The sequence below is a fragment of the Phalangium opilio genome, unplaced genomic scaffold (assembly GCF_054372755.1).
Source record: "Phalangium opilio isolate 3A_F unplaced genomic scaffold, DU_Popi_V2 ptg000089l_1, whole genome shotgun sequence".
Classification (NCBI taxonomy): domain Eukaryota; kingdom Metazoa; phylum Arthropoda; class Arachnida; order Opiliones; family Phalangiidae; genus Phalangium; species Phalangium opilio.
In genome coordinates, this window is record NW_028324194.1 from 7,971,939 (window position 1) to 8,199,760 (window position 227,822).

The following is a 227,822-nucleotide window of genomic DNA, read 5'->3' on the forward strand; positions in this document are numbered from 1 at the left end:
AAAACTGGTGTTTAGATAACCAAACCCAACGTAACCTAATAAAACTGGTGTTTAGATAACCAAACCCAACGTAACCAAATAAAACTGGTGTTTAGATAACCAAACCCAACGTAACCTAATAAAACTGGTGTTTAGATAACCAAACCCAACGTAACCAAATAAAACTGGTGTTTAGATAACCAAACCCAACGTAACCTAATAAAACTGGTGTTTAGATAACCAAACCTAACATAAACAAATAAAACTGGTGTTCAGATAACCAAACCTAACACAACCTAATAAAACTGGTGTTCAGATAACCAAACCTAACATAACCTAATAAAATTGGTGATCAAATAACCAAACCTAACATAACCTAAACTCACCTAGCACATCTCGGGTTTAAATGACCAAACTTACACCATCGTAATTCGCTATCGTTTTCGACATTTCGGTTGTACTGCTGTTTATTGAGCTGTAGTAACGGTACGCCGCGTTTACCAGAACTGCTGTATAGGGAACTGCTGTAACAGGTAAACTGAGTTTTCGGGAAACATCTAACTACGAAACCGCAGTGATGAGGACTGCTATTAAGTGATCCGCTCCTGTGAGGGCTTCCGAAAAAAAAAAATAAACATCTTACCTCAAAAAGGGTATCTTCAGCTTGTCATCGTAAAGACACCTTCACAAACACTGTCCAAATACTTAATATTTTAACAGTCCCTGTTTCTTTAGTCCTTCTCACGTTACTCTAAAAAGTTAAGTTCGTTATGAGCTCGCGCTTCTGGCGGGCGCTCAGACCAGCTGTTCTTTTTCACACTGGTCAAGGCACCTTTTGATTTATCACCCACGCAGGCACGTATTTTCATTTCCAAAACTACCTACAAACGAGGAAAACGTGCGACTTCAGATGGCCACAAACGCGAATGGTTCTCACCAGCGAGATCGAGAGAAGGTAAACCGGATTAGCTCGGTTGCTAACTAGATCTGCTAAATTTATCACAAATGATCATAGAGAAAGTACAAACACGACGAGAAATAACGAATTCCAACAAAAAATTCACGGAAAAAACCATACATTTGGAACAATTCAAAACCTATTCCAGTCGCCAATAAAGCAGCAACACGAAACTTGAGACTAATTTGAGGGGTAAGTCACCATGGAAGTCGGGTCTAGGCATCTTTTTTGAACTGAGAATATTTTGATTAGTTCGTAAATATTTAATTAAATTGGAATCTCAATTTCTCAAAGTGGAAGAAAATATTTATACTTTAAATTATACGACATAGACGCTGCCATTTTTGAAATTGTGCCCACAGCTCACGATCTCGCGAATTGATGCCATAACCAAATTATCTCTCCATAAATGGCGGCCGATTACGTGATCATAATTTCCCGTCGCGAGATTCAAGACATCTGCGGCGTTTAAATGGACTAATACTATAGAAGAATTTCAATATGTCTTCAGGATTAATAACTCGTTTAAAAACCTGGATCTCACCTTGCACTCTGCACGTCATTAATACCAACAAGAAAATAATGACTTCTACTCCATGGAGCGAGTAAAGTGGCATGACGGCGATGTGTGGGTAAGGCGATAGTCCCTAATGTGGATGTAAATTTTTTAAGTCTATCAAAGTAAATGTAAATGTTTTGGTTTTCGCAAAGCACTTAGTAAATTCAACCATTTCAGAATTACTTTATATTATTAAATTTTCCCTGACGATGAAATGAAGAAATTGAAGAGTGTTGAAGCGATTATTTCATGTCTTTTCTAAATCGTCATAGAGTTCTTGGAAGTTCAAAGTGACTTACGTCTCGGTTTAATTGCTTTACAAATAGAAGCGTGCACGGAATAATGGTTTATTTATTCCCTCACCCCTAATTGTTTAAAAGAATGAATACAAAACTCAGACTTACGTAATGGATTTCGATACAAATACAGAGAAATTAAGTACACGAAATATATTATCATTATTTGACAATAGTCGATCTCAACATCAAAGCAACGCTTATGATTTCATATTGGTTCATTTAAAATTGCTTAGGAATTGCGTGCAACGCCCAAATCAATTTCCAAACCTGTTGAATTATACCTTCCAAATACGGTCAATATCAAGGGCCGGGAAAGGATTGCGTGTTAAAACGATGAGCCGCGTGTCGCAAGACCTTGAAAGGCAGAACATAATGAAATTGATGATGATGATCGATTATATGTAACACATTGCAAACACATTTATCAAACAATTTTAAACCATTTTGTAGATAAGTAATTAGGCTCATTAAGCCGAATTGCATTTCGATTAATCTGGTTGCAGGCTAAGGGTCAATTGGGGGGCAAGCGAATGTTGGAGTAAACATTACAATAAAACTTCAGATCCATGTATTACCCAAGAAGATAATATTTTCATAAATGCTAATTATTTTGTAATAAGAGATCATTTAGGTACTTATTTCTTTTAATTTTTAATTTTTTTTATATTTAGAAAAAGGCCGTTCTTTTAAGGTTTAATCAATTATGTTACCCGCCCTTTTCCTCCAATGAAAAACCACTTCTACAGCTTGCACAAAATAGTAGGCCTAGCCTAGTTGATGCATGGACAAAGCAAAACTGAAGGACCGATGGCAGCCTATAGAGTCCCACACTAAGTGACTAAACAACCAATGTTAAGATTACTTCCCCCTTTTCAGCCCCAAAATGGACGGGGGTTATGAAAAATACCGAGTCAAATCCCGGAAAAAGCTAGCGCCATCTAGACAAACTAAAGGCTCTTTCAGTCGATCCAACTTTTTGACTTAGCTTGATGGGTCAACTCGAGCTGAACCAACTAGTTGGATCGTGTGAATAGACGCTGGATGAATTGAGTCACCAAAAAAGTTGGCTAGGAAAAATTGTATCAGTGATCCAATTTTTGCTGACTCAACTTTTTAAGTTCATTTCTCCAGCCAATCAAAATGAATTACAAAAAAAGCCTTTTTCGCGGGTTATTTCGTAAATGCCAAGGTAGGTGGCGTTTAAAAAGTTTCATTTGGCGGTAAAAGTTTAGTCGTGTGAATAGGAAGGATTTATTTCACTTTTCCCTTCAAAAGTTCAAGGGAAAGTTGATACAACTTTTTGACCCATCGAGCTGAGTCAAAAAGTTTGATCGTCTGAAAGAGCCTTTAGTTTGCTGCTTCCCTCTTTAGAACGTTGATTCTCCCATATGCCCCCCCCCACTATCCGGTTTGCTACTATTTGCCGAAAGAAGGCGAATTAACAAGTATTTTCCAACTTTCTCTCTCTGCCATCGGTCCTTCAGTATTGCTTTGTCCATGGTACTCACGATATGGCTAAAAATGGAGTAAGTAAATTACGGTCGCTTCCACAACGATGGCGTGTTTTCGCCATACCTACGAATACACGGTTAGTATTGGAGACACGTTCCACTTCATTGTGTATGCGCGTGTTTACCTTGCATTAAAACGCATCCAAAATATCGATGTATAAAGAAATTCGATATGCTACTATGTTTGACGGTAGGTCTAGACGACATTAGCGAATGTGGTTTCGTGGTCAAAACATTCATGTAGAACAGCTAGTGGGCTTCGTTATCGGAGATCCGTTTCAAACGCTTTAGGTAAACAGTACAGCGTTAGAAACAGAAGCGGATAAATTACCATAGTGACCAGTTTATTCTTGTCCAGCGTCGTGGATTGGATAAACATGTAAAGGTGTGTTGGTTTAAAATATAATTAATTTGTACGGCTTGCTTTATTGTGATCACGTAATATGAACATTGTTTTAAATTTCTCAAAGTAAATATTTTATGTAAATAAGTTCATAAGGCATGTTCCATAAGTTTGTCACTAGTTACAAGCTGGAGCTTGTCATGAAGTGACGTAGGTCATAGATTCTCGTAAAGCGATGCATGATATGGCACTGCCAAGGGCTTAGTAATGCAGACTAAATAGGAAGATGGACTGCAAAACCGCATGTAGTCAATCCCAACTTGTCGTTCTCAAACTAGCTCGAGCTGCAAGTCTCCAGCTTTGCGAGATATGTAAGTCAGTGTCATACTTATGGAACATATCACTTATAAACTTATAATTTTAGGAAGAGGTTTGTATATGTTTGTTTATGCGTTGCCACGTTTCGTTGAGTTTCGAATTTGATTAACCAACAAAATTGCATGCTTGATGTTAGTAAATTATTGTTTATTAGAAGTGGTTTGCTAGAGTTCCACTCAAGATTGGGACGCAGACGAACCCCTAGACATTATACCCGCTAAGAACGTCCTATTCCAAACCTGTAACATTGTAGCTTTATGACTAATCCCTATTTAAAGATCGTTATATTGAATTTCTAAAAGAATGGCATCATACAGGTATTCCATTAGGTGTTTTGGGAAATACAAGTGTGTCTACATAATCAAGAAACGCTTTCGGGTTTCCGGTCCCTTCAAGGAAGTCTCGACTGTGGTTTATTTCAATAAAATGCCACTAGACACTCCCAAAATAGAGGCGTAAAGTTAACTGGTAAAAGGATAGTTTTAGCTCCGGACCTTTTCGGGCGAGTTTTGATTGGTTCCTGCCTTTGCCAAGGTAAAATTGGTGTGTTGAAAATTAGCTAGCATGTTAGGAGAACAACAGGAACCAAAATTTTCCTTAAAACTCTTGAGCAACTACGGGAACCTCAGATATAATTGGACTTACTTAAAAAAATTATTCAAAGTTTCTTGAGGGTAATAATGAATGAAAGCTCACGGTGACTTAGGGTACATGTTTACTCCAGTGACGCTCCCAACATGCTGTATAACCTTCTACACACCAATTTAACCTTGTCAAAGGCAAGAAACAATCAGAACTTGTCCTCGAGGGCAGAGCTAAAACTAGCCTTTACTCAGCTTAGGCATGTTATTCAAACTAAACCACAACCAAGGCTCGCTTTAAAGGCCGACTTCCATCGAACTGAAAACCGAGCATCGAGACTAACAATGGAGCGACGGTCCCGATTTTCGAATCCCCGCTGGGGGGTAAAAGATGGAGGAAGGATTCTAGCAAAGTGAAAGCCGTGCAATGTGGTTTTAGCGAACTGAAGATGAACAATAGAAATCCTTTTAAATTTATTTCCTTGGTTTCCCCTGAAGGAAATTCTCTATTGAGTATCTTCAGTTTGGTAGAACCACATTGTACCTAGGAGGATGGAACTCGTTCCGGGAGGGGAAAATAGCTTGCCAATAGTACAGAAGTCTTACACCCATGCGTGGCAGTGGGGAAAAGTGGGCATACGTTTTAACTGCTGCCTAGTGGACGAAAATCAAATCATATTTCTTGAGTCCCCTACTCCTCCCCGCCCCTTCTCTATGACCCGAGAAAAAAATTTTGAATTCTAACCGTCCGTCTGCTTCACTCTTCAGTAAGTTCAGTGTTTGGATGTCTTCTGTTCGTTTCATTTTGATTCATTAAGTTTTAATGATTAAGTAGTATTTAGTTTTAATGATAAGTAGTATTTGGTTTTAATAATAAGTAGTATTTAGTTTTAATGATTAAGTGGTATAATTATAAGTAGATTAATTATCTCTAGCAAACAATTACTCTCCGACCCCGACTGGGCCGACATTGCGAAAATTAAAGATCCGAAGGAAATCCGAACTAGCGGAAAACGTTTATCCAAAGAAAAACAATCCTTGGAAATAACCAACAAAGCGCTCGATAGGTGGTGCCACTATCTTATGCCCACCTTTTCACACTGCCAATCATGGCGCACCCGCTCAGTTCTCTTTTCCCCTCCCGGAACGAGTTCCATCCTCCTAGATTGTACGGCTTTCAGTTAGCTAGAACCCTTCCATCTTTTACTCCCCCCCCCCAGCGGGGATTCGAAAATCGGCACGGTCGCTTCATTGTTAGTCTCGATGCTCGGTTTTCAGTTCGCTAGAACGCTTTTCGCTGCTGGAAGTCGGCCTTTAAGTAAGGGACCACTAATAGACAGTCAACGTTGCCTTTTTCCTATTGCAATAAGATCGTGGAAAACGAGGGCACGTACATAAACCCATTCCCATAAGAGCGATTAAATATTCGAGGCGAACGTTCACTTTAGTTTAATTAAGTTTTGATAAAAACCTCATTAATTTAGTCACGATAGTGTAGTTCCATTTAAACGTCTATTATTCCAAACATAATTAAGAATGACACGTTTGAATTTTTATGCGTGTAAATTTCCATTAAGTCAAAAGTTAATTATAAAAAAACGTCTTGGTTTGGACCAAGGCCGAAAAAACAAACGATATGTGTGAGGTTTATCAATTGGCTGAAGTTTCAGATATTGCAATTTTTTTAGTTATTTTTATCCATTTAATCCTTAATCAATATTAAATTCAATCAACTGATTTTACTGTTAATCGATCTATTCCCTCTAAATTAATTGAAAAAATTACATATCTACGCTTTTTCAAGAACAATTACATTTTCCGAAAACATTTTATCATGAAATTAATTATTTTGAAGGGAGTACGTGTTGAGGGATTTAATATTGAATATTTGAAATACTGTGTCTAAAAAGGCCAAGCGAACTTTGACATAATTCGAAAGGAAGATGTAAATATTTAATAGTGGATGCCAAACCAGGGTGTTGCACGAATTCATACATTTAATTTCGTATATCGAAATGCTACATTTCTAATGTCGCGACTGTGAAAGAAAGGTTGCACTGCAATTTTCATCTTCGTACTTTATACTTTCTTGGGGCGGGGGGTTAAGTTAAGTGTGACCTTCTTCGTTTAACTGGTAATGAATGGAAATGAATACAAAAGCCATTGGTACTGAAACGTATTTCTTTTTATGTAATCTTTACCTATACCTTTGGTTATATTTATACCGATATCATATTTTTCCAGTGCTACAGATAGCTACTTACTAACAAAAACCACACAGGATAAACGATGTTGCTTTGTCTTAAGTATACGGCATTCGTTTATTAACTAGTCTGAACAAAATAAATTTAAATTATCATATTTTTTTTAACATCAGTCTTCTTAGCAACTTACCGATTTAAGTTTTTTTTTTTGATGCAAACTTGAAAATTTGTCAAGCCAGCAGCAATTAAAACTATGTCCGTCAAGTGCTTACACGAAATCCCTTCAAAATAATTAATTTCATGATAAAATGTTTTCGGAAAATGTAATTGTTCTTGAAAAAGCGTAGATATGTAATTTTTTCAATTAATTTAGAGGGAATAGATCGATTAACAGTAAAATCAGTTGATTGAATTTAATATTGATTAAGGATTAAATGGATAAAAATAACTAAAAAAATTGCAATATCTGAAACTTCAGCCAATTGATAAACCTCACACATATCGTTTGTTTTTTCGGCCTTGGTCCAAACCAAGACGTTTTTTTATAATATCTGTTACTTCAGTCTTAATGTAATTAAATTTTGAATAATTATGTTTGCTTTACCGTCATACATTTGGGGTTGATCTATTTCTAATTGCTTAAAGAAGTACTTCAGTATCGTTAATTACATTTAACTTATATCCAATAACATTGATTTCGATAAGCATATAATGTTGCACTTTATTTATGAAAGAAGCTTAAAAACGACGGTATTTGAAATATGGAAGAAAAATATTTGTTTCGTACACTGTATACGTATACAGTGGTGTCGAGATCAGACCAACAGCTTCCTTTATGTACAACCCCCAATACTGCCAACGGGTGATGTCATACTAAATTATACAGGGTGTAAATAAATGTTTAGAATTCATGTTTTATTGTATGCAAGTGACAACGAGTGACAAGGTACAAAAAGAATACTGGAGAATGCAACAAAATATTTTAAAGCACTGTCCTACGATTAGTCTTAGAACGTGGGCCTCAAATTGCAACCTCTTAACTGTTTGGTAAACACCTCAACGTAAATATTCGACGTTTCTACCATTGTGGTTTAGGCAATCTTCCAGACGACTGTCCATGTCTTGCAATACATTTGCAAGCAGTAAACTCATGACGCATGGTAAGACTAATGGTATTGCCGTCTTGGGAAATCCTCGTCCGTTAAGGCTTGATGTAGGGGGTATGATAATGCCAGTAATGATGCCCTTGTAAACTGGCACAAACAGTAGAATGGCTTAGTGCAACTTCTTGTTCCACCGCTCTACTATTAGCATGAATTGGCTTCAAAACGTGCTACGATGTCAAAATCTATATCCTCATTACAGACTATACAGTCTCTTCTACGTTCATGATCTTGCACTACCGAAATCACGAAGGTGCTCGCCAATGTCGGAAAAAGTGCTTCGCACCGGATGTTGTCGGTGTGGAAACCGTTCGGCATAAAGCACTGCCTTTAGTTGAACGTTACTGCGACCTTCACCCAAAAAAACATCCTGTCCAATTTGTCCTGGTTAGAACAGGTTGGCATTTTGCTAGGAAACGAGACTAACTACTGTAATTCTACTACTTAGCTCCTACACTGAAGACCCTGTATATCAAAAGGGACCGGAAGTACCTCAAAGTTGAGTTTTCAAAGATTGCCAGATTGAGCAGGTCATGGGATTTAAAGTGATGAAGGTCGCTTTAACGTTCAACAAGTGACACCGCGGTATGTTTTTGGTGCTCCAATGTCCTCACCCGATAGGTCCAAACAATTACCATCCTGGTTTTTCGGCTCAGCGTTGCGGTATTGCCGGTTCCATTAGAAATACAAGGTCTGTAGTGTTACAATTGTAACAATACTCCTGTTAAAAAGGCACACAAACTGTACCCCCGCCCCCTCCCCCCAAAACACTTTTAAATTTCGCGCCTTTTCAATGGCTCTCTTTTCAATATGGGAAAAATGATTTTAAATTTTTTAAGTGTAAGAATTAAACAGGAAAATGGAGGCTGAGTGAAAGATAAGTGTAGTTTTAATTATAATTTGTTAGTTTAATTATAAGGTATCCATGAATTTACCAAAAACATTCGTGTTTTGGGTTAATTTCACATTAATTATACTTGATTAAGTTTAATTTAACGGTTTATCTAGTGTGGATTTAGTTTATAATACAAGTTTCAATGAAATATTAACTTTAATTGCAATTACTCTAAAATATGTATGCGCTTTTGATGTATTTTAATGATGAATTAAATTAATTCGAAAGCGAAATAGGAAACATCTGTGGCTGTGCGAAAAACTTGCGTTGTTTTAATCTTAATTTGAGCGCAGTTCGGGAGAGTGGATTAAGCTTAAAAGTATAATTTATTGGAATTTTTTACCCTAATTGGAATATTTTGTGCAGTTTAACATTTTTGCCACAGTCATTATTTTACCCTAAACTTTTGAATTTCGCGCCAATTAATGTACTTTAAACATAGTTGAAATTAACTGAAGTGTGAAATAGAAAACATTGGGATTTACCAACGGCTTGGGTAGTTTTAATCTTAATTAAACAGTTTATTTAAAAGTTATTTGAGCTTTTAATCCAAAAAATGAATATTTTTGGTTTAATTTCACGTTAATTATATTTAATTGATTTAAAATTAACGTAAGATTGTATTTCGGCAGTGTACATTTAGGTTATAAATGACTTTCAATATATACTTAACCTTAATTGCAATTTTTAGTGGGTTTTGACTCTTATTTTACCTTAAACTTTCAAATTTCGCGCCTATTAATGTACTTTAAAGATAATTTAAATTAACTAAGTATGAGATAGAAAACATGGGGCTATACTAACAGCTTGTGCAGTTTTAATCTTAATTAAGTATTTTATTTCAAAGTTACTCGAGTTCTCATCCAAATATGTATATTTCATGTTTAAATTAACGTTAATTATACATAATTAAGATGAAATTAATGAAGGATTGAGGTTTGGCAGTGTTGATTTAGCTTATAAAATGAGTTTCAAATCACCTTAATTGTAAAGTTTAGAAGAGTTTTTCATTCTTGCCAACACAATGTGTTAAACTTTTATCATACCACGTGCTAAATTTGCGGTAACATAAAAATCATCTATAACATATGTTAATGAATGATGTGATTCTATAGTTTAGCAACTTTGGCTTCAATAACAGTAATTAAATTAAATACCTAAACAATTCATAGCAATTTAGACAAATAAATGTGAACTGTGGAGATAGCCAACAACGTAACCCTCCGTTGCTGACGTGGTTACGTTGGAAAAATCTGCGCTGATGTAAACATGGAAATTATTTGACTAATTAAATTACATAACGACACTGTCCTCCTGGATTAATCAGCACCACTGTTACTTATATTTATGAATTAACAAAATCCACTGTTGGTAACAAATAGTTAAGCTGCGCTAACGTAAACATCACGACTCTGCAGTAGGGAAAACATATTAAACTTTTTGTCATCTTACGAGTAGTATTTTGAAGTTTTCGATCTTTTCACAGGGTGAAAAGCATTATCTTTATTTCAAAACGTTAATAATTTGAATAGGTATGCCATTTATTGGAAGCGCACACGGTAAATACAGCATAAAAAGCCTAGTGTTAACCCGGTTAGGCTATGTTTCTAGCATAAAATTGAGCAGACTATACACAGGATTCCAAAACAAATGAGAGCTGGAAATCAGCCTTTTTAATAATCTTTAAAGAGTAACTAAAATAGGGTAATGGCAGCCCTCTGCCTTCGACTGTATTAAGCTCTATGGGGAAATAAGATGGGGTGCTATTAGTCTATACAACTTAAGCCTTGGCCGTAAAGAACGTTCAAAAACTTACTTTAAATGATATAAAAACCTCTGTTAACTGTAATTATTTACCTGAATTACTTTTCTAGACGAAAATTCGACCTGATAACGACGTATTTCTTATTAAGGGTGCTACAGTTAATTAGAAAATACATATAAAGGTGCTCAAGCTCGGTTGAAATACCAAAGTAATTTGTTAGCGTCCACTGCTAAGAAATTAGGAAAATCAGCAAGAAAGCCAACATTTGAAATATGTCAACGTAACTTGTTAGCACCCACAAACCTAGGCCCTTCTAGTTGTCAACGAGAACGAAATGTAGAATTAGGTTTAAGCGTGCTATAAGGTTAGGCTGACTTCTGGCCCAAAAGTAATTTTTTGACGTACTATCTTAATTAGTTAAATTACAAAAATTAGAATTCATTAATTAAAAATCGAAACACGTAAGTTTCCCATTTAATAAATGCTTGTTAATTTAGAAGTATTGCGAAAACTAACTTCGCTATACTTTTCCCGTATGACCTATGACCATTTCGTTAAAAAACCGAAAATTTTTTAATGCTTTTTCTATGGGACGCTAACCCTAAAAGGTGTGACTTTTTCTTTAACATTACGGAAGGGTGTCATGTCATATCTACAAGGGCCTACCGGCCCTGTAGAATTGGACAGCTAAAGTATACATAGCTTAATGTGGTTAATAGTGGAATACAAAAAGTTGATTTGTGACGCACGTACATGAAATGTCAATCATTATGAGTTGAATCCCCAATGGATTTCGTTATGCAAAGTGGGGTGGAAAACGTGTACTAAAGGGTAAAGATTATGACAAATGGCAAACCTAATGTAGAATATGCTCAAAAATAGTTCTCTGAAATCCAAGTATAACAAATGCATACGAAAAGATGTGTCAAACCATCAGAAAAATATATGAATCACAATCTAAAACATTATGAAACTCTGGTATAAATAGTCTTATAAATAGTTTCATGCCCTTTATAATTTTCCTTTAAGGCAATTACAACCTTTCCCCCCCCCCTTTCTCTGTACCATGTCAATCAAACATAAGTAACATAACTACTTAAAAGTTTAATGTCCGTCTCGAACTAACTCTCAGCAGTAATACATAGATTTCTTCTACTTGGAATCTTTAAGAGGCAATAAACCAAATCTGATTGAAGTTAAGGGGAGGAGCTTAAAACTTCGTTAAAGCGTCCGCTCCTCCTTCCTCGCATTTCATTATCTAATCACAACCGTCGATCCTAGATCTACTCGTTCAGAACAAGCAAAGAGATCTATTTTACAATCGCGTTCAGTGCTCATAGGTTGCGTTAGCCGCGGCACAGGTCGCTAGCTAAGTCAATATGACGCGACACGAGGTTTCAAATACATAATGCATGACGTCAAGGGCGGCAGTTTCTACAACTCTTCCCCTTTAGTTCATGCAGAAAGGTACAGAAAATGACCTATTACAGATTACAGATGTATCCCTGCTCTCAGTAACACTAAAGTATAGTGTCATACTTATGAGTTAACCATTACGGTTTTAACATAATTGATCGAGATTAAGGCACCCAGAGTCGTTGTTCCAGAACGTGGCATGCATGCTTTACTTTATTTCATACAGTTTTTTGTTAAATAATAGCGACAGAACAATAGTATTATTGGGGGACCCACTCTACCATTTAAGAAATATTTTCGACTACCAAAGAATTCCAGGGTTGCCCGGCCGTCAGGGTATTTTGGTTACTTTCCAGGCCTACATTTTCCTTGATGGCGTATTACATGGTCACCCCCAATCGTTTACCATAAAGCCCGTCCATATTTACACATCTCTACCATGGATATGTATATATACTAAGGTATTATGGATTCCCATCTCTTTCGTTCCACAAGTCTTTTCGCTTAGGCGCCCGTTCAGCAAAGAAAAAATATGACTTGAGCCCCCCCCCCCATACAAAAAAACCTAGAGAGTGAGAGGGAAATTAGTATTTTCCTCTCTATGCGCATGGGCGAAATTTAAAACCCACCCACCCACTGAACAGGCTTTTCGGCCTAGTTTGGGAATACATAATTGTTTATACCTGCACCTCTACAGTGTTATTGTTCTCGATTTAATCTAGCGCTTATTCCATTAGTGTTTGGAAAGCGCATTTGGAATGAGTTTACCGCCACTACGAAACAGTCTTCTTAGGAACGGCAAGCTCAGAAGAAATGCACCTCAAAATTGGATTCTATCCGGTAAAAACAATTTTAATTTCTTCTTAACTTAGGCGCTTTTCACGAATTACGTTTAGAATTTTTTCGATACTTCCGCCCCATATAACACGGAAGTAACAATCAGGAAACCCTCCACCCCATAATTACGTAACAAAAACGTTAAAAACAACTTTCTGTAAAACAAATAATTTTCTGTTTAATTTACATTCGGAACAAATGCAGCCTGTTTAAAATTCTTTCTCCTGAACAATAATAACACCCTGCAATTTTCTCTAAAGTGTCGGAAATTAGGCAAAACTATATACTCGCAGTCTCTTTGAACCTTAACGGAAATGCCTGCATTGTTTTTAAATTTAAGATGTAAAGAGGTTTATGTACTTAAATATGTTTTGTTATATAACATTTTAAATAACCCTTCCCTCCCCATAAGTAAGACCATAAGTTTATAAGTGATATGTTCCATAAGTTGGACACTACCTATATTTCGTAATGCTATAGACTTACAGCTCGAACTAGTGCGAAAACGACGGAAGCGAGAATTACCTGCAGTCGGTGGTTAATTTTGCAGTCCATCTTCCTATTTAGTCTGCATTATTAAGCCCTTGGCAGCGCCATATCAGGCGTCGCTTTACCTTGAATCTATGATGACCTACGTCACTTCATGACAAGCTCCACTTTGTAAGTTACCAGTGACAAACTCATGGAACATGTCTCTTGAACTCATGGTATTATCCAGAAAGATTTTGGCGTTGGTTATTGCGGTGATATTCAGCTCTCAGTAACCCGTGACAAACTTATGGCCAACATTCTAGGAGAGCGGTCGCTCTCTTAGATAAGACTTGATACTCCCTCTAATGCTAAAGGAGGGTTCTTTGATTGGCTGTAACTTTTTTCGTATTGTGTTTGCCGCTTTGAAATTTTGCCAGTGAACTAAAATTTGGGCCCTACTTTTGTGGTTAAAATTTCAAAGAGATCCAACTAATAGTTAATTCTATAATGAAAAAAGTTGTTAAGGGTGGTTTTAGAATCCATAAAATTATTAAGACATTTGGTGAAAGATACTATATTGTTCCATAGAGATAACATGGGATTTTTTTGAAAAATGACCTTAATTGCGATCGTGTATAAAGAAAACTATTCATTCGTTACGTTTGGGAACCATCTTAAATGAAAGATAACAGTCCATAGATGTGCCTTTTCTTAGTTTCATTAAGATAAATTAAGTTTAAGTATTGATTTTTATCATTATTAACACATACTTTGACTTACGTTGTTTTGGGTATTGGAATTACGGCGTTTTACCACTGTAAGAGACACGCATTTTAGCCCTAATTTTTTATGTTGGACTTACGGCGTTTTTGTTGTGATGCACTTCGTCAGAGGGATATTATCAAGAAAAACATGGCGTTTGAGCTCTTGTAGGTGCTTTGCCCGGGTTCTTGTGGGTACTTGTGGGTTCTTGTGGGTACTTGTGGGTACTTGTGGGTGCTTGTAGGTACTTGTGGGTACTTGTGGGTGCTTGTAGGTACTTGTGGGTACTTGTGGGTGCTTGTAGGTACTTGTGGGTTCTTGTGGGTACTTGTGGGTTCTTGTGGGTACTTGTGGGTGCTTGTAGGTACTTGTGGGTACTTGTGGGTGCTTGTAGGTACTTGTGGGTGCTTGTAGGTACTTGTGGAACATGTGGGTTCTTGTGGGTGCTTGTAGGTACTTGTGGAACATGTGGGTTCTTGTGGGTACATGTGGGTTCTTGTGGGTACATGTGGGTTCTTGTGGGTACATGTGGGTACTTGTAGGTACTTGTGGGTTTTTGAGGGTGCTTGTAGGTACTTGTGGGTTCTTGTGGGTACTTGTGGGTTCTTGTGGGTACATGTGGGTTCTTGTGGGTACTTGTGGGTTCTTGTGGGTGCTTGTAGGTACTTGTGGGTTCTTGTGGGTACTTGTGGGTTCTTGTGGGTGCTTGTAGGTACTTGTGTGTTCTTGTGGGTACTTGTGGGTGCTTGTAGGTACTTGTGGGTGCTTGTAGGTACTTGTGGGTGCTTGTAGGTACTTGTGGGTGCTTGTAGGTACTTGTGGGTGCTTGTAGGTACTTGTGGGTGCTTGTAGGTACTTGTGGGTGCTTGTAGGTACTTGTGGGTGCTTGTAGGTACTTGTGGGTGGTTGTAGGTACTTGTGGGTGATTGTAGGTACTTGTGGGTACTTGTGGGTGCTTGTGGGTACTTGTGGGTGCTTGTAGGTACTTGTGGGTGCTTGTAGGTACTTGTGGGTTCTTGTAGGTACTTATGGGTACTTGCAGGTACTTGTGGGTGCTTGTAGGTACGTGTGGGTGCTTGTAGGTACGTGTGGGTACTTGTAGGTACTTGTGGGTACTTGTATGTACTTGTTGGTACTTGTGGGTACTTGTGATACTTGTGGGTACTTGTTGGTACTTGTGGGTACTTGTGATACTTGTGGGTACTTGTAGGTACTTGTGGGTGCTTGTAGGTACTTGTGGGTACTTGTGGGTACTTGTGAGTTCTTGTAGGCACTTGTAGGTACTTGTGGGTACTTGAAGGTACTTGTAGGTACTTGTGGGTACTTGAAGGTACTTGTAGGTACTTGTGGGTACTTGTGGATACTTGTAGGTACTTGTGGGTACTTGTAGGTACTTGTGGGTACTTGTAGGTACTTGTAGGTACTTGTGGGTACTTGTGGGTACTTGTAGGTACTTGTAGGTACTTGTAGGTACTTGTAGGTACTTGTAGGTACTTGTGGGTACTTGTGGGTACTTGTGGGTACTTGTGGGTACTTGTAGGTACTTGTAGGTACTTGTGGGTACTTGTAGGTACTTGTGGGTACTTGTGGGTACTTGTGGGTACTTGTGGGTACTTCTGGGTACTTCTGGGTACTTCTGGGTACTTCTGGGTACTTGTGGGTACTTGTGGGTGCTTGTGGGTACTTGTGGGTACTTGTAGGTACTTGTGGGTGCTTGTGGGTGCTTGTAGGTACTTGTAGGTACTTGTGGGTACTTGTGGATACTTGTAGGTACTTGTGGGTACTTGTAGGTACTTGTGGGTACTTGTAGGTACTTGTGGGTACTTGTAGGTACTTGTAGGTACTTGTGGGTACTTGTGGGTACTTGTAGGTACTTGTAGGTACTTGTGGGTACTTGTAGGTACTTGTAGGTACTTGTGGGTACTTGTGGGTACTTGTGGGTACTTGTAGGTACTTGTGGGTACTTGTGGGTACTTGTAGGTACTTGTGGGTACTTGTGGGTACTTGTGGGTACTTGTGGGTACTTGTGGGTACTTGTGGGTACTTGTGGGTGCTTGTGGGTGCTTGTGGGTACTTGTGGGTGCTTGTGGGTACTTGTGGGTACTTGTGGGTACTTGTGGGTACTTGTGGGTACTTGTGGGTACTTGTGGGTACTTGTGGATACTTGTGGGTACTTGTGGATACTTGTAGGTACTTGTGGGTACTTGTGGGTACTTGTAGGTACTTGTGGGTACTTATGGGTACTTGCAGGTACTTGTGGGTGCTTGTAGGTACGTGTGGGTACTTGTAGGTACTTGTGGGTACTTGTATGTACTTGTGGGTGCTTGTGGGTACTTGTTGGTACTTGTGGGTACTTGTGATACTTGTGGGTACTTGTAGGTACTTGTGGGTGCTTGTGGGTACTTGTGGGTACTTGTGGGTACTTGTGGGTACTTGTGAGTTCTTGTAGGCACTTGTAGGTACTTGTGAGTTCTTGTAGGCACTTGTAGGTACTTGTGGGTACTTGAAGGTACTTGTAGGTACTTGTGGGTACTTGTGGATACTTGTAGGTACTTGTGGGTACTTGTAGGTACTTGTGGGTACTTGTGGATACTTGTAGGTACTTGTGGGTACTTGTGGATACTTGTAGGTACTTGTGGGTACTTGTAGGTACTTGTAGGTACTTGTAGGTACTTGTGGGTACTTGTAGGTACTTGTGGGTACTTGTAGGTACTTGTGGGTACTTGTGGGTACTTGTGGGTGCTTGTAGGTACTTGTGGGTACTTGTGGGTGCTTGTGGGTACTTGTTGGTACTTGTGGGTACTTGTAGGTACTTGTGGGTGCTTGTGGGTGCTTGTGGGTACTTGTGGGTGCTTGTGGGTGCTTGTGGGTACTTGTGGGTACTTGTGGGTACTTGTAGGTACTTGTGGGTACTTGTGGGTACTTTTAGGTACTTGTGGGTACTTTTAGGTACTTGTGGGTACTTGTAGGTACTTGTGGGTACTTGTAGGTACTTGTGGGTACTTGTGGGTACTTGTAGGTACTTGTGGGTACTTGTAGGTACTTGTGGGTACTTGTGGGTACTTGTGGGTACTTGTGGGTACTTGTGGATACTTGTGGGTACTTGTGGGTACTTGTGGGTACTTGTGGGTACTTGTGGGTACTTGTAGGTACTTGTGGGTACTTGTGGGTGCTTGTAGGTGCTTGTAGGTGCTTGTGGATACTTGTAGGTGCTTGTGGGTGCTTGTAGGTACTTGTGGGTACTTCTATGTACTTGTGGGTACTTGTGGGTGCTTGTGGGTGCTTGTAGGTACTTGTGGGTGCATGTGGGTACTTGTGGGTTCTTGTAGGTACATGTGGGTACTTGTGGGTACTTGTGGGTACTTGTGGGTACTTGAGGGTACTTGAGGGTACTTGTGGGTACTTGAGGGTACTTTTAGGTACTTGTGGGTACTTGTGGGCGCTTGAACTTTTAGGGTAGCCCTGACTATATATTGTTTAAGGTTTTAAGCTTAATATTAAACAGACGTTAGTTTATGCTGCAAAAAAGTTTGAAATTGACAATCTCGGATCGTCTTTATGAAGTTTTAAGGATATCCGAATTTCATATTGGGCTTATGACAATTTTGAGCTAAATGTTAAACGGACATAAATCAGCATTTTTAAAAATTTTGTAAAATTGTCAATTTGGTCCTATTTCTGGAATTTTTAGGGGGGCGCATCGCGTTTCAATAAATGATTGGTAAAAATTGTATTATGTTAATTACAATAAGAATACAAACTTTTATTGATTTACTTTTTTTTTGAAGTATCATTATAACTAAATGTCTGATTGAGCTAAAGTTATGGTCCCCTTTATATATGTTTCTGCTTAGTGCAGATTTTGAAAATGTAATACAGTTTCTTAACATTCTTAATTAAAATGAAGACTGAAGGAACAGATATTAATCAAAAATGTCTTGATTAGAATCAAGACCTAAAAAGTATCGATAAGACTGAGGGTATCACTTGTCTGAAGGATCAGATATTAATTTTTCTTTTTAATTGAAACTTAAATGCATGCTTAAGAAAAAACAACGTTCCATTACCGTTTTCCGTTGAAATAAATTATTTTACTGGTAATCAATTTCAAAAATTTACTTATCTCGGCTTTTCGACCACAATTCCATTCCCCGAAAACATTTTATCATTACATTAATTACTTTTGGGAGATAACGTGTCAAAAAAAACCTTGAAAACAATAAAAAGCTGTAATAGCGGTCTGTTTAGCCATGACAACAACCTTTTAAAATTTACCAGGGAAAATTGATGTAAACTGAAGTTGAAATTTCATCATGTGCGACCTGCGGCCCAGAAACTCTCCCATAGTCCCAGTGTGTGTAGAACATAATTTTTTCGCTGTTATCTGCCAAAATAGATCTTTCTAGGTAGTGCCGCCTCCTCACTTGAATTTTACATGATATATTAAGGTTTGAACGAACAAAATTCTAGATTACTATTTTCACTACCATGTCCCTCTGCTACCTTGAAGCAAACTTTCCTCTCTTTTTGCTGCTCATTACCGGTGCCATTCTCTTGACTTTCTGTTCGTTATAACTACTATGATGTTACTGTCCCTATTGAATTTGGCGCCATTGGTTTTAGAATAATTATAATGTTCCACTGCGAAGAGTGCCGGTCACGAATGGGGATGTAACGTCTTTAGGAACCTTTTAAAACGCAAAACCATACACGTACTCTCCCAAAAGTAATTAATGTAATGATAAAATGTTTTCGGGGAATGGAATTGTGGTCGAAAAGCCGAGATAAGTAAATTTTTGAAATTGATTACCAGTAAAATAATTTATTTCAACGGAAAACGGTAATGGAACGTTGTTTTTTCTTAAGCATGCATTTAAGTTTCAATTAAAAAGAAAAATTAATATCTGATCCTTCAGACAAGTGATACCCTCAGTCTTATCGATACTTTTTAGGTCTTGATTCTAATCAAGACATTTTTGATTAATATATCTTATGAACTTATGATAACACTTTTAATCCCCTAACCTGTATCCGCTTGAGTAATTTGTGAAATGTGAATAGCCCCTTAAATATGATTTCTTTATCAATACATCAAATTTTACTGGGGTTTCGTGTTTTTAGAGAAAAGGCTGGGCGACTATTCTTTCGGAGAGTGTCTTCGACGGAGAAACTGTCTACCAAATTACTGGTCTGTCAGCACAGATTACTGAATACCTCTCAAAATCACTCAACTTCAGGTAACCATTTGTTTGCTAAATTTATACAGTCAGGTGTTTTTGAAAGATCTGTCAGAAATTAAGGGGCAAGTGTTCTATGGCAGATTTTGAGTCGAAAATGTTCAATGATATTTAGCCCCAAGGGCCATTGTTTTCAAGTAATTTAATAAAAAGATAAATAGGTATTAATAAGAAGCAAATTAATTTAAATAAAAATTTGTTTTCACACATAAGTAATTAAATTTAATTTAAAGAAAAATAGGTATATTAAATCTAAAGTAAATCAATTGATAGACAAATAGTTCTCTATTAGAAGTGAATTAACTCACTGAAAATTAGCTAGTTTTTCATTAAAAGTAAATTAACTGAAAGATCACCAGAAATAAGTAAATTGAGAAATAAATATATTTCACTAGTAGCAAATTATTTGAAAAACAGTTAGTGTTGAAAGCATAAGTAAATTAATTTGAAATAAATCGTTTTTCTCTCAAAGCAAATCAAATAAGTCATATGAATGGGTAATACTTACATGCCATCAGCCATCTTGTTTTGATCATTAATGTTCATTAAAGAACTTGAGCGAGCTATATTACTTTCCAAAAACTTCATATTTCGCCGTCAATTGCCAACTTTTAGGTTAAAGCTACGCGAAAGAGGTTTTCGCGATCGAAACCCGAAACTTTTCCAAACTTTAATCCCATTTAATGACGCCCTAAACCAAGTTTGATCTAAAATGGAAAAGTTAGGGCGTGTTTTCTTTTGTTTTTAAAGTTCTTACTTGTTCTTGAAGTCTACTTTCAAAACTCTTTTATGCAGCTTTTCCCAAACTCTGTTTCACGAAACTTACAAATGACCTTTTTAATTTAGAATCAGAAAATCGGAAGTACTTTTCGTAGAGAAATTTGATAAAAATATATATATTATTAAAATATATGTATGCCATCCTGTAGTTCATTAAGTCTATTATTGGCCTACAAATAATTATTGGTTCCCCTAGAATCTAGTTTTTTGTTCACCGAGCAAAAAAAAATTAATTAAAAATTCACAGGTACATATTTCATTGCAAAAAAGGTGTCCGGGCTCGGCAAAGAAATATGACCAGGGATAGGTTTAATTTTAGAAGTAGGAATGGAGAACAGATCGGTAATGTGTGGGCGCGCGTCAAAGTCCCGGACCCCCTTCCACGAGACGGGGTGGGGTATGAAAGAAGAGGCGGGTCATAGCGACAGAGGTAAAAAGGAATTGCGTGTTTTTCGCCCACACAGTAAGCAACGTCATCAAGGCGTAGTTTAAGTGAACCAATAAGATAATGTAAAATTTTCGTTACGTGTTGAATTGAAGGGAGGGGTTCTATACTTGGCTACTAGTCGGACTGAAGTAAATACTAACCGTTCTCCATTCCTACTTCTAAATTTAAATCTATCCCTGGTATGACGTAGGATTTATTGAAGAAATGGCTAAATATTATTTCCTTACATCCCACAACGTCTGGTCATTCAGCTGAACCTACATATTTGACAACATTTAACTAGTTTACTCAACTCCAATTTTACTCCTCAAATTGTAACGACCTTAAAAATGCTGGCTCAGGTTTTTCAGCAGCACATTCAATAAACAAGCGTTTACTTCAACTAATAGCATTATTCATTACTCTTGTCTCTAGCTATGTCTATAAATATTCACGGGACAAGATATTCGGGGTGGAACTGGCCAACGGCTCCTGGACGGGCACCTTAGGAATGCTGTACAGAAAGGTTATTGGCCAATCACTACCAATGCCTATGATATTTCTACAATCGTTGGCATTGTCAGTAACCATTTACAAAAAAAGAAAAATGGGATGTTTACGTCAATTTCAGGAAATTGATTTGATGGTCTCATCTGTTTTTCTGACCGAGAAAAAGTACAACGTATTTTACACTTCCATTCCGTACGCTGTCGTTCAAACATCAATCTTGTCTTCGACAGAAACACAAGGATTCATACACTTTTTTCACTTTTTATCGGCACTAGGGGGCGAGGTAAATTATTTTCAACTTCACCATCAACACAAATTTAAGTTAATAGCATGCAAGGGACTCGTCGTTGCCCAGTGTAAGGCTAGCTTTGAGTTAAGTTGGGCATGGTTAGGTTGATTCATTATGAGGTCAAGTTGCTCTCTTTTAGTCCGAATCTCTGCTGATGTACAAACATTATTTGATTTTAATTCCGTTTCACTTGTTAGATTTGGTGTTTGCTACTTATAACGATGATATTTTCCTCGTCGGCCATTGCCTTGGGGAGTTTACTATGTCCTAAGCAAACCACTTTCAACTTGCGCTTTGTCTTACGCAAACTGGACGAGGCATTTGGATTCCACATGAGAGGAATTCTACAGCAAAGTAAGACCAAAATGAAAAATAACTAACAGTATATTTTTGCGCCTCTAAGTTCAAGGCTATACAACATTTTACTAGTCATCGAACCACGTGACAATTGGCAGCTCAAATCATGCACCACCTGATGTTCTTTGCCCTAAACCAATTTATGTTTCATTAAAAGCACTACGTCCCGTTTCATTTAAACTTAAGGTTTAACACTATACCATTAACTTTGAAATTCAAGGTGTTCCGGCGATATATCTTCCGCGAAGTCCTGTGACGCGATTATGCGGTGTCATTTGGATACTCAGCTGTTTGGTTCTAATGAAAGGATTCTCTGGAGAACTCAAATCGGTTCTGATGGTCGAAAAGGAAATCGAGCCCATCACCAAATTGTCAGACTTGAACCACAAACGCAACATGAAACCGCGTATGGTCGCCGGCGAAGAATTCAACTCCATTCTCAAAGTATAACATTTTTATCTAAACTCGATACCTATTATCAAAAGTATATAGAGTAAAACAAAAAGTACACTTTGTTGAAACGTGCTCGTGCCTTGTAATATGAGAAGCCCTCCTTTATCCCAGAAGTTCCGACCCCGCTCTGCGTATGAAAGCTTACCTTTCCAACCGTGGCAGATGGAACGAAGAAAAGTAACAGATGCTACATCTAGTACCAAAAAGTAACGTTTGGATCGCCAGCATCATGTACTACTTTCTACAAACCTATGACGTCAATAATCTCTTCCCTGATTGGTTAGTTCCTGTAGGCGGTTGAGCGGAGCGTAGTTTGCTTCTCAGGTTACATGTCGTCTATAGCCAAAGGCAGGGAATTGTTAATGCAGTGTACTTTTTATTTTTATATCTATATACTTTTGCTTATATCATTTCATATCATTTCTCAGATTGTAGAGAACTCTGAAAACTGGGATTTGAGTGAGAGGTTAACCGAGAGAATGAAGTCCAAACCGTTCACTAACGACGACCTTCATAAAGTGTCGGCATTTCAAGAGGTCAAAACGGGAGAGTCAGTCATCATTTACACAGAGAGTTTTCTGAAATCAATCGCCGCACCCTTTTGCCCTTACTTGAAGGGCAACAGGAGGTTCCACTTCTCAGAGGATAAGTACTTGCAACGTTATCTCGTCCACATGGCACACAGGGAAGTCCCTAAACCACTTATCCGCATTTTGAATAAAAGGTAACTTAAGCAACCCTTTGATAAAATTTAACTAAAATAGTACAAATGGGATGGTGATTTTAGCCAGGCTAGTAATGCGTAGCGTTTGACACTAGAGTACGAGTTTTTAATATTTTCAATTTTTGTTGTAAAGTATTCGTAGGTTGGACGAACTGCACATTTTTCCGGCTTGGGAGAAAGAATACAGCAAGAATTTTTCTTCTTGCGAAACGGTTAGATCATCGACTGAGAACTTTCCATTGGGAATTCAACATTTGGACTCAATTTTTTACTTCGTTTTCTTGTGTTACACCGTTGCCGTCCTTGTCCTAATCCTGGAAAAAATCACTTTTCATTGGCGATTAATCGTGCACAAAACACGCAAACTGTTCCGCCTGAATAACAAACAAAAACACCTTCGTGAAATTAAAATAAGACCTTTGTATCTGCGAGACATGAAAGTTTACTTTCAATAAGTAATAATAAAAAAATTTGACATTAACGAAATGATGTGATATTTGTACCTCATTATTTTACCGACAACTTCAACTGATTTTTTTTGACGAATTTTCTTCACAGCTCTACTTTTTGCCCTCCCGGTAGTCTGACCTTCTGGTGTAAATGGTTTGAATCCTCCATGTGTATAAACTATCTACCATAAACTATGAACCATAAATTTTAACTGTTTTTGGAAGTTTTCACTATTGACTTAAATGCGTTTCATTTGGCAATTTCAATGTGCACTAACAATTTAATTTTAGAATTGCCTAGACAAACTAGCCTAGACTAAATACTCTCTGTCTCTCTCCATGGTTGGAGTGGATATACTAGAAAATAAAATACTTGAACTCAATTGTTCGTCATGAAACCTCTATGGGAATACCTTGAACTAGATGTAATCTAATGGTAGCTAATAAGCAGGCCTGCATGGGACCGTTTAGCAGTTCCAGTTTTACTCTTATGGTTCTGACAGGACAGTTATGGGTTAGGAAAAAATGAGGCCCGAAGCTCAATTGTGTAACATTTCAGACCTCGTTGCAGTGAACCGGAGAAAAACCATAAGTTTGCCCTGGGACTACACATAATCCTGGATTTTAAGTGCCAGGTCGGTCTTCAGTCTTGACACACTTTTCACGGTCCTGACTCCTGAGAATGCACCTTTTCCATGGGTGACGCCTTTAGACGCGATTGGAGATTTTTCCTAATAATGACCGTGGCTCGTTTTTAGTTGCCAAATATTATTCATTGACATCATATTTTGTACGATAAATATTACGCCATAACACAGGAACTCAAATATTTATAGCTAATATAGAAGACTATGAAATTAAAAGGAAAAGTTTGGGTTACCTAACATTATAAATTAATCGGAAGGTTTCGTTTAGAAACATAAAATCAAATTAAATTTAAAAAAAAAAACGAATAGCGTCATATGATAATCCGTACACGTGTAGTTGTAGAATCGGGACACGCGTTACAATGAACGTATTCTCTTCAATATTGGATTATAGCTATATTTTGCAGCTTCCGCTTTCGCTACACAGTTTCTATAAGGAGACAATAGACCATTTCGATGTAAAAATGAGGGTTGGCAAACCTTGGAATTGGGACATACAAGAGGGCAGATCCAAGAGGTAGCCAAAAAACATCGCAGTGTCTCTCCCTCTTGGTTAAGTCAATTTATTCTGTGGTTAAACCTTAAGTAGAAAGTAAAAATAAAAATTTAAATAAGTAGCTTCATGCGAATACGTTATAGGCGTTTGCGACTAGGACGCGGTTACAATCTTGATGTATGCATATTATAGGTAATTGAGATTTAATCACGTATTAAAGAATAGTGAAATTGGGACAGACACGACCCCGCCGACATGTCGTCCATTTGTCCAATCTTACCGTGCGATGTACACGGATAATAGTTTTAAATTATTGTCATTAAGATAAAGATTAAGTTAACTTTTAGTTGGTGACTTGGCTAATTTCCCAAAACGATAAAGTTCGATTGAAAACTATACCTTTGATCAATGTTTTTATTTAACCTCCCTTGGGAACTATTTTGTTTAAACTAGTAACCAAACCGCCTCCTATCCTGCTCTAAAATCAACTATGTAATAAACTTTTGAACCTAACGCTATCGACCCAGCACTATTAGCTTCCCCAGTGAGTCCACGAAGAGAGCGGACTTCATTTCGACTCGTAACTCTTTGTACGACGGTTTGAAAAGATTTCGGGCCTATGATCATTGCATGAAGCCGCAATGTCGGGAATCATTTACAATTTGACAGCAGCATCGTTCACGGTATGAAAATTCCAATGTAGAACTAATATAAATTGCATAAATTCGGGTCCGGATTAAAGGAGGCACTGGCCCCTGGGGGCAAGGCTTGTTGTTTGCGCATTGAGCTAAACTATTCCCCCTTAGCAGCATTTGCAGTTCCTTTTTTTCCGACATTATCTCGGCCCCCGGGTGCAAAATTGCTTAATCTGGTCCTGGTTCTATTTGCTCCTCATCCAACCATTCTAAAAACTTGGGGATCGAGTAAACAGGGGCCGAGAAATTGAGGAAAATGTTCACTAACATACCTCCCTCCATAGGAATATCATTACACCCAACTTTGGAATCTCATAACTCTGGTTCTACTAGAGATCCGGGGATGTCCTTTGAGTATGTTATAGTCGTATTTGCCCTCCATCCTACCATACTAAAGACTTTGGGATTGGTTAAACAGGGGCCGAGCAATTGAGGAAAATGTTCACTAACTTACCCCCCTCCATAGAAATATCATTACACCCAACTTTGGAGGCTCATAACTCTGGTTCTACTAGAGATCCGGGGATGTCCTTTCAGTATGTTATAGTCAGGGCCGGATTAAAGTGGGCGCCGAGGGCGCACAGGCCCACGGGTTGTTGGGGGCGCAATGAGTTAAACTATTCCCCCTTAGGGGCATTTGCTTTTCTTTTCTTCCTACTTAAGGTGGCGCACATTATCTCGGCCCCGGGTGCAAAATTGCTTAATCCGGCCCTGCACAAATTGGATAAACTAACAAACAATTTAATTAATAAGATTATATTCAACGTTTTCGCAGGAAAAACCTTGGGAGGAGAAGTACGATACAACGAGCAGAATGCATTATTACGCATTTGAAAATAATGAACAACTTAGGTAAGTATGGTGAATAAAAAACGAAGCAAAACTGCATTTAGCTCTCGGTATTTTTAGTCCACTAATATGGTCTAGTTTTTTAACGAGTAAATATTTATGTGTTTTACAGATTCGTCTACCATCCTTTGGATAAAATGGGCATAGTAACTATGAATTTACATCTCAAATGTTGCAAAATAGAATAAACCTTTAGTGTACAAGAAAATACCGCTTTTAATAACATTTCACACTAAAAACAGTTTTTCCAAAGACAAAAGGCTAACGCGTGCAACTTTTTCAGACAGAAGACATCATACTTTTCCCATTTCAATACCCCACTGAATCTTTTAAGCGTAATACCAAGTTTTTCGATTTCTACGATTGTTCGATTCCATTTATGTATTCTTTCAACATTTTATTGTCAATGAAAAATTGCACCATTAATGACGAATCATCAGGACTTTTCAGCACAATCAAAAGCATTTCATATGATGTAAGTTACCTGTTACTTTTAATTCTAAAAAAGACCCGTTAATTCTAGCGTAGGGCAATCAATAAATAAACCTACTAAAGAATTTGTAACATAAGCTAATAAATTTATGTTGGAGATAATTTGACCCATTTTGAAACATTGTGTCGCTCTTTCTAACGCCGTATCACTCGCGACAAATTACTTCTGTACTCGAACGAAACCGTGAATCTGAAGTCGTCGCCATTTTGTACTGAATTTGAAATTCCCGCGAATAACGCGCGATGTCGCTACGATCGAACAGCGCGGCACTACGAATGTAAATGATCCATGGAGTCTCAGTATAGCGTAACAAATCATTTTAGGAGATAGTTTATCTATGTTGCGGAGAATTGCTTTTATTCAGTCACTATATTGTAGTAATTTTAGAGAGTGACATTGTAAAATTTAATCAAAAATCACAAAGCTCTTTAGAGATATAATGAAGCAGGGTTCCAAAAATTTATAGCGTAACCCTGCAATAAATAGCAAACCAAAAATCATTTAATTATAACTTTGTATTTTTCAGATGTTTACCGCGATAGTTGGTGTTTGTTGCTTGTTGTTGACGGTCGAAATTATTGAAAAACGGATTGTTGGATTGAAAATAAAACATTCTTCTTCGATCTTTTACAAAATATTTGATTACTTTGGATCTATTTTGGGAGTTGGTATGATTGGATCTTTGTTCCGTTAAATTATATTATTGTACTCTGTCGATGATTTTAAGAGAGAGAGAGAGAGGAGGAGGAGAGAGAGAGACAGGGAGGGAGAGAGAGAGGGGAGAGAGAGGGAGAGAGGGGGAGAGAGGGGGAGAGAGGGGGAGAGAGGGGGAGAGAGAGGGAGAGTGAGAGAGGGAGAGGGAGAGGGAGAGGGAGAGAGTGAGAGAGGGAGAGAGTGATAGAGGGAGAGGGAGAGAGGGAGAGAGAGGGAGAGAGAGGGAGGGGGAGGGAGGGGGAGAGAGGGAGCGGGCGAGAGTGAGAGAGGGAGAAGGAGAGAGGGAGAGAGTGCAAGAGGGAGAGAGAGGGAGAGAGGGAGAGAGAGGGGGGAGATAGTTGGGGAGAGCGGGTAGAGAGGGAGAGGGAGGGAGGGAGAGGGAGAGGGAGAGTGAGGGAGAGCGGGTAGAGAGGGAGAGGGAGGGAGGGAGAGAGAGAGGGAGAGGGAGAGTGAGGGAGAGAGGGAGAGAGAGGGAGAGAGAGAGGGAGATAGAGAGGGAGAGAGAGGGAGAGAGAGAATCAGTATAGGCAGTCGTGATCCATGCCTAGTAAGTACGGGGTAAATCTACGGTACGCCGCGGTGCCTGAGCGCAGCTTTCTCGCGCATAGTTTACGTAGAAGATGACAGAGACAAGGCGAGTAGGTCCCAGTCCCCACGCGCAACGGATATGCGACCTGTCACTAAACGTATCGAAAATTCTTTTTACCACCCCCCCCCCTCTGTCTTCCCATTTTTCATCGGATTCTATAAAGCGGGTTGCTATTACCTTCTATCTCTCATCTTTGATAATACTGTGTTTTTTGTGAAGGATTTACCATCTCAAAACTACCAGCCTTGAAATTAATTACTGGACTGTGGCTTTTGCAAGTTGTGGTTTTCATCAACATTTTCAGTGGCGTTCTCAAAGCTACGTACGCGGCTCCCAAAAAGATATCTATCGACTCCATTGCGGATCTTATTCGGGCCACCGATAAATGCGCCCAATCGGACTCTAGCGAGATGAAGCAAGTTTGTGAATCGGTAAATGCTTTTATGGTCGGGTGTGTTTCGCACTCCTGTAAGTCAAACTTTGGGTAGATAAAAAAATTTCCCAAATCTGGAAAGCATATTGTCCCATGTTCGTGTGAACCACAAACATCCAAGGTCTAGAAAAAGCCCTGAACATTGCGTGACAAAAGCAGGGTCCCCCGCATATCACACTCAGTCAGTCCATAAAGCATGGTTTTCATTTGACTGAAGAAAATCACTTTGCATCTGGACGTCAAACGTCAGATTTGTTTTTTACGTTGTCGCCCAGCGTTATAGCGTTCTCACTTAGCGTAGTTCCCGCAAATAATGGAACCAAGTCTTACCAGATAAACTGAACATTGCACCAATTATGGTCCATCTATTGTCTTTCTTCTTTGATCTTTGTAATCTTTGTGTCCCATTTCCTAAAATTATGGATGGTTCCGAATCTCTTCAATAAAACCCTCATCATTGAACTTCAGCTTTCTCAGGGGTAGTAACTGACTCGATTAGGAACTAAATAAGAAAAACATGACGGACCGCGGACGTCCTCTTCCAAACACGTGTGGTCGAAAATGACGTCACGTCTAAAGCTTATTGCTGATTGGCTTGCGCAGAGCGTTAAAGTTGAATGCGGCCGAAAAAATAGAAAGCTAATATCGCCACACTAAACGTAATTTCTGTCCAGCGTAACTATAGGTTCATTTTTCGGTTGTCGCTTGACGTCGGACGAAAAGATGTGATTTACGTCAAGTGAAAACCATGCTTAAGGGTCTACGACTACTAGATGAGAGACATTTGGTTGAAGACGACTGGTTCTTACACAATGAGGAGGGCTGAAAATAGGGTATTGAACAATTGGGGGAATTTAAAATTACTTGAGAAACAACTAGATGGTTATGAAACCAACAGTGAAAACGTAAAAGAAACGTCTTACCATGATAGCTTCCGTAAATATGCCAGCATTTAAAAGTAGATTTAGACGTCCAAAAAAGAGGCAACTTTTGTTGCTAGATAATCTTTGAAGGACTTGTTTAAAATGACCAAAACTCCCATGAAAGTTTTGATAATTTGACTCGCACTAAAACACAATCTAAATTTTCAGAGAGACAAAGAGATGATCATGTTATGCAAGTTATTAAAACATACAAACCGAATGTGCTCACACGAGTCTGGTAAAGGAGCTGTATTCACCGAGTTAGCAAAAACAGTAACCCGACTAGATATGTACGTGAAAAAGAAAAAAGAACATCGTGACTTATTTCTTGGAAAAATGCATATTAGCGAAACGAAGTACTTTGATAAACCGATCATTTATCTGGTAAACAAGAAAACAAACCCTGAAGCTGTGAAAATAGTTAACAAAAGGTTGGTTTATGTCAAGCTTTCCAACACATTTCTTTTGAACATCCGGCAACGCATCATATAATTAACTAGCCCCTCGCTCGCGTGTAATAAGAACTTCTATAAAATGATATAAAGAACGGGTAGATTTTACTGATGACTAATATTTTTGTAGCACCCTAGGAGCGAAGGCACTCGGCGTTGCCCGTCAGCCCCTAGGGATGCATTTTTGTGATTACTTTTCACGCCCTCATTATTCCATAAAGAACGGTTTTTAAAGTTCTGGCCGCCATTTAAAAAGATGGCGACAAATCGAGCCCAAAAGATTATTCAGCCCGTCTTGTCTATTGGTTAAAGGCAACCAGTGTACTAAATATTTGTGAAGTCGGTTGAAACGCGCGGACTTTGTTGCATAGAGAAGTTTTTTACATTTCTGGGCGCCGTTTATTAAGATGGTGGCGGATTGGAAAAAGTTTTCTTAATACGCGCTTACTACTTACGAGTAACGTTCCTGCAAATTTTCAGCCTTCTAGGGCAAGCGGTTTGGGCTGGGCGTTGATTATCAGTCAGTCAGGACTTTGATTTATATAGATATTGATAGATATAGATAGAAGTTTTTAATACAGGATGTTCCAAAAATGTGCTAGGACCGAAGAACACTCCGACAAGTTAGGATTACAGTGTTTTAAGAATGACCCCTTAATTACATTAGCATAGTCTGTCAGTTTTTTCACTTAAATTAAAGGGGTCATCCCTAAAACACGTTAATCATAATTTGTTAACGGTGGTCCGGACGGCAAACTGTAATAGAACCCACAACACATCTTTTCCACATCCTTTTCTGGAACGATCTATATAACCTCTAACTGTAACCATTTTTTCTTTATTACAAATTAGATTACGCACATTTTTCGAGACAAGTCTTGTTACCGTTTGGATCCGTTACTTGGAAAGATACTGGGATTTCGAAGTGTATAAACCTCGTCCGATAATTGAAAGTGATGTTTATCCACTGCAACTGAAGAGTCTGGAAATGGCCTTCGTACTATGGGCCTTTTTACTAGCTCTTTCTTGTCTTGTAGCTGTATTTGAGCTTGTCTCTGTGATCGATTCGAATACAAAACGCAAGTTCTGAACTAATAAGTTACACAAAGTTTTCAAAGTCGCAACTCATCTTTTGCCCGCTTACAAATTCCATTTGAAATTTTAATTTTATTTCAAAGCAAAATTTTGATTTGGCTTTGTCGTATCGTAAAAATATGTTTGGTGATAATATGGTTGCTTTAGCATATGTTAAACAAGGTCCCTAGACTTCTCGAGAAATTCAAAAATTTTAAATTTGACTTTATTAAACTATAGATGTGGTTTGTAAATTATTGTAACGAATAAAACAAAATCTTTACTTTCATTGTTATCATTACATCAATGCCAAACATTGACACATTAATAGTGAAGTGACTACGTTGCGCAGTTTCAGTGAAAACGAAAACGGTGTCAATATATTGAGATAGTACAGTCTATAACACAATACCAATTAATAAGGCCATTGTTTTTTGTGTGTTTTAAAAACGATGTGAGAGCTTCAAAATCCATTCCACCAGAAGTCCAAAAACGGACAATAACATTCCATAAAGGTATACATTGAAAATCGGTGACAGAAATCTGAGGCTCAATCCTTTCGCGTCTTGTACAAACTCTTTTCCCGCATCAAGAACTTGTCGGTAGTTAAACAAAATCTTTCTCTTTCTGAGATCTATTTGTCGAGTTTCCATTATTCTTGCAATGCTGTCAACAAGTAAGTGCTTATTAAAGTAAATGCTAGAATTGCTCGTCCTAAGCTAGCTTCTCTCAAAGTTAAACTATTTTGCTTTGAAAAGTCGCGATGACGATCTACAATTGAACCAGAAGTAGGGTAAAGGACTAGAAGTAAAGAGCTCTAGCATAGGTAATAGATCCTGGCACTAGTGAGCAAATTTGAGGATTTTATGCCGCTTCCATCGAGCCTACACTAGAGAGAAAAAAATTGGTCTAGTTCCAAAAATATTTTCTACCCCCTTCCCTCAACCTAAAGCCGCGGAACACGGACGCTGGTGCTTGAATCTGGTTCGGCCGTCTACCGCCGCGAGCGTCTCACGTTTTGGAGGGAAAATTTAGAAACCGCTGCCAGAGGGCCAACTGTTGGTGTGCTATCAAGAATATTCACCTTCGTCAAGTGAAGAATTTGGTTACCTCGATACTTCTAGTCCCTTATTTTACTTCTGTTGAAACTAAAGGTTTTTGCTGGCAATGAAATGAGTTCTCATCGGCAACCCGAAAAATGAAAATACTTAAAAGCACTACCAAAAGTATATAATACTTCTCTTCGAGAGAAGTGTACCACAATGCGGAATAATTGAAACATGATTTTCCCGTCATCGGAACATTTGGAGCAAGGTTATTAAACCGAACCATATACTCGATAAGGAGTTCCCTCATCATTACTCTAATAGCCCTTAACTATTTGCCAAGGCGCATGCGCTTGTGCATGGGTTTTTGTCCCACGTCAAGACAATCAAGGTTTGTGGGTTGATTTCTGACGATTTAGTAAATACCAAACAGTTATAGCAGGGAGTAAGGAACGTTAGAGGGAGTATTAAAGTGAATAGGCGCGTTCGTTAGATTCGTGGCTAAAATCGTCTCTCTCTGGCGCTGACTCGGGGACTCAACGCGGTGTCCGCGCGCATGCATCAAATTTAAAAACCGTCGTGCATCTGTTTTTTAACGAGGTATTTTTCTATTCTCGCCGTTACGGCAAGCCCGGCCGCCGGCGGCTCGAGATGCGCCGCTCGGCCTCAGCCGATGATATCTCTAACCAAGGCTTAGTGTAGTTTTCGTGTCTAATTTTACTCTCAGAGCTATATTTATGTTGAAATTTAAAGAAAATGTTATAATATTTAGTTGAAGACTTGGTAAATGTCTCAAAAAATTTCGAAACGTTGAATATTTTATAACGCCTACCGAACGATACCGCAAATTCGCCTTCCGGGCTTCCCGGTTATCTCGACGGCGAGTCGAACAGAGTGAGTGGGGCAGCAGTCGATGGAAGCGGAAGCTGGCGCTGGCTGCAGAGATAATTTTTAAATTCTCTGCTGGCGGTAGTAAACGACGTCACTCGCGCCTGCGCGTTAGCAAAATTTGAGGAACGGAGATAAAAATTCCTACCCCCCACTTTCTTTACCATTTGCCACTGTATGACGGTTTTTTTAGCATTAGATCAAAACTCCCTCTAACGTTCCTTACTCCCTGGTTATAGGATTCACCCTAGCACGGTGCGATGCCCATCTGAAGTTTGATGAGTGGGAGAGCAAACAAAATAGGGTGAGCCTGAGAAGAATCAAGTTACATAACTAAAGTATTAAGAGGATACATAGTGTCATCCTTCCATTACCCCCTTCTGGTACTACTTAATTATAATAGCGTAGAAGTTCCCCATTTAGTTCGACTATAATAATTGGAAAAATGGCTGAATTAAGCCTTAGATTCACAGAACCCGGCTTTTAGTTGAACAACCCACGGTTGTATGCTAGGATATCACGAGACAGTGTCGACATTCATGGGACTCGATTCAAAACTTTGAGTCCAGACGATCGTTGCGAACTTTCAAGTCAAGAATCGTTACTTCTAGTTTAAGCATTTGGGCGGTTGCATAGCATCCGTTCTATTCTAGTATTCTACTTAAATCTGCACGTTTCTAAGTAGTACTTTATATGAACGAAAGATTGATCTTGAACTTACATATATTTCAGGTTTTCACGAACCTTCATCGGTAACTTCTTGTTGAATAATATGTACATATTAACAATGTTGTAATCGACTTCTCCTACGTGTACCAACTTCTTTTGTTTAGCAAAAATTGGACCAAACTTCACGAGTAGTAAATCAATGTAGTTCCTTAGATAAAACATAACATAGTTTCCTTTCAATGATTGTTCGAAATTTTTTATTGACGATTTGTCAACGTAATGTCCGTTTAAAGCCATTCTCTTTCGAAGCTTAACGTATGTTGGATCTGTTGAATTCTGAAACAAATCAACGAAACAAATGCGCGAAATAATTATCTAATATAGTTTTGTATTGTTATGCTGTTAAGGACCACACCTTTACAATGTTCATAAACCTTCCGCCTAATATATAAGGTACAAAATCGGGTTTTCTCAACAAATCTTCAATGCTGTTAACGTAATCTGATTGAGGAATGAGCAGTTCTAACTTCATGGAACTATAATAGCACCAAATTAGAACGAAAGATGATAGAGTCCACGATCCAAGCAAAATACGTATTGGAAATCTCCGTCCCAAAATCGATAAATCAGCTTAAATCATAAAATTAAAATAAAATTGCAATATAGGCTTATGGTAGTATTAATCCGCTTCTTGGTAAAACAAGAATAGCACTTAACAATTTAAAACCAGATGAACCAAGAGTATCCACATCGTCCGAAAGGAGTTTGTTAAGTTAATTTTGTGGTGTTTCAACCCGGTACTTCGTTTAATGCAAAGATACGCGATTGATACCAGCAAAATGGCCACTATGGTACAAAAGTACACGTCTGGGTGCAAGGTTAGAAGTTTCATGGGTTCGCTCGTTGAAATATCTTCATTGCGAGATCCTATACTGTATATGACCCAGCCTGAATGAGACACTGGCAACGAATATTCATATGCGAATACAGTATTCGGGTGCAAAACATATGATCCTATAAATGCATGGAAAATCTGAAAAGGTTTTGAAGAATATTTGATACCAAGGTGTTTATCAAACAAAGTACAAAATCATTGCTCTCTTTTCTCTATCAACGCAGGCATGACGTGTAAAATAGCTAGTGAAAGTGTGATTCGAAGCAAACGTTTATGAGATATGTTCCATAAGTATGACAGTACCTATACCTCGTAATGTTAGAGAGTTACTGAGAGCTAGTTCGAAAACGACAAGCGAAAATGGAATACATTCGGTTTTGCAGCCCATCATCCAATTTAATCTATACTAAGCCTTTGACGGCGCCTCACCAGGCGTCGCTTTACGAGAATCTATGACGTTTCACCTCTCACTTCATGACTAGCTCTCCTTAACCAGTGACATACTTATGAAACATATCTTATGAACCTATGTTCCAAGTAAATCGCTAATTTTGAAAAACCAATTTTCTTTTTGGGAAAACATTCGCAGATACGATCGCTAGGAGCAAGGATAAGGGAGGTGAGATGGATTGGAAATGATGATGGGCGACCTTCGGCACCGTAACTCTCCCAGTGTACCTTGCGCACGCCCCTACCCTTCGGTAGGCGTTTGTTAAGCGCTGCCGAGTAGCGCCATTGTATTTGTATGAGAGCTAGCTTTCTATTTTTAAGATAGAGGGAGCGTCCCACACAATTTCGTCTAGTACGACCCTACCTAACCGCTGAGGATGCTGGGATGACTACTGTTCTGTAGGTGGGGGTACAGAGGCAACACTATACGTATGGGGGTTTCCATTCCATTCCTTTCTCCCTTCAAGCTAGGAGGGACAGAGTCAATTGATAACTCCAGGGAGTATTATGGTTTGAAGATTTTGCGGAAATTTCTTTTTCGGAATTCGCGCAAAATCCCGGGTGTACCTCGTATGAGCAGTTCCCGATAGAGTAGTTCTCGAAATAGCAGCCGCGATTCCAAAAAAAAACAGCAGCGTTGTTCAAAACTGCTGTTTTAGAAATAGCGGCCGCTGTTTTAGAAATAGCGGTCGCTATTTTGGGAAATAGCAGTGTTTGTCTTCAGTTTCGAGTATTTCTTAACAATACAGTTATATTCGTTGTTTTCGAAAACTACCTTTTTCTGTGATAATTTAGTCAGTAATGTGACCTACTAATGGATCGTGTTTTTAAAGTACACTTAAATATTGCACTATTCTTCAGGCTGTATCAGTTTACAATTCTAACACCAGGATAGAAAATATTTCAAGAAAGCTTATTTTATTTCGGAAGTAAATGAAGATAAACAACAATATTTTGGAAAAGACGTAACATTGTTACACCATTTCCAAAATATTACTAACCTAAGTCTAACCAATCAAAACAAAACCTAAAAACCCCAACCGAACCCAACCCAACCTAACCTGACCTGACCTAATACAATTTAATTGAAATAATCAACCTTAACCTAACCAAACAAAACCCAACCTAACCTAACCAAACCAAACCTAACCTAACCTAACCTAACCTAACCCAACCTAACCTGACCTGACCTAATACTATTTAATTGAAATAATCAACTTCAACCTAACCAAACCAAACCCAACCTAACCTAACCTAATACTATTTAATTGAAATAATCAACTTCAACCTAACCAAACCAAACCCAACCTAACCTAACCTAACCTAACCTAATACTATTTAATTGAAATAATCAACTTTAACCTAACTTAACCAAACCAAACCCAACCTAACCTAACACTATTGGGGGTTTAAATAATTAACTTTAACCTAACCTAACCAAACCCAACCCAACCAAACCAAACCAAACCAAATCTAACCTAACACTATTGGGGGTTTAAATAATCAACTTGAAGCTAACCATATCTGACCTAGTTCTATTTAAGTTCATATGACACAGCGTACACCGTAACAAACAACAGTCGTTTTTCGCATTCCTGTTTTTCTGCTTTTTAGAGAACTGCTGTAATGGTACGCCGCGTTTACGAGAACCGCTGTATCGGTAACTGTTGTAACGGGTAAACTGCCATTTCGGGAAACCGCTATTTAGGGAACCGCTCATCTAAGGGCTTCCCCAAAATCCCTACCTACATCATTCGAACAAGGTTTTCTTAAGAAGCTTAGAGTTATGGCATTAAAAATCTCACTCTTTTTTGTTTTTACGCTATTTTATACACATTTTATAATAAATTAAGGTAAGATCTATACTTACACCACGATAGATCGCTACAGGAATCCAATTAGCTTCTCTAGGGATAACATATTTGTTCGCTCGTCGAAGGATTCTAAATGCGTCGTCAAAACTTATATATTTCCACCTTTTAAAATTAGAGAAAAATTCAAGGTTTTCAAAAATACGCAAAACTAGGGGTATGCAAACAAAACATTGTGAAAAGTAGATCACGAAAGGAAACGTGGTCGAATATTTTTCGATTATTTCACTGTAAAACTCAAATAATTCTAATTTCCCAAATCAAATTCGATTAAGTTCTCGATTTGTTTGCACACTCGCGCGCTGCACATGCGTAACACAAAATATAAAACCTTACGTGACATTTTTCGTATACGTCAGCAAAATGGTAAATATCAAAATCATATCACTCTCGTATGGCTTATAAACACGATCCATCAACAGCTTCGCCGAACGAATCTATGTATTGTATACATTTTATCATACATTTTTGCTTATTTGATTTATTTTCACGATTACCTTATCCACGGTCAGCCTTAGGCAGGTATAGTTAGCCGCAAGTGTATCGCACATTTTCTGTTGCTACACTCAACTACTTCAAAGCATAATTGGTAAATATGGCCACTAGAGCTATTCCCAATTTCAAAGCGTGATCAGTATTACGGAGTTGAATGATTACGATACATTTCTCTGATTGATAAACGGGATAGTAAAATGGAAAGAGTATTTGGTTTTCATTTTTCAGCATATGGACTAAGCAATTGGGAACTTTCTGTTAGATTGACTTTCGGGAACTTCTTGTACACGATACACCGGAATTAACCGAAAGTTCCGAAAACACTTATAAGTGGCTACTTATTCAAAAAATCATACGGACTCCTTGTCTACCATAACAGTATCAAAATAAAATAAATTTCTATAATTATTGTGCTATCACAAAGTTTGAAGAGAATTTGCCTTTTTTAAAGTCAATAAATTAAGATAGTCAAGTCAAACAAGTATAGTTATGTTTGCAAAGATTATTATGCGCAGGTCAATTATGCGATGCGGAATTTTTTGTCAAAGCTTTAATAGCATTTATTTATCAAGATATAAGCAGTACCTGTTTGCTTTTCTTCAGTATTTCTCTTCTTCTTTTCTACGTCTTCGGTATTTTCTCGTATCAAGTGCCAATGCTTTAAACTAAGACCTTCAGGGATTTATTTTGGCTTCCGTTTCTTCTGAACGCGCAGTCAACTGTGACTTAAAAGAGTGCATATCCCAATTTCAAATTACTCTACCAAGCGTTCGTTTAATGTAGATAAACCACTCTATATTCGTTAAATTTTAGTAACGCAAAACTAAATAACGTTTTTGGGGTAATTTACTGCATCTTATTGCCTCGCATTGATTTTATCATGCGCAAAGCTGCGGAACCAATTCGGGCTAAACGTAATTTTGTTTCATAGATCTGCGTGTAGTATCTCGAAACTTTCTCGTTATACGATCGAATTATTATGGAGATTTTGATCATTACTCGCAGTGTTCTGTATATTTAAACTGAAACACGCGGGATATGTTATCTAATTTTGCAATATAAAACGGAATTATCTCCGAATTTGAAATTTAACAAGCTGTTTCAAAAAAAAAACATTTGAATTTCACCAAAACCTTCTCGTTACAAATTCGAGTTATTACGAAGGTTTTGGTAATTTTTCGCAGTAGAGTTCAATACTTTTTCAAATTTTGCAATAAAAACAAAATTATGTCTAAATTGGAAATTTTATACTTCTGACAAAACAAATCTCAATTCCATGAATATTTTTTGGTGTAAAACGAATTGTTATGGAAATTTTCGTTTTTTATCGTGATACTCCCTAATTTAAAACTCTCCCCTCGGTTTTGAAATGGAAACTAGTAAGGTTTAATAGCTTCGAGAGCAATTAGGTTAAAGATCGAGTTTGGTAAATAATAACTTAAAAATGTTGAATAAGAAAAAGATGCGATTGATTTGGTAATCTTTATTTGAAATCGTTTGACATATTCTGTTGGCTATAGTACAAGTTCTACAAGTTACTATAGTGTTTGTTTCTTACTTAAACCAGTCAATTATTATTAAACGAATATTAATTAATTACCGCTAGATTATAAACGACGGTAATTAAAATCGGTCACTAATTATTTAATTACTATCGAGATAATAGTAATTATTCGAAAGTGCATTACGAAAATATATGGGAGTGCTTTTCCTTGCCGAGTTATTATATATTAAAATATTCATATTGCTTCGAGAGTGTCATTAATTAGAATTGAAGTTAATTTTAATTTTCGTATAAAAACCACGTGGTGCCACAAATTACGCTCTTTTTTTAATTGGCTAATTGTTTTCAATGACTCTCGTGAGCGGTGGAAATTAAAAATACAAAAACGAAAAGAAATGTATAGGTACGTGTTACGCAATTTACCTATTTGTAATATAGTAATGTTTGTACCATGCCGTACAATTCACATCATAGGCTAGTATAGTTACTTTTAGAACTAAAAAAATTCTTTGATAAAATTGCATTGTTTCCGTAAATAAATTTCTTCATAATTTCATAGACAATTTTATTTTAAAATATAATTCCTATTTTCATCGACTTGGGTTGATAAAACACCCATCAATTTCGACTAGCAAAATTAAGCATGAACTAATTATGCAGGAAACCAGTAACAAATCAGAAGGGCATAAAATTTGCACGTGACTGCTTCAAAGCAAACACTCCTGCCAAATAGTGTCAATACAATACTTTTGCAGACCCGAATGCGCACAAAAATAAAAAGCTTGATTTAAAGTGTAATGATGGGTACATTTTTGTCGGTGTTAGGTCATGTTTTCACACTTTATTTTAAAAACCCTAATCGACGAAAAATAGAACTTCTAGCTGTTGTTAGATGTCGACGAAGGTGCGGCAAAGCGCAATAAAATTGTTTATATAATTAATTTTGAAAAACTTACGGATTTATATCAATTTAAGTTATACTTAATTAAATACCCAAAGATATTTGTTTTTAATTAGTAGTTTGTCACGTACTTTTATTTTTCAAGGGAAAATTGTTTTTTTTTCTTCTAAATTATACGAGTTCAATTTGTTCTTTTTATTTGATCTACTTTTACAAAAGGCATTCTGTCAAATTTTACTATGTTCATTTTCTATAACTACACCCTTCACTTCAATGTCTCCGAAAGTCCCTAAAAGCTAGAGGCAATTGCGTTAGCTTCAATTAATGAAAAAAATCTTGATCAAATTTGATTAAAAAAACTCATGATCCAAAATTAGTTATGTAAAATTTTGGAAAGCTTTTCGATAAAACTGGTACGAAAATGAGTCGATTTAACTGACACTTTTGCCAGTTCGTTAATGAAATAGGGTTGGATTTAATTCATCTATTATACAATTGCCATGAATTTGAGTTGGAGTGTCCAGTTACACCAATTGTCTAACGCTAGTTAGATCATGGATATGAATAAATACCAAAGTAATGTGGATTCCCAACAAGCCCAAAACGCGAGCCACCAAATGTGTTTTATACCGGCGGATATGAGGCGCCTGTAAATCGAGGCGTAAATAGCAAGGTCATGTGAGGAAAAGGAACTATTTCTATGCGTAGAATCTCGAGTGGTGGTTTGGAAATTTCGCCCATGCGCAGAGAGAGAAAAACCGAATGTCTCTCTCTCTCTCTCACTCACTCTCACTCAAAGGTTAGGAGGGCGGTTCAAGTCATATTTTCTCAAAAGACGGGAATCCATAATATGTTAGTATTTATATATCCATGGTTTGATCGGAGCCTTATAATTTTCAGGATCAAGGCATGTTAGTAAAGTTGCTCTCTACATTTAATGCCTTGACGTACTTTGGGTTACAAAGAGATTATCTAAAAAAACTTGAAACTTATCCAAGCATGCATTGCGAGCGATTTTAAAATGCCCTAATGAGTATTGTAACTGGGATCGTCTCGGAGACATTTCACGTGCAAACTAAATTTGAGGCCAAGGCTTAAAAACAACATTTTCCGCAATGACGACATGTACGGAGAGGTGTCTATCACAGATTCCGAATGGGAGTATTATATTGTAGGTTTCATTTAACAATTCTCCAAAAGGTAACCCTTTTAAAATTTTTCAACAAGAGACGCGTTCCTCTGCCGGACAGTTCATTTATTCCCAATCCAAAAATGGCAGCGTTTGTTATCCCTATGTAAATTATACGTTACACTTATCACGGCTAGTATTCGATACATTAGTGTTAGAAAAATGAAAGACGGTCGAACTAATGTGTTAAACCGGTCTTACCTGGTTTTTAATGTGTTCAGTTAAAACGATTTGGTAACTCTTAACATCAATAGAGTGTACGACGTTTATTTACAATTAGCATTATGCAAAGTGATTTAATTGATCGTTGTATTAATTAGTGTTTCGAACATAGTTTGCCGGTGTTGTGGTCTTCCATCTTTCATTAAGCTAACACCTAGCAACGAAGGGGATGAAGCGCGTAGTAATACGTGATAAGATTTACGAAATATTTGTCAGCATAAAGAAAAAACTGGCCAGTCAACCAGAGAGCTTCTGCAATACTTCTGCAAACCAAAAAAGATGCAAAGTAAAACCTGTGCTTTGAGCCTCTAGCTTCTTTTCACGCTATATTAAATAAATCAAGGGAACTTAAACAGAATCAGAAGTCCATAACCCCCTCGAAGTAGTTACGAGATGGAACGATTTATATCCTGGCCGTCTTGAGCAAGAGATTTTGGTTCCGATCCCTTTTTTTCCTAGTTTTATGGAAAATATCCCACCGTTCACGAACGGGGCTTGGCGCGAAAAATATTTTTGATAGGGCTGCTTTTTCAAGAAGGGGATGACTGTATTGTGCAATCACAGCGTTCCCACTTCTACCTTTCCCTCTTGTCACTACAACCAAAGAGGGCATAAAGGGGGAGGGGGTAGAAGAAGGCTTGGCAGGAGAGTTCTCGCTTTGAAAGATTTCCTCAAGTGCTACCCTTCATAAAATTCCATGGTCTTAAAGAAAAGTTTTTGTTTTTCTCTTCTTCAGTTTTTGAAAACACTACCAAGTCCATAACCCTAATGTTATAGGGTCCCTTAATTCTGCGAAATTCGAAAGCAAAATGAACACAGGCCCGTTTAGAGACAATGGCATCACCACTATGGCACGGCTCGCTTAGAGGCGAGAATTTGTGAGGTGGCGGTAGCATATGAGAATCTGCCAGCCTCAAAGGCTGAAGACGGTTTGGGGAAGAGCCTTAATTTTGGTACTCCGGTTTTGATGGACTCCTGATCAGTTTTTACAAAATTATGACATTTTTTTCAGATCTTTGACTATTTAATTGCAAATTTAATTAAGAACCTTATAAATCTATGGTAATTATTCAGAATTATAATTTTTAGGATAGCATCTTCGGCAGTTGAACGCATCTCCAAAATTCCTAATATTGTATTTAATTGTAACATTTTTGGGGTTTACTTGGTCCGTACTTAATCTTCCTTAAAACCACCCACAATTAGTTAATATATCTAACTATGCCTAAATTCCTTCTTGTCAAAGTACAGCGGCATCTGCACTCCAAATTTCTCAATCAAACATGTTCAGTCTTCAATAGACGTAATTTCCAAAAAATCCGTCCCATTTAATTTAAGTCTAATTTCAGTCCCTTCAATCTCATTTCAACTCTTCATAATATTCTTTCGTTATAACGCGCTGAGAATAATTATATAATATTATTATTTACATATTTGTAATACAACGAAAAAAAAAACAATCTTTAGACAAACAACAACAATAATAATAATTATTTTAGAATATTCCTAAATATCTCGTTAACCAGTTCAAAATTTTCATTATGAATCCCGTGTTGAACCATCTTAACCAAGCGGACCAGGTTAAGAGCCAGGTTCAATGCATTTAGACCATAAGTGGCAAAACGATGGTGGAGAAGTGGTCAGTGTGCAGTGCTCGATAAGCAATGTATATGTTAAGTATATTGATGATCAGAAAGTACGATCCTTAATTATGATTCTCTATGGTGACGTCACGCGTCGACCTACGGATCTACTTTACGTGATCATTCGATAGTGGCTGTGGTCTTTAGATTTCTACCTAGAAGTCAATATCATTTCTTTTGGAAGTATGTTACTGTATCTTGTAAAGATGAGCATTTTATGGCATTGCTAAAAAACGCGAAAACATTTTATGCCCAAAACATTGAGGTCAATCGTCAAAATGTGAATTGGTTTAATAAACAAGGCCTTAGGCTTAAATATTTTGCTTAGTAATAAAATATATTTAAAGTGACAAAGAAAAGTCACCTTTTCCATAAAAACATTTGAAATTTCCGCAATGTGACGTACGAATTATTTACACCCTGGCTGGTCAGTCATTTTAAAACTGTAGTGTAAATTCAACGGTAATTCACGACTTTGAAAGCGCGTGACGTCATATTTGTCGCGTCTTTAGCTCACGTGGCTTTAGTGATGACGTAAAGAATATTTGAATGAAAAATTATAATTTTTTAAATTCGTATATCTCGATTAAGCTTTGGAAAAACCTTTTATATCACGCTACAAGAAATCATTTCATGCGTCACTTAGTTAAATTATGTTTATATTTCACCCAATCTAAACCCAAGCCATGTCTACCGTAATCACATCTTCACCGGCTGTGATGCGAAAATTATAAATTTCATTCAAAATATGCGAGAACAAAATTGGCGATCATGTTCACCATGATAAAAGGTCTCAAATAAGCACTTAATAAATTACTTCCATTGAAAATGTTTTAGCTTCTGGTAAGATTATTAGTTTTCAAGTAGCTTGATTTGCTGAACAAAGCTCGGAGCAAATCAAGTCCTTCAAGAACTACATTAAGCTGATGCGATATTGACCATTTTTCATTTACGCCGTGATACCTATGACTACAAGGGAGACAGCCTTCTGATGGATCTTTAGAACCTAAACTCGATAGTTTTACTATAAGACACATTTTTATGGTTCTTAAGTGCTTGATTAACTTTACTAGTACACGTAAGATATCAAAGGTGAAATGGTATTTCTTACCAGTTGGTTTATAATTCAATCGTTACCAGTGCTAGTCAAGTATGGTCTTTTGGTATTTCATGAACCAGGCTCTCAACGTTTGTCCGCGCCCATTTGAGTCCATTGTATCTTTCAACTTTCATAACGGTGAAATTTAAATTTAATTAACAATCACTCTTTTTCGAGGGTTCCGTCGGTATAGTCCTTAGCGTAATTTCAACGGCGTCCGGTGAGACGATTTCACAGTCTTTGCCTGACTCCTCGAATAAATGATCGCTTTGAACCCCGTTGACCATTTCAGTGGTGGAGTCCATAACGGGACCACCAGAAGAAGATCCGTCTTCGCCTTCGGTCGAGCTTCGTAACAAAAGCGTCCGTCCGTGGGACGCGCGTGACACGTCCTCGTCCAGCGCGTTTTCGACCGTCCTAGACGAGTCCGAACCCCAGTCGGACACCAAGGAATTGGTCCGAGACGAGTCGCGGGACTGCTCGTTCAACTCGTCGTAGCGTTCCGCGGGTAGTGAGGAAACACATCCTACTATACCCACCACTGAGAAACTGGCTGACGTCAGCGATTCCTCGTCTAACTCGAAATCAGGAACGGTGATCCGGGATTCGCGCCTGACCGCGATTGGTCCATCCGACTTATTGGAGCTCGAACACTCGTAAGATGTCGAGGAAATGTCTTGCAAACTCGGTTGGTTTTCCGGGTTCTCCAAGTAGCTCGAATACTCAGAGTGGCTTTGCCACGAGGTTTTGGCTTCGACCGGGGATTTGGTTGGAGTCTGAGCTCCACCGATAACGGGGGTCGATGGAATATCTAACCGTCTTGGCGGGGGAGTTAGACCAGAGGACTCGTTTATATTTAGGGCGCTACCGGGTAAGCTTCGATAAGCTTCGGAACCGATGGTTCGGGAAACTGATTCTCGCGGAGGCGTTCGTAGGTTAGGGACGCTACCGCGGACGCGAAGGGGAATGTGACTCAGGTCGGCGACGGCCACTTTGTTGGCGGGCTCGTCAGGCGAGGCTTGACGAAGGTTGACGTTATTTTCGGGGCACTGGTAGGGAATAGATGTACGCGAATTGGGGGTCAGACCAGCGCCCGCCATGGAAGACGAGGGGGCGTACGTTGAATTTATAAACGCGTGAGAGCTGACATCTGTCACACGGATAGATACTGTAGTTGGCGTTGATTCGGCGTCTGAAATAGACATATTAACTTTTTTAAGGTTTTAATGCAAACTGGATCCCTAAAAGAAGAATCAATTCATGTCTGCAAAACGATATTGAAGAATAGTTAAAAAAAAACATAAACCAAATATTTTTTTAAAATATCAGAAAAATCGTCTAATATCTAATCTAAGACCATTAAACACAGTGTTTAATGGTCTTAGATCTAATAGAGCTTTGGTCAATTGTAATGAGGCATATTATTCGCCTATTGATTTTTTTACTTACTCCTATCTTTAGTTAATTGTAGGTCACTTCTGTATGTGAAAACAAAATTAGCGGGCAACGACGACATCTTGAGGAGGGGTCTGCGACGAGTTTCCACCTTGACCTCGGCTACATCCTCGTCAAGGTCACCTTTATGGGACTGAAATGAACGAAGTATTATTTTCTCCACCCCATATTTGTTCTGGACAATTATCGAGTAGTTGCATTTAAATATTCTATAAATACTCGATAAGTATTGGTTAAAGGATGCCACCGTTAGCTTTGCAAGAAGTAAAAGCAAGTCTGACTTTTGTGAGAGTAGGCATAGAGCTCAAGCAAGTCTCTGGTGGCACCCTTTAAATACTAGGAGCTATATGACTTCCAGATTGCGCCACTTAATCATGGAGATTATTCTACTAGAGAAGAAAGCATTCACGTCATGACATGCTTAAAGCAAGAGGGTATAATCGTCAAGTACAATTGTAAAGTACTCGAAAAACAATCCAATTACAAAAACTATTTTAAGCCTAAATATTCGGTACTCGATTGAAAAAACGCTACTCGAACCAGAAATCGGTTTGGTAAAATTTAGATTCAGTATAAGAGGAAAAAAACCACGGCAAACTAACCTTACCTGAGCCTAACGAAACAATAACCTAATCTAATCTAACCAAACACATTAAGAATACCATGGGGATCAGGCTGCCGTCTTATCCAGTAAAGCACTATTCGCCCATGCCTACGTTTTTCTAAGTAAAAACGGTCAGTTACCCTGTGATGGTGGTGATGATGATGGTGGTGTCTTCTCCTTCGATGTCGTCTATTGGCTTGTCGCGCTTGGTGTTGCAATGCGAGCTGGGCTTGACGGGCCTCGGCGACCATTTCGCGCTCAATTTCCATTTCGATGTCTTCGTCCATGTTCTTATGAGACTCTTCGAGATGTTTCATGAGAACCGCCACGACCACGTTCACCAGGACGAACTGAGCCATTAAGACGAAAACCACGAAATAGAGTGGAGCAATGATCGCCGACACGCAACAGTTTTTTACGCACTCCGACGAGTTGTCGCAGTCGTCACGAAGAGTGTCCTATCATAGAAATACCCAAAGTTAACCAAGTACTAATACGCATTCGCCAGCTCCGAGCAACCACCTTCTACCTATCACCATAGACTCTTAGTTCTCAAAAATCTAACTCAATATTTACGTTCTAAGACTGATTTTGATACAGTGTACGCATTTTATGAAAGTGACTCGTGTTTTACAAATGTTAGCAGTTAGTCTCAAGTGTTCAATATATATTGAAAAGATCACGCCATTTTTAGGGCATGAATTGTCTTCCGTCGCGCCTTTCAACGCCTGCGCTCTAGACGGTTTGGGTCCTGAGAGAGCGCAGCCCTCTTGTATGTCCAAATACTGAGGGTTGCCTACTCTCTTTTTCTGGGAGAAGTTCATTGAGGGACACGGAATACCAACATTTCTCCTCCGTCTCTAACATTTCTAATGTAAAACGAATATACGCGAAGTGCGTTCCCTACCTTCATGATGCCGTTCCAGTTATCTCCTGTTGCGACTCTGAAGAGGGTAAGAAAGGCCATACCAAAATTGCGAAAGTGGGCGTGCTCTCCCAGACCTTGACACGGAAAATCTTCATTGCATTCTGTAATGAATAATTGAAAGGGTATTCATCGTATCAATGAATAATGAAAGGGTTTTCATAATTTTAATGAAAAATGAAATTGAATATGATTTGTAAGCTGAGTTACCTAATCTTCCGAAGAGCTCGACTCCAAGTGCAGCAAAAATAAAGAAGAGGAGGAAGAATAGAAGGCCGAGATTGCCGACTTGCGGCAACGCTTGCATCACTGTGTCCAATAAAGCACGAATACCCTTGGCCATTTTCAATAACTTCAGAACTGAAAAGAAATAAATTAAATTGTAAATTATTAACAATGTAGCTGAAATTTCGCCTAGACGCTTTCTTCACCGAGTAAATCACATTATGTGAATCGTATTTTACTTTTGGTTCATGAAACATACCTCTTGCAATCCGGAGAACTCTCATGACTCGAATGATGGTGGGATTGATGGGAATGAATTCCGACTTCATCTCTTCGAGCACGATACCGCACACTGACAGACACACGATGAAAACATCCAACTGATTCCATCTAATTAAATAGAATCACGATACATTCGGAATGTTTTGTATTCGATGCTTTTGATTAAAATGCGCCAAGTACTTAAACCCAAAAGTGGTCGGTAATAGCCCTGTCAGAAATCATTTCGGTGCCTAAGGTAAGTGGTTTTCAAGATCCCGCAAACTCGCCCATAAAATTGAAGCTTTTGGCTTTGATTGACTAATAAATATTTTAGAAAAACTTGTTTGTTTTTTGTTCTTTGTTCACAGTGACAATTCGTTGATTTAACTAAACTGCGTGACTGTTATAAGTCACACTAATGGACTTTTTTATAAGTTGTTTGCTTGATACGCTAAATGTTGGGTCAGTGGACCACTACCCATTTACAAGGTGGAGTCTTATGAACCGGAAATTACACTCGAAATGCTATTTTGTTAGGATCGTCTGCCGTTGAACTGCGCGAACTCATACAAAACTCCTATTACCATGAAGTCAATTCAACTTTGAACTGATCGCGATAATTTGTCACTACGGAGATTTAGTGAATAGTACACTATTTGAATAAATGACCCATTACTTACTTGTCCTTTAAATATCTAGGTATTCCCAAAGCCATTACTTTCATTGCCGCCTCCAAGATGAAGACCGCAGTGAAAAAATAGTTGAATATCTTCAGCGCGTATTCCAGTTCCTATTATAGTAATAAAAATCATAGAACATTTTTTTGAAAATTAGAACGGACGAAGTGAAGTAACTTATGGTACGAAGAAATATTTGCTTATTGGCTCTTACCGCGGGCATCATGTAGAACTCCATCGCCATGGTAACTACGTTGAGACCAATGACAGCGGCTATGGCCAAGTCAAAATACTTGCTTGTAACAATACTGTGCGTAAAAAGCCGAGGTTTAGAATAATTGATGTAATAGGGGGGTGCTCGCATCTCTAAAACACGTAAGAAACAAATACAAATAAAGAAGAAGAATTAGTTCTTTCGTTTTGTTAATATGGATTTTCTAGAATCCCTTCGCCGAAGCGTGGCAATCGACCCATAGCTACAATACAAGAAATTGGTCATGGAAAAAATCCAGAATGTTGAAAAAATCATATTGACCTTCCATTCCAGAAATTTTGTGCCTAAATACCGCGTATTATGAACTCCCAAGATGGAAGCATTCAGGTTACTGAGAAAACTCCTAATTTCAGTGGATTAGGCTTAGATACGATGGCGCTTGCTGCGCTTCAGTTTAGGACTTTAAGGAGCGCTTTGAGACATTATTTTTTTAAGTCAACTAAATTATATCAAGAATAAAGAAACTAGAAATAAGAAAATGTTTTGGAAGTAAACGGCTTCATCGACAGTTATGCCATTTTCCACAGGCATTTTCTATGGAGTAATTTTCTTGGATTATATACAGAAGTCCCTTTAAAATTGCAATAAATGCATCAATGTCTAATTTAATATTCCTCCATGGTAGTAGATTGCTAGCAGACAATGGAAAACGGCATTAGCATTGCCCACGTAAGTGACGCGGAATCATGCTGCCAGAAATGAGAATTTCCGGCTTTTGCGTCCCAAAATACAATCGCAGTCGAACTCAGTTTCTTACTCCTAGTGGATTTATCTTGATACATTAGAAAACATTAATTCTCATAGCGCTCTCCAAATATATTTGTCGCTTTATAACCAAATGTGGCGTGTACTTGTCAAGAGTAACTTGACTCTCACGCGATTATGAATACCTATTCTACGTTTCTGTTGTTAGCAAAAGCTTTTAGGAGTCTAGGTCTAAGAACCCAAAACTAAATGTGGTTAATATTTCTAAGTTCAGAGTCATTTGTTATTTTGTTAAAGAGACATGAATTATTCCTTGCTAAAGTAATCCGAATTTAAATGTAGCACTAATCACGGAGTAATAGCAGAAGTGAGACGAGACTAGAAGTGAAGGGCTCTAGCATTGATAGTAGATCCCGGCACTAGTGAACAAATTTGAGGATTTTATGACGCTTCCCACGCGCCTACACTACTGAGAAAAAAATTGGTCATTTTCCAAAAAACATTTCCTATCCCCTTTCCTCTCAACCTAAAGCGGCCGAGCACGGACGGGGCTCCTTGAATCTAGTTCGGCCGTCTACCACCGCGAGCGTCTCACGTTTTGGAGGGAAAATTCAGAAACCGCTACTGGAGGGCCAACCGTTCTTGTGTTATCAAGAATATTCACTTTCGCCGAGTGAAGAATTTGGTTAGCTCAGCACTTCTGGTCTCATCTCACTTCTGGTAATAGATAATGGAGACTAAGAAATACTTTGCTTCTAAACTATGAAAAACCGTTATAGTTAATTAATTAATATGTTTTCTAATTAACTATTGTTTTTCAATATCTTACTCACGATTTAGGCCTACGTTAGCAATGTGAAAAGGATAAAAGAAAAATTCGCCTTCAATGTCTCTTTAACATCGCGACCCTAGTACACGCATTCGTACCATGATATCATAAGTTAATGACAATAAATCTTCGTGTAAAGGACTGCAGTTCTTAACACACACAAAAAATATTTTGATTTACGATTTTTAACTTATGTTAAGACTAAGAGAAATTATTATTATGTACTGTTACGGAGTTAGTTAACAATTCTATGTGTAAAAACCAGATTTATATAAAAAAAATTCCTAAACCGTGGTTATAGTTTCATCAACACCGAACGCGCGGCACGTAGTTGAACTCGTGAAAAAACTTAACCACGATTCAAGGTTCAAACTGTTTTGTTAGACACGCTTGTCTCATGAGACGAGTGTGCTACGAGGGTTTGCGTGCTATATTCAAGCTTCGCACACGATTATGTGAAAACCAAACTTGGAAATTAATATAAGTTAATCGACGAGGTAAATTCGGGTAAATTAGTCAACGCGAGAAAAGAATGTGTTGTAGATGTCAAACCTGGCTTTCGTAAGAACGAGGATAGGAATTTCCATACAGTTTTGAAAAATATCTTAGAGCCGGAAATAAAAGAAGTGCAATAGAAAGACCAGTCTGCACCGGTCACCAAGGAACAATAATACCAACAAACGAAAGAAAGAAAAATAGATCAAATAATAAAATTCATCAGAGTAAAATGAAGAACAAGAAAATATTAAATAAACGTAAAAGTTTTATAAGTTGGAAGAGAAAATTAAATTTAATATACTCAAGTTCAAGCGGTATTTAACGATCTTGACCCTCTCGGCCCAATTTAAGGAGGTAATAGAGCAATTCGCGAGTGATTTCCGAGCTGATAAAGTAGTGGAATACGCCATGATAGACCCCATTCTAATATCTGATTGAAGGCTTATAACTTGGTTAAACCGAGCGCTCCTCCTTCCTCGCGTTTCATTGGCTATTCACCATAGTACTACTCGTTCACACATGGCGAAGATGACTCGCTTACATTAGGATAGATCTATAGCTACGTCAATGTTAAGTGGCTTCTAAGTTCAAATTCCATAGTTGAACAATCGCGCTTGAACAGGAGTATATAGCAAGAAGCGGAAATAGGGTGAAGAAATTGAAATAAAGCAGACAGAGCAAGATGGCGAGTGATTTTTCATAGACAGCAAAATGGCAGCAAGAAGCTTATTGATGAGTTTGACTTTTTAATGGGCAATTATACGCTAAGTTTGACCATCACCAGTAATACAGGATGTTTTTGATAAGTATGTCATAAGCTAATGGACGTGTGTTCTTTGGGTCAGACTAATGGAGAGTGTCAAAAAACATGGGGTGTAAAACATTTAAATTAAACTATAAAATTGGCACACATATGGAGTAAGAGATATCAGCCTGCCCATCTAAAAACGATTTTAAGCCTTTGTATTGCAGAAGTGTACGTTTAAAGGTAGAAGTTTGCCTAAGTTTGAAATGAAAGTTATTCAAAATGTAATAGCACGAGAGTGGACATTTTTAAAAAATACCTCTGAATAACAATGCTAACTTAGTACAGAATTATTTTACATTACCAGCTTAGCCAGACTTCTACTCTTAAAAGTACACTTCTGCTAGATAAAGGATGTATAACGTTCTTAGATTGGAAGCTATTGAAATTGTATAACAAGATGGACAGGCTGATGTGTCTTCCTCCCCACGTGTGCCAATTTCCTTGTTTTAGGGGACAATGCTTGGGGCCCGTACCTCCGAAAGCAAATGTTTTAGACCCCATTTTTTGTTGACACTTTTCACTCAGTCTGATCCAAAGAACACGCCCTTAATTTTATGGCATACCTATCAGAAACACCCTGCATATTTCGTTGACCTAGAGCTAACATGAAGGAAGGGCTGGTTATTGCTGTGATGGTCAAGCATGTGCATGAGTGCCACCATTAGAACGCCGCATTTCATGTTAAGACCAGAGTTTGAAATGCTTAGAAGAAAAGGGTTGGATAAAAGCCAGGAGACTTGGATGGGGGAGATCTAGTTTGATCTACGGACCCTTCCCTCGATAATTCTCATTTGTCGTTGTCTGATTGAGAAGTTTGTTTTGTTCTTTGAGTTTACTTCTGCGCTTCTTTTCCATTTTGCGTGCTCTTTTTGCGGCTCGCATCGCTCGCTCCTCCTTCTCCTGCTCCTCCCGGCAGCGGTGGAAGTTCTCAACCACCACTCCGACGAACATGTTGAGCACGAAAAAAGCCACCAACAGTAGGAAACTGATGAAGTACAGAAGGCGCCATTGGTTGAAGTTTTCGATAGGCTATCAAAATAAGCAAAGTTATATTAGTTTATTATAAACAGTTTGGTAAATCTCATCCGGAATACGTTTCCATAAGCTTCTCATCATTAGTAACATTAAACTAAAGGCCAATTTGGACCAGACTAAAACATGAAGGTCGCGTCGGTGAAGCAGGGCCGGATTTAGCAATGTTGCACCCGGGGGCCGAGAAAATGTCTACCCCCTTAATCCCGAAAACCGGAACAGCAAATAGTTTAACACAAAGCACCCCCAATCAGCCTTGCGCCCCAGTGCCCCTTCGCCCCCCCTTAATCCGGCCCTGCTTAAAAGATAAGCGGGTTAGCATTCGCTCAGAAGGTCTATGAATAACGCTGGCTTATGGAAACGGTACATTGACAGGCTAAAAATGAAACAAATGGTAAAGGCTTTCCATACTTGCTGATCAACGCCTACAGCATCCAATCCGGAGTACATGATGTTAACCCATCCGTCCTTTGAAGACAGGACGAATAGCGCCATCAAAGCCTAGTGACGTCATTGACGCAAAATAATTAAGAATTGAATGAGAAGCGAAGAATTTCCCCTTGGTATAGGACCAACGATTACTTACTTGCCCCAGATTGTCAAAATTGTATTTGCGGTTAAGCCACAAATTCTTAGCATCCGAAAGACAATCAGTCTTGTTTTTAACATGACGGACATCCGGTCCGTCGCAATAATATAAACTCCCTTTGAAGAGCTAAGCGCGTGAAATCAAAATTATAAGTACAATTTTACCAATTGATATAAAATTAAACTTCGCAAGTACATAACAAGTAGTCCTTCAACAATAGAATGAACAGGAGATATAAAATCACGTAGTGGATATTTAAGGGCGGTTCTTAAAGTACCATCGCGCGAATTACCACTTCAGCTTATTGGTAACACTAGTTCCCAGATAGAACCTGGCGTTTTGTCCATTCTATGGTGAAGTCTTATACCGTTATCCACTTATTGAATTAGGTTACCGGACTTACTTGAACGCCCAAAATTCCAAATATAATAAAAAATGTGCAACAAATTAAGACGATATTTCCTATAGGTCTTAGGGAAGACAAGAGTGTTTGTACCACTAATTTTAAACCCGGTGCCCGGTTGATAACTCTGCAAAATGGAAAATACTTCTCATTAGCGCCAGAAACTTTGTAGAAAAACGATACAACACATAAGCCGGATTACCACGGACTAGTTAATTTTCGCGGTTCTTTCTAAGCTACAAAAGATGATTTGTTTCGTTGGCTCGATATTTCCCTTTGAACATAACCTACTAACCTAATCCTAAGCCTAGCAAAACCTTCAAATAAACCTACCCTAACCTAACCTAAACCTATATCGAATCTGACACAAGATCAAGGGATCAGATTGCGTCTTATCAACTTAATAGTCCTTGGGCAATGGACCCGGTTGTCGAGCCAACTCGACTTTATTCGCCAGAACGAGTTTGAAACTCGTCAATGGATACCCAGCTGGCTTTCACATACCTAAGCGGTCGAAGTGACCGTAGAAGTCGGAAGACTCTGAGTATGCCAAATATCCGAGTACTCCCAAAAGCCACGAAGGACAAGAAGAGATCGACCAATGATATAATGACCAGAGTTCCGTCCATCACATTCCATCCGCTCTTGAAGTACGCGTGCTCGCCGTACCACAAACCTTTCGCTATCACCTGAAAAACATCATTCCGTTATAACCCTTCACGCAAAGACACGAACATGATTAAGCATTAGATTCCTCATTACGGTGATCATGGGACGTCGTCTGTTGGTAGGTAATTGGGATTTTATTTACCTTAACAAGCATTTCTAATCCGAAAACGGCGGTAAAGATGTAATTGGCGGCGTTTAGGAATTCTTTCTCGATACTATCGGGGGGAATGTTTGGCCGTTCCATCGCCAGCGTGATGCAATTGAGAGCGATGAAGACGAGAATCACATAATCAAAGCACTTAAGAGCCGCAAATTTTGCGCAGGCCACACGAACTCTGCAATAATACATTTCAAATAAGTTCCTTCAAAAGGTTAAAGGTCAGATTAAATAAGGACGTACTTATTTTCCGGGCCAAACAAGTATAAAGCGTAATCTTCTCTATTTTCGAAACAACCCATCGGTTCCAGAATGAAGCAGATCTGAAACGGAAACAACAATATTAACAACTAGCGGTGATAGAAAATCAACTTGTAAATTTGGTAAAACTATGAAAATTTTTGGTTTATTACGAAGCGGTTATAATATGCATTGTAACAAATTGCGCCTGGACTAAGGTCCATTTGCTTGCGAAACATCTCAGGTTCACCATGGATATGTACACATTCTAGGTAATATTAATATGATTCGCAACTCGGCAAAAAGCTGGCCACCAAAGGGACCAAATGTATGGTACACCATAGGGTGTGACGTGGCACTAAAGCTCATGCGCAAAGAGTAAAAGCAGGAATTTTTGTCTTAAGTCAATGACTTGAGAAAGGTAAGAGATGATAATTCATGATAATACTTAGTATTTGTACATATCCATGCTCAGAATAGGGTTAATAGAAAAGTCAGTTTGGTGACTTTGGTCAAGCTTCAGCGACGCTATTGTACGAAATATTTACATGGCGGAACATCACATTGGCATTTTAGTTCTGGAGTTATGTTAGTTGGTTTGAACTTCTAAAGAAATTAGATCTATCGAAGGGAAATAAGTTGATTTAGATCTGACAAAATGGTATCAGGTATTAGAAGCAATTCGGGAAACTAAGATTAGAGAAACAGCACTTTCGAAAGTCCCATTCAATCTACACCGACTTGGTGTTAACACAAAGCTCTATTAGTCCAAATATATGTTAAAGTTCTTTACTCTTCTCCTCCTACATGAAACAGTCCTGGCAATTTTGACCCTAGTTGAACTGCTAATCGGCGACTGTTAAGAATAACAATGATTAAAATATTCATTAATCTAACTCGCTCAATATAACAAAGAATAATTTAAAAAGAACATTATCTTTTAGAGTAATTTCCCAACTTAATTGAAATAAAGTCAAGATGGCGGTGAAAACGAATTAAATTCGTCGCTGGAAATCAATATAACGATCGTGAAAAACTTCACGAAATGACCGACGTCTTACAAGTGCGCGCGGAATTTGAAATAGTCTATTATTAGTCTTTTTCGTATAATTTGGAAGATTTGTGCGAATCGAGTGTAGTTTCCTGATTTGACAATGATTATCTGATTAGATATTTGCGGGTGATTTAACATGATTACTGTTGTTTATTTCACTGAGTGACGATGACGTCACGGAGAGGTATTACACTGGACGTGTCTGTGTGTGTGTCTGTGATTGCGTTCGCAGTTGGCAAATCGGAGCAAACATATTCGAAATATCCGGATCACGTTCGTAGTTCACAGAAAGATATATTGGCTTCTACTCCATTATCATCGCTAGGGTTAAGATTTACGTGGCGATTGGCTAGGGTTACGAGAAATTTCATGCCTGCTAATGGCAGGGCTTAAACCAAAGGTTCACGCAATTGCGTATTGGGAATCGGCCAGCTTACATACCCTAAATTTTCTCAACTTGTTTTTGTTTGCGATTAATTTGAGCGATTTAAGAAGTGCGCTTAGACTCTAAAGGTTTCAGAGATCTTCTGTCTATTATGGTTAGGGTGAAGTGAAAAAAAGTTCACTAGATAGTATTAATAAAAACTTCACTGAAAAACTAGCAAGATATTGTTGAAAACTTTACCGTACGAGTTTCTGAAAATCTAAAAATTTCCCCTTTACTTTGACCCCCATACTTTTTAAGATATAATTTGTAAAGAAACCATTTTCGTCAGTGAATAACAATGCAGTATGGCAGTATCAATGGAACCTTTCCATTTCATAAAAGAAAGTTATTCCACGACTTCATCTTCAGTAGATCCCAAGGTATGCGGATTAAAAGCTATCTTTTGATGGTGTTTAATGGACCATCGTGCTGCATTAAGATATTTGCAAATAAAGGCCTGAAATGCGGAAAATATTTGCACATTCTTTTGTCAGTTAATGCGATTGGAATATATTCCGAATCAAATAATAGAGAGGAAGAAAACCCCAACAAAAGGAATGGAAAACCAAAGAGAACTTCTCAAGAGGAGGTGAAGATTAGTTAGTATTTTCGTATTTAAGGGTCCGGTGAGTCACGTGATCCCCTCGTGTGTTTACCAGCCTGATTAAACAGGCATCTTTAAATTATAAAACTTTCTCAAACTGATGTTAATCTAATCATTTGCTAGAGCTTCAATGTAAGAAACAGAGGAAAGTTTAATTAAACCTTTCGATTGTTATATTGAAATTTTCATTATTTACTTTAACTGAGTTTTATCAAAAATCATACTCGTTTTGGTAACACCATAAGTCTATAAATATGTTCCATAAGTATGACACTTCCTATACTTCGTAATGTTAGAGATTTACATCTGAAGCTAGTTCTAGAACAACAAGCGAGAATTTACTACACTCGCGGTTTTGCAGTCCATCTTCTTATTTAGTCTGCATTATTAAGCCTTTGACAGCGCCTCACCAGGCGTCGCTTTACGAGAATCTACGACCTAGGTCCCTTCATGACAAGCTCTCAGTAACCAGTGGAAAACTTTCGGAACATATCTCATGAACTTATGGTAACACTAAGAATAACTTTAGATCAGAAACGGGATGTACCCAGTGTGCTTAAAACTGGAAGACACCTTTTTGTGATTACCAAGCTTGTAAAAGGGGTTTTACTTCCGCTCTTCATGGTGTATTCTCTTTGGAAAACGTAAGAGCAATCGATCGTTTTGGTCTTAAACTAAGCGGCTGGTTTTTGTCAGATGTCACCTCGCTTCCCACGCGGAGCCGCCACGAGGAAGGCATCAAAATATGGGAAAGTAAATTCCGAGAACCAGAAAGTTCCGCAAATATTTCGAATATCTTTGCACTCCAAAAACGTTTTCTCACTAATTCACCTAATACCATTTACGCCACGGAAGTAATGAAGAAACCACTACTTATAACGCTAAACAAAACAGCATGATGTGGATAAAAATAGCCTTCGCCTTCATTAGTTCTTACGTTAAACATTAAATAAATTCCACTTTCTTCCGAATCGAGGCTAATTCTTAGCCTGAGACCGAAAACACCTTTTAGTGTAGGAGTCTTCGCCTACTTAGTTTTACTTTATTAAATAGTATTATAAAAATACCCAGCTTAACACTGTTAGTAAGGCGTTTTTATAATCGAAAATACTAAAACCCTATAATACCATAAGTTTATAAGATATGTTCCATAAAGATGACACTACCTATACTTCGTAATGCTAAAGACTTTCTGAAAGCTAGTTTAAGAACGACGGAAGCGAGAATTGAAGTCCTACTACACTCGGTGGTTAATTTTTCAGGACTTCCATCTTCCAATTTAGTCTGCATTACTAAGCCTTTGACAGCGCCTCACCAGGCGTCGCTTTACCGTAAACTATGACGTTTCAACTGCGTCACTTCATGACAAGATCTCAGTAATCAGTGACAAACTTATGGGACAAATTTTATAAACTTATGGTAAGCGACAAGTTCGTATTCAAATAATTCAAATTCGCCACTATTGCATGGTTCTCTACAAGAAATAACTAACCTCGAGATGACCCTGATCATTCTTGTAGTAAATGACCTTTCAACCCATACACTACGCTCAGCCATTAAAAGATGAGATTAATCGATTGCATTCTATGAAGTGTAGGCCTATATAGGCTTCACTTATTTCTGGCTCTGTTGATTAGGGAACTGTTTAGAGCCAATAATACTCGAAGCTAGAGAGTTTTGAGTTCATCCGTCATCTCCGGGAAATTTAGCCAGGTTATTTCTATTACGGTAAACACGTTACATTTGGTTTTAGGTTAGCGAACCTTTCCCCGCAAAGCTAGAGAAATACCGCCAAAAATAAGAAGCGTATCTTGAGTTCACTCAACCGAAAATAAATAATTAATTACTGTTCTTTCTCTTAAGCACATTACGTTTTTGCACCATAAATGATTTAAAAGAAACCCACATTAACCTTTTTCCACTCGTTTTACCGAGCTCATGATGGCCAAACTATCATTTGCCACGCAGCTCAAACAATGGGTTTACCTAATTTTCCCGAAAAACACTTAATTTGATTTTCATTGGAGCATAGTTAAGCTTTTTAATGACATTTATATCAAATATATTTGAGAAAGTTGACAGTCACAATTCGTCACCGAATTTTACCAACCTGTGTTAAGGTTGATACAAGAAGTGATGTCTAGTTTCTTAGGGAGAAGGCATAAGATGCCTAAGTATTCGCGCGCCATAATCCCAGTCCCCCTTTCAAAATACAAGGTGGACGTAAAAGGAGGCCCCGGGCTATTTCACCTCTCCTCAGACGTCAGAAATTTTCTTTATCATTGGCGTCGCGCTGACGTGTGTTTTCAAGAACCTATGAGATGCTGGTTGGAATTTAAAGGCGGGGATTAACTCCGGACAGGCTACGTTTGGGCTGGAGATAAAGAGCTGGAAATGTGGTGCGAATTTATACCTTTTCCCTAATAAACTAGATATCACTTCTTGGTTGATATCTATAAAACCTAAGTAATTATTTCAGTTCCTCAAGGTTGGTATTGCGAGCGCCTCGCATTTAAACCGGTTAAGCATATTCTCTTCTAGAACCGCAACAGTTTAATTTTTGGTTAACCCTTAACTATTGTTTTCTAGAATTTGTATATTGTAAAATGGTTTCCTAAAAACAACCAAATGAGAAATTTCGTTGACCCTAACACTATTTAGTGTCAACCTCAGCAAGTTTAGATAGAAAAGACCCATTTGAAGTGAATTGGGGAACGCAGTGGAGGATTAAACCTTTAACAAGTAGGGCCAGAACTTGTAAACTCTTGTACCCAGGTGGAACTGTCCTGGATCTAAATCTGAGTCCCTATTGCTGTGAGGCAAAAGTGATTGCCAATACGCCACCCCACATTTCCCGTATTGTAAAAGATTCTGTACCTTTCCGGTGATCTCTGGTTTTTCCGTTGCGGCTGGAGCGGGTGAATTCCCGGCGATGTTATCGAGTTTGTAGCGAGGTGGTAGGTCAGCCGTGAGGTTGTTGGGCTTGAAGTCGTCTTTGATGGACACGCCACCGATGGAATTCTGTCGACTGGGCAAATAGCTATTCGTCCCCAAGGAGTTTCGAGGGGTCAATGCTGGATGGCTTGGACCCGAACTGCATGTTGTGTTAACGGACGCCTTGCGACTGTCCGGAGTCTGGTGTCCATGGGGCGTGGGACCACTTGACGAAAAACTACCCCTGATCGAGTTCTGGGGGCTCAGAGTTTTCGGACTTCCTAGCGGATTGATCTGCATTCCGACACCCATTTGGCGCTTGTTATTCGGAGTGTTACGAATCGTTGGAAGATCTCCGTTACATTGGCTAAGAACAAACAAAACTTTGGTTATATACGTTATCACTTGTGGAGATGTTTTTAAAATCGCAAGTTTTTCAAAATATTTCTAAAATTGGATTGTTTATATGTTTGACTTTTATATATAAGACGAAACATTGTTGTTTCATTTGCCTGAAATTGTTTGAAATGTAAATTGTTCATATCAGGGATAGATTTAATTTTAGAAGTAGGAATGGAAAACAGAGTAGTGTGGCCGCGCGTCTAAGTCCCGGACCCCCTTCCACGGGACGGAAGGGGGGGCATGAAAGAAGAGGCGGGTCAGAGCGACATAGGTGAAAAGGAATTACGTATTTTTCGCCGGCAAACAACGTCATCAAAACAGAGTTTAAGTGAGTCAATAAGATAATTTATAGCTTTCGTTACGTGTTGGAGAGAAGGGCTCTATACTGGGTGATCTATGAGTCGGTACTGAAGCAAATACTAACCGTTCTCCATTGCTACTTCTAAAATTAAATCATCCCTGTAGATATAAAATATGATTAATAATAGCACTCGTGAAATCGTATCGGTTTCTTATTCGTAGTTTTAAACTCTCTGAAATGGGTCTGAAATTTTTCATACCGATTATTTTACCGTCATCAGTTCCGCGACTAGAAATAAATACCGTTAAATAAATTTGTTCCACACTCTAAAAGCAACTTTTACAATGTAGCGGAGGTGGGTCAATCTCAGCGCGGCCATTTTTGTTCTAATAGGGGATCGAGCGCAAAATAAAGAAGTAAAGGGTGCAACGATGCTAGTAGTTCTGGACTGAACTGCACTGACCTTCCGGTGGGGTTGGGCGTCATATTGTTGAGAACGATTTCTTCTTCGGGTTGCTCGGGGTCGGAGGCGGACTGGCTGTCCGAGTCGACGAGATTTTGTTTGTCCTGCTTCCTTCGGGCGCGTCGCTTGGAGCCCCAGCCGCCTCGGATGCTCCCTTGTCGGTCCAGTCTAGGGGTCCCCAGGGAGCTGCCCCCAGAACTCCCCTTGCGCTCGCTTCCTCGTCGAAACGAAAACTAAACAAACAATAATACTTGTAAGACTTTATTCCAAACACGTTTGTGCACGTCTACACGACTCTCTTCGAGACGGACACAATGGGAAGGAAGATACGCTTACACCGAAAGGATCACACTGTCGTCTTATAGGAAATGAACAAAGGATATACACGACGACACCATCCTTTCACTTTTCTCGCAGTTAATTAAGAAACTTTAAGGGTAGTTTGAATGTAATTTCCCCCGTTAAGTTCTGCCTTAGAGTAAAAATAGTTTACTATTGAACGCTGATATAAAAGTACTCGTGTTTAACGTCGCCTCTGGCGGGCAAGGGAATTAAATAAAATATATAAATATAAATTTATACATTTATACATGTATAAAAAAACTAATTAAAATGTACAATATATTTTATAAATTACACTTTGATTAGCTGTAAGGAACATTTTACCTACGCTATAAGGGGGAGGGGCAAGAGCCAATACGGGGGTAACGTTTGAGAAGAATGTAAAGTAGTTCAAAGCGTAATCGAGCTATATCAGTTGAAGGGGGAAACGTCACAGTTGGGCCTGCCAATAAATGGAACCGGTTTTCACTCTCCCTCCGTGTGGGCCGCTAAACTTCCCGCACAATATGGCGCCTAGGTGGGGACTGGCGAAACCCCGCCTCAAAAGCTCTCCTTTCCCCCCGAATTGTAATAGCTCTATAGCACCAGAGTCTCCAGGTAATGTTTCTTTTACTCGTATCAAGTTAACATCGCTTTCCAAAGGTATTATACAAAATGTCCACTCTTTTGCTATTACATTTTGAACCACTTTTACGTTACTAGCTTAGGCACACTTCTTTTTTTAAACGAACACTTTTGCTAGATAAAGGCTCATTAACGTCTTTCTTAGATTGGAGTCTATTGAAATTGTCTAAACAAGATGGTCACTCTGCTATATCTTACTCCGTTAGTGTGCCAATTTCCTTGTTCCGGGGGACAAGGTTTGGGGACCCGTACCCGCGTAACTAAATATTTTATACCCGTGTTCTTTGACACTTTTCACTCAGTCTGACCTAAAGAACACTCCCATCAATTTATGGTAAACTTATCAGAGACACACTGCATATTGCTTCACTTTACACAATTTCTCTAGTCGCGCCTGTAAATCCGTTGCGAAATTATCCCCGAATAACGACTTTGTGTTATTCAGTTCGTATCTGAACTCAATAACGCTTGGAAAATATTTTGTACTATGTATTCCAGTACAAGAAAAGTACTAGAGCGTAGATGGAAATTTTATCCAAGAACTATCCTATCCTAGCTTTATGGAAAATAACAACGTGTTGCCTATATAGTCTAAGTGCAAAACCTACGGTACCTAAAAGAATCTTCCAAGAAATGTAATGGTAAAAAACAAAAGGAAAGCAGTTCTCGGCCAAGCAGGTGTTTCTCAAAAGTTTCTTTGCTTAAAACGAAAGAATAAAAAAAAACATAAAAGGTAAAAGAGTGTTAGTTGGGCTTCCGTTTGAAGCATCGCTAGCAACTCCCAAGAATGTTTTTCTATAAAGAAGTTCCACTCAACGAGGGGCCGGACACAACTACGATTAAAACTCTTTTCGATTGAAGTAACAAAATTTTCCAAAAACGGCACTCTATCGTTCATAGGAACTCAGTGCATCGTTCAGAGAAAATATGTTTCAGCTTGGAGGCGAGAGTTAAATGCGCGACAATAAACATCTCCCAGAATACCTTACGATTCGGTAGGGGGAAACAAATGTCGATACGTTGTTCATGAGGATACAAAGCCAACGTTAAACTATTAGAAATTTCTTCTCCGTCCAGCTCTCTTTTCCAAGGTTTCAGTCTGGATTTTAATTTGGTGGATCCGAGACCTTCCCAACCTCAAGCAACACCACGTAACGAGTTCTCTCTTCCAATGAAATGCGCCAAAAGGATGAGAGATATGAATCGCGGTTATTTACCTTCCCCTCCTCTAAGGATCTAATAGGGTTCCTTGAATAGAGGCCAGACGGAGTTCTCTCCATAGAGAGAGTAGCAAGTTGCCTATTGATCAAAATAGACAATGATGTCACTCACCAATAGCTATGTTTATTGGTTAGTTAAAATGACCTTGAATACGTCCTTCAAGTTATTGAATAGGCTATCGGCACATCTTATACCATTTGAGGGTTGTAAATAATAATGTACTTGCTTGTTTGAAGGTTTTTTAAATCAAACTCTTAGATGTTTGTGTAAGTTACCGTTAACATGAATTCTACAATGGTTTTCTATGACAATTTAGTGCTTGGATGTGGAATATTTCTTTAAATCCAACTATAATATTTCGTGCCGTTAATGCATGTAAAAATGTTAAATTTTGAGGCATTCGATAATTTGAATCAACAGTTTTGATTGATACTAAAGAGCAACAAAAATGAATTATCAACATAGTGTCTTCAACAACTTTACAATGATTTCCATTATGGTTAAAACATATCACTGAGACCTTGAATATTAAAATGACGCAGAGGACGATTGCGACTGCCTTATAATTCAATGAAATTTTGAAAATTATTACAGTTAGACAGTTTTAGAATCATATTCCGAGCAAAATTTCAAAATGCTCTTTTTCATTTAAATTCTTAAAGGTTCGCCACAATCGAGCAAAATCAAAGACTTCTTGTACATCTAGTCAAGTACCCGACACCCTGTTTTACACACATTTCTCGTGCCTACTCCGGTAGCAATCTCCGCTGTGTCCAGCGTATTACCGTTAATGAACGGACATTAACGTTAAACGCGTGCCTATAGTAAACTCAGCAAATGCACCTTTGCAGGCATTGTCTGAATTGAGATGAACATAGGCCTGTCTAGGATGGGAAGCCTGATAAACGATATCATCAATAATGCACTGTCGTGTTATAAATGATAGATTGGCGCCTTTCTCTCTACAACGCCTTACACGCGCTGTTTCATCATCAAGCTAGAGCTATTTCGATACAGCCTTCTTTTAGGGTGAACTTCAGAAAATTGCCAATCAGGTCAAAGCCAACACACAAACAAAAATCCACTCTGGACGTAGTAGTCTGTCCTATTACTTTCCAGATGTATCGTTAGACTACTCCAATGCAAAACTTAGGCGATTGCCTTTACGTTTCTCTTTTGAAAATGTATTTGCATTGTGAAAGTATTCTCGATATTGTCGTTGTCTTTCGTAGAAATGGCCTATTTTATTGACAAAGCGAAACCTGGGGACTTGTGACTGGGTTTAAGACGAGTCTTTTAGCCTTTAATAGCGCTGTAAAGTGACACGGTTCAATGGTACCAATTCCCTTTTTCTTGGGAATAACCGACTATATTTATAAATTTCTTATTTACTAAGAAAAGTTTCTTGTCTACAATTTTGTCGAAACTTTAAAAGCCAATGAAAGATTCCCTTTGAAACATCTAAACCGCCGATTGCTGCCGTTTCAATTCAGTAAAACATGAGAGTAATAAGCAACAAATAAACTATAAGTATGACATTTCTCATTGCCGTAAAACAAAATATTTTAAGAGAGGTTTGTCTCATGCTATAGATAGGAACTTTACGTGAAAATGAAGTAGGCCTGTTCAGAGAACATTTTACTCCTTAGACTTTACACCGATTGGGTCTTCATCACCAGGTGCTGCTTTTGTGATAGTTTCGACGAGTAAAAAATTAGTGTGCAGAACTCATGTTTTGCTTGGAAACACATCTTCATAACGGTATTTCATTAAGTATCATACTTAATGCTGTTACGTTACTTATGACAATACTTATACGAAAATTAGTACTACTTCAAATATTTTGTCATTACTTTTACTTAATATTAACAGCCTTCAAGAGACTTTTTGAGGTTATCCTAGGCGTTTCAAAGTTCTCACTGCTCTAACCGTCTTTTCTTATTTACACTTTTGAATTTCCTCCTAACGGATCGCATGCTTGCGCCGAGGTAGGTGCGCGTGAGAAACTGAAACGACTGTGCCGTTCAAGTTACCCTCTATATTTGACTCTCCTTTCTCTGATTAATTCGACGCATTATGATTTATGCGTCAGTAAGTAGCTGCTTTTGTTACACTATTTATTTTTAAAATTTCTTGTGGGAAAACTCACTCAGTCGTTTTTGAAATACACCATTTCGATTAATCTTAGAGGCAAAGTCGCGGGGGTAAAACTCTGCTAAGCGCAGGCGTTTTGGATCCTGAGAGAGCGCAGAGACAGCAATGGATCAACCTCCCTTGTATGTCCGATACTTAGGGTTCCCACCCCCTTTTTTACGTCGAAAGGGTTTATTATGGTTATTGCAGAGTTAAAATCGACATATTTCTTACAGTCAGACATGCATGGTGTCACTACGTCTTCAAATAATGTTTGGTAGCGTACCTGTTTGCTGAGAAGAGGGCTGGGAGACTTGTTGCGGGTGGTTATAGGTGGTGGGTGGAGGTTTGCGGAGCCCCGGTTGGAATCGGAAGAGAGAAAGTTGGTTCGGGGCACGGAGAGACAAGCGGCCTGTCCCGAAGGGAGCCCGAACGATCTACGGTGGCTGGAAGTACGGGACAAATGCGGGGACACTTGCAAGGAACTGTCGCCATTCTAAACCGTCAAAGAAACGGGACAAGGATCCGAAGGGCATCGATCAATCAAAATAAAAAATAATAAAACTAATTTAAATTATATTTCTGGAATCTACTTTAATACATGCCAAATTAATCAAATTAATTTGATCAAACTCTAATTCTTAAAATAACAAAATGAGTCAGAAAAACAAACGTGGAAATATGTTTTTTCCGCGTACTTTTAGTTCTGTTACGTTTTCATATTTCTAGACTGTTTACCAAACCATTTATTGAACAATTCTACCACATTAATAACCCAAACTAATTTCAGTGTTAAAAACTGAAGTTAGTGAATACGGAATGCTTGTCTGGTGGTGCACCTGAACGTATGTATATTCGTCAGTAAACCTAAGCTTCACCAAAGTCATGCACGTTCGCGAAGATTTCTAAATTTCAGACAAGTTGCATAGTTTGATTACTAATATCAGGAGTTCATAATAACCGCCCTTCGGGAGGAACATAGATACCACTACAATCTACTGTAAAGTTGTATGTCCATCAACAGGCTAGTCCTTTCTATGCTCAACGACAAAATCTTGTTGTTCGCGATTTTTACCATCAGCTCTACGGCCAGTTTCGTACTCCCCCCCGAAGGGGGTTATTATGAACTCCAGCTAATATTTAATGCAAAAGTCAAATCATTGTCTAACCTAAGCCGATTATGTGAAGTCTAAATAAGAGAACTAACACCCTTGAATTTTACAAGCATAGAGAAGAGATAATTATAATCAAGAGCCTATCTGGCACTTGTACCTTTTGAAGTGGCAAGAGAGTGAAGAAATGCCTCGATTGCTCAATTTGGAACTCTGTATGTTTAACGGGGGACTTATATAATTGACATATGGTGCTAATGGAATCACGTCAACACACATTCTGACGTGACGAAGCAGCCACCGCAAACGTTTGGCTTTAACTTATTCATTTCTTGACCTATCTACGAAATACAACTACGATCTAGACATAGCCGCAAAGTTTTCGTTAAAACCCAAGCCAATTGAATTGGGTCTTCTGAAAGCAATCAACTTCAAGTGCTCTTTGTGTGTGGGGAGTTTCGGGTAAAGGAAGTCGAACCAAATCGATTACAAACAAGAGTAGTTCTCGAAAAAAAACTGAGTTTTGGTGGCGGCTAGGATAAAGAGCTTAAACCAATAAGATCGAAGTGGTAAGGAGCAAGCGAAAAAAAACCCGATCGGAAATCAAGATTCATTGACCACACGACCCGAGTGATTTAAGGGAACCCCGACCTTAAGAAGCGATGCAAGGTGACGTTGTTTTACGGGTATATCGAGAGACGATGTTAGTTGGTAGTGGATGTAAAGGAAACCCAGAGGTGGGTGAGACCTAGGTAACGGTGTCAGGTGACATGGTTTACTTACGGAGGACTTGTCGATGGAATCGATAGACGAGGCGCTGATGTTGAAGGCCATGAGGGGCGATAACTTGTTGTTGAGATCTCGGATGAAGGGTTCCAGTGTGGCGTTAGGAGAGCCTTGCGGGGTGGCCGCCGTGTGCGTGATGATGGGGGGAAAACACAGTGCCTCGTTGCCCCTCAACCGCCCTCCTCCCACCGCTTCAGTTCCGTTCTTGTCCGTCTTCGTTACGGCTACCAAGGGTGCTGGACGACATAGCATTAAGGTTTCTGAAAAAAAAAATAAACTAATTTATTAACTAAGAAATAAATAATTGTTTGAAAGCATTGCTTTAAATTCGAAATATGCCACATTGTTCCTCGTAACTAGTCATTGAAACAGGTTATTCAGACTAATACCACTAATTAGGTACTAACTTGTCTTTACTTTTCAATTAATGTTGGAAAGCTGAAGTTCAAAGGGTAAGACCCTTTTCTTTCACCAACCGCTGTACGTCATCAGAGATACCTTACCGAAATTCTTCAACTAATTCAAAAGCCATTGATAAAAGTCGGTTGCGGTAAACCAATACTTTACAAGCTAGCTCAAACGTTTTTATTAGAAGGTCAATTGGAACACAGTTGATGTCACCAAATTAGAGACATTGCAAATACTCATTAAATTTGTCTACCATCCCTTGTAGAACCAAATAATTTTTCCTGCATAACACCACCATGTAGGAAAAAGCACCTAGACTGGCGGAAAATGCCCCCCCTCTCCCCCTATATTGTACGCTCTTTTTTTACTTGACCACCATACGAAATTTCATTTCGTGTTAGAGCCGTTCTTTGGAATTGTCTGTGCATTTGTTAAAACTCGCTTACGAGAAACTGCTGAATTGTAAACCTAGCTCGATAACCAGGTTCGGAAATAAGAAAAATTTCTTATAGGACATGTGTCCAGCGACACCCCCTTTGACCGAAAAATTTATTGGAAATTTTACTTTTCACTGGCGTGTACATAAATAGTGTCGCATCTTAATAGTCAATCTGTCAAAACTTAGGAAATATTAATTGGTCAAATGTCCAGTGACCCCCTTAGTTTTTAAAAAGTTATGGGACATTTTAAAATTTTATTGCTCCATGTCCAGTGTTCTTTGCTTATTTCTGGCCCTGTTGATAACTTGTATGATATACTGTAGTATTACCTTTTTCGATGTTATCTTTAGGATCGTAGTCGTCTATGTCTTTATAGAAGGCAAGTTGTTGTTCGGTCGCGTAGGGGACGCCGTTTGAACTGTCATGGTACTTGGCATTTTGCTCATTCAATTCCTCAGACAGCCTCTCATCGCTCTTCTTCTTCTCACTATCCTGCGAGAATCCCTCGACCAAGATGGCCACCAACAAGTTGAACAAGACGTAATTGCCAAAGGTCATCAGCGCCACAAAATACAAGGCGGCCCAATGCGACGTTTTCTCCATTCCGTTAAACAGCACCACGTTCCAATCTTCTTGAGTTAAAATCTATCCACCCACGTTCCCCCAAAATCACGATTAGCTTAAAACACTAATTACGCTATCTTACAAATAGCGTCCATTAGAGAGGCGGAAAATGTCTCTCGTTCTTATTTTAAGACCCCAACTACTTATGGTTGGTTGAAGCCTTAGAATATAAGGGTCTACTAACAATCCAAGCATCGTATCAAACATCAAAATTTCCGCCCAACTCTAAAAGTACGTCCATCTACTGGCCTTTACAGACAATATAGCTTTAAGGCGAGGAAAGGGGAATAAACTTAACGTTTCCTGCCTTCCAGCTATATTGCCTTCAAGTCAGTGGACGATTTAATAAATTGTAGATGATTTGAAACCACTACCAGTGATTCGTGCAACAAAAAGGTTTCAAAAATTTGAAACATAAGTTTATGAATTGTATGTCCATAAGTCTACTAAGTGACTTAGCTGATAGCTTCTGGTTAGACAGACTTACGCTAAGTAACAAAGTGATTTACTTATGGACAAGTGTTTTAAAATTATGATAATAAGTAAGTTTCGAGTCTAAAAAGTCACGCAATTAGAATTTCAGAATGAGCCAGTTTCTTAAATGGATATTGGATTATACTGAAACTTATTAACTGCGTACGAACAATGACTCGAAAATTAATTAACAAGGAAGAGTCATCGTGTTTACGTCTTTCTTATTCGAAAAGCGAATTTCATATTTCAAAGTGGTCATATTTTAATATTTAATTCGAATTTGAAGACATAAATATATTTTGAACTCTCCCTTCTGGAAGATATTGGTGACACTAATTTCCTTATAAATCCAACATGCGATGATGTTAAAGGAAAACTAGACTATCAACGCGTTTATAAATTTGAATATAAACCGTTGATAGTCGTCGAGAAATTCATCGCGTTCTACAGACCAATTCGATGGAAAACGAACCAAATTTAGCAAACAGATTAAATTTTTTAGAGCGGAAAGCTTAATTAAAGTTCGCCAGAGATCTCCACCGAAAAGGTCTTTATTAAATCGCGAAGAATTTGACAAAATTTTATTTTTTGTTAAAGGCGCTTTTTCAATAAACAATTTGTTAATATTCCGCTTTCAACGTTTTTCGACTATGCACATTTTTTAGTGCAAGTAGAACGACGCGTACGTTTTCGTAACTGTGCAACGCGTATACTTTTGATTTAACCAAAAAGTAAATTTTGAGCCGGGATTGAAGTTACTATTGCCAAGTTCAAAGCGGAAGTTTACAAACGTTTGCTATTGAGAAGTCGCCCGAATAAATAATTTGAAATGAGGTGATAGCATGCATTCTAGCTTCCTATCGTTTAAAACGGCTACGATCTTGATCCGCTAATGATAAAAAGCAGCGCACTCTCGCGTTGGTAGAAGACGTTTATAGAAAAAAGCTAGAAATCGTGAGTTCTACATTGAAAAAAACGAGACCGCATGATCACTCGGTAATTACAATTTGTTCCCGGTGTTGTTATAAGGTTGGCACTCACACACTCGGTTTTTTTTTGGTTGGTTTGTGGTTTTGGGTGGTTGGGGCAAGGTTGGTCAGGGTTGGGCTTACCTGGAAGACAGTGACAGTCGCCCATAAGAAACTGTCGAAATTTTTTCTATCACAGAAACATTGTACTTCGGGATTGCGGTTGTCCTCGCACGAACACGCAGTCGTTTCGTCGGCCCGGGTGCAGAATTTGCCACCGAACAAATGCATGCCTAAACAGCTGCCGAATATACAGGGAATACCAAACAAGTTGCAGCGCCATCGTCTCATATACTAACAACTATCCACTCAGACTAATCCGCAACATCCAATTCGGCTAAACCTACGCCTAAGTACTTCAGCTTAACATGGCCGAGGGTACATACAACCGCTTCGTCAACTTTCGTTCGCGTACAAGTCAAATCTAATTTCGAAACGAAACCGGTCTGGTGTTATTCTTCTAAAACGCAGCCGTTCTGTTCCGAGCACAGTACATAACGTCAGTCTCAAAAATTTTCAAATGAAATTGATTGTCAAGGTGACAATGGGGGATTCAGACGACATTTATATATATAATACCTGAAGAGGTGATACAGTCAGCCGACTATAGCTTAACCCCATACCTGACTGCTTAATCGTGTAAAATGAAATTTTGTGACATTGTACAAATGCTAGTTTAAACATGTGTTCTCGTTATTTTTGAGAAAGCTGTTTCCTAAACAAATTTGACCTGAGTTGGAATAAGAATCATATAATTAATAAAGCTTTCCCTACAAAAGTGTACCAAGCCCGTGGCCTTTCTATTACAGGTTCCTCCACTTTACAACGCTTAGATTGGTGGTAGTCAGCCCCGTCTGCCACAGCTAACCGACAGCACCTTACTGTAAGAATTACTGTCAACCACAGCAAGTTCTGAATGCTGGTAACACCACGGAGGTAAACTCTTTTAAACAGAGGGAAAATAACTTGTTAACTCTACGCAGAAGTGGTTTGTTCTCAGGTAGCGGAAGAGTATCAAGAATTCAGATGGTGTTTGGTTCGTTGAGGATTTCTCCTTAGCTCAACCGTTCCTCATCAAAGAAACATAACCTAACCCAATCGAACAGTACAACTTTTCAAATAATGTAACTAAAAAGTTCCGCAATACCTTTAAAATAACAAATACCTATCCAGTATCAAATTTTTTAAGTTTCATTACGAAAATTTAAAGTACAATATTTTAGTTAATTTTCCATGTATGGCAAAAACATTTTAATGTTGAAAGCCAGTTTAAAATGTTAGAATGTTCAAATCCATTTTCTCAAATTTTCATTGTTTGTAAAAAAAAGGTGATCCAAATCTTGGACGCGCTAAGAAATAAGTATGAAAATACTGTTCTTCAAAACTGTTTTTCACCAAATGAGACATATTAAACTGTACTATCCAAGTTTTACGTTAACTTACTATCAAAGAATGAATTCTTACGTGCTCGAACTTCATTAAAAATTGGCTGCTAGAAGTCGGAATTTCATTAGGTAAATATTTACCTTTCAAATACCAAAACGTTGGCTGCCTACACATGGTGCCCCAACTATTTCAGATAATAGGTCAGTTTTAATGTGTACAGACTAAAACAATATCCACTCTGTCGCGAACAGAAACTACTCGAGTTTTAAAAGAATAACACCTTATTTCGATTCACTGGTGGTTCTTAGATGGTTCAATACCGCATCAATCGAACCAATAAGAAAAGGATACGTAGCGAAGGGGGGCGGGGCTTCAAATTGTTTCGCGTATCCCATTTTATTCCGTCAAGTCAGTCACACTCCAGGGAAAGTGTTAGACTACAATGCGTGAACGGGGGATGTATAAGTGTGCCATCCCCCTTGGCTACGGTTCGTGGAAGAGGGCAAGGAATGACGTGGGTTATTGGGAAGTTACTACGAAGCCCGTTAAACGTTCTTTGTCTGGTGGGTTAAAAACAAATGTGCATGAAAAAGCGGCTACGAAATGAAATTAAAATAAGTACAAGAAAAGCGTGAAGCCGGCGAAGCTAAAATCAACATGCGGTTCTAACAAAAATATTCATAATCGTGGAAATGGAGAGCCAAGAAAGCAGCATTTATTTGACTGAGTGGGTCGGGTCAGATCGCGATGCCCGCGCACTGGACTTAATTTCATTCGAAAGATTGTTTTAGTCATTGGTGTCAAGGCGGCACTACTTCCAAAATGATCTAGTCTATAAGAACGTAAATGATATATACATTTGTTTTAGCGATTACGTACCATTGTACGCCATATTAGGAACATCTAGGGCTGCTCACGTTCGAGCCCCTTCACACACATCCCTTATAAGACCCGAGATAGGTTTCCATGCGCTGATACGTTTTATTTTGTTCAGGGTCATTTTAAACTCGCCAATATCGGGTTTATACATGAGAGAACAGGGAATATCCTGAGATCTTTGAGGAGGTTTGTTTGTTTCTATAGCGCAGAAAAGTTTAAGGGCGTTTGTAGCCGTTTAAAAATTTGAAGTATGCTTTTCAACGCTAGACATCAGTTGGTGCAGTCACCTATCGGGGGAATTATATTTCTAGTAGCTTTAATCAGGTAATGCCTGAAGTTTGTGCCCAACCAAAGACAATGGTACTATGAGTAAATTTTATGTCCATACAAGGAAAGGGGCGTTAGTGATGGTGCTATGGACTATGTCACTCCTGAAACAACTTTGCTCCTCGTAGCCGAGATCAAGGTACTGAAGTCCCATTCTTCTATCAAATTGCAATCTTAAATGGGTTCCTGGTTTTTGCACGAATACATTTAAATAGACCATTTCGATGTAATTATGAGGGAAAGACGCGGGGTAAAACGCTGCCTTTCATACCGCTTTTAGGCACCTGCGCATTGGTCATTTTGTATCATGAAAGTGCACAGAGACGCAATGTTATCAACCACCTTGTATGTCCCGATACTGAGGGTTGTCTACCCCCCTTTTTCACGTCGAAAAGGTCCATTACCAAAGAAGAATATAAGTAACGAAAACGTGTTTATTTCCCGGTGTAGCGGCAGCAACGTTTTTAAAACTTGTACATTAAATATAGCCAATAATGTAATTTGTAAATATTTCTAGACATAAGAGGTTACAAAACACTAATTCTTCCTTGGTTTAAAGCATTCTCTATTGGTAAGACCCTAAGACCCAAGATTTATCATTCATAGATATAAATTCTTCAAGAACCGCTTTCTCGTTGTCACTTCACTATTACACGCTAAACCGTGGATGCCTTTATTGACAAATGTTCCTATTATGGCGCTTTCCAATTACGAGAAACAAAATGCTAGCTCATTAGATAAGCCGCTTAAACCTGTTTCATTTACTCTTTTCGGGGAACTGCCACGAAGTCAATTTCGTAAATCAAACCTCAGTGGCGTTCAATTACGAAAATGGAGCAGCAAAAATTGGTCTGGTCAAACTATAATTGAATTAAATAAGCTCTAGTTTTGATTCTAATCACATCGTAAGATTTTTTTTTAAATCAGATAAATTGATAAAATATCCATTCAAAAAACTTTGGTTGTACCAATGTTAACCTAAGTCGGATCACAACATCATTTTCGTTTGGGTTTGAAAAAGGCTTAAGGGTTCTTGAGCTTCTTTTTGACCTTTTGAGGTTATCATGCCAATTGGCACATACGATTTCAATTATTACGACAATTTGAAATAGAATATTTCTTTTCTAATTTTCGTCCTGGCATGCGAGCACATTGGTGCTTTGGGTCCATATTCTGCTCAATGCTAAAATGAGTAATTTTAACATTGAGCCGAAACTGACGACCCGTTTTTATTTGATAACGTCTTGCATACTCGTGCGCGCCACTACTAGTGTGTAGTCGTGTATAATCTACTCTACTTCGCATAAAACCAGCTGATGTCGTTGATTCAGTTCAATTTTTAGCCTTCTAGGAATTAACTAAAAACCTTAGTCGACCACTGTAGAGCTTCATCTTAAGCCCAATAAGAAATATTTCGAAGCTGGATTCTCACTACAACCAACATAAAATGGAAACTCGTTGATTGTTTCGCGTCGACTACAGAATCTGTCTTCTACTAATAATGCCTTTTCCATTATAAGGACGTATATTTCAGATTTTCATCTGAGTGTGAATCCTGATTAACAACGACCCCTTGTGCCATAAAGGACACCGAAACCGCGTCCCCGGGTATCTTGCTATAGTTCTCGTGTAGCGAAACCACCCTGTACAAGGGCTTTAATACGTTTAAGTTATAATTGGAACGTTTGAACTGAATCAAGGCCACCACAATGAAATTCGTTCTACAGTGCTTTACCACTCTCTCGCAACCAAATGTAAATGGTAAATTGACTTCAGATTTCGTATTCTGTACGGTTCTTTCAATTTAAAATTTCAATTTAATTTACAAACTTTGTTTTAGGTTTGCATTTAAGAGCACTAGGCCTAAGTCATCTTGTGACGTATGACAGAGTGGCACGCTGGTGATTGTTTCGCGAATTCCAAGTTCGTACTTCGAACAACAAATTCATTGGACAGCCAAGCTTGAAATTTGCGAAAGAAATCTCTTCAGTTCAGTACGTGGTCGGGTTCGCCTTGAATCATTTCAAATCACCCCTAATGATATGAACCAGGTTGAACCAGGAATTTTTCACGAACAAAGATTAGATTAAGGACTGAAAACATCCAACTTTTATCAGGTGTAGTTAGACTACATTCTTTTGGAAACGTGAATGCATTCATGGTTCAAACAATGGAATAAAATTTCGTACACATTTTGAACTGCAAATCTGCAATGAGTTCTAATAGATGATAAAGCTCTTTATTTTCGCGTCGAGATAGGACAAGCGGTTATAAAATCTGTTATCTGATTGGTTCTTTATAATGGATTTATTAAAGATATTACTGGGAATAACTGTCCGGTGCCAAACCTGTTTGGAAAAACTGAAATTATCCTGTCCAAGAGAGCATGGAAGCGGACAAGATCGTAACCGTAAAAATAAGAGTTGTAATTAAGGGACAAAGCACAAGTAACGTCATAACAATAAATATGACACTTTTGAGGACCATAATGTTGATTTTTTTAAGAAATTAAGGTTTGTTCTAGAAAAGAAGTTTTCACATCTGAAACTCCTCGGTGTTTTAAACTCATTGGCTATGCCTCACTCACCAGGAGTTGATTGCTTCAAAGAAAGCTATTATTCGTCAGCTGGGAGCGAAAAGGATTTTGTTGGAAACACACCTTAATTTTTAAAAGTATTCCCTTAGTGTTATACATATTGTTATTGGGTTACTTATGGTTAAAGTTAAAAGAAAGGATTGTTAATTATTAAAAATTGATGAGTTGTCTTAAGTGATTGTTATTTCTGAGAGTGAGGAAGAGATAGAGATAGGGTTGCTATGTGTTTTGGACGATGTCCTGACCTGAAAGACGGTGACCAAGGCCCAGAGGAGGGAGTCAAAGTTCTTGCGATCGCATTGGGTTTCCGTGTCCTCCTCGGACTTCTGGCAAAATTTGCACCCAAACAGATTCATCCCCAGGATACTGCGAAAATACAGACGCACACCAACGTGCCCCCCGAAAAACAGGGTACATGGGTGCCCTATTAGAATCATCGAACATCTTTGTGGTAAGATATCTTTTTCTAGTTTTTAACGTGTCAGAACCATTGAAGGAGCCCCTAAATTGCGACCGATAGATTTTTTTAAACCATCAACAATGGCGTCAGTTAAGTAGTGAACTGAACTGAACTGAGGCCTATGCCGAGGGTGAAATTGGCCTATTTGAATAACTGTTAAACCATAAATAACATAACTAATCATAAGTGTGCAATCTTGAAAAACGGATGCTGAAATAAATATTCGTTCACCTTTCTAAAAATTTAATTAGAAAATCAACTAAATAATAAATACTACGTAAATTGAGATTTACTAACACGGAGCCTGTGGTGTGGAGCTTAACCCATATACTTTAGTTAACCGACAGCGCGCAATACTAACTGTCCTAGCGTCTCTTTTGTTTGAAGTGTAATTTCTGGTTGATATATTGCTGCTAACGTAACGTTTTGGAAGTGTTTCATGGTAGTCAAATTAAAGAGCGTATTAAACTAAGACGTGGTATTATTGGGATATATCTATTACATTGTAGGCGGGGCGACGTTAATGGGCGGGGGTTAATTAAGTAGATAGAGTCGTTTAAAAGTATAGCCTGCTGGCAGCCAAATGTAAAAAGCACAAATAAACGGAAAAAGATAGACAGGGGTTTAATAATGAATAGAGAGAAGAACACTAGTGCATCAAAGAAGAGTGTGCTGGGATTAATTCCTTCCTTAACCAATTAGATCAAATTTCAAATCGGCCCAGCCAATCAGAAAACGTCTGCAAAGAATATATTTATAGCTTCTGCCCAATTAAAAAAATAATGTCAAAGGCAAATCGCTGAACCGAATTCGCGCCTGCGTACCTCTATGGAAAAAGGACTTCGTAGTCTAAAAGATTATTAGCAAATTCTTTCAAATCGGATATCTACTCTACAAAAAGGTATGCTTAACTTCTTCGCGAATTCTAAATTGGTTATTAGGATAATGAATTCAATATAGCAGCCGAGTCGCGACTGAAATTGAATTGCGGAAAAAATATGGTGAAGTCAGACTCGGCTTAGGGAATTCATCATCCTTTGTACAATAATGGGGAGGTAGCGTTAATATCCATTCCCGAGTTGGAAAGGTTGAGGAACAATGAAGGCAATAAACGAACGGCCTTTTTCTAAATATAAAAGGAAAAATATTTAAAAAATAAATAAATGATATCCTATTGCAAAATAATTAGTAATAAAAGCGAGGACTACTGCAAAACTATTGGTTTAGTGACGTCTGCTAAATCGAACCTCTCTCAGCATGTGAGAATTCAAAAACAGGTAGGGGTAAGCGGTCCGATTTAGCCTATGATACTAAAACAATGGCGGCGTAGTAGTCCTCGTTTTTAAGACTAATTAAATGCTAATTATTTTGTATTAAGATATCATTTATTATTTTATCCCTTTTATATTTAGAAAAAGGCCGTTCTTTTAAGGTATAATGTTACGTTACCTGAACTTTTGATTTAATTTTTCAAAGTGGGGACACAATTTTTGCTCGATTATAATTATATCCATGCAAAATTTTTAGATTCTAGAGAGATAAGCGTACATTATAAACAATTTTTCAATTTGGGTTTACTCTACACGATAATTTATACGTGATACTGAATGTACGATTTTTATAGCCTGTGTTAAACCAGGTCAATAGACAATAGACCTTAATATAGAACTTAATTCTAGGTCAATGTTGACTTAAAACATCTATGTGGAATACACATTTTCTGGATACCTTTTTGAACCTTATTCACGCTTTTGACTCGAAATTGATAAGTTGATCCGATAATCTCAACACGACACAGTTTTCATATCTAAAGACTAGGACAAACTCTATGTCTCGAACTTGGCGAATGGACATTAACGCTATGGCTTTAACCACTTGGGAAATAGTTTCGATGGATTGGTACGCGCTGAGTTTCCGTTTAAATAGACCGCGTTGTCGTGACTTACCTGAATATAAAAATAAAAAGAATGAGTAAGGCGAAAAAGACGGCGACGTTGTCGATGGTGCGTAACATGATGACTAGTTGACGCCGGAGAGCCGGCATGAATCGAACCAGTTTCAAAATACGCAGCAGACGAAACGTTCGCAACACAGATAGACCACTACCACTACTCTGGAACAATTCTACCACACTAGATAAGAAAAAGAACGTAAATTCAAATTATAAACACGTTCCATTGACCATGTAGGTCTAGAAAGCCTTTTTTTTTCACAACCTCCGAACTATGTAGTACCAAGTTCGTAAGATATTTTCCATAAGTTTGTCACTGGTTGCTGAGAGCTTGTCATGAAGTGACGTAGGTCATAAATTCTGGGTAAAGCGACGTCTGGTGAGGCGCTTTCAAAGGCTTAGTACAGACTAAATAGGAAGCTGGAAGTCCTGCAAAATTAACCACCGAGTGTATAGGACTTCAATTCTAGCTTGTCGTTCTCGAACAAGCTCTCAGCAAGTCTCTAGCATTACGAAGTATAGGAGGTGTTATACTTATGGATCATATCTTATAAACTTATGGTAGTACTTGTGCCTGGGTTAAATTAGATACATTTTATAAATGTAATTTTTGATTTAGAGGATCGGTTAGAATGAAAAGAAATGAATTTCTGTGGCCATTTTGTTAACACTGTCGATTCAAAAATATTCCCCGCTATGCACGAGCAAAGGGATATTGGTTATAGTCGCTTTAATAAAAGTTAGAAGTTCGCATGGGAAATAGAACGTTAATTTGGTACCCTCGTTTTCCAAAATTTTAAAAATTTAAAACCGCTGTTTAAAAGTAGGGAGGAACAGAGACATCACACACTCTTTTCGGTTCGAACGCTATAACCGCAATATTATGCAAGGTTACCTTATTCTAAATTTATAGGTTCGCAAGTATGAAAAAAAAACTATCGTATATTCCGATTTTACAAACCCATAAATGTCCAATAATTTCAATAAACTTCAAAAATTTGATGACTTCAACGCAAAAATTGCAAAGTATAGCCATAAATATACTATGGAGACTATAATTATACGTCGGCGTTGCACTTTTTTACCGATTGCGTTGTAATGACTGGTGAAACGTCGTATTTTATATTTTGAATATATAGGATATTGGGACCACGTGAGCTTAAATGGCGGGATATTTGTGGGTTGGCGGGAAACGGAAAGGGAACACCAATCATTCCGCGGACAGGCGAACTTCCGTCGGCCATCGATCAAGGCTTCAGCCGCGCATTCAAAGGGTTTCCCCGCGTTTCCGCCCATACATAAACTAAGTCTATAGTACATTGAATGGCATTAACTCTAGACTACGCTAACAGAAAATAAAATAATACGCCAAATATTTCAATATGTGTCAAGATGGCGAAGTACATTTGCTATTCTGCCTGTTTTGAATCTTGACCTTTGACATCGCGGTGTTCATCATGGCATTGAGCCTAACATTATTATTAATAACTTAAAATGAATGGCCCAGAAAGAATTCTACTCAAAATCGCCCATTGGACCAAAAGTATATAGATGAAAAACAAAAAGTACACTTCATTAACAATTGCCTGCCTTTGGCTGTAGTCAACATGTAAACTGAGAAGCAAACTACCCACCGCTCAAACGCCTTCAGGAACTAACCAATCAGGGAAGAGTATCTTGACGTCATAGGTTTATAGAAAGTAGTACAAGATGCTGGCGATCCAAACGTTAATTTTTGGTATTAGAGCTAGCATCTGCTACTTTATGAGCCTACTCACAGCTTGTTCCCTGTGCCACGTTCAGGGAGGTAATCACGACACTATTCTGGGATAAAGTAGGGCTTCTGATATTACACGGCGCGAGCAAGTCTCAACGAAATGGACTTTTTGTTTTTATATTCATATACTTTTGATAAGACCTGCATTCTTGGATAAATTCTTTACCTTACTCTTAAAGTTGAAAACCCATCTTAAGTATCAGTACTTGCCTAAGAATGACTATGACGCCGTCGAAGACGTTAAATCCACTGCTAATGTAAGCGTAGAATCCTTCAGCCAGAATTTTTAGGGCCATTTCTAAGGCGAAAATTGCAGTGAAAATTAAATTGCTGATTTCCACAGCTAACGTAAGCTCTTCGGGCTACCAAAGAAAAATGATATCAATTAAAAAAATGTTTGAAACGTGGAAGCAAATTCACATTACAAATAACAAATAACAGAAAGTAATCAGGCAGCATTTGGGAAACATTGCCCTACACTTTTTACTGCCCTACTTTCTCACCTTGGGGTGAAGTTTCAAATGTCGGGTTTCCTTACCTGGTTATGGTATTCTATTCCCATACTGAGCGTATTGACGAGGATGGCCAATAGTATGCTTCTCTGGAAGTAGGGATGGTCAACGAAGACCTTTAGCTTGGTCTGATTCCTCTCGTAGATGACGAAACATCCCCTCTTCTCCGCGCGTCCTTCGTCGTCCAACTCCGAGCAATAGTCCGACTCGGACCAATACTCCTCCGCCCCGGAATGGTTCAAATCTTTCTCGTTCTCCGGATAATAAAACAGCAGTTGCGGCGCCGAACAATGTTTCTCGTCTATTTACAGAACGTGGATTTTGAAAAATGTTACCTTCTATTTTTTTTCTTGATTGGGGTTAAATGGATTTTATGGTCTGTCTTAACACTTAATTTTCTTTTTAAAAAATAGACGAATTCAGGTCGCACAGTTTTTCAACCAGCGCTGCCTGAATTTAGCTTTGAAATCTGATATCTCAACAATAATCCACGTTAAAGGTCTCTGCAGGCGTTTATCATATTTCTATGTTCGTGCCAGGGTAAATTGTGTTTCACAATGACCAATTGGTGCTTTCAAACTTTAGATCCATTAATTGCTGTAGAACAGTAGTTATTTTTCCGAAATTGCAACGTTTAAAGGGACTCTTCAGACCGTGGGACAAACGACGATCTTCCTCATAGCTTTGCATAGCGGTGTGAAAAGGAAAAGTGTCGGTCAGTCCCTTTAAGGGCTTCAATTTCAAGTATGATTTCAAAGAGACGTAATTTTAAAAACTCCCCAATTATACTAATTTTAGGAAAGAAAATTCATCGGGGGACGCTATTGCGTCTTCATTGTGTCAGAACTATCAACATATAGGTAGTCTTTGTTTTAACTCTGTTGTCTATTGCCATACGGGCATTTTGGAATGTTATTACCTTTAAATTACTTATAATACACGCGAAAATTTAAGTACTTACTTTTGTTCAAGGATGAGTAGAACCTTTGCATGGCAAAACTGCTGGCAAAGCTCGCGGCTAAGGCTGCACCTTGCGCTCCACTCAGGGCCAGTAGCTCGGCGCACGTCAAGTTGGATGTTCGTCGACTGCTACCACTCGATGGCTGCTTGGCCTTCAATAGTTTAGGGGAAGACGGGGCGGGCGGTTGAGATGGTTGGGAGACGGGCTTAGACACCGATAACACTAAGGGACCCGTACCTCCACCAACGCGGCCATCTTTATCATCTGAAAGTAAACGACATTTAAGTATCCGTTCATAGAAATATATGTTACTCAAAATGTGTCATCAAGAATTATACAGTATGTTTGCAAGTTAGAAAATTGGCTACTAAAACAAAAGATCACGAAAGTGAATGGTAATATTTCTTTGAAGGATATGTAAAGAAGGAATCGGCTTATGGGTAAAAATGATTTGAAATACGTCATACGCACGAGACTGAGGAAAGGCGCGGTTTTAGGAAACTTAATAGTTTTCTTTGTGAAACTAGAACTCCGGAGAATTGGCGCTGCTAGCTAGCGAAAAACAATGGCTAGGTATCTTCTCCCACTCCATGTGGAGTCTTTGTATTAGAAGAGTCTTACTATTCTTTCGTAGCTTGTTGGACAACAGCTGCGTGTTCTTGCGTCTCCGTCCCCAATCCAACCCTAAACACCACTTTTATACGTTCCTGAGACTCAATTTCTGACTCAGTTAAAATATGTCAATAAAAGGAACATGTCTGGCTGACTAACTGATAAACAATCCCCAAATAGTTTCTTCAATTAATCTCATTTTAGTACCGTTGTTAGTCTATATTCTATAGTATTTCTTTGGTAAAAAGGACCCAAAAATAATTCTCACCTTGACCTTCCATGTTAATAGTGCATTCTTTGCCTCCATTTCCTTCTTCAGTGTTGGTGTTCAGGTCCTTGTTGGAGGCGCGTTTGTTCCCTGCGCGAGTAAACTTGAGCACATTCGGTCGTCGAGGGGAAGCCAAAGGGTCGATGTCCGAGACTTCCGGGCTGGCACACGGCGCGTACAAATCCTCGCACGAATCAGCCTGAACGTATTCATCCGCCATCGCGCCAACACCATTCACACCGCGTGCACTATTGAGAGACGACGCGATGACCGCTCGCGTTATGTCGTCCGATGCGTCAGATGTCCTTTTCGCGTCATCACCCGATGGTAACTCCTCCTCAATCACCGCCACACTTTCACTCACAGACGTCCTGGGAACAAATTAACATCGCGTCAGCCTGCACTTATAAACTAAATCACTGACATAAGAGACGAAAAGCTCCGAAAAATATACTATACTGATTACAGTTAAGGCATGAATTTGACCTTGAAATACCGGTAGAAAGAAAATTTTACCCATTCACTAGATTTCTTATGCAGAATCGTATTCACTGTACAATTCATAATGAAATTGATTGTAATGTGTACTTTGTAAGTCTTGTGGCCCCGCCAGGAATTTAATACGCTTAGGCCTAATATTTAAGGCACCTTCCCCAAGATCCCTAGGCCAACCCTGTCATAAAGGTTAAGCATCATAAGGGTGGGAGTAGTGTGGTATGCGCCTAAAGCTCCGTTTGCCTATCTGAAAAACTGTACCATATACACGGGTATTCATGCCAATGAAACTCCGCCTTTACTACAGACAATATAAAGGATTAGGCCAGGCAGATATTTCGGGTCTCTTACGTCAATGATTTACTCTTATAAGTTTTGGTTGTACGTGCAGGCGTACCTGTTATCGTTGTTGTTGCCGAGGGTGTCGGTGTTATCCGCGGAAGGTCGGTTGGGTTGGGGCCCGACTTCGGGTTGCGGAGTTCTTTTGAGGGAACTCTGTCCGGGTTGCCAAGGAGGCTTGTGTCGTTTGCGTCGCAGCGTGATGGATTTTGGTTGTTCGTCCTTTCTTTTCTTACGCCAGTGTTGGCGGCACCACAAGACCGTTCTTCGCTTCGCGTGGCGGCACAAATGCGCGATATACTTAATAGTTTGGTTGTAGCAACCCGTTGGTTCCGAACCCACGTTGCTCCCGATGGTGCTGTTTGAACTGTCCGCCCGCTCGAGACGCATGCGCTCCATCTCGCGTTTCTTCGTCTCCGAGAACTGAGTCGCGATGACGACCAAGCACAAGTTGATCATAAAAAATGATCCTATCTAAGAATCCCCAAAAATACAATAAACATAATTACTCGGCACGTAACAAAATAGTAACTTAAAACTAACTCTGGAGGGTTGCGTAAGAATCGTCTCCCATTTTTCAAGATGAGCCAATTTAAAGTATATATTCCCATTTTATATTTATACTTAATTTTTACATTTTGATCAGTTCTTTAGACCTTACAAAACCCTGCCAAGACTTAATAACTATAGTTAAAAGTATAGTTTACCACAATAAGTAAAACAAAATATATCCAGTCCCAAAAGGAGTGAGCATCTTGAATATAATACATGATATCCGTCCATCCCTCTAAACTAATTACCTGAGAAATAAGGTTAAAATCAATTAGTAGTAACAAAGGGGGACAATAGAATAAGGATGACACTCTGTACACTCTTAATACTTCAGCTATACATGATTCTTCCCAGGCTGACCCTTTTTGTTCGTTTCCCCGCTCATCAAACTTCAGGTGAGCATCGCACCGTGCTAGGGTGAATTCTATAACGGTTTCATACTGAATCCTCAGCAATCAACCCACAAACCTCCCTCTTGACGTGGGACAAAAATCAAGAAGCGCATGCGCCTTGGCAAATACTTAAGCGCTAATAGAGTAATGATGAGGGAAATATTTATCGCGTATGTGATTCGGTTTAGTAGCCTTGCTCTAAATGATGGGAATGATGTTGGAAAGAATCATGTTACAATTACCCCACTTAGTGCTACAATTCTCTCGAAGACAACTATTATATGTTTCTGCTAATACTCCAGAATCCCCGTTTTAACATGATTTCTAGGAGTTGCACTGCCAAGCAACTTGAAGTGTTGTTAAAGCCTAGTACATCTCCGTGCTCACAGTGGAAGTGGGAAACTTACTAGAAAGATGGCGACCCAAGCGAGACCGATATTGTCGAAGGAAATGGCTCCTTGGAAAGGGTTGCGGTCGCCCGCTTTACAATGAACGTAATACTGATTCCAATTGACACAAGAGTTGTTGTTGGGCTCGAAGCTGATGTTGGGCCTGGCCGGCAACGTACACGTTACACCTTTCACCACCAAAGGGGGAAGATTATGACAACGGTGCAGCCCGTTGTCCTTATCCAGGCTGCAAATGTAATCCCTCTCCGCATCCGTGCTGTGATAGTAACTTGATACCGGACTGGAAGAAATTCAATTTGTTTCATTTGTTAAAGTGACAGTTCTTGATATTGACGCAAAATCAGAATAATAATAACATCGAGAATTTGTTAATTATTTCGATTAATACAACATCGATGTTAATTTGAAGGTACTCAAATTGTAGTCTTAGCCGATATCTTCGAGAAATCGAAAAGTGTCAAACATCTGAACCTTTCGCAAAAAATCTTAAGTTTCTATTTGTCCATACGTTGACGCTACGAGTTAATTAGTGAGAGCTCTTTGTTGGGTAATTGGCCTTAAACATTGAGTAAGGCAGCACTACGAGATGTAACATAACATAGAACATTTATTAACTTACGATGATATCGACTAGGACTATATACAATTTCTCTACCAAAAAAAAAATCCAGAATTTGAAAATCACTGTTATCTCGCGATAACAGAAGTCTATGTAGAAAAGGAAAAGTTGGTTAAGTTTTTGTGTGCTTTTACTATAGGCTTGATAGCGTTTAAGAAAGGTTTTTTGAAGTAAATGGGAAGACACACAAAAAATACCAATTCAGCTGAGAGAAGCTATGTACCTCACCCGATGCCTACAAACAACAGTCTCTGTATAAATATCGTTGACATTGATTCAACTGAAACTCTCTTTTCTGAATTGGTACTTTCTCGTAATTACTATGCCTTCCTGGTAATAGTGCTAACGACAGTGACTTGGAATGGGTTGATGAAAGTGAATCAGTGAAACTCATGGAAATTTCATGTCGAAATATTAATAAAAACCACCTTGTTAAATCTATGAAAGAACACAGAAATTTTCTGACAATCATGTCTACAAACCATTAACACAAAGATGCAAGTTTATAGAGACACTTTACGATAAGTTTCAATTGGACAACAATTTCTCTATGAAAACACATCTACTTGGTATGAAAGATCAGTCACCAATGATGATTTTCAGTTAATGCAGTTGACTGAAAGAATTTCTTCGAAAGTCATGCCAAGGTATTAAGTATCTGACCTTCTATGGGTAACCGGTAACTGAAAGGTCACAGTTCAATTATGGGGTACAAAGGTACACCAGGATGTCACTATCGGCAATTACCTAGTTTCTCAAAACCCTATTAAAGGGATACTAAAATGCTCCGACAATTATTTTTGTTATAGACTTTATTAAGAACCAAAGTAAACGCTGAGAACAATCAACTGATGTTAGAATAGACTAAAGGGTATTTTCACCCGGTGTGATAATATTCTGAAGGGTATTTTCACCCGGTGTGATAATATTCTAAAGGGTATTTTCACCCGGTGTGAGAATATTCTGAAGGGTATTTTCACCCGGTGTGAGAATATTCTGAAGGGTATTTTCACCCGGAATGAGAACATTCTGAAGGGTATTTTCACCCGGTATGAGAACATTCTGAAGGGTACTTTCACCCGGTGTGAGAAAATTCTAAAGGGTATTTTCACCCGGAATGAGAATATTCTGAAGGGCATTTTCACCCGGAATGAGAATATTCTAAAGGGCATTTTCACCCGGTGTGAGAATATTCTAAAGGGCATTTTCACCCGGAATGAGAATATTCTGTAGGATATTTTCACCCGGAATGAGAAAATTCTAAAGGGTATTTTCACCCGGAATGAGAATATTCTCAGGGTATTTCCACCCGGAATGAGAATATTCTGTAGGATATTTTCACCTGGGATGAGCCTATTCTGAAGATTACTATCATCTGGGGTTAAATCTTTTAATTATTGTCATTTAAAAACAAAACTAATTTTTCTATTCATTTTTCATATTTCTCTAATTTGGTTCTCTCCATAGTCATAATCAAAAATACGCTTGGCTGGTATCCATTTAAATTTAAATCTCTATGGAAAAATAGAGCAAACGTATGCATGGGGCCATGCTTTGTAGAGAAGGTGAAGAACTAGATAAGACAGAAGTCCTAAATTGACCCTCTGATTGGCTGGTTAATTGTACGATATTTAGGGTTATTGGTTAGAATGACAATATCTACGTCTATAAATTGAAGGAAGTCTTACTTATAGACCTTGACCTTTTCAACATAACTCTTTGGAACATTCCTGCGGATAAAATGACCACAAAATCATTTAAAATTGAACAATCTCAACACAGACTTGGCACCATAAAATCCAAAAGAAAAATGGACGAAAAAAATATGACGAAAATATAGACCAAGATACTACGACTTCTACTTACTAATTATGAGAACCACACTAACCCTAACTAATGATCATTTTAAATGAACCCGGGAAATCCTGTACTACTTTTCGAAGCACAAACTCCAGGTTGATAAGAAATGAATACTCAAGTTAAAACTTCAAAAGCACTAGATAAAATTGCCTATAGTTAATAGAGAAATTCATGTCTAACATTACATAAGTCTAAGAAAACTCCAGTGTTCGTCAACATGAAGCACCCTGAACCTTCTGAGATTTAATTATAATTAAATTTAAATATAATTTCAACTTTAATCGATAACCTCAGAGCACCACAAAACTTCGGCATCGTCCCTATCTTTTAACATTGAATGGGCATCGTCCACTGCGAATATTACCGATTACGCTGACCAGTTCGATGTGACCATTCGGTTTTGGTCGAGCTAAGTACTTTCCTTCCGTAAAATTCTTTAAGAAAAGATTTGGATATGATTATGTTTGCATTTTGCTTTTCAGTCTACCCAAAATCCAGTGTAATCCTTATCCCCTCTTTTCCCACTTCTTGGGCGAACTCCGTTGGAGATTACGCGAGGTCAATGCTACAACTCAGAGTAATTAAGGGTCAACCGCGAAAATGAGGGGCTTGACCCTTGGAATTGTATATTTATTTTGTGGTCTTAGTCTTACTAATACCAAAACAAAATGAAGAATTTAGGACGGATTGGATGAAAAATGTTCCTAAGTTATAATTTAAAAACATTTCAAAACAAACGATTGTCGCGTAAGTACGCCTAATGATTTGTGATAATGTGAGAATTTGATTTTGAGTGCAGCTGCTGTTTGAATGTAAAAAATATTCATGGTTCGTGTAAAGCAATACACCGAATGTATTTTCCACATCTTAATAAGGAGGACTTTGATCAAGTGACCAATGTAACCCTCCTTTATTTGGTGTCTTCAATTTCGTGGAAAGAAGGTACGTTACTTACGCGTGCGAGACGTTGGGTGGTAGTTGGAAATGACATCTTTGACGCAGAATTCCCGACCAGAGTTGGACGCCCACGATGCCGAAAATGAAAAAGACGAAGAAACACAAGAGGAGGACGTTCCCAAGCATTGGCAACGTGTCTAGCAACAACATAACTAATATTCGCATACCTAAAAGTACAATAAATTATTATTATCCCTACAATTGGAGTTGAATCTTAATCCATTAAAACTTTGGCCTAAAAATCCTCTTTACAAGGTTCATAAAGTGTCATCAAAAGTATATAGAGATAAAAACCCAAAAGTACACATTATTGAAACTTGCTCGAGCCGTGTAATATTGGAAGTACAGTGTCGACCTTCATGACTGTGGCACAGGGAACAAGCCCTGAATATTCTGAATATAGTAGCAGATGCTCTAGTACCAAAAATTACCGTTCGGATCGCCAGCAACCTGTACTACTTTCTATCAAACTATGACGTCAAGAACCTCTTCCACGATTGGTTAGTTCCTGTAGGCGGTTGAGCGGAGGGTAGTTTGCTTCTCAGTTTAAATATCGTCTACAGTCAAAGGCAGGAAATTGTTAATGAAGTGTACTTTTTGTTCTTTTATCCATACACTTTTGGTGTTATACTTATGTTATAAACTTATGTATTGTAAGTAGGAGCTCGAAATCATTTAGTGTAAAAGTTTTCAAGAGAACAACGTCGATTTAGAATTTACGTAAAACTCAGTTTGTAAAACGATATTTTGGGGAGTGCCCATAATTATGTAATCCGTAATCAAATTCATCTGTTACAGACGGTGATTGCCCGCCCGCCCCTCCCCCCTCTTTCAAATAGAGGGCCATTTAAGAGCAGGGGGCCACCCGCAGTGAGAATATAGCAAGAGGAGTAGAATAATTAGCGTTATATAGTAACCAGGGAGAAATGAGGTAAGATGGATAGGATATGACGATGGCCGACCTGCGGCATGCACCGTAACTCTCCCAGTGTACCTTGCGCACGTCAGGCGATTGTCAAGTGCTGCCATGTAGCGCCATTGTATTTGTATGATTACTAGCTTCTGTTTTTAAGACGGGGGATTCCGTACTGTACGACCCTACCTAAGATGCTGGGAGGACTTCGGTGCCGTTCCGTAGGTGGGGTACAGAGGCAACGTTATAGGTATGAGGGTTACCACTCCATCCCTCTCTCCTTCAAGAAATAACCTTGAGATTTAGGTTTCTAGTTCCGGTGGGTCACGTGATTCCCGTCGTCTGTTTAGTAGTCATATTAATCAGGCTTGAGAGAATATTCCTTCATATTTTCGCAAGCTTATTTTATGACAACTTGAAAGAGTATCAATAGAAAAATCAGAGAAAATAAAACTAATGTTTGTTAATGTGGCTTTACTGAATGGTAACACTAGAACCGGACACTAAAATGATTTCAGCCTTTAAGCAGGCGACTACTGGTTGGAATATGTCAATCACCTAAAACTTGGATTTAGAATTGTGCAGGAACCTATAGTAAAAGGCTGGGCAAAGGCTTAATCTTCCGCTCCTATTGCGTTATTCTCTTTGATAGTGAGGGGGTTCCGGTTCGAGTTAGACCCCCGGCGGCTGAATTAATTGTTTAAAAAGATAATGGAAAACTCGTGTTAAAATAATCAATATCATCCTTCCTCTTTTCTACAATGATGGATGACTTAGAGGAGACTATTTTCTTTACTATGAAAGATAACATTAAATATTAATCCGCCGTAGCTTATTTCGCAGTCTAATAAAAGATTGAGTCATGGTGCAAATACTTGAACGATAAATTTGGTCTCTGCTTAACCGTACCGTCATGCCATTAATTCTTATTTTACAGCTCTTAACATTTAAGAAAATGGCCCAATAGCCTTCCTTGGGTCTGTGGTGGCTACTAACATTATAACATAAGCCTATAACGCGTAAGTACAGTGTGGTTAGGGGTTCGGTTAGAGGTTTCTGTACTCACTCGGTATTCTATTGATGGCTCTGAGAGGTCTGAGTACGCGGATCGTTCTCACCGCCGTCAAATTTATACTTCCAACGTCCGATATATATTCCGCCAACCTGTAATTAACAAAACAGTTAAACAAAAGAATGAACAATGCCCTTCATTTGGGGATAAGACGGCAACCATATCGTGTTTATGCCTTAATGGTCTAAAGTTAGGTTAGAGTTTCGTGAAAGTTAGCTTAGGTTAGAGTTTCGTGAAAGTTAGCTTAGGTTAGAGTTTCGTGAAAGTTAGCTTAGGTTAGAGTTTCGTGAAAGTTAGCTTAGGTTAGAGTTTCGTGAAAGTTAGCTTAGGTTAGAGTTTCGTGAAAGTTAGCTTAGGTTAGAGTTTCGTGAAAGTTAGCTTAGGTTAGAGTTTCGTGAAAGTTAGCTTAGGTTAGAGTTTCGTGAAAGTTAGCTTAGGTTAGAGTTTCGTGAAAGTTAGCTTAGGTTAGAGTTTCGTGAAAGTTAGCTTAGGTTAGAGTTTCGTGAAAGTTAGCTTAGGTTAGAGTTTCGTGAAAGTTAGCTTAGGTTAGAGTTTCGTGAAAGTTAGCTTAGGTTAGAGTTTCGTGAAAGTTAGCTTAGGTTAGAGTTTCGTGAAAGTTAGCTTAGGTTAGAGTTTCGTGAAAGTTAGCTTAGGTTAGAGTTTCGTGAAAGTTAGCTTAGGTTAGAGTTTCGTGAAAGTTAGCTTAGGTTAGGTTTGACACGGGTTACGCATAGCTATACCCAGTGGGGTCAGGTTGCCGTGTTTTAGTCCTTCATTTTGTTAATGCAATTTTACCCGGCTAGAACGATGATGAAGTCAATGCGGTTCCATTTCTCGACGAGGTAGCCTCCTTTCCCCGTGATGCCCATGGCCACCATCTTGATCAGCATCTCCACGGCGAAAAAGGCAAAGATTAGGTCGTCGAAGACTTCCAAAGTGCGGCATCGATACGACGTGCAGACTTCATCGGCGCACGGATGGTACATTCCCAGCGTCACGCAATTCAACAAGATGGCCATCATACTGACTCTCTCAAACCACGTAATCATATCGTAATAGTTAAGGATTATAAAGAATATTTAAAACTATGCCTATTAGATTAAGGACTACGTTGTCTACTCTCTCTTTCGTCACATTACAGTAATCTGAAATTAAAGATTAAATAAAACAAGATGACCCAGTCATTTAGTTTTTACCGCCTTCTAGTGACAAGAATTAGTATTACTATATGCATTATAAGATGACCCCAGCTAATTTAGCATTTCGGGTTTTTTTTTCATTGTTTGTAAAATAGCATTCCTATTATGAATAAAATCAATCTAGTAATAAACTACAGTAACTTACTTATTAGGTTCATTTTAAACTTAACCTACAGAACTTTATCTTAATTAAATTACAGAATAATATTTTTTAAACTGGGGCCGGTACTGGTAAATGTGAACGATTCTATTTTTTCTTTAACATTTTGTAGCTAATTTTTGGGCGGCTTAAATTCCTTTTAAAAGGGCTCTATTTGTAGATTGAATATTGAGGATTACGATAAAAATGGTATGAACATTGTAGGAATACGTGGATGAAAGATACGAACCTATATACACACCAACTCGGACTAATCAACTTAAGTTGATGCCAATTTTAGGTGTTGCTTAATACAATACCATCGGGGAATAAGCTCTAGGAAGAGTTAAAATAATCCCACGATAACAAACCTTTAATCGTTAGATAGATCACGTTTTTCACTATAAAATTGATATTAATATCTGTGGTTTCGATTCGGAATTCGATTTTAGAGTTGGAAAAAACCAGGTAAAAATTCAATTGTTTCAAGGTTAATTAGAATCCTTTTTAAGCTATTTTACTAAAAAATAAAAGTAAAAGTTATAATATTAACTTTAAAATACATCATTGACCCAAAAAAGACTCAAATTTCGCGGCATTAGTAAGTTTATCAATTTAGCGGTAAGAGGGCGGTAGCTACGACTACTTATTGGGCGGGAAAGCGAGAAAACGAGACAGCTGTTATGCGAGGTATCGAAATAAATAGGACTTCTCAACAAATTATTGAACATTTTGACTCGGGTATTGATTTAACTATATTATCCTATTATCACTTATCACATCTGCGTAAACTTTAATCTAGGTGCATGGATTTAGGCCCTACGTAATGGTAGCTCCTTCAGGGTTGCCACGGAATTTTCAGAACCAAATTCCCTGACTTTTCCAGGTTTTCCCTGACCTTTTTCTCAGATTTTCCCTGATCTTTTAGGCCGAAAAAGTGAATGTTTACTGCACGTTTTAAGTGGTTATAATTAAATAAACTCTCAACATTAAATTTTCCCATGTATTTGTTGCACCAATACAAATAAGAAACATTTTAACTATAAATAACAGTCTAAAAGAGCATTTACTTTACTAAAACAATTCTAGACATTTTTAAGGATTAATCTAGAGTTTTCTTTGTTGTGAGAGCATGAGGAGAAACTTTCATTACTCTTTCAATAAAGACTTATTCCCAGAAGTTTTACCCACTAAATCAAATTCCCTGACTTTTCCCTGACCTTTTCGGCCCATTTTTAAATTCCCTGACTTTTCCAGATTTTCCAGGATTTCCAGGTACTGTGGCAACCCTGTCCTTTCCTAGGGCCTTTTTTATTCCTCCCATTTGATTATCATTGTTGTTCACATTTGGGTCCAGTGTTCAGTCACTACCTCCTTCAGTATTTAGGGTCAGGGTGTTTACATTTACCAGTGATTGTTCACAATTGGGGTCCTCCGAGGGGATTGGGAAATAGGATATTGTGCAAAATTTAAGAGAGTTAAAAAGCTGAAAACATAGCGAATTGTGTATAACGAATCATATTTCATATCCTGAAAGTTTCTGGTGTCTAACGTTAGCTCCACGGAAGTTATTCAAATATTTGCAAAAAGTGTCCATAATTAGTTACAAGTAACCCTATAGTAACTTCCTCAATCGGTTAGTTTTAAACTTAACTAAACTACATCATTATTTGTAAAGTTATCATAAACTATAGTATCATGATAATATTAATTAAATTAAAGTATAATATTAATTAAATTAAAGTATAATATTAATTAAATTAAAGTATAATATTAATTAAATTAAAGTATAATATTAATTAAATTAAAGTATAATATTAATTAAATTAAAGTATAATATTAATTAAATTAAAGTATAATATTAATTAAATTAAAGTATAATATTAATTAAATTAAAGTATAATATTAATTAAATTAAAGTATAATATTAATTAAATTAAAGTATAATATTAATTAAATTAAAGTATAATATTAATTAAATTAAAGTATAATATTAATTAAATTAAAGTATAATATTAATTAAATTAAAGTATAATATTAATTAAATTAAAGTATAATATTAATTAAATTAAAGTATAATATTAATTAAATTAAAGTATAATATTAATTAAATTAAAGTATAATATTAATTAAATTAAAGTATAATATTAATTAAATTAAAGTATAATATTAATTAAATTAAAGTAAATTCCTCAATTAACTTACTTGAAACATCATTATTTATAATTATCATTAATCTCACTCGTGAATTTATATTTATTTTAATCTTAATTAAATTACAGAATAATATATATTGAACTATTGTAACTTCCTCAATCGGTTAATTTTAAACTTAATTAAACTACATCATTATTTATAAAGTTATCATTAATCTCACTTGTAAACGTGGACTGCTCGCTTAACTAAGTAGAGTAGCAGACGAGTTTTCAAGAGACGATATCATTGGTTAACTCATGGTGAACTTTGCCTGCTAATTCGTTTCTCTCTACATTCAAGACTGATAAGGTTTTAGGAAAAGAACTCTAAGCTTCAGACGTGACTTTGAGGCCGACTTAACGTCATATTAACGTGGTAGTGGGCGATTATTTAATTTCTCTCTCTTAGCGCGAAACGCCGCAAACGCGCCTAGACTCGAGATGGATTTCTATCCCAGCTTATATCTCATGAAAGCAAAGGTTTATATAAGCATTCTGTGGCTCAGTGCTAGCGTACCGGGTTTCCGAACTGTAGCGTTAACGTTGGCACGTTCGAATCCCGTCGGGGATTTGGAAATTTGCGAAATAAAATAACATGAAGGTTAGCTATCCTAGGTCCATCTGTTAGCGTTTTAGAGCATTATTTATGAATTATGAATAAATTTGAATAAATTAACGCGAAAAGGCGGGGTTAAGACGCCCAACCAGCCGTAACATAGGATATAATGGGGGGAAAAAGGGGGTAATATAGGGGGAAAGGCACTAAAAAAAGGGGGAAATGGGGGGAAAAGAGGGGGGAAAGGGGGAAAAAGTGGGGGTGAAAGGGGTAAAAGTGGGGGTAGTAAATCTTCGGTATAAATGCATTAGTTTTTAGCCCATCAATAGATGGCGCTAAAAACTAAAAAGTAGATTTACCAAACTGGTCAGTGAAGTCAACGTAAGAATACTTCAATCAACATTTTTTACACTGGCTGTTGAATAATACAGGCACTTTTTTGCGAGAGTTGTTTAAATAATCCGGTCATTTTTCTTGAGGCATTGAATTATTTGAAAGGCGTTAAGAGAAAAATGCGGCGTGTGCCCAACTGCCTTCTAATACCGAGGGGGCGGGCGGGGGATGACCGAGAGATGGGGCTTTACTCTTGCGTATAATTAAAAGGGATGGTGCATGGAGAGAGAGCTAAAATCTCGGACAGCGAATCTCCCTCTGGCTAAACACTTTTTGACGCCCGTCTCACTCAAACCCTTGGACATTAGGAAAAGCTAACTAAAACCTTCAGATAGCGCTGCCTCAAAGACTTTACCATCATTCCTTGAGAAAATGGTAAGAGCAGTGTTTCCAAAAGTTTAACCAGTTGCAAACTTGCGATACATTATCAGAGGCGTCTTAACAGTATTACGTGTCCCGAATATATCGTGAAACGTTTTCAAATCTCGCGCTGTTGAACTCTGTTGCTACACAACGTTTTGAAAACATTGTTTTACCCATTACTTTGAAGAGCGCTGACAGTACAGTAGCTGGTAAAAGTTATATAGAATAGTTCAACTTTAGAACCAATAGATTTTAAGGGGGGAAAAGTAAGGAATCTGCGAGGGAAGACGTCTTTTCTAAGGGTACACTAATGCAACACTGCAGGCCAATGTCCCTTAGCAAAATACATATTTTGAATCAGAAGGCATTAACTCCATTTTGTGTCGAAAATTTAATAAGCCGTAAGCAAATGAGGAATAAGCGGGATTAAGACGGGTCTGTCAAACCCCGTTTTGTAAAGCAGTTTTTCCTAAATATTTCGGAGATGCGAGTACAAATCTTTTTCCTTCAAATCTCACGACAGTGCAGGCAGGTCTGCAGCATTTGCGAAACGCTTCAGGTGCTACCCTAAGAGGCCTGTCTCACCGATAGAGTCTAAAGCCAGGTCTACTTGTGTAAATTGTATGAGTCCCCATAGTCTGTAAACTATGGGTACATTCAATTTAAAACAACGAACTGGTGAAGTTACGATGTTCTTGTTTGCGAGCTATAGAAAGAGATTTCGTCCATCGGAGTTTTGGGGCGTGTTGAACGTTAATTAGACGGTAGGATGAGTACGGGAGCTTAAGCGGGGCTTAGGGGTAGCGTGCCGAGGCGAATTGAGGATCTTGGTCACGAAAGCCCCGAATCTGGTTATGTAAAATAGCCTATTTATAAAATGTCTTTCTACGCTTTCTAAGACGCAGCCCCCTTAATTACTTTTTTGTTGTTTTTCCGGTCCACTATGCGTCCGAAACGAGCTTGTTTACTTCAGTACGTACAACGTACTATACCCCGACCCGAATTATAATTAAACAGAGCCGCCACCTTATTTTCCGAAAACTATGTCGCACCACATTACTCAGTCCTCAAAATTGAAAGCTTTGATTTGAATTTTTCAAATCAACTTTTGATTGTAGTCCCCAAAACAAGGAAGAAAACATAAATGCGGAATACTTATTGTGCCACTCAGCAAATTGTTTCCGATTTCATGATCGTATGCATAAGTCACCAATCGAACGATATAAGCTAAGGAAATTGTTATCGGTTCTGAATTCGTACGTGCTCAATACCAGAGGAACCGTTAAAAGTTTTAAGAAACCGCACGGCTCTTTAATTAAATGGGCGGACACTGCCTTCTCTTGTTTAGCAGCTGAAGGCTTTTCTCAACCTCAAGGATCACACTGAAAAAAAATTTCTTTTTCCAAAATACTGTATAATAATTTTACTCTCATAATTCGTACAACAATATGTTCTGTAAGTTTGTCACTTGTTGCCGAGAGCTTGTGATGAAGTTTCGTAGGTCATAGATACTCTTATGGCGACGCCTGGTGTTCCGCTGTCAAAGGCTTAGTAATAGAAAGATGAAAATCCTGCATAATTAACCGAGTGTAGTCAATTCTAGCTTCCGTCGTTCTCGAACTAGCTCTAATTAAGTCTTAAGCACTACGAAGTATAGGTAGTGTCATACTTATGGAACATATCATATAAACGAATGATATGGTGACTCTTGGGACTTGGTGGAAGAATCGGAGAGTTCCTTAGAAAAAAAGTTCGGACAAAGGTTCGGAGACCTTTTTAACCAGACGTCTGCATTCCGACTAAAATCTTTCCAGTTCGAGGCTCGCTGTTGTTCGACGGCCTGTTGGACAATTCATTATACTGTCTAGTCCCCGTACTAGAGTAGGCAGTAATTTAAATCAATATTCCAAGTGACGCATTCTTTGGAACTTTTGAATCCATTCTCTTAATGTAAAGAGACGCAAGAATTGTTCGAGAGTTTAGTGTTGTACGGCTCATTTGCCAGCTAAGAGTGTAAGACGATATTTGGACGGAAGAATGAATTAAACGATCCAGACTAGACAAGCTTTGTCCAAGCACGACTCCTTTAAAAAGACGCCATTAATTCTAAGCCTCTTTAATTAAGAAAGTAATCTTAACTCTTTCCTTTATTTATTAAATTGAAACACACACTTAAACCTAGCTCAATGCAAAAGCATTTAAAGTGTTAGTGACATAATTTTCGTCATCCACAAACTTAAAATGGGAAAAAAATCCTTGAAAAATCTAGTTTATTATGATATGTTTACTTTTTTATTTGGGTTCGTAGCAATTTATAAAATTGCAATCAAAGTATTGTGTTTGGAAAAGGCCTAGTTAAAATTTTGTTTCGTTTGATGACGTAGTAAGGAGAAATTTCCTCTCTAGATGTCGCCTTAAGCCTATTTAATTCAGATTCACGCGGCATTAGTAGACTCGGGTGCTCGCGCTTGGCTTTTCCGCGAGCTGCCGTGAGTGACGTATCAAGGAGAAAAACCCGCCAAAAATCTTCTCGGCAAATTTGCTTCTGTCCCCCAAATTTCAAGTTTTCGAAGTGTTTCTCTGTGTTTTCCCTCATATTTAAATATTAATTAAGCATATTTTTGGGATCAGAAGAGTTTAAACTCTCAAAAAAGTAAGGTTTTCTTTAGATTTGAGATAATTTTTAAATCACGTCGCTATTCCTTTAAGTAAAGGCCCCTTAACCCTTTTAATAGAGTATGTAATTCTAAAAGTCTGTCTTTCTGTAGGCACATCTACAGGCGTTCAAGTGCTTTGAAAAATTATTTACTATTGGAAACCTGGAAAAGTTTCCTGTCCATGTTGACACTAAACCCTAAATAGTCTTATGATATATATGCAAGATACTGTACGACACTACATTAGGCTTCGTCCCAAACTAGAGAAGAGCTCAACAATCCACCGATTGTACACTTTACCCCTGATGTTACTGACATCAACCACACAGTTTGGTTAAATTGTGACCGTGCAAAGGACAAATGTTCCATAAGTTTGTCACTGGTTAATGAGAGCTTGTCATGAAGTGACGTAGGTCATAGATTCTGGTAAGGCGATGCCTAGTGAGGCGCTGTCAAAGGGGGCTTAGTAATGCAGACTAAATAGGATTAGATGGAAGTCCTGCAAAATTAACCACCGAGTGTAGGACTTCAATTCTCGCTTCCGTCGTTCTCAAACCAGCTTGAGCTTCAGGTCTCTAGCATTACGAAATATAGGTTGAGTCATACTTTTGGAACATATCACTTATAAACTTATGATAATATCTATAAAATGCCAAACCAGAGCTGAGCATTTGTAACGGGTATGACGATCTTGTTTTGCTGTATATTCTTTTTAAAAAATGTTTGTTATTATGGACCATTGCCAGAGGTGTGGCAATAGCCTTCAGAAAGAGACCTTCCTCCTAAACCGGTGGCCGCGTACACTTTTCCTTAAAGAGTTTATGAAAATTAGTCCTTTATTTATTGTTCCGTAAGTTTGAGCTCGAGGTGAGGTCGAAGAAAACCCCGTCATTCTCGGAATCAAGCAAGTGTTTTTTCGAAGAAGGTGAGGTGAGCGTCTCGGGTCGAGCACCCATGCGCTAAATCGACAACATTTTTACTGGTTCTTTTTCTGGAGTGCTTTCGTTTTTTATAAGAACTTGTTGAAGACGACCATTTAAAAAAAAAGGTCAAAAATCGTGGCCCTCCGCTCTCATCTAGAAGCCGGGGTCATCGAAGAAATGGTATGAGAGCTAAGCTTTAAAACAAAAGATTTTTTTTGTTGAAAAGTAATATTTGAAGAAACGTATTGTATTAAAAACATTTGTCAGAGTTAATCGCTAATTAGTCTTCGAAATGGAACCATGTCAGCTATAGGATGAAAAGCATTGGAGTAGTTGCGTTCAGTTCTCGTTAAATTACTTAAGGCTACTTTCGGACGCATTCGGTTTCCTGGGAGACCCGTGATTCCAAATGTTTAAATCACTTTGCTACTTCAGTAAAGAAGACAATAAGGATTCTTTATTGGCGAGATATACCGTTATTCATTCTTAAAGACTAAAGTGTCTTGAGGGAGGAGCTAGATAAATTTTGCCTTACGAATAATGTATCTCGCTGCACGTGAGCATTGCGCCTGCTCCTGACATCTCTTTGCTACGTCACAATCATATTTAGTGCCCATGCGCTAGGAATAAGCAACCAGTGAAATCACAGTTAGAAAGACGTCAGAATTATGACACGTGACGAAGAGCACTCAAGCCCCGCCCACAAAGCCCGCGTAGATGTTAACATGGAGGATAAATGGGCACAATGATTCATATTAGCTTATGGATTTAATCTTGATTCGAAACTCTCCGCGACACAGCGTTTTTGGAAAACGGTGGAAAAGTGGTTTCTTAACCATTTCGCTGGCAATGGATGGCCGGAGCAGCCGGGGCGCGTTCCGGGCGGGCCAGATCGATAAAATGATTCCGTGCCGGATAAATATACACCGGTGTAGCCCTTGGAAGCGGCGCACCAGGCAGGCACTCCAAGAAGAATAAAAAGAGCAGTAGCTAGGTAGCGGCCGAAAGAGCCATTTACGTAACCCCAGGCTTTGTTTTTTACGACCATTTTCGCTACATAATCGCTTTTGCCAAAAATAAAAACCCCCTCAGACCCCGGGTTCAACAAGAAGTAGATTACTCCAAGAATTCTTATCTATCACTAGCCAAACTCTCTGGCGTTTTAAGGGATTGGGAATTGAGGAGAGCTTCTGGACTATGTGCAGAAAAAAGAGTCCACACGCATTAAACATCTGTATAATTTTATTTTTAGATGCAATTCTTTTTATTTAACAAAATTGTCACTGATCAGAACGTTCTTAATAGGTTTAGTTAATGGCAAGGGATTCGCCTCCGGCTCCCATCCTTGAGGAACTCTACCTCTAAAACCTTACCATAATGTTACTGATTTCAATCTTGGAGATAACAAAAACGGATTTATGGGATAAGAACGTCGGAGTTAGCGAATTCACTCCCCATCCTCGCATACTTTATTGAGAAACTTCGTCTGCTTATATTTTGACTCCACCCACAAATTCTGTATATAGCTACTTCTAGAGATCGAATTTGTGGGTGGAGTCAAAATATAAGCAGACGAAGTTTCTCAATAAAGTATGCGAGGATGGTACTAGAGGCTAAAGCTATGATCCAACGTTCTTATCCCATAAATCCGTTTTTGGAGATAATCAAATTCGCAACAAAAAAGGCACAACTGTTTCCAAAACACTCGTGAAAACTGTGTCGCTCTCTACACAACCTTTGAGAAATATAGTCTATGCCTGCATTTAATTTTGATAAAATATAATTTTGAATTGGAATTATCCATATTTTAAATCATGCTGCCCAAATGGCAATTAGATACAATAAGAACTTCTAATTCCCTAAAATCACCTTTCGACCAAACAGTTTAAGCTCGACATCCAATTTCGCCAACCGCCATAATCTCGACAACTAATTTCGCCAACTGCCATAATCTCGACAACTAATTTCGCCAACTGCCATAATCTTGACAACTAATATCGCCAACTGTCATAATCTTGACAACTAATATCGCCAACTGTCATAATCTCGACAACTAATATCGCCAACTGTCATAATCTCGACAACTGTCATAATCTCGACAACTAATTTCACCAACTGCCATAATCTCGACAAGTAATTGCACCAACTGCCATAATCTCGACAACTAATTTCACCAACTGCCTGGCATATAGTCTGTGTGACTTGGTCCTGATATATCCCTAGTTTAGACGCCACTACCCCTTTAACTATCACTTTAAAGAAGAAATCGATTTTTGATTAAAAATACTGAAAATATTAAGCATCTAATTGCTTTGTTTATTCGAAATTTTAGATCTTTGTTATTTTCGACTGTATTCGCGTGAGATAAGAAATTTGGATTTCCTCCACTTTTCTTTTTTCTCTTTGTCTCTCTAGAGAGCGCGGGGGGGCGTAAAAGGGGGCGGGCAGGCGCGAATCAAGAATCTCGTCTCATTGCTTATTTAATTTTTCATTTGCCCGGATCCGTTGCCTTGGTTACCACACGCCATTTAATTGCAAAGCCCATCCCCCTACTTCCTAGCCCTCCAACTTTACATTTGTTTCCAGATTGTATAAATAGATTTTAGCGCTGAACATGTATTTTCATTAATGCTGTCTTCCCAAGGCCCCTTCAGACTAAACTAAAATCTTACGTTAACGTCGCTGAAGTCGCTGAATTATATTTTACTTCTGTGTTTAGTATCCACTTACACACGAAATCATTTCATGTTGCGAACGTGAAAATGCATCGTAACACCTGGATAGCTTCCGGAAAGTTAGCTAGTTTCAATTTCCTAATCCCTTTTTGGCAATTGTCATACTTATATTTATAACGTTTCTTATGGCTACATGCGCATACAGTATAGGCCTAGATAAGATATAAATAAAACCATTAGTTTATAAGTGATATGTTCCATAAGTATGACAGTACCTATAATTCGTAATGCTAGAGACTTACAGCTCGAGCTAGTTCGAGAACGACGGAAGCAAGAATTGAAATCCTACACTCGGTGGTTAACTTTCCAGGACTTCCATCTTCATATTTAGTCTGACTGGGCCTCACCAGGCGTGGCTTCACCCTGAATCTATGGCCTACCTAGGTCATTTCATGAGCAAGCTCCAGTTTGTAACCAGAGATTAACAATCTTATTTAACTTATCCTATGAACTTATGATAAAACGTCACGGCATACACCAAAAATAAATAGGGGAAAGTGTCGGACTGCCATATTTTCCTGCCATTGCCTTAGCTTGACATGCATTTCGAGACGCTCAAGCGCGCGAGAGGTGTTTAAAATGGTATCAGCCAATCAGATTTGTAGTTGATGATGTCATTCATCCCGAGAATAACGCTGGTTCGCCACCAAACGGGAGAATTTGGCATAGGCGCATCTTAAGGAAGAGACCTCCGCGCTCCGTTCTATTTTGTTGTTTAGTGTTATTTTCGCGTTTGAACGAGGTTAAAGTTTGTTTAAAACGTTAGCACGCCGAAATTAAATTAAAATTGCCGCGGATGTTCTTGAAATCATCATTTAATTATAAAAAACACATCGTTAAAATCCTTTAGAATTTCGTTTGAGCTTAGGTCCTGGGTTGTCATTATAAGCTAAAACGTTTTAATATTAGTAAATAACATCAATATTAGCAAACTAAATTAATACAATCATGTACATCATCAAATTAAATTGTGGCGATAAACCGCAGTGGCCACGGTTAGCCTCGGTCAAAAGAGGCTAATGTAAAATAAAACCGCGCTATTTCTTCACGCGCAATATCACAAATTATCTTAGGTACGTGGTGAATAGGCGAGGGGGATGAAACAGATTTCGCGAGTATGCATTCACCCCTCCAAATGCATGTCACAGACGAAGGAGAGAGTCCGACACTTTCCCCTATTTATTTTTGCATACACTGGTGTATTTTTAAATCTTCGGATAAAAGACGCTGAGATTTACTTTATTATTATCTGTGTATACTATAAGCCGGTAAAATTGGCGGAGACACGCGGGCTGAGCCTAAAAGCGCGTAGTTGCCCTAATTGGAGGAGGTACCTTGATTGTAAGTTGAAGGAGATTTTGCCAAAGAGGAAGCGGCTAGCCAAGTCATTAATATTCAAGAGAACGCTGTCGCTACGTACAAAGTTCTTGCTCGTTTTACACGCGGTTCTCTTCGCGAATAATAATCAGGCGCGCTCAAATTAAGAGACTCGTAAGCATTATTATTCCCATTTTAATGGAAATATTCTGATTTTTGTACGCTCTTAAAAAGCGCAAATTGGAATTGGGTCGCAGTTTCCAGGATCATGTATTTTTAACGCAAATTGCATTTTAAAATATTTTAATTCTACGATGCCCAAAATTTAAAAATTGTTTTGACGATGGCAATGTTTTACAAAGTTAAGGAACGCTCCAAGGATTCGCTAAACGAATTTCACCAGTCCGATCATAAGTTTATAAGATATGTTCTATAAGTTTGTCACTGGTTACAATCTGGAGCTTGTTATGAAGTGACGTATGAAACGTGATAGATTCGAGGTAAAGCGACATACGCCTGGTGATTGGGGCGCTGTCAAAGGCTTAGTAATGCAGACTAAATTGGAAGATCTAAGTCCTGCAAAATTAACCACCGAGTGTAGGACTTCAATTCTCGCTTCCGTCGTTCTCGAACTAGCTCGAGCTGTAAGTCTCTCAGTAAGCATTACGAAGTATGGGTAGTGACGTCATACTTATGGTTTTATTTATGTCTTATCTACACTGTGGGTATAGATTGAGGACCCAACTTACAACTGCATGCATGTGAATGAGGATCACTGACTTTTCGGTTGGTTTTGAAAATAAATATTGGCGAATTACTCGAACCACATTCATTCTGTGTATACGACTAGCTGCGTAGTGTGGAATAAAATTCTTCGACGTTGGCAAATCTCTTTCCTTTGTTTACGGAAGTCATTTCTTTCAACGAGCTAACTTGGATTCTTCCTCAATTTTTTTTTTTTAACTTTACTTTTGAATCATCACGGTAACAAGCTCGAAATTAGCTGACAAGATTTTACCCTAACTCGTTAACAAGGGAAGTTAAATGGTCGTAGCAAGAAGTGATATCTAGTTTATTAGGGAGAAGGTATAAGATGCCTAAGAATTAGTGCGCCATAGTCCCATTCCCCTTTCAAAATAAAAGGAGAACGGACTATTTCGCCTCTCCTCAGTCGGAAAATATGACTGTAATTTTCGTTATCATTCGCGTCGCGCTGACGTGAGTTTTCGAGAACCAATGAGATGCTAGTAGTAATTTAGAGGCAGCGGGGATAAACTCCGGACTGGAGATAAAGCTGGAAATTTGGCTAATTTATACCTTCTCTCTAATAAGCTAGATATCACTTCTTGGTCACAGTCATTAAAATTTTGTATACTAGCCAAGGTACCCGGTGTTTGTTAACGGGGGTTTTTCAACGGAGTCGAATCCGCGAAGAGTTTCTCTTATGCATGTACTAAAATGTCTTCGAGTCCATGCATATTAAATATAAGTTTGATCAAAAGTTTATAAGATACGTTTCATAAGGATGACACTTCCTGTACTTTCTAATGCTTGAGACTTACAGCTCGAGCTAGTTCGAGGGAGAACGACGGAAGCGAGAATTGGAGTTCTACACTCGGTGGTTAGTTTTGCATAACTTCCTTCTTCGTATTTAGTCTGCATTACTAAGCCTTTGACTTGGCCTCACCAGGCGTGGCTTAACCCTGAATCTATGGCAAGCTCCAGTTTGTAACAAGACAAACTTATGGATGAACATATCTTACGAACTTATGTCTATAGGGTTTAAAATATCCGGGCTTCTATTAAGCAGATGTTTAAAGTTTACAGTTTTAGTAACGAGAAAGAAGATTCTAGAAATTTGGGGTGTTTCGTCAAAAGGAACTTAGATTCGAAGCGTCTTCTTGTCTTTGGACGGATATTCGTTGAAAGTAAATATTTAGAAGAATCGCGGCAAATCGCTGAAGCGAAAACAAAAGCCTCAGAGATTTCTCATATTTTTTGGCTTTTTCTTTGGAATCTAACGTGGCGGAAATGGATGCATTTTTCCTCGACAAGGGGATTCAAAATTAAATTTTGACGTCAGATACGCGGCTCATTCGTCTTCAACAAAAACATTATAACCAGGAATATATATAGGAATGGACAACGTCCCTCAAATGTTAAATATGATGAAACAAGTGTCAAATCACTTTGTATTTGTTATTAAATTTCTCTTTACATTTTCAGCCAATTCATATGTTAGCGTTTTAACCCATAATGAGTTTTATAATTAGGAGTTTGTATCAATGGCAAGATGGCATTTCTAAATCTGTCCTGGTATATTGCGTCAACGAGAGGAGACTCCAATTGCGCGATTTATCAAAAAGGGCAGTCGATTTGTGTGCCTTTAAAGAGCTGAAATGCAAATAAATTCCCGTAACAATTACTTAAAAGTCTCCAAAATACAATAATGACTATTGTGGTTAGGCCTTAGTCTACCAGCAATAGACCATTTCGATGTAACTAAGTGGGAGTAAAACTTTGCCTTCCACCTTGCATTTGATGTCTGCGATGTAATATGCATGTATCATGAGTGTGTGCAAGCCTACCCCTTTTTTACATCGAAAAGTCTATTTAAGTATACTATAAACCAATTGAGTTGAGAGATTGATACACCTGTGTTGCTGAACCCAGTCTGACATTAAGAATACCTATTTTGCCGAGTTTGTAATACTTCAAATGGTAAATCTACTAAACTGGTAAGTAGTTGAAAACTGTCTCACGTTTTTCAACGAAGTTCAACGCTTGATAAGTTGTTGAGCTTATTACGGTTTAAGACTTTAGCCTAATGAAATGGTAAATAGTTGAAATCCACGCCACGTTGCTCAATGGAGTTAAAGTTTAGAAAACTGTTTAGCCTCTGTTACTGAACGTAACATGTCATGTTTCATTTTGAACACTTATTTTACCGAGTTTGTATGAAGTTAAGACTAAGGCCTACTAAATTTGTAAATTGTTTAAATCCACAGGACGGTGCTCAACAGTACTAATATTGAACTTTAAACGTAATGGTTTTATTTGAACCACAATTCCATTTTGTTCCACTATCTTTTACTTTTTCAAGTCTTTGTCCACAAAGATAGTTTTTATTCTAAGTTTATTACTAAAGCTAACTAGGCTACGCATTAGCATGTTTTGAAGCGTTACTCAGGGTATGCTTTTCCCGCGTGGAAACTGTTGCACACAAGCCTTGGCGCGAGTTTTCAAACAAGTACGCTACGCAACACTTTCAAAAATCGCCAATTATACGTGTAGTAAGCTTTTGGCCTACTAAATTGGTAAGTAGTTGAAAGCTCTCTGAGAGCTGGCACGAAGTGAGTTGGCTCATTTCGATGGCAGATCGATATTTGTTGGAGCAGCTGCGAGCGTCTAAAAGGAACCTTGGTCTGCGGATCTGGATGGCAAGCTGTAGCTTCGTGCGTGTGCTAGAAGTTTTCCCGGAGCCTGCCTGTTGCGCTTAACAGCCGACAACCTCTATATGGACGGGGAACGAGAGAATGGTATGAAGCTCCCACGAATAAATTGCAAGACAGTAGGTATAAGGAATTGTTTCAACCAGTAATCACGCTCAATTCTAATAAAGTGTTTCGCAATGTTTCATTTCATTGTTGCGAGTACACATCTTTTGCAAGATTATAAATACATGACACATCTGAACTTACGCGCGAATTTATATTCTTGGATTTCAGAGAATTGTTTCTGAACAGTTTCTATATTTGACCTTTGCCCGGCCTACATGACCAAAATGTTTGGAGTAAACATCACTGCGTAAGTTCATAAGATGTGTTCTATTAGTTTGTCAATGGTTACAAACTGAAGCTTGTCATGAAGTGACGTGGGTTGTAGATTCTCGTAAAGCGATGCCGGGTGAGGCGCTGTCAAAGGCTTAGTAATTCAGACTAAACAGGAGAAGATGGACTGCAAAAATAATAGAGTAGTCAACTCTCGCTCTTCATTCTCGAACTAGCTCAAGCTGTAAGTCTCTAGCATTACGATGCATCATTCTTATGGAACATATAGACGTATTCACGTAGTTAATTACTGTTTAGTATCGGCGTAAAAATTAAGGCGAAAACCAAGAATGCCTCTGGCAATAAACATGTTAAATTCCATAAGCGATTAAGTTATTGAAAGACGCGAAGCTGCAATGCACTACGTGAAAACCTTCGAATAACTTGATCATTATCACTCTTTCAATTCGGCAATACTTTGCCGCGAGGGAAAGAGTAAAGTAGATATATAGTACATATAGGTGGGTGTTTGGAATTGCGGTACATTTTGGTTTACATTCGGCGAAAGAGGTGGAGGGGAGGGGTACCTAGCTCGATTGCATGAAGGAAAAATGTGGTCTTTGTTTTATTCAAAAGAAGGAACTGCATTCGAAAAACACTATACATTCGGTGTGACAAGCGGAGAATACATCGAAGTAGCGTAATCCCATCGAAGCGGATGAACCCTTTCGAAGAGTGTCTACCGAAAGGTATATTAAACTTCAAGACGAATCGTTTTTGTGGGTTTAAGAGTGCATTATGGAGAGAATCTTATTTCTTTTTTCCCGTCGCTAGACAACGCAATTTATTCGATACAATCTACAAGTTGCGGCGCGGCAGTTCAGTTCATGTAATATTCATGGAGTTTTAAATTCCTCAAAAGATGATTCGTTTTGCTTCGCAATTTAGAGATTATGCCAGCCTCTTTTCTACAAGTTCATAAGATATGTTCCATAAGTTTATCACTGGATACTGAGAGCTTGTCATGAATCTATGACGTAGGTCATTGATTGAGGGTAAAGCGACGCTTGGTGAAGCACTGTCAAAGGCTTAGTACAGAATAAATAGGAAGATGGAAGTCCTGCAAAATTAACCACCGAGTGTAGGACTTCAATTCTCGCTTTTCGTTCTCGAACTGGCTCGAGCTGTAAGTCTCTAGCATTTCGAAGTATATATAGTGTCATACTTATAAAACATATCTCATAAACTTATGCTACAAGTAATATCAAATGTAGTAATATTTTCTGTATAGAATCGCTTTTTGTCAAACTATTCAAAGTTTTTTTTATACAATTTTTAGCCATAAATGCGATTGCTCAAGGATTTAGACTTTTGTTTTCCAAATACATTGTCTTGACATTTGAAAGGATTATCTGATTAACTTTTAATGCCCGTTCAGACTAGACTACGTTTTAGCAGAGTTGCAGACTTGTTATGAAACGTCGGCGGTATTTATTATTTCGGACTTGGCTGTTTTAGTATTGGAAAGTCTTGGCTCTCGTTTTAAGTCGTCTGCTCTTACATGTGAACAGGGAAATGAACGTAACGACGTGATCATAACAAAATTGACCAAGCGACAGTCTGAACGGGTCTTTAGGGTCCGAAAGAGAAATACTAAATACGTTCGTGGACCAAATTGATTAAAGAAAATCCAAACTACAGTCAACTAAAACGATTGGCGGATAAATACACAATGTTAAACCTTCCTGAAAATAAAATAGTGTTTATCAATTTTGGATGAAGAGGAGTTTTGATATATAGTTTCTAGTTTTGGACTTTTATGCTACAAGCAAAGTGCACCAGTGTGACGTTTAAATGGTGTGTTTTCACGAGACGTCGCCTCCCATTTCGATCTACGTCATGACCATCCGTTAGATTCAACGCTTGGAAGGATACTGGGATCTTTAAATTCTGTTTAGTCCAACAATCTTCGCGGCGTTCCTTTCAATGCATGTCTCGAACATGTACGGGATTTTTTCGTCGCCACGCATTTAGTTGGGAAAACACTCTTCGGGCTTCTTTCTGCCGTGACAGTCCTATTAGTCGGGACCCTTAAGCTTTTAACGGCTGAGATGAGACAAGAACAACCGCTTCGATAAGATTTCCTTCGCCCAACCAGATATAAACGCAGCGTTCTTTGAAATAATGGTTGAGAAACAGTTGGCGCTGAGCTAATTGCGAAACGAACACAACGGAAATATGATAAACGAATTAAGAATATCTGGACTTTCACGCTTTACTTTGAGGTTAGATGGCGGTAGCAAACATTACAGAGAAAAAATAGCTGGTCTCGTAAAACGCGAATAAAGACTGATCAACCTTGAAGGAGAGAGGAATGGAGTGGAAACCCCCATACGTACAGCGTGCCTCTGTACCCCCACCTACGGCACCGTAGTCCTCCCAGAATCCTCAGCGGTTAGGTAGGGTCGTACCGGACGAAATTGTAAAGGACGTTCCCTCTATCTTAAAAATAGAAGCTAGTTCTCGTAAATAGTAAATATAAAATGGCGCTACGCGGCAGCACTTGGCAATCACCTACGGAAGGGGTAGGGGCGTGCGCGAGGTACACTGGGAGAGATACGGTGCCGCAGGTCGCCCATCATCATTTCCAATCCATCTCACCTCCCTTATCCCTGCTTTTACCATTGATAAATGAGGTGAGATGGATTGGAAATGCACCGTAACTCTCCCAGTGTACCTCGCGCACTCCCCTACCCTTCGGTAGGAGATTGTTATGTGCTGCCGCGTAGCGCCATTGTACTTCTATGAGAGCTAGGTTTTATTTTTAAGACAGAGGGGGTGCCATTCGTGATTCCGTACTGTACGACCCTACCTTACCGCTGAGGATGCTGGGAGTACTTCGGTACCGTTCCGTGGATGGAGGTACAGAGGAAACGTTCTTGGAATGGGGGTTTCCACTCCATCCCTCTGTCATTCAAGGTTTTACGCATTTCAGAGCTACGTACCTCAACCATTACGTCAAGGAACTCCTATGGTTTTGGCGACGGTGCCTTTACAGGACACTGAAGACATTGGCTCGACGCACTATGCCCGAGTAAGCAATTCGCGCTCTTTCTTTAGGAAATATAATCCGGTGGTTTTGAACCTAATTGATTCCGAGGGAAAGGTTTTAAGGCGAAGGCAATTTTGAGGTTATTACATTGTGCCTTTTATTTTCATTTCTATCAAATACAGAACCAAGTATCTTTGTACTATAGGCATAACATATTAGACCAAATTATACAAAGTTATTTTTAACGTTTCTTTTGCATAACGCACGGTCACAATGCGTTAATTTCCGAATTTCATATCAGTAACATTAGGGAAATTAATGTTGAATTCTTCCCAATGTTGGGACTAAGGTGAACCCCCAGCCATTACATAACGTCCTACTCTACACATAGTTTAAATACTAGAAAGATTGATACCATTTACACCAGGAGACCAGGCTACTTGGTGCTGCACTTTGTCTGCCAAGTAGCCAGGCCTCCTAGTTTAAATGGGATCGATCCTCCTAGTCTGAAAACTATGTATACCCCTTTATGACTACAATATCTTAAATAATTATTTGTAGTAATATTGTATGTCTATTTTGTTTGCCATATTTTGACTCGAAAACATGGTTCTGAAAATCTCACGACACAGCTTTTGAGAAACACTGGTTTAAAGGCTTATAATCATAAGTTTAAAACCATAAGTATGACACTACCAATACTTCGTGATGTTAGAAACTTTGAGAGCTAGGTAGTTCGAGAACGCCAAGAGAGAATAGACTACACTCCGTCTTCCTATTTAGTCTCGTCGTCTTAAACAGGGTTTCACCAGGCGTCGTTTTATCTCGAATCTATGACCCACGTCACTTCATGACAAGCTCTCATTAACCAGTGCCAAACTTATGGAGTATATCTTACGAACTTATGATATAATGTATATAAAGTGGCTTATACACACTTACGGTACCGCCGTTAGATATAAACTTGTAAACGTAAAAGGGGTTCGCCGACCTCGATCGTAACAATAAAAGTCTTATCACGCAGTTGGAGATTATAAGTCGAAATTTGGCGTATTTTGACAAAAGGGCGAAAGTGCTGAGATCCGAGCTTTTTATCCACATAAGGAAACACAAAAGGGTCAAGCTGCGCGGCGCCGATCTCGGACATTTAAAGCCACTCTTAGAAATACTTTCTTCCCCTTAAAGACAGTCCTCTATTTCCATGTTTCTAACATTGGATCGCCCAATCTACATAAAAGACGTCGATACCCGATGAATGAATGAATATCGGGATCTGGACGACGTAAGATTCCCCTCACACTATTATAAGCATTGAACCATAAGTAAATAAAATGCATCCATAAGTTAATGAGACGCCTTGAAGTAACGTTACTAGCCTAGCCACGAATAATTATATTTTTGGTTTTTTAGCCGCGCCGCATCGTATCGTATACAACGGAGCTGTTATTTTTGTCTCAGCTGTAGTAGTAGTAAAACTTGTAGAAGTACTAGTAGTAGTATCAAATAATTCGTTCGGCTTTTTAAAATCAATGGAGTTGATGGTGGTAAGGTGGTATTTTTCGTTCATTGGTGGTTTTAAATGGGATAGGGTTAAAGTAGTATGGTTTAACATTCAATTGGAGTGTGATAGCAAGGACATGCATGGTTAATATTGTTGTGTTATTAAGGGCAATTATTTTAAATTGAACTGATCCATTAATATTTTACATTTTTAATTGTGTTGATCGTTCTAAAGAGAGAGAAAGTTAGCATTGCGAGATGTGAATAAATGATTCTTAAAATTGTTTTTGCACATCTGAGCTCATTTTCACATTTGTTTGCAAGTTTGGCCGACGTTACATAGTGGCGTTCAGTGCATATACCAAAGACATCGGTTATGTTATTAGTTTTTCCCACTGAAAGCCGTCAACAACACGTCCTACACTTTATTTTCATAGTTGGCCCTCGATTGCAAGTAAAATTTTACGAAAAAGTGCACGAACTCTTTAGTTTAACTTGAAGTTTTAACTATAAATTTTTGAATATAACATATTTTATGACCTTAAGTCTCTAGCTTAGCGCAACATTATGCATAAAGTCAAGAGGGAAACTTTCTCTGTGTAATGTCGCGCAATATAAATTTTTTCCGTTTTTAAACTAGTAAATAATATTTTTTGTAAAGAAGCCAATAATATTATATTTACAGCAGAATTTTGCTGAATGGATACTTATATTAGGTAATAAGCTTATGAGTATATTGCATAGTAAGCTTTGAATATTGTCCGCTGTAGATAAAACGAGAAGAATGCTTGAATTTGTCACATTGGGTGAGAAAAGGTCGCTCTGTCAGTCGCGCTCTGTTACATGCAACAAGAGAATACCCTTCCTTCTTTCTACATAGCCTATAGGTCCCTTCCACTTCCTAGTTCTGACCTATCTAACTTCCGCGACGAAAAAAATAATAAAAGCCAAGCTCTTTTACATTTCCATTGGCACCCTTTTTTTCCTTATTCAGACACGCTTATTAGATTGGGTGGTTGTTATTATTGTTTCAAGCTTTGTTTTCAGTTCGCTGGAGCAATGCCAATGATACTTGTCCAAAGGCTGATGGTGCTGCTCTCACGAGAGATGTTTTAGGTTCCTTTAATTCCCCCGCTATGGCCACCAGAGGCGCTCTTCTATGTTGTTTTAGTATATTATTCTAATATAATAAAGAGGTAAATTTGTTTGTTTATTTTGTTGGAATGTAGAGGGTAATCTTTGAAACAACTGAACCGTTTCTAAAAATTATTTGACTAATAAAAACCTTCATTATCCCTGAGCAATATCGGCTCCATTTTATTTTGATAAAACCAGTTTTGAATCAATATTTTTAAATAATGTTGGTCGAAAGGCCGTTAGAAGCAATGAACGCTTCCCATTCCCCATAATCACTTAACGACCCGTTTGCGTAAGCCAAAAATGGAATTTCACCAACTGCCATAAGGTCGACAACTAATTTCACCAACTGCCATAAGGTCGACAACTAATTTCACCAACTGCCATAAGGTCGACAACTAATTTCACCAACTGCCATAAGGTCGACAACTAATTTCACCAACTGCCATAAGGTCGACAACTAATTTCACCAACTGCCATAAGGTCGACAACTAATTTCACCAACTGCCATAAGGTCGACAACTAATTTCACCAACTGCCATAAGGTCGATAAATAATTTCACCAACTGCCATAAGGTCGACAAATAATTTCACCAACTGCCATAAGGTCGACAAATAATTTCACCAACTGCCATAAGGTCGACAAATAATTTCACCAACTGCCATAAGGTCGGCAACAAATTTCGCCAACTGCTATGTACCCAACAATCCGAGCTAGCTAAAGGCTAGTGTTGAGAAAAGGGAATAAATAAGAATGAAGCTTTCTTTGGCTTGACGGTTTCGGCCCCCATTCGGATTGCAGCGTTGGGTAATGCACGGCGGGGCTTCCTCAAAGACGCGGTACTCGATATATTTGCTCCAGACCCAACCCGGAAGTGTGCAAAGCGCCCCGGCTAGAGACATCCCCAAATCCCCAACCCGTTATATCATGGTACTATCAAAAGGAAAACAAGTCGGACTGAACTCTATCTGATTGATAGTCAACGTAGTGCAATACCTTTAACGGTTATAATTTATTTTTAATATATATTTCAGAAAATTGTTTGTAGAGCGGCATTAAGCCCTTACCCTTTTTTATCCCACACATCGCAGTATATGGTTTTTTTTCTTATAAAAAATAATTCAGATGTTTCATTTCAGTTAAAAAGACTACATCTTAGATATGTTCCATAAGTTTGTGACTAGTCACTGAGAGCTTGTCATGAAGTGACGTAGGTCATAGATTCGAGGTAAAGCGACGCCTGGTGAGGCACTGTCAAAGGCTTAGTAATGCAGACTAAATAGGACCTAGATGGAAGTCCTGCAAAATTAACCACCGAGTGTAGGACTTCAATTCTTGCTAGTCGTTCTCGAACTAGCTCAAGCGGTAAGTCTCTAGCATTACGAAGTATAGGTAGCGTCATGCTTATGGAACATATCTTATAAACTTATGGTAAAACCTTTCCCAGTTTCCAGTCCCTAAGTTAAAACAACTCCGGGTATCTAAGATAGTTGGCAATAATTTCAAAAAATATTCTTTATGGGTAGGGTGAAGTTACATACGAAGCTATAATGTAATAAACCCCAGAACTCGTAAATTAGTAAAGAAGAACTAGGGATACTTGGATACATAACTACGGAGAATGTCATCCTGCCTCATCCTCATGGAGCGTGGAGCTAGGGCGGGGACCGTTTCCGGAAGCGAGATTTAGATCGTGGAGGAGGCTTTCATTTTCATGGCAATCCCTAAATCCTTTCCCCTTCATCTCATCTCTGTAACAGAGTCCTCTTGCCAAGATTTGAGTGTTTTCCAATGGCCCTAGCTGACATAGCTGACCCTACCACCCCCAACCGCTAACCCCCCTAAGCTAAAAGTACATTTCTTAAAAAAGAAAAATACTTCCAGAAAGTACGTGACCCTATTTTTCATACCGGAATGTCCGAAGTTTATCACGTAGAAGAAAAATCCGGGGAAACCCGCATAAGCCAGCTAGGAACTTTAGTAATGGGAAAAGACATTAGGAATTTGAATTTTAAGGGCAAAATATCTTGGGTTTTCAAAAATTGAATCGTTGAATGAGCAGTTACCACATCAAGAATATTTAAATTCAAGCAAAATACCATAAGAAATTCCTTTGGATTTAAGAGAAATAATTTTTGAACAATTTCTTTATTTGCAATTACACAATGAGATAATTTGTTAGGTGAAAATATGATTGTTACAGCTTGTGTTAAACAAAGTCAGTAGACAAGACTAATTGGTATCCATGAACTGTTCGTAGACTTAAACTACCACTTGGCATACACTATTTTACTTAGTACATTAAAGGCCTTTTCAGACGGTACAACTTTTTCACTCATTTAGTTGAGTAAACTGGTTGGGACGAGGGACAAGTTGAACGACTAAATTAAAAATTGATCAATGACCAATTTTTGCTGACTCAACTGTTTGACCCATTTAGTTCTATCAAATGTTGTATCGTCTGAAATTGCCTTAAATCAACTTCGCCTATGAACCATAATTACGATTTCTGACTTGGGAAAGTTGAACGTTTATTAGGCACACTAACGACACAGTCACGTATCACCACACGACATTTGGTAAATAATGTCTCGCATTACTTTGGCGAATGAGCTTCACGGTTGGGAGGTTCAAAATCCAAACAGAAAACGGAATGGTTGTTTGAGGTTATACTCTTTGCCATTTTATAATGAAGTCTCGCTTCGTGCTGACCATACGGAACAAACCGGAGACCGGTCAACTCATTGATTTTTCCCACCAGGCTCGATTGGAATTAGTCCCTCGAGTCACACCACCAATACTGGTTCGCTAGGGTTTCACCTGTTTATACTAATTGATCAGAATAACGAGTTGACAAGTATACAGTAGAACGTGTGTTCCCATGTGATTACGATAATTTTCGACCAAAATGAGAATTTACGTTTGCTACTTGCGCCTATGAATCCTTCAACATATTCACTGCATAATGCCATCACGATAAGGCAGTGTTTACCAAAGGTGCTACACATTTTTGCCTTATACGTTACCAGGAATAGATTTAATTTTAGGAGTAGGAATGGAGAACAGAGTAATATCTGGGCGCGCGTCAAAGTCTCGGACCCCCTTCCACGGGACGGGGGGGGGTATGAAAGAAAGGGGGCGTCATAGTCACAGAGGTTAAAAGGAACTACGTATTTTTCGCCATCCCCATCAGCAACGTCATCAAAACGTAGTTTAAGTGAGCCAATAAGAGAATTAAAACTTTTCGTTATGTGTTGGAGGGAAGAGGGCTATGAGTCAGACTGAAGTAAATACTAACCGTCCTCCATTCCTACTTGGAAAATTAAATCTATCCCTGATATTACACATCTCGATTTCACGGAACTGTATTTTGATCCATATCTATATTTGCCTTTGCCTACTATGATATAAATGTTTTGGTCTATAAACTCAATTTCAAAAATTTTAAAATCAAAATTTAAAATATTACGCAAAAAATCTCATGAATCTTTGAAACAGATTTCGAGGAAGTGTTCATCTTTTATCATATCATAAGTTCATAAGATATGTTTTATAAGTTTGTCACTGGTTACTGAGAACTTGTCATGAAGTGACGTAGGTGAAACGTCATGGACTCTTGTAAAGCGACGCCTGGTGAGGCGCTGACAAAGGCTTAGTGCAGACTAAATGGGAACATGGGTTGCAAAACTAACCGAGTGTAGTCTGCAATTCTCGCTTCCGTCGTTCACCCTCGAACTAGCTCGAGCTGTAAGTCTCTCGTATTACGAAGTATAAGTAGTGTCATACTTATGGGATATATCTTATAAACTTATGATTATACTAGTCTCGAAATAACATTAGAAATTGCTCCAGAGTTTATTGACGCTCATAGACTTAGAAGTATGATAGACAATTCGAAATATTTTGTAAGACGGTGGCAAACTGAAGCTGATAGACATCCTCTAAACTGTCCATTTATATTAGGCTCGCGGCCTTTGTTTTATTGAAGCGAACTCATAACTTAAAATATTGAAAATGGAACGAGCGAGCGACCGAGCCGAGTTCGGCGCCCAAGATATAACATTACTCGATGAAATGTCTCGGTCCATAAAAACCACTGTTAAAGGAACAGTTTCATCTCCTTCATATGAAATTTACAAAGGGATTACACTTTTTTGTGGTTCTTGCAGAAGCAGTTTATCGGTTTAATAATATTTCCAATATTTCTTCTCCTCATCAAGTTATGCGTCGTATATTCGTGTTTTCAAGAAAATCTTTATTTTTTAAACCCTAAGAAAAATCACCATTAAATGGGAATGCTTTAATGACGCCATAAACATTTATGTCATTTTTATATCTATGGACCCGGGACAATTTGCTGAATCTAAAATACGGTATAGAGTTCAATCTTTTTGTATTCTAACTAAAGTTCAAAGGCCTTCTCGAAGTACATCGTTGTCTATAGGCGAAGACACTATTGGACAACTAAAGTAATTTTATATGGTGGCGCTAGTGATTCGTCACTGGGATTTGTAAAAGCCGTTGGAAACAGGATGGGAAATAAGGATTTTTTTTAAACTGGACATTAGGCCACCGACCCCCACTGGCCTGGAATAAATAAACTGGTCCATGACCATTGACCAGGCACGTCGTCTGCTAAACTAAAGAAGTGCGTAATTAAAATACTTGAGTTAAGGTCTGGGCTCTGGTTACCCTTGAATTTTCTTAGTGGTCTCGTGGACCACTGACCCCCCTTCGATTTAATTTTTGAACTGGACCAGGCCCTGTGCCACCGTCTTATATCCCACACAGGACTTGGAAAGGCACTATTTTGGTATTCAAAACTTGGAAAGTGGATTCTGCTTAAACCCAAGACCATTAAACACAGATGAACTAGAATGGAGAGAGGGCGCATGATTCTTTTAGGGCATCGCCTCTCTAGCGCCACGCTGTGGCCAATATTGAAACTTTTTCGACTCAAACCTTACCCATAACATAAGGCTTACGAGTCGAAAAGATTGGGGACTCTCCCGCTAGGGGCGACAACAGGCGATGCTATTAGAAGAACGTGGTTTAAACTGCCATTCCAGTCCATACGTGTTTAATGGTCTTAGCTCAAACCGAATCTTAGTGTTTAACAAGCAAGAAAGCCAACTGAATGACGCGTCTATGGTAAGCCTAACCAACAGAGAGCGCTAATATCTTTAATTACAGGTTGCTTTTGATATAAAATAAATAATTTATCCAAATTTATTATAACAGTTCTTCCCACCAAAACACGTTTAATTTTTTCAGAGCACCCCAAAGCAGTAAATGGAACACGCAATTAGACATTGTCGGCGTCACTTTCCCTTTGAGAAAGAAATGGATTGCTCGCAGAGTAGTGACAAAATCGATAGGTTTTATGTGGGCGTCAGATGGTCGTCCCCCCCATGAACTCCGCCCCTTACATCTTTTACGCAACCCCCCCTCCATCCCCTTTCTTCCTCGGAGTTGATAAAAAACCCCAGAGTTAAGTGTACTTGATAAAATGTCCCCGCTTTAGCGTCTTACTCCAAGGTACTTGGAAATATCGCGCAAAATGAGATAGATGTAGAACAACCCCTTACTAGTTCCTTCACTGTCTTAAGATCTTACTGGAGCGAAAAATAACCCCTTTAACAAACACACTTTTCTTAAAAGGGATATTCGCACAAAATCGACGTTACTTATATCACAACTTAACAATACAACTCCAAGAGACTAACTACCTCAGTTACGGCTCAGGATTTTTTGTGTCATTCTCTCTCAGATGAAAGTCTCATATAGATAGTGTTTAAAACATTGCACAGTTGGAATGTTTTCTTTGTACGCTGCAAAGTTTTCCAGATCGCGACTCAACTTTTCCAAGATTATATCATAAGTTTATAAGATATGTTCCATAAGTATGACACTATCTATACTTCGTAATGCTAGAGACTTACAGCTCAAGCAAGTTCGAGAACGACAAGCGAGAATTGACTACACTTGGTGGTTAATTTTGCAGTGCATCTACCAATATAGACAGTACTAAGCCCTTGACAGCGTCTCACGAGAATCTATGACCTACGTCACTTCATGACAAGCTCTCAGTAACCAGTGACAAACTTATGGAACATATCTTATGAACTAGAAAAAATAATGACTTTTCTGATTTTACTTTTCTGTTTCATACCGATGAACATTATACGTCAAATACAAAGCGTTATTACAAAGTGTTATTGAGAACTTGTTCGAGAGCAACACGAAAATTTACTACACGCGGTTCTAGAGTCCATTTTACTAATTAGTATGTACTAAGCCTTTGACAGCGCCTCACCAGGTGTCGCTTTAGCAGAATCTATGACCCACGTCACTTCATGGCAAGCTCTAACATTTTTGGCGGGAAATCAAATGTAGGCCCAAATAAGTATGCTCCGCAGCCCTATCTGTCCCAGACTTCAAGGCTCCAAGGCTTTGTAGAAATATCGTAAGCAATGTCTATAGTGTTAATCTAACTTTTGACACGACCGTAACTTGCATCGCGTCATTAATTTTTGAACTTCGTTTTAAGTTTCTTGCACAAAGGTGACATCCATTCTTTAGATAGAATACCTATCCAAGCTAATTCTTAAACGGATTAAATGGGAGCTATGAAAATCCCTTCATTTCGCTTAAGCCTTGGCGAGAGTTAAGCCTCGGTTGCCCCGCACACGAGTCCTCGCGCCAATGACTCGACCGAACGATAACGAGTTTAACCCCGGATTGCTCATCCAAGCGCGCCACGCCAAGACAATCCCCAACAAAGTGAAACTAACGTGAAACTCATTTCGGAAAACGGGTAAAATTTTCAATTTGTAGTCAAAAACCTCGGACCCCTTTTATAATCACGTACAACATCAAGGAAACTGAACATAAACTTAACCTAACCTAACCAAATCAAATCATAATAAATCAGCTCCTTCAATAATTTGTAGATGTCACCGTTCGCATTTGAAAGTTGAATGACTTCTCCGAAACTTGCACTTCAAGCTTTGACAAAATGCACAAAGGGACTCCGTAAAACGCTCCAATCATAACGGCAAAATTCCATAGGACATTTTCGACTCAAATCCATCCAAACGTTAATGAAAACCGATTAAATTTGTACCAAACGAACCCAAAAACACACACTTTTCATTATTAGGTACATTTCTTTAAACATGGCCTCAAGCAGGTTCTGCTCCTGCTTCAAGTCACTAAAAAGTGACCTTGTTTAGAAATCACCTATAGTCACAAACATCGTTGGTGAAGTACGCCTTTGTCTCAGCCTCACTTAGCTCATCCATGACGTACTTTACCGTATCAACTATATACGTTCGCTATGGTTCGCCTATAAAACGCACTTGGACACTAGTTCCAAATTGATCCAACCCAAATCACATCAGAAAGATCTAGTTCATTTGAATTTATTAGAGTTTAAATGTTTCAGCGCTCCTTTGAAATTGAAGCTCAATTCTAAGGTATTAGTTGGAGATTAGTGTCGGGACACGTGATAAAGTCCAAACACCGGCAATGCAGTCTTTATCCAATCACGGAGAATTCATCTCTTCATCCTCCCAATGACTTTAGACGACAAAAGTGTTTTAATTTATCATTAAAATTGAACTTAATCTTCAAAAATGTGCGTGTCGTTTTTTAGTTATTTAAAACCAAACCATAATTAACATTGTATCATAAGTTCATAAGATATGTTCCACGAGTTTGTCACTGGTTACAAACTGGAGCTTGTCATGAAGTGAGTGAGGTAGGTCAAAGATCCTTGCAAAGCGACACCTGGTAAGACGCTGTCAAAACCTTTGTACAGACTTAAATGGGAAGATGGATTGCAAAATTAACCACCGAGTGTAGTCTGCAATTCTCGCTTTTGGTTCTCGAACTAGCTCGAGCTGTAAGTCTCTAGGATTACGAAGCACAGGAAGTGTCATACTTATGGAATATATCTTATAGATTTATGATATTATCAATAAGTATGATACACGGTTAACATTACTATAACGCTAAATTTATCAAGGTGCGTTTGATCAAATGTTAGAGGGAGCGGTTTATCGTGATAATTAGCAACTTCCGGCAAAGTCTAAAACTATATTACTTAATGGTGTTTATTCGTATTGGGTTGCCTCACCAGAGGTCGCTACTATCAAATTTACATACAGTCTACAGCCAAAGACTGGAAACTGCGAACAGAGTATACTTCTGTATTTATCTATAACTTATGTTATTAAGTATGAAAGGTCTATGACACCCAGTCTTTCGTTTAAAAAAATGACGGATCTTATTGCAATCAAAATAAGTGTTCCACCCTGTACAATGAGACGAGCTGCTACATATAAATTAAAAGTTTTAGAATTTCCAAATCAATGGTTTAAATTTTCACTAAAACGTGACTTGAACTGATTTTCCTTAACGAGATGTGATTATATGTTCACAATTTCAAGAGAGACAAAATTTAATGTAGTGGTTCTTGAAACCATTAAGCTGAAATTAAAATTCCCTTTTCAATAAACTGACTTAAATTGACTGTGTGGTGCTTAATTCTTCATGGCCGACTTCTTTTTAAAAAGTTTATATTTCTTTATATTTAAACAAGAAGTGATATCTAGTTTATTAGGGAGATGCCTAAGTATTTGCGCGCTATAATCCCAGTCCCCCTTTCAAAATACAAGGGGGGACGTAAAAGGAGGCCGGGCTTCTCCGCCTCTCCTCAGTCGGAAAATATGACTGTAATTTTCGTCATTCGCGTAGCGCTGACGTGAGTTTTAAAGAACCAATGAGATGCTGGTTGTAATTTAGAGGCGGGGATTAACTCCGGACCTACGTTTGGACTGGAGATAAAGCTGGAAATGTGGCGAATTTATACCTTCTCCCTAGTAACCTAGATATCACTTCTTGATTAAAATACAAATATTGTTTTCTAACTAAGCAAAACCGCAGCAAGATGAAAACAAGTTGGGAAAGCCAAAATATTACCTCTCCGAGTGGAGATGACTATCACTACCCCTTAAACAACCTAAATATATGCATCTATCGCTTTTTTTAATTCTTTGCAAGTGCAGGAATTGAATTTTAAAATAGTCTATTGTTCAAGCCTTTTCAATATCTCTCAATTGCTGTGGAAACTCTACTCTCTCGCTATACCTCAACCGCATTCTTAGTCTACCAGTATGATTTGTAACATTTGTCCATATCAAAGCTGAATCATACCTCGCCACACAAAAAGCAAATGTCCCCAAATCATGGAAGTCACAACCCAATCACACATAAGCTAGGCTCTCACTTAACCAAAATAATTATTAAACAGTTAAATACTCACAAAAGTTGGCAAAATCAATCCCCTTCAGTAATACGTAAGGCTTAATTATATTATTTGCCGAGCAAAATTAATCGAGCAAATCTAACACTTAACTTATTCCTTCGAAATTCTATCAAATAATGATTCAACTGTTTAAAAAAAGGTTTTTTTCGCGAATAGGGCGCTATCATATCAACCGCAATTCCGTCATATTTAAAAATATACATTGCCAACACTTTTTTAGACACAATAGTGGAAGTTTTAGTCTCATTTAAAACATGTAAAACAATTATCTCATCTACAAATAGCTTACACATGTCTTTTTTTACCAATATCTAGCGTTTGTAATGATTTCTCTCTACACCTACACTAATCTAACAAGGAGTATAAATCCACTAGTGGAAGCGGTGTTTTTATTGAAAATATATTTTTTAAGCGTTAAATCTAACTGGGAGTAAGATGAAAGGAGTCGAAGCTTATCTGTCTTAGGAAATATGAAATTTTATCTTAACAGTTCGTTAAATCATAAGTTTATAACGAAAAAACGCGGAAGGGGAAAACGAGCAGACAACAACGATTTTTGGGGGTAGAAGTTTAAGAGCGCCATCTGTCGTCCGTGCCAAAGTTGAACTTCCACTCGAAAGGCAATGAGAAAGTGGATAAAATAATGCCATCAGCTATTTAACTGCGTCGATATATTTAACGACTTGACCCATGACATGCCCTTAACACTGACTTCTATGAATCCTATTTATTCTTGGATGCTAGGAAACTTGGTAGACGTAACAGTCTGTACCAAGTACCCAAGCATCCTTCAATAAACGCCTGGCAACATTGTGGTACGCATGGTACAACTAAAAAATAGGATGTTTATCTTTCGACTCACTCCAAGCCTTTAAGCCCTCAATACAGAGGATTTGAAACACTATCGTAATTCCTATTGTCTCGAATCTCTACGTTCCTGTCCATTATGAACAGTGCTGAGAGAATGATACATCAGAAAGAGCCATTCAAATCGAATTGCCGAAAATATTATCCATATTTTCATTTCATATAACTGAGAAAACAAATTATTATGGTTTTGAGAGGAGCTTCCCATTTTGGTTGTTGTTCTCAAAAATATATCGCAATGCACGGGCCTCGATAGATATAGGAGGCAATGAAGGAAATATATCACAATGCGTGGGCCTTGATAGATACAGGAGGCAATGTAGGAAATATAACGCAATGCACGGGCCTAAAAAGATATAAGAGACAATTAATGTACGAAATATAACGCAATGCACGGGCCTTGATAGATATAGGAGGCAATGATTTAACGACTTCGGTACTTGGGTTTATCTTTAATATTTAAATAAATATAATTATTTTTAATTATTTTAATCGCCAGTAAATAACTTTAAAAATAGTTAAATCGTTTAAAATAAAGTTGTTCATAATATCTTTCGAAACTTTGCTAATATTGACGTTTAAAGTGAAGGGTACCCTTCTTGCCCGCTTTCTTCCAATTTTGGGGTATATATACGATCCGTTTCCATTATAATAATAGATAAAAACGCATTCGCGTGAACCTTTGGTGGAAGCCCTGCCATTGGGAGGCTAGACGTTTCTCGTAACCCTAGCTGATCGCCGCGTATATCTTAAAACCAAATAATAGATACAAACGCATTCGCGTGAACCGATGGTGGAAGCCCTGCCATTGGGAGGCTAGACGTTTCTCGTAACCCTAGCCGCTCGCCGCGTATATCTTGAAACCAAACGATGACGGTGGAAAAGAAGCCAGAATGTACTGACCGGCGTCCATGTGGAATGGACAAAAGACCTGAAGATGGTGGTGCATAGAAACTGGTGTCAATGTGGAATTGACGAAGAACAGAAGATGGTAGTGTATAGAAGCTGGTGTCAATGTGGAATTGACGAAGAACAGAAGATGGTGGTGCATAGAAGCTGGAGTCAAGGTGAAATTGACGAAGAACAGAAGTTGATGGTGCTTGGAAGCAAGCACGTACAGACTAGTGTCCATGTGGGATGGACAAAGACTAGCAGATTGTGGTCCTTAGAAGCCAGTTAGTAAAGACTGGTGTTGGTAGATGAATGACCAAATTTCCGTGAACCGCGAACGCGTTCCGGAAATCGGGTATTTGTTTGCTCCGATTTGTAAACTGCGAACGCGGTCACGTGGGGTCTGACAGACAGACAGACACACAGACACACACACACACAGACAGACACGGCCGGTGTAATACCTCTCCGTGACATACGTCACTCGGAGAGGTAATGACTAAGTTTTAAATCATATCGAACACCTTTACCGCCTTACTAAGTACTAACCCTTTACGTAAAGCTTCATCTAATCTTTGTTTAACCATTTTTTGGGTTCTTCTTTTTTATAATATTAATGCGACTGCGTTTTCAGAATCTTAATTAGATTAAGTCTGGATTTTATACGGGGATAAACCTGCTAATTGATGTATCGAAGCTCGAGAAGAGAAACAATATTGAAACAAGATTACCGTTGACAATATAAGCCCCTCCTTCCGATTAACCGCCCGAACAAAGACAATATAACAAGAGGAGTAGAAAATTAAGCATTATTTAGAAACCCCGAGTTTTAGTTTTCCAGTTTCAGCGAGTAACGTCGTCTGCTAAGTAGTCTAAAATTATTTTAACCTTCAACGTGCGAATCATTCTGCGAAATTGATTTTTTTAAACTACTAATTGAGACCAGTGAACCCAGCAGTGTCCGAAATCATAAACTGGTCTCTGGACTGGTCCCCACTTAGTTTCCCTATAGATTTGCACATAATTAACTGGTCCCAAGGACCAGTAAGGCAGAAACTCCACTTTTTTAATTTAAAAATTTGGCCAAGCAATTAATAAACTGGTTTAGGACCAGAGGAAGTGTGTGCATAAGAGGGGAGACACGTTCTGGAAAGAGGGAGGTAAAACCCCGAGGCAGATACCGCAAGCAATGGCGCGCAACTTCGACGCGCGAGCCGTTGGTAAAGGCGTGCATCACGTGATCGTTGTTGGAAACAAGGGACATACAAAATTATAAACAAACTCACGAGGCTCTCTTGCCGTGAGGGGGGTAGTGGTAACCATGGTAACCGGGGAAGGGCACAGTACCGTTTTAGGAACGGAGGACTACGTGCATGTTGTCTCTCCTCTTATACATTCTCCTTGGTGCTATTTCCCAGACTGGAGCGAGTAAACCAGTGACCAGAAACGAACAGGGGTGAAGGAACCATTTTCAAAAACTTCATCATAGGCTGAATCTACCGCTCCTCTTGCTATATTCTCTTTGGTGACAAAGAGCGTCTCCTATCTTCTTTATAAACGGGAAATAAAAACCAGATCCGGTGGGGAAGTGGGTGGGGGTGGAGTTTGAGATTGATTATCTAAGAAAAAGAAATGGCTTCCCGTTAATACGGATCTAAAGAAGAATTTGCAAAAGCTCGAGCAACGAGCGGTAAATAAGTACTCTTCCAGGAGCTGACTCTAATTAGCTACTTGTGGAGAAGACATTTTTCACGCTAATTAAGAAAGAGAGTCTTTAAAAGATAAAGGGGCAGTCATAATTATCTAGATATTATTCAGGATTAAAGTTAACTGAAAACCTATCGAAGGCTACCAATATTTTATGTGTGTAACGTTTCCAATCTATCTAGCGTAGGTATTTATTTAATAGTCTTTGGAAGTAAGTCAGTCAGTCGACCACGTGCTATAAATATTAGCAGACGAATCTTCTCAACCATGAATGCGGCATGGCACCACAGACTTAAGCTATGGCCCTAGGTTCTTATTAGCTTGATCAAATATATCCTAAAAAACCAATCGGATCCTCGAAAGATCAATATGAGATGTGTTTCGGCGGCTCAAATTAAAATGAATAGTGTCGACCTCATTTAGGCTGCGATTAAAATTGCCTTTATTTAGTTAGCTTCTGTCATGGACTTGGTGTTTCTATAATGAGGACCGGAAATGGAGTGTTTTCTGCGATTCGAGCTCCATCTCTCTAAACTGTGATGACTTAAATTTCATGCGACCTCGATATACCATAAAAAAAAGACCCTTATATATGTTCCTAAGCACTGAATGACCTTGACATACTAGAACCTTATTTTCCCTTGACTCGTTCATACCATGGAATATTTTTGTTTCGCCTAAGCTCAGATTAACAAACCCTGGAAATGAAAGGGAATGGGGAGGCATGTTTGCATAGGGCATCGGCATCTCTAGCTCCCCTATTGTCGAAACTCGGAAATAAGTCACCCCAAATAGTAAGCGCGTCTGCTACTCTGCTTTATATAAGCCTTGGCTACTTTATATCAGCCGATTCTCATCACATCCCGGTACTTGGGACGCTGTGCCGGAGGTTTTTAGTTTTTTACGTAAAAATTTTCAAAGATGCGAAAAACACGATTACGTTTTGTAGACCTTTAATTCAAACCGCGTCGTCTGCATGGGGTGACAAAGTTCTATGTTCTACCGTCTGAGGACGCCACATAGCGATACTATTTGAAAACGACCGGTTTTGCAATGCTTGCCTTTCATATCCAGGATTATTAATCCGAGACCTAAGCAATCTCCTAGCAATCTTTCTACCTCCTACATGGTTTGCAACATCCATCATGCATGATTTACCAATTGAACATTTAACGTGACCTTGATATACTAAAGCCTTAATCTCCCTTGGCTCGCGCATACCGTGGATTTAGTTTGACCAAGGCTTCAGTCAGTTTTCCAATCCCCTATTGGGTTTGTAAGATCCACGAGGCAGGTACGAATTGGCTGCACCCTTTGAACCAAGGGAGAGTTCAAAGGGAGAGAGAGAGAGAGAGAGAGGGAGAGGGAGTAAGAGGGAGAAAAAGACAAATATTAATTTTGAGCCGTGTGTCTAGGGAGGGTGCCGAGGGAAAGGGTGGATTTGAGAGGAGGATCGAGGAAGGACATCTTTTTAGCGGATTCATTTGCGCAATGGCTTCTAATTGAATTTCTAGCGCCTCCAAGCCAATACTCGAAACCTTTTATTTCTAACTGACTTAATTAATTGCTAGAGCGGATGGATGAGCTACGTCTCGACACTCGAGTGAGTAACATTTCCTTTCCCAGCTATTGGTGCGAGAATTTAGGACAGAAGTGTAAATATCCATCAGTAAACATGCAGTTTAATGATCTTCTTTATATTAGAAAATGAGATTTTTTCTTGGACGTGTGTATACACAGAAGTTTATAACATATGTTCCATAAGTATGACGCTACCTATGCTTCGTAATGCTACTGAGAGACTTACAGCTCGAGCTAGTTCGAGAACGACGGAAGCGAGAATTGTTTAACTACACTCGGTGGTTAATTTTGCAGGACTTCCATCTTCCAATTTAGTCTGAATTACTAAGCCTTTGACAGCGCCTCAACAGGCGTCGCTTTACAAGAATCTATGACGTTTCACCTACGCCACTTTTTGACATGCTCTCAGGAACCAGTGAAAAACTTATGGAATATATCTTATGAACTTATGGTATAGTTTAGACTGTGAAGACTGGTCTGTAATACACGAATTTCATTAAAAAACTACGAAATTTCTCATTTCCGCTAAGAGTTAAAAAATAATTCTACACTTCTACAAGCTCTTGTAAGATACGTTCCACAATATCTTTCAGAACCCAAGCTTTATACTGAAATTCAACACCGTCCTCATACCACGATTACGATTGCAATATCCATGGAATCGCGTTCCTATTCACATGTCACCGACGGCCCCACTAACTAACTAACCAAGTAACTGGATATTAGCACATAACTCGGTTTGTTTATAACCACACGTAGATAAAACCGATTATAAACCCCCCTTGTTCTTAATGGTTAAAACAGGTCTTGCTGATTCTTTCCAACCCTCCTGCTTGTCCACTTTAAGAATTACGAAGCTCATGTTTATAGCCTATAGTCTGTGACACTACAGTAGCTAATAATGTTTCCAATTTGAAACATTTCTTTTTTCGACAGTAAAGTCAAGATGATGATTGAAGTTTGGGTGCAACCATCTGATATATTAATGACGAGTTTTCCCGGCGGGGTCTTTTGATTCGCATCAGGCCAATTCCGTCACCTCCTATTCGTCCTTTCATCTTTTATTTTAATTCTTTATTTAAAAACAACCTTGGCTCTTTTGGCAATTATACATCAATAGAACGACTCCCAATCATTACAGCCAATGAAGCCATCTAGGGGAAGATGAATTACGCGAAGAGGTAATCCGGGGAAGGTAAATAACGAAATATCATCATAGAAGGGTTGTTTATTTGTAGGACAAGTTCGTTTGTCCATTAAAAGGCGGGGTCTGAATTTAGATTGTCCATAACTAGAGGAGACCACGTAAACAAGAAACACGGCCGTGAATTACTAACGTGGTTTATATTAAGTTTCCGTGTTTTCAGTTTCGTTGAAGGCCTAACGGACGGACAACGGTAGTCCATGATCAGTACCTGATAATAAAGGTTGTAAATCTAATTTAAATTACAAGTCAAAGTCTTGGTTGACTGATAAGTATGACCCAAACCAAACCACTTAACCTAGAAGTCCTAAACTAGTTTTGCAAGAACGTTACTCTTGAGTAGAAAGAAAGATTTTTCCAATCCAACGCCATCTTAAAACATGGCGTCCAAAACTGTATGAAATTTTCAACCGATTGTTGTAATATTTAGTATACGGGTTACCTATTTCAAACAGACGGGCCTTATGGTTTTTAGGCATCGCTTTTAAGTTATCATTAAAAATGGCGTTCCGAAAACTAATTAAAATGTCCCGGTGGACTGATGGGCAACGCCGGCTGCTTTTGCCATTTGTTAAAATTATATTTGAAAACACGTGCTCTAAGAGAAATTACATACGGTCGGTATGCGCGAAAATAATGCGCAGTACACTAACGTCTAGCCAGCCCACTAGAGGCCTATTCTCTAGTTATTGCACAATACAGCTCTATGGTGATAAAGTTATCTTAACCTGGGAGCATATTTTGGCATCAAGCGACTATTGGGTACATTTACCAATATTCAAACCTGTGATAAACAAAACGAGGAAATAAAAGTTAAAATCAATCAATGATTGATCGAAGTTGCACTGGATTCATTCCGGTATTTGGAAATTTGCTATTTTTTCACCTTATATGATTGTTTCTTTCTGGGAAGGCTGGAATCAGTGAGGTAATCGCTATGGAAATTCGATAAACCAAAAGAAAAAAATGCGGCACCCTTACGGGTTCGTGGGATGGGGTCAGTCGCCGTGCGCCTATTGTTTATCAGTAATCCATTAAGGATTGAGACCACCAACTTCCAGAGCAGACAGTTACGTGGAATCCACAGCGGGCATCGAGAGGCTGGACATAAGCTTAAAACTTCACGCTTCCCAAACTGTTCGACATACATTCTTCTCGATTATTAATTTATGACAAATATTGGGCAACACATCTTTCCAGATTATTGACCTAAGACACATTTTTGCAGACGTTAGTTACTTTAAACTTAATAGGCGGCCATTTTGGACAATTGCAGCCGCAAGAGCAAAGAAACAGTTCCAAATTCAAAAATATTAAAAATTTCTACATCGGTTTTTCACGCTACAATAAGCCCTTTCGATGTAAAAAATATGGGTAGGCAACACTCAGTATCAAGCCTTACGAGGGAGTTGACCCATTGCCGTCTCTGCGCACTCTCTGATGAGCCAAAAACGTCTAGAGCGCAGAATTTCACCACCCGGGTCTTTCCCTGTTAAAAGAGGCTTATCGCAATAGTTTTTCATGAGCAGCGAGTGTCCGACTACTTGTATCGCTGACGGTCAGCCGAAGTAAAAGAAGTGTGAGTGGGGGGATGGAATGGTCTCTGTTTCATCAATGATAGGAGGGACATTGCTCGGGGAAATCAATCAAGCTCCGTTGGAATCAAATCAAAATAAGATATTGACCCAGATGAATGGACCATACGGTGGACGGACCAAGGACCTCAACGCCATCCTCCTCCCATACACTGATACACCATCTCACCCCTTTCGCACCCCTTTCCCACCCCTTTTAGGTCGCTTATTTCCACTGATCAAGCCGCAAAAGAAACAAGACCTGTCCGCACAACATCTTCAAATAAATAAAATGTGCTTTTGAAGTTCCACGTTAGGAAAAATTATTATCAAGAAAATTAATTATGCACGTTATCACTGATTTTTAACAGGATTTAATTAAGCCTCATATAGCAGTTGGCTCAAAATTTTCAAAATCGAATTCCGCAAGATTTCAAAGTTTTACTTCACTTTCTTGCACGATTTTTACCTGGCGTATCTTCTTTTTGCGTTCTAAAACACGTTTACGCAACTTTGTATCTCTTAGCTTATTTATTCCCAGACTTTAGTGGCCCTCATGAAAATTCCCTGAGCATTAATCAGTGACCCTGGCAAATATACCCTAACTTTTTCAGATTTTCCCTGAGACGTTACTTGGTCTCATGTCAATGCAATATTTTCACGTTTCTGCTTTCATGACTTAATGATGAAGTTAGAAAAGCTTATCGTCACCGTCAAAGGTCAAAAAGTTTTTATGCCGTAATTGCCGTTTTCGTTCATTATTTTTTTAAGTGCATGTTTTTTAGAAAATAATTATTTTTGATTTTAACTTCTTTGTTATTTGACCCATAATGTTTAGTGTGAAACAGAAGAGTAAAATCAGGAAAGCCATTATTTTTTCTAGATCATAAAATATGTTCTATAAGTTTGTCACTGGTTAAAAACTGGAGCTTGTCATGAAGTGATTTAAGTAAGTCAAGGGTTCTGGTAAACCCACGCTTGGTGAGGCGCTGTCAAAGGCTTTGTACAGATCAAAATAGGAAGATGAACTGCAAAACAGAGTAGTCATTCTCGAACTAGCTTGAGTTGTAAATCTCTAGCATTACGAAGTATTGGTAGCGTCATACTTATGGAACATATAAACTTATGGTAGTGTCATAGACCTGACATTTATCATATCGATTTTTCCACACTGCATAACAAAAGTGTTTTAACACCATTAGAAAGTCCCTCCAACTCACTTAACAAACGCCTCTGCAGATTGTGAAAAGTCAATTTCTAAACTGGAATTTGGGTTTTTACTGCCATTAACGTGTTTTTGCTAACTTTTCCCATTAAAATCGAGTTTTTCGAAAGTTAGGTAAATGTAGAAACGAAACTTAGCTCTACTGATTCCTGAAATATAGGCATACATATATGAAAGTTATTTATAAATTTCATAGCTTGTTGGTTTGTTCTTTATTCACAGCCACATTTGGTTTATTTTCGAATTTGATTTTCCTAACTGCGTCATTTGGTATAAAGGAATGAAGGTTCCTAAAGGTCGGGGCGGAGTAGGACCTCTAGCCATGATAAAGCCTGTTAAGAACATGCCATTCTTGACCGGTAACATTTTACCTTTATGCTTAACCCCTATTTAAGCACAGTTTTATTGAAATTTAAAATTTCGTTCAAAAAGAAAATTAGCATGCAGATATTTTATAGAGGTGGACATAGGAACTCTTTAGTGGACCGGTTTCCAGACCTGTAATACACCTGGCAAACTCCACTTAGTTATAGCATACGTTTATAAAATATGTTCCATAAGTATGACACTTCCTATACAAGTTCGTAATGGTAGAGAGTTACAGCTCGAGGTAGTTCGAGAACGACGGAAGCGAGAATTGCAGACTACACTCAGTGGTTAATTTTGCAGGACTTCCATCTAGGTCCTATTTAGTCTGCATTACTAAGCCTTTGACAGCCCTCACCAGGCATCATTTTACCTCGAATCTATGACCTACCTCAGTCACTTCATGACAAGCTCCCATTAACCAGTAACAAACTTATGGAACATATCTTATGAACTCATGGTTATAGACATCGCAATATTGTGTTTTTAATGTCGGTTTGTAACGCCTTCTTAATTAACAAATGAAACGTCGAAAATTCCGTCTGCGAAATATTTCGTCGATCTAATGCGAACTCGTACCAGGCGAAGAAGGATCAAGCACACGGGACTAGCCGGAAATTTTCCGGGGGAAGCAAAGGGTTGAGGTGGCTTTAATATCTGGGTCAGGAGATGGCCAGAGGATTGGATACGAGATATCCCATTCATCCAGATTTTTAGAGCCAATGTAGTAATGATACATTTCCGGTAGGCGGTCTCTCACAAAAGACAGTATCGCTCGCATTGGCTTCTCTAAGTTGAACAAGATTTAGAGAAGTCCGCAGTTACTACTCACTAGAGACGCTTTCATTACGCGTAAGCTAACTCGAAGTTCTCAAAAGGTACATTGTGGCAGAGACTTTTCGGTAATCCTGGGGTTGTTTTAAGAAAATTTAAATTTCTCAGGTGTGTCAACGACTACGTACAAGATCCACTGGTTTAATTTGAAAATTTTCAACATCGTCAGTCAGTGTCGAGATGGCGCTACATCGTTAGCGACTTTTCTTTATACATAGCCCACTCGACCATGCCCAACCATCTCACGCGTAATCGAGTGTACTTCGCTTTACCAGACCATATATGAAAGGTTATACGATTCTTGGAGGTATTTTCCATTTTGGATTCGGGTATTCTAGTATTCAAAAGTATTGGCTCAATCATCACCGGATATGAAACTCGTTTTAAGTCGTCTGCTCTCATGTCTGAACAGGGAAATGAACGCACCAACCAGTGCAACCGAAACCAAATTAACGAGTCTTAACTCATGTGTTATGAAGGAAAAATGTGTAATGCACAATTTTCAAGCGTTACGAGGCGAAGTCAGTCTTTTTGTTGTTTAACTTTAAAGCTTTCAAGGATTTGAACGCACGATCTTTGACAACTCGTGGTTAATTTACTTTTGTTTCTGTGTATAGGTTAGACCATTGGCGATTACTTTCTCGTTGAAGCAAAAAAATATGTGGAAACTCTCTCCGATTCTCTTTGGGGAGTTTGCCAGTCAGCTATTTTTCCCTTCGATTGTCCTATTAGGAGCCCAGCTCGAATCAGATGAGTGCACTCAACTTTCCAATATGAGATAGCTCTACCTGAACCATAAGACACGTTCCATAAGTTCGTCACTAGTTACAAACTGGAGCTTGTCATGAAGTGAATGAGGTAAGTCATAGATTCAGGGTAAAGCGCATACGCCTGCTTAGTAATGCAGACTAAATAGGACTAGATGGAAGTCCTGCAAAATTAACCACCACCGAGTGTAGGACTTCAATTCTCGCTTCCGTCGTTCTCCCTCGAATTAGCTCGAGATGTAAGTCTCTCAGTATAGCATTACGAAGTATGGGTAGTGTCATACTTATGGTAAGAACATATCTTATAAACTTATGCTATACCTATATCGGCCATTCAAGATTTAATACCGAAATAGAAACTGCGTGGTTTACCTTCGCCATTCCCTTAAATTAAGAATGCAATTTATCTATTACTTCCTCCACTTTATTGCGAACCATCATAAGGAAAAACAAAAGTTCATAGAACTACGCGCAAAAAAATATCAGTCACTCTCAGTCTAAAATTGTTTTCCTTGTACTTTTCATGTCATTTCTTGAGCAGACGAGTCAAGTATAGACCAGTTTTTAATCAATTAACCTTTGGATGGAGCTGTTTAAAGCACCTAAACTAGGTTTTAAGTGCTCACAATTTAAACTGAAATAATACACTAAGATAAATTACATACAGAATGGTAATTTGAATCGGTAATTTACCCGGTAAATTTTCACATCTGTTTACCGGAGAGATAGGAAGTAGGACGTTAGATATTCGACCAAATTGAAAGAGAGAAAGTGAAACAGTGAACTGTAAGGAGAACCCCCACCAGTTTTTATTGTATTTCCTATTGATACCACAAAACACTTCGAGGATGTGACATATTTGTCTTCTACGCAACGATATGGTTCAGCAAGCAAGAACAGACGAAAGTTTTCAATATAAATTTAAACTTTCTAATTTCATCTAAAATTTATCAAATCATGATTTAATTCAGACCTGTTGCCAAATAGACCTTGTCAACTTCAAACTTTCAATTGAACCTTTTATGTCGGCCAAGTATAGAAAAGAATCCAAGTTTATCTTCGTAGATAGATATTTTGTCGAGTTATCTCGGACAGTTTAGACTGGATATGTCTAAGTCTATACTGGCCATTGCCGAGGCTTAATAAATAAATGGTACCAAAATAGAAGGAACTACAGTGGATACGGATCTCGCGCCCATCAAAGAGAATGTACCAAGAGGAGTAGAAGATTAAGAATTTAACCCTTAGTATTAGGAATCTTGTTCTGGCGAGTCGCGTGATCACGTCGTCTGCTTAGCAGTCTGCTTTTAAACAGGCTTTAACAGGCAGGAGTTTAAATTTAAGCATCAGAGAAAATTGAAAGCTTTATCTTGATATCTCGCTGTTTTCAACATTTATTTTCAGATTTTTTCTCAATGCTAATGTCAAGACTCTGCTTTAAAATTATTTAAATCTTTATGCAACCAATGACTAAGCCAATCACACGCCACGAAGGCACCATTTTTAAAAGCCTTGGCTGCTTCTCTTGCGTGGTATATTCTCTTTGGTGGGATCGCTTATTGGGTAAAAAACGAGGGAAAAACCAAAGAAAACGTGTGCGGCTCTTAATGGGACGAAGAGCTTGTCCACTAAAAGCCCGGGAGGTAAACACCACCCGCCCTTAAGGCTACGACCAACTTCAACCCGCGAATACTGTTCAAAGGGGCCGATAAGAAACTAAAGCTTTTCTAACACGGCCGGCTTGGATCTCGTTTTGGAAATAAATAGTGTAGAAACATCTTACAAGGATGGCAGATATAATTTAATATAATAAGTTTAAACTTGACACCTGACCTATCTCGTTTCTTTAACCTGAAAATGCCATCGACTTATCAATGTCAAAACAGTGTAAAATAGTCTTTGTCTTCGGGCAGACTACCTTAGACCTGATTTTACAATTCACGTTTTCTAATTATTGAGAATATGAGCTTCAGGGGTAAACGGTCCGGCCCTTGAACTCCTTAATTTGCCCCAAAAAAATTATGCTCTAATCTACGCTCTCCAGCCAAGGCTTAACTGTATTCATTCGCAAATGTTAAAATTACTACAATGTTTCGCAAAAATATATTAAACCCTATGTCCTTCGATATTAATTTAGTTGAGCGGATAATGTTGAACAAGAGTTACCAGACAACTATAACGGACACATCTTCAACTGAGGCAGTTCGATTCGGTTCGAGCTGATCTAAAGCTAGCAAGGCCAACTCTCTTACTGAGTCTAACTTAAGCCTATCCTAAGCCTTACACACTATGAATACCATGGAGGAAAAGTTGCCTTCTAATCCGCAACCGGTTAACAACAGTTTCCCATCCAAGTCTTAACATATCTCATAAATAGCTACTTGCATACCGCAGCCGCCATTATTTTTTGGTTATAGACATTTACCGCTGCAATGTTAGAATATTTATATTTTCCGTAGAAGAAACCAGTTTCCTTTTAGTCTGACCTTAATCCTACCAAGGTTGGATGTCCCTATACAGTTCCTACGCTTTGCGTTGAGACTTAGTTGGGTGGACGAACGAAGTACTTTTCGATAGACTTTTATTTGTAGCTGGTTGTTCGAATCTCAGTTTACCTCGTTCTCCCAATAAAACCGAAAAGGGAAGAAAAACATACACTGATCCAGCATTGAAGGACTTATACCCTATCTACCTTCTACGTCCACAAACCCGCTTACCCTTCAAGGAAAGAACGTAGTTTTTTTCGTTACGTTCGGAAATCGACAACACTGAATTTGTAGCACTTCGATCATTCAAATAGCGGTCTATTAGGTCAATATCGTATTAAGTGATCATTCCATTTCATTAATAACACACAGGCATGCTTTTGGTCATTTGCCTCTCGTTAAGAAGCAACGCTAGAGGCTGGCTTCAGAATAGGACAAGTCTACAAGCCAAAAACCAGTCTTGACCACTATCTATGGTCTAACTCCGCGCCTCACTGGTCCATAGGACTACTTTCAAAGTTCCAACATAAATACAGAGGTTTAGGGGGACTGGTCCATAGGACTAGTTTAATTATTAAAGACACCAGGGGTCCCTGGTACAGAGGGCCAGTTTGGAAAAAATCCTTATTTCGAAGCTAGGTTGGCTTGCCTCCCTCGTGTAGTGAACTCGGGCTCCGTCTGGCGTGGTTACTTGGCGAGAGGGGAAATAACCTAAAATTCGACAGTGTGTTGACTTCTCAGCAAGTAATTATATTTGAACGAACTATGAGTAGTTTGTAAGTACTAGTTTTGTAGGGATGTTTGTCGTTCGTAAGTTGCAAGTAAACGCCAAGACAAACGTTTCAATCCACAGCCATCTTGACAAATGGCCGCCGGAAAGGTAAAACACCTTACTTAGGGAATACGTTTCAACCAATGTGTCCATAAGTCCGGACTGGCTGCCTAACAGACCTAGCTCAAAACCTACTATTTACCTAATAAGCTGAAATTATTCTCGCAAGCACGGTTGTCTGAAGTATAGTAGATAAACACCAAGGAAGAGTTTCCCCAATCGTCGGCCATCTTGTCAAATAGTTAACAGAAAGGAAAACCTCCCGTACAGAATATCGTCATTATCTTTCACTCGAAATCATCAATATTTAGAACACTTGTTCGCATTTTGGGAACCCAAAATTTTGAAAACATACGCGACACAGAAACGAGTCGCCTACGGGCAAAAACGCGCCAAGGCAAGTATGCCCGTGTTTCTAGGCTTCAAGAGGACAGTTGTATAAATATCGTTGGCAATAGTATGGACTTCAAAATATAATCTACGTTGCAAACTAAGTGTCTGAAGTAATATTAATCACGCTAATAAAATAAGTACTTAGAGAAGAGGTGGGTTGCCTTAGACAACCTGTTTATCGTTGCCCTTGATAGATCCATTATGTTCGAACGCTAATAGAGAACTGATAGGCAAATACGAGCAGCCAAACAAATCGATTCCAATATCTTACTTAACCCCGAGTCAACTGAACGAGGGAACACTGGCAAAGGCTGCGGAAGTCCCGCTGTTCCCCTTCGTACAGTATGCGGATAAAATTCCGGAAGCGGAGATTGGTCTTAGGCATTAGATTAGAGGAAGCGGCGGCCATGTTTATCTTGCAGGGGATCGAGGCAGCCGGAGAGCATCGAACGAAACAAATGGGATAATATCATTAGCCGATTGGCCCGCGACCAACAAGAGGACACTCGTCAGATAACTATATACCCCTCCTCCTCCCCCTCAAAGGAACACTGAATAAACGTAATATTCCTTGTTTTTGTTTGAAACATCTTGTCATAATTACCATTCGTATTCCACTAAGTGCTCTTAGCTAAACCCCACATCGTCTGGGTGTTTTTAAGACTTGTCTGTTGACCCTTGACATAAAATTTCTTTTGATATCAACCATGGTGCAGTTTGGTAACAAATTACGATCATGTGTAACAATCAAACAAAAATGTTCTGACATCCCAGCTTAGGTACACGTTTACCTTTAGACTTAATTACATTTCTGCTAGATAAAGAAACATTCATTTTCTTAGATTGGAGGTTATTGAAATTGTCTGAACAAGATGGGCAGGCTGCTATATTTAACCCTCGGGCATGCCAACTTCCTTGTCTTAGGGACCAATGTTTTGGGACCCTTACCTCCAAAACAAAATGTTTCAGACTCCATGTTATTTGACACTTCTCATATTTTAATGTGTACCATTCTTAAAACAAACTGATCTTCAAAATTTGACTTGATACTTGATTTTCAACACATTTTAGTGATCTTATTAGTACAAATAATGAAATGTCAACTTAGCTTTGTTTTCGATGCCAAGACTACCACTTGAGCAGCAAAGCCGAGATGTTTGGAGCGTCGTTACAGTTGAGGCATTTCTGCAAAAAAAGATAAATAGTTTTTAATGAAAAGGTTTTGGTTTCTTACAGATATCGATGGGAATTGGGTTCAGTCTCTCTTTGGGCGTAGAGTTGGCGGAGTAGGCATTAGTCCGTTATACAAATAGCATTAGTTTAAGAGCGCCCTCTTGTGACGCGAGGGACCATTCATGCGAGGGAATTACAGTAAGCTAATTGCAAAGCTACCAGAGAACGAGACCAGAGAAAATGGGTTTACATTTTATCGATGATTCGATGAAATAAGAAACCGATAACATCTCTTGAATGGATAAACTTATTCCCCAATTTACTAAGCTTAATTTTCACGAAAACGCAATTAATCATCATGAACTCACTAATATCCTTACAACAATGTTTAACAAAGTTTCGAAGTTACGACACATCTTTTGTCCAATTACAAATGTACGACAATTGTTTGCTTCAAAATTTTCATTTGTACTATAAGATCAAAACGTTTGTTGGAAATAAGGTCGCTAGACTCCAAAAAATATGTGAAAACTTCTTTCGCGAGAGTGTAGAACACTCTTCATCAGAAATAAATAGGGATTAGTACGTATCTCCTAAGGTAGTGTAAGGCGTCTCTTTTCCATAAAAAACACGGTTTTCACCGCAAAATTTTAATTCATCCAATCAGAGAAATGCAAGTTATCGAGAAAACTCTTCTTACACGGTCCTAAAGCTAACTAAAATCGTTCAACTTGGACAGGCGAAGAGAAAATAGTTTCGGAGATGTGTATTCGTGACTTCCCACCAAAAACTCGATGCTTCACAAAACTCCCTTTGATGCGCACTTCCCCCCTATTTGCTTCTGCCTTCATCTCAGCTTTTACGTAACCGCCTGAAAAACAAACATACAAACAAAGAAATTTTTTATACAAATATAAGATATTAAGTCTTGGTCAAACCATAAGTTTATCATGCCTCTAAGTACACAAATACGGGTTACAACTGGGCATCTTCCGCAGGCTACTGTGACGTCAGAATTCGTATAGCGCTAAGATCCGAAGAGAGAAAATGTTGCAATTTCTGTCGCGGTGCAGCCACCAAGCGGTCAAGACGATTACTAAATGGGTGACGTGAAAAAATCATCCAATGGAATAAAGGAGATTTTTACGTTTCGTATAGGCAGGCATTGGGGGGGAGGAACGAACTTTATTTAAGCAACCCCAAATCCCTCTCTCTCTCGTGAGATAGAGGCCGTTTCAGTCCTGAAACATTCTAAAAGGGATAAAAGAAACGCTAGGCTAGGCAGTACAATTTTGTATTGAAGTTGAGGTGATAAATGATACGGAGAGAGTATAGGGTTTCATTAAAGGGAGCCAGACAAACACTATTGCCATAGGAGCAGCATCCATTTCTCTACTTAGAGGCATGATAAACTTATGGTCAAACCAATACACGGAACTATCTATTGCATATAGTGCTTTCGGGATCCTATTTTGCTCAAGAGTGCGCGTCATTTCGCCAATCTAATTTTCTCTATGTTATCTCGGGGAGGCAACCTACTTCAAAGCGTGTTATTACGCAACTTCTGATAATTCAAGTCAGCTTGAATTATGAGTCGATTTTCGCGTAAAACCACAATGAAAACGACTCCATTATATCCGTGGTTTGAAGAATAGCCATTGAAGCGACATTTTTTAGAGCTGTTTGATATACTCTCGTCTTTGAATCATTTATATAAATTGTCACAAGATTAGAGATAATGGCGCCTGACACGTCGTAAGACGCCGTATATATGTTCAAAGAGAATATAAAAAGAGGAGTGGAAGATTATAGCAGGTCTCGGCTGTGGTTTAGTTTAAACAAATGTCACTAGATGCTCCCATAATCGGGGGGTGGAGTTGACTGGCCAGCTAAGCTAGGCAAGCCTAGATTTTGCTCCGCCCTCATGGACGATATCTGATTGGTCTGCCTTCATAAGATTTTTGTTAATTGGCTTACTCTCATTGGTTGTAATATGTCGTCTGCCTTTAAACTAAATTTGTTTTAGAGTCAATCAGATTTGGTCTTAACAGAACTAATATCGGTCAGAAAATTAATGAAGAAAATAGAAAAATAACAAGGAAAAGTCTTAATTTTGGTTCCAATTGAAACTATGAATGAATATTTATTACTCCATCACGTGAGTGAGCATAACTAGGACAGGAAAGCACGGGGTTACAAAATAATCCTAACCCTTCTACTCCTCTTGGGGTATATTCTCATTGATATATTGGCATCCAAGTTTGACCATGGCTGAAATGGCGATTTTAAAATAGCCATTTCCAGATAGATAGTACCAGAGTCACTGATATGAATTACAGTTTTGACAGAGCGTTCTTTCTTCTTTTTTTTCTCATACGTCATAAAGTATGTCCCAATAAGAGAGATGATAGCTAGAGGGCTCTGTCATTTCACATTTTACAACAAGCTAAGACTTTTTCCAGAATGCAGCAAAAGACGAGCAAATCAAGCTTGCCTTTCCCCCAAGTGTTCGAAGTTCCAAGTCTTTTGCCCTATTATAAATATACGAGACGTCTTCATTTACAGGCGATTCTTTTTACCTCTCAGGCTGACTATGACGATACGGAGAGGTATTACACTGGGCGTGTCTGTGTGTCTGTTACCGCTTTCGAAGTTAGCAAATCGGAGCAAACGTGTTCGCAATTTCTGGACTGCGTTCGCAGTTCACGGAAAGCAATATTAACTTCTACTCCATTATTATCGTTAGGGTTAAGATGTAGGCAGCGATCGGTTAGGGTTACGAGAAACGTCTAGCCTCCCAATGTCAGGGCTTCCACCAAAGGTTCACGCAATTGCGGAGTTTCTTATCATTCACTTATATAAACTAAATTTCCATAAATTCTCAAAGAGGCATAGGCTAGAATTCAAACGTTAACAATAGCAATGTCTAAAATGATTTTAGGAATAACCATTCTTAAAACGACTTAACTAAAATTAAGATAAATTTGTGTTTATTAAAATAATTATTATCAATTATATTTACTTAAGTATTTAAGAAAAACCACTTAATTGGGTATATAACTTGAGTCGGAGAGGTTTATTTTGGTTTCCCAACTTGTTACTATTTTCTACTATTTATGAAAAGAGAAAAACATTATGCTTAACTAGAAATGTTGCTGTATCCAGCAAGTAGTAACTACGGCAGGAAGTTTATGTGGCACTCTTCGTGCCTTTACGGTGTATGCTTAACACTGTACAACCTTAGAACATGCGCATTGGAAACCACACGGATTATTGCAAAATGATTTTTGCCCTTGTTATTTATATCTTGAAGTAGCAATCCGGCTTCATCACGATATTAAATGGGATCATTTCATCTGAATATGCCTTGTAGTTACTGACGGAACCTGTTTTAGGCTTAGCTTAAAGAAAGATGTACGAAATTCTTTTCCATGTCTGGAAAATAGGCCTAACTATCCAATATATTGCGGGAAAGATGAATAAAACTTGGCTGGCGTGGTTTCCAGATAAGAGCGTGCGTACGGCGTACGCGGGGACTATTCCTATATAGCTGCCTTAATGGCCACTTTATTTTAAATTAGCTTAAGGTTTCTCTCAAAAGCGATACAGACGTGGGCTTAAATATGAAAGGAAAAGAAAGATACTTATTTCCTACTTCTTTACAGATAATAACCCGAGCTTTATATTAAGTTCTACAGGGTGTATCGAAACACTCTTCAGAAACAGCACAAACTAGGCCTATGTCCAAAGTTCAAACCGCTTTACCTAGGAAGTTCACGTTTTGCATTGTTAGGTCCACATTAAGGATTTTTTTAATCGGCGGCCATCTTTAAAAATGGCAACTAGAAAATACGCTACACTTTTCTTAAATAATAACGGTCGTACCTTTCAACCGATTTAATTAATATTTAGCACGTTGATTGGCTATTACCTATAGACGGGTTTTGTGCCATTTAGGGTTGAACTTTAACCGACATTTATTATTAACATTAACTTATTAGATATGTTCCTTCCACAAGTATGAGTACTTTTCATATAATTCGTAATGCTACAGACTTAGAGCTCGAGCTAGTTCGAGAACGACAAGCGAGAATTGAAGTCCAACACTCAGTGGTTAATTTTGCAGGACTTCCATCTTCCTATTTAGTCTGCATTACTAAGCCTTTGACAGCGCCTCACCAGGCATCGCTTTACCTTGAATCTATGACGTTTCACCCACGTCACTTCATGTCAAGCTCTCAGTAACAGGTGACAAACTTATGGAACATATCTTATGAACTTATATTATTAACCACATTACAATAATTCTTCTTTAAAAAGTTTTAAAATTTTTTGTTAAAAATATCAGTGAAGTTTATGAACCAAGAATGATGGTGCATGGGAAGATGCAAAATCTGCGCGCCAAGTGTGGAACAACTCAGGTTGGGTGGGACGCCAAAAATGGGGGGAGGAATGGTAGGACTCGATTGTAATTGGTTTGTCTGTAGCCCTTCATGACCAATTAAGATTGCGTCCGACTATTCCTCCCCCAGTTTTGCCGTCCCACCCAACCTATGCCGTCCCACAGTTAGAGCGCCTATTTCTCTCAGATTTCGCATCGTACCACCATTATCCTTGTATGAACTACGAAGAATAGCACCCTGTATAGTGCCGTTCTAGTCTCCAGAGTTCTTTTTAAATTTTAAAATAGCTATTTGTTTTTGCGTTGTAGGCCTCGGGTTTTAAGAGAGAGTAGGAAAAATAATATAAAATAAACGAGGTTCTTACTTAGTTACTTCTCTATAACTCGAGATAATTAGATTAGGGCTAGCGTTATTTCGCTAAGTAAATTGCTCGCGTCCATCCGTTAAGCACGTGAACGCAACTTATTCGGTATTCGGGGAGTACCGAGCGATTATTCGTAATAAACGGGTCAGTAAAGAATAAAGTGAAACTAATCTAACCAAACTTAACTAACCAATTAATGCTCTTTTTATATTACAAATCTTATATAAAAGGTGTTTTTGATAAGTATGTCACAAATTAAAGGGTTGTTCTTTGGGTTATACTAAGTGAAAAGTGTCACCGGATCATGGGGTTTAAAACATTTTGTTTCAAAGGTACGGGCGCCAAAACACTGGCACCTATAACAAGGAAATTATCTCACTTGAGGAGTAAGACATATCAGCCTGTTCATCTTGTTTAGACAATTTCAATAGCTTCCAATCTAAGAACGTTAATGAGCATTTGTCTAACAGAAATGTAAAGGTAGAAGTATGCCTAATATGATAATGTAAAGTAGTTCATAGTGTACTAGTGTACTACCAGGGATATATGTATTGTAGCAGTAGATGGCGTGCATTGAACTTGGGCTCCGCCTGGAGTAACCCACAATGGCCGCCCCGCCCCTTTCGTTGGTTTCTCTACAAATAAATTATGTAATGGTCTATAAAGCATCTTGATATTCTCAAAAGTCTCAAAAGTCAAATTAGTAATTTAAAATTACATTTTTGAGTTCTTTGGTTGAGTACATTGTCCAATTTATAGGCATTCACGGTTAAGCCCTAATTTTAAACAATCCTTTTCTATGGTGTAAATGCCATAGGCAACAGGTCAGCAATAATTTTCCCATTCAACTCGCTTTCATAGACGGGGGTCCGTCTAAGAAAACTCCCAACTCACGTCACTTTGCAACACGATGAAACCCAACTACATCCAGCAAGAAAGCCACTGTTCATGGACAAGAGAGTGATGTTAAAACGAAAGGGTTCCTAACAGGGTCACTTTACAACCAGTACCTAATAATCACTAGACTCGGCTCCCTTTTGGCTTCAGTGTTGAATGCCTTCGACTGATATCGCTTGGCACTAAGAAGTAAGTATAACGGACATTGTCCCATCTTTGGGTTTATTGACAAGTAAGAAGCGTTGGCCTATATCAAAGGGCAAGCCACTGTCAAAGGCTTAACTCCCTTCCGTGATTAATACGGTGTCCCTTGACATTGTAACCAAGGAACCTCGAGTGTACTGGTAGCTATGGCTTCAGTGACAAGTGAAAGGTAGAACGCCTGTCCGGATCGATGCGCAAGCGGCGCGTGGATAATAAAGGGAATTTTAAAACAGTAGGTGACGGCTATAAACCGATCGCCCATTTAAAACGAATACAAGCATAGCCAGGGATATAATTAGTTATCTCATTGACACGCCTTCATTCTTAATACGTCTAATCTGACTGGACAGACTAAGGAGCTACTGTGCTATTGTCAAAAGAAGCGCATAGACATCAAAAACGTAAAACCTTCTTGACATTTTTTTAAGTTCCAACACTGAATAACATTTTTTTAAATTTTGGTACAATAATCGATACGAAATTCTTGATTAGAATAAATTAGACAGATGTGTTGGCATGGTTTCAGATATGTGTTACATATTTTTTGCCATTAAATGCGCATGCGCCGCATACACAAAGGTGTATCTGAAGTTGGTCTGGATTTCTTGCTTCGTTAATATTGGTCGAACCAAATTCTAAGAGACTTTTAGAAGTTTGTATTTAGTAAAAGAATAAGAATATTCGTGGTCAATATTATCAAAATAATGAGATAAAGAGAATTTACTAAGAGAAGAAAAGATTGAGCTCTTGGCAAGATTTGAAAAAAAACCGTGCCTACTTCCACTTTGATTAAACACTATAAGGTTGGCTTCTGATGATTGGCTTTATTCGCTACACCTCTCATTGGCTAAAATATGTCGTCTGTTATAAGACTGAAACCATTTTAGAACCGAGTCTTAGCGTTACCAAAACGAATATATTTTAAAGAGATGACAGTAAAAATAAATAACGAATGTATAGCCAAGATAAATAGGAAAAGTTTTGTTTTAAACTTTCTCGGATTCTAAAATTGAATCTCTAACAAATGATCATAATATTTGAGTTCTTAATTTGTTGGTACAGAAGCATGCTTAAGCAGACTACTAAACAGACGACGCCATCACGTGAACACGTGACTCACTAAAACCCTAGAACTCACGAATTAAAAATAATGCTCCTCTTCTCCAAGGTTTAAAAACTACCACGGATATCTGTACTTTTTAAGAATTGACTGAATACACCATGTAGAATCAGGGATAGATTTAATTTCAGAAGTAGGAATGGAGAACGGTTCGTATTTACTTCAGTCCGACTCATAGCCCAGTATAGAGCCCCTCCCTCCACACAGGGTAACGAAAAGTTTAAATTATCTTATTTCCTCAGTTTTAAACTCCGTTTTGATGACGTTACTGATGGGGACAGCGAAAAGTACGTAATTCCTCTTTACCTCTGTCCCTATGACCCTCCCGTCTCTTCTTTCATACCCCCCCCCGTCGAGTGGAAGGGGGTCCGAGACTATGGCGTGCGCCAAGATTACTCTGTTCTCCATTCCTACTTCTAAAATTACATCTATCCCTGGCTATGTAGAATCTCTTGTACGCATTTGAAATGTAACTCACTTTAATCATCGTGTATGTATTAATAATATCTATGAGAGAGTGGGGGGCGCGTTTCTCGCGAATATTGGGGTTCCGCCGTAAATTAACAAAGGAGCTGGGGGTTGGCGTGATAAATTGAGCGAGTCAACATTACATTTACACAAAGTACGGTACAACCCGGCCGTTCTCCTTTGACACTTGTGGACGGATATATTACATTTTCAATAACGCATCCATGATATATTATGACGGCCTACAGCATTTATTTGGCCTCACTCTTATAGTCACAGTGTGTGAAATAGACCCCGTTGAAAATTGACACCGTCGAGAGAACACGTCATTTTTTCACTAATATGGTTAATATTCGAGCCCTGTTACCGTCAAGTGTGTTTCCCGTGTGTTTTCCCGAAGTTTTCCTAGCTACAAGTTCGCAATTAACTCTTACCAGATGGCATATTTACGATACATCTTAACATCCGTGTGACTTTCGGATTTCAGAACTATATTTTGAACAATTTCTATACTGTCCTTTGCCCTATCAATTTAAATACGCTGGTGAAAACATGATAGCATAAGTTTATAATATATGTTCCATAAGTATAACATTTCCTATACCTAGCTCCTAATACTAGAGACTGAGATTTTACAGTGCCGTCTCTACGCCTTCTCATGATACAAAGAGACTACAGCGCAGGCGCCAAAAAAGGGATATGGAAGGCAGAGTTTTACCACCGTGTTTTTCCCATCTAGTTACATCGAAATGGTCTATAGTTAACGTATCTGTTGTAGTATAGGAAAACCATGGACTTTCTGAACAGGACAAAATTAAAGCACAGTGCTCGAACCAAAGTTTTTTACACCTGATTACTGATTTCTCAATTTATATGTGAATTCCAATGATTACTGAACGAACTCTTTGATTTCTGTGATTACGATGATTTTTTGGGTGATAATATTTACACTGATTTCCCGTTATTGCCGCAGATTACTTTTGAATCCTGTTTGAATTCCAATGAATTCCGTTGATTTTTTGGTAAATGCCGTGATTATCACTGGTTTCTTCGCGAATTTCGATGAATGCGGTGATTATTTCTATTTCAACTGATTACGATTTTCGAATTTTTCGAATGCTTATGTGTGATTACCACTTGGTGATTACAAACGATTACTAGTAAATAATGTGATTATTTCTGATTTTCTCAAGATTTCACGTGACTTCCAGTGATTATCGGAGATTTATGATTACCCTTGATTACCCACAAGAATGATTTTGATTACCGGTGGTTTTCTAAGAATTCACGAAATCATGTAATCGATTTCTGCAGTTTTGTACACCTAATTATTCAAGTGACTAACCCCTCGGCACTATCTTAAGGAACTAAACGATTATCACAATTCTTCACTGACTGATGATCGAACGTTGAAATGAGAAGATCAAGTTTCATAAATTTTTATAATTTTTCGCAAAAATATTTCCCGGAAATTACGAACCATTTAATCACAGTTTTAAAAATTTAAACAAATTTTTAAGTCGCCTTTAAGCAAACACAAACCGATTCGGAACAAAAATGAATCTACCAATATTTCAGCTTAAGTAATTAATTAGTCGTGATTAACAAGGACGCTTCCTAAGTATTCATTATTCGGGCGGAAAAATGTAATCCTTGCAAATAATAAGCACAGTGCACCGTGATCGTCTTTATAGAGTAAACTTGCATGGACCCTACATACCATATTAGGGACTAGCTAAGCTACCCGGCTTGAGCATGCAGTTAGATAATCAAATATAACTGTGACTGTGCATAAAACATCAAACAAACATTTCAACACTGTTCTCTAAAGACCCATTCACACTAGAGGAAAATATTACGTTCGCGTCTGCCGCTTTGCTGCGTTCATAGGTTTTCTGTGCAGACGACAGAGCAGACGCGTTTACTGCGACTTTCGAACCAAGACTTTTGAATACTAAAATTGCCGAATCCAAAATGATAAATACTGCGAAGAAGCCCTAAACATTCCATATATCGTCTGCTAAAGCGTAGCTAAAACTCGATCAGTCGTTGGTTCGACCTAATCGAGGCAGCTATGGCTAAAGAAATGGCGCTAACGAGGTAGGTGCTGCCATCTCGACAGTGACACTGCTCGATGAAACTGAAAATTTTCAAACTAAACCCGCGAATCTTGTACGTAGGCCTAGTCGTTGAAGCGAATTCACCGACAACGTCAACGTAAGATTTTAGTCTTTAGGCCATAAAAAAAGGAAAAACCCATGGTAAAATATTCACGAACAAGGGAGTGGGCTATTCTTCAAAGGGTCGCGATTTCAATGCCACAGCTAACCGACAGCGCCCTATACTAAGTATTACCATTAACCTCAGCAAGTTTTGGTATATCAAGGTCTGTTTTCAAGCACAGGTTACACGCAGGCATGGACATTCTCTTGTTACGTTGCTAGGCCTCTTTAAAATTGCGAAACAAAGTCCATGACAAAGCGTATAGTGAAGATTGAGGCCCAGTAACCTTTGCCGCTCACTTCATACGCGAGAGCGAGGGAGAGAGTGACAGACGTCACCATGGCAACGGGATAGATGCGGAGCAGGTGAGAGTGGCCGGAAGAGAAAACTGGGACTACCTATCCTATCCCATAGGTAAAGCTCCAGGTTAGCGAGGTGCGCGCACTACCAAGGTACAGCGGCGTTAGAATACATGTAAAGTATGGACCGGGACTACTCCGTTGCTGTTTGGAACAGGAAATCGATTCCAAGCGGGAGACATAACTCCCCCCTCCTTCCACCACACACCTCTCCCCGCACGAGATAAGCTCAAACCTGTACTAGCAGTACTTATATAACTAAAAATCATTGCGCGTACTAGAGGGGATGGTAAGCTTGCTGAGCCCTAGTACAACAGGTATTTTGAGGCCCACTAAAGGTACACGGCCAATTGCCTTATAAATTTTGTTTAAATGGCCATTTTGTACTTTCTTGGAAGTATGCCTATTATTTAACTTTGGTTGTTTGTACATAGCAAGGTCTGTCTGTGTTTCCCAAGAGCTGTTTCGCGAAATATTACCGTGACGTGAGATTTTCAGATAAACTTCAAAATTTACATAATACGTGCATGTGCATGGTTGTTATTGCCAACAATATCATATTTTCACCACAACATTTTAATTATCGCAAGAAGTGGTTTAAATTCGAAATCACTAAAATCCGAAATCAGATATTGGCAAAGAAAGATTTTTATACAGAGTGGGCGGACCGAGGTGCATTGGGTTCATTGGCAATTTTAAGTTGAAAATGTTCTCTGACCTTTGAACCTTAAGGCTCCCTTAAACAAGTTACAATTAGAGTATTTTACTCATTACCCCTTAATCAAATTAGTATTTCTTTCAATTGCTTACTTAGATTTAAGGGAACTTCGAAAACTTTGGGAAGCATTGTCAAGTCTCTTGCAATTTTAAAGAGAACTAGCTATCAAAGGTTTGGCAGGTGAGCAGTGATTTGAGGGGATGTCATCTAATTAGCTTAAACTTTACGCGCATCTTGCATTAAAATCGCAGTGAAAATTAGAGCCTGTGTCCTTATCATACCATGTTTGTAACCTTACCGTGTCCAAGTCACGGTTTTGTATCGAAAAAGTGCCTTGATATCCTATATACTCTTCATAGGTATATTGTGAAACGTTAAAAGGTAACTTTAAGCAGTTGCGCTGTAATCGATAATCAACTTCGTACCATACAACGGAAAATAATTGTTTTCATATCTCCAACATCGCCACTTCACGCGTTCCTTAGTCAGGTGGAATCGGTCACATTCAGCTACTTCCACACCGACTCCGTGGACTCCATGGACTCCAAAATTAGCCTACATACCTCTAAATTCTACTTGGCGTGCCCCGGTGTTTTAATGAAGCACAAACCGGAAATAGTTAGTTTTCTATGTAGGAATACTAAACACTTAATAGTCTTCCTAATTATTTCCATCGGCCTAGCATAGTTACTGAGAAGAGCCCGTTTAAACGAAGTCGGGTTGAAGTACCAAAAGTACTCTCTTACACTCTTCATGCAGTATCTTGTTCTTCTATTTGACTTCACGCACGAGACGTTAATTCACTTATTAAAGTGAAAAGTCCCTCTCAACAACTCCATCTTGTAAGGAAACATAGATGGGTGTTTAATACTCGGGGTAGGAGTGGATCGAAAATGTTCCAACTCGAATGGAATAAAAAAGTGCCCTCAAAAACAGATGTTTTAAAGTTTTCCTTGCCCTACATAACATTATGAGCGTGTGCCGTTGACACTATACTGTGGATCTGAAGACCGTTGACAAGTGGAAACGAGTTGTAACGTTTTTCCAATCTAATAAGAAGGAAGCACCCAATGGAAGTCGGCGACACTGAGTGAGAGGTGTACTCTAAAAGGGTCACGTGACCGCTATAGAAATAACCTTTAGTAAGTAACCATCAATTACGATTTGGTGACACCCAAACTCGCCATGACCATAGAGAATACACCAAAAGGAGTAAAAGATTCAGCTTTGGGTTTTATAATTGTTCTGGTTCGTGATTCGCGTCGTCTGTCATGCATCTTTTAATTGGATATTAAATCATATTTTCGCAAAAATAAAACTTTTCCTCATTATCTTTGCTAGGGACCTAGTAATTGATTATTTTGTTACAATTTTTGGTAAAAACCATCGTTTTGATAACGCTAAGACTGATTGACTTTAATTTAATTCGAGTGATTAATCAGATGACATATAGTTCAACCAATGACCGGTATAGCGAATAAGCCAATCACTAACCAGCAACCGGAAGTAGTTCCCTGAAACGTGAAGACTTCTTTTCTCAAAGCCTGGGCAAAGGCTTAATCTTCTTCACCTCTTGGTATATTGTCTATGACTGTAGAGATTTTAATACAGCTATGGGCAAATTCCTGGTAGGTTTGTGTGAACTGGCAATACATCATAGCGTCTAAACCTGTTCTTCGATAAAAGGTAAGTGATTATAAAGTGCAATAGTCTTGTTTACTTAAAATGGAACAGTTGGTAGGTTGATCTTCCAAAGACGATTGATGTGACTTTAAATAAAAGGACTCTTGTGGACTGGAAACGTTGAAGAAATATCCTACGTCTTTAGATTCACATAAAACCACACCAAGCGGACGAAACTACGTCCCTTCTTTAAAAAAAAACATCTATCACCGAGTTTATGAGATCTGCTGAGCATATGGCCATTTAACAAACTTTGAAAACAACCACAACAACAACTACTGATTCAAACTAATAGCCAAACCGTTACTATGTGACTAAAACACTTTCTCCTTTAAGATGAAGTACGTCTTCAAAATATGATTGGTCGCTTATACGAAGACATCTTGTAACGAATTCTTTGTACGGTTAATGTACCATAAGACTCAAGAACAAAATTTGAAAGAAAAAAATTAAAATGAGTAATATATTTTAAATTTTTTAATATATGGGTAAGAGAGCTTTGTAAACGTGAACGGCAACGTCTAGAGCGCTTTAGACGAAAGATCTTGAAGCTATCTTGTGTAATTTAAACCTATCGCCAATCAAATCGCAGAACGTCTACAGAGTGCTGTCAGTTGTGACGTCAGATCCAAGGTTAAACGTCACGAGTCTGCCTTTAGCAATGGGCGACCATGACAGTTACCGTTTTTTCTTTATGGGAAAACAGCATGGGTGACGTCACACCGGCGCTTCTGACAGCACTCTATGGGGTGCATTCCACACGTTGACGTACACGGTTTATGAATAGTTTCATATAAACTCTCTAAAATGAAAGTGAAAGTATAGGAAAGGATACGCTTGTAGTCTATGTACACTCTCTCGTATAGTCAATATAGCGCATGCGCCTGCAGAGGCTTAGGCCTTTGTCTTGGACTTTTGTCCGGAAGAGAGAACTTGATTGTTTATAGACTCACAAAGAGAAAGGGAAGATGGGTTGGAAGGGGGTAAGGAAATGCTTTTATTTTGTCCAATGTACCATTATGGGAAAGGACTTTGAGGGGTCCGACGCTCGATCACAAAATTCAATATTATTTTGATTAGAGCTAAAATGAAATATGAGGCTAAGTTGGCTACTTCAGGCTTCGTGGAATGTCAGTCTTGCACAACTTAGGTGAGCCAACAATTTATGGTGGTGCTGATGAGTTTCGTAAGTTCCGGACTCCTACCATAGAAATATTGAAAATCAAAAAGTCGTTTTCATGGATACTTGACGAAGATTGTGGTGAACTTCAAAGTGTAACATATCCTGGCCTTTCAATTCTGCTTCATTTGTTTTCAAATTTCAATCGCACAAACCTAACCCCTAAACTAAACTAACCAATGCCAGCCTACAGTCAAGAATGTCTACGATACGGGGAAGTTATGAGAAATTTAGTACGACAATTGAACACCAATGGTCTGATTTTCATAACAGGGGTTACAGATTTTATGGCGTATGAACTGTTCGCTTAAAACAATTGGTTATCTTTATCTACCACCTTAAATGAACACTTATTAGGTCTCTTTCAGAAGTACCAACATTTTGAAATGACCATATATATGTTAGTCAGAAAATTGACCACCGACACTTTTTTGGATGCAGGCATTCAGCTCAACACTTTGCTTCGAAGTAAGCAACTAGTTTACTCATCTATTTGAGTCTAACTCTTGTATCGTCTGAAAGCCGTTGATTTTACGTGACCACATGTGACTACTGTCTAATTTAAGCATCGGCATTTCGGATCATTAGTCGTCTTGTATACCGGGTTCATGACTCAATGCACAAATGGAAACAACGGTTTTAAGTTTTCGCTTCTCGTGGATAACACCTTACCCTAGAGTCATCGGCGACAACATTTGGAGTGCGGTACCCCTTGAATCGAGCTCTAAGTTTGCCGGTAGATAGATTGGGTTAAAGAGGTGCTGGTCGGTCGGTTTATTATAGAGATGAAATAGATGGCGCGAACCTATCTTGGAGAAAAGCCAAAGCATCTAACCATTCATAATAATCATGCACCAAGGAAAGCCCGCTTCCCTCCGCACTTTCCATCACAGACTCAAGCGAAGCAATGACTTCAAGAACAGTCAGGCACTCGCGGTTGCATTCGGATTAGAGATTTAATTTTAATGAAATCCAATAAAATGTTCCAGCCACTTCAAAGACTATTAAACTTTATGGACTCAAATGGGAATTTGACTCTTCTAGCGAAAAAGAGGTCGACATAAACGTCATGTCTGAGCACACCTTACTAGTAAGAGCGCCTACAGACAATGCTAGTTGAAGACTGGGAATTTTCGCAAATCATTCGCGTCCATTAAGCTTAGTTTATGGCAATAGGGAGAACGCCATTATTAACCCCAAGTGACCTGCCTACTTTTAATATTGGTTGCTCAATCAAACATTCATTAGTGCACTACAGCTAGAGTATGCGGTTTATATTCGACTAGCAAAGGTATTCGTTGTTCCTTGGGTGTTTTAAGTGGAAACCGTAAAGAGTTTCCGGTCATTATAGACAACTCTATTTGCATGACGTCATTTTTCAGAAACACTTCTCCACAACTTTCAAATTTAATAAAACCATTCTTCATAAGGGGTTAATAATAATGATAAAATGTTCATAACAGTTCACCTCAGTTCCAAGCATTTGCAATTCAAAATTCCCCCCCCCCAGTGTTAATGATATCAACAATGTAGTTTGATCAAATTCGGACGTTAACTAATTGTGACTATGCACAAAGAACAAACATAAAAACACGGAAGACACTTTCTCAAATATTAAGAAGAGATGACTATAGCCAATAAAACTTTCTACTCGATGTTTGAGGACAATAATAAATGAAGGTGGATATTTTATTATCATTCCTAATGAGAACAGACCTTAGTGGCTCAGGTTGAAAAGTCCTTAACGCAGTAGCTCCATCACGCATCAGACCTTAGCTTCTTCGTCTGCCTACCTCATCGGTGGATGCAATATGCTTTGGCCATTTGTCCCGCACCGAGAGCGAGAGAGTTGGACGTGGCGGCGGGTGGATGGATGGGTAGGGGTCATCCAGGTGTCTCTGATTAGATAAAATATTAGGCCTAGTTGCGCCCTTTCCCCTCCTGTACTAACTTCGAGCCGCTGGTCATTCAACGCCAGAGAACGCGCAAAACGTAACAAAAACAGAATTAAGCGCAGCCAGAGAGAAGCACGATTCGAGTACTCGGTGCATATAGAGATTCTCTACAAGGTATTGCATTTTGCTCGGCTCAGAGTACTCTTACAATAAATACAAAAATAACGAGAACTATTTACATAACCTTGAAAATTCACTTCACTGTCATAATAACGCTGAAGTCTAAGGCACATTGTTTCTGTGTGCATTACCGTAACGACATATTAGATAAGTTGAATCAGAAGTGAGATGAGACTAGAAGTGAAGGGCTCTAGCATTGGTAGTAGATCCTGGCACTAGTGAACAAATTTGAGGATTTTACGCCGCTTCCCACGCGCCTACACTAGAGATAAGAAAAATTGGTCGAGTTCCAAAAACATTTCCTACCCCCTTCCCCTCAACCTGAAGCGGCCGAACACGGACGCCGCGGGTGCTTGAATCTAGTTCGGCCGTCTACCACCGCGAGCGTCTCACGTTTTGGAGGGAAAATTCAGAAACCGCTACTAGAGGGCCAACCGCTCTTGTGTTATCAAGAATATTCACCTTCGCCGAGTGAAGAATTTGGTTAGCTCAGTACTTCTAGTCTCGTCTCACTTCTGCTTGAATTGAGACATTTACAGGTATACTTTAAAAAATCGTTAATAGACTATTGTTGACATAATATATTTCTGAAGCACCGTGTATGCCACTAGGTATTTCGTTAAGGCTATTACTGGCCTTCATAATCTGATTGGATCACTGTCTTTAGGATTTCGTGTCACTCGTGTTATCGCGTTTTGATTCGTTAGCATTTTATTTATATTCTATTAATTTATATAAATTTCCTGATCTATTTGTTTGGTTTTAAAATCAGACCGATGCAGACAATGCATCATCTCGAATCTTACACAGTGGAGCGTGTATTATCTACCTTTCTAGAAAGACCAATAATACGTCATTAGAGCCATCACGTGAGGTTGACGATTAAATAGCCAAATTCCGTAGAACGTCACAGTTTCTAAAACAACCGTAATGGTGCCTCACATCTTCCCATTGTTAATTTTTAATAGACTAAAAATAATCTCAGAAAAACCCAAAATTTTAGATCCTCATATCATGGCCTTCGATTTAAAATTAATACTTAAAAGTTGCGGTCCTCTCCTTTAACAAAAGGAGCGGTAAAAATGAAACTCCCTGTATCCGTTCGACGTTTTCACTTTGGTCATCTAATAAACGGAGACGAGTCAGCGAAGTCTATTCTTTTTATCGCTAGCCTCGCACCAAGATTATTAAGAGAGAGAGAGAGCGGTGAAGGAGCACGCCGCTTTACTTTTACTAGACTCGCCATGAAGTTGACTAATTGAATAGCCTTTCACCGCCTAGAAAACCACTTCTTGTGGATATTTGTAAAGACGGCCAACCAAAATATGATTTAAGAAGAACGCCAGCTTTTCCGCATTAAGCCCCCCCCCTAGCTAGTTGTCTTTTCTTCTAAAGGCCTTTTCAGACGATACAACTTTTGATTCAACTATATGCCCAGGTCAAAAATTTGTGTAGGCAAAAATTGGTCAGTTGTCAACTTCTAATTTTGATGATTAAACTTGTCCAATAGGTGATTTCGCAACTGTTTCTTGAGACGTCACACAAAGTCCTACTTCTGTCAAAAATGAGTTTTCGTTGGTAGTATTTCTGGAGGGTGATTGTTATGTGTCGTCTGCTACAATTAGACAGTCCGAGCTACAAGTATAAAGGCTTACAAACATGCCAACGTTTAATTAATTTGGTTATGAAATAAATATTAATATTACTATTATCAGAAGTGGTATGAGACTAGAAGTGAAGGGCTCTAGCATTGGTAATAGATCCTGGCACTAGTGAACAAATTTGAGGATTTTATGCCGCTTCCCACGCGCCTACACTACTGAGAAAAAAATTGGTCGAGTTCCAAAAACATTTCCTACCCCCTTCCCCTCAACCTAAAGCGGCCGAACACGAACGTGGCTCCTTGAATCTAGTTCGGCCGTCTACCACCGCGAGCGTCTCACGTTTTGGAGGCAAAAATTCTGAAACCGCCACTAGAGGGCCAACCGTTTGTGTTTTATCAAGTCTTTTCACTAATGCCGAGTGAAGAATTTGGTTAGCTCAATACTTCTAGTATCATACCACTTCTGCTATTATTAAACAGGAAACCGACCATTTAGCTGACAAATCCATATTCATTAACCCAACTGTAACATTTGAACAAGCAGACAGCTTAGTCCTGTAACCCTAATCTTGAATATATCAATTTTTCACCTTGAATGAGGTTTTCCCATCAATAAACCTATGACGTAGTAGTTGACATTGCACAAACACTAAAACAAGCTGGAGCTTTCTGACAATTTGCGAAATCACCTATTTATATTCACACGTCCCAACTAGTTTACTTAACTCAAGTCGAATCATCTAAATGAGTCAAGGAACTGTATCGTCTGAAAAGGCATTAAGTCAAAATGAAAGCCACGAAAATACTACTAATATAGGCTTAGGAGGCTCGAGGAGGCCAACTTCTCAGTCCGCCCTCGTTTCAAAACCGGTACCACACGGTGCTACAGTGTTGCACATGCGCAATCCACGCAATTGAGAAAAAAAATCAGAGAAATTTGTTTTGAACCACGGAGGAAGCGCTCACTGATCTAAAGGCTTTTTCATATCTACTCTTTTGTATTTCCTTCTTAAAGGATCCTGGCCATGGAGGAAAATAGACAGGAGAAGAAAAGCCAGGCCGGTGTTTACCAGACATTTGATGCCAAGTTTCCAGTGGGTAAGGAATCGGATACACTCGCACTTTGGGTGGAATAACTGTCGGATGGGTAGAGAAAAAGAGTACCGTCTTTTCCTCTCCCATTTTTCCTCCATGTCCTCCAACATTCAAAAATTTATTTAAAAAAATGAAAGGGTTCATTTCGGCCACAAATTTGCTAAACTTCCTGTTATGGAGATACGGCGATTCCTTTGATGTTCAGCTACAGGTAGGCTTATAAACATTCTTCCGTTTAAACAGTCTGTCGTTTGAAACAATAACAAAGGAAAAAAAAGGATTGTCGCCTTGACTCCGAGAAGGGTGTCGTACTATTTGGGGTTAAATGGAAAACTGGGATTTATTTCAACAATTTCCGTCGCAGCTTGTCTGCTCCCGAGATATATCGCTGTTTTTAGCCCACCCCCCTCAACTTCCAAAGGACACAAGTCCCCAGACCTTACTCTCTAGAACAAGCGTTAAATTTTAAGCTCCATTTAACAATGCTCAACAGTTTCTTTAATTAAAATTAATTTAACTTGCCATCAAATATTTTGCTTAATATTGACCAAAGTAATTGTTTCGATCCAAAATAACCAAGAAAAACTGGATGATTCAAAAAGATTGTCAATTAGACCTACAAACTTTTAATTGCTTCTATAAACAAGTTTTGAAGATTCAACCAGGGATAGATGTAATTTTAGAAGCAGGAATGGAGAACAGAGCAATCTGGGCGTGCGTCAAAGTCCCGGACTCCCTTCCCCGGGCGGAGGGGTATGAAATAAGAGGCGGGTCATAGCGACAGAGGTAAAAAGGAACTACGTATTTTTCGCCGTCTAAGTCAGCAACGTCATCAAAACGTAGTTTAAGTGAGCCAATAAGATAATTTAAATTTTCTCGTTATGTTTTGAAGGGAGGGGCTCAATACTGGGTGGTCTATGAGTCGGACTGAAGTAAATACTAACCGTTCTCCATTCCTACTTCTAAAATTAAATCTATCCCTGATACAGGCCATGAGTGAATTAGGCTTAGATCCTTTGGGAGTTTAACATTTCTTACAGCATCATTGCCAGGATCTCAGCAAGATCCCCGCGAAATTTCAACCTTTCCTCTCATCCGGAAGTAAGATACGTATCCTTGAAAGGAAGTTATCTATATCCGCCTCAGGAAATAGATCGAATCAAAATTTATCAAGAAGCTTATTTGGAATTTAATTCAAATTTCCGAGCTCTCGGAAATTAAAATATGTTACCGATTTTGATATTGTTTTTATCAACAATATAAAGCAATTAAAACACGATTATTTTCTCATTTCATAAGTAGAACGCCCCTCGAGAAACAATTTTAAATTTTAGAATAAAATTCGATGATGATTCAGTTTCAAAAAACCGAGACAACAGTAGCGCGTTAGCCACAAGGACATCAAAAACTCATTACAAATGGCAAAAACTATTCAGTCGTTTAGTCAAATGAACACCGAGACCCCAAACTAATTCTGTTATTGAAGTATAAAAATCATCTAGGTAGAAATTCCGCAAGTTTAAAAACGTTTTGTAAAAACGCACAAAAAATGTTGAAGCAAGAAGTGATATCTAGTTTACTAGGGAGAATTTATAAGATGCTAAAGTATTCGCCGGGCGCCATAGTCCCAGTCCCCCTTTCAAGATATAAGGGGGGACGTAAAAGGAGGCCGGGCTATTTAATTATCCTCTCCTCAGTCGGAACCAATGAGATGCTGGTTGTAATTAAGAGGCGGCGGGGATTAACTCCGGACAGGCTACGTTTGGACTGGAGATAAAACTAGAAATATGGCGAATTAACTTCTTCTCCCTAGTAAACTAGACATCGCTTCTTGGTTGAAGTTAAGATTATTTTTCGCTATTAATGGTGGTTCTCTGTCAGACACTTGTCAATTATGAGGTGGTCATAGTATGCTTTTTTAATTTGAATTATTTTTTCATCCTGTTTATATGAACCTCTAAAAATTTTTAAACCCGTTCTAGTGAACCATTGTTCTCCCCTGCTCTTAAAGGGATCCATTTATAGTAATGGAGAACAAAATAATTATTCATTCATTCATTAAAATATCTAAATACTGTTGTTAATTACGTGTTGCGTAGATGTGAAAAAGTCCAAACTATATTAGCTGAATAATTTGCTAGTTTCCCCAGTTATTAAACAACAGCAATCGTTTTAAGTCTATTATTGACCTACAAGCAAAACTCGCTGTTCAGAACGGGGTCTATTTTCAACATTACACTTAAATTCAAATACAACGCAGTAAAAATTGTTCTAAATTTAACTTCCTAAATTGAAATTTAAATCGGCATGTAGGGATGCGACATATAATCGAGCATAGAATTTTTTTCAACTTCCAAAACTTCGTAATACGAACAGCCCAATTTAGCCCTTGGTAGGCTATACGATACAACGCGAATATCTTGGTATTTAAGTGTTGAGCTTACCGTAATGGTAGTTCGGGATCCCACTGCTCAGTAGTTCGTCAACGTTCTTCTCTACCGTAATATAAATTTTAAGAGACCGTCGAAACACAAATAAGCCGCAACTTCACAAACGCGAACCGCAATCACGTAAAAAATCACGAAAAAGTAAAGCTTCATTAACGCAGCAAAATTCGATCTTCACACCACCAAACCGAGAACACTAATAAATTTCCTGTAGGCTAAAGAGGGGGCGGGGCAAAGTTTTTTATGATAAGAGGTCAAAATCCGATTACAAAATAAAATTATTAAAAATAGACCTAAAACTGTTCTTGGCTAATTCTTTTTTTCCAAGGAGTATTTTTATCAGGAGTGAGAGTGTGGGTTCCCTCATGGACCTCTTAATTCGAAAGAGGTTCAGAAAGAAGCCCAATTTTGTTGTTGTGTTCCATCACCATGACACTAACTATGGTTCGTAATGCTAGAGACTTACAGCTCGAGTTAGTTCGAGAACGACAAGCGAGAATTGGCTACACTCAGTTTTGCCATCCACGTTACTATTTAGTCTGTACTAAGCCTTTGTCAGCGCCTCACCATAGCGTAGCTTTACCTCCAATCTATGACCTACGTCTTTTCATGACAAAGCCTCAGAAACCAGTAGCAAACTTATGGAACATATCTTATGAACTAATGCTTGACCTAAAATAATAATTGGCTCACGGTGTCTTACAGGATTATGTCTAGTCTAGTGACTGCTTCTTTAAACTGATGCTTTAGACACAAGATGTGTCATGAGTTCATAATCGGACCACAAATGTGCACTCGTAACTTGGTAAATATGATCCTGCACGTGCACCTCAACAACCCTACTCTACCTTAACCATTCCTTGAAACGAAAATGGTAATTACGTTACTTCCGGCATTGGTAAATTAAGCGTGAAGTTAGCGTCATTTTAACCATTGACAAGACTGCGTCTGTTAATTTATTTCAGCGCCGTTGAACGTCGGTTCGTTTCAAAAGAAACCGCGTTCTTTTATTCGACTGAAGAATTAACTTTCTTTTTATTATATTCATTATTCCAGGTGGATGCCTTAGAGTTGGAAACAAAAGGACACTCGCTATGACGCGTTGTGTCCCTGAAAGAAGAATGGCCAATAAGAAGAAGGACCCTGAACATATTTCGCCCTCCTCAACACGTCTTATCTCGAGATAAAGCCCAGGAAGAAATTACTAGATGGGGACGGCTTACCACCTAGGGTGCGGGTTCCAAAAGAAGCGAGCTTACAAAATTCGACCCAAAAATTGTTCGACAAAGACGCGGAAATTGTTGGACATAATATAGAATTAAAAAAAACCGATAAGCTCGTACGTTCTGTACTTTCACTTAACTTGAAGACGTTAACCTGACCTGACCTAGCATAACCTAACCTTGCAAAACCAAAACAAACCTTGCACAACCTAACCTAACCTTACAAAAGTCAAGCCAACCCTACAAAAGCCAAGCCAATCCTACAAAAGCCAAGCCAACCCTACAAAAGCCAAGCCAATCCTACAAAAGCCAAGCCAATCCTGCAAAACCCAAGCCAATCCTGCAAAACCCAAGCCAATCTTGCAAAACCTAAGCCAATCCTGCAAAACCCAAGCCAACCTTACAAAACCCAAGCCAACCCTACAAAACTCAAGCCAACCCTACAAAACTCAAGCCAACCCTACAAAACCCAAGCCAACCCTACAAAACCCAAGCCAACCCTACAAAACCCAAGCCAACCCTACAAAACCCAAGCCAACTCTACAAAACCCAAGCCAACTCTACAAAACCCAAGCCAACTCTACAAAACCCAAGCCAACCCTACAAAATCCAAGCCAACCTTACAAAACCCAAGCCAACCTTACAAAACCCAAGCCAACCTTACATAACCCAAGCCAACCTTACATAACCCAAGCCAACCTTACATAACCCAAGCCAACCTTACATAACCCAAGCCAACCTTACATAACCCAAGCCAACCTTACAAAACCCAAGCCAACCTTACAGAACCTAAGCCAACCTTACACAACCTAAGCCAACCTTACACAACCTAAGCCAACCTTACACAACCTAAGCCAACCTTACACAACCTAAGCCAACCTTACAAAACCTAAGCCAACCTAAAACGCACTCACCTCGGCGTAAAGCGGAATAGCACTACGTCACCTAATCCTTTTTGCAGGAAATCACAGATGAGGTAGAGTAAGAGTTGCTTAAAAGATTTCTCTCTTTGCGCATGTGCGCAACTGTAGAACCAAGCTGTTGCTCGGAACCGGTTTGAAAAGGTTGTCTACAAGTCTCCTCCTATTTCTGCTCACTGGTTAAGTTTAAATTTCAGAAGGCCCAGAAACGGTTAAGCCTTATTTGAAAATGATATTGATGATAAGCAGGTGTAAAGGTTTTTCAGACCAAAATTTAACTCTTAGTTTTTCCAGAATCCTTCAAACACATTAACCTAATTAACATAGAGTAGATAACTACCAAACTTTGTCCTTACAAACCCTGATTAAAAAATATTAATTATTAAAAGATATAATCTGCACCTTCAGATATTTTTTTAAAAAAACCTCAGAAACAAGTGTTCAGGTTTTGTGGTGCTACTATCTCTTTAAGGTTCAACCTCACCTGGGAAATGTATTTGAGCGAAACTAAAATAAAGCAAAAGGTTAAAAGGTAATATAGCAAAGTCATTGCGAATGAGGTTTTTTTTAAACTTGGTCCTTAGATAAGAAAAGCAGGGATACACAGTGATGGTGGGCTGCGATGGGAGGATTTGGGTCCCCAATAAAAAACGAAGCACGGTTGACTCCAATTGAAAAGCTTCGAAAAAGGGAGGTAGTTAAAATAATTGACGACCATTATCTAGGGACAAAAGTGCAGGCTGCTGAGCGACTCAGTCGTCAAGTCAAAGATCGATACCTTTACAATTACCGGTGAGGGTCACACCTGAACCCCTTCCTTACAACATCGCTTTTTAGCTATGGCCCATTCATTCAATATACCACACGCGGCTTATGAGTACAGAGTTTAAAGTGGCCTTCTCTGTGTGTCGGTATGTTTGTGGGATCTGCGTACACGAAAGAAATTTCTTTGGCCAGAAATTAGTTAAAGCAAAGGCCGTAATAATTGTTTTCCTGCCACCCAATGTATAATCAAGAAGTGATATCAAGTTTATTTGGGAGAATGTATAAATTCGCCGCATTTCCAGCTCTTTATCTTCAGTCCAAACTTAGCCTTTCCGGAGTTAATCCCCGCCTCTAAATTACAACCAGCATCTCATTGGTTTTTGAAAACTCACGTCAGCGCGACGCGAATGATAACGAAACTCACGTATTTTCCGACTGAGGAGAGGCGAAATAGCCCGGCGGCCTCCTTTTACGTCCCCCCTTCTTGTATTTTGAAAGGGGGACTGGGACTATGGCGCGCGAATACTTAGCCAACTTCTACCTTCTCGATCCCTAATAAGCTAGATATCACTTCTTGGTATAATGTTTCTAGCTCCGAACTGTTGTTAGTGGATTCATTGTGTAGCCGTTTTACGTATTACGAATTTTACCTCTTGAATATTAAAGGGAAAGTTACAACATAAGTTGGTGTTTTAAGAGTTAGGCTAACACACGTAGCCATAAACAATACGTAATAGTCATGTTTCTTGTTTGTACAAAATCGTTAAAAGTCGGTCTGGAAAATAGATTAGAGAGGCGCGTAGCTGTCTGCGGATGTCACCTTTGAGCTTTGTAGTAGCGATTTTCATTTAGAAGAGGAAAGTATGGAGATTAAAAATAAAGCTTTAAAACAAGGAGCAGAACTAATCTCGACTGATTTCTCGACATAAGCTCTGTCCTAATCAATTAGCTGAGCATTAACTCGCCTATGTCTAACCTCTTCGAAGCATAACGCTCTAATTTCCCATTTTACTCTGAACTTCCAAATTATAAAGAATTTTTTCGGGTCTCGAGCACACAGTGAGCTGAGGGAAAACATCTAACTTTAAATAATACCCCTTCCCTTCGTACGTATACAACAGTGATTACTTTCAATTTCCAAGTGACCTTCAAAATAAATAAACGTCCACAGCAGGACGCCCTTTAACAGCACTGACCTTGGTATGCTAGAATCCAAAATATTCATAGTTTACAGACAAGGAGGATTCATACCATTTACACAAGGAGGCCTGGTTTTAGACTCAACTAGTGATTCAGGTCTCCTTGTGTAACACGTGAAGCCTGGGCTCCCTGTGTAAATGGTATGAATCATCCTAGGCTGCAAACAATGTATAGTTTTTGTATTGATCATGTGTACGCCATAATAGAAACAGAACCTAACACCTCGTTTAATTTCGTACTCCTCTTTTTAATGGTTATACTTGAAATCGGAACAGATCCGTGCCTTCATGAACGGACAAAATCGTAAGAAAATGGGTATGAAACAACTCTTCAAGACCATGGCTTAAAATTAATGGGATACTCTCAATCATTTATGGCAAGTATTAGATCTCGACTTAAACGTTTGAAATAAAGAAAAGTATTTGTTATATTTTTTTGTACATGACTATGAAGTTTTAAATTCGATTTAAATTTGCAAACATTTGTTGAATTATTCCTAACAGAGCAATGTATAGGGAACACCGTGCTTCTGGAATTCGTGTCGTTTGTGACAGCCATTTGCATTATCAAGTGAAACGATGAACTGACATCGTACAACCCTTCTGTAACTGATAATTTGATCCGATCAAAATGCATTGCTGAGGCTTTCATATTGTAAATCTCGATTCGATATATTTCAATAAAAGGAAAAAATTTACAAGTCGTAGATGATGGAATTCCACCGAAACGTATATACAGGGTAGAGTAGGGCGGCACAGCAGATTGAGGACAGAGTTGAACGGGGTGAAATTGCAGACAGGTCTCTATACAAAGAGCAAATAAAATCACTTGAGCTCAAAAGGTCGATAGATGGACAGATAGGCAAGAGCGAAAGCTCGTAAAAAAGCTCCTTCGAAGTCTACTAATTCGGTTCCTACATGTTGCTTTGAGAAGCTCATTTTTACAGAAAAGTGGCGAAAATCGCTAAAATTCCTAAATATTAAAGCAGTATAGCCTAAGATTTTCGAAGTTGCACTACGTCATTATTCCCATTATAAAAATTACTCTATTCTCAATGTTTTAATGGTTTTCAGAGAACACCTACTTTGAACAACTTCTATACTTAGATTTTTACTGCGTGACCAAGGTTTGGTGTGTATGGGATTTATACCACGTGTTAAACACTGTCGCTAAATTGGATTCGTTTTTAAATAATATTGAAATTTGACAAGACTCAAATTTGAAAGTTAATCCGAACTAATTGTACATCTGGAATTGCATTTTCCACGAGAACCATCTGGAACCATCCATTCATAAAGACACTATACTTTCTGAGAGAGTTTTCATTGAATTTCTTTTACGCGAGTACAGGTGGGCCATCGAAGCGATATAATAAAATGAAAATCGATGAAATCTTCCCTTGATAGGAATGGGATGAAATGAAATGATTGCTTTGACAAGTTTCGGGATCGAGATCTCTCGAGCATGGCCATCGTCATTGCAGGGAGGCAACGCGCGCTTGGATCGCGACGATTGTCCCTTTCAACCTCAACCCAACGACGGTGTCAAGCTCCGTATACATTCCAATCACCACATTAAGTACACCTACCAAGTAACTCGCAAAAAACAGAGAAACTAAGGCACAAGGCATTGGCCGGGTGTTTTAAGTGAATTTAACAATCTGCATGATGTTATAGCCATTTTAACAAGTAACCGAGCCTTCAATACACTGATGATAAATTAGAGTTTTATCGTATGAGATTAAGACGTTCATACCAAAATAGAAATATATATCTAAATTAAATTTAAGGTTCTTAAAAGAAGGCATCAGCGAGTTGGTAAAATAATTTGAAATACGTCATAGGCACATGACTGAAGAAGGTATGGCGCAACAAAACTTAGTTCGTTTCGGACAATTGGCGATGCAATGTCGTGAAATACAATTTCTAGGTGTCCAGGTCCACTCCACGTGTAGTCTTTGTATTTTGTAGGTGGTGTCTGTGACGTAATTCAAATAACTTTAACGCATCTGTCGATGCATCCATTACAGGTTTAAATATGGTTAGGGGCTACCAGATCTAACCCTGAAGAACCACGTCTAATGAAAATTCCGCTAGTGTTTCTGATATTAAGCATGCAGTTGGGTCAAATTCAGAAAGTAACGAAGTGAGACAGTGCATTTCATTAAGAAGTAACAAACCTTCAAGCGAACAAACAACCTTGTGAAAATCCAACCCTGAAGAACACCCTCTAATGAACCATCCTCTAACCATTTAGTTTGGTCAAATTAAGGACATGGGACAGTGCATATCATTAAGAAGAAACAAGCCTTCAAGCAAACAAACAACTTTGTGATTCATTTAAAGAAACGAAAGCTACGTGGTTTTGCTCTCCATGCATTTCAGAAAGCGGATGATGATATGTCGAGAGGAACGGCTAGGTTGGTAGGGAACCGATCCAGAACTCGTAAAGGGTCACGGTATATATTCGTTTCGGTCCAATGTTTTACTCGTTTTTTCTCATTTCATCTTCAATCTGCCGCCGAGCTCCCGCGCGGTGCTCCCTAATCTCAGCATCCCTAGACACCCGTCCCAGACACCAACGTCAAAGGCAACGATACCGTCCCTGCTCTTTTCTTTCGAAGAGAACTACGAGTGGGTTGCCAGTGGAGTTGTAGTATCTTTCGAGATGATGATATTTTTGATGAGAGTGTAAATCGCTCCTTGGTTCGGTTACGCCACGGATTGCGCGCGTGATAATAGAGGGGTTAAGTTACTAACCATGCAACTTCGATGAAACTACCTATAAGTTCATGTAAGATATGGTTCCATAAGTTTGTCGCTGGTTACAAACTGTAACTTCTCATGAAGTGATTGGGGTAGGTAAAGCGATGCCTGGTGAGGCGCTGTCAAAGGCTTAGTGCTGCAAAATTGACCACCGGGTGTAGTCAATTCTTGCTTGTCGTTCTCAAACTAGCTCGAGCTGCAAGTCTCTAACATTACGAAGTATAGGTAGTGTCCTTCTTATGCAACATATCTTATAAACTTGACATTATTTTTTAATGCAGTGGGATACTAGGTGCTATCTTTATCGCGCAACTTATTTTGCTAAATTTTTTCTTAAACTGTCTAGAATCTTTCTTACCGTTATACAGACGTATTCCAAAAACACAGGAATTACGAAATACGAAACCAAAAATTCCACCCTAATGTTGACAGAATTGAGTATTCTTCGGGGTTTTGAACTTAATCTAAGCAAGTCAGAGTTTTCTAAAAGATGTGTAGCGACAAATTACTGTCACGAGATTATTTGATGATCGACTTTTAAATTTCGACTCACGAAATCATAAAAAGGGTTCACGTACAAAATTGACAACCAGTGTGTATGTCACTTGGCAATTGCAAGTAATTATAGGCCTGCAAATGGCTCACTAGCATAGCCTAGTGACTGCTTGTTTAAAAGACGCAACCAGAGACACTGGTCCATAGGTAAAGAACCTCAAAAATTTGCATTATAACTGGAAAAGGTGCCAAATTCAAACACAAAAAATGCAAGCAGTAATAATTTAAAAAGTCGTCAAATTAGGTACGGTAAACTATACCGACAAACTCTATAAGATCCAGAAACTAAGTAAAAATGATGATCCAAAAATTTGATACTGTACCAAGAAGTGATATCTAGTTTATTAGGGAGAAGGTATAAGATGCCTAAGTATTCGCTTGCCATAGTCCCAGTCCCCCTTTCAAAATACAAGGGGGGGACGTAAAAGGAGGCCACCGGGCTATTTCGCTGCCTCTCCTCAGTCGGAAAATACGAGTAATTTTCGTCATTCGCGTCGCGCTGACGTGAGTTTTCAAGAACCAATGAGATGCTGGTTGTAATTTAGAGGCGGCGGGGATTATCTCCGGACAGGCTACGTTTGGACTGGAGATAAAGAACTGGAAATGTGGCGAATTTATACTTTCTCCCTAATAAACTAGATATCACTTCTTGGTATTACCTACTTCGATGAGTTCGCGTATAAAAAGCTGATTTGTGAAAAGCGTGACTAGGCCTACATCCACTTTCCAGCAAAGCAAGACTCCCTCTAGAGTCACTCCCTGATGGTAAAAGGTGAACGGTAAAAGGGAAAAAACATTTTACCGTTACTTTTACTATCTCGATGTTATAGTCTGACGGATCCATATTCCGCGGTTGCTGTCTGTAAGTTTTGTTTTTAATAAATAATAGTCAAATGAGTAAATCAGGAAGTAAAAAGAAAGAAATGGAACAGAGGGATTGGACACTTCCTTAATATAACCATGAATATACTACCGAAGCCGGTTTCACTGTTTATTACAGTGTGGTAAAGCTGTGACACACTTTCACTGACAACCATGATCAGATAGCAAGAGCAGAATGCTGTTAAAAAAGGCGCCTTCCAGTTTTAGGGACACTACATTAACACATTATTAACTACAGCTCTAAACAGGGCCGGAAATAAGACAAATTTCTTATAGGAGATGTGTCCAGTGACCCCGCTATTTGACTACAAATTTTATTGGACATTGTCCACTGGCGTGTGCATAAATAGTGTCGCATCTTCATAGTCAAACTTTAAAATTTTATTGGACAATGCCCAGTGTCCTGTGCTTATTTCCGGCCATGGCTCTAAATGTTTGAAATATGTCGTCTGCTTAAAGACCGAAATCATTTTAGAGCCAAGTCTTAGAGTTACCAAAAGAATATTTTCTTTTTCGAGAAAATTTAGAAAATAAAGTTTTCATTTAAATTTGCTCTGATTCTTATATTGAAACTATAGCACATGGCAATAAACGTACATTATTGCAAAAATGTGTTTGAATATTTCATTTTAAAGATGCAATAGGTAAATGCATATGCCTGTTTAAGCAGACTACCAAGCAGACGACATGATTCAAGCGAATCAAAAGAAATAGAACCCCTTAGCTCTTCTTGGTATAAGAACTAGAATCACAAGACAGATCTCCAGTTCTACCTGGGCATGCTTACCATTGCCGTGGATGGAACCGGAAGTGAATTTAGATAGGAGTTGAAGTTATGGTGTCAGTAGTACAATGTCCGACCCCCGTAAGGTGTTGTTTCTATGGTAACGTTATGTAGCTACTGTTCAGGGGATTATATATCGTACATGTATGAAGATTACGTACGAGCTAGGCGCGTGCTGGGTCGCGGTCTTTATCGATTTTGTGTTTAGTAGCTTCTTAAACCGCTTATGCTTTTTCCTTATGAATTTTCTATTTCCTCTTTTGTCATTTTCTTGAAAAACATTACAGTTTCGTAATACCACAAAAGATTGGACCAAAATAAATTCGTTCAAAAGCTTAAATAAATTACATCAATGTCGGATGTAAAAACAAAATAACCCGATGTCAGTTCTCTCACGAAAAGAAACCGTTCGTCTTTCGAGTGGGAGGCTTGTAGTTCGAGTACAAGTCGACATATACAGAAGCACCGTTCCATATAGCTCATTTTGATCCGTTTGGGTAGTCTTGATCGAAGGCAGACAAAAATGATCGACTTTTACTTTATCCAATTATCGCTGATCGAATTGTCTAATTTATTGTAAACTCAGTTGATTTAAACCAGGGTTTAACAAAGTTTTCAATGTTGCGACATATAATTTGACCAGGTATAAATTTAATTTTAGAAGTAGGAATGGAGAACAGAATAATCTGGGCGCGCGTCAAACTCTCGGACCCCCTTCCACGGGACGGAGGGGTATGAAAGAAGAGGCGGGTCATAGCGAAAGAGGTAAAAAGGAATTACGTATTTTTCGCCGTCCCCGTCAGCAACGTCATCAAAACGCAGTTTAAGTGAGTCAATAAGCTAATTTAAACTTTTCGTTGCGTGTTGGAGGGAGGGACTCTATTCTGGGCTATGAGTCGGACTGAAGTAAATACTAACCGTTCTCCATTCCTACTTCTAAAATTAAGTCTATCCCTGTTTTGACATACTATAATTATCATAAGCGAATAATCCTCTTTAAGTGTCCATCATTGGGTCTTTGGTGAAACGACTCCTGTTCTCTTTCTTTTCGTCAGCTCATAAGGGAGATGGGGCGCCAAAAATGCAAGAGAGGTATTTACTTCCTTAGAGGTGTTGCTAAGCCACTAGAGTAATAAGAGAGACCTGACTGTCTTGGGTAGAATTTTTTGTTTAGGAGCTCATTTTCATCGGTAGCTCCAACCTGAGTTTTGTTTACTAGAATCACGAGGTGTGAAATTTTGCGTTGTAATAAATTGTAAATGCGCAATGAACAATTGTGTAATGAAAGTCAGTTTAACTTGAAATTGAAGAATTAAGATTGTAAAGATTTTTTACTTATGAAGAGTAAATATTTTTAACGGCAAGTTAATTCCGTATATACTATATTCTGAATGGCTTTCAAGTTTCTGAAGGCGCTTCGTACAATGCAACCTAGATCCACGCTTGTCTATTGAATTGTTTTGCAGGAATGAAACACGATGTAGTTACGGAACAAGCACTTTGATCGACTATCGATTGAAGACGACCTTAAAGCCGGCGCCACACAAAATAATTTCGACTTTTGCCGAGCGCCGCCGAGTCTTGCCACGTTGCCACGGCAGTGTTATTAAAAAGTTTTCAAAGTTGCCGGTGAAAATTTTTTGACCGCTTTCAAAAATCTGACTCATCTTTCCCATGAATTTTTATTTTAATTTCAGATTACGTCATTGTGAACCATTTCAATATTTGAATTTGGTGAATTACCATAAGATTATATGATATGGTCCCATAAGTATGACACTACATATACTTCGCAATGCATATTCTCGCAATATTAAGCTTCTACTCCTCTTGTTAAATATTCCATCTCGCGTGTGGCGCCGGCTTATTGCTAATTTTCTCCTCGGCATTCAGCAACACTGCCCAATATCGAACGAACACACCTTAAACGAAAGGCCAAATATTCCCTCTAATATCCATCAACTCCCCATTGCCCCGTAAATTATAATGACCAGAATACATTCAAAATCTCCAAGAATATTCTCTAGAAATACGCGACTAAACCTCTCATACTATAACCAAGAAGTGTTATCTAGTTTATTATGGAGAAGGTTTAATATGCCTTAGTATTCGCACGCCATAGTCTAAGTCCCCCTTTCAAAATACAAGGGGGGACGTAAAAGGAAGCCGGGCTGTTTTGCCTCTCCTCAGTCGGAAAACACGTCATTTTCGTCATTCGCGTAGCACTGACGTGAGTTTTCAAGAACCAATGAGATGCTGGTTGTAATTTAGAGGCGGTGGGGATTAACTCCGGACAGGCTACGTTTGAACTGGAGATAAAGCTGGAAATGTGGCAAATTTATACCTTCTCCCTAATAAACTAGATATCACTTCTTGCTATAATTCTATGCGAAAAATAATATTGCTGATCAAAAACGTGTCAGTTGTGATCAGTCGTGATCCAAACGTAAATAAATTATAAAGTTCATAAGATATGTTCCACAAGTTTGTCAATGGCTACTGAGAGCTTGTCATAAAGTGACGTAGGTCATAGATTCTCGTATAGCGACGCCTGGTGAAGCACTGTCAAAGGCTTAGTACAGACTAAATATCAAGATGAAAGTCCTGCAAAATTAACACCGAGTGTAGGACTTCAATTCTCGCTTCCGTCGTTCTCGAACTATGCCTAGCTCGAGATGAAAGTCTCTAGCATTACGAACTTGTATAGGAAGTGTCATACTTATCTTATAAACTTATGATATTAGTAATGCTATTTATAGCTTAATGCCGGGTTTCCAGTTGTAGAAAATCGTATAAATTCATAATAATGTAGTATAGTCGTATAAATATTGATCAGGGCACCGTCTTTAGTAGTCCACGTAGATACGAGAAGACAGGCGCGTGTCAAGGCTGACAGCCAGATATTAGAATAGGTAAACAATCAACCTTAAGGGGTGTGTTAAACTTTTAATAGACAAAGTCTCGGCCCCCAATACCTATGTACTTGCCAAAATGGGGTCACAAAACGTTGATATTCACCAACCAAATCGATACTTTTTCTCTATTTACTGTTTTTTTGACCGAAATGTAAGACAGTTATTTTCATTGAGCTACACCACAAAGAAATAATACTACCAAGAAGTGATATCTATTTTATTAGGGAGAAGGTATAAATTTTCCACAATTCCAGCTTTATCTCCAGTCCAAACGTATCCTGTCCGGAGTTAATGCCCGCCTCTAAATTATAACCAGCATCTCATTGGTTCTTGAAAACTCACGTCAGTGCGACGCGAATGACGAAAATTACAGGTATTTTCCGACTGAGGAGAGCTAGCGAAATAGCCCGGCCTCCTTTTACGTCCCCCCTTGTATTTTGAAAGGGGGACTGGGACTATGGCGCGCGCGAATACTTTGGCATCTTATACATTCTCCCTAATAAAGTAGATATCACTTCTTGATACTACTCAAAGGTAAAAATTTGCTATGTTCTGACAGTGACGCAATTAGCATAAAGTCTAGTAACTAATTATTGAACTGAAACTGTCTTGAGTCAAAATCATATTTTCACCAATGTAAAATTCTTTGAAATGCAAAACACAATTCAGATGGAAATTAAGATTAGAACTCGTGTGAATTTCCATAAGACGTTATATATTTAAAATAGGACAAAAGGTGTATGGTGACTACGAAAACCTGTTGACAAACACCGATATTGCAAGACCAAAGAGTAAGGATAAAAGGAGTGACAAACGCGCTTTGAGAAATACCTTGAAATTTGAGATGGTACGGAGAAAAGGTTATCTACGTCTATTTGCAGAGCGCACAAGCTTTGCGCAGAGAGCGACTCTTGTCAAAGGTCGTTGAGAACCCAGACGACAAGCATGCGTGTGAAAATTCCTCAGAGTAGCTGTGCATGACCACTGATTTCGTCTCCCTTCTTATTCTTTGGCATGACCAGCAACAGGGATAGATTTAATTTTTGAAGTAGGAATGGAGAACGGTTAGTACTTACTTTAGTCCTACTCATAGCCCAGTATAGAGCCCCTCCCTCTCCCACACGTAACGAAAAGTTTAAATTATCTTATTGGCTCACTTAAACTACGCTTTGATGACGTTGCTGACGGGGATGGCGAAAAATACGTAATACCTTTTTACCTCTGTCGCTATGACCCGCCTCTTCTTTCATACTCCCCCCCCCGTCCCGTAGAAATGGAGTCCGGGACTTTGACGCGCGCCCAGATTACTCTGTTCTCCATTCCTACTTCTAAAATTAAATCTATCCCTGCCAGCAACTTGTATTTTTCATTCTTTGATAAGCGCTAGACTAGAATTGTACTGTCTGTAACGGCGAGTACAGCCTCGTAGCGACAACGATGTAATTTTTATAATTAATTTATTAATTAATTTTTTTTAATTCCTAAATCTAAGTTGACCGCGTTAGACGGTAATAGATTATTGATCGGTAATGATCCAGTACAAAAAAGTATAGGACTAATATCTCATGATTATTCATAAATTTTCTGGTCTTACACGGATTCTAGACGCTTGGTAATTTTGTTGCACGCGTATTTAACGAGTTCCGTATTGTACGGTTGCAGACGGCCGTTGCTGAAAAGGGGGAGAGCGTAAAATATGATAATCGTAGTTTAAAGGCTTAATTATAGGGGGTGCGGTCTCCGCGGACTGATAATTAATATCTGTAGACTCTGCTGCCGCGAAGGAAGGAAGATTGCTAGTACGAACAACATCGCGGTTGCCGGGCTGGACAAAAGACAAACATATCGTTTAAAACACAGTTTAGCCTGTTGCTCGCAATTTATAATAGTTTACGCAGCTTATGAAACGCTTGCGTACACCACGAGCGTGCTTTGAATATTACAGAGACTCAAATGAATCCGAAAAGTTAAATTAAATTAACGGAACAAAGACATACATTTCATTCGTGTTTTACACGTTTTGTTATGTACCAGTCTGACCCAACAACATTTCGGACGTTGACATAAAGGGAATATAAACCGCTATGAATCTTTAATTATAAGTTCCTTCCTGAGGTTTCATTGGTTATCTTGAGCAACCCTCGACCCTTGGTCTACTCCTTCAAACGACACAAAGAGAACTTGTTTACATTCGTGTTCGGCGCTCATAGGTTGAGAGCTAACTTCATCTCACTTGGCTTCTAAGCTCAAATAAATAATGCATGACGTCAATGGTAACAACGGTCTCCACACCTCCTCCCATTTAATTCAAGCAGAAAGTCCAGAAAATGGCCTGTTAACGATTCCAAGAAATCTATGTATTCCTGGTAAAACCATAAGCTTATAAGATTTGTTCCATTAGTATGACACTTCCAATGCTTCGTAATGCTACAGAGAGAACAGCTCGAGCTTGAACTAGAACGACGGAAGCGAGAATTGCAGACTACACTTTGTGTTTAATTTTCCAGTCCATCTAATCCTATTTAGTCTGCATTACTAAGCCTTTGACAGCGCCTCACCAGGTGTACGTCGCTTTACTTCGAATCTATGACCTATGCCACTTCATGACAAGCGCCAGTTTGTAACCAGTTGACAAACTTATGGAACATATCTTATGAACTTATATCGTAAAACTGATAGCTCCGCAATCTCAATTATTCTGCAGGGCTCAGTTCATTAAAAATGGACAAAACAATAACTACAGGCAAATGCAGCTTTAAAACACGAGTCGAGGACAAGGGCGTGCGTGCTCCGAATGGAAAGACACGTTTAATGAGGGGGGGGGGGGTGCATGGAAGGGGTGAAAGGGGTACCGAGAATTTAATTCAATTTCTAGAGAGTGCACGCCGGCTATACTATTTTTTCTCGGAATAAAATTTCGCTAGGATATTTCTTTTGATTAGATTTTAAAGTAGAGTTTCCGGGAAGGGCTTTCCGTTATACATTTGAATTATTTGGCTCGCCAAACTTCGCTCGTTGCTCGTTGGTACCACCAAGGGCTTAAAGGAATTTAGACTCAAAATTGGGTCGAGCCAAAAGTTTTTTAATGAATTGAAACCCCGGTTTTACACGTATACATATCCGGCATCCCATAATGGTAAAGGGATGGTCGTAACAAAATCATAACGACATTTGATTCTGTAGTAAGTTTGGTTTAGTTTCGTCTGCTAGCTCGAACCCCTTACCCTTACCTCTCTCAGCCAATACCATAGAGGTAAGTGGTTCGATTTAGCAGACGCCACACTAAACCAATGGCGGCAGGGTGACACGGTAGTCCTTTATAGTTTTTAAGACTAGTTAAATGCTAATTATCTATATCTATATAAATCAAAGTCCTGACTGACTGACTGACTGATAATCAACCCCCAGCCCAAACCGCTTGCCCTAGAAGGCTGAAAATTTGCAGGAACGTTACTCATAAGTAGTAGGCGCGTACTAAGAAAGATTTTTCCAATCCGCCGCCATCTTAAAAAATGGCGCCCAGAAATGTAAAAAATATTCTCTATGCAATTAAGTACGCGAGTTTCAACCGATTTCACAAATATTTAGTACAATGGTTTCCTTTAACCTATAGACGGGCTGAATGGTATTTTGGGTTTGATTTGTTGCCATCTTTTTAAATGGCGGCCAAAAACTTATAAACCCTTCTTTATGGAATAATGTCCGCGTGAAAAGTAATAAAAAATATCCCGACGGGCTGCGGCCACGCCGAGTGTCTTCTCTCCTAGGGTGCTACAAAAATATTAGTCATCAGTAAAATCTACACATTCTTTATATCATTTTAGATGGAAGTTCTTATTACACGCGAGCGACGCCGCGGGTAACGGCTAGTTTTGTAATAAGAGACAAATCAAAGTCCTGACTGACTGACTGATAATCAACGCCCAGCCCAAACCGCTTGCCCTAGAAGGCTGAAAATTTGCAGGAACGTTACTCATAAGTAGTAGGCACGTACGAAGAAAGATTTTTCCAATCCGCCGCCATATTAAAAAATGGCGACCAGAAATGTAAAATAACGTCTCTATGCAACAAAGTCCGCGCGTTTCAACCGATTTCACAAATATTTAGTGCACTGGTTTCCTTTAACCTATAGATGGGCTGAAAGGTCTTTTGAGTTCGATTTCTTGCCATCTTTTTAAATGGCGCCCAAAAATTTAAAAAACCCTTCTTTATGTAATAATGTCCGCATGGAAAGTAATCACAAAAATGCATCCCTAGGGGCTGACGGTCAACGCCGAGTGCCTTCACTCTTAGGGTGCTACGAAATATTCACCAGTAAAATCTTCCCATTCTTTATATCATTTTGATGGAAGTTCTTATTACACGCGAGCGACGCCAAGGTGTAACAGCTAGTTTTGTAATAAGAGATCAATTAATTTTTCATTTTTTATTTTTAAAATGGCCGTTCTTTTCAGGTGTAATGTTATGTTATCTCAACTTTTTCCTTTAAGATATCAATATTTAAAACTAACGTAACGTACGACCATCCCTTTAAAGATATATTTATAATGTGATATTTTTGATTACCTAATTTGAAAAAGGGCCTACACACAGTTGCCTACATTAATGAAGCGCGCATCTCGACAATTTTTATGAAACTTTACACGTAATGCTGGGCGTTTCATATTTTGATTACACTGTCAATAAGATCCCATAAGCGTTGAAATTTCTAATTACGCCATGAATCTTCTAAAACCTATTTCAGAGCTTCCCCAAAAACGCCGTGTCGTCAGTCAAATTTTAAAAGTCTGTCCCAAAATTTGCAGATCAACTTTTACACTTTGATTCAAAAATACTTAAGGAGGATTAAAGTTGAAAGTTAACACAATTTATTACTGAAACAGGTGTCCGTCACGTGAGTGGTAGACTAGTGGTTGATTGATTAAGTCAATTATTGGCCTAGAAGTAATGCTGAGGATAATGTCGATGATGGATGTATTCAAACAAAGACAACCCAAACCCAACAATGTAAATTTTCCCCTCCATATGTTTCTGCTATCTAAGCTTGGTGAAGACAACGTTGTTTTACAGTATTTCAGACTTTTGGCCATAACCCTATGCTCTTTTTCAGTTTAGCAATACTTTGAAAACGAGCTTTAAACTTTTTAAATGAAAAAGTTTGAAATTCTGAGACGTACGTTCATCAGGGCTGAATTTCTATTGAAGCTAGTGCACTTAAAAATTCACGGTGGTTCAGGGAATATTGTCAATCTACCGAAAGGGATTGTCATGGTGGTGGTGGAAGTTGGAGGGGAGAAGGGGTTTGCGGGTTCGAACCTCTAACCCTTTGTTAGATATCTTAATACCGTTGGAAACGAGATCCTTTTAGGATAAGTCGGCGGCGGAGTGTCGCCTGCTTCCACGACAAGCTCGACTTTATATGACAAGACGTCGACGGCGGTTCGATGTTTTCCAACATATTCTTATAAGCGTATTGATTTTATAGAGTTATTTTTAAGGGAAGTTTAACCTCTCTTTTATCGTGTGGTTTACATTAATGGTAACGGTGTAGATGTACACCATTTGCAAATGCGTAACGTGTTTATCACGTGCTTGGTGTCACTTTAAATATTGAACTAGAAAGCCGGACTCCGGAGTCGCCATGTATTCGGTTTTTCCAAGAAACCATTTGCTGATGAAACATGGTAACGAAAACAGTGTAGTTTATTGGGCTACAAATAATGTTGCCGAGTATAGTTTAGCACAGACTATAGAATCATATTTTTACCATAGACACTGGTCGTAATTAAAATTTGATCAAATAGATTTCTCTGAAATCCAACAACTCACATAAACAGATGATGTATCGTAACTTGCTAAACTTTTGGGAGAAACTGCAAGTCCAAAGGCTAGCACATCACTACATGCAATTCTGAAGTATTGCCGTGTCGGTTTCTTGTAAGTATCGTAAGTGAACACAAATGTTCACTTTAGTACTTAATCACACCCAAAAATTCGTGCTCAAAGCAACAGTTCATATCATCATAAGTTCATAAGACATGTTCACCATAAGTTTGTCACTGGTTACAAACTGGAGCTTGTCATGAAGTGATTGAGGTAGGTCATAGGTTCTGGGTAAAGCGACGCAACGCATGGTGAGGCGCTGCCATCAAAGGCTTAGTACAGACTAAATAGGAAGATGGACTGCAAAATTAACCGAGTGTAGTCAATTCTGGCTTGTCGTTCTCGAACTGTAAGTCTCTAGCATGCTAATGAAACATTACTTACAATGAGGAACTTAAATTTGTCTAAATGACTCAACAGCAATTAACGAAAGTCAAATGATTATGGGATAATATTGCTGATTCAAATTAAGACCCGACATATTAATTAATTGGATGAATAGCGAGGCTCGGTGTATTTGAAGGAGAGCGGTATCTATGGCGAACCGTTTTAAATGAACTATTCAAATGACCCAATTCAACTAGGAATATCAGTCAACAACCGAAGCAATCCCCCAAAGATTAAATAGAACCACGCATGGTTAAAAGATAAATGGTAAAGTTCGAAATGAAATCGCGGCACAAGAATTCAAAGTTAACGTTATAACTTGTGCTTCCCTTGGCAGAAATGTACTCCTTAGAGCAGACTTATCTAGCTTTTACTTTTAAATTAGCCGCCATTGTGGTTTAAAAGAATATCAAGTCACATTTGAATCATAATTTTCAAAAGATTCACTCTGTATATTGGTTCATTCCGTTGAATTTTGAATGACAGTTAATTACGTCTTAAACCATTTATTTAAATCATTTGTGTTGAAATTGGCGGCCATAGTGAAAAATGGCGGTCAAAAAACTTCATTAATGCTCTAAATTTCAAATGATTGCTTCGAGACCTCGTACAACGCTTCATTGTAATGAAAGTTTTAATGATGGTTCACTACTACTTAATGCAGTGTTGTCTAGCTCTAATTTAACTCGTCTGCCATATTGGGCAAAAAGAAAACGGAGTCGGTGGTATTATTGAAAGTAACTGCATGTTAACCATTTTGTAACTAACGCTGTACATCCTCTTCCGGGCGAATAGCTCGATTAATTAGTTCTTTTAGGTTTGTGTATGACGCGACGGAGTGTCTAGTGTTGGCTCTCATTGATAAAGCATTAAACTCGGTCTGGCAAAGTAGGGACGTCACTCATGATACGTGAACTCCAAGTGCGTAGCCCTCGATCCATAGAGAATAGACCAAGAGAGTAGAAGATTAAGCATTATTCTGTAACCCCGAGTTTTAGGTTTCTCGAATCAAAGAGAATATACCAAGAGGAGCAGAACGTTTAGCCTTTCACAAGGCTTTTGAAAAGCCCGGCCACGGTTTTGGAGTAACTAGATCCAGTTTTTGTTGATTGGATAAGCAGCGACGCCTTTTATTGGTTAAATTATGTCGGCTGCTTAATTTTAGTGGTGGCAAAGGGTTGATCTCTGGGTTGACCGTTGGCGTACAAAAGGTAATTTTTAAGTGAACAACACGGTCACGTGAACAACCGGAACTAGTTACTCCAAATTCAGAGCCGATCCCTTTATAAAGTTTCCTCTCCTCTTGGTATATTCTCTTTGCTCCAATTAAGCCTTAGCAAAGGTTCAATCTTCTGTTCCTAGGGCTATTCTCTTTGCTCAATGGTAGCCGTGTATCGCGTGGCATATCTCCACGGTGCTTTCGGGGGCTCGCGCTAGTGGTTCCGGAAATTCCGCTCGAAATGCTTAACGGGAGGAGATAGAGGGTTATGAACCCATCCCGAGTCCATTCGGAATTGTGAAATAAACATCGAGTCAGCGTTTTCAGAGAACTTAGCCTCTTTACGAACTACATGAGAGTTATTAGTCCATATTTACTGCTAAGAGTGCGGCTAACTGCCTTCCAATAAAGGGTTAGAGACACTGGCCATTTTCGGTATATCTTTTCAAACGTTTTCCAAATCATGGATCGGTAGTTTCCCCTCTATTAAGAGAGGCTAGAGCTTATATGTGCGTCTAAATTAGAACCCTCTCTCGAAAGCTGCTAGATCCCATGTAAACGTGGCGAGTTTCAAACGTGCTTTAATCTAAGCCTCGGCGTTTCACCATTGTAACTGGCGGACTACGGTAGTTACGAACCAGTGTCTGATAATAACGGTTGAAAACATGCAGGTGCTATAAAAGAAATTAATTCAGAGATTGCTTACATAGGCTCGGTACGCGCGAAAATAATGCGCATTTCCCTAGCCTCTACTTCTTATATACAATACTATAGCGACATCTAGGGATAGATACGAGCATTGATTGATACAGTTGATATTTAATGCTAAATATAGAGTCTCTAAGCCATCAATTTCAGCGTAAGAGCGAGGTATCTCAAATTGGTGGCTTGATACCATGAATTACAGTATCAATTGGGTGGTTTGAACTTAATGAGTATTATCGTGCAAGGAACTTGTGAAAGCACTTCGAAGAGTTCGTCGGGGTGACTCCTTATCCGTGACATGGCAACCAACCTTTCTTAAGAAATTTACCATTACAGCAATGCGAAGGGCAATACTTAATATTATTCATTTCTTATATCTGAAGCAAATAGAATATACCCAAAAGGATTAGAAGATCAGGTGTTAATCCGTAATCCTGATTTTTGAAGTTCTATTTCCCTTTAATCACGTGATCACATCGTCTGACACTTTTAAATTTAATATCCAATCATATTTTCTCAAGCTTATATTATGATAGTTTGCTGCAATTTCAGTTAATTTCAAACTTCTCCCTGTTATCTCGCTATTGTTTTTGGTAACAATAAGAGTGATTGACTGTAAGACGATTTCAGTCTGTAAGCAGACGGCATTTTCAAACCAACGAAAGGTGTAACAATTAAGCCAATCACCGGAAACCAAATGGAAGCAGTTCAATAAAACACGAAGGTGCACTCGTGTAAGCCAAGCTTCCGGGCGACAAAGTTTGATTGTGAATAAGACACATGGCGACAATCCTACTCTATAGGCGCCACCTGTCCGTATCCGCCGTTGGTGATCTGACCCCAAGCACCATTCCAAAATAAACCTCATTTCACATTCAATTGCACACTGAATAATCATGTTATGGTCGAGGCATCAGTTAAACGACAGCAACCCTGTGAAATAACACGACAAGTCTGCGGACCCTGTCCCCCTATGACCTAATTACATTATAAAAAAAACCCACGAAAGCACCTGTTTTAAAATCCATGTCAAAGGCTTAATCTTCTGCTCCTTTTGATATATTCTTTTTGATTGAAGGGTATTTTATCAATTCACGATAGATAGGTATATTGGTGTGTGCATTTTAAATTATTCTGCATGATTTTGCAAGAAGGCAGGCAGGTATAAGTGAAAACCTCTTTCGGGTAGGGACTGACGTGCCAAGAGTAATAAGTCTGGGGGGGGACACCCCGGATTCAAGAAGTTCCTACCATATTTTGCCTTTTTCGTGTCATAAAATCGATAATAACGAAATCGAGGAAATTAAGACGGCCTTTCATAAACGAACACCCCAAAAAATTGAACCTTTTTTTGATAGCGACTGTCAAATTCTTGCCGATGGATCATTTACGAAGGAATCGACGACTAAAGAATACCTAGCGTCAATGACACTTTATAGCTAAGTGGACCAGAATCTCCTCGGGGTTCTTTAACTCTATAACTCTTTCACCGTAAATCTATAAGTGTGACACGTCCTACACTTAGTAATGCTAGAGGCTTACAGCTCGAGCTAGTTTGAGAACAACAAGCGAGAATTGCAAACAACACTCGGTGGTTAATTTTGTAGGACTTCCATCTAGTCTGTACTAAGCCTTTGAGAGCGTCTCACCAGGCGTCGCTTTACGAGAATCTATGACGATGTTTCACTTACGTCACGACGTTACTGAGAAGCTCTCAGTAACCAGCGACAAACTTATGGCACATATCTTATGCTTTTACTAGGGGGCGCTTTTAAGAGGAACGTTTGTGTTCCGGAATAACTTGGACGGGGCCGTCTGCAGATGTCTATAAATTCCAGAATGCTTTTCATGGCAAGACGTGGCGGAGGGAAGTCACCTCTCGGTAGAAAATGGAACCATTTTATCATTTACGTTGTGACGTTGCGAAGTCACGTGTGGACGAATCTGTTTGGTGGTTACTAGCTGTCCAATAAAGGTAGTGCCCGATCTGACATCCTCTTTACAGAAATACCGAATGTAGTATCCATAAAATCATAAGTTCATAAGATATGTTCCATACGTTTCTCACTGGTTACAACTGGAGCGTGTCGTGAAGTGACGTAGCTAGGTCATAGATTCTCGTAAAACGACACCTGGTGAGGCGCTGTCAAAGGCTTAGTAATGCAGACTGAGACTGTATCGGAAGATGGACTGCAAAACCGAATGTAGTCATTCTCGCTTCCGTCGTTCCCCCTAGAACTAGCTCGAGCTGTAAGTCTCTAGCATTACTTAGTATAGGTAATGTCATACTTATGGAACATATCTTATAATAAACTTATGATACTAATTATTATTTTATATGTTATTTCGAATGAAAAGAAACAATTCTAGCCCGGAGGTTTCCGTTCAATTTAATAGACAATAAATGAAAGGCCTTTACTGTTGTGATTTATCCACGTCCCGTCCTTGCCAAACTAAAGGTCCATGCTGCAACGCGTTTCGCGTCTTTTCTAGCGAGTCACAGTCGGTTCACTTGTAACGATTAATACAAAGGAAGTCTGGAAGGTTTGTCTTTTCTAAGGGATGCGTCGCTAGTTGGCACACATTCCACTTTAAAATGTGGTTAATATCACCGATCGATGGAGGGTCCTCGGGGAGACAGGTGTTGCAGCATCCAAGATTCTCCCACCGTCTAAACTTTGTCCCCATAAATTCGCCTCATCACCTCCTTCACCCTCCCCTCCCCCCTGCCTAAACTGTCTTACTCGAGTTCTTACGAAGGTCGCGTTCGAATCTTCTCTTCACAGTAGATGCTTCATCGCTTAAAATTGGCATCTAAACAGTTTAAAATCAAAGCTTTAACCTACCTAAGGATACGCGCAATAATCCTGGGGATTGTTTACAAGTGGGTCCGGTTTACAACGTATAGAGAGGAGGTGGGTAGCCCATATGTCCCAGCTAACCAACAGGGCACCATACTAACTATTACCGTTAACAGGAATACATAGATTTTTTATACTTGGAATCTTTAAGAGGCCATAGACCCCATACTATATAATATCTGATTGAAGGAAAGGGGAGGTCTTAAAACTTTGTTGAACCGCCCGCTCCTCCTTTTTGGCATTTCATTGGCTATTCACAATTAGGACAACCGTTCACCCTAGGTCGACTCATCAGAACATGCAAAGGTAACTTGTTTACGTTCGGGTTTGGCGCTCATGGGTCGCGTTAGTCACTGCATTGGTCACTAGCCAAGTCGATATCAGGCGACACGCGGTTTCAAATATATTATGCATGACGTCAAGAGACAACTCCTCCCCTTTTATTCAAGCAGAAAGGCACAGAAATTTGCCAGTTAAAAACTTCAAGTAGAAAAATTCAATGTATTACCATTAAACCTAGAAAATTTTGATGGAAATGAGAAACCAGATAACATCGTTGGCGAAAACGCATTTTAAAAGTGGGGAGAGAACCGCTTGAATTAGTAACGACTACCCCAACAAATCAAAACAACTTGAAATTGATGTCGTTGCACAATCCTTTTGGACATACGTGTCGGTGTTGTCGTATGAGAACGGGACCCTTTTAAATTGTCGCTCGTATTATACAGGTGGTATATCCACAAAATATACATTAGTTCTTAGGAAGCGTCCGTCTATCGAGGAGATGGGGCATGGTTGGCATATATTGGATGTCGCCTAGAACCTTAATAACTCAATTTTCGATTTTCCTACAGAGTGATGCCGAGTGGAGCGCGGCTGGCTGGAAGAAAGCCGAGCTTGGTTGCTCTTCAAGAATACTTTGACACGTTTATTCTACAACCCACCATCCTCTAACCTTTTTTTATATTTTCAGAGAGCTCCTCAGCAGCTTCTTCTTTTCTAATAGGTCGGGACTCGCTGTAGAGTAACCCGATTTCCAAATCTTTGCATAATTTGACAAGCAACACGCTACCTTCCAAATATCGCGAGGTTTAAACCCTAACGTATATCCACTGAACTTCAAGGGCTTCATAGACAGAGACGACTATTTTCAGCTTGGTAACATCTTCTAATTGAAAAAGACGAACATGTTGTTTTATTATTTAGTTCAACGGCGTGACACGTGATATTGAACTGCGACCATAGTTCAATGACTCAGCAAATTTTTAGAAGTTGCCAGGGCACTTCTTTGCCTGATTATAAAAACGTGTCAAATATTTCCATGCAACGCTTTTTTTCTGGATTTCAGAGGTGTTCATTTTGAACCACCGTATTCGATATATGTGATTGTTATATGGCCTATGTTAACACCAAGTAGTGATATCTAGTTTATTAGGGAGAAGGTTTAAGGTGCCTAAGTATTCTCGCGCCATAGTCCCAGTCCCCCTTTCAAAATATTAGGAGGGACGTAAAAGGAGTCCGGGCTATTTCACCTCTCCTCAGTCGGAAAATATGAATGTAATTTTCGTCATTCGTGTCGGGTTGACGTGAGTTTTCAAGGACCAATGAGATGCTGCTTGAAATTTAGAGAGAGATTACCTCCGGACAGGCTACGTTTGGACTGGAGATAAAGAGCTAGAAATGTGCAGGCGAATATATACCTTCTCCCTAATAAACTAGATATCGCTTCTTGTTAACACAAGCTGTCACTAGGGACAGTAAACCATGCACTATTTGTAGGCCAATAACGAAATAATGAACCACCACGTGACCATAAACGTTTTGAGCAATACCTTATGGGTAGATTTTGTTTAATTATGAACCCCATTTTAAATCGAACGTTAAAATTGTTCTGAATATCTCTGGGACCAGTGTTTGGGAAACATTATAATATACAATTAGATCTTGAGAGCAAATCGCGATCCCATGGATAAACGCAATTTTATTGCACTGGGAAAGGATAACGTTACTTACTAATCGGATGTAACTCTAATAGCGATCGACTTTTAACCCCCTTTACTAAACATTATATTTTTTTTTATTTAAACAATGAGGGCCAATTATTATTAGCGATAAAAAGACCTCTCCTCCGCCTCCACTTCGGTAGTTCTTTTTAAAACGGCGGAAGAACCAAGATAAGACCTCTAATAACCCCTACTACCCTCCCTTCCGCCATTAACAACATAAAAGAATCGAAAAACTAATCCCATATGAAGCGTTTTCGTTCCAGGATTTTTCCCGCGCCGTAAATTTGTAAGGATTCCTTCTAATGATGTTACGTTGCATTGTCAAAGTCCCGCTTGTTTCTTTAGTGTTCAATATCAGTTCAATATTTTAGAATTTAACGTATGTCGATCGTGTTTCTCAAACGATGTGTTGTGAAACATTTTTTTAGCGTTTCTAGGTCAAAGTGGACCAAGTCAGCGGACCCGTGTTTTTGCACATTTTTGCTCGACCAGAATGTGATTATCAAAGGTACAAATGAAGGAAGGTGACGGAAAGGTGTTTGGGGGTCAAGTGACCAACGGCGGACACTGGGCAGGCGGCGACTCTAAGATTGGAGTGCCGCACCATGTGTCGTGCCCTCAAATTTTGTCGTAATGTTTTGAGGGATGTTTAGACCCTCTAGAAGGAGTTTAATGCTGAGGACATTACATATACCAGGGATAGATTTAATTATAGAAGTAGGAATTGAGAATAGAGTAATGTAGGCGCGCGTCAAGGTCCCGGACCCCCTTCCACGGGACGGGGGAGGGGTTATGAAAGAAGAGGCGGGTCATAGCGACAGAGGTAAAAAAGGAATTACGTATTTTTCGCCGTCCCTGTCAGCAACGTAGTCAAAACGTAGTTTAAGTGAGCCAATAAGATAGTTTAAAATGTTCGTTACGTGTTGGAGGGAGGGGCTCTATACTGGGTGGTCTATGAATCGGAATAACTGAAGTAAATACTAACCGTTCTCCATTCCTACTTCTAAAATTAAATCTATCCCCACATATACATTCTTACGATTAAAATAAGTGATATGGATTTAAGACATTTTAGACTTATAAAATTAATTCGTGGCAGCTGACAAAGGATTAACATTATGTGTTTCGAAAGTCAGCAAATTTTTGATATTAAAAAAAAACAAGAATAGCTTCACTAAACAACTACCAAAATTTGAAAAAAAACTCTAAAATCCTAAAATGAATCTAATTAATTTCAAATTGTTATAAAATTAAACGATGATCATTTTCAAATCTGAACTTTTCCTAGCCACGTGAACAAAATAACTGTTTTTAATTTTTATAAATATTTGTTTCAAAATGGGTATAGTGCGTGACACCTCTGGAACATTTGTGCGTTAAAATTTCCGAGCACGATCTCTTTCGTTGTACAAAGAGCTAATCTTTTGTTGGTCGGGCGTCAAGAATCCCATTAAATGAACTCGTTTCGCACTTATGCCACAAACCATAGAGAATATACTATTCAGAGGAGTAAATAATTATTTACTAAAAGACTGTCCCAGATGAGTTTTAGGGTTCTAGTTCCGATAGGCGTCGTCTGTTCTGTAGTCTGCTTAAAGAGGCTTAGATTTTACCTCTTGCTACATTGAATTAAACAATGAATCTTATTTTTAAAGGCTTAGAATTTCTACTTAAAATAGGTGCAAATGTTTTTCTTATATTGCTATATATCTTACTAGCTGTTACCCGCAGCGTTGCTCGCGTGTAATAAGAACTTCCATCAAAATGATACAAAGAATGGGTAGATTTTACTGATTCGACTAATATTTTTGTAGCACCCTAGGAGCGAAGGCACTCGGCGTTGCCCGTCAGCCCCTAGGGATGCATTTTTGTGATTACGCGGACATTATTCCATAAAGAAGGGTTTTTAAATTTCTGGCCGCCATTTAAAAAGATGGCAACAAATCGAACCCAAAAGACCATTCAATCCGTCTATAGGTTAAAGGAAACCCGTGTACTAAATATCTGTGAAATAGGTTGAGACGCGCGGACTTTGTTGCATAGAGAAGAGTTTTTACATTTCTGGGCGCCATTAATTAAGATGGCGGCGGATTGGGGCAATCTTTCTTAGTACGCGCCTACTACTTATGAGTAACGTTCCTGCAAAGTTTCAGCCTTCTAGGGCAAGCGGTTTGGGCTGGGCGTTGATTATCAGTCAGTCTTTCAGTCAGTCAGGACTTTGATTTATATAGATATAGATGTATTTACCAACTTCTTAGTTTTAATAACGCTAAGACTCGGTTCTAAAATTATTTCAATCTTTAAACGTACGACAAATACCATCCAATGAGAGGTATAGCGAATAAGCCAATCACCAGAAACCTTCCGGATGTAGTTCTCTTAACGTGGAAAGCAACTTCTTTAAAAAAAAAATAAAAAAGCCAAGGCTTAGGCTTATATAATCTTCCGCTCCTCTTGGTATATTCTCGTTGTTTGCCACCGAGGTAGAATTCTCAGACTTATAACACGCTACGTTGAACATCCATCCACCTTTAATGCCAATTACGAGCGAGGGGGGGGGGTTGCAACCGCGCGCGCTTATTACTTTCCTAATATTAAAAGAAAACAAAGGAACCGTGTTCCCGCGCTAAACCATACACTCAATCTCAACTACAAATGTCAACCTAAAATTCCATTACAGAAACCAGCCAGGCTCTTTTTCTTTTTAACCCTTTCATTTACGTTGCCAAGTTCATACCTTACAGAACATAAATGACGCTAATTTCCTAATTCTATTTTAATTTTTCGACTGAAAGTCGTTCATGAGCTGTTTATTTGGACCTGCAAGGTTGGGTTAGGGCAGCCCCTGACATTAAACCTCTTAACATAAGTTTATAAAATATGATCCAGGAGTATGACACTTCCTATACTTCGTAATGCTTGAAACGTACAGTTCTCGAGCTAGTTCGAGGGAGAACGACGGAAGCGAGTCAATTGAAGTCCTACACTCGGTACTAGTTAATTTTGCAGGACTTAGTCTGCATTACTAAGCCTTTGACAGCGCCTCACCAGACGTCGCTTTACGAGAATCTATGGCATTTCACCTACGTCAATTCGTGACAAACTCTCAATAACCAGTGATAAACTTATGGTAACTTGAAGATTCTCATTCAGTTCAAGAAGTAGTCCATATTCCTTCTTATCAATTAACTTTGCGTATGGCGAATGAAGGGCACCATACTTCAAGACACCATTTTTGTTTCCAAGTTCTAAAACCTTGAACTTTATTCTGCAGGAATATGGAGGACTTTTAGCAGCGTATTATCTCGTCTTTTGGCCGCGAGGCGTCTCTGCCGAGAAGAGTACCCTTTCTGAATAAGACTGGAAGGCTTCGAAGCGAGGGGTTCGACATTAAAAAAAAACCAGGTTATTTCCAAATTTAGACAAGGATTTCGTCAATGTAGACAACATAGCCATTAAAGCATCCAAATAAAACATCTGCACGATAATGTTGTGTTTGTCCTCCAAGTAGGCTCTACTCCTTGTGTAAATGGTATGAATCCTCCTAGCCTGAAAACTATGCAAGGGTTCTTAACAGGCTTAATGGTTTGGGGGTTTGCCTTCATCCCAATCATGAGAGAACCAATCCAAAGTAACCACTTCTAATATTACCCTTAATTTCTCTAGTGTTACCCAGTGCAGTTTGTTAAATCAAATGTTGGAATTTAACAAATTGTGGCTTCTAAAACTTTCGCCTGGTGTTACTTATATCAACCCATACGGTTTGCTCAAACAAACCATTTTCTCAAATATAAATAACGTCATAAGCTTATAAGATATGTTCCGTAAGTATAACACTACCTATACTTCGTAATGATACTGAGAGACTTACAGCTCGAGGTAGTTCGAGAACGACGGAAGCGAGTCAATTGAAGTCCTACACTCGGTGGTGGTTAATTTTGCAGGACTAAATTCCATCTAAGTCCTATTTAGTCTGCACTACTAAGCCCCCTTTGACAGCTTTACCCCGAATCTATGCCTTAGCTCATTCACTTCATAACAAGCTCCAGTTTGTAACCAGTGACAAACTTATGGCCAACATCTCTTACTCAAAGAGAGTCGAGAAGCTTTCGGTATTCCTGGTAAAGGTCGAACCCCTCGGTTTGTATATAGAGTGCATCATCATCCGCCTCCGAGTCCTTCGCCAGCTTATCTTCAATTCACGGGTATTTCTAATTGCGGGCCTTCAGGCGTCCATCCTATACGGAAGAACTGAAGAAGACGTTGATGCAAAAGGGAGAGGTTTTGCCAAAAAAAGAAAGAAGAAAATAATAAAGACAAAACTTCTCGGGGGGTTGATTTTATAATCCGTTACTTTAAAAGCGAGCGAGCTCGCAATCAAACGTTAAATACGAGAGAAAACCCATCGTATTCTAAATTTCTTTCATCCGAAAAAGACTGCTATCATTCTTTTCGATTTTATTAGAAACATTGTTATACTTTTCTTACAGCTTCGGGCCTTATCTTTCTTTCAAACTTTACACGTTTGCTAATTTAGCGTTGCCGTGAATTTAATTGCAGCTCTAATCAAAAATGCTATTTTTCAAATAAAAGGTCAAACTAGAGAGGCCGGCCACTCTGTGTAATCGGTGTACACGGCTGTACATTTGACTGTACTGAAGTGATTACGCGTTATCTTTAAAAGCCATGCTCTTGATCACTATGATCAATGATTACACTTAATCCGTAATCGGTATACAGGGAATCTAACAGTGATTATCCCCTCGGTCAATCTAAATTGTACGCGTACGTGCATTTCTCGAAAGTGCTTTTATCAACTGCGCAGTCGCAATAACCAAAGTGTAGCAACCATGCTTAGAAAGTCTACAAGTCAGAAACCAGTATTTTAATTAGTTGGATCACTTCTTTTAATTCAAATCCCGAACCTAAGTGGTCCAAAGGGCTACTTCAATAATTTTAACTGAAATACATAGTGTAAGGGGCACTGGTCCTTGGGATTAGTTTTTAAGTATTTAAGATACCAGGGATTCCAAGTCCGCAGGAGGACCTGTTTTGGAAATTCTTATTTCGAAATCTGGTAATAACACATTAGGGTCATTCCACACAAATTCAAACACCAAGCTGATCTTAACGAAATTTTATACGTTATAATATTTCACCAGTTTTGGGCCTTAGGACCCAAATATTACAATCAAATCAAAGATTAAAAATAGGGTTGCCAATTACAGCTCAGAATTTTTAAACCGAATTAGTTGACTCCCCCACACCAAATTCTACCTCCTCAGTTTTTCAGGAATTTAAAACAATCAACACCTTATAATAGTCGAAACCCGCCGTCAGTTTATAAGGCATGTTCTTTCCATAAGTATGACACTACCTATACTTCGTACTGCTAGAGACTTACAACTCGAGCTAATTCGGTGAGAACGACGGAAGCGAGAATTGAAGTCCTACACTCGGTGGTTAATTTTGCAGGACTTCCATCTAGGTCCTATCAAAAACGGATTTATGGGATAAGAACGTCGGATCATAGCTTTAGCCTCTAGTACCATCCTCGCATACTTTATTGAGAAACGTCGTCTGCTTATATTTTGACTCCACCCACAAATTCGATCTCTAGAAGTAGCTATATACAGAATTTGTGGGTGTAGTCAAAATATAAGCAGACGAAGTTTCTCAATAAAGTATGCGAGGATGGGGAGTGAATTCGCTAACTCCGACGTTCTTATCCCATAAATCCGTTTTTGGTCCTATTTAGTCTGCATTACTAAGCCTTTGACAGTGCCCCGATCACCAGGCGTCGCTTTACCCTGAATCTATGACCTACGTCACTTCATAACAAGCTCTCATTAACCAGCGACAAGCTTATGGAACATATCTTATGACGCGAAATAAACACTGCCATGACGTCAAATGCCTTTCTTCGAATGTTTCCCAAGTAAAAACTTATCACATAGAATTTCGTGTAATTTCACACACCTTTCCAAGAATACATATTCAAAGTATATCGTAATTATGTGCGCAAGAACATAATCCTGGCTGTGGTGATGCTTTCCAAGTAAAAACTTATCACCTTGAAAATTCGTGTAATTTCACCACGCACCTTTCCACGAATACATATTCGAAGCAAATCGTAAGCAAGAACGTAACCCTGGCTGGTTGGTGATGGCGTCTGCTCGTGCGCGTCTAAACATTTGCTTTGGGAAATTCCTGGGGTTAGTCTTCATCTCGGTGGAATGGAAACAAAATTGGAAGCCAAGGCTTACCGCCAATAACGTGATATAAGCCTTAACACTCACCATAGAGAATAGGCCAATAGGAGTAACAGCAGTACCCCGAAACCAGGCTTCGAAATAAGCCATTTCTACAGTTAATGAACTCGCTGGACCATTTTTCTAATTCAAACCGCGAGCCTCCACTAGTCCCAACCTTGGACGTATATTATAAATACATAGGGTTAGAGGAACTGGTCCTTGGGACTAATTTAATTATTAAATACACCATGGGCCCCAAGTCTAGAGGACCAGTTTGAAAAAACACCTTATTTCGAAGCCTGCCAATCAGACTGATAAATTAGGATTTTTTTAACCCGGTCATTTGTTTAGTAGAGCCTAAGACCTTTAATTAAATAAACTGGACATCGGCCACTTAAAATTTTGAAACCTCTGGAGGTTTTTTAATTAAGTAAGTGGTCACAGAGCGAGTAGACCCCCCAAGTATTTAATTTTTAAACTGGACACTAGCCAAATGAAATGGTGAAACGTTGATAAGTTTTTTAATTAAGTGGTCACAGGGCCAGTAGACCGCCAAGTATTTAATTTTTAATCTGGACTTTAGCCACTTAAAATGGTGAGAAGGTTTTTAATTAATTAAGTGGTCACAGGCCCAGTAGACCCCATGTATTTAATTTTTAAACTGGTCATTGGCCATTTAAAAAGGTGAAACCTTGCATGGGAAGGTTTTTAATTAATTAAGTGGTCACAGGGCCAGTAGACCCCCAAGTATTTAATTTTTAAACTGGACATTAGCCAAATGAAATGGTGAAACCTTGATAAGTTTTTTAATTAAGTGGTCACAGGGCCAGTAGACCGCCAAGTATTTATTTTTTAAACTGGACATCAGCCACTTAAAATGGTGAAACCTTGGGAAGATTTTTAATTAATTAAGTGGTCACAGGGCCAGTAGACCCCCAAGTACTTAATTCTTAAAATGGTCCAGCTAATTTTTAAAGAGGACAAAATTTGCAAACTAAAATTCGAAGGCACCGTTTTGGAAAACCTTTGGGATGGCTTCATCTTCAGCTCCTGTTGTTATATTCTCATTGCACTCACTGTAAGTGTATAAGATTTGCTGCGAGGTTTGACTCCCACTCAAAAGTATCTCGGCTATTTATGCCCGTTGCACTCCTTCCATCTTTGCAGCTTCATTCAAGAAAAAAACGCCACAAAAAACCATGCAGAATCTCCCGCCTGGTGCTTAAAAATAGAATAGGTTATAGCGCCAGAAGTAAAAGGGGTTTGTTTAGAACTTTTAAAACACCAGTATATACTACAGCTTGCTGTTTGCTAAGTAAAGACAAAAGTTAATAACGAAAAGGCCTGCATGGTGGTGTTAGAGAATCACCTACACTACATCGAACAATCAGCGATGCTAAATGATAAATAAAACAGTTCCAAGGAATTTTTTGCGAATTGCCTTCAGCTACCAAAGTGCCTGCAGGCCAATAACTCTACAGTTGCATCATATCTGACAATTTTCATAATACCGAGAAAAATTATGGCATGTGGCTATCTTCTATCTATTTTGAAATTGCGCTTGATTCGTTTAGTTTAAGTACATTTTGAAAATCGGTGAAAACTTGTCCAAAATGTACGTTTTTCAATTTGTAAAACTAGAAACGAGTAGGATTCATATTACAGAATATATTGCAAATTATAAGATTTATAGTAATTATAGAATATGTTCTTAAAATTTAAAGTTTTTTATAGGAACTATATAGAACTTTTGCGTAATTATAGGTTTTCATAGGAACTGTATACAAATATATAAAACATTTTTCCTAAATGTATGTTTTTTATGTTAAATATAGAACATATTTCCTAATTGTTTGTTTTTTAATTAAATATAGGATATATTTCTTAATTGTATGTTTTTTAATTAAATATAGAACATATTTCCTAATTGTTTGTTTTTTAATTAAATATTGGACATATTTCCTAATTGAATGTTTTTTAATTAAATATAGAACATATTTCCTAATTGTATGTTTTTTAATTAAATATAGAACATATTTCCTAAATATATGTTTTTTATCTTAAATGTAAAACATTTTTCCTAAATGTATGCTTATTATGTTAAATATAAAACATTTTTCCTAAATGTATGCTTTTTATGTTAAATATAAAACATTTTTCCTAAATGTATGCTTTTTATGTTAAATATAAAACATTTTTCCTAAATGTATGTTTTTTATGTTAAATATAAAACATTTTTCCTAAATGTATGCTTTTTATGTTAAATATAAAACATTTTCCCTAAATGTATGCTTTTTATGTTAAATATAAAACATTTTCCCTAAATGTATGCTTTTTATGTTAAATATAAAACATTTTCCCTGATCATAGAGTTTTCGGGGAATATTTTTTTCCATACAATTATGGGCCTAGGACTTAATGTGAATTATAAAACACTTCATCGAACTATAGGATTTCATTTGAATTATACAACGCTTTATCGAATTATAGGATTACAAGTAATTTATAGAACATCAGTTGTTCAGTCTTTTGTTGACAGCGGTTGAATTACACTCACAAATGACAAACAACACTTGTCCACACACTATCTATTATATGAATGAATAAAGGAACCCTTTATTGAATTGAATTTTAGGATTTTAAAGGAATTATAGAACTCTTTACCTAAATATAGGATTTTATGGTAATTATTAAAAGTGCCCTTATTTCCGTATATGGTCGCAACGCCCCCTGCACGTGACTGTATTACATAAATAAAGCGAAAGGAAAAGAAGCCTTTCTTTATCGTTCATAGCAAAGTGGATTTTTACAAACCGCGTTACTCGACATCGCACCAAATGAAGGAAGAAGATCTGACAGACTCTACAACACTGACAAGTAACACGCGAGAGGGTTTATACGATTCTCCTTGACAGATATCAATGATTTTGTGGCGTGACTCATCAAAACAAATCTGTGGCAAAAAGAGCGGGCGCGTTCGGGGAGGCCAGCGTCCCCTCAAGACACTCACTAATCTTTATATCCAAGAGGAATCTTAACTCGTACGCAAATACAGTTACGCCAACTGTCACTTCACATCGGAGTAGCGAAAAATCATTCCATGCTTTAACCGTCTCTTTACCCAGACAAGACCATAGTGTTTTCCACAGTTAACGTAAGTTTATAAGATATGTTCCAGTCATAAGTTTGTCGCACTGGTAACTTAGAAACTGGAGCTTGTCATGAAGTGAGGGAGGTAGGTCATAGATTCGGGTAAAGCGACATACGCCTGGTGAGGCGCTGCTGTCAAAGGCTTAATTTTGAATTTTTATAACGGCTCAGACCTCGTTCGCAGGTTTTGAGGCGAGAAAAGGATAACCTGATTGGCTTGATTTTGCCATGCGCAGAAACTGTTTTACCCCTCGAGTCAGACTCTAATCCAATCAGAAAAATAAGAGATTTATTTTCGTCGCTCAACGACAGATGGTACTACAGTCAACTATGTTAGTCACGTGATCCCATCCCTTAGATGGAGACGAGACCAAGCCAACTTGTTTATCTGTTGATTCCAACTTAAGTATGCAGACTAAATAGGAAGATGAACTGCAAAATTAACCGAGTGTAGTCGCTTGTTGTTCTCGAACTAGCTCGAGCTGTAAGTCTCTAGCATTACGAAGAATACTTATAGTCATACTTATGGAACTTGTTTTATAAATTTATGCTAGTGTTCATAAATTGTGTTAGCTGTAATCATGTTTTATATTTCATTCAGTGTAACACTTATTGTTATTAAGTTGCTTATAATATATTAAATATATTTTCTATACATACATATCCTTGATGGGTTTGGACAACATAAGCGTAAGATAATTGAAAGCGTAGGTAATATCTCCGTAGGCATTGACTATTAATTATTAATTAGGTTACGCAGCTGCATACAATGTTTTTGTTGACGCTGTATTATGATACACGCTTTATGGAATTCTGAATAATTTAGGTTAAAGCGATTTCCACGTCGCTCAAGCGCGCCAAATTTCCCAAAATATACAGTAAGGGCCCCTTTGACAAATTCCTCGAGACCGTGCAAGCGCCTAAGACCGTCGCCAGTAGCGTCTGCTTCAGCAGATCACTTTTGCCGCCACAAAAGGACAAATTTAGTAACCAATCATGGACCAGGTTTTTCTAAACAGTACGAGCTGTGAGTAATATATTTCCCAGTGCACATCTTTAGCTCAATCTTAAATTCCACGTTCAGAGAACTATTTTTCTGTAGGATTTTATAGGATTTACAGGACCACTGAGTCAACAATGTTACCTTTATTAGTGGCACAAGCCGCACAAGTTTATAAGATATGTTCCATAAGTATGTCAATAATGGCACTACCTATACTTCCTAATTATGCTAGAGACATACAGCTCGAGCTAGTTCCAGAACGACGGAAGCGAGTCAATTGAAGTCTTACACTCGGTGGTTAATTTTGCAGGACTTCCATCTAGGTCCTATTTAGTCTGCATTACTAAGCCCCCTTTGACAGCGCTGCACTCACCAGGCGTACTTCGCTTTACCTCGAATCTATGACCTACCTCACTCACTTCATGACAAGTTCCAGTTTGTAACCAATGACAAACTTATGGGGAACATATCTTATGAACTTATGGTATCTAGACGAGAGCTCTGTTTATTTTAACGTAAGCTAATTTCGATTCGCATTTCTGAGGAGCTAAAAAAATTATTTAAACGCAAATTTTTGGAGTCACGAGGGACGCCATTAATAATCATATTGGGACTCAAAAATTGCTTAAATTAAAATGTTTATTTACACTCCCGAGTCGTTAGGTTTATATCGTAATTCCTGGCCCATCAACGTGATTTTGAAAGGAGGTCAGAGTCAGCTGAGCTATACCACATCACGAGCCATATCCGAAGACCAAAAACTGAAGTGTAACACAAAGGTTTTGTTCCGAAACATTTGGTTACGTGTACAATGTTTATTTTTCTCTATGTTCTACTTTTCTATAATTCCATGTGACCAATGTACTATCAGTAATTCCACCTGTACAATATTTACGTTTCTGTATGTTGACGTACTGACCAATGGGTAACTTTCTGTATGTTGACGTGACTAATAGCTATATTTCTTGATGTTGATGTGACCAATGGGTAATTATCCGTAATTCCACGTGTACAATGGTTACTTTTCTGTATGTTCATGTGACCAATGTCTAATTTTCAATATTTCAACGTGAACAATGGGTTATTATCCATAGCTCCACGTGTACAATGGTTACTTTTCCATATGTTCATGTGACCAATGGTTACTTTTCCATATGTTCATGTGACCAATGGTTACTTTTCTGTATGTCGACGTGACAATTGGGTAAGTTTCTGTACGTCGATGTAAGCCAATGGGTTAATATCCGTAATTGTACGTGTACAACGGTTAATTTTCTGTATGTTCACGTGAGCAATTTGTAATTTTCTGTATGGCTAAGTGACCAATGGGTTCTTATCCGTAAGTCCACGTGTACAATGGCTACTTTTTTGTATGTCGATGTGACCTTATTGGTCACGTTGTGTTTGAAAGGGACTTCAGATCGTAGGCAGTTTTAGATAATGCCATTTTGTCACCACTAGCTTTTCGAGTGTTAACAACATACTTTAAAAGTGATCAGGTTTCAGTTGTGGGCGATTAGAAGTCATCCCTGCAGTCAATCTTTTACTTCGTTTAAAGTACTTCTTGTCGTATTTCGAAAGTCTGCAAAAAGCGTTTTTGCTTTTGAAAATCCCCCCGCGGACCAGCAGAGTAACTTTTGAAGAGTTGGAGGTAAGCCAACTTTTAAGCCACCAAAGTTTGTAGTGAGGACTAGGCCTAGAGGCTAAAATTTAATCCTTTTCCTTTGAACCATCTTCGAGGATCTTCTTCTTCTTCGGGCGCGGACTCCGTCGGCGTTCAGCCCCGGACAAGGAAATAAATACACTGCTGTTATATAGCTTTCAAATTATTATTTTTCAAAGAAACTTCTATCTCATACCTTCAATGATCAATTCATTTGGAATTGCGAGATCCTCGAAAAGAGCCAAATATCCCAGTTCAGGCCCGTTCCCATAATACACCGCATTTTATCACTGTATCTTCGGGATTCACTAACCCGAAGTCTCATTTTAATTCTTGGCCAGTAATATAGATAAATCTACCACGTGGTATACACGTTTTTCAGTAATATCAAAAGTGTATAGATATAAAAACAAAAAGTACAATTCATTAACAATTCCCTGCCATTGACTGTAGACGACATGCAAACTGAGAAGCAAACAACCCTCCGCTCTAAAGTCCACAGGAACTAACCAATCAGGGAGGAGGTTCTTGACGTCACAGGTTTATAGAAAGTAGTACACGATGCTGGCGATCCAAACGTTAATTTTTGGTACTAGAGCTAGCATCTGCTACTTTTTGAGCCTACTCACGGCTTGTTCCCTGTGCCACGGTAGGGATGATAATCATACGCAAAGGGGGATCGACACTATTCTGGGATAAAGGAGGCTGGGCTTCTCATATTACATGGCGCGAGCAAGTTTCAACGAAGTGTACATTTCGTTTTTATATCTATATACTTTTGGTAATAAATCATGTCATCAATTTTATCCATGAGCTCCATATAATATTTTTGACTCGAGTTTTAAAATTTGATCTGACACAGTGACGAGTGGGGGCATTTCGGAAACACTACCCCAAGTTACTTCTTCAATAAACCTAATGGATATTTTTTATTATTGGATTGGCACATGATAAAACGTGTTATAGCGGACCAGCGAGTGCATGCACTTTCATTTTTATACGCTTTAAAAAAGGACTATTAGTTTTTGTAGTGCGAACTGGACCTTGAAAGAATGTATACCTTTGTAAGAAATTCTTGGTTGGGCGGCGGCCTCATCTTTAAGACTTTGGCTGGGAGCTTATCGAATAACCCCAGCCAGATTTAACGGCAATCTCGCCAACCCTGTGTTTACCCTGACGATTTTACACAAGGTGTTATAACCCATTACAAAAGCAGTTTGCGCCAGGGATGAAGACAGCGCGAACGGATATACAATGTTGCCGACGATTCGAATAAAAGTAGCCTGGGCAATTCGGGTCCTGATCGGAAGACGGCCGCTTTATCATTTATTTATGACTAGAAGTTTTATATTGATAAGGTTTACGGCCAAACCCCGAGCTCCCGAGGTTCGCCACCAAGGCTTAAACAAAGCTCTCTTCCAGAACCATCATAAGTTTACAAGCGGAAGTCTCGAACAGTATAGGCGTCCAAATAACTTCTAAGCTAACGGGTTTCTAACCGAAAGACACGCCTTTCGTTTACAAAGTTGAAATAGGAACTTTGGTTTGAAAGGGAGCATTCCCTGTTAATAGGGGCCATTTCGTATTTTCAACCCGTTTGCTGATCTTCGCAACATGTAGATTGTCAATTTGTCGTCTGCTACGTAATTACGGCCAAATAAATCTCACAACGATAATCAACTCTTAATATTCTTTCATTAAATAATATAACTTCATTTTAATAATGGACGTTGGGGGAAATCAAAGGTAGAAGGCATTCTTCCCCTCCGCGCCCCTGGCGGATGGTTATATCGCTTATTGAGGTCACGTGTACATATATTTCTAGTTAGGAATTGTTTTGAGAACAACGAATTTATGAAGTTATTTTGAAATTGTATAAAATTATTTTGAAATTCTAGGATTTTACAGGATAATTCTTAAATTATAGGATGTTTAGCAGCGCATTCAAAATATTAAGTTTTATAGTGGGTCTAGAAACATAATTTTCAAATAATAATATTTTGAATTTATAGGATATTATAGGAATATAATATATAGATTATTGAATATCAACTATTAGAAAATATACACGTAAAATTGAAAATATTAATGTAGAATTGAAATAATAGCTCCTTTTAAAATTTAAATAATAGGCTTCGATTGAACTTCCTTTGATTTAATTCCTTAAGCGCAGTACTTGCAACCATTCTCTGTATCTAAGGTGGTAGTTTCGTGTAGCGTTTCAAACTTACGATGATAATCTTATGCCAAGATTTATCCTTAAAATCCCAGAGACTATTTTGATTGAAACAACATAGCTTCATTATTTCGTACGTTTGGTAAGGTCGACGGTTTCCTAAAACATTAATACCTTCAAAGGCGAGAAGTATTCGCTCGAAATGCTCAATTGTATTGGTCAGTATCACAATCTTTCAAGCATTACGATTCCTCGAGTTACAAATCAAGAGGCCGCAGGCGTTCCTCTGTAATAGTCTTAAATAAAGCGAGAGCCATACCTTACTTTAAGTGAATAGTTGCAATTTAAATGGCAAGAAACCCTCAGTGTTGCGAACTTTTCCATTTTAATCCAATAAAACAAAATTGTTAAATGAATCGCGAATAGAAATAATCACAAATCACAGCAAAACCCTACAAATATTATCATAAGTTTATAAGATATGTTCCTTCCATAAGTAAAACACCAACTATACTTCAGAATGTTACAGACCTAATGTGAGCTAGTTCGAGGGAGAACGACGGAAGCGAGAATTGAAGTCCTACACTCGGTGGTTAATTTTGCAGGACTTCCATCTTCTCATATTTAGTCTGCATTACTAAGCCCCCTTTGACAGCTCCTCACCAGGCGTCGCTTTACGAGAATCTATGACCTACGTCACTCACTTCATGGCAAGCTCCAGTTTGTAACCAGTGACAAACTTATGGGACATATCTTATTATATTATCAAGTTACTCAAATCAATATGATAAGGAACTTATGCTTTTATGAAGTTACTCAAATCTCACAAATCACCATGAAATCACTCTTATATCTTACAAATCATAGTACCTATGTGAACTTAGTGTACCCCAACCGTTTTGCCATCTCGTACATTACGTTAGCGAGTTAGAAAACGCGAGTATTGTACAGAGTCCTCAAAATCTCCAAACACACGTAGCTAATACGAAAATCTTGATTTTCGTGACTTGTATTTCGTAGCCTCAGGTTCATAAACTCTGGCTGTAGTCCTAGTATAGAAAGACGGTCCTCTATGAATCTTCATAACTGAAAATGAATCTTATATTTTCTTGGCACTTGAAGTCTTTCCCGGACTGAATGAATGCCACAAGTGAATTTAATTAAAATATTTATACTATAAAACGGCTCTAGAGTTTATTCCAGACCCCTTCCTATTCATCCCCTTCTCCCCACTTGCTGCAAACCAGGGGCCGTTCCTAAAATCACTTTTGCAACTATTTCAAAAATTAAGCACACAGCCAACCAGAGTGGACTTCGGTAACTCACTAATATGTTGGCTCATCATCTTCAACAGAACTCGTCCACGACGATGGAGCTAAAAGTAGGCTTTGCTAGGCTTAGCGGGCCACTCAACTCCACCTCTCGACTGTGGGAGCATCTAGTGGCAACAGTTTAAGCTGAAATTCGCTTAAGCCCTAACAATCTTTCGCAAAACTCGGTTTAGGACCAAAACCATAATGGGTCAATGTCCCCGCGTGACGTCATTTGTCCAGCACCCCCCGAGGATCTAAGTAGTTCCGTACTTCGAGAAAACTTTGTAGAGATTCAAAATAAACAACTCCCAGGTGTAATACACTTTCCTCCTCGTAAACTTTCACAGACACTCTTGGTTTAAGAAATTGTAAGCAAACGAAGAAAAGGCCCAGTCTACGGTGTTGTTCGAATGAAACGAAAGCTTTGACTGAACTGGTTCAATTTTGATGGATAACTGAATATAATTACATTCTTAAGTGTTACGGTTTAGAATTAGCTGAATCATAGAGGTTGAAGTACCGCTGGAGGGGAAAGTATTTACATTTCACTATAGGACCAGTGTTTCCCGAAAACTGTTTACACATGGACATAATGCAATATTGGAAAAAGGGTATTCCACTTGGTTTACTAAGTCTATTATTGGCCTACAAATAGATTATGTCACTGTCCCTAGGAAGCTTGTCATCATATCTTCACGAAATATTTGTATTATCTTATTAGACATAGTTTAAGTTAAGTAATTGTTCAAAGTCAAGGCCCGTTCAGACTAACGCTCCCGTCGGTGGCCTCGTTAATTTCGTTTCGGTTACATCGGTATGTTCATTTCCATGTTCACACGTGATAGCGGACGACTTAAGACGCGTCGCGTGTAAGCTGATTTTTGAAGCAAGACTTTATTACTTAAGTCTGAAAAGGTATTTAAGCTCTCCGAAATGCAAAGATAAAAAATAGAAAATTTATTAACATTTGCAGAAATTTCCTATAGAGAGCTTTCAGATGGGATAGTAGTACGTCACAACCTCCAAAGTCTTACCGCTGTTCTGGTAGCCATATTGGGTGGTCTCAGCTTCATTGCTGCTTTAAACCCAGCAGCGTAAATTATACCACGAGACTCAGCTCCTCCTACAACTGAAAGCTCTCTATATAGAATCGTATTGGGTAGCGTGCAGTTTCGATCCTCTTTTTTAACATCTTGGACCACAGCAGTTTTGCTTTGCAACAGTCACGTATGTTTCCCCTCGCAAATGAGCTTATACTTCCACTCAGGGCAATTTAAAATCTTTTTGGGTAAATGAGCTTGTAAAAGAGGTAACTTCCATTCTAGGTACATTAAGCGGATGAATATACCGAGAATTATTCTCTCGTTAAACGTACACATCCAAGAAAAGTTGTCGCAACTGAACGTGAATATTATACGTTGTTGTCTTCTGGGTCTAATCGTGGATAACTCCACTTTTACGATACCTCTCATAAAACCGTTCCTTCTAATTTAATTAAGCGACGGACGTTTTTGAAGATTGCTATTCTCTTGGTTACTCTAAACTCTATCTAAAATGGATATCCCAATAATCATTCCATTTAATTTAATATAATATTTCATAAGTAACGGAACAACATAAGTGCATAAGATATGTTCCCCATAAGTTTGTAAATTCTGGTTACAAACTGGAGCTTCTCATGAAGTGAGGGACGTAGGTCATAGATTCGAGGTAAAGCGACACTTGGTGAGATGCTGTCAAAGGCTTAGTAATGCAGACTGAATAGGAAGATGGAAGTCCTGCATGTAGTCTGAAATTCTCGCTTGTTGTTCTCTAACCAGCTCGAGCAGTAAGTCTCTAGCATTAAGAAACATACCACTTATAAACTTATGGTAACAACAATAGAACGGCATTCAGTTGAATCTACATACTGACTAATAATAGAGACCCACCCCCAAAACCGGTTTACCCATGAAAGTTGAACTAGTTTTACAGGAACGTTTCTTTCAAATAGTAGGCACGCTTTAAGAACGTTTTTATCAAATCCGTCGCCATCTTGTAAAATGGTGCAGGGTCTCGCGATGATGTTCAACCTCTTGTCTGAATGTTATGTACAGTTGGGAACATTGTTGATAACCTACGACAAAACTATGAATTAAGTTTACACGCATTTCAAAAAGAGCTTAAATAGTTTAGTAGGCTTGCGGAAAAGGAAGCGATATCAGTTTTCCGCTACAGAACGTTAAGCTTCCTCGAGTTATTCGATGTCCATTTGTAGCCAGAAGAAACGCTGCCGGAATATTAACTACCGCACAAAGAGACCCTAATGTTCTTGCGAAGGGAGCACTTGACAATACGTTCGTTACAGAACGGTAAGGCTTTTACTGAAACTAGTCCTGACTGACTAATAATCAACGCCCAGCCCAAACCGCTTGCCCTAGAAGGCTGAAAATTTGAAGAAACGTTACTCATAAGTAGTAGGCGCGTACTAAGAAAGATTCCCCCCCTCAATCCACCGCCATCTTAATAAATGGCGTCCTGAAATGTAAAAAATCTTCTCTATGCAACAAAGTCCGCGCGTTTCAACCGATTTCGCAAATATTTAGTACACTGGTTTCCTTTAATCTATAGACGGGCTGAATGGTCTTTTGGGTTCGATTTGTCGCCATCTTTTTAAATGGCGGCCAGAAACTTAAAAACCCTTCTTTATGGAATAATGTGCGCGTGAAAAGTAATAAAAAATATCCCGACGGGCTGACGGGTAAAGCCGAGTGCCTAGGCTCCTAGGGTGCTACAAAAATATTAGTCATCAGTAAAATCTACCCATTCTTTATATCATTTTGATGGAAGTTCTTATTAGACGCGAGCGACGCCGCGGGTAACAGCTAGTAAAATTTGAAATCAAACAGAACAAATTGAACTTATACACTTAACGGATATCAGTTTTCTCATATTTACATTTTCCACCGCCATTTTCCAAAATGGCCGGAATCTTAACGAATTACTACCAAAGAGGGTATAAAGACGGGGAGTAGAAGGCTTGGCTGGAGTGTTCTTGTTATGAAAGTTTACCTCTACGCTTCCGGTATGCGCGTGCGCATCTTTCTCTGCCCTTTAATTAGTTGAAAGCCGGTGAACCGGATATCAGAAGGAAAATTTGGCAAAATAAATAGTAAATGTGAGCTTTCCCAATATGCCTTGCTAAAGCTGGTAGTTTCAACTCCTCATCTTTATACCATCTTTGTTACTAAACTAGTTTCATCATCTCTCTTAAGAAGACTTCTCTCAGAAAAAATTACAACCGATATTGGATTACAGTTTTTTCAACTGCCCCTAATCAAAATACGGAAATGAAAACCATGGTATCCAAGACGTGGTTCGCGGGACTTTCTTAACGTGGGGGAAATGGTTCAGTTTGGCTGTATACATCGAGGCAAAATGCATGGTGCAGCGAGTTCTCGTTAATGAAACGACAAACGCGGAATGCGGTCGATTCGAGTTCCTTACACAGTTGCACGCGATTCACGCGTCAAGCACGTAATCAAAAGTCATACTACAATACCTGCTAAACCTAGAGACAAGCTACGAGTCACTTGTAGGAAAATTTTACAACCTTCTCAGAGTGTGAACGCATATTGCGTCCTGGTGTTTCCTTCTAACTACAAGGATATTAGACTTAACTATAACTTTGATACGTGAGAATCAGTTCAGAACTGGTTTGGTGAACTGAACTAGTTTTGAAGCCCTCTTCAACATCAGTGCAAAGCAATTAGCAAAAACCTACCTCGGTTCAAACTATAAAGCCAAGAATAGATATCTAGTTTACTAGGGAGAAGGAATAAGATACCTAAGTATTAGTGCGCCATAGTCCCAGTACCCCTGTCAAAATACAAGGAGGGACGTAAAAGGAGGCCACTGGGCTATTTCGCCTCTCCTCAGTCGGAAAATACATAATTTTCGTTATTCGTGTAGCGCTGACGTGAGTTTTCAAGAACCAATGAGATGCTGGTTGTAATTTAGAGGCGCGGAATTAACTCCGGATCTACGTTGGACTGGAGATAAAGCTATAAATGTGGCGAATTTATACCGTCTCCCTAATAAAATATATCACTTCTTGGTAAGGTGCTTCAATAATTGCTGTCGTCTGCTAGCGCTAGGACTTTCTTTAGTGTCGCGTTGTCTACTAAGGTAGGTTAAAATGCCGTTAAAAAGTTTAGACTAGTTTCATAGGTGAAATAATCCTGAAAACTAGAAACTAGCTTTAAAGTTTTAGCTTCACGAGTAACACTTAACTTTTGCAAACTTCTTGCAAAATAAATGGGACAAAAACAGAAATTTTTCAAAACATAGTTGTGCTGCAAAATTGAAATAAAAATTCGCTTCGAAATGAAGTTGCGTAATCAACGAAAAAAAGAGTTCGTTAACCATTTACTCGTGGAATGGTGTCGAAAGGAACTAAACAAATGCTTAACTTCCGAGGTTCTATTACCCGAAGATTTGATTCAAAGTTCCCTTACATACTATCGATTTAACGTTAGCTACGTTAATTATACAAGCTTCTCTTCGGTCATTTACCCGTAAATTAAGAAACAAGTAATGTTTCTTGAAGAAAAAATAACATGAACACTAATAAGTGTGCGAACAAGGAAACGTACGCAAATCCATTCTCTTTTCTACGCTCAATACCAAAACACTAACCGCAATCCTTCAATTTTCACACGAAATTTTATGTATAAATTCTCACTACGCAGTTACCAAATTTCACAACATAGAATTTGAGAAACACTGCACTGGACACGGCCGCGTTCAGCAGACCTCGGCGCTGAGTCCGCTGAGTCCGCTGAGTCAGCGCTGTTAGCCGTGTCCTACTGAACGGGATTTTGCTTTTGGATTTTGACGTTATGTTGCTCAGCGTTGTACTCGGTTTTTTGTATCGCGTGACGTAAAACGCGTAGTTCTCAGCTTGGCGAAAAAGTATGAAGAAATTATTACAAATAGCTCTTGCTGATTCTGGTGGGACTACCTATTTAACTGCCATGAAACCAGTTGAACACCAGTGAATTTTAAGAGATATGTTAGTTTTAGTCTTTCTAATTTTAATTATAAAAGTTGTTCTTATCTATCTCTATAAATATGTTATCATTCAATTTTTCTTAAGCCTTGGTACCTTGCACACTTTATTGCGCTATCGTTATTCTTAAAACACCGATGACTGGGGAAAACCCGGAAAAGCGTTCAGCAAAGCTATGACGTCATTATGACGTCAGAGCTCACCGGTAAATGTTTTCCAAAATCCGCTGTTTTGCTTGGTGAGCTCTGCTGAACGTAGCCCACATTTCCACTAAACTGACGACTGGCTGATCTTCTTGATAATTACTTATGGTTACATAAATACTGGCCCAAGCTTCAACATCGCGATATTTTGGTTTACCTGTGACTGGAATTCGACATGGAGGATGAATTCTCTATGAGAAGCTGGTGGGGAAGTGTAAATAATCAGATTAGGATTTGGCGCGCGAACGGTAAATTGAAGCTTTAATGCCCAATCGATGCGAGGAACTATAGACGCGTGCGGGCTTCCCGTCTTAACCACCCAGGCTTCTAAACAATGATCGATGATATGAAAAGTAAAGCAAGGCGCATCCGATGCAATAGCCCACTGTCTCTTATAACACTGGCCCAATAAAAGCCATAATAACCAAAAGTAAGACGTACACTTCCGAATGCCGTGTTGAAAAATATCTAAAGAAAATAAGGTTATTTGCCATGTTATGTTAAGCAACTGCTAAACGGGCGCCTAAACGAAATGCATTGTGGGACGTATGAGGTGGGAACCCATGATACGTTAGTATTTATACATATCCATGCTTCAAACTGTCCCCTTCGAGCCCCCCAATAAGTCTTAAGATGTATAAAACGGGTAAGCAACCCTCAGTATCGGGGCATGCAACTAGGTTGACCCATAGATGTCTCTGCGCACTCTCTAAACCCAAAACGCCTAGAGCGCAGGCGCCGAAAAGCAAGATGGAAGGCAAAGTTTACCCCTTCAATATTTGCATCGAACAGGCTTATCGGCTCAAGAGGGGAGGGTAGATAAGGAGTTGGGCAGAGGGAAACACTTTCATAATCCAAGGTCGTTGATACCACGTGATGTCTGAACCTTTTCACGCTATCTTCAACCCTTAACCTTGTACGAAGATATCGCGCCTGATCAGTATGCAGGGCTAAATATAAGGTTGCTCTATTGGTGACATAAAATTCAACCTCCATGGACTATGATACGTTTTGTTGGTATGTTACTTACGCACTGGGAGTCTGGGACTGCAACCAGTGCCCAATTCATGCAGCCTTTATCAGCTATGGAAAAGAAAGAAAAACGATAGTAGCGCCACCGCCTTACGTTCCACGCTTTTCGCTTGTTGCTCTGATGCTCTCGCCGCCCCCACCTCTCCCCCCCCCCGAATTCGGCCATCGACCAACGAAATTGATAGGTTTGGAGACCTTTATTCGGAGCAACTGATGGTCTAGCTAGATTCAAGGCGTCGGATATTACTAGCTTAAAGGGATAGAAACGCAACTTGTTGATCTTGACAAATTACGAGAAAATATTCAAGTTCACGTAAATCAGGTGCTCCCAGTCGTGAAAGTGATTTGGTTGATCAAAATCCTTACTTGGATCAACTTATTGAACGGTCTATAAAAATTTCATCAGTTTATCTGAAAATCTCGCGACAAAGTTTAGTATATCATGACGCAGCAGGGTTTTTTTGAAGACTAATTAAGGGAGGTGACCGACCCCTTGGACTGGCGACAAGCATATTGAAGTTGAGCTCCCTCTATCGTCAGACACATTTATCACTGGATTATTAATTTATCGGATAAATTGTCTCCTACCACGTTTCGATATCTTGATGAATTCATTTAGTTTGCCAATAAGGGATTACGCTATACACTGAAACGCTTGTCATTTCAAACCACAAGTCAAATCGAGTTATCTTTCATCATATCATTAGCAAGGTTACAACGATAATACCATAAGTATATAAGCTATGTTCCATAAGTATGCTAGAGACTTACAGCTCGAAAACGACAACCGAGAATTGAAGTCCTACACTCGGTGGTTAATTTTGCAGGACTTCCATCATCCTATTTAGTCTGTACTAAGCCTTTGACAGCGCCTCAACAGGCGTCACTTTACGAGAATCTAAGACGTTTCGCCTTACTTGGAATCAAACCCAGCGAATGCAGTCTACGCTGAAGATTGTTGTTGAAATTTTATTCATCCTTGTCTGGGGAGAATTAAGTGCGCTGGAAATATTTTCAGCCGCGATGTCCCGAGACATCAGGATCTTTTATTCCTATACAGAATAGATATTTATTACAAGGGTCGACTTTTAAGGCAACCTGGGACGAGGAACTCTCAAAGGCATCCGATCTCCATCTTGATTTCGAAAAACACTCCGCCTTTTCACTCACCCCCTATCTAACCCTTGGTAGGAGTGGTCCCTAAACTTAGCTCAAGATTTCAACACACAAACCATAAGTTTATGAGATACGTTCCATAAGTATGTCACTTCCTGCTAGAGACTTACAGCTCGAGCTAATTCGAGAACGACAAGCGAGAATTGATTCGGTTAATTTTGCAGGACTTCCATCTAGCTCCTATTTAGTCTGCATTACTAAGCCTTTGACAGCGCCTCACCAGGCGTACTTTGTTTTACCTCGAATCTATGACCTACGTCACTTCATGACAAGCTCCAGTTTGTAGCCAGTGACAAACTTATGGATCATATCTTATAAACGTATGACCAAACTTAGACCCTCGCTTCAATGAAACGCAAATACAAATGTAATTAGGCATTGAGGCGGTTATTGCAAGCCTTAATTTTGTAGAGCATAAGCTACATTCCCACTGGATCGAAACAACCGGTTGGTGGTAGATATTTTTGAGTCGCGTGACAGATTTAAGTCCTTCCATTTTAAATTTTTAGTTAGTTTAACGATTTTTTAGAGATGCATGATGATATTTCAATGGTAAACTAGAGTCGAGGATAAGACTCTATAATGAAATCTTCATTAGTCGCGATAACAAATGTTTAAAATAGAGCTTCTTGGCAAAAGCAATTAATCAGCCTAAGTGATGTAGACTTAGTAAAGAAGCTGAACAAACAACCATTAAAATTGGAAAAACATAAAAACGAGGGGGTAATCACTCTCAGATAACCCGTACACCGATAACGGATAGTTGCTTTAACATGCAGTGTTTTGCAAATGCTGACAAAGTCGTTAGTTTCGAAAACTGAGTCAATAGATTTTCAGATCGACCTTAAAGTCGTAAATAGGGTCATAGACAAAATGTAATAATACATCACTGAAAACAGCGTATGCAAATTTAACTAAGTAGTTTACGAAGTCATTGTTGACCTACCAATAAGTATAATTTACTTTGTCAATTTACAAAGATAAGAAAATTAAGCATTTTTAGTATATATTCGGGCAAGAATACATAGTTTTCTTCTTCTTTCTGCACCTTTGTGCTCGAATTAAAGGGGAGGAGTTGTAGAAATCGTTGTTACCCTTGACGTCATGCGTAAATGATTTGAAACCGCGTGTCGCGTAATATTTACTTAGCTGCCGACCTGTGCCGTGACTAAGACGACCTATTAGCGCCGAACCCTAATAGAGCTGTCTCAGAAGTCTTAGCGTGACGTCACCCATGCTATTTGCCCATAGAACCAAAACGGTACCAAACATGGCCGCGCACTGCCAAAGCTAAGCCCGGTACGTTTTATCTAGGCGCTGACGTCACAACTGAGATAGCTCTAAATAAACAAGGTCTCTTTGCGAGTTCTGAACGAGTAGACCTTGGGTCAACGGTTGTCCTACATGTGTGAATAGCCAATGAAACGCGAGGAAGAAGGAGAGGGCGGTTTAACCCACTATCAAGCCCTTCCCCTTAACTTCAATCAGATATTAGTATGGGATCTACAGCTTCTTAAAGAATCAAAGTATAATAAATCTATGTAATCCTGTTCTGGGGGGTATCATTTTGTTACATGTACGAAAATTGAATTAGATAATATTAATGTATCGCGATGATTCCTTGACTCAAAAAGTCAGAGAGAAGAAATCAACTTGTATAACATCGTAAACATGCATCATCGATGGATGACACACATTAACCTCCCCAGTATGTCTAATTACTTTCCGTTATAACAATTTGTCTTTGATAGAACACGAAGTCTCGTTTGAGAATAGAAGAAGACGCTTAACAAAATATTTAAGGCTTGCAAAAGTTTTATGTTCGTATAGCGAATCTAATGCGAAAAAACCATTAGGCAATTAGATTGGGCCTTGGCCCTACTCTATCTGCTATATGTCTATAGTAAAAATGGTTATGACGGTTATGGCGGCCGCGATATTTTTCCATAAATAAAACTTAAAAATAGTTTCAAACAGAAAAAGCCAAACCTATGGGAATATTTCTCTGCACGAGAGGTTGGACATTTTACCACTTAAAAAAACCGGGTCTAAAATACGAACATCGAATGACTAGGAGTACGTTAAAAGCTAGTGAATACTACAGCGGTATTCTAGTGTTTTTGACTATTATTTTTAGCATAAGTTTATAAGATATGACCATAAGTATCACACTAACTATACAAGTTCGTAATGCTATTGAGAGACTTACAGGTCGAGCTAGTTCGAGAACGACGGGAGCGAGTCAATTGAAGTCCTACACTCGGTGGTTAATTTTGCAGAACTTCCATCTAGGTCCTATTTAGTCCGCATTACTAAGACCCCTTTGACGGCAGCGCCTCACCAGGCGTCGCTTTACCTCAAATCTATGGCCTACCTCATTCACTTCATGGACAAGCTCCACTTTGTAACCAGAGATTAACAAACTAATGGAACACACAAGGGTTTTGAATAAATGTCTATTAATTTCGTTGACTTTGAAACCGTCACGCGACTACTGTATTCGGAGTGACCTTGATCTACCAGAAAATAAAGATCCCCATATGCCCCGCACGTAGCTTCAAACAGAGCCGAATTTAACTTGACAATGACCTTGACGCCCTAGAATCCTAATCTTCCCATCTTCATCAGAGCTGAAAGTTTGTGCTTTACATCGGCGCCATCTTGATTTTAAAAGTGGCAGCTCGAATAGGTTTATATTCCGTTATAATCTCAGTTCAGTAGTTCAAATAGTATCTTCTGAAAAACCTCAAATGAAATATTTCCTTAAAAGTTCATGGAGCTAATGGGCGACCCCTCTTTTTCCGTTAGAGGTTTCTTCTAAAATATTTAGGATTTTCCTGGCGAGTTCATCAAGATTTCATTCGTCTTCGCGGCGCAGGATGCGTCCGTGTTCGGGCAAATTTAACGAGTGAAGCGGAAACGGGGCTCCTAGCATCAAGGTACGTCAGGTACACGCGCCTTGTATCTTTGAACCTCCGGCTTCGAGCCTAATTGCTTGGAAATGGGTAAACGCCGCTATATAACCAGTTGAGCTTCATAAATCATTCGAACATTTTTTCCCCGGGTCGTCCTCATCCTCATCTACCTTCTCTCGCTCCTCTCCGCTCTTCTCCGCGGACTCCCAGAGGCTGCGCCCCCATTTCAAACAAGATGAACACTATCGCTGCTATGATGGTTTCACTCAACCAGTGTTTTAACGCGAGACATCAGAAGTTTATATCCCCTTTTAAGTTCACATCGGATGCCTGCCTACCCATGCAGCACGGCGTTGCCGTTGAATTTTTCTATCGCTACGATCGCAGCGCGCTCATGCGGAGTTTTCGAGTCTTGTAGTCCAAAATCAAATTAAATTAAGCTAAAAATCTATCCATAAGCTTAAAAAGTCTATTTTAATGAGAGACTAAGGAGGATTCGGGGATTCTGTTAAAATAAATACAGACATTGGGAGAGACGTAGTGAATGTTACTTAGTTCAATTTTTCATCGGATAGAGCTATAGTGATGTGTTTATCCCTTTTAAAAAAATGTTAACCACCTCTAACTCATGATGTTTTGACTAAAAAGGGAGGGTTAACTCATGATGTTTTGACTAAAAAGGGAGGGTTAACTCATGATGTTTTGACTAAAAAGGGAGGGTTAACTCATGATGTTTTGACTAAAAAGGGAGGGTTAACTCATGATGTTTTGACTAAAAAGGGAGGGTTAACTCATGATGTTTTGACTAAAAAGGGAGGGTTAACTCATGATGTTTTGACTAAAAAGGGAGGATTAACTCATGATGTTTTGACTAAAAAGGGAGGATTGTGGAAGGGTTTCATGTCCAACGCCGAGAAAAAGTATGATAACTCCAATGTGATCAATTCCTGGTGACACTTTAACAATCACATTTTCACATTTCAGTCGTAAAAGATAGTAACCCATATTAAGAAATTGTTCAAAATACAGTTCTGCCAAATCAAATTTAAATTCACGTGGAAATTAAAACTTGTGATCAGCAAAAAACACGCACTAGCTAGCAACTTCGAAAGCATTGGGAACACTAGCTGCTTTCAAAGTACAAAGTCCACGATCATATGATTTTGTTTTTCTGCAATTTGCTAGTGTATCTAAAATGTGGTATTTGAGTGGCGAGGTTGCCGGCTTCCGTCTAGGTCGCATTTAGAACGAACTAGCTAGTCTGTCTTTCAGTTGGAATTAGCGCGAGCCTGAGTGAGGCCCATCTAAGATATTTGACAGAGTGTGTCACGGTCGCCTTCTATACGCCACGCCGCCGCCTCCGACCTTTTACTTCCACTTTCATTTTCCACGCAGTTTCTCCATTCCCGACTTCAAGGCACCTTCCCAACTACTCATAACGCGAATTTTTTCCCAAGTTGCATTAAAACCTTGTCTCTGTTGTCACGCGTTTGCCTTTTGCAGCCACATCGCATTCGTCTATAGTCAATACCGTATGTCTATAAGATATGTTCCATAAGTATACTTCGAAATGCTACTAAGAGACCTACTGATAGCTAGTTCAGGGGAGAACGCCGGAAGCGAGAATTGAAGTCCTACACTCGGTGGTTAATTTTGCAGTCTATCTAGTTCCTATTTAGTCCACAATACTAAGCCTTTGACTGCGTCTGAGTTACCAGGCGTCGCTTTACCTCGAATCTATGACCTACCTCATTCACTTCATGACAAGCTCCAGTTTGTAAAAAGTGACAAACTTATAGAACATATCTTATGAACTTACGTCAATTTTAATGTATTGAATATTTTTTCCACATTGGCAATTAACTGTATTTATCCTAATTACGTCTTGCGTAACAACATAATTGCTGGTCCCCAAGCAATAGTGCTTCTGAATTTGCCAACTCTCCTTTCAATTATAGTCTCACCCAAGCTGAATTTCCAAATAACCCAATCTGGAGACATAAATATGGACATCTTTATCCAAAACAAAGTGGATTATATTATCATATTACAAGATAATGGTTCGATAATGGTTCTATAATGCATACATTATAGGAGCCACTAGAGTGACGGAGTCTACTGCTACATAGTTGGATCACATCTTTAATTAGATAAAACGTGATAACAGTATCATATTAATTTCACTTGTCTGCGAAACAGTAATGACAGACCACTGACCAACAATTATCGGTATCCCCAATGTAAATAAAAATGAACTTTGGATAGAATCTAACTCAATTCAGATAAATTCTTTCATTTACCATGATTTACTTCTATAGAACATTATAAACGAAAAATGCACGGTCTAGTGTTTTAGTAACAGTGCTAAGCCTTGACGTCAAAGGTTTACAGAGAGTAGTTCATGATACTGGAGATCCAAAAGTTAATTTTTGGTACTGATACTTTATGAGCCCATTTACGGCTTGTTCCCTGTGCCACGGTCGGGAAGGTAATCATGCGCAGAGGGGGATCGACACTATTCTGTGTTGTGAAGGATAGCTTCTCATATTACATGGGGCCTTCAACTTTTACCAAAGTGTACTTTTCGTTTTCTATATCTATGTACTTTTGCTCTACCCTTAGTGATGTAGTAATATTACCTCATACTTTGCAAGGCATTTTTACTTCCAATTTATTTCCTTTCAATGACAAAGTACGGTGACAAAGGTTAACTGCGAAGGGAAAAATATTATTTGCAGAAAGTTCTTTTTGAAAAATGTCTTCGTTTTAAACTCCGCTTTAAAAGGGAATAATAACTTATCGAATGGCATTCACGATCGAGCTTATACAGGAATAGAATATTTCATTCCCCGACACAAACCGGAAGATATTCCTATTCTAGTCTTCACCGTAGACCATTTCGACGACACACTGGAGACATTTCATTACTGCCTTTAACTATGCCTCCATTTTCCTTATTTTTCATGTAGAGTTGCACACCTATCGTTATTAGGTTACGGTTCAAAGCTAATATGCAAATGAAGGAATAGCACAGGGCAAGATGAGGGAAGAAAATAATCGCATTGGGAATCCTTTGAAGGTCTCCAGACCCGCGACCGAGTCCTTTTCATTCAGGAAGGCTAAATGAAGGCTATTCTTAGGTTAGTTAACGGGAATAGTGTTAATGGGGTCTCAAGGAGAGCTACAATCTTACTCGTGTCTGAAACGATATTGTAACCTTTACATTTTGACCGATACATTTCCAACAATATTGGAACTACGAAGATAATTAGTTCAATAGATCTATAGGGTACAATAAAAACACATGGAGCCTAATAAACAGATTATACAACTAAAAATAATGCACCATTACAATATAAAAGGTGAATATTTACTAGCTTGCGAACTATTTTTCAAATCAATCGATAATTTGTAGCGTTCAAAAACTCGCGGCGAAGTTCTATCACAACTTTGCCAATTTCATAAGATAAAAAAATGTGCCGGAGAGGGAAGTTTGTATCGGTAGAAGTTGCGACGACTAGGCATACAATCAAATAGAAAATTACTTTCTCTTCGCTACAAGTTGTCATATACCTAAGAATACCTTATAACTGTCTTAACTGTGATACAAAGTCTCTCTCTCCTTAGGTTCTCTAGCTCGCTCGCTCACCAAAAAGGAATAATTCCTTGGGAAAAACCTTTCAAATGCATTGAGAAATAAATACAAGCGCTATAGATGTACTCCCTTTAAACTCGATGACGTTTTCTTGACGTCTGTAAAAATAACCCTACATTTCTTTCCTTCGGCAATACAGTATACATATAGCCATAAGTTTATAAGATACGTTCCTTCCATAAGTATGACCTACACTTCGTAATGCTACTGAGAGACTTACAGCTCGAGCTAGTTCGAGAACGACGGAAGCGAGAATTGAAGTCCTACACTCGGTTAATCCACCATATTCCCTATCGCCGGAAGTTAGGCTTTTCTTTGTAGCAGACGACAGACTAATTTCTTTCCGCTACTCCTCTCCACAAATCCCGAGATAAGCCTAACTTCCGGTGGCGATAGGGAATGGCTACGTTCAGTAACGCTCAACGGAGACCAAACGCGTTGAGCTCCGTTGATCAACGTGACGTCATGTGACGTATTAGGGTACTGAACGGTTTTTTGCAAACTTTGCGTTGTGTCGTCTGCTTACTGTTCATGGAAATTTATATGCGAGGGCCTGCTAACCGAAATAAGAGATAACTGACAACTAACTTCGCCAAGGCCTCTTCTTAGACAGGGACTCACCAGGCGTCGCTTTACCCTGAATTTACGATCTACCTCACGTCACTTCATGACAAGCTCCAGTTTGTAACCATTGACAAACTTATGGAACATATCTTATGAACTCATGATATAGCGAACATTATTGAACGAGTTAGAAGCCGAAAAATTGAAGGAAATACTGCAAACGATTCAGGCTTGACAAAAACTCGTATTAAATCACGTTTTATATATTCGATTCACTAAAGGAATGTTTGACGCTAAATTGTACTTTAAGTAAATAATATTTCAAAACCGAATCACTGGGAGTTCGGAACTCCCTTAGTTTCTCTTACCAAACAGAGATGAATGTTCATTCATCCCTTGTTTTTGGTCGCAGTTACTGTTAGGATTTATGGGATTTTATAGGAACTATAGGAGGGCCGTTTTGAGAGTGCGGTGCTTATTTCTTGTTCATGTAAACACTAAACAATCCAATCCAAACGAAATATGCCTAACTGCGCAATAATGCTTTGTGAAGAAATTAACATTTGGTGCAACTTCAAATTCAATATATCGATGCTCAATTAGCTAGGGGCTAATAGGGTGTCTTGAATAGAGCGTTATTTGCAGGCTTAATGGCTATGGGTTGCCGACTCAACAAAAACCTTCTAAATTAAACCATAATTTTTGTGAAATGTGGAAATTATTGAATGGTAACAGTGCATTGAGAACAAATATCCAAGCAAACAAACAACTTTCTCAACTATACAGGGATTTTCTGAAAGGTCTGAATAATTTGGAGTCGAAAATGTTCTATAACAATTTGGCGTCAGGGCCACCGTTCTCAAGTTAGGGGCATTGGAGCGTTTTACGGATTAAATTTCATTAAGAAAGTCTAGGACAATGCTGTTTTAACTAAGGGGTTACACGTAAATCCCTCCAAATATAACTTGAAACCGTGTCTCTTGTGGCAAAATGTCATAGAACATTTCCGACTCAAAATAGTTCAATCTGCGACAGACCAACCATGATACTACATGTCTTAGTTTCTTAACACCCCTTCTCGACTTGCTATTGAAGCATTCTGTGTTAAGGGCCGTCCTGATTTATACTTTCTAGAAAGAGTAGCTGGCTGGCTGCAGTGTCCATTTAATCCGTAAATTCTGTTAGTGACACGAAGCTGTTAAGGACGGTTGTAGAGGCCCTGTTGATATAATCGACGCTTTTTGCTCGGGGAGCGGCGAAACACTTGTGGCGTCAAGCAAACCGAGTGGCTGTTGCTGCCTTTTTTAGCCAGAACCCTTATGTAGGGGAAGAGTGTGACGAGCGAGAGCCGTTGCCATGGAGACAGCGGACACTCCGCTCCGCAGCTCGGTACGACTCGGCTCGACACAAATCTTGATTCTAGAAAGATTTTCTTTATAACCGACTTCAATCACATCTTCTTCACCAAAAGGAATTATTGAATTCTCATAAACACTGCAAGGACAGCGTCGCACCACGGATCTTATGAAGTCCTATAGTGAATGGGAAAAACTGTACGACCATACAAAAATATTCCATGTACTATGCAGAAGGAGCAATGGGAGATTATGATTCTAGTAAAGAATACATAGAGCTAATTGGGATCCTTGTGCCCGCGTAACTCCCATTTTCATTTCAATACGGGTTTTGTGGGCCGGACTTGTGAAAGTCATAATTCTCATGTGTTTCTAAGTTACGTGATTTCATTGCTAGGTATAGCAACGCAAGATGATACGTTCTCCCAAGATGCGTTTCGCAGTGAGATAGATTATTAATTCGCGAGGTAAAATTCGTCACACATGATGATTAGTTTAGTTCTTCGGACCAAATACGCCTAGATAAGTTGAGAAAATGATTCGGATTAGCCAACGTATTGCTGCTCTAATAACTGGTTAAAGCCAGAGGCGCGTAGGAATAGTTAACCAATAATAGTTAGGATCGCACTTAATAACTAACGTAGTGGAAAACAATTTGCAAACTTTCTGTGAATTGTGATATTGGTCCGGAAATGCATGGCGAACACCTTTACCGCGATTTGCAATTTTCGAACACGCTCCTCTGCGCTGTAACAACAGACACACATTTATACATACACAAAGATGCGGCCGTAACAGAACCTCTTTATGACATACGTCACTCGGAGATGTAAAACTTCACACTTTCTCAAAAAAATTGACCCATATGGAGAATCTGATTCCAGGCTCCGTACAATTAGTGCAATGGTGTTTTAGGTTTCAGTTAAGGGATTCGAAGCGCAAAAGGGACCGGTGGCTAGCTGGATGACATAAAACACCTGGTACGAGAGCATGGAGGCAGGCACATCAAAAGGAAGCAATTTTCGATAGAGCCCACGAAAAAGCGAGATATATCTTTTGATATAGAGATAGAACCGAAATTGAAACTAAGAATATTGGACAAGGGAGAATGAAGTGGAAAATTGAAATATTTCTTAATAAAATATATTAGATAGGCAGAGGCCTAGTTCGAGAACGACAAGCGAGTATTGACTACAACGGGTTTTGCAGTCCAACTTCCTATTTAGTCTGTACTAAGCCTTTGACAGAGTCTCACCAGGCTTCGCTGTGACGTTTCACCTACGTCACTTCATGAAAACCTCTCGCTAACCAGTGACAAACTTATGGAACATATCATATGAACTTATGATATAAATAATAATAAATTGAATATTTTGCAAAATATTGATTCTACAAAACGGTTTAAGTAACGTAACTTCTATCATTAAGTCACTAATTTAAATACATTAGAGTTTACGATTAGAACTTGGATTCATTTACAGTTGCGCCAGGAGCTATAATTCCGCCATTTTTCATCATATTATTCGGCACAGTTAAACCGGCTTATAGCGGCGGATACAACATGTGATATTTTTCCAAGATTACGAACAAAAGAAAGAAAAGGTTTATCTTGATTATATCTAATGAGACACAAGGCAATTAAGCAGTTAAAATATTTGGTCACGCTTTAATCGCAAAGAATTAAATAATGCCTAATTAGCGCGATCCGTCTATCAACAACGGAAGTAAGTTAATTGATTAATTACTTCAACGACCTTGTAAAGAAATTAAGTACAATCAGAAGTCTATAATAAATGCCCTTCGGGAGGAAGTTCCCATAACAAGATCCAAACGTGAATCAGCTTCGTTTCGCAATTGGGTGTAATGTTATTCCAAAGCCTAGTTTGAAACTTTAATCTGAAGCGCGTGCGATTCGCGAGAGATGGCGCTAGAGCCAACCTCTTACGTAATTATGACGTAGAAGGGGAAAGAAAGTAATTCCTGCGCGCGCATTTCGAATATGACAATAGAGTTTTGAGTGCAGCTGGTTTTTTAATTATTACAAAAAAATATTTTAGTATCTTGGTGAAATATTCAATCTTGTCTTTTTTAAAATATAAATTACCTCCAACCCAGGACCGGAAATAAGTACAAGACACTGGACATTGTCCATAATTTTTTTTAAAAAAACAAAGAGGTCATTGGACATTTTGATGCTACACTATTTTTGCACACTCCAGTGGACAATGTCCTATAAATTTTTCATTCAAAAGGGGGGGGGGTCGCTGGACACATGTCCAATAAGAAATTTTTCTTATTTCCGGCCCTGCTCCTACCTCATAAAATTAGATATACAATGGCACGCGTTTTAAATGAGACTTAGCCTACCCATTAAGAAATTCAATAAAAAGTTGTTTAATTAAAGCTTCAACCTTACCGGGTCCAGAATCTACTTAACAGAGGATAGGATAAGAACCAAGGTCCATCATATGGTCATTTGGGCAAGGGCTAACTTACTATAATTCTTTTAAGAGTTTAACTGACCCTAAAAGCAAAACCTGTTGAATGTTCTTAGTTCTCTATACGGAAAGGGAAAGGGTTAAATTAGGCGGGGAAAAAATTTAGTTCCGACACGCGAAGCAGCCGGCCAACCAAATACAATTAGCTTTTATGAAGGGGCCGAGATATTTCACACGCTTGTCTTATCCTACACAGGGTGGAAACCTTCGCCCGTGACCAGTCTCGATACTTAACTTTAAGGCCCATTCAAACTATAGACTAAAATCTTAAGCTCACGTTAGGGTTAAGATGTACGCGGCGATCGGTTAGGGTAGGGTTACTAGAAATGCCTAGCCTCCCAATGGCGAGTTTTCTTATCATTTGCTGTGAATCAATCGCCTTATATACTCTAAAATTCCAAAAATTCTTAAAGAGGCGTAGGCTTGAATTCAAACGTCAACAATAGTTATGTTTAAAATGATTTTAGGAATAAACTTTCTTAAAACGATTTAACTAGAATCAAGGTAAATTACTGACGATTAAAATAATAATTATCAATTATATTTATTTAATTATTTAAGAAAAACCTCTTAATTGCGTCGCGACTCGGAGAGTTTTATTTTGGTTTCTGAACTTGTCAATTCAGCTACTTAAGTGTAATTAAGCATTACGGCAACGAAAAGTGTCACGTGTTAACAACGCCTCCATTTACAAGACCTATTTATATTTAGCACGGGGATTTACAAATTTTCATGATAAAATTTTATGAAACAGGTTTGGGAATATTTCTTAAATCCTTCTAATAAATGGGTTTAAAAGGTATTGTTTTTTTATAAAGGTGAAACCTTTTAAGAGCTTTAAAATTAGTTGAAGTCACAAGTACCTACACGGACCAAACGAAAGATGTGACTGACGTCCGTACGATTTAACCTTGACTTTGTCAAAATTAAATCGATAATATTGACATATAAGGGTCACTAAACGATTGTAATAATTATATTGATAAAGGTTGACTGACTTAGAGATTAAAGTTAAAATTGGAATTAGAGTAAACCTCCCCTTATTAAATCCTATAGATCCATCTAAAGATTTAACGGTTAGCTGAAGATTTTCACGAAGAAGTATAACATTTGTTTAAAGATCTAAAACCTTAAAAAGTCTTACACCCGCTAAAACGTAAACCCCAAAACGCCAAGGCAATGTTAAAGGGGTCATCCATAAAAAAGCTTACGTAAAAAAGCGTATTCGATTTATTCGCTCTGAGATCGCTCGCGATATGCTGTATTACGTCATAAAATCTGTTAATTACAGATTTCAATGTAAAAAATACGCGCATTTTTCGGAGCTTTATACTTTAACCTTAGGTTTTTTACAGCCAAAACGTCAAAATATACATTTTTTGCACAGATCCAAGCAGATCTCGAGTCGAGCGCTCGGTAAATGGAAAACCTAAAAACATAAGGGCGAGCTGATCTGGATCTATAAATGGAACCCTCAATATTGTTCAGAGCACTCTGAGAGCACCCCAGATCAGTAAATGGAATACGCCATAAGTAACGAAGTAAGAAGCTTACCTGAAATGGTTGAACGTAGGTGGGTAAGTTGATCTTGAAGATTGGTAGAAAGAGAGAGAGTAGAAATGATACTAAACAGAAGATGAAAAAGATGAAAAAGGATATTTGTTTTCGAGCATTTTGAGGCACCAGGTCCTGGGTCTCGTGGTCTGCGTCATGAAGTACATGGAAATCTCGGGATACTGCGGATAGGGTCTCTCGGCCGTGGCTTCACCCAACGGGACGCTCATACTCGTCGAAGTACTCAATCCATCCACCATTCCTTCGTCCAAGTAAGATGACCCGTGACTGGAGCACGACGGCGAACAACTCCGACTTCCGGTGGAGGAAGATCGGCTCCTGGAGCCGCTGGTCGTCCGGCTGGAGTACGAACTACCACCTTCTCCGCTGTGCCAGCTCTTTGACGACCCGGACTCGGACCACGAGTCCCGCTCGGCGTCCGCGTTTTCACCATCTTCTTCGTCGTAACTTTGTCCGGCGTCATCTTCCTCGATGTCCTCGGAGATTTCGATCGTTTCCGACGGACCACTCGATCCACGCGTTGGCGGTGTTAACAGACTCGGACGCCGGCCATTCGTGACGAGAACTTCCGGTTCCATCGCCATAGACGTGGCCATGTTCATCTAATTCTCAATACATTATTTAACCAAGCTAAAATAGGATGTCTTACAACCCTAAGTAGCTTTAGTTGTCCCGAAAGCAATTTCAATTTCGTACCAGAGTATTTGGCACTAGAGTGATACGCTCCTTTTAAACGATGAACCAAACACGGTTGGTTTTGGTCGTATTTTTTAAACCGAATATTTTTTATTAGCGAATTTTTTTAGCTTATGTTTTTTATTAGAGCCCGATGTTTGAAACGAAAGGCGCACTTCTAGGGGCACTCACCACTTTCACAACACCTACTCAGCTAGATTACTAAATCTTCAAACTACGATCTAAGAACACTTATCTAATACAAATTCAGTTTGAATTTAGTTAAGATTATAAATATACTGTAATTTACAAGTAAAATTACACAGTAAGTGAATTCAATGACACACCTTAACCGTATTCTTAACTCTCCGCACCATTTGATACAACATAGTTTCAGGCGTAATAAAGGCCCACTTTACACCCAAATTTCCAGGAAAATTCCACTATTTCACATTCAGTTTCGTAGAACAAGAATATTAAATAACTTTTTCAATCCTCCCCTTGCTCAACAATTAAGCCAATGTATTTATTTTGATTTACCTCTTCGTTGGAGGTACATCATTTTAACGAATTTAATTAACGATTAACGAAGTAGCGTAACCATCAAGTTTAAAATGACACAACCTCATCGTTTCAAAGGATGCGCTTATCATTTTTTCAGGCGCACTTGGCATGGTGAAGCGCAGTTGGCCCCGCAGCGATTATTAAAGAAAGTCGAAGAAGCGCGAGGAACTGATTACGAACATTACATTAGGACGAAGGTAAAACGGCGAGCCGCACGTGCAATTGAACTATTTCTCATTGGCTTTGAACTTACGCAACGAGCGCGAACTAAACCGACTAAATGCCAGAGAGGCAACTGAATCAGACTCCGGAGAAGACTCTAGAAGTTTCCTTCTCCGTCCGCTAGGAGGAGTCAGTTACTAGGCCTAGGGATTGAGAATTCTCCTCAACTCTTCCTACTGTTTCCAGTGAAATACACGAAGAGATTCTCGCTCCAGTATGACGAACTTTCGCAGGACAGACAGAGAAAAGAGTGTTCTCAATTTTAACATAAGATACGTTCCATAAGTATGACACTTCTTATACTTCGTAATGCTAGTGACTTACAGCTCGAGCTAGTTCGAGCAAGGACAAAGCAATACTGAAGGACCGATGGCAGCCCATAGAGCCCCATACGAAGCGACTAAACAACCAATGTTGAGTTTGCTTCCCCCTTTTCAGCCCCAAAATGGAGGTGGGTTATGAAAAATACCGAGTCAAATCCCGGAAAAAGCTAGCGCCATCTAGACAAAATAAGACGCTAGGTGCTTCCCTCTTTAGAACGTTGATTCCTCAATATTCCCCCCCCCCCACTATCCGGTTTGCTACTATCTGCCGCTAGAAGGCGAATTAACAAGTATTTTTCAACTTTCTCCCTCTGCCATCCGTCCTTCAGTATTGCTTTATCCATGGTTCGAGAACGACGGAAGCGAGAATTGCAGACTACACTCGGTGGTTAATTTTGCAGGACTTCCATCTAGGTCCTATTTAGTCTGCGTTACTAAGCCTTTGACAGCGCCTCACCAGGCGTATGTCGCTTTACCCTGAATCTATAACCAACTTCATTCACTTCATAACAAGCTCCAGTTTCATAGGCAGTGACAAACTTATGGAACATATCTTATTAATTTGCGATTTTAAGTAGAAGATGGAATGGGTGTTCTCAACTTTTCGACAGGTCGGACAATACACGCTTTATGAAATACATTTTCTTGATGAACGTGTTAGAATGTTACCGGAGGGAACCGCGGAGATGGAAGCCATACTACCCTCCCCCGTCTAAGTGGGCAAGACCAATCTCAATGATTATTTGGATTTAAGTGTCTACGTAGACAAGTGAAAACGCCGGGTACCTTAGTTAGAAATTATGAATGAAAGATATGCCGTTGAAGTGCACCGGTTACACCATGAGGAACATTTAGACCCTAATAAGTTTGGAGGGTGATAGCCCCCAGTTGAATTAAAAAAAAATACTAAATACTTGAATTTACAGCAATCAAGTCTCGAGAAAGAAGCAAATTCGCTTCTTCCCTCCTTTCGTTCCTCCTTGACACCCCGCAACAATAAGTCGTCTTTACCTGTACTCTGTATTGTCCCCGGCCAGGTTAGTGTCTGACGTATGACGGTGGCAGTTGCGATGGACGAAGAAGGGATTAGTATCGATGAGGTGGGTTCTGACCTAATATCATTCGGCAATTCTTAATTACACGACAGGAATTTGCTTGTCCATTAGCTCAGCTGAACGCTAGTTCAATATAAGTCGTCTTCACATATTCGCCAATTTCCAAGTACCGATAGTCACTCATCAATAAGGACATTGAACTGTACAGACTGACGCGAATATTGCCTCAAAGATTCAAATTCCATTTCTATTTCCACTGTGATTTGCTCGGGCTTTTTAGGCCAAAAGAGATCAATGTTATCAGCTTATTTTCAAGAGTATATGTATTTTTTACTAATTTAAAAAATAACGTAAAACCTTCCCCAATGCCCGTTACAGATATCAACATAAGTTTATAAGATATGCTCCATAAGTATGACACTACCTGTACTTCGTAATGCTAGAAACTTACAGTTCGAGCTAGATCGAGAACTACGGAAGCGAGAATTGATTAACTTCACTCGGTGGTTAATTTTGCAATCCATCTCCCTATTTAGTCCGTACGCCTTACCAGGTGTCGCTTTACGGGAATCTATGACATACGTCACTTCGTGACAAGCTCCAGTTTGTAACCACTACGAAACTTAATATAGTTCTTGACACGCCCATACGTAACGCATTGTACAAAACTTTAAAGTCTGAACTGATGTGTTCGAAGTAACTCGTGCCCTTTATTCGGGCTTGGGAAGACAGTCGCTCGCGGTTCTTCGAATATCGAATGTGTGGTGTCGGCTTGCGCGCACGTTCGCTTCCGCTCCATAAGATGGGAACAGGAGCTAGGGTTGGCGGTTTTCTTTCAATACCTGATTGGTTTATCGATTTCTCATTTTCCATCGATCGTATTAATAATAACAATCAAAAATAGACAATAGCGTTATTTAGCGAGTCTTTTTGACGCGAAAACAAAACTAACATGTGACAAAGAGTGTTAAGTATGGTGTTCAACATTGCTATGCTCACGCTTAGACAGTAATTAGTTCAGAACTAATTTTGAAAAAAAAAAAGATCTCTTATTACAAAATGATTAGCATTTAATTAGTCTTAAAAAGGACTACTGCGCCGTCATTGGTTTAGTGGCGTCTGCTAAACCGAACCTCTTACTAGAGACGAGTCGGGCCCCGATTTAATCGGGCTTTTTCGACCCGACCAAATTAATTTCAAAATTTTCCGGGTCGGGTCGGGTTTTTATTTTAATTTTTTTTTTCGGGTCGGGCCGGGTCGGGTTTTTATTTTAATTTTTTTTTCGGGTCGGGTCGGGTCGAAAAGAAAGTCGACCCGACTCGTCTCTACCTCTTACCTCTACCTTGCCCTTACCTCTCTCAGAATTCAACCAAGTAAGAGGTTCGGTTTAGCAAACTCCACTAAGCCAATGGCGGATGGAATTATTTTGTATTAAGATATTATTTATTTTAATTTTGATATTTTTTCTTTTATATTTAGGCAAAGGCCGTTCTTTTAATAAAGGTACAATCAGGGATAGATTTAATTTTAGAAGTAGAAATGGAGAACGGTTAGTATTTACTTCAGTCCGACTCATAGCTCAGTATAGAGCCCCTCCCTCCAACACGTAACGAAAATTTTAAATTATCTTATTGGCTCACTTAAACAGCTATGGTTTGATGACGTTGCTGACGGGGACGGTGAAAAATATGTAATTCTTTTTACCTCTGTAGCTATGACCCACCTCTTCTTTCATACCCCACCGTCCCGGGGAAGGGGGTCCGGGATTTTGACGCGCGCCCACATTATACTCTGTTCTCCATTCCTACTTCTAAAATTAAATCTATCCCTGGTACACTGTTACGTTTCCTTGGATAAAATTGATATTTCTTTATGTTTGCTATAAATTTGAGCAATAGGCGATAACGTGTCTAAACAGGCACTATCTCTTAGGGAACAATTTGTGGGCTTCGTAAAAATATCGTAGACATTGCTCTGTCCATTGCGCTTGCGTATAAACTCGTAGTATTAACTTGGGATTGGTCGGGTGTTTATTATTTTAGGCAAAATAATCGTAAAAGCTAGCCTTCCCGATCACTAATTTCTCAAAAGTTGCAACTTTTAAAAATAAAGACGAAAATGTTTTGGGTTAATTGGCGCCAAGAGACGCGAGCTCTGACGTCACGATCCTTAAAGTTTAATTGCGCCACCTCTAATTTTGGAAAAGAAACTATAAAAACCACCAATAAATAAATCAGCCAATATTATCGCTAAAGCGGCTGCCACACGACACTAAAGTTCTAACCTGTACTTTAAATAACTTACAAAATCACCCCAATTCGTGACATGTTGATTATACAGTGAGGAAAAGATCAGACCAACACCATCCTTTGTGGACAACCCCAATGCTGCCAACGGATTACTAAGCTATAACAATATTTGTTTTCAACTTTCTCATTTGCAATCAGTAAAAGCCGAAGTCCAAAACGTATTTATTTACACCCTGTCTCCAACTTAGTAACGTGACTTCATCCGTTGGCAGTATTGGGGGTTGTCCTCAAAGGATGGTGTTGGTCTGATCATTTCCACACTCACCGTTCGGTACCTGGCTAAGTAGTTGTTCTTTTCTAATTTCTACAAGGCCAACATTTCGTTCTAGGTCCTATTTGGCTACCACGACAATGAGATGAATCTAATACAAAACTAATTTTAATTAAAAAATTTTTCATATCTCTAACTATTTTTTTTTTTTTTTTTTTTTTTTGTGGTTTCAATGCGAAGTGGGCTCTTACGTCCGCGGCAAGGATGCGATTATTCAGGGTTCAGTATGTATGTAAGCAGGGGAAGGAAATGAGGTTTACTTGGGAGGTGACGGACGGGGTGTGGGGGTCAAGTCACCTCCGGCGGACACGGGGCAGTCGGCACCTATAGGGTAGGATCGCCGACATGTGTCGTATTCCCTCAAACTTTGCCGCCCAGACGCTTGGCTTACAGGAGTGCGCCACACTCCCGGCATATCTCTAACTATCTATGGAAACACGTCGCTTTCCCCATTTCTTTTCATTAAAAAATTCGGGCAATTGAATTGACGATTCTTGGTCTACACGCAGCTACTCCGAATCAGAGATAGCCAACACGTGGTCCGCCGAGTTTTGAAAATACGTTTTCAATTTGACCCTTCAGCCGAAAAGGTTGACCACGTAAAAATTAACAATACTCACTTTTTACCTCTCCGTGTGACGTAGTCCAGGAGAGGTAAACGTCTAGCCGCTCCCTAAGGTAGGATCGCTACCAAAGGTTTTCGCAATTGCGGTTTTTCCTTACTATTATAATGGAAACGAATCGTATATATACCCCAAAATTTGAAGAAAGCGGGAAGAGGGGTACCCTTCACTTTAAACGTCAATATTAGCAAAGTTTGAGAAGATAATAAGTATAACTTTATTTTAAACGATTTAACTATTATTAATGTTAATTATTGAAGATTAAAATAATTAAAAATAATTATATTTATTTAAATATTAAAGATAAACCTCTCGTGCAAAGAGAGAGATTATCATTGCCTCCTATATCTACCAAGGCCCGTGCATGCGATATATTTCCTTCATTGCCTCCTATATCTATCAAGGCCCGTGCATTGTGATATATTTCATTCATTGCATAAACATAAGCGAGATTGTTTTGGGAAAAAAATACTGCTTCCACTAATGCGTTTATACTCCTTGTTACTGTTGTATAGAGTAATCATGATAAAAGCTTAAAAAATTACGAGAGGACAGACCTTTTTTATCCTCATTCAAAAATATTTTTTGGTGCTAAGACTGCTTTAAAAAATCCAAACGGTTAGGCATTGGTAAAAAAGACAAATGATATTTTTCAAATCTTATGAGATAACGCCCACCTAGTTGAAAATTGCCGTTTTTTATCCGCGGGAGCCATTCCTTATGAGAATTTCGATGCTAGTAGGTTGTCAATTAAACTACCGGTATATTATTGTTGTTGGAAATTGGATATTAAGTCAAATTAAGTGGTTGTAAAGAGCCAGCAGGTTTTTGCCACTTCTTTTTGTGAGTATTTGATTTTTATATGTAAAATGGAGGAAGATAATGTTGAGAGTAAGGATGAAATGCGGAAGCGCAAAGCGCGGGAAAGGATGAGGGCAAAAAGGTCGACGTTTTCATTGGATACTTAAGGTTATATAATTTTCTCGACACGGAGAGGTAATATTTTGGTTTTCCCGACTTGTTGCAATTATTTTGTTTAAATAATAAGCGCGGTTTACATTTTCCAGAAAACAACAACGAGTGATTTTGATTGATTCCGTTTACTAAGTTATTTGAATGTAATTATGATGATAGAAAACAGAGTGTAATGAATCAATGTGTGTATAATACGACCAGGGATAGATTTAATTTTAGAAGTAAGAATGAAGAACAGAGTAATCTGGGCGAGCGTCAAAGTCCCGGACCCCCTTCCACGGGACGGGGGGGGTCATAGAAGAAGAGGCGAGAGGTAAACAGGAATTACGTATTTTTCGCCGCCGTAGTTTAAATGAGCCAATAAGATAATTTAAACTTTTCGTTACGTGCTAGAGGGAGGGGCTTTATACTGGGTGGTCTATGAGTCGGACTGAAGTAAATACTAACCGTTCTCCATTCCTACTTCTGAAATTGAATCTATCCCTGATACGACACTAAATGTTAATACACTTAATATTATCAGCAAAATAACTGGCGTTGTCCATCAGGACCTTTTTTTTTCTACTTTTGTGGCAGCCATTTTACTAGTTGTCGGAATGTTTAATGTTAAAAATTAATAATTGTAGTTTCCGAGAATTTAGCTGATTTGTTATTAAAAAATGTGTTTGATTTATATATTTGTATCAGAGAAAAGTTTCAAATATTAAAAGATGTCGCTAGTCAATGAAAAAAGGACCAAATCAATGTGATTTAATTTCGATTTATGTTTGTAATTATTTTTCATACTTTTAATGCTTTATTAATTAGCTACCAACAAGCGAACTCACCCCATCCCACTCAAATTTAATGACAGTGTCGAAAAATATGTTTTATTATTTTCAAAGTGTTTTTAACCGAGGTCAGGAAAGATGTCGCTATAATTGTGTAACATTTAATCGATTATTGAGGTTCAGACTTACGGCCTTGTTCCTACTCATTTTCAGAAACCCAATAAGTTACGTAGTCAGAGGCCTGATTCAGTACTGTCAGTGTCAGCGAGGTTTAACTTACCAAGATAACAAGATGGTCAAGCCCATAATTAAGCCACATCGTTTACGTACTCTCACTATCCCTACTACAATAAATATACTTCTAGTGAAATATCCCCTAATATACCGGTCAGAGGGAATAATTTTTCAATGGCTGCTTGGCAAAGAGAATCAAATATCGCCAACGCCCGTTACTAAATTTCTAATACTACTACTACTACCACTACTACTCAGGTAAAACTATTAGTCCCATCGATACTTTGTAGCTAAGAAGAAGTCAAAAAATTTCCAAAGCGAGCATCTAGAATTCTCGCCCACTCGGACCGGTTCTACATCCATCCCAGCACAGCTCGTAGATACTTTCGTTCTCTCTCCTATCTCTGCAACCCTCTTTCAACAAGCGACTATAGAGAAGGCAGTTTAGTATCAGGCTGGCATGCCATAGGTCCGGGGTCCGGTTCCCGGTGGCGGTGGAGAAGAAAATAAATATTATAAAATTTAAAAAACAACTTTCAATTTAATGAATTTTGGTTGGGTATTTAAGACTTTCCCAAAGATACAAGTTCAGAAGTATCCGACCCCAAAGATACAAGTTCAGAAGTATCCGACCCCAAAGATACAAGTTCAGAAGTATCCGACCCCAAAGATACAAGTTCAGAAGTATCCGACCCCAAAGATGCAAGTTCAGAAGTATCCGACCCCAAAGATGCAAGTTCAGAAGTATCCGACCCCAAAGATGCAAGTTCAGAAGTATCCGACCCCAAAGATGCAAGTTCAGAAGTATCCGACCCCAAAGATGCAAGTTCAGAAGTATCCGACCCCAAAGATGCAAGTTCAGAAGTATCCGACCCCAAAGATGCAAGTTCAGAAGTATAATGTTTAAATATTCAGGGTGTAATTGGTGTACATTCATGTATTCAGGGTCTAATGTATTCATAGTGTCAGGGCAACTTACACAGCGACATCTATTTAAACCAAGTTGAACTACAATATTAAAATTAAAACTACAATGTTTAAATTTTTCTATTACATAATTAATTTTATGTTGTTCAATTAAATGCAAATATAATATTTTTTATTTGTTTTTTTTATTAATTAACTATAATGTATTACGAGGGAGGACGAACACACCCACGGCCACCACAACAGACACGGCAACTCCCACTTCCATCCCCAGTGAAACTAATAGCTCACATCTTACGATGTGGCTAAAAACATGGCGTTCGACTATTTTAAATAGGGAATTAATTTTGGTGGTGGAGAACTTTTCTCGTATCGCTAAGGACCCAAACCAGATGGAATTAATCTTCACTTATTTACGTTACATATGTCTTTATTGATCGTACACAAAGCAATTACAAGTAGGCCTACATTTAGTTATTTTAAACACGTGCAAGAATAATATTTTAAACACGTGCAAGAATAATATTTTAAACACGTGCAAGAATAATATTTTAAACACGTGCAAGAATAATATTTTAAACACGTGCAAGAATTATATTTTAAACATGTCCAACAGTAATATTTTAAACATGTCCAACAGTAATATTTTAAACATGTCCAACGGTAATATTTTAAACATGACCAACGGTAATATTTTAAACATGTCCTACGGTAATATTTTAAACATGTGAATCTGTAATATATTAAACATGTGCATCGGTAGTATTTTAAACATGTCCAACGGTAATATTTTAAACATGTCCAACAGTAATATTTTAAACATGTCCAACGGTAATATTTTAAACATGACCAACGGTAATATTTTAAACATGACCAACGGTAATATTTTAAACATGACCAACGGTAATATTTTAAACATGACCAACTGTAATATTTTAAACATGTCCAACGGTAATATTTTAAACATGTCCAACGGTACTATTTTAAACATGTCCAACGGTACTATTTTAAGCATGTCTTACGGTAATATTTTAAACATGTGAATCTGTAATATATTAAACATGTGCATCGGTAGTATTTTAAACATGTCCAACGGTAATATTTTAAACATGTCCAACAGTAATATTTTAAACATGTCCAACGGTAATATTTTAAACATGTCCAACGGTAATATTTTAAACATGTCCAACAGTAATATTGTAAACATGTCCAACAGTAATATTGTAAACATGTCCAACGGTAATATTTTAAACATGTCCAACGGTAATATTTTAAACATGTCCAACAGTAATATTTTAAACATGTCCAACGGTAATATTTTAAACATGACCAACGGTAATATTTTAAACATGTCCTACGGTAATATTTTAAACATGTGAATCTGTAATATATTAAACATGTGCATCGGTAGTATTTTAAACATGTCCAACGGTAATATTTTAAACATGTCCAACAGTAATATTTTAAACATGTCCAACGGTAATATTTTAAACATGACCAACGGTAATATTTTAAACATGACCAACGGTAATATTTTAAACATGACCAACGGTAATATTTTAAAC

General features: G+C 38.7%; 2 protein-coding genes and 1 long non-coding RNA gene across 6 annotated transcripts; 1 reads left to right on the forward strand and 2 right to left on the reverse strand.

The window, feature by feature from the left end:
- The first annotated feature begins 3,261 nt into the window (after positions 1-3,261).
- LOC149647354 (uncharacterized) lies at positions 3,262-23,353 on the forward strand. The gene is made up of 10 exons (XM_089849642.1): positions 3,262-3,496; positions 3,598-3,691; positions 12,789-12,891; positions 19,243-19,358; positions 21,001-21,091; positions 21,197-21,358; positions 21,562-21,718; positions 21,942-22,165; positions 22,603-22,898; positions 23,032-23,353. Exons 3-10 carry the CDS (start codon positions 12,865-12,867, stop codon positions 23,351-23,353), a joined length of 1,395 nt encoding a protein of 464 aa, XP_089705768.1. The 5' UTR covers positions 3,262-3,496; positions 3,598-3,691; positions 12,789-12,864.
- On the reverse strand, positions 7,707-11,322 carry LOC149647355 (uncharacterized). The gene is made up of 2 exons (XR_016371929.1): positions 8,468-11,322; positions 7,707-8,384 (listed from the first exon to the last, which is right to left on the reverse strand). It is a non-coding gene; the product is annotated as an uncharacterized LOC149647355 (long non-coding RNA).
- Positions 23,354-38,494: 15,141 nt separating the features above from the next.
- On the reverse strand, positions 38,495-218,929 carry LOC149647356 (voltage-dependent T-type calcium channel subunit alpha-1G-like). 4 transcript variants are annotated; one of them, XM_089850211.1, is made up of 34 exons: positions 217,394-218,929; positions 89,446-89,691; positions 88,645-88,742; positions 86,664-86,832; positions 83,227-83,509; positions 82,583-82,675; positions 81,934-82,349; positions 81,042-81,412; positions 80,162-80,425; positions 79,227-79,501; positions 78,899-79,050; positions 76,907-77,092; positions 69,397-69,553; positions 67,516-67,831; positions 66,336-66,598; positions 64,727-64,936; positions 60,121-60,353; positions 58,898-59,321; positions 54,729-54,791; positions 53,939-54,018; positions 53,681-53,873; positions 53,374-53,558; positions 52,870-52,996; positions 52,464-52,592; positions 52,289-52,378; positions 51,682-51,874; positions 47,946-48,097; positions 47,735-47,844; positions 47,053-47,183; positions 46,779-46,928; positions 46,551-46,672; positions 45,784-46,101; positions 45,034-45,172; positions 38,495-44,776 (listed from the first exon to the last, which is right to left on the reverse strand). In XM_089850211.1, exons 1-34 carry the CDS (start codon positions 217,909-217,911, stop codon positions 43,740-43,742), a joined length of 7,893 nt encoding a protein of 2,630 aa, XP_089706337.1. In that variant the 5' UTR covers positions 217,912-218,929; the 3' UTR covers positions 38,495-43,739. The 4 variants fall into 4 exon arrangements, with proteins under 4 accessions (XP_089706337.1, XP_089706338.1, XP_089706340.1 ...); XM_089850212.1 differs by lacking the exon at positions 69,397-69,553 and adding an exon at positions 74,746-74,866; XM_089850214.1 differs by lacking the exon at positions 64,727-64,936.
- Between the last annotated feature and the right edge of the window lie 8,893 nt (positions 218,930-227,822).

Bases quoted from the DNA above. Each gene is read 5' to 3' on its own strand.
- LOC149647354 (XM_089849642.1), top strand. From the start codon at position 12,865: ATGCACCTCAAAATTGGATTCTATCCG. The intron at 12,892-19,242 runs GTAAAAACAATT...TCGTGTTTTTAG, and splicing joins TCAAAATTGGATTCTATCCG to AGAAAAGGCTGGGCGACTAT. The intron at 21,092-21,196 runs GTTATTGGCCAA...CGTCAATTTCAG, and splicing joins TAGGAATGCTGTACAGAAAG to GAAATTGATTTGATGGTCTC.
- LOC149647356 (XM_089850211.1), bottom strand. From the start codon at position 217,911: ATGAACATGGCCACGTCTATGGCGATGGAACCGGAAGTTCTCGTCACG. The intron at 79,502-80,161 runs GTAAGTACTTAA...TTCTGTAAATAG, and splicing joins CTACTCATCCTTGAACAAAA to ACGAGAAACATTGTTCGGCG. The intron at 67,832-69,396 runs GTAAGCCCAACC...GTGGGTGGATAG, and splicing joins CGACTGTCACTGTCTTCCAG to ATTTTAACTCAAGAAGATTG.